At 40.4% G+C, this 226,994-nt stretch overlaps 1 protein-coding gene and 1 non-coding gene across 16 annotated transcripts; both read right to left on the bottom strand.

Annotated features, from left to right (window-relative positions):
• Nucleotides 1-3,139: 3,139 nt before the first annotated feature.
• OSBPL6 (oxysterol binding protein like 6) lies at nt 3,140-220,672 on the bottom strand. Of its 15 annotated transcripts, XM_070358938.1 has the most exons (29): nt 220,499-220,672; nt 158,555-158,637; nt 147,191-147,236; nt 122,143-122,321; nt 93,152-93,411; nt 73,510-73,602; nt 67,867-67,989; nt 64,983-65,036; nt 63,814-63,927; nt 63,526-63,696; nt 60,488-60,620; nt 54,482-54,585; nt 53,834-53,926; nt 49,390-49,464; nt 43,529-43,694; nt 39,910-40,043; nt 39,058-39,081; nt 32,544-32,651; nt 30,539-30,676; nt 23,750-23,837; nt 22,909-23,162; nt 22,021-22,158; nt 21,623-21,686; nt 19,851-19,929; nt 14,471-14,615; nt 12,664-12,808; nt 10,866-10,992; nt 8,564-8,686; nt 3,140-7,306 (listed from the first exon to the last, which is right to left on the bottom strand). In XM_070358938.1, exons 5-29 carry the CDS (start codon nt 93,251-93,253, stop codon nt 7,198-7,200), a joined length of 2,904 nt encoding a protein of 967 aa, XP_070215039.1. In that variant the 5' UTR covers nt 93,254-93,411; nt 122,143-122,321; nt 147,191-147,236; nt 158,555-158,637; nt 220,499-220,672; the 3' UTR covers nt 3,140-7,197. The 15 variants fall into 15 exon arrangements, with proteins under 15 accessions (XP_070215039.1, XP_070215053.1, XP_070215033.1 ...); XM_070358952.1 differs by lacking the exon at nt 122,143-122,321; XM_070358932.1 differs by lacking the exon at nt 147,191-147,236.
• On the bottom strand, nt 43,124-43,266 carry LOC138985036 (small nucleolar RNA SNORA79). The gene has a single exon (XR_011462274.1). It is a non-coding gene; the product is annotated as a small nucleolar RNA SNORA79 (small nucleolar RNA).
• Nucleotides 220,673-226,994: the final 6,322 nt, after the last annotated feature.

The raw sequence follows: 226,994 nt of genomic DNA, 5'->3' as shown, positions 1-226,994 counted from the left end.
CAGAATGTTTCATTAAGTATTGGTAACTATATTCGGCAAAACTGTGAGGAATTTAGAAGATAACTTTGACCTCTTGGGACTGATACTGAGTCTGAAAATTACTGACTGAAGCAGCTTTGCTGGGAATGCCATCGTCCTGTGTGGTCACCTAGGTAGGTGCCTGCATATCTAGGTACCACCTCCTAGAAGAAAATGTACACAATCTAAAAGCTAGTGCAGGGGCTTCCCTGGTGGCCCAGTGGTCAAAAATCTGCCTTGCAATGCAAGGGACAGAAGTTGGAGCCCTGTTCTGGGACGATCCCACATGTCTCTGGGCAACTAAGCCCATGTGCAACAGATACTGAGTCTGAGCTCTGGAGCCCGCAGGCCACAGCTACTGAGCCACATGCAGAACTACTGAAGCACAGCACAGCTAAGCAACAAAGGCCCTGCCCAATAAAAAAAGCTAGTGCAGACCTACACTGGTGACCAAGTGATGGTATTTAAAAGGATCACTGAGACCCAGTCTTGGATTCGTTACTGACTAGGGTCTTCAGCATAGGCTACTTCCCTCCTCTTTATCATCAGCATGACATTATTTCAAGAGCCTTCATTCTGGATTCCTATGGCTTTGTCAGGGATCCTTTCACTACAAACAAGAGAAACCAATTCCCAGGGCTTCCTCCGCATTGCTAGCAAGTTCAGTGTTACCATTATTCTGGACCCCAAAACGATGGAAATGAATTGACTTACACGACTATTTTGATGTGAAAAATAGTTTGCTGTTTTCAAAGTATTTTAAATCTAAAAGTGTTTAACCAACCTAGAACTTAATGAGATCTTTCTCCTGCAGTATGTTACTATTTAATGGTGGATACTGAAGTGGGGGCATGGGAGGGGGTTGGATGCATATGCACAACAGCCTTCTAGAAAACTTCCACATGCAATTAACACAAGAAAATATGCAGATTTTGAAAACTGATAGAAGCAGATGAATTACTGTCTCAAGATCAAGGATGGTGTGATGGAGGAGAGGGATTAGTAAGAGGCAGAGAAAATGATTAGTGATGACGGATATGTCCATTATTGTAACTGTGGTGCTGGTGTCAAGAGCACACGCGTATGTCAAAATGCATCACATTGTACAGTTCAGATATGTAAAGTTTATTGTATGTCAAATAAAGTCAATAAAACTTTTAAAGTTAGCTTGAAATGACTGGAAGAAAAGTTTCTATTAACTATATTAGTTCCTAAAGAAATAACTTAATGAAGATAATTAAAGGGGCAGGGATTAGCTGTTAATACCTAAGATAAAAGAAGTAATCTAGCATTTAGCATTATTATCTAGCATCTAGCATTAGTAATTTAGCATTATTCTGTCTTTAATAGTATTAAGTTGTGCTTACCCTATTAACTCAGGGCTTCCTACATGGTGCTAGTGGTCAAGAACCTGCCTGCCAATGCAGGAAACGTTAAGAGATGCAGGTTTGATCCCTGGGTCGGGAAGATCCCCTGGAGGAGGTCATGGTAACCCACTCCAGTATTCTTGCCTGGAGAATCCCACGGACAGAGGAGCCTGGGGGGCTACAAGTCCATGGGGTCGCAAAAAGTTGGACACGACTGAAGTGACTTAACATGCACACATGTACCTTGTTAACTAAGAGTAAGAAGAAACAGAACTCAAACAGGGTTATAATTTGCTTTCTGAAAGCTCAATATTCCTCTCTCCAAAACTGCTCTAATTTATATTTAGAAGGAAGAACTGAGAGAAAAAAATTTTTTTTGCAGAAAATAAATTGTTCCTTTTAAAATATTTTTTTCCTACCAGTCTGGAGATATTGAGGAAACTAATAATACGTAATAACGTAGTAATTTTTAATCCACAAACATTTAAAAGTAGTGTTCCAACAGGAGCTAAATGCAATGGTTCTAATATTGATACACTAGCCTGCAACTCGGAGAAGGCAATGGCACCCCACTCCAGTACTCTTGCCTGGAAAATCCCATGGATGGAGGAGCCTGGTAGGCTGCAGTCCATGGGGTTGCTAAGAGTCGGACACGACCGAGCGACTTCACTTTCACTTTTCACTTTCATGCATTGGAGGAGGAAATGGCAACCCACTCCAGTGTTCTTGCCTGGAGAATCCTAGGGACGGGGGAGCCTGGTGGGCTGCCGTCTATGGGGTCACACAGAGTTGGACACGACTGAAGTGACAGCAGCAGTAGCAGCAGCCTGCAACTGTGCATAAATGTTGCATATTTTACAAACCCTCAATGGCATAGTGCAACTTAGGCATGTGCATTCCTGCCCCTCATTATTTCAGGACCAGAGGAAAAGATAAAATGCATCAAGTAAGATAGTTATTTTGGAAAACAAAAGGATGCACATGACTAACAGGACTGTAAGCTGGAAATTATGGGGTAAAGTAACCCATGAAAAATAATGACTTAATTTTTTTAAAAGCCAATTCAGTTCAGTTCAGTCGCTCAGTCGTGTCCAACCCTTTGCGACCCCGTGAATCGAAGCCCGCCAGGTCTCCCTGTCCATCACCAACTCCCGGAGTTCACTCAGACTCACGTCCATCAAGTCAGTGATGCCATCCAGCCATCTCATACTCTGTCGCCCCCTTCTCCTCCAATTAAAGACCAGAAAAACCTGGGAGTAAATTCACAAAACTCTGAGAGTAAATGGGCAGCAGCATAGCGCCACCTGTCAGCTGCCTTAGTCACGGCGCTTCCGCTGGCTTAAGATACTGGGGATACTGACTCACCACAGCCATTTAAATTCATTCTTTCGATTTCACTCTGGAAGGATTAAAACTAGTCCTTTCTTGAACAATTTGCCATTTTCTCTAATAAGTGAAGGCTACAACATAGGTTTTACAATTCAGTCACAAATGTGTGTTTGTATAATCATGCATTAAACAAAGTCAGGTTTAACAGAATGATTCATGCAATGTATAGTTTAAAAAGATCAATCTTACAAAAGAAATTCAATGAAAACTTAGAGAACCTAATCCTAGTTTGATAAGCACTATTTCTAAATCACTGGGAAGCCTTTCGGAAAAAGAAAAAAAAAAAGAAACCCAAATAGTTTAATCTTAGCTCCCATGACATTTTTTCCATCTTTCCCCCAAAAGAATATTTCTAGAGCACAAAACAGATTCATAATTGTTTAATCAGATACAGTTTATATATCCTGAACATAATGGCTGCCATAGAAATAAATATTTTGTACACAAGCTTTATTTACTGTGCCACAGTCATAATGTATCAACTTGAGTCAAGTGCAAACATTTATTACACCCCCTGGTGTGTGAGGAGCTCTGCTCCCACAAATACTTCATTATCTGGATGACAGAGTACTAGATGAGACAAGATGGATAATTAAAACCCAAGGTACTAACAAAATGTACATTCAATCATGATTATAAACTCTTCTCCAGCCAGAGCCATAATCAGAACTAAGCAAAACAGTTGGATCAGCTTCCTCTTTAACTCTGTACCCCCCTAGTGCTCCTTGGGGCAGGACTTAATATAATGCTTAATTAGTGGAATCACTGGAAGTCCTAGGGGCCAGATTAATGAAGAGGAGCACAAGGTTTAGAAAATCGACAACCTGGCATCCTTTGTATGAGAAACTCCTTGATTTCTCTTACCAAAGTACATCTGGTAGTTTTCATGATATGTAATATTAAAATATCTCAAATGAGGTTTGTTTTTACAATTGTCTGGAATTTAAAGTAACCTGTGAAAAGTAATAACTTAATTAAAAAACCCAATAAAATAACAGCAAAATCTCAAAGTAAATTTGCACCCTTGGTAGCAGCATACGGAAGCAAAATAACTGGTTCCTGGTTGGCCTCTGCACGTGCTGGTGTGTGCCATCGCTCTTTTCTGTCTAGCCACATCCACAGGACCATCATTAATTATTACTGCTTTCCTTAAAGACCGGCTCAAAAATATGCAGGAGCTTAAATAAATCACAGGGGAGGTATAAAGATATATTAAGTCCTCCTCTATTCTAGACTGTTTTAGGGGGGAAAAGTGCCCCTGAAATGTAAAGGTTTATATCAAATTCTAAGAAATAAGTCACGTTTTTATCAAGAATGATCTACTATCTAGTCTATCCTTTTGGTGTTGAAACTAGTCTCAAAAGCCCTCAAATTATGCAGATGAATACAGAGTCTCACAATTCTGCAATTATCAAATAAATAAAAAGTGAGAAAGAAATGGGGATGGGGCCATTACACTGGTGTGAATGTTTGAAGGGAACTGTTGTGAATCAGGTACTACAGAAGCATTATCTAAAACTTGATCACTTGAACTGGAATTCTACTCAGTATATCTGAATCTCAAAAGAGTTACAAAGAATGTGGTGATTTTAATTAATTTGACACTCTTCTCATTCTCACCTTGAAATCCTAGGAAGAGTTTCCGGTTAGGTCTGACCAACATTCACCTACCTGATTTGTACCTTTAACTTATTAGGTAGTAAAGGTTCATCCTCAGAGAAGGCAATGGCACCCCACTCCAGTACTCTTGCCTAGAAAATCCCATGGACGGAGGAGCCTGGTAGGCTGCAGTCCATGGGGTCACTTAGAGTCAGACATGACTGAGCGACTTCACTTTCACTTTTCACTTTCATGCATTGGAGAAGGAAATGGCAACCCACTCCAGTGTTCTTGCCTGGAGAATCCCAGGGATGGGAAGCCTGGTGGGCTGCCGTTGATGGGGTCGCACAGAGTCGGACACGACTGAAGTGATGCAGCAGCAGTAGCTGCAAAGGTCCATCCTACTAGTTATCCTCTTTTTCAAAGCCCATTGCGAGGTACAGCAGTTGCCTCCCTCTTGGGTCATGGGTCCTCATCCAGCGGACTGATTGATATGATCGTTGGTCACCTTGGGTTTTACCTTCCTACTTGTAGTATCTTATTTACAGTACCTTTATTTTGCAGAATTTATCTTTAGGCTAAAATTCGGAGACTCTTCAGGGACATGCTAGTAAATACAGACAAAAACCACTGTAAATAGTATCTAAAATTTTACCAATTAAGGGAGAACAGACTTCTTTGAGGAAGCCCACAAAATTCTAATTAAAATTTAATCAAAATTAAAGGCATGTATCTCAGGACGCATATAAAAGGATGTCAAGATGAATGGGCAGAAAAAGAATCAATAATAAGGAACATGTTACTGCCATGGGGGAAGCCACCAAAGACTTAAAATAGGAATTAAAGGCATTGAGAAACTGAGGAAGGGTTCTGCTTACATGCTCAGAGCTGGGAGTGTGCTTGATAATGAAACTGCATTCTGAACCAGTGCATGCTGTACATATAAGGTATGAAAGGGAAAGTGAAGTTGCTCAGTCGTGTCCGACTCTTTGCGACCCCGTGGACTATAGCCCACCAGGCTCCTCCGTCCATGGGATTCTCCAGGCAAGAATACTGGAGTGGGTTGCCATTTCCTTCTCCAGGGCATCTTCCTGACCCAGGGATCGAACCCAGGTCTCTCGCATTGCAGGCAGACGCTTTAACCTCTGAGTCACCAGGGTATAGACTCAGATAAAAGGAGGAATGAGTTTCAGATAATTAAAACCTGCTCCACCTAGTGGAGACTTCGGAGTTTTCCCATATGCTCTCAGCAGTCTTGGTTTGATGTAAAATAGCCATAATTAGGAATTCTTAGAGGAAAAGAAACAAAACTAAAATCAACACCTCATAATAAAAAAATCAGTAACCTTTTCACTGCTTAAAATGACACATAAAATCTGATAATAAGAGTCTAAGAATAAAAATTTAACAGAATAAAATACATGTGATTTTATAATTCTCTAGGAAAATCTCTAAAGAGATTTTTAAAAAATATATAAGCATTTATATAATTATCTATATGCAGAAACTCAGAAATACTGATGCAAATTCCTACAAAACTTCTATATATCAGTGGAGGAAAAAAAACAAATTCTGAAATATACAAAACACATTTCTGCCCCTCATCTCCCTCCTTTTTTGTTGGGATAGATAAATTCCTTAGCTTCAATTTTATATTTTTGCCAATAGCAAGGTAAATGTTTAATCTGTGGCTATGTATCATACAGAAACACTTGATGAAAATATGATATGTGATTTTGCATAGAACTCATTTAAACAATGCAAATAAGCTTCTAGTGTTCTCGCATCCTTTCCCAGTGGAATTCCAACAGTGCCGATGGGTCAGACACAGGATACACGTGGGCTGCCCTGTGCTTCACTCAAAAACAGTTAGACTTAACAGTACTCCGAAGCCCACAGAGAAATTCGATACGCTTTCTGCTATTTCCTTCCAAAGTTTTAACACCAGTGACAAGTGTTCAAATCAAATACGGATGTTGCCAAATAACAGGGCACACTGGGAGCTGAGGTGGAGGAGGGATGGTTTATTAACTGTATGCAGGACAGGAGATGGACGAGCAACGTGAATACAGAGATCTACTTAGCACACCTTTTCCTTCTTGCCCTACAGACATACGATATAGTGACCAATATAGCAAAGTAAAGCACGTGTTGTTTACCTTTTTCAAGCTATTTGAGTTAGTCTCATAATTCTTTTGATCCCATAAAGTGAATCATGCCATGATTCAAAAGATCTGTCCTTCACATAAACCTAGGAACGCACATTTAAAAAAAGGATTTATTGTACATCTTTGCATTTCTTAAGGCATGAACAATGGCGTACAGATGGAACAGGTTCTGAGAAGCATCACATCTCTTTTAAAAAGGCCAGCACAGGTACACCACATCAAACGGACAAGCTCCAAGTCTGAGCTGACCAACTGCCATGGCCCTGGAGCTCCTGCAAGGAGGGGATGGCGCTTATGGTTCGTGCGTCATGTTGCTTTAAACTCTCTGGATCAGCTTTTTAAGCACCAGTTACAGTTTGTTTCTCTTTACAGACTCTTCAGACTCTGGATTTTATATTCTGCTCCTTTTATTCTGCTTTTTGAGGAGGGTGTGGATGTTTTTTAAGGAATATGGTTGCAGCAAAACAGAAAGGATCCGAAAGTGGTTAGAGGCCTTGTCTAATGCACTTCTGAAAGTTCATTATAAAGATGAATAGAAAAGCAAATGGTCGGTTTTCAATAGACCCAGAAACCACGCGGAGCTCTAAGAAACATAATTGTGCATAGTTATTTATTCATTCAGAGCGTGATATGTCGGCTAGCTCTACGTTTCCCATTTACCAGAGAACAGGGCTATCTACTTTGCTAAAACCAGGGTCCTTTCGCAGCTCCCAGTAGGTGTCGTTAGAAACCCAGGCTTCTCTTTGATTGGCATCAATCACTTTTCTGTGAAAATATACAAATCAACATTAGACGTAAGTCTCATTCACGTGATCTGATAATTGGACCCCCTCCTGTAGATAAGGTGTGTATTAGAATCAGTACTTTGTAAGCCAGTGAACATTCTATCTGCTGGCTGATGATTTGACTATTTTTGACCAGAAATAAACTCATTTTTGTTGTGAAATGGAAGTGGGCAGGGTTCTAGGGAGAGGGGCTAAGAGCGGGATAAGTCACCTCAAGGCAGGACTAGAAAGTGAAGGGGCCCAAAGCACGTACAAACACCGTAACTAGACCCCAGACCCACAAGAATTTTCTCTGCTTCACTGACGGGGAAGGTACACAGCCTCAGTAGCTGTAATAGCCTCTGCAGGATCCAGGCCCAGTGAAGACACTCTCAACATCTAAAGAGCAGGACTGCAGTTCCGCTCCAGGACAGCCAGGAGAGGGCAGCTAAAAGGGGTAAGAGGTTATTCTGAGCTGATGTGTCCTGATTCTAAAGGGTGGCAGATGGATCTGAAAACCACAGCTTAGTCTGTGTGATGTATTCATAATCCCTCAAATAATCCTGTAATAATCACCATGATCATACCACAGAAGGGTCAAATCTGAATGGACACAAAGCTCTATATGATAGAGGGTGTTAGTGTCAGCCACTCAGCCATGTCTGACTCTTTGCGACCCCATGGACTGTAGCCCGCCAGGCTCCTCTGTCCATGGGATTCTCCAGGCAAGAATACTGGAGTGGGTTGCCATTTCCTTCTCCAGGGGATCTTCCCAAGCCAGGGATCGAACCGGGTCTCTGACATTGCAGGCAGACTGTTTACTGTCTGAGCCACCAGGGAAGCCCCTCCATATGAAAGAAGTAAAATTAAATACTAATGAAGCCAGAATGACCCTGTGGGCAACAGGGGCCCAGCTTATCTCTGGGTGAGGGAGTGGGAACAAGTTTCTACCATTCAAAAGGATGTAGCTGGAGGATAAGGAGCCTTTTGGGCAGGACCCTCACTCTTTACTGCTGCCCATGAAAAGAAAAGAGCTGTCGAGCAGAATTTATTTCTGTGGCTACAAACTTCACGAGACCAAAAAATCTGATTCAGTATTTTCACTGCCAAGTACCAGTGACCAAAATCAGTTTAATTTTCTACCTCAAAGTGCCCTGGACATGAAACTATCCCTCATTTTCTTCTTACCCTAAGTTTTTCATTGCTTGTGGCAACCATTTGCAAAACATGAACTTGTTGCGGGAATAAACTGACTTACTTAAAAAATTTTGGTATATGTTCAAGGTTGTTTTCTTCCATGTATCGTCTTCGAGATCTCTGGAGTTCCTCTACTCTTTGCTTCTCTGCTGCTGCAGCTTCTAAGTTTCCTTCTTCCAAAAATCTAAGCAGAAAGCAGTTTATCTTTTAATATATTATCTTCTTTACTGAGGAAAAAATCATCCTATTTGCATAAACTTAAATTCTGGCTACTATGAATATAACACAATGAACAGTAACACTCTGATAACGTCCCCTTGCTCGTGCCACAGTCTCTGTCTGCCATCAGCTAAGATAGTTTCTGTGTGTGTGAAAGACACTCAGTTGTGTCAGACTCTTTGTGACCCCATGGACTGAAGCCCACCAGGCTCCTCAGTCCATGGAATTCTCCAGGCAAGAATACTGGATGGGCTGCCATTCCCTTCTCCCAGGGATCTTCCCAACCCAGGTATATTGAACCTGGGTCTTCTGCATTGCAGGCAGAAGTGAAAGGGAAGTGGTCAGCTTCTCTGTGCTGTCTAGGGTTCCAAAACTTGAGATTTTTCGGGATGACTGGAGAGTCTGAGGTTAAAACATCATCAAGTCCCGGGCTCTGCTCCTTTTCCATGTTATAATGAAGTACTTGTGAAGGGCTCCTGCGTGGAGGATGTGACCTGGCTGCTCTCCAGCTACGTTTAGAACAGATTGAGAGAGAAGCTCTCATCTTTTATTGGAAAGAGTAAAACTGATGAAAAAAGAAAAGGTAATAGTTGGGGGAAATTACAAAAGGCCACAGAAAGGAAATAAGTAGTAAATGAAATTCAGAAAGGCAATATTGAAATAGAATCAAGAAAGCAGACCCAATGGTGATTTGCAAATATTTAAATTTCAAAATGAGAGCAAAGAACAGGGATACAATATGATACACAGTGTACAGGAAGCTTATTGATAAGTTTGAATGTCAAACAGTGATACTGCATGTTCTAGAGGAAGAGTGGGGAACATAAGAAAACTGAATACTAGAAAACCCAATACTGGGGACACTTTGGCAGAAGACAGACAAAGCCACAAAGACAGTGGGAACAGAGAATCTTGGATGGAATTTGTATGACATAGAATTTCTGTAAAGAGTAAAATTAATTCTGTAGGAATAGACAACATGAGTATAGGAATATATAAGAATAATTTTTTAAAAATCAGAAGGTATTAAAGATACTGTATATTGAGTATATCTCACACTCTAGGGGATCGAAAACATGCTGGGAAAACTCCAATTCTTGACTCAAAATATTTCTAGGTATGGGCTTCCCTGGTGGCTCAGTGATAAAGAATCCACCTGCCAATGCAAGAGACGTGGGTTTGATCCTTGGGTCAGGAAGATCCCCTGGAGAAGGAAATGGCCACACACTCCAGTATTCTTGCCTAGGAAATCCCATGGACAGAGGAGCCTGGAGGGCTACAGCTCCTGAGGTTGCAAAAGAGTCAGATACAACTTAGCTACTAAACGACAACAATAATGATTTCTAGGTATCCCTGTATCTTCTCCTCTTATTCTTCACTGAAATGGATAAAGGAGATCAACTGTATGATGATGGATAGAAACTAAATTTTTGGTATACATAAATACACAGATGTAGAAATATAATTTGTACACATGAAGATTACATATTACTACTATATATGCATGCGTGCTAAGAGGTTTCAGTCATGTCCAACTCTTAGAGACACTATGGCTGGTAGCCCACCAGGCTCCTCTGTCCATGGGACTCTCCAGGCAAGAATGCTGCAGTGGGTTGCTATGCCCTCCTCCAGGGGATCTTCCCAACCCAGAGACTGAGCCCACATCTCTTATGACTCCTACACTGGCAGGCAGGTTCTTTACCACTAGCGCCATCTGGGAAGCCCATTAGTACATACATAATGTTATAATTATATAATGTAACACCAATGTTACTTGAATAAAAAAGATGCTCCGTGTTAAAAAGTAATAGAAGTATAGAAGTACAAACACTGAGGTGAGGAGTGACTGTGTATTTAGTGGAGAGTTCAATAATTTGCAGACTTTTGGTAAATTGGGGGGCTGCACTTTTTGTTAAAAAACATCTGTGTTATCTTCTGTGGGGCACTTTTGTTGAGTTAATCTTCTATTATGATCATACTCTGAATACTCTTTTTCTAGGGTTAGAAGGCTCAACTCTTGCTGAGTGAATAAGGGAATGAATGATTCAGTGAATAAGCAAAGGATGGTGATGAAGGTACTGATGACTTCTGCAAGCACCATGCCATGACCTGGTGTTCATTTTAAACACCACCGCTCTGCTCACCTCTGATCTGGCCGGAATCGGGCATCTGTTGGAGGAAGGAGGTCTTTTAGTACAGGATCTAACTCGTTGAGCTCAATAGCAAACCTTGTGAAGCCATAGTAGAGCTCATAGTTGGTGGGCATGGAACCTGGAATGAAGCCAAGAAACCACTGTAAGAGGCAAAGAGGTGTACAGAGCATGCAGAGGCTGACTTAACCCGGACGTTTAACACTCACATTAACATTAAATCTGTAGTCATAAACATTAGATTACAAATTTTAAACAATTTTATTTATGTATTTGGCTGTGCTGGGTCTTAGTTCCAGCATGTGACATCTTCAGTCTTCATTGTGGCATTAGAACACTTAATTGCAGCATGTGGGATTGAGTTCCCTGACTAGGATTGAGCCTGGGCCCCCTGTACTGGAAGCACAGTTTTAGCCACTGGATCACAGGGAAGTCCCTAGATTACAAATTTTTAAAGAGATTAAATTGGTTTTATTTTATAAGATGAAAAACTTTTATGTTGACTATTAGAACTGATAGATTCATATATTTAGTAAAATCTAGCCTTTAAAATACAACTTTGCACATAGAGTAGTCTTCACTGGCTAAACTACACCATAATTTTTCTCTCAAATATCCAACTGGGTAACTAAATGTTTGAGTGATTAACTACGAGCAGCATTGAGATATCACCAGAAATACTTATAATTTATTTCCATTTAGAAAAGAAAAAGATTCAGATCTAATGTTTACTGGCACTTTTAAACTAAATTAGAAGGTACAGCTGTTGCAGGCTCTGCACATTAATGCACTTCCAAGCTTCCAGAACAGAGCCTGAAGCTTAGTCACTACTCAGTACCTAACTGACAAATAAATGAACTAACCACTCTACTAGCAGGGAATTTATATATTCAATTGAGGTCTCTAAGGAAACTAACAACTAATTTTAAAGTTAGGAATTAACTGACAAAATTCCAATGCAAATAAATATCATGTGGATACTTGCTCCATTTGTACTTGACAGTTATATGCTAGTGTATTACCAGAGCTCTCTTGATGTCTTTTATTAAATGTCAACATATTGTAGCTCTTTGCTGCTCAAGTAAAAAGATCACTTATTCTGGTTAAATAATTGAATTTCTGGATTATGGGTGTTTGCAGGCTTTCCTTTGTTTTACTAAAACAGAGAATAAATAAAAAAAACATGAGTAAGTTTGCAGATTTCAATTATTTAAATGCTTTAATAAGTAAATCTAGCTTTGGAAATGTGGGCATTACATTTAGAGAGATTTTACATGAAGCCCAATCTGACTACACATCAGATTTGGTCTCAATTCGACAACTCCTTATTATCAAATATTGTACTTATTAATGGAGAAGGCAATGACAACCCACTCCAGTACTCTTGTCTGGAAAATCCCATGGACGGAGGAGCCTGGTAGGCCGCAGTCCATGGGGTCGCTAAGAGTCAGACACGACTGAGCAACTTTACTTTCACTTTTCACTTTCATGTATTGGAGAAGGAAATGGCAACCCACTCCAGTGTTCTTGCCTGGAGAATCCCAGGGACGGGGGAGCCTGGTGGGCTGCCGTCTATAGGGTCACACAGAGTCGGACACGACTGAAGTGACTTAGTAGCAGTACTTATTAAGCTTATAGGTTAAGTATAAATGTAACTGTAATTGCCTTAAGCATTTACGTTTATAATCTCACTATTAAAGAAAACATAAGGTGTATCTCAGATGATGGGACCTTCCCAACCTTCGGCCACTCACGGCGCCCCCTAGAGGCAGGACACTCAAGCCAGTCTCACCTGGTCTCCAGATGCACTTAGCAGAAGGGGCCACACCACAGTACAGTCCTTCATGCCATTTCCCAAACAGCCGGTGCACCACCTTCCCCTCCTGATCCATCACAACCCCCTGGACTTCATTCACATTAGAATTCCAGTAATTCACCTGGAAAAACCAAACTCCTGTTAAAACACCACATCTGTTTAATAACACCAATCCCTATAATTTTCATATGGAATATTTCCTTAACCTTGATGTTTCTCAGGCAAGCCATTTCCAGACATCTATCTCAAAATGTTTTGCAAGGAAGGGTGGCTTTCTAAGCATTAGTTGGCTTAACTTTTAAGAAAGGGATGACCCTACTCCCTGCTAGAGTATGACAGCATGACAGCACAGCCCAGAGAAGGCCGAGTTTCTATCTTAACTGAGTATTAATCTATAGATGAGTAATTCTTCCCATCGTCCTGTCTTGAATTTTCCTTGGCTCCTGGATTTTAATGATTTTCAATTGGCAACGCTGGAGAAAACTGTAAAATAATTTTCATAGTAGCTGTAAATAGCTGAATTTAACCAGGAAGACCTTGTTCTAGCTCTCTTCCAGCCATACTCCTTCTCAAGGGGTCAGAAGCCTGTGAGAAGTGACCCATTTGGATCCCATGGCCTCATTCTAGATGAGGTCCCAATTCCTATCCAAATGCCCCTAAGCTTATTCCATGGCCTGCACAGGCCTTTCCTTGATTCATCTACTCATAGGCAGATGAAAATGTGAATCATTAGGCCTGAGGGCTGGCCAAGAGTGGCGGTTTGAAGGCGTGTGAACAGAGTCTGGAAGTGTGGGCTGGACTGTCTATATAAATATGTGCGGCTTCTCGCAGTGCGGGGCAGAGATGGGGGTGGGGAGTAAGTGGTGAAGGCCGCGGGCCAGACTGGCTCTCCTGAGCTGCCGGGTTTCCAGCTCGGTGTTCCCAAGGGTCCAACCTAGACTTGCAGATTTTATTTTTACAAAAGTACTTTTTGTCAGTATAAACATATTTTAGTTGACAGCTTGTGGGCTTGGTTTACATATTTTAAATATTTACACATACAGAATGCGGATGACCATTTGTACTCTCACCCTGAGCCCTGCAAATATTAGAGGCAGTTTAAACTGAAGTTTAAACTGAAGTTTCTCCTAGACTAGAAACCTAAATACACACAGTTACTGTCATGACCCAGTCAGAGCAAATACTGATTCAGGCTCTTCTGTTCTGAGCCACATAATCAATCTATAAGAAAAAAAGGAAAAAAGAAAAATATCTGACATCTTCTCTTGTTAGGAAAGGTACTTTTTGTTGAACTTATGTAAGATTATATATAATAGTGGCAGAGTTGGATAAGTTTATAGGGACTAGAAGCGGTCATCTCTAAGTAGCCTCAGAAAACACAACTGTGATATATTTAGCTCCCTAAAATAAGATCACTTGAATATGTTGTAATCAAGCAGGAATATAAATAGAATATAAACCAGGAGACTTGTTACAGGCAAGAAGTACTCTCTGGAATTTTACTTAATGAACTGACTTGGTGCTTAAAAAGAACATTCTTTAAAAAGAATTCTTTTTTCTGTTTCAAGATGGTGTCCTTTTTGACTTCTACATGGTCAGATGTCCGCATGCCTGGGGCAACTCCACCATCTTGTTCTGCTTTCTTAACTAAATGTCCATAAGGATTAATATTAATTAATCCATAAGGACTGATTCACTTGCTGTTGTTTAAGGTAATTGCTCTATTTCTTTCCTAGGAAGCATTTTATATACCCTTCCTTTGCTATTGTATGGAATTATTTACCTTGACAAATGTGAGTTTGCAAATGCAAACGCTGCTTTTGGTGTTTCTAACGGTCACTTCTCCGTAATGCTCTATCCATCTCCTCCCACTCAGGATGTTGTGTATGCACGTGGTGACCTTGTTCCACACGTAGCAATCTCCATACCTAGTGAGGAATACAACACTGAGTAAAAACAGTGAAGGTCACGAATATATATTAGTGTTTCTACCAATGAGAATATTTTTCACCAAAGCCTCCTTTTCGAACTTCACCTTCCTCTCCTTTCTTTGTTGGAAGTTTCTATGTGGTCAAGGACATTTACCACATGATTCATTCATTTAAGGAATATGTCAGTGCTTTCTATGGGCCAGGTGCTAAAGCTACCAAGTTGAGTAGGGCCTGTATCCTGCTCTCCTGGGTCCAACAGTAAGGCAGGGGTAGATGGATGCTTCTGAGAGAAGGAGGGTCCTTAGATCTGCCTGGCATGTGGGGTGAGCGTCAAGGAAGATTTGCTAGAGGAGGTTGGTTTGGTCTAAGCTAGGAGCAAGGACAGGAAGGTACTACAGGCTGGGAAAGCAGAGACAAAGCCACAGAAGCCAAAAGAGCACAATGCATCTGGGAACCTGTGTGTAGCATGCTATAGGTGAGGGGGTGCGGAGGGGGTAAGGCTGGAAGGTGGGAGGGGGCAGAGCATGGAAGGCCCTGAAAGACACACCAATGAGTCTGGATTTACCCTGCAGGCAATGTGCCATCAAGGGAGGGGTTCAGGGTGGGGAGGGCGAGAGGCACAGCATGGCATGCACTTAAGAAAGGCTACTCTGAGGATAGGGCTTTATGCTCTGAGTTAAGCCAAAATATGTGAATAATTCCTTGGGAAAAGACAGATGAGGATAGACAACAAAAATCTAATGTAATTTCTGGGGAGTAAGGTTATAGAAAGACTGAAGAAGATGAGTCAAAGCAGAAACGATGCCCAATTGTGGTTGTATTTGGTGGTGAAAGTAAAGTCCGATGCTTTAAAGAACAATATTGCATAGGAACATGGAATACTAGGTCCACGAATCAAGGTAAATTGGATGTGCTCAAACAGGAGACGGCAAGAGTGAATAATAATATTTTAGGAATCAGTGAACTAAATGGATGGGAATGGGTGAATTTAATTCAACTCAGTTCAGTTCAGTCGCTCAGTCATGTCCGACTCTTTGTGACCCCATGGACTGCAGCACGCCAGGCCTCCCTGTCCATCACTAACTCCTGGAATTTACTCAAACTCATGTCCATTGAGTTGGTGATCCCATCCAGCCATCTCATCCTCTGTTGTCCCCTTCTCCTCCTGCCTTGAATCTTTCCCAGCATCAGGGTCTTTTCCAATGAGTCAGTTTTTTGCATCAGGTGGCCAAAGTATTGGAACTTCAGTTTCAGCATCAGTTCTTCCAATGAATATTCAGGACTGATTTCCTTTAGGATTGACTGGTTGGATATCCTTGCAGTCCAAGGGACTCTCAAGAGTCTTCTCCAACACCACAGTTCAAAAGCATCAATTCTTTGGTGCTCAGCTTTCTTTATAGTCCAACTCTCATATCCATCCATCAGATGACCATTATATCTACTGTTGTGAGGAAGAATCTCTTAGAAGGAATGGAATAGCCCTCATAGTCAAAAAAGAGTCCAAAATGCAGTACTTGGGTGCAATCTCAAAAATGACAGGATGAGCTCAGTTCATTTCCAAGGCAAACCATTCAACATCACAGTAATCCAAGTCTATGCCCCAGCCACTAATGTCAAAGATGAAGTTGAACAAATGATTCTGTGAAGATCTACAAGACCTTCTAGAACTAACACCAAAAAAAGATGTCCTTTTCATCATAAGGGACTGGAATGGAAAAGTAGGAAATCAAGAGATACCTGGAGTAACAGGCAAGTTTGGTCTTGGAGTTCAACATGAAGCAGGGCAAAGGCTAACAGAGTTTTGCCAAGAGGATGCACTGGTCATAGCAAACACCCTCTTCCAACAACACAAGAGACGACTCTACACATGGACATCACCAGATGGTCAATACTGAAATCAGATTGATTATGTTCTTTGCAGCCACAGACGGAGAAGCTCTATGCAGTTAGAAAAAAACAAAACCTGGAGCTGACTGTGGCTCAGATCATCAGCTCTTTATTGCAAAATTGAGGCTGAAATTGAAGAAAGTAGGGAACACAACTAGGCCATCCAGGTATGACCTAAATCAAATCCCTTATGATTATACAGTGGAGGTGATGAATAGATTCAAGGTACTAGATCTTGTAGACAGAATGCCTAATAACTATGGGCGGGGGTTCATAACACTGTACAGGAGGTGGTGACCAAAACCGTCCCCAAGCAAAAGAAATGCAAGAAGGCAAAATGGTTGTTTGAATAGGCCTTACAAATAGCTGAGAAAAGAGAAGAAGCGAAAGGCAAAGGAGAAAGGGAAAGATATACCCAACTGAATGCAGAGTTCCAGAGAGTAGCAAGGAGAGCCTTCTTAAGTGAACAATGCAAAGAAATAGAGGAAAACAATAGAACTGGAAAGACTAAAGATCTCTTTAAGAAAACCGAAGATACCAAGGGAACATTTCACGCAAAGATAGACACAGTAAGGAACAAAACGGCAACGGCCTAACAGAAGCAGAAGAACTTACATGCAGAGTACGTCATATGACACGCTGGGCTGGTTGACTCACAAGCTGGAATCAAGATGGCCAGGAGAAACATCAACAACTTCAGATATGCAGATGATATCACTTTAATGGCAGAAAGTGAAGAGGAACTAAAGAATCTCTTGATGAAAGTGAAAGAAGAGAGTGAAAATGCTGGCTTAAAACTCAACATTCAAAAGCAAAGATCACGGCATCTGGTTCTATCACTTCATGGAAAACAGATAGGAAAAAGTGAAAACAATGTCAGATTTCATATTCTTGGGCTCCAAAATCAATGCAGACTGTGACTGCAGTCACAAAATTAAAAGATGCTTGCTCCTTGGATGGAAAGCTATGATAAACCTAGACAGCATATTAAAAAGCAAAGATATCACTTGGCTGACAAAGGTCCATACAGTCAGTCAAAGGTGTGGTTTTTCCAGTGGTCATGTAGGAATGTGAAAGTTGGACCATAAAAGAAGGCTGAGAGCTGAAGAATTGATACTTTTGAACTGTGTTCCTGGCAAAGACCCTTGAGAGTCCCTTAGAGAGCAAGGAGATCAAACTAGTCAGTCGTAAAGGAAATCAGTCCTAAATATTCACTGGAAGGACTGATGCTGAAGCTGAAGTTCCAATACTTTGGCCACCTGATGCAAAAAACTGACTCATTGGAAAAGACCAGATGCTGGGAAAGATTGAAGGCAAAAGGAGAAGGGGACAACAGAGGATGAGATGGTTGGATGGTATCACTGACTCGATGGACATGAGTTTGAGCAAGCTTCGGGAGTTGGTGATGGACAGGGAAGCCTGAAGTGCTGCAGTCCATGGGGTCACAAAGAGTCAGACACGACTGAACAATTGAACTGAACTTGAAAATGCACATTATTATATATTCAAATAAAATGCTATTTCAATCTAAAATGCTTCTGGATTTCTAGAAAATTTATGAATTGGTATGATGTAGGCACTATGTATACCTGGGAAAACTCTCTTCCTCGTGAGTTTGTAAATACTGAACATTTATTTTGTGGTCCTGAGAACTGCTCCCTTTCCCAACCATCCTCCATATTCAATACACGAGAAAACTCTGTCATTCATATAGACAAAAACAAAACAAAAACAAAATCAATTGAATGAAGAAAGAAAGAGAAACAATCAAACCTTTGGCCTCAATGTAAACTCAATTAAACTTTAAGATGCATAGGCTATATTCAGGCGTTCCCTGGTGGTTCAATGGTAAAGAATTCGCCTGCCAATGCAGGAGATGCAGGTTTGATCCCTGGGGAAGGAAATGGCAACTCACTCCAGTAGTCCTGCCTAGGAAATCCCTAAAGGGCTACAGTCCATGGGGTTGCAAAAGAGTCATGACTTAGTGACTAAACAACAATTAACAACAACAAGGCTATATTCTCCAGAAAACAACTGTATAAGGATCCCTTCCTTAATAAAGGATCCTTAATAAATATTAAGGATCACTTCCTTAATAAAATAACTTAAACATTAAAAATAGTGCCTGGGGCTAAGATGAACTCAGAAGTGAAAGTATAAATTGTATAGAAAATAAATGGCTAAAAAGAGAAACTTTCATATATAATGCAAACAGAGACACAGAGAATAGACCGGTGGTTGCCAAGGGGAGGGAGGTGGAAAGGATATGAATAGGAGTTTGGGATTATCAGATGCAAACTAGTATATATAGACTAAATAAACAACAGGGTCATGCTGTATAGCCTAGAGAACTATATTCAATATCCTGTGATAAATCATAACGGAAAAGAATATGAAAAAGAATGTATATATATATACATATAAAATGAAGTTACTTTACTGTATAGTAGTAATTAACAAAATATTATAATTCAACTATATGTCAATACAAATAAAATAAAAATAAAATGCAAGTTAACATGGTGATTGGGACAGGGAGGTGCTGACGGTTGAATGGACGGTATGTAGAGATAAAAAGGAAGCTTTGACACATATGCCAAAATTCTCATTTGCTTTTGAGGGGGTCCAGTCTCAAAACTGGAGAAGGCAATGGCACCCCACCAAGTACTCTTGCCTGGAAAATCCCATGGGCGGAGGAGCCTGGTAGGCTGCAGTCCATGGGGTCGCTAAGAGTCCTACACGACTGAGCGACTTCACTTTCACTTTTCACTTTCCTGCATTGGAGAAGGAAATGGCAACCCACTCCAGTGTTCTTGCCTGGAGAATCCCAGGGACAGTGGAGCTTGGAGGGCTGCTGTCTATGGGGTTGCACAGAGTTGGACACGACTGAAGCAACTTAGCAGCAGCAGCAGCAGTATCAAAACTTTGGTGAAAACCAATGCAACGTTGTAAAGCAATTACACTCCAATTAAAAAAAAAAACAACCTTTGATGAAGTTGACAGAAGCCTTGGCCATAAAGGGCAACAGCTCCTTGGCACTATCTAGAGTTTCAAAGAGCTGACTCATTTGAAGAGACCCTGATGCTGGGAAAGATAGAAGGCAGGAGGAGAAGGGGGCGACAGAGGATGAGATGGTTGGATGGCATCACCGACTCAATGGACATGAGTTTGAGCAAGCTGCGGAAGATGGTGAAAGGACAGGGAAGCCTGGTGTGCTGCAATCCATGGGGTCACAAAGAGGCATGACTGAGCGACTGAACAGTAATAAACAACAAGAGTTTCAAATGCCCATTTATGATTTAGAAACGCAGATAAGAGACCAAAAGGAAGATGAGAGCAACCTACTTTGGAAGCATGACGTTCAGGGTTCCCACGGGCAGGATTTCCATTGACTTGCCCCAGAACTTGTTTTTCCATCTGATATCTAAATGACATAAGGCAGAGGACAAAAAGAATTACACTCTATATCTAATCATTTACTCTAGAGAAGTGAACTTTTATAATATACTTTACATTTTACAAAGGACTTTTGTAATCACAATCAATTCTATACTGTTAGTTCTAACACAAGTGCCTGAGGATGGCCCACGGTGAGAAGATTAACTGGGAACCCCCCAAAATATCTGTTTTTCCATAATATATTCTCTATATGTGCTTTCAACAAATAAAACTGAGAAAGTCTTGGAATAATCTGTGTGTGCATGTGTGCATATTCATATACACATGTACACAGACTCTACTCTGCTTCAATGTCTCCACAAATACGGTTAGAAGATTTAGCTAAATGGTGGAAATATTTTATACATGTGTGTGTATATATATGGTATATAGTAAAAGTAATTGTAGATTGTAGTATGGCAGTAACATTGATTTATATACACATATGAAAAGTTACATGACTTGGGAGAACCTGTATAAAAAAAATAAAGCCTCTAACAACAGATGGGTAAGATTTATGAGAAAGTGAGATTAACTTAATGAACGTATTCCTGTGCTGGTTGTTAAGATACTACTCAGGGCCCAGAATTTTATCTCACATGATGGATTTTTGTTTCGCTTGTGGACACTTGGGTATATCTGTGCTTGTGTATTATTGACTGGTCTCGTTTTTGATGAGTTAAGGAAGCTTAGTGTTCTCTCCACAAAATTTCTGACTCTTTGTTATGAACAAGAAATGCCTTACTTTCTTAATCTGCACTAAAGTACAGTCACGGTGCTGCTCTATCATTTCATATCATTTTTAGGTTGAGGAAGGGCATGTGAGAAGAGTCATACAGTGATCATTGAAGTGCCTTTTCCAATGTGAGGGAATTATTCACACTTAATGGTAAACGCACACATTACACATATATGATGGCTCAGATGGTAAAGAACTCGCCTGCAATGCAGGAGACCTTGGTTCCATCCTGAGTCAGGAAGATCGCCTGGAGAAGGGAATAGCTACCCACTCCAGTATTCCTGCCTGGGAAATCCCATGGACAGAGGAGTCTGGCAGGCTACAATCCACAGGGTCACGAAGAATAGGCCACAGCTGAATGACTAACACTTCCACTTACATATATATATACTTTTCTTTCTAGAAGGGTTTTGAAACTTTTTATCCTAGGTGAGTTTGCAACATTCTAACTTAACAATGGATATTAATTTAATAGAGACTTCAATTCAAACCCCCAAGCCTCAATGAGTTAAAAAACAGAAATTACTGTTATGTATGTATCTCTCAATAGACTGTGAGCACAGATAATGTATAGCAGAGCTTTCTTTCAGGATTAAGATCTATTTGTACATCTTTAAGAAGCAAGAAGACAGCACATACACTCCTCATGCTACTGATGCAGACCATGAGGCACAATGAGGTAAAGAGATTGCCCTGACCTGGCACTGTCAGCATAGAGCCCTGCTGTCTCCTAGGGCTGTGCTTCCTGAATAAATAATCCCATCTCCCAGGTGACACGGTTTCATATCTAAATCAAGAAACCTCATCTCTCAAACTGAACTCCATGCCAATTACCAACATTTTCTGAGTTCTAAAAGAAATCTAAACTGAGTACTTCGAAACTAGAAACTTTCTTATAGGCTTATCAACTGGATTTTGAAGTTATAACTGAAATACAAACCTTGCCAAAACACAAAATTCTTGGATTCACAGTGACAGGCAGAAATGGGTGGATGATGGCTAACCTGAAAGTTAAAAACAAAAAAAGGGCAATGACATCAGTGTTAAAACTTCCACAAATGATCATTTTTCGCAACATGTATTTGGCTAAATAAAAGTTACTCAACTTATCCATCTCTGTTATTGCATTATTCTCAACATGTGTAAGTAAATTACCAAATCTTACAACTTCATGCTTAAAAACATTTAGAGGATATAATTACATAGATAAGCTAAGTGAATTTTCTGTTAACTAGTATTATAACCCATCTCAACCAGATGTTTACAAAAACAAGCTATTTTCATCATCAAACAGCCCTCCTACAGTTTCTACACAGACCCGAGTCCAGTGGCACTTACTTGTTCTGAGAAAAATCGGAATCCTTTGTCCTCTCTAATGCATTCATAAGTCTCCCCAAGGACAGGGTTGAATGGCTTACTTCCTGCTCTGAAATAGGTGGAGCAATATCCTGAAACTGCAAATGCAGCAATAAGAACCTGTTAAAACATTTAAGAAAGGAAAATAATATAGGAGAGACTACTTCCAGGCCTGTTTGTCCCTTATTCCTCTAGATTTTATACACCCACATCAGTGGGTGCCGATTTGATGACATCTGCATTTTCTATTACTTGCACAGACTCTTCATATACTCATGGGGAAAAAAAAAAAAATGAAAATGCAGTTAAACTCTTTGCATGGGAACCAGCAGGCAACTGAGGCCAAATATTCTTCATTCATCTGTCCATCCAATTTCTTGAGTATTACAGAGTTCAAAGGTTCTGAAAGCCAGGTTATGCCATTTACACAATCTTAGCAGGAAAGTTGTGACTGCTGGTGCTTTTCAGAGGGCAGGTTAAGTTTTCCAGAGTCACTTGGAGTAAAAGCCAGGGAAGGGAACAAACAGGAAGTTACCTTCTCAGACCCAAGTTCCTAAACAAATGGGCTTCCCTGGCATTCAGAAAAAGCTGATAAAAGCAAGGCCAGGCATGTCTTAAACCTATAAAGAAGTGTGATGCCTTTAGATTCTGACTTCAGAACTACTCAGACCCAAGAGTAAGTCACGAAGAGTGTATCTTTCAATAGAGCTATCTAGAGCTTTTTTGGCCCTGCCTGGTTTATGCAAATGGATTTCTCTTACCTATGCAGTTAAGAGTATTAGGCAACAAGCAAATACACTACCCTAATGAATCTTCCCTAGCCCAGGTCTAAGGTTGGCAAATCCAAAGGATTTGCTCTGCCGTTATTACCATGCGCTCGTAGGGACTGTCAGTTTCCGAAGCTTTGTCCAGGAGCTCACTGTATTCCATTTCCTCGCAGAGATGCTGCAGAGTATTGAGTGGCTCGTTTAGCTCCACAGGCATGGAGACTTTAGACAGGTCTTTACCAATGTTGTTCCTCAATATATTCCACAGGTTAATGTTACTGGTGTCGGGACAGGGAGCTGGCAGGCATGTTCGACGTCCGTTTCGGAAGGCTCCTCCCGTAAGCTCCCCGTTCAAGACTAGAAGAAGGAGAAATATGAGAATCACAGTGAAAGATATTTTGCTTTTCTGATTTCCCAAAACCTGGGAGGGAAAGACCCCTTTCAAATAATTCTGACTGTGATACATTTCTTAAGCCTTCCTTACACTCTCCCAAGACTGAACAGAATTATTTCAATACAAGGTTGCTGATAAATGCACAAAACATCAATGTATAGTTCTTTCTGGTGTTGCTTCATGACTCATGGGATCTTAGTTCCCCAACCAGGGGTTGAACTCACACCCCCTGCTTTGGGAGCTCAAAGTCTTAACCACCAGACTGCCAAGGAAATCCTAAACAAGTAAAAATTTTAAAAACTAAATATAAATACATTTAATTACAAAGGACTCAAAATTTTGGTTTGGGCAAGAACTAAACTTTTTATCTTAATCCTCTCTCTAACAAATTTTTCAACCATTTTCACCAGATTATACAAATATAAAATTTATTGAACAATAAGCTACAAAAGGAACAATTAGCCAGGGGGCCAAAATGATTGTTCATTGAATCATCAGCGTTGTATTTGGCATGTGGACAGGACAACCTCGAAACTCAAAGGATGCATACTTTGCCGAGAGATGTTGTCTGCAACACTGGTGTTGTCTTCAGATATATTATCACTCACATCACTGATGTAAGACTCATCATCTGAAGCCTAAGGAAGAGAAGAACAGAGAAAGGATCAGAATTTTCATGTAGTCTTGACATTTCAGAAAAATTAAAGAATTAAAAACAACAGGATATTGCTCAAATGGAAAGCAGAGGTCATCGTGGGAAATATATGTGGTACATGGGCAATGAACACCTTAGAGTGTCCCATGAGCCAGAACATAGGACTGCCGGGAAGCAGCTCTTATCTTTAAGTAGCTTTCTATCTTAAGTTGGGCTGAGAAGTTGGGAGAGGCTAGTACATAACCAGAAATGTTTCAGTACAACACAGTAAGAATGTGCAAAAAAGGAGACTCTACAAATCCCCATAGAGGAGTCAGGAAACGTTGCTGGAAGAAATAATATTTTAACTGGGTGTTGGAGGATGCAGAGTTGCCCAGTTGTTAGAAGCGGGGAAAAAGCACAAGAAGAAGGGATGGTGTACAAAAGCAAGGACCGTGAGAAAAACATTTCTTCTAGGAATGTTAAGAAGTCAAGTGGCTGTAACAGAAGATGGGGCAAAGATGAAGAGGTCTGACTGTGAAGGGCTTTTCATGTCAAAATAAAGGTTTTCATATAATTGTGCATGTGTGTGTGCTAAGTCACTTCAGTTGTGTCTGACTCTCTGTGACCCAATGACTGCAGCCCACTAGGCTCCTCTGTCCATGGGATTTCTCCAAGCAAGAATGCTGGAGTGGGTTGCCATTTTCTTCTTCAGGGGATCTTCCCAAGGGACTGAACCAGTGTTTCTTATGTCTCCTGCATTGGCAGGCAGGTTCTTTACCACTAGCGCCATCTGGGAAGCCCTCACATATAATTGAATGAATTATTACATGCAAGGAAATGAGTCATATTTGGTTCTCAGGAAGACACTCTGCAACTTGTCCTAGGGAGCGCAGATAACAGGATCCTATGTAGATCTGGATAAGAAACACTGACTGATTTCACTAAGATGCCCACAGTAAGGTTCATTTCGGGCAGTACAGCTGCATTTGGGAACCATATTTAAAGTGTAACAGACAAAATCTGGCAGATAATTTGGGGGCAGGGAAGAAAGATTTAGGGATACAGAGAAATCGAGAATTAAGCCATTCTCTACATAAGAAAATACAGAACTAAAATGAAATCAAGATTCACATAAGAATAAAATTAAGGGCAACATATGTATTAAGGGGATTTAGAGACAGAGCAGATAAGAAAACAGAGAAGTACTGTAGAGCCATTCAGAGGAATGGGAAAACCGATGTTTTTACTATAGGCAAGGAAGCTGTTGATACCTATTCACTGTCTTCAAAATGGAAATATGTTATATTTTTTCTGAACACAAAAACAGAACACTCTTATTGTAAAAAATCAGAAATTACATGAAGGTAAACAGATGATATGGAAATCACCCATCCTGTGACCTAAAAGAAATCACTTTCAACATTTTGTAGGTTTTACTCCCAATTTCAAAATGCCTATGTAAACACACAGATACATCTATCTTTAGATACTGAAAAAGCAGATGGGTTTACATGCTATTTTATAGTGTTCTGAATATACTCCCATTCTCACGAAAACAGCTCTCCATCTTTACTTAATGGCAGATACTTACATAACACAAAGAATTTAACCAACATTCATGTGGCATCCAATTTTTTATTATTTATAGACAATACTTGGATGAACAACCTTGGAAACATATTTCTGTGAATGTGCCTGGCAATTTCATTAAGATTTATTCTCAGAAGTGAAATTGCTGGGGCAAATGAGTTACTCTTAGGCTTCAGCCCTACGTTGCCAAATTGCTCTCCTGGAAGACTGTACTATATTAGTTTATTCTCAACATCAGCATATGAGAGCACCCATCTCTCCCCCACTTAAACACCACACATTATCAATCTACATTAGGATCTATCTACCTAACACACATAAAAGATCTCTTTCTATGAAGTCTGAACTTCATCTTTAGTGAAACTCTCTTTCACACATTTTTCAGTTCTTCATATAAACTGCATTTTTTTTTCTAGTTTGCAATTTCTTTTCAAATGTTGCTTATGCCATTTTATGGTCAGGTAAAGGTTCTAAAATTTGTATATAATAAAAACAATCAGCCTTTGCCTTTACAATTTCTGAATTTACTGCTGATATTTTTAATAGAATTGGGAAGAGTTGATACACTTAAGAAGATAGAATTATAGGCAGAATGATTTTATGCATAAATGAATAACTGTAGTTTTGCTTTTGTACTCTGAGAAAGGCCATAAAGATGGCAAATTAAGAATAAAGTCTTTTTCTGACTTGTATTTCCCCACTGCAGCAGGCTTCCATTTTCCCATGACTGCAACAAAATGGAAGGTTAAACCTTCAGGCCCATGAAAGCCACTCTCTGAACCCTGATAGAAATAAAAAGTAAATCAAACTCTTCTATGTGATTACTCTGAAAAAAGCTCATCACATCCAGTGATGTTAGCAGAAATAAATGCCTACCCCAACCTAATTCATATTGCATGTATGTTTACTACATGAACATTTAGAAGCTATTAACAGTCTATCCTCTTCAATGTCTAATTTCACTCAAACTAATACATGACAGAAATGGTCCAATATCCATGTCCACATAGAAAGATCTGTGTAGAATATAAAATAATTCTACAATTACAGTGGGTCTTTAATAAGATCTATATTATCGCATGTGTGAGCAGCAGCTAAGGCTGGGCAGGCTGGCTGTCGTCCACTCATGTTATCCCGTATATAAGGATACAGGATAATACTCTGCAGTATTATAATAAAATGATTAATATAGATTTACTTTCTCTCCCATGGTCAAGAAGTCTTGGAGCCAAATATTTCTCTTTAAGGGGTTTGGGATTCAAAAGAATTTAGGAAATTTTTTTTCTAAATGTGACTAGAAAAATGCAACCATTCAGCATTGCAGAAACACATTTAACAGCAGAGACAAAGAAGGAGATCATTCTGGAAATAAGAAAGAGCATTTTTTTAAAAAGAGGTTGTACATTCATTAAATGAAACACATAAAGAATTTTCTCTCAGTCCCAGAAAATGTTAATGTAAGACAGCTAAGGCCCAGGTTTCTCAGATTAATCATGTGTGAGGTGTTACGCATTCCTTCCTTCATTCAGTTAGCAAATATTTTCTGAGTTCTGGGCTCACAAGAATGTTCTAGTGCTGAGGACAGAGTGCTGAAATCTCTTCCCTCACTTCAGTGGGAGAGACACAAAATAAACATGAAATATATATTCTGTTAGATAGTGATAAACACTATGGAAAAAAATCAGAAGGGACCAGGCAAGCGAAAGGTCAGGGGCAAGGAGGAAATGGCAGCTCTGCGGTGTAGCCAGGGCACCCAGGGCAGGCTTCTCGGAAGGGGACTTTTGAGTAGACTGAAGCGAGTGAGCAATCTGACCGCATGGCCCTGGAAGTGTTCCAACCAAGGTGGGTGGCAACACAGAGGCCCAACAGCCTTTGCCAGCTGTCATGTAGAATGTGCAGTTGAGCCCATCCTGCAGCTGCTACTAGATTCTCACACAAAAAGTGAACCAACCAGGTGGGCTGGCCAAGTCTGTGGTATGGAGACTCGAGGAGCCTTCCGGGGGCATCTCATCACAAGGGAACTCAGAAACCTGGATAGACAGAGTTGCCTCAGGAACAAGTCTCAGCCAAAGAGGAAGAACAACCTTCAGAACACTGAGGTGCCTGTCATTTGGGCTTATCTCCTGGTCCAGCCTCTTCAAATACTTAAGACTGAGTGCTGTGATAAAGGGAAGAGATCTGAGTAAAAAAACAGGCATTTTATGAAAACCTGTAAGATACAGTTGCAAGGAACACACATATAGTTCAGTTCTTTCCCACGTGGGTTGTAGGAGAGATTTACTCCTCTTGTATCAGCCAGGGACAGGGGGTGTCTGCTGACACTTCAGGAAGTGCTCCGTTGGCCTCTGGATGGCTCCAAAAGAACAGAGGTTCCAAGGGGCTGCAGCTGAGAACAGATTATGAGTCTCTGTATGGTAGCTAAGGAGTTTAGCATCATCCTAGGAACACTGGGGAATAGAGACACCATCAGATTTGCATTTTGGAAAGGTTAACCAGGCTGTCCAGTGAAAATGGGTTCAAGGTGGAAAGAAAGCGGGCAGCAAAGCTAGTTATGGAGACCAACAGGGTGATATAGATGGGAGCTGATGCAGGATTGAATGGGAGGAGTGGCACTGCAGCTTTTCTTAGGAAAACATATATCTGAGATTATTTAGGTGACAGAATATAGAACCTGATGAGTAAATCAATGTGGGTGGTGGGTGGTAGGAAGGCAGAGGAGTGAAGGGAAATCCTGAGGAAATTCAGGTATTTGATGTGAACACTTGGGTAGAAAAGTACTTAGAAAGGCAATATGAGAAGCAGAGGTAGGCTTGTGTTTTTTCCCTTGGGGGGTGTGTGTGTGTGTGTGCATGTGCACGCACACGTAAAGGGGTTGTTAATTACTTCATTTGGACATGCTGAATTAGAGATTCTGTGGAGCATCCAGATGGCAATGTCTCACAGGTTAGGTGGATCCCAAGCCAAAGCCTGCTTTCTCTTCAGACCTGCTTTCTTCCTGAGCTGTAGACTTGAATATCCAAAAGGCTGCCGGGTACCTCCGCTGAGAGGTCTGCTAAGTTCACAGTGCCTTAACATGAATGGATCATCTCCATGCGCCTCTGTCCTCTACTACCTGGCCCCTCTGTTGGCCAATGGGCTCACTCTTTCCCTGTGGTGGTACCACCACCCTGCTTGGACCCATACAATAACCCACCTCACATCTTCATTTCTGTCTTGCCAGTGGCTGGTGCAAGTGACAACTGGGCACCCAGGCAGATGTGCCCCCAAGAACTTAGACATAGGGCAATTAGGTCGCTCTCAGAAAGGTATGAGGTCATCAGATGGTGGGTCAACGCCTAGATAATGTACAGTCAAGTTTGCTTGAATAAGGACCCAGCAATGGGATCCCAGAAAAGGGAGAATCAGAGAAGAAAGAAATACTGGGAACACGTCTCCAGCACTGTGGTCCCTAGGGTGGAGACTGACCCACAGACACTAATTCCCCACCACATGGGAGAGCATCCCTGAAATGGAGATGAGAGTTTGGAGCAATTACATCCTGGCCCTCACAGCCTTTAGCTCACTTCTCCTGCTCCCATTCCTTCCTTGCTCACCAACCTCCTAACCATAATTACGCTTCCTGGGCAGATTTGCCTCCAGGGAAAGAGACATGATTAGCAAACAGGATTATTTTGTCTATTTGATAACATCAATTGTCTATGAATAATTAAACTAGTTTCTGCCTTGTGAATGGGAATATCTGTGAATCTGTTAATCTATGACTTGGAATTGGAGAGGCAGGTGCTTAGTCTGATGTGGTAACAAATTTAGTACCTGATATAACAATTCTATTTTAATTTTTCTCCATATCAAAGTGATATGTGTTCATTATTTCTATTTTCTAAAATCACTCGTAATACCAAATGTCCAAAAGGAACTACTACTGTCAGGATGCTTCCTTCCAATCTATTTTTGATGCATATGGAAATAACATCTATCAGTGATTTCATCTGCTTTTGGACTTTCCTGGTGGCTCAGATGGTAAAGAATCTGCCTGCAATGCAGGGGACCCAGGTTCTATTCCTGGGTCGGGAAGACCCCTTGGAGAAAAGAATAGCTACCCACTCCAGTATTCTTGCCGGGAAAATTCCATGAACAGAGGAGCCTGGTGGGCTATAGTCCATGAGGTCACAAAGACTCAGACATGACTGAGCAACTAACACTTACTTAATTACTTCATTCCCTTTTTGTAAAAATGCATTACAGATTTCAATCTCAAATGACAAAATTAAAACAATTGCGTAGGAAAGAGTTTTGGCTGCTTCTCTCACGCCGAAAAAGAAAAAATTCAAAGTGTACTTGACTAAATTTCAGTAAAAGAATTTCTGCAACCTGACCAAGACCATGCCAAGATTCATGAGCATGACAAGCAAGCCAATAAATCTTTAATGGTAGCCAGTGGCGGTGGTTTAGTCGCTGGGTTGTGTCTGATTCTTGTGACCCCAGGGGCTGGAAGCCCACCAGGGTCCTCTATCCATGGGATTTCCCAGGCAACAATACTAGAATGAGTTGCCATTTCTTTCCCCAGGGTATCTTTCCAACCTAGGGATTGAACCCGGGTCTTCTGCATTGCAGGCAGATTCTTTACCAACTAAGCCACCAGGGAAGCCTCATGGTAGCCGTTGGTAACCTCTAGGAGCCATAAGTATTCAACTAGATATATGCTAGATGTTATGCTAGCTAAATTCAAATTCAGTCTCTAGCAAAGATGTGTGTTTGTATGTACAAATAAGAATGGTATTTTTCTTATGCTCTCATTCTTTTTACATTTATTAGCTAGTCTCCTTCTATAAAGAGCTGTTATCACCTATCTGTTTACCCTGAAAAATGAACTGTACAGGTATATCAGAATAAGTCTTGATTCTTTCTTTTTATTCATCAAATTTAAGAGTATTGAGTTGGTGTCCAGAAGGCTAAGGGCTCAGTAAATGGAATCCATACAGTTTGCATGCTTTGGCTTTGCTACTATTTGGACATCTTATTATGATGTTAAAACGAAGTTCTAAAGTCTGACTTTCTTTAACCTAACTCATGGTCAGAAGCAGTCGGGGTTGACGCATCCAGGAACCTTACCTCATTCTCTGATGAGCTTGCAGAGAGGAGCACTTCTTGGGCATCGAAGAACTCAGAGACAGATTCTGACATGGAGAGGCGGCTCTCATTGGCTACTTGCTGTGACAGGGGGAGACTGACGTGGATTTGCTCACCAGCCTACAGGAGAGAAAAGTAGATAGTCTGATCACTTTCTTCCTGCGTATGAATGGCTATTTGTTCAAATTAGGCAATGAAGTACTAGCCAGATCTCTAGAAAAATTCACAGCATATGCTAAAGGACTGGTGAGCACAAGCAATTTTCACTTGCAACTGAGTAATGACCACTGCCTAAGTTTCCTTCCAATATGCCTGAAGAATCCAAAAGTGCAGACAAAAGGTGAGCAGATTTTAAATCTATGCTTAATTGACATTTACTGGATTGAATAACAGGTTGAGCCCCCAAAATACCCTGAATTGACTGTGGCGACAAGTTCCTTGCCATATGCTTTGGCCTGTCATTACTAGCCATATTCTAACCAGTATGCTACAACTCAAAAAGTATTTGTAGAAACCACTAGCGATATGCTAAGAAAACATTCTATAAGACTAATTTTTGAGACAGAATATATTGATATAAAAAGTCACTTTCCAATTTGATCATGAATTTTAGCCAATGAAACATATGACTAGAGTAGTGAACCTTATTTCAAACTGTATTTTTATTCATACAGTGATAGCAAATGATATTGCTTTCAAGAAAGCAATTTAAGTTGCAACCAGAAAAATAGGTAAGAGAACTATACATTTTAAACATCTAGTACATTTAGTACACATTTTAAATTGAAAAGAAGATTCAAACTGAGACTGTCAACTAATTTTTAATTGATAAAATTTTAGAAATATTCTAGATTCTGGGCAGTTGAGGGGGCATAAGTGTTATCAGAGATCACAGGACCCATGGAGGTGGATGGACACAGGTTCAGTAACTTACATCCAAGAGAAGCTGTCTGGGGATGGTATTTCTTAAGCAGTTAGATAGCAGAACCCTTACACTTATAGATTTCTAGAAAAATTTATGTTTGGTGCAAATATGGCCTTACCATTAGTTAAAACTCTCACCTGTTACATGTATTACTGTTCAAAGTACAAATTCTCCTGGCTAAAAATAATAATTTTATGAACGTGTTAGTTGCTCAGTCGTGTCTGACTCTTTGAGACTCTTGGACTCTAGCCCACCAGGTTCCTCTGTCCCTGGAATTCTCCAAGCAAGAATACGAGTGGGTTGCCATTCCCTTCCCAGGAGATCTTCCTGATTCAGGTATTAAACCTGGGTCTCCTGCATCGCAGACAGATTCTTTACCGTCTGAGCCACTGGAACTACACACTCACAGTAAGTCCAAATACTGAATGTTCTCCTATCCTCTTACTGTTTTTTCAAAAATTCTTCTGAAAAATGGAATAATAACAGCACCTACATCAGAGAGTTGTTGGGGGTATCAAAAGAGATAACACATGTAAAGTGGGTTAGCAATACCAAGCACATGGTAAGCATTCACTTGACACGTGTTAACCATTCATTATTAGCATCATCACCAGGAGCTGTAGCAGCACTAATAATATTTTCTTAGCAAGGTCAGGTGACTTCTCTCCTTAGAACTTTTAAAACAAACCTTTAGAAAACTTTAATTTAGCACCTTCTCTGCTAAAAGTGTTTGTTTCAACATTTCATGGACCATTAATGATAATGAATATTTCAAATGAAGAGTGACAGAAAAGTCACAAGCTGGAGTATACATAAATTAAATAATCAGTAGCATGAGATGAACACAGGAATAAATAAAAATAGACAACCGATCACCAACAATAAATGATGTCAAGCTCATGTATATCCTTCACTCCAAAGAACATTGAACTGTCAGCAACACAAGATTTATGCCGGGAATTGTATTAGTAGTGAAAGAACCTTATGAAAATAAATAAAAATATGCAGTAGGTGTAGATGCTACAAAGTAAGTATTCTATATCTTTTAAAAATGAATCTTACCTCATCAGGGCTAGGAATAATATTTACACTAACAACCTGATCACAAATAATAGATTCTGAATGTATTCTGTTCAACCGGCTCCTTAGTTCAGCATTCTGGTTGAGTGCCTTAAAATAACAAAAACCGCACATGTAATTGCAAGTTATTGAGCAAACATAAAGCAGAACCAGCACACAGGCACACTTTAGACAACAAAGTCTAGGATGCTTTTAGCTGTAACTTTTGGAGCCACCACAGGCCAGATCCCACCAGTAAGAAGGAAAGAAATGGCTCAGAGTTAAGGCATTCATTTTTTGCAATATAAGACTACTACTTAGTAGATTAGTGGGTTGAAAAGAGTTTAAGGATTTCATAAAATTGATTCATGGAATTTTCTCTCCTTTATAGTCAGGCCCACTATATCCAAGCCCAGTCTACCACCACATACATATAACATTTTATACCCTAGGATAAAAACTATTGATTCTTTTTTTTCCCTTTTTGGTTCCAGTTTCTAAAGTTTGGGTGTTGTTTCAAAGCCAGATGTCTTATAAATTATTTGTAAATGGAATGAACAATGAACTGGCTTTATATTTCATAGAGCTGTATTTTGACCTGGTGAAAGAAAACAGTTGTTGTGTTTCCATTTTCTAGGAGCACATAATTAATACTTGTGACAGTACAGCAGAACTAATTCAAGTGTAGACCAAAGCTGCCTTCCCTGGACAGTGTAGACACTGACAAGCATAATAAAGAGCATACCACAGAAAGGAAACTAAGCTGTCTGCATCTCATGATTCTTAACACACCCTAAATCAGCAGTGAAACACCATCTGCTGTACCCCAGTTTAGCGTGTGTGGTGGAAAGGGAACATATTTACATGAACATGGGCTCCCTATAGGGGCCCTGGGGACAGAGGCTCATGGATCACATCAGTGCATGGAAATCTGTTCCATATACAGAAGACACATGTAGCTGAATAGATTACACCAAGTAAGAGACCTTTGTGAGGACCAAGCCCAGTGAAAAGCTGGACTGCTCCTTTCCTTCCCATTAAATCTATCAATGAGAAGATGGAAGTGAATATTTCAGAAAGGAAGATAAATGTCAGGACTTACTGAAGAGTGAAGCTGCCCCAGGGAGTGAGGATTCTGCTTTTCTTCATAAGGAGTCAATGAATACACTAAACTGATACACACACAGATACAACAGCCTAACTCTAAATTTGTACCTATTCAATCACCTGGGATAAATGACAAACTGGCTAAACTTCACACTCGTATTGAGCGGTGCAGAGTTCTTGAGCATGGAGCATAGAACAGTCTCCCCTCTTTCCTTTCTGCTCAGCTTTTTTTTTTTTTTGGCTACTCTGTCCAGCTTATGGGATTTTAGTTCCCTGCTTAAGGATCAAACCCAGGGCCTTGGGAGTCAGAGTGCTGAGTCCTAACCACTAGACCACCAGGGAATTCCCTTGATTTTCTCTTTTCAAGGAGAAAATTCTTCACTCACAGCTTTCGGCTTTCATTTAAAGTCTTTAGAACCAGTCTGTAAAATACGTGTAAAACAGAATACATTTGGTCTTGTGGGCTGTCAGGTATTGATGGATTAAAGGTGGACACAGATCCTACCGTCATTACATTGCAGACAGGCAATATGTGTCCAGTTCGCTGAGCAAACAGGGATGTGTCAGTGAGAAAAAAGGTGATTACATTTTTAGTAAATAAATCATGTACTTCCCAGTACCTTTACATTCTGCAAAAGTGCTCAGGATCTTTTTCCTGAAACAAAATCTCAAACAGTTGAAATTTGAAAAAAAAGTACTGCCTCACTCCTATTCTTTGCAACTATATATGCTTATTTGTTCTTTCACTGTTTTTCTGTCCACAAGTGTACTGAAAGTCATCTTAGTTACTGATATAATTGGACCCAGATATATTTTGCTGTCTTGGAAGTAGGAGGCCTTGTACAGTGTTTGATGGTTTTAATGGCAGAATCACATTCATGACTTCAGAGTTTCACACAAACCTCACCTAAGGGTTCCTCCAAAGTGACAACACCTTCTGCTGCCCTGGAACAAAGTTAACAAAACAACCCCACAAAAACTCATGGGCAAGGACGAGTAATTTTTTTAATTTTTTCCCCCCAGCAGGTGGGAGTTTAAAACACAAGTTTTCCATTTATAAGGACACTTGCAGAATTGCTTGCTCTGGATATTTAAAAGTTAAACTCCCATGTAATCTCTCATCTCATCTAATATTTATGAAATGTGATCCTGCCTACAGGTGTGTGTGAAGGCACCACAAGGTAGCCTCTAGCTGCTAATATCAATAGGACATGAATGTGTTCATCATATATATGCAGTGGTAGAAAAATGCTGTTACACAGCACAAAAAAGCCTGGAAATAAGTATTATTCCAACTCTGGCAACCCCGAGGGTGGAAAGTGTAAGCAGACGCAGAGCATGCAGCAGCCCGTTTGTGTGTGCCTTGCCAGGGCGGCTCCGCCTTTTGCCTCGGTCACACAGACTGCAGTGGGAGGTGGCTACAACCGGGCACCATGAGGACTCAGGACCACATTCGTGACTTCCCCCATTGAAGCTCACTACTGGTGATCGTTAACACAGAGGAGTCCAGGTGATGGCAGGAAGAATACACAGAAAGCAGCCAAGGAGCCTGTACGGTGGGAAGGCGAGGGAAAAGGAGGCAGGTCGCCAGCCACTGGCGCCAGCCCGTGAGCAAGAAAGCCATGGAAACCTGCGAGGAGTGACGCTGCTCTAGGAGGGGCAGATGCGGCCGAGGCCCAGCGGCAGGAAGCAGCCTCGGCTCAGGAACCATGCCTGGATTCCTTAGTAAGTCTCACACCTGCTTTCATGAGCGAGCTCAGGCCGCAGCACAAACTCTCCACAAGGCACGCTCACTTTCCCTCACCTCATACACACTCAAGTGCCATATACGACACGAAACACAGCATTCCTGACCAAGCTATGAAGGAAGTACCATCCTGAAGCTCTGAGGCAGAATGAATCGCCCAAATCCTCACTTCCTTGGCTGTTAACTACCATTTTCCCACCCCGGCAGACAATGGGTGAGAATTTACCTTAGAGTTGGGAGAGTCTGGTGTAGCAAATGCATTCTACTGAACGGAACTGCGGGTTCTGGGAAGATTTACTCTTCAGATAAAAGCAAAACTGGTTCAAAAGGAGTGAGGATGTGAGTATGCCAACTGTCAAAGCTAGAGCTATCAAGAATCAAATCATGGCTAGCTCTCAAAAATCACCTTGTTTTCTATTTTAAAATAAACAAATACTAAGATAGTGTATTTGGAAAATGCAAAAAAGGAGAAAAATATTTCTAAAAATTCATATCTTACCACTCAATCAACCGACTTTTGGTAGCTTGGTATATTTCTTTCTAGTTTTTTTCTTATGCATTTTTCACATTAAAAAAATGGGAACCCCCAAAAATGGGAACATACTGTACATCCTTCGCTATTTATTCTTGGTATACAGATATTTATTTTATGTTGCAAACTCTTCACAAATGTGACTTTAGTTAGCTGTGGAATAAGTGGTTATTTTCCTACTATTGGGCACTTATGATGTTGTTACTGATTTTTATTAGAACAAATAAAGCTGCCATGAATGTTTATGTGCATAGGTTTTCTACAGTCAGCGTTACTCCCTTAGATTACGCATATCAGCCATGAACCAAAGGACCAACGCATAAAACACTCTGAAGGTTTTAAATAAACATCATCAAATTATGCCCAAAATGACACTGATTTAAAGTTACTGGATAGCTAAAAAAAAATGTAAAGGATTCTATGAAGAATATCTTCATAAACAAATTTGGCCAACTCTCAGGAACTGTGAAATTCAGGAACAAATATATTTAAAACATTTACTCTAACATAGAATATTTATTTTGGATGTATAAAATGTTGTAGACAGGAAGGATGGTAAATACTATGCCTTGGATTTTAATTATGCTGCCATGTGCCGTAAGCCAATTTTTTGCTTACATTCCCATACATACCGCATTTCACTGATTCTAAGATGCACAGTTCTCAAAACTAACACCTCTGAAGCACTGGCCACTTTCACTGAAAGTGGTGTTTTCTTTCTTAGTAGTGCACAGAATGATGGCATATTGAATAGTGAATGCCATACTGATTTAATGAAATATAACACTTGTAGATGGAGTACAAGAATCATTGTACTGTTCACACTTGTATGAACCCAACACCCAAAGCATTTAGCACAAGTTGTGCACAAACTCTGGGGTCAGAAATCAAACTAGTAACAGTGACAAGCGTAATGCACTGAAGACAGACTCAAGTCACGCTGAGTCTTTTACTACAGTAATCTAGGGTGCTGAGTTTACATAGTCCTATTACGTATTATTTGATTTTGGTGTTTAGTACACAAAATTATAGCTGACGTGAAATCAAGTCATTTACAAAAGGAGAGATGCCACATAAAATACCGTGTCCTACAGATGTAAATCCAACATCTGTGCTGCCTTTCAGGTGTAAAAGTTTGCTTTTAAAGCTTCATGGGAGTAAAATATCAGAATTATGCATGTCTCTGTATACCTATAGATCAGGGATGAAATATTACTATAGAAGAGAAATTCATTACACTGTTCAGCCTTGCAAATCATTACACACTCAAGGCAGGTAACAATTTATGCTGAGCATGTAGTGAAAAATGCTAATTTTATATATTTTATTATGCTATGTGCCTTCTAAAAGGATGATGGAATTTGCCAAGTTGTTATATTTAAAAGCTTTATTGAAAAGCAGCATTTTAACCATTAGACATATATCAAATAGGACTTACGTCAAATAAAAAATAAGTTCCAAAATGTTAGACTAATCTAAGAAGTTATTTAAACAGTCTCTCTCCTTCCCTTTCTAGGAGGAGATTTGGCTTGGAAATCATTCATTTAAAAAAACCTGGGTTCTAACTGATGACATTTGAAAAAGGATCAACGATGTGTCTTTAGGCTACCTGAAATCACACTGTAATGTGAAATTATATTAATACAAAAACATACTCAAAACAGCTGTCTCAATATACTCAAGCTGTTTCAAATCTTGTTCAATCCTAAATCCTATATTTGAAGAGGCACAATGAGAATCATAGAGCTAGCCAACCAGGATGGCTACATCAGTTAATTGTTTCCTATCTTTAATGTCTCCCTATCTGTTAGTTCTTCCCTTTATGATACAAACAAACTGAGGTGACTGTGAAATTTCAAGGCTGACTTTCAGTCCATATATCATTTACTGCTAAATCAGATCCTGTTAACCTTTTCGTTCTCAAAATTATCAAAACTCTTTCTTCTTGATCTCAGTGGTCATTGCTATGTAAATTCATCAGTGGTTTCCCCTGGCTTTCCATCAAAGGATTCTCTTTTCTTTTTTCAGCTTGTCCTTTAAATACTAATGTTTACTATGGCAGCACCCCCAACCTCTTTTCTTCTGACTGAAAACACAATTTATCAACAGCTATAAATTCACCAAGATACTGGGATATCCACATCTTTCTCTCCAGCTTGGGCTTCTCTCCTGAGCCCTAGAGCTCAGGAGAAAATGACCCCACCCAATGGGAAGGTATATACAGACACAAGGATGTAAACACAGCCAAAATGCTGTGCAACACAGAACTGGAAAAATGAATTCTCTAGTGGATAGGGTATAACTCTCTTTATGCTGCTACTGCTGCTCAGTCGCTTCAGTCATGTCCGACTCTTCATGACCCCATGGACTGTAGCCCACCAGGCTTCTCCGTCCATGGGATTCTCCAGGCCAGAACACTGGAGTGGGTAGCCATTCCTTTCTCCAGGGGATCTTCCTGACCCAGGGATAGAACCCAGGTCTCCCGCACTGCAAGTGGATTCTTAACCAGCTGAGCCACCAGGGAAGCCCATTCTCTGCCTTACCAAGAAGCAAATAAAAAGCAAGCAAGCAAGAAACAAGCACATTTTCTTATTTTTCCTCGTACAAGCTTATTTCATACCACTAAGCCTTCAATCGTTAGTACATCTGAATAAAACACTGCAACATGTAGGGGAACAAAAGTGTATTTGACACGTTTGCAAGATGACATACAAGATGCTTACTAGCCACTATTTTGATCTTTCTGACTTATGATCCTTTTTAGGGTCATGATTCAGTAGATCCATTAAGATGGACAAGGTGTTCAACAGATATATGACAGGAGATCAGGCCAGGGCAGACCATTAAAGTGTGCTTGTGAAGGAAGCCCTCTGCAAACTGGCACCCAGCTGCCGCTTTGAATGCGCAGGCTCTTGAGTTTCCAAGCAGCATATGTGCCTCAACTGACAGTGTTTAATGGCAAACAGCAGAAAGTGTGGCCCAGACAACAGCATTCAGTAACATGAAACTCAACACCGAAAAGAGGCTGACAGTTCAGGTACATAAAACACGGTGAGACGGTTTAGGTCTAATTTGCAGGAACGGAGGGAAACTGTTCAAGCAGGAGCTGACCCACATGGAAAACCACTTACCCAGGATTTGCTCGCTCCTTCGCTCTGATCCAAGGCACCAGGAAGTGAACAACATTTTATGTAATCACTGAGTTCTCACACAAAATCAGTGACAACATTGAAGTCTTAAAGGAAATTCTAAAGGTGCATTTATAGACACAGTGAAGAAAATATTTCAGAGGAAGTGGTCAGTTTTAAGAAAGCAGAAGTGTAGTTTTAAAGGATTTTTAACAGAAATTACAACCTTGAAATAGATAGGGATTTGATTAGTATTAATAAGATCAATATAATATATATTAAGTAATACATATTATAGTGTAAAATATATACTGAAATTTTAGAGTCTAGAACATATTATAGTGTAAAATATATACTGAAATCTTAGAGTCTGGATTCAGGGAACATAGACAGGAAGAAAATCCTAAGAGTGCAAATCAAAAAAGAAAAAAAAAAAAGTAATCAGTAGTTTTCAACAGGTTAAAATGCATCATAAGTAGGAAAAATACTAAGTGTGGACGATCTGGTAGATTTTGTCTGACGCTGGATTGGACATAATCTGGAACACAGTTTACATGTGTAGGTAAATCATGTATAAACGCATTAGTTTTTTAAACCAGGGATGGCCTTATAAGACCACAGAGGGGCATTAAAATCAGCCAAAAAAGAATTTATGTTTGCAAGCAAGTTTGGTTGATTGTCACGCTTACCTTGATATCTTTTGGAAGAAAAGTGATATAGTTTAATACTGACACTGCGATGGCTGGGGGGATTTCAGACAGATGTGCCATTCCCATGATGGACTGTCTCCACCCCCATCGCTGGCTTGCAGGGTTAGAAATACGTCCTGAGAATAATACAAACACTCTCATTTACCTGCGACAGTGACTGTCGGAGTCGCGCCATCTGCGTGCTGTGGCCTTTATTGTGATCCTGCTCAGAAACCATCTGCTTCAGCTTCTCCTTCTCTATAGCTATGCTATTAAATGCAGACTTCAAAAGAGAATGCACTGTGTGGGGAGAAAAGTAAGAGACAAGGATCAAATGGATCCAGAAAAATAACAGAATTATAAACTTCTCAGCACTTGTAACTCATTCGTGGATATTTTCTGGAAAGGTTATGTTACAGTCTAATTGAAAGTCAGCCTTAAAATGGAATCTACCAGACTATCTAAATACAAAACAAATATGGGAATGGTAATTAATCAGGATGAAAGTTTTAGCATTTCGTACCAGATAAGTCAACGAAGACTTGGAAGCAGCATATAAAATACCAATTTTTAAATTTTAATACTTAGAAAGTAACCTATAATTCTTAGAAGGAAAAGGGAACAAGTTTTACTCTGCCACAGTTGATGATAATATTTGAGCAGTTATGTGTACAATGACATCTCATGCAAATAATTTAGAACTATCAAATTATCACCCCAAAGTGTGCATCCAAAAAAGGGCATTTTATGAGTCTTGCAAATATAAATCAAACAGCTGTTTTAGAAGTTGGAGCTAGTTCTCTTTGTGGTAGGAAATGATTTGGTCTTTTTTTTTTTTTTTAATATTTATCAGAGTATCATTGATTTAAAATGTTGTGTTAGTTTCTGCTGTATAGCGAAGTAAATCAGTTATATAAATAGACATATATCTGCTATTTTTTAGATTCTTTTCCCATATAGGTCAATACTGAGTACTGAGTGGCACCCCTTGTACTATACAATATGTCCTGACTAGTTACCTATTTTATATACAATAATGTGGATATGTCAATCTCAATCTCCCAATTTATCCCTTCCCTCTTCCCCCGCTGGTAACCATAACTTTGTTTTCTACATCTGTGACTCTATTTCTGTTTTGTTGAAATGAATAGGTCTTAAGAATAACACTTGCATTACCTTCTCAGCCAAAACCATCATGATGTCAAAAGTGCTTTCAAAGAGTACAAACTACCAGTTATAACATGAATACGTTCTGGGAATCTAATCTGCAGGATGGTTATAGTTAACCATACAGTATTATTTACCTGAATTTGTTAAGAGAGTAGATCTCAAATGTTCTCACCACAAAAACGAAATGGTAATTATGTGACATGTTGGAGATATTAGCTATCCTATGGTAGTAATTATTTTGTAATATATAAGTATGTCAAATCAACATACATACCTTGAACTTATACAATGTTACACGTTCATTTTATCTCAATAAAGCTGGAAATAAAGTAAAACAAAATAAACGCAACTGAAAACAACCTCCACCCTCATTTCTGCATACCTAACAACAGACATTTGTATGTCTGGCAGTCTTTAATTTTGAAACACAAAAATGTTGAATTTCCAACTCTTATCTTTATAGTAACAGCTTCTGCAAAATGTAAAGTCTTCTGAAATAGGGATTTCCTTGTAAGAGAAAGGTTATTTTCAAAAGAAGTGGAAAAATGTAGCAGAAAATAGTGACCAGAATTACACGGGAAAAATAATGGGATCATACAGAATGTACAATTAATTCACTGATTTATGTGCTACGTTCTAGTTGTCATCAATTTTAAGGTAATAACTTGATAGCTGAAATACATTAACCCAACTAGCAGCTCTAAAAGTGGATTCATTCATTTCAAAATCCGTAACTTCTCCTAAAGAATTCACTCAATAGTCATCTAAAAGCCACCTTTTCCCCCAAGCACAGCTGAAAAGAAAATACGCTGTTTCAACAAAAGCTTTACAAGTCTGTTGAAACTTGGATTACCTAAAAGCCTCAGGAGTGCAACCAAATACATAAAGCTTTCCTGGGGCTACCTTCAAACTTATCCATCTTCCTTTAGAAGCTGTGCTATATTTAATTCACACATTTGTTGCCTCATTTTACCTGTTCCTACAATCTCGCATTAAAAGCAAAAGTTACTGGCTTCCTGATCATAAATCTACGCTGTTACATAAATAATTTAGCATTGTTCTAGTCTAATGACATGATTAGCATCCGGCTAAGACATAATAAAAATGCTCAAGGAGTAAAACAGGTGAAAGAGAGTTGGCCTTACAGAATCTCAACTGAAAAATCAGTTGAAAAAGAAAGTGGGTGGGGGAGAAGATTTACTTTAGCTGCTTCAGGATGGTGGAATTAAAGAACTCTCTGGTAGCACATCCTTGCTGATGGTTTGAGAGTATGCATTTTTGTTGACTTCAGCTTTCTCAGAAACACCCTCAGGGTGCACCTCTTCCTTTCCCGAGTCACTAGGCTTTTGAATATTATGGGGGGTGGTACTTGAGACGTTCCACTTAACACACATTTTCAAGAATACTTTATAACCTATTGCCAGCAGCCCCAGAGGAAATAAATGTGAAAAATTCATAATGAGGTGTTAGTGACTGAAAACAACACAATGTCTTTCTCCTAAAGATTACAATTTCAAAAGACAATGACTGGGGAGGCACTATTATAAGGTAAAAAATGAATTTCAGTGGCTGAAATTTAGATACTTTAGCATTAAGGGGAGGGAATTAATTTAGGAGCTGTGGCTCTTCCTGGCGAACACGGTCAAGACTGTCCAGTCCACTTGCTCTCTACTCTCCTGCTCTCTGTGCCTGATGAGAGCAGTTGAGCTTCTGTAACATGACTTACTGAACATCTAACATCAAAAAAGAGACTCCAAGGTGGGCTGGATGTCCACTCCCCTCTAATCTGGACTAGCAGTGAAGGGACAATGTTCCAGACCCAGAGCTGGCCACTTCCATTGCAATCCACTCCACTTGGAGCCCTGAGCTGCCCTGGAAGGGGAGGGGAGAGGGACAGAGTTGTGTGCAGCCTCCTAGCTGTCTAACCAAAGTGCCAGTGAAGCCCCCTTGAACCATTCAGCCAGGCTTCCAGCTGAATACCACAGATGGAGTCCAGCTGATGCCACGGAGGACAGAGGAACTGCTTAGCTGAGCCCTCTTGATTCCTTACCAACAAACTGTAAAGTAAAATCAGTGAGTGCCATTTAATTAAAAAAAAAAAAAAGGTTTCAAACAGAATCTGCTAACTCACAAGTATGTATGACATGATAAAAAAAGATGCTGAATAGTATTGTGGGCTTGTCTGCCTACCATATCTTATTTTTCTCCCTAAGTGTTTGACTCTGCAAATTCAGAGAATAAGTAGACAATCCCGTTACCCTAATATTCTCTGAGTGAAGAAAAAGCAAATTTTATTTTATGATGACCTAAAACCTTAATGTCAGGCCTGAAGGCAATAGGAGGAACATCATCAAAGATAACACCTTTTTAGTCTTTCTGCCTTTACTCACCCTCAATAATGCTTTCTTTCCTCAGTCAAAACTGAAACCCTATGATGTGCATTTTCCCAGGAAGCAGTCATCATATCCCACTGTGTTTTATCTATAGAACTGCAATAAGTATATGAACCATTTGACCTTGCCACCATGACCACCTAGACAAGGGTAAGAGAATGAATGGCAACTTCCCATCAAGGAAGAGAGCCACTATAAAGGGCACATTACACTTATTGTTACCTTTCTGTGCAATTAGACAAAATTCTTCTTGAAGCTTTGTATAATCCGTTGAACTTTCCAGAGGGTCTGTGAGGTGGCTAGGGGGGGTCTGAAATTCAATATCTGCACAAAGGTTGGGGTTGGAGGAATGCAAGCGAACTGGGGACATGGTGGCACTGAAAGGAACCTGGAAAGGGAGGACACAAATAATTAAAGAGCAGCAGCACACTGTCCCACAATCTCTTACACAGAAAAGATGTATCCTGTTCTCCAAAACAACAGATTCCTCTCTGATGACACACTTGGAGACAGTACTCATCTATTCTGCAGGTGGTTCGGGTGGGAGGGAATCCCAGTTTCCCGTAGTTGATTTAGTACTGCTACTGACTCACTGGCTGTTCACTGTCACGGGGAGAGACGATGACAAAATGACAGGAAGAAGAGGCATAATCCCAGACAGGCTTCAGCTCTGAACCCACTGAAACAATACTGGCAGAAAGCAATCTGAACTGTGACCTTCTCTCACAAAGGCTGGGTATTCAAGTCAGAGGGCTCTTTATGCTGACTTCTTTCTGAGCCTGGAGCAAGAATTCACTGAACAGGTAAAAATTCAAGAGGTGCATATACAGAAAGATTCACTTGCTCCACTGTCATTAGATAAAACATAAGTTTAATACTACATATAATAATGGCTTAAAGAGACCTGCAATTAAATTTGAAATTGATTTATCAAAATACATCTGTAAATGAAATATTATATAAATTACTATAGTTACTTTTGTATATGACACACAACTCTGTTACATACATGAACGTGGCTTATCAACTGGCCAAAAAGCATTAAGTAAAATAAAGTCATACTACTATAGATTTTCCCAAATGGCTAGAGGCTCTCTTGCCCTTGGATTTGGGCTAGGCTTCTGATGGGTGGGGGCAAAATACTCCTTCTCTCTCCTTCTAGAAGCTTCTACCTGACCATTATAAAATGCTGTCAGCCAACCATTCTTGGAGAATGAGAACGCCAATTCCTTTTGTAAATCAGATCACTAGTAACCTCCCCTAATTCTTACTACACAGATATGCATTCAATAACCTTCAAGAACCAGACTTAGATGCCTCCATAAGCTGAATTTTGTATAAATTAAAAGCTAATTCACATCCTCTATCTAACAGAAAATACGCTGTAGGAGGAAGGAACCAATATTTCATCTGATGTATAGATATGCTAGAACCTCTTCCTTTCCTCATTTTTTGACTTAGCTGTAAATCTCATGATAGAAAAAGGGAGGCGAAGGGGCAAGAGGGAGCAAGCAAGCATGTGCACAGAAGACATAGAGGATGGAGGGGAGGGAGAGACCCCCAAAAATCTAGCCTGAGCTGCAGTTTGTGGGTCTGGGTGATGGCAATTGAGACTTAAGAGGGTCCTTAGGATGCAGCTTGGTCCTGGCAAGGAGTTATTTATCTCAAAAGATATTCAGGCTTCCCAGGAAAGAAAGAGGGAATGAAGCTTTTCCTCAGATTCAGCTAAGCTAAGCCTAGTAATCTAGGATATCTGAAGCACTTGTTACCTGGAGACATCAGAGTAACTCTTTCTCATCCTCCATGGGGGTCTTGGCTACACTGGCCTGGGAGGTGTCAACAGCTTGTTTATCTCATTAGGAACTGAATTTCTGACTCTTCCAGAGAATAGATACTAAAGTGCAGATAACCCATTTGAGAAAATGGAGTCCTTGGGTTCAATAATTTGCTGGAATCCTATCCTGGCAACTTTGTGACAATAACGATTGAGGTTTTCTAGGACATCTATAAAGGAATGGGATGATTTATGTAGAAGAATGTTTGAAGATAGATAAAGAAAATTGCTGACCATGACTGTGGTGATGTTAAATCTATTAATAGAAAGAGCAGACAGCCCAGGGCCCTCTAGGAGGGACAGAGAGAGTCCATGGAAATACTGGTGATGAGGAGGTCACGGGTGGAGACTGTGACTTGAGGAAACAGACAAACCAAGGAGTTTGCAGATTTAAGGATGTGGTTTCAGGATACAAGGAACCAGGAGAGCATTTGAGAAAAAGGAATGTAGGTGTTTGATGGTGGAAAATGAAATGTGTTGAGGATCATGTAAAAGGGTTTTATCTGCACTCAGGAACCCTAACACTCCAGGGACTAACACTGTGTAGGAGAGTGCTCTCCTCCCTTGAGTACATAGGGAGAGGCCCGGGTGCAGCGGAGGCCTAGGGAGTCCAGTGAGGACACAGACTTGCTCCTAAGATAAAGGCCTCTCTATTAAAAGTTCAATCAGACGCTGAGAAGAAAAACATGGCAAACAAGGGCGAGAAAGAGAACAGCAGGTATAAGGAAGACACTGAGCATACACAACTCACAGGGCCCACGCAGACAGTCTTCTGCTGCAGTTACTCCGCATCATGTGCACAGGGGTGCCTGTGGGGAGCACCGAGTGCACTGGGACTCCCAGGGTTCCCCCGTGGGGAGGTGCTAGTGTTTCTCTTTTCCATCCCCCTATTCTGATGGGTCTGGCTGATGGCATAAGTGGGCCATCATGGACATGCGTGCTAAGAATCAACAAGAACAAATCTCAGAAACATCTTGGGTGTACTTATCTTTGGGAGCAATCTCAGCTGCCCTAACACATCTGAGTTGGGCAAGGAGAACAAGTGACTGGAGCCTCCTGGGAGAATTCCAGATAAAAAGCACCAGCAGGATAGGATAGACTCAAAACATGTGGGCTGACTTCCAGATGTTCAAGCTGGTTTTAGAAAAGGCAGAGGACCAGAGATCAAATTGCCAACATCCACTGGATCATGGAAAAAGCAAGAGAGTTCCAGAAAAACATCTATTTCTGTTTTACTGACTACGCCAAAGCCTTTGACTGTGTGGATCACAATAAACTGTGGAAAATTCTGAAAGAGATGGGAATACCAGATCACCTGACCTGCCTCTTGAGAAACCTACATGCAGGTCAGGAAGCAACAGTTAGAACTGGACATGGAACAACAGACTGGTTCCAAATAGGAAAAGGAGGACGTCAAGGCTGTATATTGTCACCCTGCTTATTTAACTTATATGCAGAGTACATCATGAGAAACGCTGGGCTGGAAGAAGCACAAGCTGGAATCAAGATTACCAGGAGAAATATCAATAACCTCAGATATGCAGATGACACCACCCTTATGGCAGAAAGTGAAGAAGAACTCAAAAGTCTCTTGATGAAAGTGAAAGAGGAGAGTGAAAAGGTTGGCCTAAAGCTCAACATTCAGAAAACAAAGATCATGGCATCTGGTCCCATCACTTCATGGGAAACAGATGGGGAAACAGTGGCAACAGTGTCAGACTTTATTTTTTTGGGCTCCAAAATCACTGCAGATGGTGACTGCAGCCATGAAATTAAAAGACGCTTACTCCTTGGAAGGAAAGTTATGACCAACCTAGATAGCATATTCAAAAGCAGAGGACATTACTTTGCCAACAAAGGTCTGTCTAGTCAAGGCTACGGTTTTTCCAGTGGTCATGTATGGATGTGAGAGTGGACTGTGAAGAAAGCAGAGTGCTGAAGAATTGATGCTTTTGAACTGTGGTGTTGGAGAAGACTCTTGAGAGTCCCTTGGACTGCAAGGAGATCCAACCAGTCCATTCTGAAGGAGATCAGCCCTGGGATTTCTTTGGAAGGAATGATGCTGATGCTGAAACTCCAATCTTTGGCCACCTCACGTGAAGAGCTAACTCACTGGAAAAGATCCTGATGCTGGGAGGGATTGGGGCAGGAGGAGAAGGGGATGACAGAGGATGAGATGGCTGGATGGCATCACCAACTCGATGGACATGAGTTTGAGTGAACTCCGGGAGTTGGTGATGGACAGGGAGGCCTGGCGTGCTGCAATTCAGGGGGTCTCAAAGGGTCGGACACGACTGAGTGACTGAACTGAACTGAACTGAATTTTAGTTTTGGGAGGAGGAATGACAGGGAGTTAAGGGGAACCACTGCAGTCAAAGGAACAGGAGGGCTGAGTCGCCAATGACAAGTCGCTGAGATGTGGGTGAGGAGGCCGAGGGAGGCAGAAATGATTGTGTTAGATCCTGCTAGATGTTATTCTGCTCCGGTATGGAATTAAAAGTACAGATCCTAGAAGGTTTACGAGTCCCCATTTTCTCTAATTATTCCTGCATACATGACTAAACGTGCCGGCATTGCTCGTTAGTTGCTTTAAGTTATTCTTCACCTCTGTCGTCACCATTTCCCTGGGGGGAAGGTGAGCAGTAATTCTTCCTTCTTTCAAAATCTTTTTCTCTCGCACTTCCAAATAAAAAAATATAAACCTATTCTAGTCAAATAGGTTCCAACTTCAGTTTTATTATATTCATTATATATTTATCTGCAATTAAAAAATGAACATAGTAGACATACAATCACTTCCCTCATGCCATCTTAGAAATATATTATTTAAGGAAACATTTGTATTTTCATAAAATGACTGACCTTTCCTTTCCATACTGAGATACTGTTCTCTAATAATCAGTTGGATTTCTGAATTTTTAAATAAAAGGTTACATTTAAGAATTTTTAAATTGATTTTACATGTATTTATTGTCAGAATCTGCTACCGTGTCAGTATTAGATACTTTATTCATCTTATTTGAATACATGTGTAAGATAGCCACTAACTGTGAAATCAATTTAAAATATTTCTTTGTTCAAATGTTCACAGAACTGTTTCAGTCACTTCGCTAATAAATTCCAAGTCACTAGTTCATTTCATAATCAAAATCATTTCTGTCTCTCAAACAATCCAGCTAAGTACCCACATATAAATCAAGAGTCAGTCACTAGTTACGAAGCATAAAACCAACAATCCATACACCAATATCCATTCTTCTTGAATGCAACCAAAATCTTTTCATATTTTTCAGCAATTTTAGTCTTAAAATACACCAGCAGCAAGAGCAAGACTATAAATCAAGAAATATTATATAATAGCCAAAAAACTAATGTTTGCTATGAACTCAGAACTCTGTATTTACACAGTTGATAGGATATTATGATTATGATTAAGCACATATTAAGATGTATTTTTATCCAGCATATGGTTCTTGTGTTTACATATTCTATTTCATATTCCATGTGGATAGTTCACTATTCTAAGCAAGCTTTGATTATCTGCCTTATATATCTCAATACTTCATCTATCCGCCTAATATCCATACTATTCTCTCTTAAAAAAAAAAAAACAAACAAACCAACATCTAGATGTGAATTAAACACCATTTAACTTTGTGGTTTTCTCCTTTCCACACTATATTTTCTGATTTTCAGCTCAATATTCTTTCCAGGAAACAATTTTCCTTTGCTAAGTGTAAGTTTGCATAGCCACTGAGAGAGAGCATCAAAATTCACCTTTTTGTACCCTCTCATTTCTTTATCCTCACATCCTTTTCAAACAGTCACATTGTGACCAAAACAGCACAACTTATGTCTGTAGTAACTGACTTTTATTAGAAAAACCGAAATCAGTTAGCAAAGGTTCTAAGATCAGGATGGCAAACAACCACACCAAACAAAAACCAACCTCTCCCAAAACCCACACCATGTAAGAAAATCCCACATACATCCTTGAATTTAAACTGTTTCTAACACTGAGAGTAGGAGTAGAGATCTGGATTACATGATAGTTTTCCATTGCAAACCCAAACGCCTGTGTGCGTGAGAGGCCTGCCACGCAGACAGTCAGAGAACATGTGCGAGCTCTGCCAACCCAGGAGGGCTGTGCTGGATGCACCCCCGCGAGCGGCACCGTTAGCGCAGGGGATGGCACCAGTACAGCTTCTCATTCTCTTTAAGCACCCACTGGAGGTTGAAATCCACTCACTGTTGTAGCCACTGCTGCTGCTAGCCTCTGCCGGCGCCGAGTTGTGCTGAACTGGCCCTTCGCAGATGGCCCTTCCTGACAGTGAATGAGAGGAGAGGAGGGAGGAGAAAACACGGGACAGGGGGAGGGGGGGATATGGGAGAATGAAAGATAATCAGACAAGGGAGAGGGAGAATTTTTAACTGCAGTTGACTTTTGCTAAATCTTAGCATTGAAAAGAGCTTGAAGGAGCAGTCACGCCATGAGAAAAGTTTATCATGGCAGACCACCCAAACACTTATATCTATTTGCTGAACATAACCCCTACCCCAAAAGGAGATGGAAAGTTATGAAGAGATGAAGAGCTTATGATTTTAAGGTAAAATCAATGTACCTTTTGTTTTATTCATGCAATGCCATGTTATATGAAGCCAAAAGGCATTCAGTAAATGGAAGCAAAGGAAAAAATAAGTTCAGGGGAAGGTGACTAAATAAATAATATGCAAAGGCTAAAACAAACAGGTTGTAATGAGAGCCTTCTGTTGGCCAGGAAGAATTGTTTGTTTCTTGCTGGGAGGAAAAAGTAAGGGGAAGGATACTAGGAATATTCAACTCCCCACTTTCTCTCCTCCTATAAAGGTCTCTGGGATTCAGTATTAAGAATGGTATTGGGATTTTCTGACTGAAGAATTTTCCAAGGAGGAAGCCAGTCCCCATAGAATAGGAAGGTAAACCTCAATGTCCTCAGAGTGTTGGGACAACACCTATAAAAATCAGCTATGAAAACCTGAAGGCATATGTTTCATTTAGTGATGTGCCAGTAGAAGACTCTTAGAGCTTTTCTTTCTTTCTTCTCTTTTTGGTGGACAGGATTAAGGGATAATAATATTTCCTTCTAATCAACTCAACTGTGCCTGCATTTGACAGACCCTGACTCTTCAAGGTTGTGAGAATTAATTTCAGTTCCAATTAGCTGAAATGTTTTCAGAGTCACATAACAGTCAGACTGAGGAAAAAAAAAAAAAAAACCCCAGCATGGCTGTGTTAGTCTTTTTGGACAACAGAAAAATATTTTAAATTCTTATATCTCCAATTCTCTTCAAATTTTCCAAATTACATTCACATTTCTCTTCCATCTTCACAAGTCCTTTGTGTACATATATGTATATGATTATTAAACACAAACACACATACATAATCTGTGTCAGACAAAACATTTCTATATAAAATGTCTTTATGCCTACTGTGGTTAAAAAAAAAAATGAGAAAGAATGTAGTTTTACTCTTCAGTGTAATTTGAGCATCTGTGAGATCCAGGATGAATGAATGACAACAGATATTTATCTGCTACCCCATACCTCATTCTCTCCAATATCTAGGGACCTAGTATTTAATTCATGCTATTAGCAACACGGGAAATCTAGTAGTAATCTCTTCTCCAACAACCCTTATAAAATAATTCTCTTCTTGCCATCCTCCACTCATTTAAAACACAACCAAACTGTTTTATTGCATAATGATGATACCGAGATTTTTATTAGAACCAGAAATTTGAACTTTGGGACACAGGGAATATCTTTCCTAATAGGTAATTCCACAGAGACTTCTAGGACACCTATTGCCTCCAGTGAATTACTCAATGGATTCTTGAGCTAGCTTGCCAGTAGCTTCATGTAGAAATGTGGTCCAAATTTTAACATTCACATTCAAATCAATAGTGTACTTATGTAAGAATAAGCAGTCAAACATCTCGTTTAACATGTTCTTCAGTTTTTACTTTTTTGAGGTCAATTTTTTAAATGATCTATTTTATAATTATCTCTGTGTATTAAAAATTACAACTACAGAATGCTAAAGACCAAGTTCCATAAAACAAGATCCATAACAACAACAGAAATAACAATGACCACCGCCACCAGCACCACAAGATAGTTTAAATTTCCTCCATAAATGGCTGGTGGACTAAACGTTCCAAATGATGGAGAAGATGAAAAATCAGCCATTTACAACAAATAGCCTCGCATTCAGAGAAAGTGATGCAAGTAGTGAGACAATTACGAACTAAAAACAAATACTTGGAACCATGAGATGCAGTTCTAATGGTCAAAAAACATTTAAAACAGGAGGAGGAAATATGCATATTTAATCCATCACAGCAAAAATAAATGCTATGCTGTTCTGTAGGTAAAAAACTGATGAGTAATGACATTCATATCAGTCATAGTCATCGCTGGCTGATTTTTATGGTTCCCCAGTAAGGTATGATGGTGAAGAAACTTCTGGTAACTTCGCAGTGATAGAGAATGAGCATTCTAAGGGGTCTTGGAAGGTCGCTGGTTTGAGTGAGCAGAAAAAGTCTAGGAGTTGTACTAAATTCTGTAGCATTCACCCTACGATCCTTTGTTTTACCAATTCAAGTGGAAGTGAGGTTTTTATGGGAACAATTAACAGCTTACCACCACCCCTTCATCTATTTATTTCCACTGGAGTTGGAACTAAATTTCCTACTTTTGAAAGTTTAACACTTTCTTTGAGTATGGGGATGAAATGATTTCAATTCTCCCCCAAATGACTGAACTAGAATCACAAGGGCCATTTTGCCACTCTCTGGCAAAATAGAAACAAGGCAACAGAACATAAATGAAACTTTAAGAACAAACAATCAACCCCAAAATGTGATATAAATATGAAAGAAGAATATTGTCCTGCTTTTTGAACAACTGCTTTTGATGATTAAAAAAAAAGAAAAACCTTCATCAAACTCTCCACACAGTGAAAAGCACAGCCTGTGAATGGGAGGGTTATTCAGAGTGGCATTCTGTTTCCTTCAGGAAAAAAGACTCAGTGACTGTGGTGGTCCTCGAAACTGTAAGAAGACAGCCAGTGTTACTGTGCTCACTCACTGAGAACCAACCTACTCCAGACCGTACTTGTGAATGGCAAATGTTCAATGGGCTATCTTATAAAACACAGATTGAAATGGTATCTACCCACAACTGTGCATGTTCCTATGATGCTGGCCTTCTCCAGTTTTTCTATTTACAATTAAGGTTCTCTTTCCCTGCCTATGATAACCATAGATACTATGTTTTAAAAATACACACACAAAACTAGACAATCACTTGCTCAAAAATATGGTACTCTGGAAAGCAATTTTAGGCAATTTCCTTGTGAAATCATTTGGCACATTTGTCTCTACAGTATTAATTTTTTGAATAGAAGGGAAAAAACAGAAAAACATACTGAACAAAAGACCACAAAAAATTGTGTTCACACAATGTGGACATTCCAACTAAAAAAAAAAAAAAATCTTTATTGCTTGCAAAAATCTATTTTCAAATTAATCAGATTAGTAAGCAAAGTAACAAAGAATTGGTTATTTACACATTTAGAATTAAAAGAATGTTATCAGTAAAGTCAGAATTAAGGAAGAATTATTGTTCTTATTTAAAAGACACTGAAATATTCTAAAAAGCAGTCCTTCTTTGTGTTACAGATTGATTTACAGCATAATAAAAAGAAAAGCAAGATAAGAAGTCTAATTCTGATTGTGCAGGGCAAGAGTCCTTTATAATATTAATATATAGTTAGGACTGGAGTGGTAAAATTTCAAGCTTAAAGATTTCAAAGTAACATGAATTTTGACATGAGAGGTTGTAGGCTTTTACCATATTTTATATCATTGCAATGCAATGACATAAGAGGATCTTACTTTAAAATTTTTCAACTATTCATATAACTTATTTTAAATGAATTTCAAGGAAATTTATTATGAACCATGAAGACGTTAGTTCAAATTTTAAAAGTGACTGTTGATGGCCAATAATATCTGTTTTTGTAGAATCACAGAATTTTAGAGTTGAAAGGTAATTCAGAGACGATTAATGCAACTCTATCACTTTACCCAGAAGTTCATGGAAGCCCAGACAATTTAACAGAAATAAATGAGATTATACTGCCAGGAAGTCACAGCGATTAGACTAGAACCCAAGTTTGTTCATTTCTAACCTATTGCAGTCTTCATCTCATGTATTGATAGATAAAACATTGGACAAAGGTCATGTATTGATAGATATAACATTGGACAACACTAACACATACAAGGCTCCTTTAAGATTTAGTATATATAAATGTTCATTACAACCCATTTGATTTGTAGTCTAGATTTTTAAGGTGACTTTTTGTTAAAATATGTTTTAATGGTTCAAAGGCCGTAATTGAGAATGAAAATGCCACTTGAAAGCCGTATTACATAATTTTAAGCTTTCTTTTAAATTCTTTTTACTTATGTCAAAATAAGAATAGATTTCTCACTATTTTAGATAATATAACTCAGTTTGAGAAGCACTAGCTTTAAAGCAGTTAACAGTTGCTTAAACTTTTAAAGTTCTAAGAACTGATATGTAAATACTAATATTTTAAAAAATATCTATAAATATGAATGAAGGAAAAGTAAGGTCTGTACCTGCAGTTGTATTTTTGTATCTTTGCTGACACTTTTTGTTCTCCATCGTCTTGTGACCCGCTTGTCTTTCTTTGAAATATCTACACAGTTAGCCTACATTGCATAAATAGTTAAAAGCAACAAAGCATTATTAAGTTAACACAGATAATACAGGCATAGACAAAGAGAGCACAGCAAGTTAGTAAAGAATCATTGTTAGATACCTAAAGCAAACCAGCCAGGAGATGAAGGTGCATCTGATGCATAAAGGGTATTAAAAGCAGAGACAAAAACAAAACATCTTTTTCTGCTATACAAAATGAAAATAGGATTAGAGATCTTTGGTGTTTTTCTGCTATAATTGGGTACTTACAGTACCCAAATTATACCTTCATAATTATCATTTCTAATGCAACATAAATGTGGAAGAATGATTCAGATATTCACTTCTAGTTAGTCTGTATTCAAATGTACAACATTTTAAAAAAGACATCTTAAAACAATGACACCAAGATTCAAAAAGTTATTAAGAATAGCTCCAGAATATAAGCTAATCTGTATTACAGTTACGTCCCTTTAAATATTGCCTTATATATTCATATAACAATTCAGTAAAAATTCTGAGTGAATATTTTAAGTTCCTTTGACCAGCAGCTATAATATGTTTACCTGCATGTCAGTAAAGTTAGGTGCTGACTGAGTTCTCTGAAGTATTTCCAAATTTTGCAGGAGTTTGCTAAGTTCCACAAGGTTCGACTGGCAGTGTGCAAGGTCTAAAACAGATCAGAAATAAAAATATGTTACAACTGGGCAGGAAGTGGTGGTGATGATAATAACAGGCAGTCTATCCAAATTATGGCAAATATGATCAGGTAGATTTATGTTTAAGGACGATGATACTGGCAAATGAAAGAAAACAGACCCTTCTCTGGTTTAGAACCATAAAACCACTGATAATTTATTGGATGAGTTCAAAACCCACTCTTACAGATGAACAATTAGTGTAGAAAGCTATTAAAAATCTCAGTGAAATTGGGAGATTCTGCTGAGATGGCCTTTGTCACATTAGAAGCACACTCCAGGGAACTTCAGTGGTGGTTCAGTTTTGCTGTTAGGAACGTGTCTACCTGCTGTGAAGGTCTTCGTGTGTAGGACTCAGAACCCCTGCACACCCTACAGAGAGCAGGGCAGCAGCAATACACTAGGGGCCAGGCCCCACCCAGGCGCCACCTCTCAGCAGCATCTGCCCTAGGCTGGAGTCTGGGTGAGCTGTTCAAGTGCTGCTGTGGCTCTTCCAGGGAACTCTTGGCCATCAGTGGCCTTTAAATTCCTCAAGAGAGGAAATGACCTAACAGAGGCGGCAGAAGAGAGTACCGCGGAGGCCAGGACCCTTCCATCACTCCCTCCTCATTTCAGGGGAGGCAGCACCATTATACTCCTCCCATTTCCCCCACGAAGAAAATAAAACAAGTGGCTTGGATGGGTAGGAAATACAAAAGATAAAAGGGAAGGGATGAGAGAGAAAAGCAGTACAAAGAAAGAAGGAAGGGGTTGGAGGGAAGAGGAGAAAGAAGATGGTGAAAAGAGACCTCATTTTAACTTGCCTTAAAACTGCATCCATGAGCATGCTGACAGGGACATAGCCTAACACTACCTGTACATTAAGCATTCTATTTGCTAAATTTTACATTCATTCTTCTTTAATAACTGTGATTATTCTATACAAATGGTGTATGTAGGTAGTATAGAGATCTAAAAATGGGGCTTAAAATCCTTTCTAACAGAATGGAAAGAGAATGGATTTGATTGAAGGCAAAAGGATTCAAAACTAAGGGTTGGGAAACATTGATTTATTTTAATTTCTCAGCTGTAGTTTTCTTACCTGTTGAGTGGTAACAGTTAATATTTACTCTCTTACCTTCTTAATGAAAGTAGCAACTGAGAAAATTCTATGAAAACCAGAAACTGTCTTTATGGAATATTAATTGCACTATGTCTAATCATTCTTCTAGAGCCTTAACTTGGAACAAGCCTCACCATTTCTTGACACTTCTATCAGGATGGGGAACACATGTATACCTGTGGTGGATTCATTTGATATTTGGCAAAACTAATACAATTTGTAAAGTTTAAAAATAAAATAAAATTAAAAAAAAATATGGAAGAAATGAAATCCCTGGCAGAATTTTACTCCTTGCCTAGGTGTCTGATTGTACATAAGGATTATAAAAATTTACCCAAGACAATAAAAATACCTTTTTAAAAAATCTCTGGAATTTCATTAAATCAAGATTAAATCTATTTTTAGAATCTGGGAAAAAGGCAAAATTATGCCAATAAAGGACTGTTGAGATAGTTTATAATAGTAAAAAATTGAAAATTTAAGTATATACCGGTTTACTTATTTTCTCATCATCCCTACTTTGTCCTAAAAAGAACTCTATCCAATATTCTGTAATAACCTATATGGGAAAAAAATCTGAAAGAGTGAATATATGTATATGTATAACTGAATTGCCTTGCTGAAATGAACATAACATTGTAAGTCAACTATACTCCAACATAAAATAAAAAGTTAAATTAAAAAAATAAAAGAAATATGTTATCCAATTGTGCAATAACTAAATTAATTAAGGTTCCCCGATGGCTCAGTAGGTAAAGAATCTGCCTGCAATGCAGGAGAAATGGGTTTGATTCCTGGGTCAGGAAGATCCCCTAAGAAGGAAATGGCAGCTCACTCCAGTATTCTTGCTGGAAAATCCCAGACAAAGAGGAGCCTTGTGGACCACAATCCAAAGGGTGGCAAACTGTCGGACACAACTGATGACTACACACTCAGAGCACATCCAAAGTTATCCATTTACTATTTCATTTGGGTACCGCTGGTTAGGAAGACACTAGGCAACCAGCACAGGGCTAAGCATAGGGAATATAGCGATAAAGTAAGATTTATGGAATTTACATTCTGGTTTAAAGAAAATATATACAATAAATAATCTGTACCTTAAACTATTATGTACCCATTTTAGTGATGGATATACTGGTACACAAGGAAGGCATATAAAATACTAATTTAACATTTTACATCTGTGAGAAAAAATGCTCTCCAAGAGCTAAGAAACTCCCTTACATACTTGAGATATGGATTGACAGACATCCAGACCTATGAATAGCTAACCTCTTTAAGTACTGGAACTATAAATGTTATGGGTTCAAGAAGATGTTACATGATGAACTTCTGAACTGCAACCAACCTCAATGATGGGACTCTCTAAAATGATCAGAATAGACCAAAAACAAAGTGCTGTGGTAGTTCAAGAAAGGGATAGTTACTGTGGTTTGAGGTTGTCAGAGTAGATAACACAGTGGAAACTTTTGTGGGTCTGGAGGACTGATAGAGGATTCAGAAAAACAGGAAGATGGAGAAGGGCAGAGCAGTCACAGCAGGTTGAGAAGAACAGCCTGTGCAAAGGCATGGAGGCAGGAACGTGCAAGGACACTCTGGAGATAGCAAGTTCAATTTGGCCTCTGGAAGGCAAGGTTGAGAGGGTAGGCAGGGCAAGAAAGCTTAAAATTGGATGTGAAATGCTGGGCTAAGTAGTTTGGACTACAGCCCGAGTCCACAGAAAACCACTTGAAGACATTTTTGCAAAAAGTTATTTTAAGAAATAAGAGGTCTTGAGGGACTATATATTTTATGTAGTGAACAAAGATTTGTCTTTGGGACCAGTAAATGTGGGTTGGCTGGAGTCTGTGGGTTGGCTGGAGCCCCAGCCTCTCCATCAGGGCAGTGCATAACTGGGAAGATTCCTTAACCTCCACGCATTTCACTTTCCTCATCTGCAAAGTGGGGGCAGCAGTAATACATATATCTCATAGCCAAGGGCAATGGAATGATGCCCGCTAAGTGCTGGCACCATCTGTGAACACATCCAAGAGCAGCAGCTCCCCAGGAGCCTCTGAGAGCCACGGAGTCACAGAGCAAGAGAGTGAGGTGCAGTACCAGTCAGAGGCCAGTGAGCAAAGACAGAGCATGAGTTAGCTTGGCAGAAATGGAATTCCAGAGGAAGGCAGATGAGGAGGAGAGGTGGGGGCGGGGTGGGTTTCAAAGGAATAACGACCTCAGCCTTCGCGGGATGAACAGGCTGGGAGGGGCAGAGATGACAGAGTTTTCAGGAGTGGTTATGACGGCAGCACTGACAAACACAGGGGAATCCAGGAACTGGGGCCGTTTCCACAGAGGAGACAGAATTGGTTTTTGACAGGCTGAGAAGAGAGTGTGACCAAGTGCATTAATAAAAGTGTCAACAGTGCAGGAAGTGGCTGGGAATGCAGCACACGCTGCGTACAGAGGTCTGAGATACAGACAGTGTTCGGCCTTTTTGAGGGAAATACGGTACAGTGATGAAGAGCATACGCTCCGGAGTCAGACCATGAGTCTGAATCCCAGCTCCACCGTCACTAGCTGTGTCAACTTGGTTAAAGTGACCTGACTTCCCTGAGCCTATGTTTTCTCACCTGTAAAGCAGCACTGAGAGGATTAAATGAGTCAATGCATATAAAACCCCTAGAACAGCATCTGCTGCACAAGACGTGACCCATCCTATCAACTGCCACCACGACCACTACCATCTTATCATCACTATCGTCATAATAGAGACTGCGGCTGGAAGCGTGCCTGTTGTTTCGGAAGCGCTGAGCATAGTCACTGGAATCAAGCTGATCTGGGTTAGCCCTGCACTCTGCCAAGTACTTGCTGTGTAACATGGACAAGTTACTCGACCTCTCTGAGCTGTGGTTTTCCTATTTAGAAAAATATGGCTCGTAATTCCTGCTTGGTACTATTGTGAAAACGTATAAAAGACCACATATGTAAAGTACTTAACTCCGTGCCCGACCCACATGAGCACTCAATAAACTGTGCTTATTATTACTGAAGCTAAAAGCAGAATACTCAATCTTGACCATCCCTACAACCAAGGCTGACCAGAGTAGAATCCCAGTGAAACAGAGGAGGAACAACTGGAAAAAAAGGGAAAACTTCACAGGACCTAAAAGCAGAGGCCCATTAGACAAGGTCTTGCAGGGCGGGTCAGAGGACGAGGCTTGAAAACACAGCAGAAATCAGATGGCCTCTTGTTGCCAAGAACACTTTTGTCATAGAGTCATAAGGGCCAAGTCAACTTAGGGGAGAGAAGCTGGAGTCTACAAGCAGGAACAAGGGAAGTGGGAAAGACTTAGGTTGTTCCCAAGAGAAGAGATCATTCCTCCGCTAAATCCTGAAGAAGACAATGGCAGGATGAGGACACAGGTGGAGAGGTCAGGATGGGGAGAAAGGAGGGTCACCCCCAAGGCTGGCGAAAGGGCACAGGGATGGGCCACAGAGTATTTAGAAGCACGCAGAGAGACAGAGACATCCCCCACCAGTCACGGGCTTCTTGGCATCAAGGCCAATATCTATTTTGGCCACATGAATGCACTTTTGTCCTGGTGGACAGTCTCCATCTTTTCAACAACGCTGGTGGCCAGGTTGAATGCCACAAGCATGTACAAGGAGGCAAAAAGTAGAGGAGAGGCTGACTGTCTGGCACAGCCGAAGAGGCGAGTGAGTCTTCAGTATGTAGGACAGTGAGTTCAGCTTCTTCCCCAACCTGAAGTTCATAAAGGCAAAGTAATATTTGTGTGTTTTGTGTATACAATCAAATAAAACCATTTCAATGGAATGTTAGTTTGACACACTTAATGAATATAACATCCCCCTCAAAGTCATATTTTTCACATAAATATTGAGCTTGGGATGTGGAGAGAACTAATAAAAATGCCGCAGACTTTGACTTCACGCATGTGTAGAGCAAAAAAAAAATTTGTTTTGGTCAGGGCATGAACACAGATCACCAAATTTCAATTTTTCTAAGTGAGGTCATAAAATAATGTAACATTTCACCATAACTTTATAAAGGAAAAAATTTAATATTAAAAAAAGAGTTAGGCTGAATATCGCCTAAAAATAATTTAAAAATTAAATCAATTTAGATTTATTAAATACCTGTTATTCTTTTTTCTTTTCATTTTTGAATGTCAAATGAAAGCCATCTCACAGACTGGAAATGGTCTGCGGATCCAGTTTGAACCAACATGCTCAAGTTCATGACATGGAAGGAAAAAGCTTCTGCAGGTCAAGAGGCTGAGAGATGGTATAATGAAGGAATTGTGTACTAGTTCAGAGCATTCAGTAACTGATCCAGAGTGGGACACCACCACCATGTAATGGTGGCTATAAGATGCGGTATAACATGGCTATTTATTGCCGGTAGTTGGGGAACACACACTGTTCTGCAGGCCAGATAGAGCAGCAGAGAAGCAGCCGTGTAAGTGACCTAGTGGACTGTCAGGAGAGAGGGTGGGGGGTGCTCCCAAGGCAGCACTCAGCTGGGTGATTGCCCCCAGGTGCAGGGTGTGGGAGGCTAAGGAAGCCAGAGGAAACTGCTAAGGAAAGGAGCTGAGAGGGTTGCAGTGGGTGGAGTCAGCGTAAGGGTGAAACCAGATTCAGTAGTTCTGAGGGTGCAGGAGAATGGACAGGAGAGAAACCTGAAAGGTGAGGGACCCACGCAATTTGCCCCTTTTGTGTCCGTCTTGTTGGCTCACCCTGAGAGCCCACACTGGGCATGAACTGACCTTCTGCACACCTGTCCATCTCTTCCGAGTCCTGTAGCCAGGCTGCCACCTTGCTCTGGCCGGTCGTGCAGGTTGCAGGGAGGCTGCTGCTACAGGGCAGAGGGGACTGCCATGGAAAGCTGTTTGGCTGCACCTACAGCGAACAGCAAAATGTGTAGGGTTAGGCAGGAATAGTACATGTAAGTGACTAAAAAGAACACTAGCGTCCTCAAGGCGACATTAAACAAGGGGGGAAAAGGGCAAGCTCAAAATATGTAAGAAGCCTCTTGGCTAAATGTGGTACAAGCTCAGGGGAGTCAAAATTCATAGGTGATAACAACACTCGTTAAGCTGCCGTCTCCACCGTACAATGAAGCGGACAGTGCTTAAGAATGTTATACTTGCAAGGACCTGCCAACTCAAATTTTCAATGGTTTTTAATTACCCACTAAGTTATGGTTGATAGTGTCGTTCTTGTAGCCCTCAACTCACGACTGAAGGCCTTTACTTTTTGAAAGCTCTCTGTACCCTTATGACTAACTCATGGTGTTATCAGCCACTTGTGATTCTTAAATACATTATGCACCAGCAAGCATCCTTTCCATCAAAATATTGAAAACTGCATATTCAGCATGACATTGCATACTAAAAACTGTAACATATAAAATGGCAGTCTTGGGAATTCCCTGGCACTCCAGTGGCGAGGACTCGGCGCTTTCACTGACGGGAGCCTGGGTTCTATCCCTGGCCAGCAAAGTAAGATTCTGTAAGCCACACAGCATGGTAAAAAAAAGAGGCAGCCTTGGCAAGTTATTATTATCTATAGCTGACAGACTTTCTATTAAAGAGATTCTATGTGAAATAAAGTTGTATGAAGTATGTAGATATTAAAGTGAGTGTGAGAAACACTCCAAGAAAAAAGCAGAAACTTATTCCCCTAAACCTCAAAAAATTTTAAAACTCCATACTTGACTTTAATATTCAATTACAACTGATTGTGTCTCTTGTAAATCATTATGAAGTGAAGGATGCACATGCTTAGCAAATCCAGATTTATTTATCACCCGCAAAGGGCCACAGAGCAATTAACATTCTGGAACCTCATCATTTGATGCCTAGAAAGCAAGCAAAGTGATAAAAAGCTCTTTTCACTCTTTATTGCATTTTGATAAATGCAATGGAAATCTTTCACTGAGTTAGATCTTAGAGGTATGTCATTTGTAATGAGAGCAATACATCTATGAAAACCAGAGCTGAAGCCCTTTCTTATTCCAAGGCAAACAATGGGGAGGATTTGGTTTCAGTTCTCCAGTCTCAGATGTCACCCAAGTTATTTAATACATAACACAAGAGATGAAAATAATGCATCTTTTGTCAACACTCTGTGCCAAAGACACAGGCAGAATCTGGAAGAACCAAATGATTAAATATGTATATATATTTAATATCCATCTAGAATACATTTCTTGTTTAACTTGGACTAACTCTGGGATTCATTCCACTTTGTGATGAGAACACAGGAAGCCCAGAGAATCTTGGGGACTATCTTGAACATCTTGTGTGTGTTACTCAGTAAGTGCCCTGTTCCCTAATAACCCCGATTTACTGATTCATTAGTCCTCTGGAGAAGGAAATGGCAACCCACTCCAGTATTCTTGCCTGAAAAATCCCACAGACAGAGGAGCCTGGCAGGCTACATAGTCCATGGGGTCACAAAAGAGTTGGACATGACTTAGTGACTAAACAACAATTGATTCATTTCCTTATATTTCAGAAGTAGTTAGTATTAGGGTTAATCCAACACCCTGTTTCTAGGAGAGAGATTTTCCAGAATGAAATATGTCTGAGAGCCTTGTGAAATACTGGGTTAGTCAAAAAGTTCTTTTGGGTGTTTCTGTAGGATGTTATGGAAAAACCTGAATGAATTGTTGGGTCAACCAAATATGATTAACAGGATTTAACAAAAAGTACTTAAGTAATTTCCATCAAAACAGCAATAGCTAAATACAGCTGTATTTAATTTAATCTGATTTGATGAGTCTTCCAGTTACCCCATGAGGTTTTTCAATGCTTTGTAAGGAAACTTGGATATATGTTAGTCCATACATCCCTATGTAGGAAAACAGAGAAAAGCAGACCCTTCACTGAAACGCACTTAAACTCAGTTCCCTGTGGCAGCCAGTTGTTCACAGATGTCTCTATTCTCAATATCAGGTGCCAAGTAAGAAACTGGAAGAATCCTGGGTAGTGCAATGTGGCTATGGTTCAGAAAACCTAATTATTGCAGCAGAGGCAAAAACAGCTCTCTCCCTGTTCCACTGACTTAACCTTGGTTTTTAACAGGCAACACCTCTAGTGTTTCAACACAGAAAAAAACAGCCCAAAGAATAGCTTCAGCCTCCCTTAATCTGGTACAATGGAAAAGACACTGATTTTGGAAACAAAGATGAAGAGTCAGATGGAGCTGAGATGAAGACTCAGCTGATAATATCTTCTGGAAAAATTCTTAACTGTCTCTGAGCTTTGGCTATATTAAAGACTAGAGATGAATGAATGTCCAACGCTTAACACAGTGCCTAGTCTCAAATAGGCCACTACTTATATCACTGTCGCAATCTCTAGCCCACTTGCCTTATCATGGGAAAATTCACTGGTCTCTTTCGTAGTCATGTATATATTACAGCTCAAGGCAAAAAAGCAAGTTTCATTCTGAAAACACTGTGGTCTTCTTATTACCACCCAGGAAGACATTGATTTCTAGGTGTTGATTAACCAAATGTTCACTCTACTCTCTAATATGCTTATAAAGCCATGTAAAATTAAGATGTAGTCCATTCATAGGAAAAGTAACTGTTAATTCTCTTGGTGATCCACATTTCCATCTAATCTATTCTATACTTGTAATTAACTTTGATGCTAAATGGCATCAAAGTTGTCTTCTGAGAGTTAGTTTACAAAGCCAACCTTCTCCTCCTGGTTTGTCAAATGAGACTCCGTAAATATGTCTGCATAATCTTCCAAGCAATTTCTGGGCTGACTTTTACATAACGAAGTCATACCTTTCCATCCACAACTGAAACATTAGCAGCTGGTGAGGATTCAGCTGTGGAGGTTGAAGGAAATATGTGAAAACTAGCATCTCGTGGTGATCTCACAATTTCATTCTGCCGATACAATCGATGATGGCGCAGTTTGGAGACCCATGCATCAAACCAGTCCTGGGATTTCACCTACAACAATTGAAAAAGAGGAACAGGTAATGGTGAAACCAATCTCCTGTCTATCCACTAGTCTAGGCAAATGATTTCCCCAGATATTGGCAGAGAAACCTCGAAAGGCATCTTTACCTTCAAATGATAGATGTGTTCTTCTGTGTCAAGGTCTATTCTCCGAGCTTTCTTTTTAATTGACATGACAGAGAGTCCCACATCGATGCTTCCATGGACCTTCCCTTTTTGGATCTGAAATCAAAAGACTGGTTAAAAGGCTGGAAGGGTATGTGATCTGATGTGTTTCTGTACTGAAGTGAGCTTAATGTAAACTCTCATTTACCTACAGGAGATGGAAGATCACACCTCCTGAACAGAGAGGAAATGGATAAGGTTCTGAAGTTAAGGCCCTCAATCTGAGGACAGCTGAAGTTGCAGTGACTTCATGCCAATTTCAATAAGTAAGACTATTCATCTCATTCTTGTTTTGGTGTAACTATAATGTCAATTCTTTGTAATTCTAGATTACACAGTTTATATCCTAAGATACTTTTTCTGATTCCTAAAATAACTATGGTCCATCTTTGACCTACAACCCCAAACATACCCAAGTAATCAGCTAGCAGACAGCCGCAGGGTAGAAATGGGCAGTTGGGACTGAGTGCACAGAGCAGTCAGCTCATCTTCTGGTTGCCCTCATCTGATCAAGGACACACAGCTGACTCATGAAGGAGCTAGGGTCAGAACTGAAATCTAAGCCCTCTGTTATTTCTCCCACACACAATGATAAGAAGGAGAGCGTTTTCCAGTTTCGCATGCAAACAATAACTTTTGGTATTAAAGAAAAGTAATTTGGAATAATTTTAGAGCTGGGATGCTCAAGATAAAGGAATGTACTGAAACAGAAATGAAGTCCATAGATAAGTCTTAAAAAAACATCAGTAAGAACACATGCTAAATCTCAGAAAAAGCACATAAAGCATAGTTTATTGAGAAATGCAGGGAAAAAAGTCTACTTGAGTTTTCTAAGACAGAAAGGGTGATTTTTGTTAGTTGGTGACTTTTAGGTTTAAGCTTCTGTTTTTAACAGCATACATTACAACAGTTAAATTTTCATGCGGCAGTTTGAGATTTTATGCTAGTTTGAACGTAAGCATAAAACACACCTTCCATGCAACATGGAAGTTTGGTAGGTTGTTAAGTCTTACAGGCACAGAAACACATAGAAAACTATGGCACAATACTTGTACACTGCGGTGCTGACTCACTTCAAGCAGAATTCGAAACCAATCTTTTTGTCTACTTACATCAAGTGGTGCCTTTGAATACTTTAACATTCCATTATCCAGGACAAAAAAACGCTGCAACAACCAAACAGTCCCCAGTTACTATCAGTATTTTTAATTACATAAAACATTCACAAGTGTGGGTCTAATATTGCTTGGTACTTAGTAATCAATACGTTTGACCATTTCCATGTATTTGAATTTAGTGCACCTGGCCACAGCCAGTCACATGAAATGGTAAGGAAATCTGAGCTCATAGGGTTCTTTTACACATAATCCAATGGGGATGAACTCTTTCACCCCAGTTTTTCTTGTCTTTTCTTTTTGGCTGTACCGCACAGCTTGTGGGGTCTCAGTTCCCTGACCAGGGACTGAACCTGGGCCACAGCACTGAAAGTGCTGAATTCTAACCAGTGGACCACAGGGATCTCCCCCATCACCACGGTTTTTCTTAATGGGGGTGACATCAGAGCCTATATCTAGGACTTTCTGAATAAACTACACTTGGGTGTTTTTCAAAGTAAGAAATGAGAATAAACTGAGTTAGGTCACAGTGATTCCGTGAGGAACTTGACTAACTGTTTACTTTTCCACCTTGGAGGTCAATTCTTGACTTTCCCTAGCTACCACCGATAATTCTGAAAATACCCAGGTCTGTAAATAGAAGCCAGTGGACTGGAGCTATGAATAATGAATTATCTGGAAAGTTTAAAAAGTAGCCTTATCAATATGCTTGCATCTCCACTTAGGAAAGTACTTCCATTTCACTATTAGTAAAGCAGATTAAAAATTATTTCTAAACTCTCTTAAGGGGGAATAAATATATATACGTGGAGTGGTTTCTGTCTCTTCCAAGATACTCTTGGTCCAGTCCAAATGAATCTAGCTATTTTTGATCCACAAACCTCAGGAGCTCTTTGTGGTTGATTTCCTTTCCATGGACAATTGACAGGAGAACAAACAGCTCCCATGACCCAGTCACACAACGGGTCCAGGGTCCGCTAGTCTCCACAGATGCAGGTAAATTACTGTGGCTGGTAAACTACTCGGCTGGGAAGTTTTTATGTGACTTAGGAACTCTAGGCTGCTGAGGTGACAGGCAGTCGGGCCTGCAGACACCCTATACACAACTCACAGAAGGCCAGTGTAACCCCTTTGTTACAGATCTAGGGGGCACCAAGTAAGCACCGCAAGAAAGGATCTCTACAGCTGAAAACTACTTGATTTTTTGATGGCCTATGACTTGGGCAATCAAATGGACTGATGCTTGAATAAATACAGGATCACAGACCAGGAGCAAAGGAGACGCAAGGGAGGACGTACTTCTGCTCATGTAGTAAAATTTTCTAAGGGAAGATCCAGAGACAGCTGCTGCTGAACCACAGCCAATTTTGCTGAAACATGCACTGAGAGTGCTAAATGAAAGTCAGCAATTCAGATAAATGTGTTTCTTTGACCCCTTTCTTCTATTTTTCCATTTCTATCTATCAAAGAATTCTAGCAGAGATAACCTATAGGATGGTCATGGGGAGGAGATAAGCAAGGCCATTGATTTGAGGAACTGCAAAGGGGGAAGGTCAGAATGAAAGGCAAAGGTACTTCCAGGAAGGTGTAAGGCCAGTTGGCCAAAATCCAAGAGAGATCAAGGGTGGAGAGAGATTCCTGGTACTGGTATAATATTATGGGTTCGAGGAGACTGCCAAGGTTTCTGACAAGTGAGAAAGAAGAAGACTCTTTGATTTGCTTTTATCCCATCCTCAGAGATGGGGAGTTGAGGCAACATTTCCCATCTGTTAATTTTTAAGTCCTTTCCTTAATTTGCAAAAAATACATTTCCTTAAGGACGTTATAATCCATAACCTCCATTGTTGAGCCAATGGGCAGCAACCACCACTCCATTTGCACCCCCAAATCCATCTGCCTTGAGATGAAATCCATCAGCACATGTGGCAAGTAATGAACCTGTTCTTCCAGTGATTCTAGATAGATCCTGGTGGTCTATCCAAAGGCTTGTCTTAAAAACAGAGTACAGCTTGCTTCTCCTAAGTGTCCAGAATTCTTGCTACTCAGGTCATTGCAATAATACAGTGCAAAATATTTTCTTCATAATTAAAACTGGAAGATGGAAAAATTATGTGGAGTTGGGGAGAGAGGAATACACCATATATATTAAAGGGCAGTAGACAAACTTCCAAGACAAGTGATTTTCCATCTTTAGTTTGCACTGGCAAACAATAATTCTAGGAATTTACTCCAAGAACTTAAATGGAAATTAATGTATAAGAATCTTCATCACAACATCATACAGCAAAAAATCAGACACATGTACACACATGAAAATAGAAATTGGCTCAGTAGTGGTGGGATATATAGCATAAATCCATCTGATGAAATACATGCATGAATTTGAAGCAGCTTAGAATTATAAGAATATTTAATAAGAACATATTTATCCTAATTTAAGTTTAAAAAGCAGAGTACACAACAGTATGTCTAAACTGGATTTTAAATATCATGTAAAATATTTTTTCTCTGCTTACAGACATTACAGAACTCTGACTTAAATAGATACGATAGGTTGCAGCTTTATGGTTAAAATAAGGCTGTGAAGTGAAGTCACTCAGTTGTGTCCGACTCTTTGCTACCCTATGGACACCAGGCTCCTCCGTCCATGGGATTTTCTAGGCAAGGGTACTGGAATGGGTTGCCATTTCCTTCTCCAGGGAATCTTCCCGACCCAGGGATCGAACCCAGGTCTCCCTCATTGTAGACAGACGCTTTACCATCTGAGCCACCAGGGAAGTAAATAAAGCTGTATAACCACTTAGTGACACCAAGTAAGAGCCTCTCTAATTATGAAGATGATATGAAGATGAAATGAAGATGAATGTGATGAAAATGTTACCTTGTGCCAGCCTTTTAAAGGCCATTTTCTCTTCTTTAGCATAAAACCTTCATGTTTGTCTGGTCTCTGGACATTGGTTTGGCCTATTTTCAGTCCTTCTATAATTTCCCAGCTGTCAGCTTCCTAAGAGAAAAGAAGAAAAACAAATCACATATTTCTCAGTGTTTGACGACACACTTAAAGCAAATTCCTAGGTAGAAGTTGCTTTTGAAACAGCACTCAACCCATCAGAAGTATGAACATCATTCTGGAGCGTTCTGTAACATCACACACAGCTATGCACTTATAACTGAAGTGAGAGCAAGTTCCTGGGTACACCTGGAGGAATGCAGGCCATCAGAAATGAGCTGGACAGAGGTGAAGTCTGGGGTAGAATGGTTTTGATTGCCTGCACTCACAAGATTTAAAATGCACTTTTCCAGGCAGTTCATCTCTGGGGACAGAGGCACATTAAAGTTTTAAAATAAGATCATTTTGATGAAACATGTTCAATTAGCGTGTGGGCCTGGCTTTCTGTAGAAATGAAAAGGCTGCAGCAGCCTAAGTGGCCCACAACCTGTTAGGCTGAAGAGCAGCGCTGTGGGCATCTGTTTCCTCTTGGTGAGGCTGCTGACATTTCCGAGTGAGCATAAAATGCTCCGCTTGCCAAATACCCACCCAGAAGTAAGTGCTTTTGAAGACACACGTTGTGAGAAACACACACCTTTGGGAGCCCGTGGAAAGAACGCCCGACTGCACGGCCAAAAATCTGAGCTTCTAGAGTCCACATTATCACCCTCCTCTGTTAAAAACAGACTCAATCATGGTTTCCTCTTCCATAAGATATGTTCTGTTCATCTATGTTGTTTTTTAAAAAAGCTTTTAAAATGAGTTGTCAGTATTTAAAAATCAGAGGATTTCAGACTTTAAAAATCCAGATTTCTAGTGTTTGTGGAAGCCTAAGATCTGGCAACACTGGTCATGCCCTGGGGGATGGCAGCCTGCCTTCAGTCTGCCACAGTTCCCCTGGGTCTGCTTCCATGTTGGACAGCTGCTCTGTAGCAACATCCTGGGCTTTAAAATCCCCAGACCAGGTAATTTCCAAGGACCCAGGCAGCTCTATAGTAATTGCTGACCTGGCAAACACTCGTGTTCTAGATCTCAGGCTTGGGGCTCACTCAAGCAGAAGTAGAGGCAGGAACAATGAGGTCACATCGCATGCATGACTGCTGCAATCCTGCCCATGGAGCAGGGAAGCAAAATCTCTCAGCACAACCTGCTTGGCCACCTCAGCTCTGGAAAGCTGGATGCAGCTTCACGGATCAGGGCAGGCCTCTCTGCAGAACGAACTAACCAAAACTGACTCAGGAAGCTGCCTTCTGAGGGGTGTCCTATCAGCAATCTTCTTTAGACTACAGCACAGAGGCTTCAGCAGGAATGGCAAGGGGTTCTATCTTGGGGCAGATGGACTTGCCAGCCCAGGGTCTGGGTGGTGGCTGTCCAGAGTCTGCTGCAGGACTGTGAGGCTCTGACAGGACCCAGGGGCCAAGGGCCATAGTCAGTTCCTGACATCAGCCACGGAGATGGGAGGGGAGAGGGCTGCCTATTTACCATCCATGCCTCTTTCTTCTGTCTTCTCCTTTCATCTCAGAAGCTGCTTGCCCTCTGCTGTGTGCTTAGTAGCTCAGTTGTGTCCGACTCTTTGAGACCCTGTGGACTGTAGCCTGCCAGGCTCCTCTGTCTATGCGGATTCTCCAGGCAAGAAAACTGGAGTGGGTTGCCATGCTCTCCTCCAGGGGATCTTTCCACCCCAGGCATCAAATCTAGGTCTCTCATATTGCAGGCAGATTCTGTACCATCTGAGCCACCAGGGAAGCCCACTTGCTCTATGGCTGAGTCAAATCTATGTTTAAGTCCAAATATGTGTAAATGGAGTGGGATTTTCACAGAAAATTGTTTCCAGGAGATGTGGCTGAACATTGCTTCATGCTAACATCATTAAGCCTAGGAGATACTCCTGGCTTCTGAAGCCAGCACCATGCTTCAGCATCTGACTGAAGCCCAAGCCCACAACCACCACCACCCCTGAGAACTAATCCAAGATCACTGCCATTTCTCCATCTTCTTGGTCATCTCTGAGGGCGCCTAGTGAATGAACTATTAATACATCCCTCACAGAAATGCAGCTACCGGTCTTTATCTGGTGACATTAAGAACCTTTTAAAGGAGCTGTAAACTTCCCTGTACACAAGAAAACAACCTACAAAGTGATTCTCTACTTAAGTACTGTCAGAAACTGCGATTGATTTGGTCAGAACCGTTAATTAGATATGGTAATTTTAAAAAAATATTTCTTTCTAAATAAATCCACTGCCTACCTAAAAAAAAACACAAAAAACTTCTGATGAGACAATTTGGCTCTGTATCCTATTTTTAGGACAATAAAAGGCACTGTCATCAGGAGTGCAAAGCAGAGTTCTTTGGTATATTCATTTTTAAATACTGAACTGCAATTCAATCCAGGTGAGCACTGCTTATAAATAATGAGAGAATAATAGAAGAAAATAGAAGGTTCTTGTACAAAGTCCAGTTATCTTTGCTTTTCACTCCCATCAGCGAAGCAGATAAAAATGATTGCTTTTTATTCCATAAAATTAATAGATTTCTATAGATTTCTTTTAGAAAGCCTTAATGTAATCAAGAAATTAAAAGAATAACTCTCTACATATGTCTACCTATATTCATGAACACTATCTCTGGTCTTAGAGAGATATCAGCTGTATTTAATGATATTTCTATTTTTAGTAGCCCCATCCATGGATAGCATCTCCAGAAGAAGAGCATTTTCATTTTTGGCTAGATTTTATCTTATTTGAAGGCTAGTGTTCATCTTTGTTTATTCTCTCTCCATTTGTGACAAATACTCTGCATTACTTATGAAAATGGAAATCTTTAATAATAAGTACAAATGCTATTTGAATTTTTTCCTAATTAAATTCAGAATGTAGTAATAGCTTGTCCCTATGGCACTATACTACTGATCTCTATCACAGCAGTTTTTTTCTTCTTTGGAAATTTAACTACAGAGGGAAAAAAGGGGTGGGCCTATGTGGATAAGATAGAAAAAGCAAAAAGTTAAAAATGTATTTTGTAAACATACATGCAGCAGTTCTGAGCAGGTAACTGCACTCACTCTGATTCAGCATTACTAAACCCAGCAAAAGAAATTAGGAAGAATCCTAATATAGTTCTTATAGTTAATAAATAAACTGTCAAACAGACAAAAAAGCAAGGGATAATGCCACAGCAAACAACTCTATTTCAATTATAAATACTGATGATAATGTTACAAATAAGGTGTGTAAGAAATGAAAATCCTCTCAGGACTTAGTACAATTCATCTCTATACTCAGTAGACCAGGTCTGTTTTGAGAAAGCTAAAATTGCTTTCTGAAAATTGAATAACTATTCCTAATTTCAATTAATATCAATTTTCTTCTTAAAGTCACCAACTTTCATAGGTTTATGTATATTAGAAACAGAGTCAAAAACCCTAACATAATCAGTACTTGAAACAGATATACAAACACTTTTGCTATTACAGAAGTTTTAAACATCTTTGATCTAGTAACAATACCCCAAAACAGAAAGTAACCTGATAACAGGTTTCCTAGGCTGTTCAAAAAAAAAAAAAGACATTTCCTTTCTCAAGAGTCTATTCTATAGGCGCACATGTGTAGGTGGCGGATACGTGAAATGCTTTAGGAGGTGAAAGTATCAAACAAAGCATTTGAACAAATCCTGAGACAAGACTATGTGTACTTAAACAGTGTTCTTCCACCACCAAGCAGTACCCAGAGAGCCCATCTTCTCTCAAAGGGGCTGAGGGACAGTGAGATGCTATGGTGTCTGGATTGAACAGGACTCTCTGATTTCATGGGGTCCCAAGAGAGCTGTTACGTATTTGTACAAAAACACAAGAATATGAGTCACACAGCAAGATCTAAGCAGGCAGATGCATGGAGAAGGAATGAGAAGTGGATGTTGCCAGGGTCCTACCCAGATCCCAAAGTGGGTGCTCAATCAGGGTGGGCCACCTTCTCCATCTCCCTACACGGAGTTATTCTCTCTGTCCTTTAGCTGTCTTAAGAGAGAACTGAGGTTTCAAAGAGATTTCTGGTCATATTGACCAAGTAGACACCCTCTGTTTGCCATTCAAATAGAAATAAGATTGTTTTCATTTCTAAGTTGTTTTTTTTTTTAAACAATTTAATAACTCCCTTATTTTAGTTTGGCAACCTGCTCTTATCTGACAGAATAAAGTCTATGGCTTGTAACACCTTCAAAGTATAAAGAGGTACTATATTCTATAATTCAATAGCATAATAGAGCATTCTTTTCACAAAGGATTGTATTTAATGTAGGAAAAGCAACATGGATGAATCAGTTATACATACTTAGTTAACCTTTTGGGAAAATAAAGTGCTATTTTGTATTTGGATTCAAAATCCCCATGCATTCTATTTTCTGAGTTTCTCAATAGGGGGGTCTGAAAGATCTCAGGGAATTGAGCAGGGGATGAGAATAAGTAGGATGGTGTCTCCTCGACTTTTCTTTGTGATTTTTGCATTTTAGGCATAAATTAATTGAGATGTTCCCATAGTCTGAGGAGAAGGAAGCCCAAGGAGAGGGAACACCGGCTTCCACGATTCAGAAAAGGTCTGCATCAGTAGTCTGTGTGTTGTCCTCTGAGCTCACTGCTAGGAAGACCAGCTGTAAGAAGGGTGCTGAACTCTGAACATACAGCAGCCCCTCTGGGTGGGGACTCTTTTACCCTGCAGGTGGGGCAGAGTTTAAACGAGTCTAACTTTGAGTCCCTGCCCTGCTACTCAGCAGCTTTTTTGACTCTGGGCAAGTTACTAACTCTTGGTTCCTGTATTTGTAAAATGTTATAAATATCCACACTACATGGAACTGCTCATAAGGATTATAGTAAATGGAATCAAGTCTTAGTATAATACCTCGTACCCAGTGCATGGTACCTGCGGTTGCTGTTGTTGTTACATCTGGGCCCAGTGACTTTTTAAAATTACCTTGATATAGAAATATTAGTTCATCTCTCCAACAGAGAAGGACAATAATTTCTCTTGCCTTTCCCTTAGAACAAAGAGAAAGTGAAAAGAAATGAAAGTGTTAGTCACTCAGTTGTGTCCAACGCTTTGCAACCCCGTGGACTGTAGACCACCAGGCTCCTCTGCCTGTGGAATTCTCCAGGCAAGAATACTGGATTGGAGTATTTCAATTTCAATAGTGGACTGGCGTATTTCAATTTATTTCCTCCTCCAGGGGATCTTCCGCACCCAGCAATCCAACCCGAGTCTCCTGCATTGCAGGCAGATTCTTTACTTTCTCAGCCACCGGGGAAGCCCCAAACAAAGAGAATTCTGGCCATCTGTATGTAACCCTGCAAATCTCAGCAAATACACTTTCATCTCTTCCCTTCTCAGGGCAAGATACCCTACATACTGGGGGTGGAAAGAAGAGATAGAGCAGTTCTACAATGGGCATCATAACTAGTTTAGGGAAGTCAGGCGAAAGAGTTGTCGTTCCACTGGCCCCAGGCCAGGCATCCTGCCACCTGGAGAGCAGCACACTGTCACTGACCTTGGAGAGGGGCACTGGCTCTGGTTCCAGCAGTTGCCGACTTATAGAGGGTTCGGTGCTCGTGGAAGAAGTCCTCTCCAGTATGTGGATGCTCTGAAAATACACGGAAATACAGCTGAGGGTTAGAGAATCCATTCCTCATGTGGATGGACAGGAGGGTGAGATCACACACATCACAGGAGGAGCAGTGGGCTAGGTTAAAGACGACAAGTTCCAGAGGGGAGACCAACAGCAGCAACAACGCTAAGAAAAGTGTCAGGACAGTGTCTCCTTCTCTTATGGATTTGATGGTGAATTTCTGCTACAATACTGATTTTAGTCTTAGAGAAAGAGTCAGGGAGCACACAAATTAAAAACAAACAAACAAACATGGAATAAGTCCCAACATTTTAATAACTTTATAAGAATGGTGGTACACCTACTACTTAGATTTGCTCATCTTTCAAATGGCAGGAAACAGAGAAAGATCTACATCAAAAATCCCAGAGCCATAATACTGTTTAGTCTCTAGAGTTTCTTATAATCCTTATAATTAGATATTATAATAGTATAATTATTATATAGTTACAATACTATAATTCTTAAATGCAGAGAAGAAAACAATTCAACAAGCAGTAGATATCTTTTACAAAGATTATAAAGAGCATTCACAGGTCAGTAAGATGACATTCCAACAGGAAAATAGGCAAAGTTATATGGGCAGGCAACTTGTGCAGAATATTGGAAAAGATGTTCAACTTCAACCACAGAGGTATTTAAAGAAATGAAAACCAAAATAATAATGATTTTTTAAAACCCATTACATTCAAGAATAGATCATGGTTGGGGGAAAAGGAGTATACAATCGGTATACTTTTTAAAGAGGAATTTTGCAATTTTATTAAAAAGCCTTTGGAGAAAAAAGTACTGCCTCATCGGCCCAGCAATCTTATAGCTAAGTCTTTAAGGAAGTAATCAGACTAGTATGGAAAGATATAGGAACAGATACACTTACTAAAGCATTATCTTATTAGAGTAAAAAAATCTAATATATATGAGAATGATACAGATTATTAAGGAAGTATTAATAGCATGCAATGATTAAAAATGATAACATGAACTTTGGTCTACTGATATGGAAAAGATTGTCATGGTGTTTGGTTAACTAAATAATCAGGCTATAAAGAATATGTAGAATATGATGCTGCTAAGCTTATAACCAAAATATATTCCAGAATGTTACAGTAGCTGTACAGAGGTGGTAGAATTACAGATGATTTTTAATTTTTTTCTTAACTTTTTTTAGTGCAAAAATATACATTACTTTATATTTGGAAGAAATTAAGCACTTTATACAAAGGGATAAATCTGAAAGACATTAAAGAAATAATCCAACGGAATTAATATTTAAATACAGGCTGAAAATGTAACATTTTTACTCTAGTTCTAACATTTCATTGTTTCAATACATAAAGTTGGATTTTATTTACCTATTAAGGTCTCTATTTTTCCTATCTCATTGGAAAACTGTCAGATTAATGCTTGCTTCTTCATAAAGCAAGTTACACTTTGACCTGAGCCAAATTATTCTAACTTCTATTCAGACTTTTGATTATTTCTGTTATCTTGAAAATTAGAAGCCTGACTGTAAATTTTTAAAATCGTATCTGATTGCTTTTTTAAGTCACTTATTAGAAAGAGAATAACTGAGGTGGAAGATTTATTTTTCCAATTTGTGAGGAAGTAGAAGAAATCAGAACAGATATTTGGTGACCAAACACCTTTGTGGGCAGTGGGCAGCAAGAACTTCTAATCTGGCAGCCAGTGTGCCCACAAGCAATTGAAGCAGTAAATGGGACTCTGCTCTTTCCATTCCTAGGTTCACTGCAATTAGCGGCGAAAAATGATAAACGGGACTGGTATCCACATCTGTGCCTGCGCCTTTTGTGGGCGTCAGAAGCAAAGGCGGACCATGAAGAGAAAACAGGCGGTGTGTGTTCAGATCTTTATCAACAATGGGAATAAATGACCTGGGACTTGTATTACTGTCCATGTTAGTACTCTGGATGGGATCCTACTTAAAACATATCAGCTAAATATGAAATTGAAATTTATTCTGAGATCATGCATGTCACAGGAACTAAAATGAGAATTATTGCTGTGGTTGAAGCAAAAATCATATTACCTTCTAGGACGCCCTCACAGCCTTTCATTTTTTGCGTGTGTGTTTAAAAATAATAAAACTAATATGTGCTCATTATAAAAAATTCAAATACAGAATAGAAATATATAAAAGAAGTCAAAGTTCCCACCCCACTGTTACTCACCCTCCTCATCCCTTTAGCTTATGCAGCAGTGGTTCTCAAAAAGTTGTCCATGAACCTTAGAGGTTCCCATGGCCCTTTCAGGGCATATGCAAATTGAAAACTTCTTATAACCATACCAAAATGTTATTTATCTTTTTTACTCTCATTCTCTCTCTAATGTATAGGGAAGTTTGTCAGAGGTTATATAACATAAGGACGCCTCTCTATTTTCATACATGCAGGTGTCTGGGCAATAAAACACACATACATTGCCTTCGGGTCCCCGTTCCCTACCCCGCATAACAAATACACACAGTGAGAAATGCAAAACTTGGAAAGGAACTTGACCTTAACAGCGACGTAGGCAAGAAATAAAGGACTAACTCAGGGACTTAGCCAGGTGAAAGAAACTAAATCACCTAATATTCAATTCAAGCTACAGACACGGAAATCAATTTAGGATATTCAAAGTGTGAAAAAAATGAATTTTGTCTCTATAGAGACCTGGGGATACTTAAAGGGCAGCTGGGATTCTGTGGGTCAGAAAAGTTAGTGACGAAACAAACCAGAACGGAATCTGTAAAATACCTACCACAGTACCTGTCACAGAGAACACATTAGTTGTTTTCTCCACTCAATTTTACAAAAGTTTGCATTAGGGAAGAAAAGTAAGAGGTTCATTCATTTCAAACTTGTTATAACAAAGAGTCGGACACGACTTAGCGGCTGAACAACACATGCCAACTTAGTGGATAATCCAAACCCAAATTTTGTTGATTTTCCAAGGTACAGAAAATCATAAAAATGTTTACTAAGATAACTCTATCTTAGTAATAAGTGGATATTTTTATTACCACTGTGAGGAAATTGAGGCTTTAAGAGATTAAATTGTGCTATACTGCTGCTAAGTCACTTCAGTCGTGTCCGACTCTGTGTGACCCCATAGACGGCAGCCCACCAGGCTCCCCCGTCCCTGGGATTCTCCAGGCAAGAACACTGGAGTGGGTTGCCATTTCCTCCTCCAATGCATGAAAGTGAAAAGTGAAAGTGAAGATGCTCAGTTGTATCCGACTCAGCGACCCCATGGACTGCAGCCTTCCAGGCTCCTCCATCCATGGGATTTTCCAGGCAAGAGTACTGGAGTGGGGTGCCACTGCCTTCTCCGAGTATACTGTATACTTGTATATTATTCAAACCTATCATCTATCTGATAATAAAAAATTAATCAACTACCTTAAGAATTGGCTTCAAACTCGTGGTTTTTAAATAAAAGTCAAAAATATATCCCTGAAGTTACGTAAGGACACACAATCACTCATTATTTTAATGAGATACCTAAGGAGGTGAATGCTATGTTCTTAATATGGGCAGATATGAAGAAGACAGTTTTCAAATCTGTCATACTCAGTCTTGGGCTCGAGTTCAACTGTGTGCTCCATGAAAGTAGGAACAAACTTATCTTCATCTTGGTTTCCCACTTCCTTGACCTCTAGCACAAGGCCCTGCATACTGTAGGCAGGTAATCTCTAGAATTTTTTAGATCTCTTTTATTAAGTTGTAGAGAATGGTCTCTCAGCAATCATTAACACAAGATCAGGTATAAAACTCCCTTCTAGTTTCATCTTGGAATTATAAAAATCACAGCTCCAATAAGACAGAACTTTTGAAAACATTTTAAAATAAGGACTTAACTTTTAAAACGAAAACATCTGGTGAGTTAACATCTGGTGAATTAAGCTCTTGTTTATTAGATTTAAAGCTGTGACTGGTCAATGGAGAACACAAAAAAATGTATTAATAATGTGGCAACATCTTCAGTAACAAAAATTAAATCTTCACGTTTCCTTTAAGATCATAACTTGTGCTATACTTGGTTTTCTTCACAAGCTGCCTATTTTCATATTCTTTCACAGTGACTTGGAAATACATGCCACCTACCCTCAAGGTGTTATACATATTATATAAGAAGGTTAAATAAAGGATTACATATATTTGTTCATTGTTCTTTTAAAATCAAGTTTCCTTTCAAATACTAAAATTACAACTTAATTTCCAGGTCACTGTATTTTTTTAAAGACTTTTTTTTTTTTTTCCCTAGAACAGTTTTAGCTGCACAACAAAACTGAGAGGAAGGTACAGAGATTTCCATGTGCCCTTGCCCCCACACATGCATTGCTCTCCCCCATTATCAATCCCTCTGAACGGTGTGGGGACATTTGTGACAAAGGATGAACTTAGGTTCTTTCCAGGTCAGCATTTTAAGGAACTTGGAACACACAGAGAAGGTGAAAGTACTCACCCATCCTTTGTTCGCCCAGCTCAGAGAAAACCGATGCACACTTAGCTTAAAACCTGGAGTTGAGTGCATATTTCACTGCCGCTCTTTCAATTGGTAAAACTTAGTCCCCTGGGTAATACCCACTAACCTTAATACCTCCTAGGCAGCAAGCAGAAATCTGTTGACGTGACTACAGTCTGGTTTATGTGGTATCAAAGATGTGGGTAAACAGACATACAAAGAGACATTCAATAACGGCCGAATGGTTTAGTCGCAACTTCTGCAGAGAGAAACACAACTCTCAAAATGAAAGTCCACAGAACTGCTGAATGGGTCTCTTGGCTTGTCTGGCCTGTTGTGTAATTTCATTTTAGAGATGTAAAAGAGCTGCTGGAAAAATGGTAGGTTGTGGCTACCAATTTCTGAATAGACTCACTTTCCATGCAAATTTAAAACAGTATTAAAGAGACCATTGCTCTCTGAATGTTAACTCCACTGAAATTGCTCATCCGATGAGTTTATCTAAGCTATAATATTTTTCTGTTCATGAACTGTATAAACTATTTTCAAAGAAAGATATCCAAAATGATTCATAAACTTCAAAAGTATTTTCTTGTTCAAGCTTCTGATGATTAGGCTTGTCTCTCTTCTAGTTTTTCTAATTTTGACAGAGCAACACTATTCCAGTGACACCAGTAGCCTTTACAGTGCTGATGATGAGGGCAATCGTGATAGTTCACATTCAGTGCTTTCTCTATCCCTGTCTCTTACACGGATTATTTCATTCCATCTTCATCAAAAGCCTTTAAATAATGGCTATTCAATTTATTTTATGGCTGATTGAGCAGACAGAGCCTCAGTGAGGTTAATGACACACAGAAAGTATTAGAGTTGGAATGGAAATCAAGATTCTCCTCTGGACTCCAAGCTTTTAAATAGTGACCTCTACTAAAATCAAAGCTAGTATTAGATGTCAAGAGTGCTGGGAGAAAGTGGAAGCAATGACAGATTTTATTTTCTTGGGCTCCAAAATCACTGTGGATGGTGGCTGTAGCCATGAAATCAAGACACTTATTCCTTAGAAGGGAAGCTATGACAAACCTAGACAACATATTAAAAAGCTGAGACAACAGGGCTTCCCTGGTGGTCCAGGGGTTGAGTCCACCGTGCAATGCAGGGGACACCAGTTCAATCCATGGTCCCGGAAGATCCCATATGCCGTGGGGCAGCTAAGCCCATGTGCCACAACTACTGAGCCTGAGCTCCGGAAGCCGTGAGCCCCAACTACTGAGCCCGCATGCCATAACAACCACAGCCTGCGCACCCTGGAGCTTGTACTGCTCAACAAGAGAAGCCATGACAGTGAGACGTCCTTGCACCTCAACTACAGGGTGGCCCCCACTCACAAGCAGAGAAGGCCAGCATGCAGCAACGAAGATCCAGCACAGCCAAAAATTTAAACAAACAAACATACAAAAATAGATAATTAAAAAGCAAAACAAAACAGAGACATCACTTGGCAGACAAAGGTTCTACAGTCAAAGCTATGGTTTTTACAGTAGTCAGGTATGGATATGAGAGTTGGATCATAAAGAAGGCTCAGCACCGAATACTTGATGCCTTCGAACTGTGGTGCTGGAGAAGACTCTTGAGAGTCCCTTGAACTGCAAGGAGATCAAACCAGTCAGTCCTAAAGGAAATTAACCTTGCCTATTCATTGGAAGAACTGAATGTGAAGCTGAAGCTCCAATACTTAGGCCACCTGATGTAAAGAACTGACTCATTGGAAAAGACCCCAATGCTGGGAAAGATGGAAGGCAAAAGGAGAAGCGGGTGATAGAGAATGACATGATTAGATAGCATCACCGACTCAATGGACATGAATTTGAGCAAACTCAGGGAGATGGTGGAGGACAGAGGAGTCTGGCATGCTGCAGTCCATGAGGTCGCAAAGAATCGGACATGACTTAGCAACTTAACAACAGCAACAATACAATATTAGCAACAGTACAATGACAAAAAACTACAGCAATTTCAAGTAGTCTTTAACCTTAAGACTAACTGAACACATCTACCACAACCTTCCATGGAAACAGAGGGGCAGAAATGAATAAAACAAAAATAAGTTTACAGCATTCTTAAATAGGGTGCAACCATGAGGTTTGCTTCCAAGTTTCCAGAACTAAGCGCAAGTCAGCTAGCTCTACTTCAGGAATGCAGTGTCTGATGAAGAGAAAAGAATGTAGTTTTGCAGTCACATAGACAAGCATACAAACCCCCATGCTGCTATTTATTATGTAAATAAAGAGGGCAAGTCATGAACCTCTCTCAGCCTCAGTGTTTTCTATCTCCAAAATGGAGATGTTAAAGTCTACCTTAGAAGACACTGCAAGTCACTGACTTGGCACCCAGTGTATGGACAGTCCTACCATACACTGGCACACAGCAGGCACTCCATAAATGGTGGCTAACAGCTCGGTTACAAACGATGTACGAAAAAATGTTTAGGAATCTTGCGCATTCTTATTTCCACAGAAAGATGTGTCCAAATACTCTACAGGTGTACGACACCTGGGTGCCCGTTGGAAGCTGAGAGGCCATATCTGACAAGGCCATTATGTTACCTGGTCAATCTAGCAACTGTAGTCAGCACCATCTCATGACCGGAGCACCGGAGCTTACTGAGAAAGCTGACAGAGTGAGTGGAGACAGGTGCCCTTGGATACTTGCCAGTGGGAAAGCAACAGCAGTGGACAGCGATGCACACTGCACATCTTGTGAATGCCTACAGCAAAAGAGGCTCGCAGTCTTGCCTGCTGTCTTCTTAATCATGTTCTTAAAGGGACTATTTTTATTACTTTGGGAATAGCATAAAGTACCAAAATCACCAAAGCCAGAAGGCCATGACTGAAGAAGCAGTTAATTCTACTACTTTCTCTATAGTAATGATTATCTTGCTCTCACTGAAAGATGGCAGAATTACATTAATAATAAATCTCCATATAAGCACCACTAAGATGAATGAAAGTAGAAAACTTTAGGCACAGTGGCTGGGAAAATTCCACACAGCACACCTGGGAAACCCTGAGGGAAGAACCAACAGTCATCACATTCTTGACTCTTGCTGCATAGAAACACAAGCTTGTTAAGAGCCAACAGCTATGGCCCCACAATGAAGTCGTCTGTTGTTGGAAACCCTGCATTGTAAGAAATACAATCAGGGCCCATGGAGTGGTCCATTTATAGCCAAGAGGAGTTCAGCAATCTTGACTATGAAGTGGTAAAAGGCAAATGAATAAACAATTCTTTCATTCCCATGGTTGCCTTTCAGTAACACTAGAACCAGAACTTACCTGTGGGCTTGCTCCCTACCTGTACTCACAAACATGCAGCAAAACTACTGAAAACCCAGCAACTACGATCATACCTCATTACAGCACTTACAACCGAACGGCAAATAAAAGGACAAATACGAAGCCCATTTCAAGAACAAAGGCTCTGGAATGTACAGAGTTAATAAGAGGCAGGAGAACAATTCTGGATGACTAGAAAAGGACACTGAGGTCAAGCTAATTTGTACTTTTCTATAAGGCTATTAAAATGACCCAGAACAGACAAAGGTTTTCCGTATGATCATCACTCAAGATTTTGCTAACAAGCAAAAAAAATCGTATAAACATTTTTATATGTATATTTAAGGCAGAGTTGGTTTGTTTTGATTACCCTTGTAAACTCAGAGCAGATATATCTATGCTTTGCCTATATGTACTCATAAATATTTGCTGAAAGAATGAACAAATATTTGCTGTAATAATATACAGTGTCCAAGTTCCCACTTTCTGGAAAACATGCTTGAATTTCTATGAGATAAATATAGATAGTTAGAGGGCAAAGAGGGGCACAGGTTTTGCTCATAGCATCTCAAAAATGGTTTTAAAAACTTGCTTTAAGTGTCCCATCTGGTATATACTTCATATTCATTTAATTTTAAATCTTATGGAGTTAAGGCTTACAATTTGATAATTAAAATAGATGACATTTATATTGTATTTACTATATTCCATATACTGTTTTAAACATATATATGTTTTACATACATATGCACATTAACCCACAAAATATAACCTTTAAAAATAAACGTTTTTGACGATAGAAGCTATACACGTCCACTGCAGAAATTTGAGGGGAGGAAAAAAAGAAACCACCCACAACCAGCAATAAACTCTTCCAATATCCTGGTATATTTGCTTTCAGCTTTTTAAATGAACATATACTCCTGATTCTTAAAAAAAAATTGGAAATACACTATATTTTCAATGTAATACCTGGGTCTTTTTCATTTAACAATATATAATTTTCTCAGAGCTTTAAACATTTTAAAAACATTTTTAACAGCTGTGCAATATTCCACTGTATGGCTATGAGTCAGGTTATTAAATGAATTCCTTGTTGAATATTAGATTACTTCTAATTTTTTAATACCATAAACATACTTTGAGAAACATCTCTGCACAGAAATCTTTACATGTATCTTTGGTTGTTTCCCTAGAATGCATTTCTTAGAAGCTGAGCTACCAGGTCCTATGGTTTGATTTTTTAAAAGACTTTAGATACATACTGCAAAATTTCCCTCCAGAAAAGCAGAATTAATTAACATGCCCAGCAGTAGTACATGACAGCATCCATTTCCCTGAAACCTCATCAACCTGGCTATTCCCATTACTACAAAATCTGCTCTTTAACTAGGATTTGAGGTCAAGAGGCCTGACACAACATGCATGGGGCTTTCCTTTACTTTTGTGAAGGTATTTTAATTATAAGTGTTAGGTAGGTAGAATAGAAAAATGGAGTCCAGAATGGCAGTGGCTAAAAGACAAGGAAGGGAAAAGCCCACGAAAATAGAACAGAGGAAAGCCCAAGGACTGGAGTGAGGACCTCAGGTAGAACAAACAGCTCTCCTGGCTAGCCCAATTTACATACGGCAGGCCCAGGGGGGAGGAGAAAAAACATATAAAAAGAGGAGCCAAAGGGCCGGGGGGTCTCTCTCTCTCTCAGGCGCATGCTCTCTCTCTCTTCTCCCTCTCTCTCTCTCTCTTCTCTTCATGTCTTTTGGGACGGCATGCCCTCACACCTCGAGGATGTATTTTCCTTTATTTTCTAAATAAAACTGAGCTGTAACACAGAGCTGTAACACTGATCTGTCCGAGAGCTGTGTGACACACCGAGAGCTTTAACGTCCGTCACTTCAAATTTTTGTTGTGACGAGACAGAACCGAGGAAATTACACACTCCCCTGACACAACCTAGGAGAATTACTAAGACAGAAGGATGGTAATTTTTTCTATGTGTCCAAGTTGAAAGTCAAATAGAGCAGTTTTGTTGATGCTTTGGGATGATGTTTTTATAGTCCTAGTGAAATACCTGAAATGTGTTGTATAGAAGTGATTGTGTCCAGCCTCGGTGAACAACAACCTCCCGAGGAAGCTTCTGCAAACAAAAGATTCCCAGACCTCATCAATGACCTACGAATGAGACTCTCCGGGGTTCGTAACTGATTATACTGTGCTTCTCTCCATTTAGTGTTATGCCTAAGAACCCAGCAGGCAGTATTCATCTTGGCTCTGAAGGATGGACAGACTTGCTTCTATAAACAGGCTACCCCAAACCAGACAGAAGGTAATAAAATAATTCCTTAAGTGAGAAACCAAGGCAGGCGGAGAGAACCAAAGTGCTTTGGCAAACACACCAGGGCAAGCAGCAAACAGATTCTTTCTGAGATAACATTGAGTTCTCAATCACTTGTGGGTAATAAGTATCTACGTGCCAGGTGGCAAATTTCCTTCCAGTGGTCTCAGTTTCAGCACATTTGACACGGACTGAACACACGCCATAAACATCAAGCAGCACTGACAGCAATCTCCAAATGGTGGGGACAGCAAGAAATTTGTGGGGCTGCTCATTTTGTTTCATAGAAAAGGCTAACTGTAGTTTTCAGCAAACAAATAAATGATCGGAACTTCTCACTCCAAAAGCAATACATGTAGTGTAAGTTCAGAAAATTTAACATTCAGGAAAGCACAAACTACAAAAATTCACCTTTAATACCAGGACTTCACAATCATTATTAATATTTTCATCTGTGTACTTTCTGGTCTACTGTTTCCCAGGCCAACGAGGACGTGAAAAATTACTGCTATTGTTGAGGGAAAAAATGAGGAGGTGATATATAACTCAAGGGTAACTGACAAATGCCGTGTTACAAAGTTCACTTAGACAAGTACAGAAGGCCCTTTCCCCAGACATTCCTGCTCATCCAGCCCTACTACGGAGCATACAAGTGGAGTGGTCAAGAACAGGAACTCCAGAATCAGGCTTCCAGGGAGCAAATCCTGACTTAGCTGCTCATTAGTGTGGCCAGAATATTTCACCACTTTATACCAAAGTTTAGTTCTCTGAAATAGTGATATTTCAGCCTTCCATAGTGAGAACTCATGAGAAAGCAGCTGTTGCTGGTATTGTTCTATTATTCATGAACTGTGCCTAATATTTAGACTTCTCAAAATACCCGATTTTAAAAATGCACCTAAATCACAAAAGTTGGTCATAACATGACTTTCTGCAAGCAGATACTATTTTTCCCATCAACATTGGTCCTAAGTCTTAAAAGCTAGGTTCCTTGGGATGACTGGAATCACCAAAAGGCTAACTTGGAAGCAAGTCAGGAATTTAAACTAACCTGGCACCCAGGACTTTATATATCAGTCTCGCTATGGTTAAGACACTGCTTCCCTGATAGCTCAGTTGGTAAAGAATCTGCCTGCAATGCAGGAGACCCAGGTTTGATCCCTGGGTCAGGAAGATCCTCCGAAGAAGGGAAAGGCTATCCACTCCAGCATTCTAGCCTGGAGAATTCCATGGACCATACAGTCCATGGGGTCACAGAGCCAGACACGACTGAGCGACTTTCACTTATCACTTTAGTATTTCTCTCTCAACTGAGAGCTGGGTTCCAGGGTTATCTGGCAAATCCCTGGATCCACTGAATTCTAAAATTTTTCTATTTAGATACTGGCAGATTTCAAAGTATTCTCCTCCTCACTGATAAGACTGAAGACAATTTAAACTGGAAGTTAGATATAAATCAAGAATGCTTGAATTTTTCTCTCCAGAACTGAGAATATTTTTGTTTGGGGAACATTATATTTTTCACAATCCAAAGATGGAAATAGGTTTCATATTCAGAAAATAAAGATGCTATATTTCAAAGCAGTAACTTGGTTTAGCAAAGCTATTTGAAAAAGATACTTCAGAGATTCAACTGGAAGAAAAATATTCCACGTCAGTTTGTGTATATGCTGGGGGATATTTTTATCAATCTGTTTGTCCAAGAATAAAACTTGCTATGAAAACCCTGTACACAAAGTATAGTTGTTAATGAAGAACATTTTTACTTTCTGGTTTTCTAGACATCTTCTTCACTAGTAATGAAAGTTGCAAATAGAGCAGACGCTGCTGATATCTGAACTGGGTGGTTATGTGGTGGTAAACCAGACCATGGTTACCTGAGTCCCACTGAATCACTGTTGGGGCAGCCTCCCATGCTACAAGAGGACATTAACTGCATGGGTCATGGTTTGTTAACTGTTATAAATAATGTATAGGAAACTTTTTTTTCTTAGTATTAATACTTTATTCTTTTCTTTTCTGGCTGTGCCGCATGGCATGTGGGATCTTAGTTCCCCAACCAGGGATTGAACCCGTGCTCCTGCAATGGAAATGCAGCGTCTTTACCAATGGATCACCAGGGAAGTCCCAGGAAACATTTTTAGATATCCATGTAATTGAAATCTTCTATTAGTTGTAATCACTGACCATAATATTGAATATATATTTTATTAAACACTGGCAAGAAGATTAACTATCAGCCTCTTATGACTTATTAGGAATATCATTTTTTTTCCTTAAAAAGTTCTTTATTTTATGATCTCTAAGCTTCTGTAAACTTTAAATCATTATAAGGATAGCTGTTTGTTTTTCTTTGATTTTTCATTAAACAAACAGATTGACTCATATGTGCCTTTCACATCTAACTTGGTAGAGCTATAACAATTCACTCTAGTAATAGACACTGTCACCTGGTAATTGGGCTTTCTTGGTGGCTCAGATGGCAAAGAATCTGCCTGCGATGTGGGATACCCGGGTTCTGTCCTTAGGTTGGGAAGATCCCCTAGAGAAGGGAATGGCTACCCACTCCAGCATTCTTGCCTGGAAAATCCCATGGAGAGAGGAGCCTGACAGACTACAGTCCATGGGATCGCAAAGATTTGGACACGACTAAGCAACTAACACTATCTGATAATTATTCATTCCAAATTCCAAGTTCCTGGAGCAACAGTATCTGATCTTCTGAAATGGTTTGATAACAACACAAGTAAAAATAAGCATTGGCTCCAGAGGCTTCACTTTAAAAAATGTAGATGAGGGTTTCCCTGGTTGGCTCAGTGGTAAAGAATCTGCTTGCCAATGCAGGGGACATTCGGTCCCTGATCCGGGAGGATCCCACATGCCTCAGAGCAACCAAGCCCATGTGCCACGACTACTGAGCCTTGCTCTAGAGCCTGGGAGCCATAAGTACTGAGCCCATGCGCCACAACTACTGAAGTTCGTGGCCTTTAGTGCCTGTGCTCCATAACAAGAGAAGCCATGGCAATCAGAAGCCTGCACACCGCAACTAGAGAGCAGCCTCCGCTCACCCCAACTAGAGAAAAGCCTCCACAGTAATGAAGACCCAGAACATCCAAAAATAAATACATAAAATTATTTTTTAAAATAGTCCACATTAAAAAAAAAAACTTTTTTAAAATGTAGATCCTTGGCCTGATCCCAAACTACTGAAACTGTCTCAACAGGGTGGTCTCAGTTTTGTATACTGCAAAAAATTCTCTAAAAAATGTAATCATAAGGGTAATTATCAAAACAAACAAACAGAACCCAATTGGCTTGCTATAAGCCAATTACATAGTATTACTGAAAAATAAGTACGATGAGAGACTGGGAAACAACAACTCTTATTTTAGAGTTATCTCCCACCCCACCAATAGTTTTAACATCTGTGCAGAATGCTCCCATTGCTTTGCTTTTGTTTGATATCTCTGCCTACATAAGCCCCAAGTCATTCATTCTACTGTACAGTTGCCATGAGCAGCAAGCAGGAGGCTCTGTGCTCTCCTGGTATCTTCTGCCACTTCTGGACCATCCCTCCTCTACTTTCAAAGCCCACTGTTTTTGAGAGACTCAACTCCTGACTGTACTACTTTCTCTCCTTGGTGTCATCTCCTAATTGCATGATCATTCCCTCACAGCTACCAAGGCCTCTGGAGCCTGGTTCACAATCTTCCTATCCATGCCAATATCTCATTCACTTGCTTATTCAAATATATTCTGAGCCAAATTATATGCCAGGACTGTAGAAGGTGCTGCTGCTGCTAAGTCGCTTCAGTTGTGTCCGACTCTGTGCGACCCCAGAGACGGCAGCCCACCAGGCTCCCCCATCCCTGGGATTCTCCAGGCAAGAATACTGGAATGGGTTGCCACTTCCTTCTCCAATGCATGAAAGTGAAAAGTGAAAGAGAAGTCGCTCAGTCGAGTCCGACTCTTAGCGACCTCGTGGACTGCAGCCTACCAGGCTCCTCCATCCATGGGATTTTCCAGGCAAGAGTACTGGAGTGGGGTGCTAATGGTACTAGGGAGACATTATTAGACAAAATAAAACTTCTGTTTCCAGGGTGTCTGCACTGCAGTGGTAAGGAGCAGAGGAAGGAATACAAATGTAAACAGGTGAATATGTAACATGTCAGATAGTGGTTAATGCTCTGAAGACAAAAGCAGGTAAGTGGACAGTGAGTGATGAGGATACACAGGGGAGGGTGGGGGAAGGCTGCCCAAAGAGGGTACGTTTAGAGAATGAGTCAAGAGTGTGAGCATATCTGGGGATACTCGGAGGAAAAGCAAGCTGGTCAGAGGGGGCCCAGAATGCAAAGTCCCTGAGGTTGGGAGCATGCTTGGCACATCTAAGGAAGATGCTGGGGAGCACTATGTGGAATGTGGTAGGAGATGAGACCAGAAAGGTATATGCAGATCCAGGTTATGAATGACCTTGTAGACAGTGGTCAGCAGCTCAAATATTTGGAGAGCGATGGGAAACCATTGGAGGCCTGGGCACAGGTGAGAGGCTTGATCTGACTTAGCTTTAAAGGGACCACTTTGACTACTTTGTGAAAAATGACCTGAAGGTTAGTCAAAGGTAGAAGTAGGGAGACCAGTTAGAAGGATATGGCCATAGTCTGGGTGAGGAATGATGGTGGCTCAGACCAGGGCAGAGGGGGAGGAGGAGGGAAGTAGTGGTCAGATTCAGGACATCCTGAAGGCAGAACCAATGGGATTCACTGAGGGTCTGGACGCGTGGTGTGAAGAAAAGAGAGGAGTCGAGGATGGCTCCTGCAAGATTTTTGGCCTTACCAGTGGAAGGACAGAGTTGCTGTTTACTGAGATAAGGGGGACTGGAAAGGAGTAGATTTGAGAGAGAAATTAAGAGTTCAGTTTTGGATATGTTAAGTTTGAGATGCCTTCTTAGTATCCAAGTGGAGCTCTTCCTTGGTCACTTAAATATTACTGTTGTCAACTAATTAACATCCCGAATCAGGGTTCGCGAATTCAAATGCTTTCAGGGGCCAGGCAGGAAACACAAAATATTGCAATACAATAAGGAGAGGAAGAGACTGTGGCTGATGAGAGAGCAAATGCCTCATCTAAAGGGGAAGCCAACCCTGAGCCCAGTCTAGTGCTGCCATTTGGGATCCGGGCCCAGTGTTCCTTTACCTTCCCATTTCAAAATAGAAAGAAGAATCTGGACTTTCAACAACCAAACATTAGGGAAATAAAAAAGCTCCACAATCTATCACATTCGAGAAGTGCTCAGTTAAATCAAGTTCTGGCTGCAGGATTTATTGATGTCTTTATTAATTGCAAAAAATGACTGGGTTTAGCATTTCTCTAATCTTCCTGACAGCAGAACCCTCTTTTCATTCAACATTTCAAGGGATAAGCATTCCTTGGACCATACTTTGGGAAATGCTGGTTATGCAAAAGTCCTAGACATCTAATCAACCTATTTCCTCTCCTAAAAATTTAGGGAGTGTATTTCTTGCATTTTCAGAATCATAGTTGGACACACATACACACATATACACAGATACAGCCAATTCTGTTAGCTGTTCTAACATCTGATATCACTCTTGAACAAAGTGTAAATGGAGCAGTTACTAAAGTCTTCCAAATTGTTAAATACTAAGTGGGACCCTGACCTTTTCATTGGTGAAGAAACATTAGTGAAACCACAGGGGCACCAAATCACTTCATTTCCCATCTCCTCTCCCTCCTTCACTGGTTGGGCTACATAATTCAGTGGCAGGAAGGGCAGCCAATTACTACTATGCAGTTGACAGATGTTCTTTGTTTATACTCATCTATGAGGATAGATAAATCTGGATTGGAAAATCTGTAATAAAAAGACAAGACTAATATTGTTGCAGATCTTTAAAAATATCCTCTAGGATACATTAAAATACTTGAGGTGCAAGGCTTGTCTCTGAAGAATCAGACTGTGAAGTCTGCTTAAAAGAGCTTGCAATATAGTTGAGGAGATCAGTACATAAAAAGATAACAAGGAAGTGTCAAATGTTGTCAAAAAGTTCTATAAAGCTCAGAGAAAGGAAAGGTCAGCATGGGTTAGTGGCCAGTGAGAGTGTCACTTAACTAGTCCTTGAAGCACAGGAGGTATTGAGTTGAGAGGAGGGTGGTGGGAATCCATGCACAAAGTCAGGAGCAGGGATGGAGATAAGGAAGTTTTGGGAGCCATGAGCAGACAAGACTGTACAGGTTGGGAGGAAAATAAGAGACTGCGGCTGGATCCAATCATGGTGGTCTCTTGATATAAAGTAATCATATATCATGCAGGGAACTGAAAGTCTTTGAAATAATTTGAGCATGAATCTTCCAGATTCAGGAAATTTGAGCTCAGGAGGCCACAAGGAATCAGTGAAGCATGAGTACTCTGCAGGACCCTAGGGTGAGGTGATGAGAATCTAGGCTAGGAAATGAGCAGTGAGACTAGAAAGAAAGAATGATATTATGAAGGAGGAAATAATCAGTGGGACTTGTTAACCTACTGAATGTGGGAGAAACAAAGAAGAAAGAAATGACTTTGGCCTTGAGTCTACACGAGAATGATTATCCTGATAGTAAACTGGTTTATACACACTGATTTAGGGTGATAATGACACAATTAAGTAGAAATGCCCAATCAAGTAATTCACGACCTGGAACTAGAAGTTGGGAAGGGCAGGCAAATAATGTGCAGAAAGTCACCACTGTATGGCATGTACTATGTGCTAGAGCCTTTGTGTGTATGATCAGTTTAGGAGAGAAACAGGGACGGACTTTGCAATTTGACACCATCTACATAGATGTCGAAGAATTGATGCTTTTGAACTGTGGTGTTGGACAAGACTCTTGAGAGTCCCTTGGACTGCAAGGAGACCCAACCAGTCCATCCTAAAGGAGACCAGTCCTGGGTGTTCATTGGAAGGACTGATGCTGAAGCTGAAACTCCAATACTTTGGCCACCTCATGAGAAGAGTTGACTCATTGGAAAAGACCCTGATGCTGGGAGGGATTGGGGGCAGGAGGAGAAGGGGACGACAGAGGATAAGATGGCTGGATGGCATCACTGACTTGATGCATATGAGTTTGGTAAACTCCGGGAGTTGGTGATGGACAGGGAGGCCTGGCGTGCTGCGATACATGGGGTTGCAAAGAGTCGGACACGACTGAGCGACTGAACTGAACTGAACATAGATGTCAGTCAAATCAGGAGAATGGTAACATTCAATGAAGACCAATTCATCATTTTCTCTACGTCCTTCACCATGAAAACAGCCATCACAAAAAAAAATAGATGCATTAAAAACTACTACATCATAGTCTGTCACAAGATCACTCACATTTTCTGATTTCCCTAAGCTAATACAAGATTTTAACAGGTGATGAGACATGGAGGGAAAAGAACTGGAATGGTTCTTTACTCCCCTCTCCCTTGAGGCAGATAAACAGATACAAAACAGGAGGCAGGAAGGAACCAGGGGAGAAAGTACTTGGGAGAGTTTCCCCTGCTGAGATAAACAGGAATGAAAGTAAACTCTTTCCTTGAAGAAGAATAACCATTTGAATGTTTCTTATTTTTCTAGAATGCATTATCAGGCATGCTATTTTATTCCCATCATAAAACCTTCTATCCACAAGCCAGCCAGGAGTCACACATTCCACCTCCAAACCTCCTCTGGTGGATCAGAGTCTCAGTTCCGCCCTGTTTTTTTTGCATGCTCACCCCAGAGCTCAGGTAAAACAGGCAGTTCAACTAAGCCTGACAGATGTTTCTGCAACAGTCAGCAATCTCTTCCATTTGCTATAGTTCTCCAGGGTGAGCAGGGTTGATCCCTTCCTTCCCTCAGCAGCCGGGAGGCCACACTGCTTAAAATTCCTCTCAATTTAAATGCTCAGGGCAAGGGGAAAATAGAGAAGCCATGACAAGAGAGGCCAGAGGCAGGTGAAGGGTAGCATGAAATTGCAAACTTAGAAAGCATCTCCGTGTGCAGTAGTAATTTAATTTAAATGTGTTTTCATTCATAGTACTCTTACTTTTTTTAAACTCTAAAGATGTAATGAACATTATAACTTTGTGTAATCACAGATTCAGCTAATGACATAACTGCTTCTAATGAACAGAACATAGATGTCCTCTTTGAATTCCCCTGCAATTTCTTGCTAGAAATAGGAAAGGGAGTTCGGAGTGGGAATCTGTAGACTGAGGGCTCTCTAAGGAACATCTCCAGAAGCGCATTCCTACCATCTAGAAGAAGGAATTCTCATGTGGAACTGGCATCTCAAGGCCCAAGTCTGTATTACAGAATATCAGATAACTGAGGTGTGCACTTCTAGCAAACTAGAAAAATAGCAAACTAAGCAAAATACTCTGAACATATAAAATAGGAGATAAAAAACTGCACAATAATGTTCGCTAACTGGATGTCCCCCAAAAGGAAAGCTTTTAGAAAAAGTTAACATCTGCTTATTGTGAAAGTCTATCACAAGATAACATTATAATGGCAAATAATATTCAGTTAAGTGCTGGGCAAAAAAATTCACCTGTCTTGACAAAGAAGCGTATTCATATGACTAACCTCCATACAACCTTGTCTGTATAATAGCCACTAAAGTAGTAATAAAGTAAAAACGGCTCAGTAGTGTCTGATTCTTTGCAACCCCATGGACTATGAATTCTCCAGGTCAGAATACTAGAGTGGGTAGCCGTTCCCTTCTCCAGGGGATCTGCCCAACCCAGGGGTTGAATCCAGGTCCCCTGCATTGCAGGTGGATTCTTTACCAGCTGAGCCACCAGGGAAGTCCAAAGTAGTAATAAAGTATCCTGTAAACAAAAATAATTTACAGAATGAGCTACATGGAATAATTAAGCAATAATAATTTAATTTCTCTATTGACTTCAATTTCTTGATTCTATAATTATATTTGTAACCTCATTCCTGAATCTGTTACCAGATTCCATGAAACTCCAAACAGAAGTTCATGCACAGCAGACCAATGAGAGACCTGTCGGAAGATGCCAAGTCCCTTTCAACTTCTGCAAGTGAAGAAGAAATAGCAGAACATTCATGTTCCAGAAGCCACCTTCTGCCTCCAGGTACAGACATGGGGAGAACACTGAGGGCTTCATTTAGCCACTCCTCCTGTGGCTTGTACTCTGAAAAAGGATTCTCAATTATAGAAAATCAAGAGCAAGATCTTCATGACATCATCAGGCAGATCTACAGAACACAGTGAGTTTTCCTGGGGAATAAAAAATCTTCACAACAAAAGTTTCAGAGTTAATTAGCAATCCCATCATATCCTGAAGTTACTACAGTTGCTCCAAAATAACAAAACATACTTTATACTCTTCTCTTACCTGCCTACTGTCCCTCTGGGAGGACGTCGAAGAGGAGGCACTTCTATGGGTGGGGGTGGATGTTTTGTGAGCAGGGGATATGCCCTTCTCGTCTGAACTCATAGCTGCAGTTACAGTCTAGTTGAACGCACTGAAGACCATGCCAATTGTGTTTCAAATTCGCAGACAAAGAAGCAGGTGATTTTTTTCAGCTTTAGTCCATTTCATGAATCAGGTTTCATTAGAAAAGAGGAGACAAATATTGAGGGTGTCCCAAACACCTAAAAATAAAATGAACAAACAAAAAAAACCTCATGTAAATGATTTAAAAAAACATTACATTAAAATCATTTTATTTAGGAAACAAACATGAGAGGAAGAACTCTGACATATTACTAAATATTATTTCTTCTAGATTTTAAGGTAGAGGATAAAAGTGTTAATATGTAACAAACATCTGTCAACATGGAAAACAGGAAGAGACCATATGTTAAAGTGACATTCTTCCACTGTATTCTCATTGTTTTAAAGCAAATTACAATGTTATGTTCTGGATCTTCATGCCAAAGTTCATCAGTTGGTTCCCCTGAAATGCAATTTCCCCTGCTCAAGGGATTATAATGGGAGCACCGTCCATATCTGTTACCAGTTTAGTTCAGTCATTTTATACATGTGACAGTTAAATCCAACACAAAGAAGTCTGTGACAAAAGTGAAAAGAGTTGATGCATTTCGTGCATCATATGATCCAATGTTTGGGAAGGATCAAGGGATACACCAGTCCATCCTAAAGGAAATCAGTCCTGAATGTTCACTGGAAGGACTGATGTTGAAGCTGAAACTCCAATACTTTGGCCACCTGATGCAAAGAGCTGACTCATTTGAAAAGACCCTGATGCTGGGAAAGATTGAAGGCAGGAGGAGAAGGGGATGACAGAGGATGAGACGGTTGGATGGCATCACCGACTCAATGGACATGAGTCTGAGTGAACTCCGGGAGCTGGTGATGGACAGGGAGGCCTGGCGTGCTGCAGTCCATGGGGTCACAAAGAGTCGGACACGACTGAGTGACTGCACTGAACTGAACGTAAGGGATACACATGTGCACCGTTATCTGTACTTCAAGACCATAGCACACCTACGCGTGATTCTCAACACCAACAGGCTCACAAGCATCTGCAGGCTGACAGGCATGTCCTGGGACTGGGGAAATGATGGAGTTGCTCCAGTTATCCACAGCCGAGAACCACGTCATTTTTCATTTGTATTCATATAAGGAAAAGTCTGCACTGTAACTACTATGGCTAAACACTTGTCCCTGTTGTTCAACTGGCAACACGGGTTCTGGGGAAAAAAGTTTTTTAAGGTAAGCATGATAGTGTAAGATGAAAAGCTTATACAACAATCTGTGTCCCCAAAGACTGACAACTAAAGTGAACTTTGTCCTCTTCTAATCAAGTGGAAGGCCAAGTTCCAGGCCCAATCTAAATACCTTGAAGGAAGCATAGACCCTTGGGTAAGTACTTTAGCACAAATCAGAAACAAACAAACAAAAAAAGCTGCTAATGATGAAGAGATATCAATCTTTAGGCTGAAGAAAAGTGAGACCTGAACTTTTCAGTCCAGGGGCAGAGACGGTCAATGCGAAAAATCAAAAAAAGGATGAAGATACATGGGGTATTAGGAGGACACACGGCAAGGGGAACTCACTGGGTCAGGAGGTCAGAGGTATCCCTGTGCAGGGGGGTTTGACCTGAGATCTGAAAGATGACAAGGAGTTAGCCAGGTGTCTGGGTGTCCAACTGGGTGTGATCTAGGAATTCATGCTGGTCAAATACAATCAGAACACATGGAGACAGTGACATGAGGGTCAAAGAAGAGCAGAGTTCAATTCCTGTAGGGCACGTTCAGCACTCAGATTTTTATCCTAAGTCTGCTACTGCTACTGCTAAGTCACTGCAGTTGTGTCCGACTCTGTGTGACCTCATAGACGGCAGCCCACCAGGCTCCCCTGTCCCTGGGATTCTCCAGGCAAGAACACTGGAGTGGGTTGCCATTTCCTTCTCCAATGCATGAAACTGAAAAGTGAAAGTGAAGTCGCTCAGTCATGTCTGACTCTTAGTGACCCCATGGACTGCAGCCTACCAGGCTCCTCCATCCATGGGATTTTCCAGGCAAGAGTACTGGAGTGGGGTGCCATTGCCTTCTCCATATCCTAAGTCTAAGAGACCATAAAGAGGTGAGGTATAACCAGATTTGTATGCTAAAAAGATCACTTTGGCAGCCATGAGCAGAACCAGAATGGGGAAGTAAAGAAGATAAGGGAAGCCCAATTAGAAAATTTGTATGCAGGTCATGAAGCAACAGTTAGAACTGGACATGGAACAATAGACTGGCTCCAAATAGGAAAAGGAGTACGTCAAGGCTGTATATTGTCACCCTGTTTATTTAACTTATATGCAGAGTACATCATGAGAAACGCTGGGCTGGAAGAAACACAAGCTGGAATCAAGATTGCTGGGAGAAACAGCAATAACCTCAGATATGCAGATGACACCACCCTTATGGCAGAAAGTGAAGAGGAACTGAAAAGCCTCTTGATGAAGGTGAAAGAGGAGAGTGAAAAGTTGGCTTAAAACTCAACATTCAGAAAACGAAGATCATGGCATCCGGTCCCATCACTTCATGGGAAATAGATGAGGAAACAGTGGAAACAGTGTCAGACTTTATTTTTCTGGGCTCCAAAATCACTACAGATGGTGACTGCAGCCATGAAATTAAAAGACGCTTACTCTTTGGAAGGAAAGTTATGACCAACCTAGATAGCATATTCAAAAGAGACATTACTTTGCCAACAAAGGTTCGTCTAGTCAAGGCTATGGTTTTTCCCGTGGTCATGTATGGATGTGAGAGTTGGACTGTGAAGAAGGCTGAGCGCTGAAGAATTGATGCTTTTGAACTGTGGTGTTGGAGAAGACTCTTGAGAGTCCCTTGGACTGCAAGGAGATCCAACCAGTCCATTCTGAAGGAGATCAGCCCTGGGATTTCTTTGGAAGGAATGATGCTGAAGCTGAAACTCCAGTACTTTGGCCACCTCATGCGAAGAGTTGACTCATTGGAAAAGACTCTGATGCTGGGAGGGATTGGGGCCAAGAGGAGAAGGGGACGACAGAGGATGAGATGGCTGGATGGCATCACTGAATCGATGGACGTGAGTCTGAGTGAACTCCGGGAGTTGGTGATGGACAGGGAGGCCTGGTGTGCTGCGATTCATGGGGTCGCAAAGAGTCGGACACAACTGAGCGACTGATCTGATCTAGATGATGAACCAGAGAGGTGGCAGGACCACTCTGCACCTGGTCCTGGCAGTTGTGTCTCGATAAGGGGCAGGAAGGGCTTCCCTGGGACCTCAAACAGTAAAGAATCTACCTGCAGCATGGGACACCTGGGTTCAATCCCTGGGTTGGGAAGATCCCCTGAAGGAGAAAGTGGCAAGCCACTCCAGTATTCTTGCCTGGAGAATTCCATGGACAAAGGAGCCTGGCGGACTTAATTCATGGGGTCGCAAAAGAGTCAGACACTACTGAGTGACTAACACACACACACACAAGGAGGGGGAAACAGCAGGCCTCAGGATGATTCCCAGGTCTCTGGTATTCCAAGCGAGAGCTGGCCAAAGGCAATCAGGATCGACAGCAGGTCATGAGTATAGCTTCAGGTGCATTAGCAGAAAGGCCCAACAGAGGCATTCAAATGGAGGCAAACACATGCGTCTGGAGTTCAGAGAAATTCAGGCTGGAGAAGAATGTTTAATAGATTATGTTAACAATACAAATATATCAAGCAACTTACATATAGATCATGTAAACTCTGCAAGCGCAAATAAATTAAATTTCATAAAGCCTATCATTATATGGTTAAAACCTGCAACATTATGTTAACTGATCATGTGATCTCAAATGTAATCAGGATTTTAATGGTCAGCTGGCTATAGAGAATATTTGAAAGAACAATCCCAATAAGTAAAAGGCAAGTGACTATACACTCGGAAAATCGGACTTGACTTGTGGTCCTTTCACAAGATTTCAACACCATTCTCACCACAGGAAAAACAAAATCTACTTATCCCCTAAATTGGAAGACTTTCTCTTGAAACAAAACTAGTGTTTGGACTAATAGACATGCAAAGAGCTGTAGAGCTCGCTCTTTGGCTTGAGATCACGTTTTGTTTAGTACTGGCAAGAGGCAGTAATAAGTCAACACTTACAAGACGATCAGCTAATCCTCTTTTATGAGGTAGTCTAATAAATGTTCTCAAGCCAAGCTCTGGTGCCAGCAAACAGAAAGCAAGAACACTGCTCAAATTCTTGATATGAAGTACTTTGCCTACTGGCCCAAGAAGCTTTAAAAGTAGATGCTGATACCCAAGCAAAAAGCATGGAGGCTCTGTGATGTTCTCAAGTGCCCCAAGGGATGATGCTGAGACAACCTAACTCGTTAAACTCTTATCCATTTGGAAGTAAATTTAACCCAACCTACATCAAGGGCCAACATTTCCTCTGATGTACTTTTCTTTTTCCCCTAATAGCATCCAACTACACTTTCCTCATTAAAATCAATGCTAATACTTTGGTTTTTGTTTTAATTTAAAATGATATTTTCAGAGTAACTTGTCTTTGAAGAAAGGGCAGCATTTTTGGTTGAATTATAATTATGAATATATCAAATAATGTCAAGAATGAAGAAAAAGTAAGTAAGAGAATTTAATTCATTCCATGAATTGTTTTTGAGGTTACTGTTGTTTCTGGGCTTCCCTGAGAGTTCAGCCAGTAAAGAATTTGCCTGCAATGCAGGAAACACAGGAGATGCCTGGTTGGATCCCTGGGTTGGGGAGATCCCCTGGAGGAGGAAAATGGCAACCCACCCCAGTACTCTTGCCTGAAAAATCCCATGGACAGAGGATTCTGGTGGACAACAGTTCAAAGGGTCGCAAAGAGTCAGACACAACTGACCAACTAAGCATGCATGCATTGCTGTTTCTACTATTTTTAAAAATCTTCTTTAAAAAATAGTTTCAAGTACCTAATATAAGGTTGAATGAGATGACCTTTAATGATCATTCCAATTTGATTATAAATCAAGTGTCTGATTAATGCTCAATTTCAAAATGCACTGACAAAAGTAAATGTAAACTCTTTGGTAGGTTGCATCTATTTATTCTTTATTCCTAGAATGTAAGAAATGTTGTGACATTAATACTTATTTCATCTCTGTCAAAGCACATATTTAGAAATCACCTAGACAAAATTCTAGCCCTATTTTAGATCACAGATTTTAAAGTCAACACCAACATAATTCCTATACTCAATGAGAAAAGTATTGTGGCTGAAAATAACAGCAATACAAGAACCTAACATCTAATTTTCCTGTCTTATTCCTCCCTCACATATCAGTGGGATCACTACAATTGTTTCTCAGTGCTATAACACTTGCATTTACAGTGAGTGACATAAAAAGCAGATTTATGACCTATGGATCTAACGACAGCAAAAGGTGGCAGGGAAGACTTTTAGGACTTGCTGTTTACAGGTATCATACATCACGCGTGTTCAGAAAAACATCTGAAACTGGGGACAACTTACCCCAGGCTAAGTTGTGATGTGGTAACAGAGAACTCCAAAATCTCAAGGGCTTACAAGAAAGGTTTATTTCTCACCCATTTACATGTCCATTAGAGGTTGGCTACTCTATATTCTCTTCATCCCAGGCCTAACAACCCCCATATGAAGGAGGAAAAGAGCCATGGCAAAACCATTAGACCAAAAGTTCTTAGAGCTTTTGCTTGTAGGCAGGACATGCTACTTAAACTCACAATTTTTTTTGGCCAAAGCAAGTCATATGGACAAACTGAAGTCTATGAGGCATGGAAGTATAATTCTCTCAGTGATTACTTGGACACAGTAATATGATGTATTGTATTTACCATAGGGCTTCCCTGATAGCTCAGTGGTAAAGAACTTGCTTGCCTATGCAGGAGATGTGGGTTCAATCCCTGGATCAGGAAGATCCCCTGGAGAAGAAAATGACAACCCACTCCAGTATTCTTGCCAGGAAAACCCCATGGACAGAGGAGCCTGGCAGGCTGCAGTCCATGAGGTGCAAAGAATCAGATATAACAACTGAGAATGAGTGCACCACACAGATATAACACAATACATTCCACCATCCTTCTAGTGGGACATTCAGACTGTATTCAGTCTATTCTGAAACAATGAGATTTATTATAGAAGAGTTCATGATAAGTATATATTTCCACCTTTGATTATTACAAAATCACCCTCTTTGTTTTACTTTATTTGATACCATTTGCTTTTTTTTTTTTTTCTGTTTGTAATTAATGAGATTTGTCCATGCTTTTAAACTTTCTACACTTTTGTATTATGTGTTCCTGTTAGAAATAATCATGTTGGGTTGTTTAAAAAAAAACGAATTTCAGCTTTCCCCATTTCTATTTACTGTTTCACTAATAGCTCACCTTACCCCTGCCATACCATTTTACGCTATATTTTTTGGTTTGTCTTTGTTTCCTTTAATGCTTGACAACTTTTCCTATGTAATCTGCCTTTCTTTATACTACTGACTTTTCCATGGTTTTAATTGACTTTTATATTTGTCCTTAATTTGGAAGATTCAATTCTCCCTTTAAAATTCTATTTGTTCTATTCTGTTTAAAATTCTATATAAATAGAATTAACTCCTTTAAGTTTCTCTCTCTCTCTCCTTTTTTTTTTTTTGGCTGCACCATGCGGCTTCCAGGATCTTAGTTCCTTGACCAGGAATCAAACCTATGCCCCTTTCAGTGGAAGTACGGAATCCTAACCACTGGCCCACGAGGGAATCCCCCCTTTCTCCTTTGTACTGTGTACTTAGTCACTCAGTTGTGTCTGACTCCTTGTGACCCCATGGACTGTAGGCTGCCAGCCTCGGTCCATGGAATTTCTCGGGTAAGAATACTGGAGTGGGTAGCCATTCTCTTCTCCAGGGAATCTTCCCAAACCAGGGATTGAACTTGGGTCTCCTGCATTGCAGGTAGATTCTTTACTGTCCAAGCCACCAGGGAAGCCTCATCCCCCCTTTAAGTCTAAATTATAGGGAACTGTGATGGAGTCAAGAGTAAAACAGTATCTTTCAACTCTTCCCTTGCAATATAAGCCTCTCCTCCTGCCGCTACCTTCCCCCCCACCCAAAATAAAAAAATTCTCCTCTGAATCCTCATTTCAACTTGGTGATTTAATCTGGAGTGTTGCAGAACTGTACTTAGGATTCTAGAGCAATAGGGAAGAGCTGACAGGACTTTTTCTCTCTGGGGCCAACTGGGAGCTCTAAGTGCGAGGACAGACTGAGTAAAGCAAAGATTTTTCTTCCCTTTGCAAGTCGTCTCCTTCTCCTCAAGACCAGCTGAGGTTCGTCATAATCAGGCCTTGGCTAGACTTTCCTCAATGTCAGATCCCCTAGAACTGGGGTCTAGTCCTCAACATTTTGACATTAGACTCTGTTTTATGTTAGTGTTTGCAATACGGATAGCTTGTCTTTCTGGATTTGCATGACTGTTTATAGAGAATTAGGAGGAGCCTCATTAGGTAATTCTAGACACCAGCCACCTGGGGTAGGACATTCTTATCAACTGACCTTATCAAGGTAAATATCATTGTACTGCTGGGTGGAATAAATTATTTTCTATCAGGATCATCACCATTGCAATGAATGCCCATTGCCATTATATACTGTACTCATTACAATATCATTATATATTACAGCTTTTTTTTTCCTTAAAGAGAAAGGGTAGGAAAGCTTTATTTCTAAGGTCATTAATCTACAGATGAGGAAAAGAAAATCGAGGACTGATTTCAAGACGGCAAGCTGCAGACTTCCAGGAAAGATGGCAGTGTGAGATCTGATAAGGGTTTTCCTAGAAAATGACTAAAAGGATTAAAGAAGAAAAAGACCATTATTACTCATTCTAGGGAATAGTGGCCACCACATGTGATAAAATCTAAGGAATCATTTAACTCAGGACAAAACCAGAATAGGTGAAAACCAACATGTGACTGCCCTTCTCAAGACAGTCAAGTGGTGTCACAGGAAGGAAGTCTGGGAAGCTCCACCAGTTTCCTCCAAGCTGGAGAGGAAGGGGGCGAGAGGCCTAGGGAAAAGGCTGGTCACAGATTACGAGCTTTCAGAGACCATGGAGGCACAGCTCTCCCAGCACAGCAAGGCCATAGGTACTTTGCCCTCTGCTGCCTCCCTTAACCTTGCCTTCTGAGAAGCATCATGGACATGTCCCAGTGCGCCCTCAAAATACAGCTTCCAATCCCCAAGCTGGCCTCTCGTGCAGGCATTTACAAAACTAAAAGGAATGAGTACAGAAACAAACTCTCTACTTGTGACCATACAAGACTCTCATCCCTCCCCACACTCTAAAGGCTCTTTACATAATAAATGAATAAGACAAATCTATGTTCTTCCCTGGTGGTTCAGCAGGGACCACCTGCCTGCAATGCAGGAGGTGCAGGAACCATAGGTTCAATCCCTGGGTTGGGAAGATCTCCACGAGAAGAAACTGACAACCCACTCCAGTATACTTGCCTGAGAAATCCCATGGACAGAAGAGCCTGGTGGGCTACAGTCTGTGGGGTCACAAAAGAGCTGGACACGATTTAGCAACCAAACAACAACAGTGTTCTGTGTCACCCAGCCCTTCAAGATAAATATAGGGAAAGTAACTATAATTACTCTTGGATTTATCAGTTTAACCATTTTATTTATTTATATTTCACTTTTAAATAAAGAAAACAGGAACCATAAATATAGAAACAAGGCTATAAAAAGTATATAGCCAAGGGACAGAAGACACTAAATTATGAGATAATTGTTGCAATCTATAATAAACAACTAAAATAATAAGTCAAAGTTATAATATTCTACAATCATCTTGACTTAAAAGGTACGCCATCTACTTAATATATATTTCCAAATATTATGAACTCCTAACAAATCCTGGAACACCTGCTTTTATATGTTTGTGTTCTTCTGTACATACACACACACACACACACACACACAGACTCCAACCCAGTATCAAGCTTAATGGTAAAAGATGATTACCATTTCCATTGATGTCAGCAACAAAATAATGATGCTGGCTGTTGTCCTATTGACACTGTGTTTTCAGAGTACTAACTTGTGAAAAATAAAAACATCCAAGTAAAATGAATGAGAGAATCAAATGAAAATCAACCAGGAAAAAAAAAAGGTTACAAAATACACATACACACACACACACATATGCATCTTCATTTTTAAGTTAAATAAGCCAATCTGAAAAGAATACATACTGTATAATTTCATTTACATGACATTTTGGAAAAGGCAAAACTATGGAGACAGAAAAAAAGATCACCGGCTGCATGAAGTGGAGCACGGAGGATTTTTAGGGCAGTTAAACTCTTCTGTATGATGCTATAATGGTCAACATAAAGCATGTTTGTCAAAACTCATAGACTGCCAAGACCAAGAGCGACCCTACAGTAAACTCTGGACTCATCAGTATAGGTCCACTGATTAAACTACTCTAGGGTGGGACACTGATAATGGGCGAGGCTATGTGTTTGTGGGGGGTGGGGGAACTCTGTGCTTTCTGCTCAATTTTGCTGTGAACCTAACCGATATTAAAGAACAGCTTTCAATTTTAAAATTTATTTTAAAAATTTAAAATATATTTTATTTTAAATTTTTTATGCCTATAAAGTTGTGGCGCATGAGCTCAGTTGCTCTGAGGCAGGTGGGATCTTCCCAGATCAGGAATGGAACCCATGTCTCCTTCATTGGCAGACAGATTCTTTACCACTGAGCTACCAGGGAAGCCCATGATCTCTATTAAGCTCTAATATAATAATGTCTTTATTTGAGAAATGTAACTTGGGCTGAGGTATTCTCTACTTGGGATACATGTCCCTAGATTTAATAATTATATATTCTTTCTAATCTAGTTTTAATTTTGTACTTGGCACGAAATTTATATTCTAGGAACATGGAAAGTTCTTTCCTCCTATTTTAGGTTTTGTTGAGCTTGGGGCATGATGCACTGAATTGTTCTCAGAACTTCCAAAAATTGCTAATCATAAAGAGATCAGGGAATACTTCCTTATTCTGAAGAACCAAACTACCTTTTATACTCTTTCCCCAAGCAATCCTTCTCCTTTGAACATCTTCTAATTGATAAAACAAACAGCCTTTCAGAAAATTATCAATGAGTAAAAAATATATATATATATTATTTGAGGTTGGAGTCCTAAAAAAATAGATCACCTACCTCCTTCCCAGCTTTCTCTATCATGTCAGAGGAAAACACCAATAAAAAATATCAGGCTCTTACCACATGCCAGGCCTGTGTGCCAAGCACTTTCCATACATTCTCAGGAACTCTCTTGTGATTCATAGTACACAGATGAAAAACAGCTGAGGAAGTTTATTAAACAGAGTCCTCATGGTGGTTTTCGAATCTATTTGACATCAAAGCCCGTGCAACAAATTCTTTCACCACTGTTTACACGTAACCTGGGCTCCCCATGTGGTGCCAGTGGTAAAGAACCTGCCTGCCAGGAGACATGAGAGATGGGGGTTTAATCCGCGGGTCGGAAAGATCCCCTGGAGAAGGGCATGGCCACCCACTCTGGTATCGCTGCCTGGAGAATCCCAAGGACAGAGGAGCCTGGTGGACTATGGCCCATAGGGTCTCAAAGAGTTGGACACAGCTGAGCACACATGCACGAGCAACAAATCAGCCTGGCGGTACTACTGATGACACAATACACGTTTACAGAGGTTCCTAGCCTGGGTTCATTAAAGGTTTAGTGTATTCTTTAAACCCCAGGAATGATCTGAAAAGTGTGCATTTTATAATACTCAGGAGATAGTCAACAGTTTTCAGTAGATTATCAAACAGCTAAAATAGTACGCCCTTGGGGGTTCATATTTTTAAAAGCATTGTCATTAGTACAGGTTTAAAAAAAAAACATGGGGTACTTCCCTGGTGGTCCTGTGGTTAAGCATCTGCCCGCCAGTACAGGGGACTTGGGTAGATCCCTGGTCGTGGAGAATTCCACATGTCCAGGAGCAAATACGTCCATGTGCCATAACTACTGAGCCTGTACTCTAGAACCCTCGAACAGCGACTACTGAGCCGCGAGAAGTCCGAGTGCCTAGAGGGTGTGCTTGACAACAAGAGAAGATGCTGCAATGAGAAGTCATGCCCTACAACTAGAAAGGAGGCCCCACTCTCCGCAACTAGAGAAAAGTCCGTGCACTGCAGTGAGGACCCAGCACAGCCAAAAAAGATAAATAAATAAAGAACTTTAAAAAAATGGCACAAAAGGTGTACAACATATTTAATATAATGAGATCACAAGACATTTGATTCTGATGGGAGCATATGCCATGGACATTCCTGACAAGACCACTTTGATACCATCACTTGATAATTTTACCAGTGCTAAATTTTCAAGAATTTTGCCAGCCACTTTTTCCTTCATTATTTGGTTTCTGACCCTTGCTAATCTGTTTTGAAAGGAAGCTTGGTAATGTCATAATTTATATTTTAATGGAAAAAATAATATTATGAAATGTTTCCCATGACTGCTAATAGGTACTGAGTGAGGGCTTTTTGGTAATAACAGGAAACATCAAAGATGTTTGCCTCTGCTTTGTGACCTTGAATCATCATTCATAAATCCAAGTAAACTCTTGCTGAGGCACCAAATGACATGAGTACTGGGCTCACGTCCCATTCCCTAGAGCAATTTCCTGTCAAAGCAAGTTTCTGTACTGAGTTGAGGTATGCTAAAGAACTGGCTAAAGCAAACAAAATGGCTTAGGTTAAAAATGTTCCTGAATTAACTCCGGTGCATTGCTACTGGGAAGGCAGAACTGGGGTAACTGCCACTGAATGTGGTAGGGTGGCTCCCCAGAAAATTAAAAACAGAATTACCGTATGATTCAATAATTCCAATTCAGGGTATCTGCCCAAAAGAACTGAGAGCAGCAACTGGAATTGAGATATGTATTCTCATATTCGTAACATCATTATTCATAATAGCCAGAAGCTAGAAGCAATTCAAGAGTTCATCAATAAATGGATAAACAATAAATGGATAAAATGTGGTATATTCATACAGGCATAACTCAGAGATACTACAGGATCATGACATGCATGACATCATCTAGACCATGGCCATACAGTGAGTCACATGAATTTTTGGTTTCCCAGTGTATATAAAAATTATGTTTACATTATACTGCAGTCTATTAAGTGTGCAACAGCACTGTGTCTTGGGCTTCCCTATTGGCTCAGCTGGTAAAGAATCTGCCTGCAATGCAGGAGACCCTGGTTTGATTCCTGGGTCAGGAAGAACCCCTGGAAGAAGGCATAGGCTACCCACTCCAGTATTCATGGGCTTCCCTGGCGGCTCAGATGGTGAAGAACCTAACTGCAATGTGGGAGACCTGGGTTCAATCCCTGGGTTGGGAAGATCCCCTGGAGGAGAGCATGGCAACTCACTCCAGTATTCTTCCCTGGATAATCCCCATGGACAGAGGACCCTGGCGGGCTATAGTCCATGGGGCCACAAAGAATTGGACACAACTGAGCGACTAAGCACAGCACGGCACTATGTCTAAAAGAAAGCGTATCCCTTAATTTAAACATACAAAATAAAAACCAATTACAATAGTAATATTAAAGATTGTTGATCACAGACCACCATAACAAATCTAATAGTTATGGAAAACTTTGAAACACTGTGAGAATTACCAAGAGGCGACACAGAAACATGAAGTGAGCAAATGCTATTGGAAAAATGGCACCAATAGCCTTGCTCCATGCAGGATTGTCACAAACCTTCAATTTGTAAAAGACACAGTATCTGCAAAGCACAATAAAGTCAAGTGATATAAAGTATTGTGTGTCTGCAGGATGAAATATTATTCAACCTTCAAAAGGAAGGAAATTCTGACACATGCTACAACATGGATGAAACTTCAAGAGGTTATGCTAAGTGATACAAACTGGACACAAAAGGAGCCATATGATATGATTCTATCTAGTAAAGTACTACATGAAATGCTTAGAGTAGTCAAGTGAATAGAGAGAGAAAGCAGAAGGGTGGTTGCCATGGTCTATGAGGCAAGGGAAATGGAGTTAGTGTTTAATAGGTACAGGGTCCCTGTTCGGAAGATCAAAGAGTTCTTGCAATAGAAAATGGTTTGCCTAAGTCCCTTTGGGCTGCTATAACCAAATACTGGGTGGCTTATAACCAAAAGCACTGATTTCTCCCAGTTCTGAAGGCTGGGACGTCTATGATCGCAGCACTGGAAGATACTCTTCTAGCGCACACTTGGCTCTCTTCTCACTGTGTCCTCAGATGGCAGAAGGAGGCAAGGGATCTCTCTGGGTTTCTTATAAGGGAACTAATTCCATTCATGACTCAATCATCTCTCAAAGGCCCCACCTTCTAATACCATCACCTTAGGGTTTCAACATGGATTTTAGGGAGCACACAAACATCCAGACCTGACATGAGTGTGGTTATCTTCAGACACACTGTGTGCATAATTGATCATACAAGAACATGTTTTTTTTTTGTAAAATATACATAAAATAACTTACAGGAGTTTTCTTACAAGGGTTTTTTTTGTTATGTTTGATTCTTTGGGAATCAACAATATATACATAAAATGAATATTTTACATAGTGGGGGTGATGGTTACAGAACAATGTGAATGCATTTAATGCCACTGAAATGCAAGCTTAAAAATGATTAAAATGGTAAATTTTATGTATATTTTGCAACAATAAAAATGTCCTTGTATGATCACTGTGGGGCTTCCCAGATGGTGCTAGTGGTAAAGAACCTGCCTGTTAATACAGGACATATACGAGACACGAGTTCAATCCCTGGGTTGGGAAGATCCTCGGAGAAGGGCAGGGCAACTCACTCCAGTATTCTTGCCTGGAGAATCCCATGGACAGCGGAGTCTGACAGGCTATTGTCCGTAAGGTCACACAGAGTTGGACACAACTGAAGCAACTTAGTATACAAGCACATAATAATAAATATAATCAACTATAATTACTTATATAGTATGCAGGCAATAATTTTACATTATTTTGTGCTCAGGTTTCATTTTCTTTATAAAATTTTTCCTAATCTACTAGAGAAAATTGTCACTTCAATCTAATAGAAATCAATATAATAGAAATATTATAATATTTCTATACATATGCATATATATTGAACACACACTGCACTGTGTGTATTTGTATTGATCCTGCACAATCTTCGAGGGTGGGGACTATGTCACTTTCAACATTATAGTCTGATATCACGGGCCACAAAATCCATTCAGATTGTTTACTGGGCTTATCATTATAAAGACTTAAAGCCTCCATTCTACACATTAAGTACAGTCGACTATGCACACAGTCTGCCTGAAGATAATCACCCTCACACCAGTTATTTGATTTTATTATATTTGCCCAAAGATAATTCAAAATAACCCAAGTGATTTGCAGACTGGAGTTCCCTATCTGTTCATCAGTCAGCTAGAGAGAAAGACTGTACAAAGTTCAACATTCCCAAGAGAAAACCTCCTGGTTGTCCTAAAAAAAGACCCACCAGGCTGCTAATGGTGCTCTAGAGGCCTGGAGCATTATTAAGCTCTGTTCTCCCAGGTGAAGAGTTGTACATTAGAAGTAGGAATGGAGGCAACAGTGTCATTCTTTCAAAGCACTGCCTGATAGGTTAGGTTGCATACACAGTTACTCTACCTGCCACCTACCTAATGTACTACCCATTATCTTCCCAATAACAGATATTTCAGAAGGCTTCAGCAGCATTTTTAAAAACTGGTACCCCTCCAGAATACCATTGTTTATGCAGACCTTTACCCGTATCTCAGATTGCCTATAATTAAATTTTCCTTGCGCTGGGCATTCAGCATGAATGTTGGTTTCAATTACTGCTCATTCATTGTTACAAGAGGGAAGAAACAGCTGGCAGTAACCAAAGATCTACTGCCAGGCCTAGCTTCTTCCGCCTTGTGAATGCAATTCCCTGGTGTCGCAATCTCTGCACACATCTAGTGGTTACTGGAGCAGGCTTACCCAGGCTCAGGAGCCAACAGCACACACCTCTCCCCAGCTCGGCCTCCAGAGACATAACCCCTGGAAACCCGGTTCAGCCATGGTGGGAGTATGGACGCCATGCAAATCAGTGCCTTTTTTTTTTGAGAGCTGAGTCTTAAACATTTATCTGTACCCTGTGGCCCATATCGAGTGGCACTTTTTCCTCTTATGTTTACATTAAAAAATCTCATTGATTGCCTGGGTTAGAGATGAATCCCAACTCTGCTAGTTCCACGCTATGAAACCTCTGACAATTTACTTAGTTTCTCTGTGCCTCAGTTTCTCCATCTATAAAACACAAGATAATAACATCCTACGTCACGGAATTGTGAGAAGTAAACGCAATAGTCTATGCAAAATGCTTAGGATTATTACACATGCTCTTCTGACCCCCCCCTCAGCAGACTCTGTGAGGGGAAAGAGACTGGACGGCACACTGTATCCAAGACCTTTGCCCTCCTCCCAGAGCAGCTTGTTCAGGACGCTTCAGTCTCAAGACTTTCCATTTTGAGACTGATTTGATCCATGACGCTATTTTATCAAAAGTCTCTATGTAAAAGCTTTGCCAATTTTCCATCAAAGGATAAAAAGTATTTGGAAGAAAAATGCTAAATTAATGTAAAAATCCAAAAAATAGAAAACAACATACCGCTATATGCCTTTAAATGAATTTTCTAGCCTATTCTTATTAAAAATAAGCTTACAAATAAATACAAGAGAACAATCAAATAATGTACTTATTAAGATTATTTTGGTGTCAAAAATACTTGAGATACTGATATGAAGTAAAGGAATGGGGTCCTGATGGTTTGAGGTCCAGAGAGTGTCAAATTCATGCTATATTATAAATAACAAAGAAATGGATGAAAAAAATACCTGACTTTGAACTTTCCTTTTTTATCAGATCACGTGATCCTACATCTCAGTGTCTTTGCTTCCTCTGCACCGGGAAGATACTTCTGTGCCCAACTTACACTGTGAGATTTTATGAGCATCAAGAAAGAAAGAATTACTTTAAAATACACATACACATCTTAGAGTAAAGCTGGCAGGTTGAACACAGGATCTATTTCACTTCCAAACACCACTGAAAAGAACAGTAAAGGGACTTTTCAAAGTAGAACTTCGTAACAGTGATGAGGACAGAATGTGGGGACTAGAAAACAGATAAAAGTGGAAAAATTGTATCTGAGTCATTAGTGAATCCAGTTGATAAGACAGTGAGTGGAAGTTTAAGGAATTCAAAAAGAGGCCTAAAATGTCACTTGATACTGAATTGTGATGAAGAAAGGCTACTGTTTCACCAGATTTTAAGTTGGGAAATGCCAGTGCTATCTACAATAGAGGGTTTGAAAGGTGGTGTCAGGAACCTGCCACCTGGGAACTTATTCCAAATTCAGTCTTTTTTTTTTTTAATTGATGTACAATTGGTTTACAATATTGCATCAGTTTCAGGTGTACAGCATAGCAATTCAGTACTTTTACAGATGATATTCCATTATGGGCTTCCCTGGTGGTGCTAGTGGTAAAGAACCTGCCTGCCAATGCAGGAGACATAAGAAATGCAGTTTTGATCCCTGGGTTGGGAAGATCCCCTGGAGGAGGGCATGGCAATCCACTCCAGTATTCTTGTCTGGAGAATCCCAAGGACAGAGGAGCCTGGTGGGCTACAGTCCATACAGTCGCATAGAGTCGAACACGACTGAAGTGACTTAGCACAGCACACATAGGTTATTATAAGATAATGGATATAATTCTCTATTCTATGTAGTAAATCCTTGTTGCTTATCTATTCTATATATAGTAATTTGTATCTGTTAATCCTATAGCATTGGTTTGTCCCTCCCCCTCTTCCCTCTCCCTTTTGGTAACCCAAGTTTGTTTTCCATATCTGTGAGTCTGCTTCTGTTTCATATATGCATGCATTTGTATTATTTCTTAGATTCCACATAGAAGTGATATCATACAGTATTTGTCTTTCTGTATGACTTAACTTCACCAAGCATAATACTCTCTAGGTCCATCTGCTACTGCTGCTAAGTTGCTTCAGTCATGTCTGACTCTGCGACCCCATAGACGGCAGCCCACCAGGCTCCCCCGTCCCTAGGATTCTCCAGGCAAGAACACTGGAGTGGGTTGCCATTTCCTTCTTCAATGCATGAAAGTGAAAAGTGAAAGTGAACTCGCTCAGTCGTGTCCAACTCCTAGCGACCCCTTGGACTGAAGCCTACCAGGCTCCTCCATCCATGGGATTTTCTAGGCAAGAGTACTGGAGTGGGGTGCCACTGCCTTCTCCGTAGGTCCATCTATATTGCTACAAATGGCAATATTCCATTATTTATGGCTGAGTAATATTCCAGGCGTGCTGCAATTCATGGGGTCGCAAAGAGTCGGACACAACTGAGCGACTGAACTGAATATTCCAGTAGCATGCATACACACACACACACACACACACACACACACTCTTCTTAATCCAACTGTCGATGGGCACTTGGGTTGCTTCCATGTCTTGGTTAATTATATGTGTTGGAGTGCATGTCTCAATTTAGTGTTTTTGGTTTTTTCCAGATACCCAGGAATAGAATTTCCAAATGAAATTCTAATGAAATTTTCAATGAAATTCATCCATACCAATGAACCAAATACTCTGAGGCTCAAGACTGTTTTAACAAACCTGTAACTATGCAGCGGGTGTAGACAATTACCAACGGGGCCCTGCTCTTCACAGGGCATAATTATACAGCATTAGACACAGATTCACTCCCAAGGTAAAGACCGAAACCTCAAAAATGAAGGGATTTTAAAGATGTTTCCTGCAAAGTTTAAAATAATAATAATAATAATTTTAAATGATAACTAAAGTATATACATTTTAATATTTCTAGAAATGGACTTTATGTTACAAAACTATTTCTGAAAACTTCAGCAAGCTCATGGAAAAATTTTACTACAAAACAGTACCTCCATTTATGAATAAAAAAGAAAATAAAGCAAAAAGCTCTATCATGAACCAACAAGACTTTGTTGTCTACTAATCCTTGGGATTGCAAAATTTCTTGGATTCCAGATTCAGAAACAGAAAGACATAATCCAGTCACTGCCATTGACTAGAACGGAGGTCAGTAAACTTTTTATGTAAGGGTCTGGTATATATACAACCTCGTTGCAGCTATTCAACACTACCATTGTTCAGTAGTTCCCCCTTATGAGTGGTTTTGATTTCTGATATTTCAGTTATCCACGGTCAACCATGATCTGAAAAATATTAAATGGAGTATTTCAGAAATAATTCATTTGCCTTAACTGCATGCCGTTCTGAGCAGTGTGATAACATCTCCTGCCATCCGACTCTTTCCTTCCCAGATCATGCATCATGTCTGTGTCGAGCATATCCCACCTATGAATCACTTAGTAGTTGTCTGGGTTATCAGATCATTGGCTGTAGCATCACAGTCTTTGTGTTCAACCAACCCTTACTTGACTTAATAATGGCCCCAAAATGCAAGAGTAGTGATGCTGGCAATTCAGATCTGCCAAAGAGAAGCCATAACGTCTTGCCTTTAAGTGAAAAGGTGAAAGTCCTTGACTCAATAAGTAAAGGAAAAAACTGTATGTGGAGGTTGATAAGATCTACAGTAAGAATGAATCTTCTATCTGTGAAATTGTAAAGAACAAAAAAGAAATTTGTGCTAGTTTTGCTATCATACCTCAAACTGCAAAAGTTAGGGCCACAGTGCGTAGTGCTTAGTTAGGATGGAAAAGGCATTACATTTGTATAATATTTTGAAAGAGACCACATTCACATAACTTTTATTATAGTCTATTGTTATAATTGTTGTATTTTATTATTATTAATATCTTACTGTGCCTAATTATAAGTAAAACTTTATCACAGGGGATTACAGGAGTGGGAAAGGAGCCATAGACAATATGTACCTGAATAAGCATAGCTTGTTCCAATAAAACTTTATTTACAAAGCAAGACTGCAAGCTTGTGGGCTATAATTTGCTGACTCCTGAACCAGATTTTGAACGATCAGGAAGCATTCTTGGGACCAGATACTACAGAGTACTTTCAAAGATTATAGATTACCAAGGAGTTTCCCATGGCAGGTCTGTTAATCTGTACTAAAGAATCCACCTGCCAATGCAGGATATGCAACAGACACAGATTCAATCCATGGACTGGAAAGATTCCCTGGAGTAGGAAATGGTACCCAAGTCCAGTATTCTTGCCTAGAGAATCTCAAGGACAGAGGACCCGGCTGTGCTACAGTCCATGGGGCACAAAGAGTTGGACATGACTGAGCGACTGAATACACACAGTTGGCAAAGTTATTTATAAAGAAGATATTGAATTGACTAGCTTCTTGCCAACTTCAGATTTTTCTATTTCCTCTAACATGTGAAAGTGTGAATACCTCAGTCACGTCCGACTCTTTGTGACCCTATGGACTGTACCCGCCAGGCTCCTCTGTCCATGGAATTCTCCAGGTGAGAATAGTGGAGTGGGTAGCCGTTCCCTTCTCCAGGGGATCCTCCCGACCTGTTCACTGAACTTGGGTCTCCTGCATTGCTGGCAGATTCTTTACCATCTGAGTTACCAAGAATGCCACCAACATGTGAAAAAAAAGGTACTTTATGCTTAGAAATACATGAATTGAAAAACACTAATAAAACAAAGTCTAGAGAAGACTGTTTTGATCAGAGGAAACTTTTACTTCTGATGCCAGTTTTATTAAAAGCCACATGTGAAAAAGATTTGCTAATCTCTACCTGAAGGATAACATCCTAAGTAGTCGACAAATATTTTAAGAAAATGAATAAATTTTTTAACAAAAGGAAAAATGTAAACTAACTCTTTGCAAGGTTTGTTAAGTTTATAAAATTTAAGAAGGTAAAAAGAAACATGAAAAGGGGCAAAATTTGTTTAGTTCAAAAATGAGTGATGAGACAAAAGTCTATACAAGGGCATTCAAGTAACAAATTCTCAGCACCCACCATTCTCCTGCAGACCCCTCCTATATAGGCTGGATTCCTCATCTTTGCCACACTATACTTGATTTAGTATAAATTTTGGTATAAATTTTCACCAGTTTTTCCTTTTAAATGTTTTATTCTAGAATAATTTTAGATTTTTAGAAAAGTTACAAATACAGTACAGAGTTCCCCCAAACCCAGGACTTCCTCCAGTTTTTAAAAGCTGACAAAACAAGAGACCTTCATTTGAAAGTTCAGTTCAACAATTTACAGTGTCAGTTGAAAAAAAAAATTAGACATCTGAAAATAAATTCAAATGCCAAATGTGTAGTTATTGTCTAAATAAATTGTAAAGTACTTTCAAATTTAGTTTTCTTAATATGAAAGTTTAGTCGGCAAATGACCCTCGGTTCTCAGCTTCTGTCACCTCAAATGGGCATACGCCCTGTCACTTTCTGCGTGATACTCTTTTCATTTCCTTCACAGCACTTATCTCACTCAGTAGTTCCAGTATTTGTTTATTGGCTTTTTGTCTATCCCCAGAGACTTCCCCTGTTGTGTTTCCCACTTCTTGTTGTAATCTCTGCACTTAAAACAGTGCCCGTGTATACTGAGTAGAGACACTCAGTAGACTTTGCTGGATGAATGAATGAATACATGAGCAAACACTAGATATGGTAGGGGTGATAAGAGGCATGTGATAAAAGACACATCTATTTAAATTGCCATTGTTTCTGAAACTTCTGTCCTTTACCACCAGCCACATACAGCTGAAGTTTTGGATAGACTGTCTGTCAGTCTACCATCTGTGTAACCACTGCTTCCCGAGACAAAATCTAGAAATGTTACTTCCAATAAATCCTTGTAGTCTGAAAGCCAAAGCTTTCAAAGCAGGTCTGTATTGTTGGTTCACTGCACTCAGGACTTCCTGGCATTATTCATTAGATGTGAAAAGTCAATTTAAAAAAACATTTAAATCACCCTTAGAGTTAGACTAACTAAAGTCTAATTAATCATCTTTCTGTACCTAAAAATATGTTTGGAAAAAAACTCAAAAATACTGGATTCCAACCTTATGGAGGGTTGGAAATGAGATATTTTGAGAAGACAGGTGAAAAAAGACTAATGGTGAGTGGAAAAAGAAAAACTCTCCTTTTTCCCTCCTACTGTCTATCCCTCAGCTTCAAGTTCAAGGAATCACCTGCTTGTAGGAAAAAGAAAGGAAGGATAGACAGGTGGCAGGAAGGAAGGACAGATGGCAGGAAGGAAGGGAGAGGCAACTATCTAGTCCTGTATTCTCTATGAACACTTACATTTCTCCCAAGATCAAATATTACAAAATGTGTCCCAAAATCAAAGCACTTGATCCCTTTACTGAGCAAGGAAAAAGAAAGTCATTCTAATATAAGCATCCGAAAAATATCCATTTATCAGATAAAAAGAAGCAAGAAGAACAAAACTGCAGAGGCACTTTCAGACTATTTAGAGTATTTATCTTTCTTCTCTTTCTGGACCTGCACTATAATGAAGGGTAGACACTAATAAGTGCATCAATGCAGCACAAATTGATCCACCGTCCAAAGAGTACAATAATCCCACTGTCACTTCCGGAACCTCTCCTGCTGAAGATGTAATGAATTGCAAATAACTCAAATTATTCGTGGACTGAAGATTTAATAGACTAAATCTCACTGCCAAGAAACATATCAACATCAATACCAAAAATGGAGGTGAAAGAAATTCAGTTTTTGACCACATACATAAATTTTGGAAGCTCAAATATAATGATAATGATAAAAGATATATAAAATTCTACATTTTTTCTCTCTATAAAAATAGAACAATTATTAGTAGCAATGCTGAGATTACTCATCTGAGAAGAGATACAAATATAAAATCACATAATATTAAACTCCATAAGGTTAACTTGAAAAATTCAGTGTCAACTTATAATTTTTTATTTTAAAAAATATATATTTCTGCCTCTGTTTCCTAAAAAGGCCTGGAAACACTGACAACCGATAAGAATGAATACCCTTAATGCCCAGACTGTAGTTTCTAAATTCCATTTTCTACTAAAAGGAACCAGAGCTCCTTGTAATAACTGATTCTTAGATTGGGCTACAAAGTAAACAAGAGGAGCTTAAAGTATCCCTTTGAACCAAAAAGCAGGGGTCAAAAAACCTAATAGGGCATGGCTGCCTTTGGGATGTTCTTTATCTGGATCTGGGTGCCGATTATATGGGAATACTGAGTTTGTGAAAACTCACTGTGATTCACTTATGATGGATTCTCTTTTCCATATGTATTTACAGGAACCAATCTGAAGGGGTTCCCAAAGAGCAAAGTTTTTATTTGAGCATACTGAGAAAAAGAAAAAGTCACTGCAACTAATCAAAATATACTCTTAAAATCCATGAATTTACAATGATCCTCAAGAAAAAAAAGGAATTCTCCCCCTAAAAGAACAAAGAAATATCTTTGATCACCTTTTAAAGAGAGAAGCCAAGTGGAATGGTATCAATACTGCCAGTTCTCTTTGGATATTCTCTCCATTTCTCCTACCTGAGGGAGAAGTCTTGTGATCTTCATAACAGGTAAAAGGGAGCAAACATCAACTGTCTTGCTGTACCAGAACTGAGTACTCTTTCTCTTCTTCCAGTTTCTGCCTATGTCATATTTGTTGACTGGTTAGCTGATTTACGGGCTTCCCTTGTGGCTCACCTGGTAAAGAATCCACCTGCAATGCGGGAGACTTGGGTTCGATCCCTGAGTTGGCAAGATCGCCTGGAGAAGGGAAAGGCTACCCACTCCAGTATTCTGGCCTGGAGAATTACATGGACTGTATAATGCTGAGCGACTGAACTGAGAACTGAGAGACTGCATGTAGTGTGTGGGGTCACAGAGTTGGACATGACCGAGCGACTTTCACTCACTAGCTGATTTACTGGGTTTACCATTTTCACATTCCAACAGATTTTATATGTCAGTAATGACTCTCAAGTACTTTGGTTCCATTCTTCTGGTCCTACTTGTCCTTTCCTCAGGGAGTTAAGGAAAGTGGAATGTGGAACTAATAACAGGAATGCCAAGGAAAAAGAGATAAAGGGGCTTTCTGAAAGCATTTATGACCATACATGTTGTTATTGTTCAGTCGCTATGTCCTGTCCGACTCTTTGTGACCCCACAAACTGCAGCACCCCAGGCTTCCCTGTCCTTCACCATCTCCTGGAGTTTGCTCAAACTCATGTCCATTGAGTCGGTGATGCCATACAACCATCTCATCCTCTGTTGTCCCCTTCTCCTCCTGCCCTCAATCTTCCCCAGCACAAGGGTCTTTTCCAATGAGTTGGCTCTTTGCATCAGGTGGCCAAAGTTTTGGAGCTTCAACTCTTTGGCACTCAGCCTTCTTTATGGTTTATGGTTTATCCAACTCTTACATCCACACATGACTACTGGAAAGACCATAGCTTTGACTATATGGACCTTTGTTGGCAAAGGGATGTCTCTGGCTTTTTAATATGCTGTATAGGTTTGTCATAGCTTTCCTTCCAAAGAGCAAGCTTCTTTTAATTTCATGGCTGTAGCATTGTCTGCAGTGATTTTCAGTTCAGTCGCTCAGTCGTGTCCGACTCTTTGCGACCCCATGAATCGCAGCATGCCAGGCCTCCCTGTCCATCACCAATTCCCGGAATTCACTCAAACACATGTCCATCGAGTTGGTGATGCCATTCAGCCATCTCATCCTCTGTCGTCCCCTTCTCCTCCTGCCTCCAATCCCTTCCAGCATCAGAGTCTTTTCCAATGAGTCAACTCTTCACATGAGGTGGCCAAAGTACTGCAGTTTCAGCTTTAGCATCATTCCTTCCAAAGAAATCCCAGGACTGATCTCCTTCAGAATGGACTGGTTGGATCTCCTTGCAGTCCAAGGGACTCTCAAGAGTCTTCTCTAACACCACAGTTCAAAAGCATCAATTCTCTGGCGCTCAGCTTTCTTCACAGTCCAACTCTCACATCCATACATGACCACTGGAAAAACCATAGCCTTGACTAGATGGACCTTTGTTGGCAGAGTAATGTCTCTGCTTTTCAATATGCTATCTAGGTTGGTCATAACTTTCCTTCCAAGGAGTAAGCATCTTTTAATTTCATGGCTGCAGTCACCATCTGCCGTGATTTTGGAGCCCAGAAAAATAAAGTCTGCCACTGTTTCCACTGTTTCCCCCATCTACTTGCCATGAAGAGATGGGATGGAATGCCATGATCTTAGTTTTTTGAATGTTAAGTTTTAAGCTGGAGAGTTTTTCACTCTCCTTTTTCACCTTCATCAAAAGGCTCTTTAATTCCTCTTTGCTTTCTATTAGGGTGGTGAGTGTGAAAGTCATTCGGTCATATCCGACTCTTTGTGACCCCATGGACTACACAGTCTATAGAATTCTCCAGGCCAGAATACTGGAATGAGTAGCCTTTCCCTTCTCCCGGGGATCTTCCCAACCCAGGGATTGACCCCAGTCATCTGCATATCTGAGGCTGTTGACTATACATGGATACACACTAACTCCAGAAGAGGAATGGAAACAAACCCCTTTACCTAAGGAAATGAGATGCCACTTACCTGCTTTTTCTTTTTAAGAAGAGTTTAATTTCTTTCTTATGTAGTCAAGTCACAAGTCAAAAATGTGTGGAAACAAATTTCCAGTTACTTTAGTCCCATAAACTTAACCCAACAGTCAAAGGGACTCATGTACATTTCATTTTCATGTATGGTCAAGTATCAAGACATACTGGGCAAGACCTAAGACATCCCATGAGATAAAGCAAAAGCAGTGTAGCCAGAGGACAGTAAACTACCAGAAATCAACATCCAGTCCCAGTGGGCTTCTTTCTTGTTTGCTTCAACATTAAAAATGAGTATTTTGAGACCTAAAATCTGCTCTAGTAAGAGGCACTTTGAAAAATGAGGTGCTGGGATAAGAACCACTGTTTTGAGATCAAGTCAGTTTCCCCCATCTGTAAACTATGATCAAATAAGTAATATTTGCATTTAGCCAATGCAGAAAAAAAAGTACTATGCCCATAAGGGCCCTATAATTTAAAATGTGTTCATGGTTAAGGCTCTTTGCTAAGTCACTTCAGTCGTGTCCGACTCTGTGCGACCCCATAGACGGCAGCCCATCAGGCTCCCCCCTGTCCCTGGGGTTCTCAAGGCAAGAACACTGGAGTGGGTTGCCATTTCCTTCTCCAATGCATGAAAGTGAAAAGCGAAAGTGAAGTCACTCAGTCATGCCCGACTCTTCGTGACCCCACGGACTGCAGCCTACTGCAGGGAGCCGGCATATTGCATATTGAGTGCATATTGCATATTGCATATTGAATGCAGCACTTTCCACAGCATCATCTTTCAGGATCTGGAATAGCTCAACTGGAATTCTATCACTGCCGGGAGCCAGCGTGAGGAATTCCGCCCATGACAAAGGTCATGAGGAAGGAGGCTCGGCATACGCAAAGGCGGAATCGAGCCTCAGGAGTCCCCCTGGAAATTCTCGAGCATCTACCCCCAAAACCAGAGTCTGCCTACTTTCTGCTTTGTGCTTTCACCTACACCTCTGACTTTACGGGGGGCTGTCCCCCACTACCTCTCTCTGAAAAAAGAGTTAGCTTACAGCTCCAGTTAATAATTCCTGGGTGTGACAGTGTTTAACCTACAAACTCCTTTGGAAATCCTCTAGCCTGCCTAAATAGGTTTTTCCGGCCACATGTGATTGTTCAGAGCCTCCCAACTGTGAGAGGCAGGAGATGTTCTAAACTGTCTAAACACAGATTCCTTTGAGTAGTTAAAAGACTGATTAGAAATTGTATTGGTGAAGGGTTTTTCATTTATTGGGCCAATGTTTGCTGCTAAGTCTCCATACTCCTTACCTACCATGTCCTTGGCAGTGTATTGATTGATATAATGGGTGTATAGAAATGTAAGTAGTAGCCTCAATGTTTGTAACCTTGGACCCTTGAGTTAATTCTTTTCTTGATTGAGCCCACCTCACCTTTGCCCTATAGGAATGCAGCTTTGTCCAATGCTTTTTTGGAGGCTGGTGCCTGACTTTGGAATAATCACCTTTAGAGAAAGATAAGTTTCTTAAAATGTTAACAGGCCTCCTGGCCAGAAGATGATGTAGATCACCTGAACTTTTGCATATGATAAGTTTGAAAGCCTGGCTTAGATTACAACCAGGAACTGCTGTCCTTGCATGACTCCACCCCTTCCCCTATTATCCTCTATGCATAACTTAAAGTATAAAAACTACTTTGGAAAATAAAGTGCGGGCCTTGTTCACCGAAACTTGGTCTCCCCATGTCGTTCTTTCTCTTACCTTCTGGCTGAATTGTTCAGCCTCTTTTCTTTACTGAATTTTCCTACTGAGCTATCCTTATTTCAGCCTCTTTTCTCCACTGAATTTCCTCACTGAGCTATCCTTATTCTATTACTCTTTATATCCTTAATTAACGTTTAATTAAGCAGTTGTTTCCTGATCCTCGCCTACGCCGTGTCTCCTTCGAATACCCTGGATCAGCCGGGGCTGGACCCCGGCAGCCTACCAAAAGTTTGATTCAATATCAAATTAAGAGGAACATTACAGCAAGTAATTTAGCCCCCAACAATATACAGTGATCAAAGATGGGGAAAGAGAAATTTGTGATTAACTACAACCCACTGTGCTTGAAGATGTATCTGATTTTGATGGTGAGATTTCTCAGTAGATTTCTCATGTAGATGGCAGAGTATACAGCTCAGTGATTCACTCTGGTGTCCAGAATGAGTAATGGCCTAGATGATGGACTCAAAATCCTATAAGTTAAAGTGTTAGTCACTCAGTCATGTCCAGCTCTTTATAACCCATGGACTGTAGCCTGCAGGGCTCCTCTGTCCATGGAATTCTGCAGGCAAGAATACTGGAGTGGTAGCCATCCTCTTCTCCAGGGGAACTTTCCAACCCAGGGATCAAACCCGGGTCTCCTGCATTGCATGCAGATTCTTTACCATCTGAGCCACCAGGGAAGCCCAAATGCCTATAGACGTCATTCAAAAAAAAGCCAACCCAATGAATCACTTTACCTCCCTGGACCAAAACAGTCAGATCAGGCAATGGAGCCGTTAGGCTGTGACACATCAGACTCTGAAATGACAACCTCGGGGCTGGCAAAAATGATTCAGACCTTATCACCATGGAAATTAGATTTCCCAGCTAAGAACCATGGGCCATCTGGTTTTGTAAGTTTTCCTCCTTCATAGGCAAGTCTGGCAGGTGTTAGCTTAATCTCAGAAAATCATCATTCTCACAGTGCACAAATTTTATATAAATAATAAAATGCCAAAAGAGAAAGTGAATAAAGACTAAGAGAGTGTTATGTGTAAACTACAGGGGAGATGCTTCATGTAAGGAGAGAAGAAAGTGATCTTAAAGCAGAAATCTTACCTCAAAAGCCTTTAGACCAGGCAGGTAACATATAAGGCTGGTTATTTAAGACTTAGGGGAAGGTAAAGACTACCACATTTCAGTCCTTGAAATAGTAAAAAGATCGTATTTTTTAATCATCCAAGAGAAGCCAGGTGTGTGTGTGTGTGTGTGTGTGTGTGTGTGTGTGTGTGTGTGTGTATCTTATGTCAGGTATCCAGATTGCCCAATGTTGGCAATTAACTCAATTTTTAAAAATAAACTTCTATAGATTAAAAAAATTAAGCCTAAAATTTGGCCAGTAGGCCACCAGTTTGCAAGCTAAGCTTTAGAATTTAACTTTAAATAATATAATAAATAATAAGCAGAAAGCTCCCATCGTACCACCCCCACCACTGCTGCTGCTCTTGTGCCTCCAAGAAAATAAGGGTGTGAGTAGAGGATAAATACTGTAAAAGATCCCCAAGAGCAATGATGGTACATCCTCCCATTCTGGGGGTCTCTGACCTCAGAAAGTAGAAAGCTTTCTATAACTGGGAGGGATGGGTCCAAACGGTGAAGACCCTGGGCCTAAAATGTCAAATAGCATATTTCAGGTGGCTCTGAAAACAATAACTGCAAATATCAAAGGTGACAAGGGGCCCATAGTGAGCACTGCTGGTGTATTATTCATTTCAGCCTCATGTGCAAAAATAATACAATCAATTGTCTATTTATTCACTATGAAAGATTATAAAAACTGGATGCATTTTAAGAATGTGTACAGCATGCATATATAATGAAAGCAAGGATAACCTTTCAGTCATTTTCAGGATTAGGTCTGCAGGCTCATTACTCAAGAAGGGAAAGGGACCATCTTATTCTCACATGATGCCAGACATCAGACAACAAGAGGTTCAATATTTTGGCATGTTTTTTACTTCCTATCTTTAAGAAAATTACTGCAGAACTTTTTATTAAGATGGCTAAACATGACTAGAATGACCATGCCTTATTTTTGGATCTGATAGACATATAAGAAACAGAAAAAAAACATGTTTCTGAGATTTGGTAATATTTTGCTAATCTTTTGCTGTTATTGAGCATTGACTAATCTAATCCTGCTTTTGATTTTTTTTTAAGTTTTTTTTTTTGGATGTGGACCATTTTTAAAATCTTTATTAAATTTGTTACAATATTGTTCCTGTTTTATGTTTTGGTTTTTGGCTGTGAAGCATGTAGGATCTTATTTTCCTGACTAGGGATTAAACTTGCACCCCCTGCATTGGAAGGCAAAGTCTTAACCACTGGACAGCCAGGTCCTGCTTCTAATTTTAAACTTGCATTATCCTAACTCACCTTGTAACTGGGGGTCAAAGCCTTCTAGGTTGGCTTTAAGGTAAAAGCTGTTTGAAGCAGTTTATCCTCAGGTGCCCGTAGCTTTGACTGGAGAATTTGGTCTGTCAACTGAGGCTTCTGGGGTTATCTGGTAAATTAGGAGTGGTTTCTCGATTTCTTTTTTCAGGAAGGGGCAGAAGCTGAAAAAGAGAGATACTACAGTTGTATAGCATGTCTCCATAGACCTTTCATGAGCCTCTGTGGCCAACAGAAAATTCTTTCCAATTTATCTTTAGAGGAGAAAGTTCATAAGGGATGGCATTTGAGATTTTACCTCCTTTGTTCAATCTTATGTAATCTCAAAGACGTAACCACTGGGCTCCTCGGCATAATTTATATCTTACCCAGAGCGGGGAGTAAGAAAATTCTCAACTTACAGAGCAAGTATTTTCTAAAAGGAAATGAAGCATATTTTCTAGAAACATGTTTACACCTCCAATTAAATGTAAACATCGAAGAGTTTTTTTCATCTTTTAAATCTGTATTGGGTTATAGCTGATTTACAATGCTGTGTTAGTTTCAGGTGTGCAGCAAAGTGAATCTGTTATATATACATACGCCCAGTCATTTTTAGATTCTTTCAGTTTTTTTAAAACAGTCACTATGAAGTGGTTCCACTGCACAAAAATGTACGATCCCAATATCCTGATGAAGACCTATTAATGGTCTCTTATTTGCCCTGGGTAGAATTATTGCCAAATCCCTAGAACAATCCTCTAGCAAAAAGAGCTAACTATACTAGCAAAGCATAGTGTTCAACTTGGCATCATATCTCAGAAGGCAAAGAAACAATATTGAGAAGACAAAAGCATGTTCACTTTAAGTTTTTTTTTAAAAAGGAAAATAAATATCTGACCCTGAAATGTGACAACAGTTTTTTCCTTCAAGTCTCAGACCTCTCTCTAGCAGCCTTGTTTATTCACAAGGGAGCTGTAAAAATGACTCCTCAGGTCTGATTATCTCTCAAGCCTATTCTTTCATTCTGCTGTAGTTTTTTCTCATTTTACCTATGGAGAAGAAAAAAAAAAAGCAATACACATATACTAAAAAACTAGGACTTAAAAGTGCAAAAGATTTCTACTATCTTGTGTATGGTTGCTCTTTAAGTATCATTTTTATACAAAAAGTGTTTGTTCATTTAGAGCTCCTTTAACTCTACCAAAAAAGCTTTTGAAGTCTCTACTGTGTTGTAAGACAATTCTGCGCATCTTATAATTACTAAATAAAATTTAATTAAATTTAAATTTGATTATGATGATGACACAGAAGAACTAGGGTTAGCATCCATCAAGCTTATTTTTGTATGCTCAGCATTATATGTTTATTTTCTGCAAACACTACTCAATCTATGCTTTTAATCCCATATAATTATAGGCAGACTGAATATGAATGGTCAGCTATAGAAACTCCCCTATACTGCAGTTCTCTGCGTGCACTGCCCTAGTCTTACTCTGCATAACGTCTTACTATCCTGTAATAGCAAACAGGAAGGTAAGGGAGAACAGAGGACCACAGGGTAATAGCAAAGTTTCCTCTCTTTCTCTGTTTCCTCCAATCCAGTGGCAGAGAAGGAGAAGGGTGGTTGAATCTTGCTAACTGTGCCTAAAGAACGCCCTCCCTCCCACATCACACACACTGCGTGCGCGTCCTGTGTCTAGCCTGTGTGAACCGCATCTTGGCCTGGGTTCCATTTTTTACTTCACTCATCTCTTTCCGCATAGTCTTGGCTTCAAAATCCAGCTCAAAACCACAATCTCCTCCTCTTTCATAGATATTCCCAGCTAGAAAGGAGTTCCTCATCATCACACCGGGTACTTTGGTCAATTCTGACTAATGTGAGTCTGACCTGGTCTTTCATGCTTCTTACACCTCTCATCTTACCAGGCTGTGCTGACTCTGAAAGTAGGGACCAGACCGCAGTTTCTTGTACACTGTAAGTGTGGGAGTTAAAAAGTGAATTTAGAAGTTCTCTATTTATATGTACTTTGCAAAAGGTATTTCTGAGACTATAATTAATGTTTATACAGACGTTCTGCATCACTTTCAAAAGGGCAACAAATCACTATATAGTGTAGTGCCTTCTATAACCTTCGGGGGGACTGACTGTTCTACATTAAAAAATTACCAATCTATCAATACATATTTCACATAAAATCAAATGTCCCTGATACCAAAAATATTAGGAATAATCATTTTAATTCATCTTCAAAAACTTCATTAGTACAGAAAGAGTTATATTGTCACATTCAATTTCCAAATTTCTGGGTGACCAATTTATTAAGTTTTACTCAAAAACCAGAAAGTTAACCAAGTGGCAACTAAACTTTAATTAGAAACTATAAAGGATCTTGTTTTACGTCGCACATAAACTGCGTACGGGGCAGAAGTTCAAAGGCTCTAAGCTTACAAAGTTCAAGTCTGATTACTCCTTGTGACAGTACACACTGAAGTTTAATTCCTAAAACCCTCAGTAAAAAATAAACTCAGAGAAGGGAAGATGTAGTTTCTTTTTAAAACTATAGGCAAAATCGATGCTTTAAAAGAAAACATTATATCTGCTTTTTATCAAAATACACTAAAGGAATCATGTTCTAGCTTAATGATAGCCTCTGCAGTTTGACACCCACCTGCTCAGCTCTTAATAAATTAATAGTTGGAAAGGTTGGAAAGGCTGATTTGAACAAAGTCTTTTATGCTAGACAGTACTTGAGTAGGTGTCTCTGCAAAATCTCATCAGGGGAGTTGAGTGGTGTGGCAAAGGTTCCTTCTGAATGGCTCATTCAGGAACCAAATGATCCATTATCTTTGCAACAGAATTTTTCCTGTAAATTATGTGACTAATCCTCCTACAGCCTGAATTTTGCCCACCAGACACCATGTTCTTGTCTGGCACAGTCCCCACACAGTCTACTCATGTCTTATTCAAGCCCCTCTACTAAGCACATGATGTATTCTACCAAGGACTAGACTGTCCCTTTAGCACTAAGTCAGTGCAGAGAAAGGAGAGGCAACTCCATCACTCTGTAAAATACTAAAGAAAAGATTCTTAAAACAGTAAAGGCAGTAAAGATGACCAGAATAACCAGAAGAGTATATTTACACAAAGCTAGCAGTCTCCATAGCAAAATCTATTTTACAACTATTTTCTGTACAACATGTGGCCCATGGTTTTGATTCAATGTGCACATCACTTCCACGAAGGAAGTTTGTTCGTGATATAGGGTTAAAAATCTTAAATTGCTTTCCCAGAAAACCGTAGCCCAAGACACCATGTAAGACCCTTCTTCATTATCTTGCTTACCTTGCCTACTGTCTCCATTAAATACCTTAGTTGGTAAAAGGAATTATTTTGCTTTTCTCTCTGGCAGCAATGTTTAGACAAAAAATTGATGGTTCTCTTTTTACCTGTGATAAAATCTCAATACACTGAGACTTTATACACTGTGTCTAATTGCAGATGGTGATTGCAGCCATGAAATTAAAAGACACTTACCTCTTGGAAGGAAAGTTATGACCAACCTAGATAGCATATTTCAAAAGCAGAGACATTACTTTGCCAACAAAGGTCCGTCTAGTCAAGGCTATGGTTTTTCCAGTGGTCACGTATGGATGTGAGAGTTGGACTGTGAAGAAAGCTGAGTGCCAGAGAATTGATGCTTTTGATCTATGGTGTTGGAGAAGACTCTTGAGAGTCCCCTGGACTGCAAGGAGGTTCAACCAGTCCATTCTAAAGGAGATTAGTCCTGGGTGTTCTTTGGAAGGAATGATGCTAAAGCTGAAGCTCCAGTACTTTGGCAACCTCATGCGAAGAGCTGACTCATTGGAAAAGACTCTGATGCTGGGAGGGATTGGGGGCAGGGGGAGAAGGGGATGACAGAGGATGAGATGGCTGGATGGCATCACTGACTCGATGGATGTGAGTTTAGTGAACTCCGGGAAGTTGGTGATGGACAGGGAGGCCTGGCGTGCTGATTCATGGGGTTGCAAAGAGTCGGACACGACTGAGTGACTGAACTGAACAGAAATCCCAGAGAGTACAGTTTTAGTGCTACAACCCAACGGAATTTATGGAAACATGTGCTGAGGTAAGTTTCCGAAGAAAACCAAGACTCCAAGCACTGTCACCTAGCAACTATGGTGGCTTTCTTGTCAATAACTGAAGAGCAGACTTTTAAACTGAAAATTTATTTAATCTCATTAATCTTACCATATATCACAGAAATTAAAGGGCATTTCAAACAGTAAGGAAAGCATATGAAAATCAAGCAAAAGGAAAGTACAGACACAGTACTGAGTTTAGAGTACAAAGAAGGATGACGGGGGAAGAAAGGCAGAGAGTGGGTTTCAAAGGTCTTCTTCAATGCTGATGAAAGACCAGATTTCACTGGGTGGGCTGTAGAGGACTGAAGTGGAGTTTAGAGTAGAGGAGTTATGTGATTATGCTTCAGGGAGGCAGAACCAGGAGGACAAATTGGAGGAGAGAAAACCCAGATGCAAGAGAGAATCTCGGAAGATAAAGCAGCCAAAGAGGGAGGGCAGAGCTGCTGAGGACAACGGGCAGTCAGGAGGGACAAACGAAAACCTCATATTTGAGAAGGCAGAATGGGTCCCATTTGTCCTCACTTATTTCTTGTTTTTTAACAAAATAATGGAAAATAAAGCATATCTGGAAATACAGCCAATATTTTATAGTAACTATATGCAGAAAATAACCATTAAAAACTGTGAAGTGCTACACTGTACACATGAAACTTATGTAATACTGAATACCAAATATATCTCAATTAAAAAAAGAAAAGAAAGCATTGCCTATTTTTTTCAGAAATGTGATTGCAGTATAAGATATGGTCAATATGCTAACAAACTAAAATAATGTACTCAACACAAAACATATTTTTCTCATTCTGTTACATATCTATGATCTAGGCCAATTTCCCCAAATTTTTTTGGTTTGTATTTAACTTGGCTGAAATTGAGACATATTTCTCTGAGGGTAGGGAAATGTAACATTTCTGCAACTCCCAGAAGCTGAGCACAAGGAAAGGCCTGGCAACTATTGAGAACTCAAAGAACAAAAAATTCTTCCACATTAAACAGCTCTGTTAATACGAACAAAAACTCAGATGACTGATTATACAGGTAAGAATTCTGATTATCGATTACTTAAAGGAGTCTTCAATTTTATTATTCCCTTGACAATTTCTGTTATATATCCAAACAACACATATTACAGAAACCATTCAATGGTTCTATTACATGATTCAAAAATTTTCTTTAATATTTTATTTAAAAGAGAATGTCCTTAACTGTAAAGCTTTGGACAATTCCTAATCTTTGGACAATCCTAATTTTCCAAAAGTCGTATGGTACACAGCAAGAGTCAGCATTTTCTCTGTGAAGGCCCAAATTAGTAAATGAAACATTTTAGGTTATGTGGGCCATGCATTGTACCACTTAATGCAACTATTCAACTCTGCCCTTGTAGCACCGGAAAGCAGTCACAGGTAATATGTAAATGAATGATCATGATGTGTTCCAATAAAACTTTATTTACAAAAATGTAATAGCTCATATTTGGCCCATGGACTTTAGCTTGCTGACCCCAGTCTAGCTAATTATTCCACTGTGGCAACCTGGTATGGTTTCATTGTTCTTATCTAACTGGTGTGCAAAATTCTGATGAAGTAATAATAAAAAAAAAATTACTGGGAAAACAGGCTCCAAGAAAAATCTCCACTGCTGGTGTAGTGATAAAAGGGAAAACAAAACGAAAAGGTTCTAAGGAAGGGATGGATTCAAGGAGATGAGAAGTTTGGGTAAATTAAGAACATAGAGTTGATGATGTCTCAGATCACTGCTAAGAGAGTCCAGCATATATTCTAGGTGGAAAAGGAAAATATGACTCATGAAACCATTTTAGGAAGTACTCCAATTAGTGCCAAACATGCTTATTAATTAGGAGAAAACTTCAGGGAAAATTTGCCCTATTAATTAAAAATATGTTTAAGAAATGCATGAATCCCCAGCCAGCTTTACCAGATACTCCTCCTCTGCCCTTGTCTTCTCAAGGTATAAAATACCTTGACCTGAAACTTCTTCAACTCAAAGCTTCATACTATACAAAATAAATTGCCTTAAATATTTAGACGCATATTGTGTTTCCTTAAGTGTAGGGACATACTGAGATTTTAACAAGATCAAGAGTGAAGACCCAGGAACCTAAGTGCTAGGTTCAAATCCTGGTTCAGTCAACAACCAGTAATGGCAAGTTACAGAGCTTCTCAATGCCTCAGTTTCAAGATCTGTAAAGATGGAGAGAGTAACAGTACCTATCCTTCAGGATTATTCTGAAGATTAAATGAGGTTATGTGCATAGTACTGTGTAAGTGCTTGTTGTTATTGTAATTATTTTTGAAATCAATGGCCAGGACTAGAGGCTCCAAGAGATAATCAGAGAGCAAAACTAACTGACCTTGCCATATAAGCCTCAAGCTTTAGTCTACTGAATTAATTCACCAGAGAACACTACCAATAAATGGCCCTTTTCACTAACATTTTTATCAGTTGAAAAGCGTTCCAAGTCTGATAAAATTCAGATGCTTTTCTTTGCCTCCAACAGCTAAAAAATATCAGCTCAGAATATTTCCAAGGCACACACAGGTAGACTAAAATAATCTGAATAGGACAGAAAAACAAAAAAAAAAAACAGGGCTACTCTTTCCTGGGTAGTAGCCACTCATTGCTTACAAAGCGCCCACTATGAAGGGAAAATGCTAAGTAGGAAATTGAGAAGAAAGATGAAGGACCTTAATGACTCAGCTTTCAAACTAGCTCATCTGCCAGGCACATGGAGTATTAGGCATTACAGAACAACCCACTGGGTCAAACAAACAAACAAACAGCTGGGAAATAGAAATCCTAACATCACTGAACCTAGGGAGGAATCAAAATAAGTGCATGTAGTGATGTAGATGACTGATATCTGAGTGATAGCATTATGTGATATCTTTGGCACCCCCTCTGCAGAAAATTTTCAGCCAAAAAGAGCCATTTGACCCAGACCACACATGTTGCAGTTGTGTAACAGTATTTTTTTGTTCCCAAGCAAACTGCCAAAAGGATCATGGTACTCATGCATAATCATACCTAATAATCACATCTAAGGTAAAACATTTGAGTTAATATTTGAAACTAAGGAAAGAAAATAAAGCTCAAATTCCTTATTCCAGTATTAAAGGTCTTCCATGATTTAACTCCAACCAACTGTCCAACTTTATCTTCCACGATAGGCTCCTTGAAATCTAACAGACACAACTCCTTGCAATTCCCCCCAAAATACCCACTCTTTGCCTATTTTATGTGTTTCCTCTAAAGAAAACAGTCTTCCCCTTACACTTCCAAAGTCTAAAACCCTTTCTTCCTTTTAAACCCTGTGCAGGTGACATGGAATTACTTCCTATGGTCAGGTAGAAGTAATTCTTCAGGTTTTTAAGTTTTATAATCCTTGCTCAGTACCTCCTGGACTTTCCTCAGTCCATTTTGATCAGTTTTTGACACATGTGTCTTTCATTTCCCAGAATGGATGCATTCTGAGAGCAACATCCACACCTTCTCCATTTCTGTAAGCCCAACTGCACCATGGTACATCTACTATTTTGCTAAAGCATACAAGAAGTATGCTAGAATGTGCTAAAGTTCAATGTGACTGATCACAGAAACCAAATGGACAAACATGAACTCAGACAAACTTTGCTGAAAAAAAGGCTACGGTTAAAAAGATACGCAGTAAGATTTGTTTTCTTGTGAAGCAAGTTGAGAGATGAGAATTTCAATGCTACTCCCAGGGCACAGACACTCCCTTTACATTTTCCAACTGGTGATTTGTCAACAACTATTAACAGTGATGCATGAAAAGCTTCCCTCCTAGTCATGTAACTGGTAATACACCTCCCAAGTTAGAGAAGGCAGAAGACAGCTGGTCTTGTACTTCCCCTACTACAGACTCAAAACACTACCTGCCTCTGGGCTTTGGATAAAGAGCCCTCGAGACCTGTGCACAGAGTGATAATTGCAATCGTCATAGCTAATGTACTTTAAACTCTAAATATCCAAGGATCAAAATGCAAAAATTGGAGAATCTGATAAATAACAGAACCCACGAGTGCCAAGAGAGGGAAAGACGAATAAAAGAACCCCTGCTGCTGCTGCTGCTGCTGCTGCTAAGTCACTTGTTGTGTCCGACTCTGTGTGACCCCATAGACCGCAGCCCACCAGGCTCCTCCGTCCATGGGATTTCCCAGGCAAGAGTACTGGAGTGGGGTGCCATTGCCTTCTCCAAAAGAACCCCTAAACCCTGGCACTCTGCTATAGCTTGGGCAGAAGTTCATTTGTCAGACAGGTCACTTGGGTGGTACTAAGTGAAACACCTATTCGGATCACAAAGGAGAGGCTCACTTCACTCTGGGGTGACACTCTAGGACTGTGCTGATCGCCGTGCTCTTGCCAGGCCACTGAACAGCTGCCCAGCCCACATCCGGACTGTGGATCTATATTCACAGCTGATACTTCTCTCCTATTTAGTTCACAAACTGTCACATTAATGAGTTTTAATACGCACTCCTAAACATAAGTAACTTTCCTAAACTCCAAATCCTGAAAGGAAAGAACCCAGAGGAAATAACATTTTTACAGGGATGTCTGGACTCAGAGTTATGCTCATGGAAAGTTCTGTTGAGTGCTCTACCTGGGATGGTTTTCCTATCAATGACATTTGGAACATCCAGTCTCCAATATCACACTGCTGGTGTCTCTCAGATTACTGGAATCTTCGAGCAACTGAATCCTTTGAGCAGGTAGCTGGAGAGCCTATTTTAACTTACTTTTAAAATAACTATATGTTCTTTTATAGTACACACATGCCTACCACATGAAAACTGAAGTCAATACAATGCTAAAATCTGTTAACAAATCAGGTATAGTAAACTACCAGTGGCATCATTATAAATCATGCAGTGGTCTGAAATGATAAAATAGACCCTATGTGTACGGCTGAGTCCCTTCCCTGTTCACAATATTGTTAACCAGCTATACACCAATACAAAATGTTTTTGGTGTTAAATAATAATAATAAAAATTAAAAAAAAAGATCCTAAACAAGTATTAGTTTTGTATATGTAATCTGTATTTTTTACCCACACAAGGCTTAACTGAATAACCGTGGCCTCATTTCTCTTTGAGTCAGTCTCTTTTACTTCCTATGCTACTTTGATCGAATTATTTCAAGCTGCCCTATTTCTTAGTCCTCTGGCTGTATCAATGCATCTAGATTTCTGTTTGGTTTCCACAGTGACTTACTTGTTTGTTCATTAGACCACAAAAAAATCCGACAACTGAATCAGGCCTATTAACATTCTTATGACTAAAGCTTCCTGTGTTCAGATACATGATACTGGCAGTAAAAGCAGGATAAATTTTAAAATGCTGAGACAATGAACAATGCCATCTATTACAATTCAAAATTGTTCTTCTGGAAATTTAATTTGATGTCACAGATGGATTTAAAAAAACAGATGAAGAAAGCCGGGTAGACTATGATATCATTCAACAGTAGTTTTCCTTGAAATTGAGGGCTTCCTTTGGCCACAAGTAGAAGTCTGTGATATCCTGGAAAGAGCATGGGTCTTGAAGTAAAAGACTTACTTCAAATCCTAGCAAAGTTCTCCAGCTATGAAACTGAGCAGGTTACTTAACCTATCTGATCCTCAATTTCCTCATCTGAAAAATGGGGATTGGGGCTCTAATAAAACCTAGTTTAAGTTGCTCTGGGGATTTCAGATGATATATATTCAGGATCTAGTACTTCACATACCCCATGACAGGTGTTCAAATGTTAATTATGGACAGGTTTTTTAACTTATGCATTTTCAGACCTCAGAATTATTGTTTACTTCTCAATTACATACAACACATAATTTATTTAAAAATACACAGACATTATTGAGTAGTATGTATGGCTGCCAATTTACATATCTTCTGACACAGATGAACTAATATTAAAATTTTTTCTTTTTAAAAATTGAGAACTATGGATCATTCTAATATCTCTATAGGCCATAGAGTCATCCCTCCTTATCTGTGGGGCATTGATTCCAGGATTCCCACCTACTTACAGTGAACATCAAAATCCAAGGATGCTCAAGTCCTTTATATAAAATGATATATAGTATTTGCATATAACCTATGGAGAAGGCAATGGAACCCCACTCCCGTACCCTTGCCTGGAAAATTCCATGGACGGAGGAGCCTGGTAGGCTGCAGTCCATGGGGTCTCTAAGAGTCGGACACAACTGAGCGACTTCACTTTCACTTTTCAGTTTCATGCATTGGAGAAGGAAATGGCAACCCACTCCAGTGTTCTTGCCTGGAGAATCCCAGGGACAGGGGAGCCTGGTCGGCTGCCGTCTATGGGGTCGCACAGAGTTGGACACGACTGAAGCGACTTAGCAGCATGGACATATTCCTGTACACTTTAAATCATCTCTAGGGTACTTATAAAACCTAGTACAACGTAAGTGAAAAGTGCAAGTGAAAGTGTGACCGACTCTTTGCAACCGCATGAACCACAGCCCGCCAGGCTCCTTTGTCCACAGAATTCTCCAGGCAAGAATACTGGAGTGGGTAGCCATTCCCTTCTCTAGGGGACCTTCCCAACCCAGGGATCAAACCTAGGTCTCCTGCAATGCAGGCAGATTCTTTACCATCTGAGCCACTAGGAAAGACCCAATACAATGTGAATGCTATTTAAACACAAGCATACTTCCCTCCTTTTACTGCTCTTCACTTTACTGCACTTAAAAGATACTGCATTTTTTTGGAAATTGAAGGCTGGTGGCAACTCTGTGTCAAGTCAGTCTTAGACGCCATTTTTCCAACAGCATTTGCTCACTTTGTAACATTTTGATAACTTTTGCAATATTTCAAACATTTTCATTATTATTATAATTTTTGTCATGGTGATCTGTGATTAGTGATCTTTGATGTTACTATTACAAAAATAATTAGGACTCACTGAAGGCTCTGCAAGGAGATCCAACCAGTCCATTCTAAAGGAGATCAGTCCTGGGTGTTCTCTGGAAGGACTGATGCTAAAGCTGAAACTCCAGTACTTTGGCCACCTCATGAAGAGTTGACTCATTGGAAAAGACTCTGATACTGGGAGGGATTGGGGGCAGGAGGAGAAGGGGATGACAGAGGAGATGGCTGGATGGCATCACTAACTCAATGGACGTGAGTTTGAGTGAACTCCAGGAGTTGGTGATGGACAGGGAGGCCTGGCGTGCTGCAACCCATGGGGTCGCAAAGAGCCAGACATGACTGAACAACTGAACTGAACTGAAGGCTCAGATGAAGGTTATTAATTTTTAGTAATAAAATATTTTTCTTTAAGATTTTTTTTTATGTGGATTATTTTTAAAGTCTGGAATTTGTTACAGTATTAGTTCTGTTTTATGTTTTGGTTTTTGGCCACGAGGCATGTGGGATCTTAGCTCCCCAACCAGGGACTGAACCCACACCCCCTGCAGTGGAAGCTGAAGCGTTAACCACTGGACCACCAGAGAAGACCCAATACAGTATTTTTACTTTAAGGCACATACATTGCTTTTTAAGACATAATGCTATTGGACACTGAATAGACTACAGTATAGTATAATTTTTATATGCACTGGGAAGACGAAAAATTCGTATGACTCACTTTGTTGCAATATTCACTTTACACGGTGGTCTGAAGCCAAATCCTCAATACCGCCAGGGTACGCCGGTAGTTGCTGGTATGCCACAAATTCAAGTTTTGCTTCTGAAATTTTCTGAAAATTTTTTTCCCTGAATAGTTTTAATCTGTAGTTGGTCGAATCTGCAGATACAGAACCTACAGATTTGGAGGGCTGACTATATACTTTCTTCAGACTACAAATCTGCCATCCCAGGGGGAAGTTACACATAAAAATCATTGAAATATTAGTTGTCTAATAGTAAGCTTCTATGAGGTTCACAGAAATAAAGACTATGAACTGAAAGGCTGAAAGTCACAAGTAATAGGTAACTGTAAGTTAGTGGTAAGTTAACTGTAAGTGAACTGCAGTAAGCGGCCAAGAGCCCTGTCTCCAGAACTATCTACATTCAAATTCCTCTTTGCCCCTCTCTAGCCGCGGACCTTGGGAGAGTTCTATCTTTCCTCTGTTCTTTGGTTTCCTAATCAATGAAATGGAGTGACTGAGAGTATCTATTTCATAGGGTAGTAATGAGGACTGAACAGGAATAGCTGGTACACAGGAGGTGCCCGATGTCAGCTTTTATTATTATTAAAGCAACTGTGACCAACAGTCACACTGCATATATATCCTGACTCACATAACTCACAGCCATGCTTTGTGCTTTTCCTTGTTCATCCCCACAAAAAGAAAACAAGAGATTTTTCTTGATAAGAGAGCCAAACCGAGGAAATTACTGGAAAGCATTCATGGCCTAATTCCTATCCTACCTGGTGCAGACCTCACCTGAGCCCAGCCCAACCCCACCGCGGGGCCCCGTCAGAGGTTCCTCTTATAGTGCAGCCCACAACCTATCCTGAGGAAGGAGCAGAGGGAAACTTTGGTCACAAACAGTCCTGCACCAGCCACTGTGTTAGTATGGGCCTTGCTCGACACCCTTAATCTTATTCAGTAGCAATAGTAGGGCAGAGTTTTTGGCACAGCACAGACTCTCAATTAGCACAGACTCTGATTGTGCAATCAATGGCATCATGAAACTGATGATGGGAATCAATAAGTAAAAGACAGAATTAAATAACTGGTTGGCATAATGCTCTGCTCTCATATTTGCCTTCTTTCCTGAACTATGGGCGTATCTCAGAATCCACTCAAATATCGACTGAATGTCTACATTGTGTCTGGCCATGAGAGTTCAGAATCTGGAAATATAAGCAATATTAATAATATTAGGAAAAACTCATTCCCTCCCTCAAGTTATAATGACCAGAGTCTTTATACATTTTGAATAAAGTTTACTGAAGCATACAAAACAATTTAGAATCTGTATTTAAATTCTCTTACACTGCTGGTGGGAATATAAATTGATATAATCACTTCAAAAAAAAATATCGGCTAAAGGTAATAATATTCTATGACACATATATCCACTAATGGATATATGTTCAGGAGAAGTGAGTGTTTATATCCATCAAAAGGCAAATGTGAGAATGTTCACAGCGGCTTTTTTCATAATAGCCTCAAACTTGAAACCCAAATGCCCCATTAAGAACAACAGACAGAAATGGAAAAAAAAATCAACTATGAATGCAAGCTACTGAAACTACAAAAGCAACAACAGGGGTGAATCTTAAGCCAAAGAGAACCACTGTTCAATTCCATTTACATGAAGTTCAAAGACAGGCTGAATTAAAGTACAGTGACAGCAGTAAGTGTGGTATTGTGTGGCACAGATTGGGAGAGGCAGGAAAGAATCTTCCAGTGTGCTAGAAATGTTCTGTATCTTCATCTGGAGGTAGTTTTGTGCATAGACATAGATACAGAAACTTGAGTCTACATTAAGAATTTGTGTACTCTGCTATATAAGTTATGCCTTTTTAACAAACAAGCAGAAGCACCATCCATTCATTCATTCCAATGAATGCCTACCACTATGCTGAACACTGCAAGTATAGCCCTTGTTAGAGTTTAGATGCTAGTACAGAAAATCTCATGATTGGTAGTACCAGTCATCTGGCAATAAATCACATACCACCTTCTGATAGCTCATCTGTATTACTTTCCTTCAATTACTTGACATTTAGATTTACAGCTAATCTAACTTAAAATGCAAATTCCTTGAATTCCTTGGTTGTTTTTTAATCTTTCTATGTCCTTAATGGATCACAATAAACTGTGGAAAATTCTGAGAAAGAGATGGGAATACCAGACCACCTGACCAGCCTCTTGAGAAACCTATATGCAGGTCAGGAAGCAACAGTTAGAACTAGACATGGAACAACAGACTGGTTCCAAATAGGAAAAGGAGTACATCAAGGCTGTATATTGTCACCCTGCTTATTTAACTTATATGCAGAGTACATTATGAGAAATGCTGGGCTGGAAGAAGCACAAGCTGGAATCAAGATTGCTGGGAGAAATATCAATAACCTCAGATATGCAGATGACACCACTTTTACGGCAGAAAGTGAAGAAGGAACTAAAGAGCCTCTTGATGAAAGTGAAAGAAGAGAGTGAAAAAGTTGGCTTGAAGCTCAACATTCAGAAAACTAAGATCATGGCATCCAGTCCCATAACTTCATGGCAAATAGATGGGGAAACAGTGGCTGACTTTATTTTTCTGGGCTCCAAAATCACTGCAGATGGTGACTGCAGCCATGAAATTAAAAGACGTTTACTCCTTGGAAGGAAAGTTATGACCAACCTAGACAGCATATTCAAAAGCAGAGACATTACTTTGCCAACAAAGGTCCATCTAGTCAAGCTATGGTTTTTCCAGTGGTCATGTATGGATGTGAGAGTTGGACTATAAAGAAAGCTGAGTGCAGAAGAATTGATGAGTTTGAACTGTGGTGTTGGAGAAGACTCTTGACAGTCCCTTGGACTGCAAGGACATCCAACCAGTCCATCCTAAAGGAGATTAGTCCTGGGTGTTCACTGGAGGGACTGATGTTGAAGCTGAAACTCCAATACTTTGGCCACTGATGCGGAGAGCTGACTCATTTGAAAAGACCCTGATGCTGGGAAAGATTGAGGGCAGGAGAAGGGGACGACAGAGGATGAGATGGTTGGATGGCATCACCAACACAATGGACATGGGTTTGGGTGGACCCTGGGAGTTGGTGATGAACAGGGAGGCCTGGCGTGCTGTGGTTCATGGGGTCGCAAAGAGTCGGACAGGACTGAGTGACCAAACTGACTGACTGATGTCCTTAAATGCCTAATACAGCATCTTATTCCGAGCATGTGTTTGATAATTTATTAGCCTATCACATCATAGTCCCTCTCTTTGCCTCAGGTTTCCTGGCAAATGTCCTTTTTCTCCAGGTTTTCTCATTTTATGCCACATATGAAACATGAAAACCCATAAGACACTTAAGATAGTATATAGCTTATACTTATATATACTATATCTACCAGTAGAGTTAGGATGAGGATTCTGTTATTCCAAGTTTTCCTTCACTGATCCTTTTCCAACCTGTAAGAGATTGAAATTCATCCTATATAATTTCATCTCATTATAGAATCTTATAATAAAAATAAATAAAAGGTAAAGTGGGGAAAATACAGACATAATCAATAAACTCATGTCATCGCGGAGAAAATGATAAACCTTCCTTTGACAGCTTGCGCACCGGCAAAAACAAAAATAGACATGTTTCTCTGGCTTCCCCATCCTAGACCGCTCACGGCCCTGCTGATGCCATATGTATCAACATGTCCAGAAAATACCCTTGAGAATGACATGCTTATTCATTTCCTTAGGATCTTTTCTTATAGGTGACTTTTTGAAGGATCACTAATTTAAAAGACCCAGGAAAAAGCACAAGCCCCACAGCTAAAGGTAGTTAACATAATAACCACTGTTCTCACAAAAAGGGCAAGAACAGCGCATTACCTAAGTTTCATAGTTCTCTTCTCTGTGGCCTTGTTAAATATAGCAGGTCTCACATGATTCTTGAAGCTGACTGTTATCACCTGATGTCACGAGACTCTGAGGGTTGCATCTGGAAGTCTCGGCATCTCTCTGTTAAGGCTTTCTGTTAACTTTCCCACTGAGCTGCAGCGTCCCAGCAACCAAGCACCATCTGTCCATGGTGGTGACCTAGGCCCACCTTAGAGCTGCAGCGAGTTGATCAATCCCAAGTCCTGGGGCTTCCATGATGGAGCATGCTGACCTAACAGAATCAGGTTGTTTGGCTCTTTCACTGGTATTCAAAGGGAGAAGCCCCAGTGCTGCAGGGCTTCAAGGTCTGTCCTCTTCTAAGATACCTGCCCACTGTAAATCACGAGGTATTGTCCTGGACAATCATTAGATGTCACACTCTAGATTGTGACAGGTCAGTGTTATGCGCTGAATTGTGTCTCCCCGCCCCCCACCTCACCACCACCAATTGATACATTGAAGCTCTAACCCCCAAATGTGACTCTGTTTGGAGATAGGACCTTTAGGACAGTAATTAGAGTTAAATGAGGTCAAAGGGTGAGCTCCAACTTGATAGGACTGGTGTCCTTATAAGAAGAGACACTAGATTTTTTTAAAATTAGTTTATTTTTTATTGAAGGATAATTGCTTTACAGAATTTTGCTATTTTCTGTCAAGCCTCAACACGACTCAGCCATGAAAAGTGAAGTCGCTCAGTCGTGTCCGACTCTTTGAGACCCCATGGACTGTAGCCTACCAAGCTCCTCTGCCCATGAGATTTTCCAGGCAATAGTATTGGAGTGGATTGCCATTTCCTTCTCCATGAATCAGCCATAGGTATACATATATCCCCTCCCTTTTGAACCTCCCTCCCATCTCCCTCCCCATCCCACCCTTCTAGGTTGATACAGATCCCCTGTTTGAGTTTCTTGAGCCATACAGCAAATTCCCATTGGCTATATGTTTTATATTTAGTAATGTAAGTTTCCATGTCACTCTTTCCATACATCTCACCCTCTCCTCCCTCTCCCCATGTCCATTAGTCTATTCTCTATGTCTGTTTCTCCACTGTTGCCCTGTAAATAAATTCTTCAATACGGTTTTTCTAGATTCTGTATATATGTGTTAGAATATGGTATTTATCTTTCTTTTTCTGACTCACTTCACTCTGTATAATAGGTTCTAGGTTCATCCACCTCATTAGAACTGACTCAAATGTGTTCCTTTTTATAGCTGAGTAATATTCCATTGTGTATATATACCACAACTGTATCCATTCATCTGTCAATGGACATCTAGGTTGCTTCCATGTTCTAGCTATTGTAAATAGTGCTGCAATGAGCAATGGGATACATGTGTCTAAGAAGAGACACTAGATATTGATCTCCCTCGCCCCCACCCCCAGCACATACAGAAGTCATGTAAGGATGCAGTAAGAAGGTAGCCATCTACAAGCCAGGAAGAGTCCTCACAAGAAGGCAACCCTGACGGCATCTTGATGTTGAACTTGAACCTCCAGAACTTTGAGAACATAAGTTTCTGTTTTAAGCCATCTAGTCTGTGGCATTCTGTGATGGCAGCCCCAGTGGACACATACAGTCAGTAAGGTGCTATGTACAGTCAGAGAACATACAGTATATGAACATATATGAACAGTAGCTCATTGGGCTCAATGTGGTCCTTGAATCACTTGGGCACACAAAAGTATTTCATGTTAAGACCCACTCTTAGGATTGAAGCCAGAATTCTGAACAGGCAGACCCTACAAACCTTGGTATGATTTGCCCTTGCCTCATCTCTCAGCTTCCCAGTTGGCGTTAGTGGTAAAGAACCCGCCTGCCAATGCAGGAGACGTAAAAGACTCGGGTTTGATCCCTGGATTGGAAAGATCCCCTGGAGGACGGTATGGCAACCCACTCCAGTATTCTTGCCTGGAGAATCCCAGTGGACAGAGGAGCCTGCCGGGCTACAGTCCATAGGGTCGCAAAGAGTCGGATATGACTGAGAGAGTCACACACACACGCACACACACACCCCTTCAGCAAAACTATCGCTCTTCAACTTAATTCTTTAAGCACATTCTGTTTTCTCTGTCTGGAAAACGCATCTTTCTTTATCATCTAGTTAATCCCAAATCAGCCCAACTGTCAGCTCCCCAAGGAAGTGTTCTCTGATCCCGCAGGCAGGGCTGTATCTGTCATATTCTCACAGCACCCACATTTTTGCTTCAGCACTTATCACAGTTTGTGGTCAGAGATTTCTGTGATTTCTTTTGAAGCACATGTTTCAACCACTAATCTGTAAGCTTCCCAAGGCTACATGCTTAGTATCTGTAGAACACAGTGGGGAAGGGAGGAAGAAAAAAAAAAAAAAGAGTCATGAAAAGAGAGGAAAAGAGTAATGGAGGGGAGAAGAGCAAGAAAAGGGAAGAGAAAGGTTTAAAACTATAGAACACTGACCTCGTCCATGGGGCTGGCATAACAAAATACCAGACGGGGGTGCTTAGACAACAAACGTTTCTTTATTCCTCAGGTTCTGAAGGCTGCAAAGGTCAAGATCAAGGTGCAGACAGATTCTGTGCCTTGTGGGGAAAAAACCATCCTGGTTCATGGGCTACCATCTTCTCCCTGTGTCCTCACAAGGCTGAAGGGTGAGGGGCTCTTTGGGATTCCTTTTAGAAGGACACTTCACCCCTTTCATATGGGCTCCACCCTCATGAGCTAATCATCTCCCAAAGACCCCACCTGAGGTTAGCGTTTCAACATATGGGTTTCAGGAGGACACATTCAATCGACTGCATACATGCTTCAGTCATGTCAGATTCAGGTCAACGGTAGAGGAGAGCATGCTGATCTCGCTCATACTTGCCACTAAAATGGTGCTATGCTTACAAGAGCCGGCCTACATTTTTTAAGTCAAAATCACCAGAAAAGAGTCAGTGACCTCTAATACAGCTGTGGGACAATTATTCAATCCTGGATGTGGAAAATGGCATGAACTAAAGTACACTGTGTAAAATTTGGGAGCTGTATTTAGTTGTTTAACATATGTACACACACTTTTTAAAAAGAATCAAATAATCAGTACAAAACCCTAAAAAAAAAAAAAAAAAAATACTGGGCTTCCCTGGTGACTTGCTGGTAAAGAACCCGCCTGCCAATGCAGGAAACATGGGTTCAATCTCTGATCTGGGAAGATCCCACATGTCACAGAGCAACTAAGCCCATGCACCACAGCTACTGAGCCTGTGCTCTAGAACCCAGGAGCCACAACTCCTGAGCCCACATGCCGCGACTATGGAAGCCCAAGCACCCTAGAGCCTGTGCTCTGCAACAAGAGAAGCCACTGCAATGAGAAGCCCATGCACCCCAACTGGAGACTGGCCCCCGCTCGCTGCAACTAGAGAAAAAGCCTGGGCTGCAAAGAAGATCCAGCACAGCCAAAAACAAACAAACAAACAAAAAAACCCCCACTGTGCCCCACTGTTAACACTCTTCTTTGAGTTTCACACTCCCTGGAAGTCTACATCAGTGGTTTCCAACCTAAGGCCCAGGAACCCCTTGGAGGTTATGCTATTATAAAGGTGCGGGGTGGGGAGGTGGAGCTTGCAAATGCACCTATGAGCAAGTACTGCCTGCAGATCGAATACGTTAAAACACAATTATTACCATGTTGAAAGGCATGAGATTCTGTGTGTTTAAAGAATCCTCATATTCCATATAGTTCAAAGTCACGCAGTTTGACAATTACATATAATTAGTCCTGTTTCCCATGGAATCGATGGAAGAAGTTTACCTGTGAAATGTGCCCTTATTACTCTGAGCCAAAACTGTTGCCAATATCCTTACAGAATTCACAAGACATGCAAGGAGGAGTATGGTCAGTACTCATTCATCAACATTTGTGAATTGCTACAAGGTCTCAAAAGGAGATGATGTCTAATAAACCCACAGAGTTGATGTGATGATCAGTTTAGACATTTATATGACAGGAAGATGCTTTCGACCATGTAATTTCAAAGACTTAATTTACTTTCTTTCATGTTTATAGATTTTACTTTCCCTAGTTAATTTCAAAAACTCAATAATACTGGAAGATATTACTGAACAAAGCAACTGGCATCCATGAGTTAGGTAAATGCAAGAACCGTGTCCCATGCACAGCCGCACTGTGAGTCATAATGAAAGGAGGGGCCACAGCTGCACTGGAGAGCTCCCTGAACACCACGTTACCACGTCACAGGCCCCCCTTTTTAGTTCTGAACGTGACTTAGTGTGACTCTGGCCAGCAAAAGAGGTAAAAGCTACAACGTCAGAGGCTTCCTAATATCCTGAAGCCAAGTTTACATTCATCATCATCATTTAAGAAGATACTGAGAATTTTCTGTCTCTTCTGAATGATGAATACATACACATATCTATCTCAGTATCTCTGCAAGGCCCTTAAGCTTTCTAACCGAGATGTGGGAGTCCCTCGGTCAGAGAGAGAAAGCATCCCAATACAGCTGAAAACACAGTGACGAGGAGCTGGATGTCTGGGTTCCTAGTCACAGTTCTGCTACTTCAAAGTGCGCCACCTTTTGCAAGTCACTGAGCAGTATCACTGAGCTTGGTTTCTTTATTTATAAACTGAAGACGTGAGGCAACCGGATAACAGCAAAGCTCCTTCTGACTCTGACAGACTACTCTCTGTGTCCTTTCGTCCAGGATCACAGTAACACCTGGGTATTTGGAGAAACCCATTATAGAACTAGCTCTCATTTCAGAACAGATACGGTCCAGCTTTTAAAAAAGAAAAGGTTAGGAAACAAATCTGGGTAAAAAAATGTACCCACTTCCAGTATAAATCTGCAACTATATCTACAAAACACTGAGTTTTGAACCACTAATGAAACAAGGGATAATTAAGTTCCAGGTGTTGGTTATGCTGAGTATTATATGGGATGTGGAGGTCCTTTCTCCAACTCCGAATCTCAGTGGTATTTGACTATCTAACTTCTATTTTATATTTTTCCAATTTATTAATCCCAAGAAACAGTGAGAGATGCAGAAACTCAAGAATTCTAATTTCTTTGTACCACTTTTTCTAAGACCTTTAAAAAATCAAGACAGTTTTTTTTTTTGAGCAGTTTTAGGTTCACAACAAAATTGAGGGAAAAATACAGAGATTTTCTGTATTAGCCCCTACAGCCACAAAGGCACAGCCTCCCTCATTATCAATACCTCCTCCAAACTGGTACCATTGCTACAAGTGATGAACCTACACTGACACTCCAAAATCACGTGAAGTCCATAGTTTAAATTACGATTCATTCTTGTTGCTGTTCATTCCACAGGTTTGGGCAAACATTTGACATTCATCCACCATTATAGTATCTTTCTGCAAAATTAATTTTTATTTGAGTATAGTCACTTTAAAACATTGTGTTAGTTTTTAATGTACAGCAAAGTGAACTAGCTATATTGTTGGTTGCTAAGTCACGTCCAACTCTTGCAACCCCATGGACTGTAGCCCACCAGGCTCCTCTGTCCATGGGATGTCCCAGACAAGAATACTGGAGTGGGATGTCATTTCCTTCTCCAGGGGATCTTCTAGACGCAGGGATCAAACCCTAGTCTCCTGCATTATAGGCAGATTCTTTACTGCTGAGCTACCAGGGAAGCCCCTTGAATCAGCTATAAGTACACATATATCTCCTTTTTTTTTTTTTTTTTTGGATTTCCTTCCCCTTTAGGTAGGTCTGGAATAGGAAATAGCAACCCACTCCAGTATTCTTGCCTGGAAAATTCCATGGACAAAGGAGCCTGGCAGGCTCCAGTCCATGGGGCCACAAAGAATAGGACACAGCTGTGCACACACACCCATTTAGGTCACCACAGGGCACTTAGTAGAGTCCCCTGAGCTATACTAACATAGCTATACTATATAACTAATGACTGCTGCTGCTGCTGCTAAGTCACTTCAGTCATGTCGGACTCTGTGAGACCCCATAGACGGCAGCCCACCAGGCTCCCCTGTCCCTGGGATTCTCCAGGCAAGAACACTGGAGTGGGTTGCCATTTCCTTCTCCAATGCATGAAAGTGAAAAGTGAAAGTGAAGTCATTTAGTCATGTCCGACTCTTCGCGACCCCATGGACTGCAGCCTACCGGGCTCCTCCGTCCATGGGATTTTCCAGGCAAGAGTACTGGAGTGGGGTGCCATTGCCTTCTCCAATGCATGAAAGTGAAAAGTGAAAGTGAAGCTGCTAAGTCAAGTCCGATTTTTAGCGACCCCATAGACGTCAGCCCACCAGGCTCCCCCCATCCTGGGATTCTCCAGGCAAGAACACTGGAGTGGGTTGCCATTTCCTTCTCCAATGCATGAAAGTGGAAAGTGAAAAGTGAAAGTGAAGTTGCTCAGTCATGTGTGACTCTTCGTGATCCCATGGACTGCAGCCTACCAGGGTCCTCCATCCATGGGATTCTCTAGGCAAGAGTACTGGAGTGGGGTGCCATTGCCTTCTCCGAACTAATGACTAGAAGTTATCTATTTTCATTATAGTATCTTACAGAGTATTTTCATCACTCTAAAAATCCTTTGTGTCTACCTGTTCAACCCTCTTCATTTTCCAAACCTTGACAACTATTGATCTTTTTACTGTCTTCATAATTTTGCTTTTTCCAGAATGTCATATAGTTAGAATCATACGCTATGTAGCCTTTTCAAATTGGCTTCTTTTGCTTAACAATATGCATCTAAGATTCTTCTGTGTCTTTTCATGACTTGATAGCTCATTTCTTTTTTAGTGCTGAGTGATACTGCATGGTCTGGATAGACCAGTTTATTTATCTATTCACCTACTGAAGGACAGCTTGGTTGCTTCCAAGTGTTGGCAATTATGAACAAAGCTGCAACAAACATACCAATGCAGGCTTTTGTGTAAACATATGTTTTCAAGTCCTTTGGGTAAATACTAAGGAGTGTGATTGCTGGATTGTATGTTAAGAGTATGTTTACTTTTATAAGAAATTGCCAATCTGTCCTCCAAAGTGGCAGATAACCATTTTTGCATTTCCACCATCAATGAATTAGAGTTTCTGTTGTTCTACATTCTCAGCAATGTTTGGTGTTATCAATGTTTTGGATTTTGGCCCTTCTAGTAGGTGTAAACAGGTATCTCATTGTTTTAATTTGCATTCCCCTGAGGACATACCAATGTGAAGTATATTTATCTTCTTTGATGGAGGTATCTGTTAAGGTCTTTGGCTCCTTTGTTAATCAAGTTGCTTGCTTTCTTACTATTGAGTTTTTAAAGAATTCTTTGCATATTTTGGGTAACAATAATTTATCTTGCACATATTTTCTCCTAATCTGTGATTTGTCTGCTCATCCTCTTGGCATTGTCTTCCACAGAGCTGTGGCTATTGTTTACTCCCTAAGTAGCTTTTTTTTTTTGTGACCCCATGCTCCTCTTTTGTAGCCCACTAGGCTCCTCTGTCCGTGGGATTTCCCAGACAAGAATGTTGGAGTGGGTTGCCATTTCCTTCTCCTGGGGATCTTCCTGACCCAGGGATTGAACCAACATCTCCTGCATTGGCAGGCGGATTCTTTACCACTGTGCCACCCTTAGCTTTTTCCCTTCTAAGGGAAGCCCTTAGAAGTTCTAATTTTAATGAAGGCCAACCTCTTCCGTCTTTAATCCATTGGATCCCATAGCCCTAGAGAGGAGGCTATTAAGCTATTTTTTGTTGAAACATTAAAAAGAAACCCATCCTTAAAACACTGCATTTCACTGCTGTCTACTTCAAAATGTTAACGTTTCCCCTTTGAAAATGAATATTAAGTTTAACGAAACACAATGACACTTCATTTATGTACCTTGATTCATGAAATGCTCCCCTTGGAGACAGATTCTGAATACTAATACTGAAATGGAGTTTTGCTAACATTTTGATACTAACCTTAAAAGCTGATAACATTTGCATTTTTTTCCCATCAAAAACAATTCTCTTTTGCAACATGCATTAAAGAAAATTTAATGCTCAAACAGCTGGGGATATTTATTTCATTTACTGCAGATATTCAATTTGAAAACACATACTTTCAAGACTGGCATTCTAAACTTTCAAGACTGGCATTTTAAACACGTATGCACAGTTTTTGAATCCTCCTATGGAGTAAATAAACTGACTCAAGTTTGCATCTCTATTATGATACCTTGCATACAGGCAAAGTTTTGTTTTAGATATTGATTGTGTACATGAATACATATGCCTTCCAGACTGAACTGGGGACACTAGAGCCCAGGCTTCTTGCCTCCACCCAGTATAATATTAAATATTATACTAAATATTAAGTACAAAACACTAATCAAAACGTCCTACACATTGTCTCTCATTAAATAATAACGGCAGCAACAATATTAAACAATATTAAAGTTAAGATCAGTAGGAGAAATCTGATAAAAATGATAAACTAGCGCGCTTTTGTCCAAAAAGGAAAATCCAGAACCACCATGTGTGTGAGGGGCTTGTTGGCAACTAACTTTGCCCTGCTTTCCCATACCAAATTTCTCATTGCTAGAGATAAAAGCCTTTCTCCAAGAAAAAGTTCAAACTGAGAAAACAGTTGCAGGAGGGTCAACTAAAGTTGAAATTTGCTCAATACAAAATTTTCTGTTTGAACTGCTGCCATCTGTTTTCTGATCTCTTTAGTTCACACGAATCACTTCACATTGAGGCCTCCAGTCATTTCTGTCCTGCCAAAGCCAGTGACTAATATTTGAGCTTCACCTTCCTGAACCTCTTCTCTACTCAGACAGCTTGAAACTTAGCTTTTATGAACAGGCAAAGGAGTAGGTAGAGAAACAGACCATGCCTATTTTAAGTTCCCTTTGCAGTTCTATTTTCCATAATTTCATTAATCATTTCCTTAGTGCCTTTTACATGATCTTACAGTCATTGTTTATTCACCCCATTATTTTCCACCAATCATCATTTTTTCATAATCTTCAATGTGAATTAGAAGTATTGGTACAAACTCATGAAGCAGTTTACGTAAAGATAAAAATTTCTAAGTTTATCCTCCGAAAAGATCTGTAAATAATGACAAACCAAGTAGCAATCACCACCATGACTGTTTATATTGTGTCCTGAAATACAATTTCTATTAAAAGGAACCAGAGCTCCTTGGAGAAATGGCTAATTTCAGGTCTGGGAACAAAAAATACAATGAGATAGGAACATCTTGCTATCAAAGACTAGTAGAACCATATCATAAGTAAACAGAAAGATAGAAAAATAGATGACATATTGATGCACACACGCATGGACACTTACGTATATCATATACATACAGCTCAGAAGCCAACTGGAGGAGGCTCCCCTAGACAAAAATCAGACAGTTTGATCATCAAATGAAATAATTACTGCAAATGGATTGAAATATATCAATGCATTTAAATTCCAAAGTTCATTATGATCTTTAAAAAAAAGCACTGGTCACCTTTAGAGGAGGATACCTAACTAATTCATTTTGAAACTGGTAAATAAAGGGGAAGGGTCAGCATTTATCCTGCTTTTCTATTACAAGCTGTACCTTGACACAGAACAGTTTCTCTTTACAGGAACTAGTAATTTATTCCAGCTAGTAACTGAAGAAAAATGTTAGATTACCATTGTACGTCTCCTAATGAATGAATGGGATCTCAGCAATGACCATCAATGGCTGCTAAGATTACTTCAAAAGTTTAATCTGGGGAAACAAGTCATCCAGTATTGACTCAAACTTAAACAGCAGAGGGAATAAAGCCAAAGTTATTTTTACTTTTCAGGCTCTCTTCTTTCCAATCATTTTAAGAAACTACAAGTCATTCAGCAACATCAGTGTATAAGCTTTCTTTGAGAAAGAAACCACTGCCAGTCAAAGGAGCCAGAGGCACCTATAAATTAGTTCTTCCTTGAGTTCACTGTTCTACTTATGAAATTTCCTTATATAAATTCTTACACATTTCCTCCTTAAAAGCTAAACGAATCATTCTGCCTTTTTTTTTTTTTTTTTTTTTTTGGTCTGTGTTGTTCTTTTCTAACCTAAAATAGAGATAATTGAATTAAAGAATTTAAAAGAAAATTCAAAGACAAATTCTACTTTTGAATCTTTTTTTTTTTTTTTCAGGATGAAAAAAACATGTATTTATATTGGATCTAATTCCAAACTTTTGAATCTTCAAACTGTCAAACAATTCTTTTAAAAAATAAATAAATGAATAATATTTTTCCAAAGGAAACAAATGACAAGATCTGAAAAATATCATTAATTATGGAACAACTAAAACTATTTTAATCATTTCACATTGTTAGAACTTTAATTAGCAAAACTGAACCATTGAAGTAATTCTTTTAAATAAAATTAAAAGCAAGATCTGCAGATAGTAGTAAATGACATTTCTAATTAAAAATCTTACAATTATCATCTTACAATTATCACCTTGAAAAAATCAGCACAACCTCAAATGGAGTTTGAGCAAGAGGGTGCCAAGAACATGTAAGCAAATACATTAGGAGAAATTGGTTGAGGGCCTAAGGGGTGAGGATGCATGCCTTAAAAGCAAATGACTAAGTTGGTAAACTGGAGAAGGCGATGGCACCCCACTCCAGTACTCTTGCCTGGAAAATCCCATGGATGGAGGAGCCTGGTGGGCTGCAGTCCATGGGGTCTCGAAGAGTCAGACACGACTGAGCGACCTCACTTTCACTTCTTACTTTCATGCATTGAAGAAGGAAATGGCAACCCACTCCAGCATTCTTGCCTGGAGAATCCCAGGGACGGGGGAGCCTGGTGGGCTACCGTCTATGGGGTCGCGCAGAGTCCGACACGACTGAAGCGACTCAGCAGAGCAGTGTATGTAGACCTTACTTTAAAAACTATGAAAACCACTAGCATGTGGGGGTAAGAGCTGGTAAAGGTATAGATGATATAAGATGGCAGTATATTGATCATTGTTGAGGTTGGGTGATGGGTACATGGGGATCCACCATACTATTCTGTTTATTTTGTACATGTTTGAAACATTCCAAGAGAAAAGTCTTTAAAAAAAAAAAAAAAAGCTAGAACTTTCATCTCCTCCCACTACTTCGTAGCTATGGGTCTCTGGATTTTTTCTGAACCTCATTTTATTAATCTATAAGCTGGAAATAAGGAGTGGTGCCCACCTCACTCAAAACAACCCTGGAATGTTGCTAAGTATCATGGAAGGCAATGGATATAAAACTTCTAAACTGCAAGTAATATACAAATATATAAAATCAATAATAATGAAGATTTGTAATTACTAATAGACTACATTCCATCCTAGAATGTCTGAAGAGATCATTAATATATTTCTTTCAGTAGTAACACGAGGTATATCCACTCATTTTTCATTAATTCTTACCTGAAAAAAACCATAATAAAGCTGGTTAAGTATAAAATATGGATAACATAAATATTATTTATGTTATATATGGATAACACAAATGTTATCATATTTGGTCACAGAATATACTATATGACTTATTTTGCATAATAATGCAAAAATTTAGGCCTTTAGGAAAAGTCTGAGTGTCTTGTGTACATATCAACTTGATGGCTGAAAGAAGATGCCTAAAACCAGACGACAGAAGGAAGATGGTTTAGGATTTTAAATGATGGTATAATTCACATGATCAAAATTGAGAATCTATTCTTACAAAATCCACTGAAGCTTGGCCATCCAAAACAATGTTCATATAAAAGTCACAACATTAGAGATAAGAAACATTAAATTCTTAAGGCAAATTGATTATACTTTGTAAGCTAAACATCTGGCTCTCCAATCTTAAGGCTCAACTCAAGGAAGCTCAGTGGACATCTGGGCTCCGTTTATTTTATTTATTTATTTAAACCTATTAGGCTAACCTTACAACTATCACAAAATACAACTCAAAGAAAGAGGACAGGGGAGAGAGAGACTCTGTGTGCTTTCCAGGCGTGGTTCTATTCTAATATCCCAGTCTAATCTCCAAGAGTCAGATGTACCCTGAAAGAACAACAGGCTAGGGTGGTGTGCTGTCATGGGGCCAAGTTTCAAATTAAATAAGCATGTCAAAGCAATGTTTTAAATAAGCACATTCTTGTTCAAAATATACTTTAATAAATCACTTGGATAAATTCTTTTGCATTAATTTTATCTTCAAATGATAGCTGTGCATACCAAGTGCCCACTTGTACTGTGCCCAAGTCTTTTAAAATCTGGGTTAGGGGAACATGTTCCTTTTGGTTCAGCTCTTCCTGTGGCCTTTGGTTCTGCATGAATGACCCAGTGCACTCCTCAGATGGCCTCAAATGCCATGGCCATTTTGTCCATGACATCCCTAAAAAGTGCCAGTCAACCCTGCCAACCCCTGAGTTTTAGGATGGCCCAAGGAAGACCATCTGAACTGCTGCTTATGAACTTACTTAACAAAAGCATGACTGAAACTGTCCGTTTCTTATTCCTTTGTTAAGGTAAAGAACATTACACAGTATCTCAGTTAAAGAACTGGTCAATTCACGAAAAAGCAAAGCTTGAGGCTAAAACCCTCACTCAGGCTATCACCCTGTTAGCAAAACCTTCACGTCCTAGTTAGAGTTAGGTTCTAAGTTCATATTTCCTCTTACAGTTTGACACCTCCTATCCGTGAGAGGGATCTTTCCCCTAAGAGGCTATGCTGCTTTCTCTAAACACCGGCTTTTTACTTTTTTTTTTCCCTCTAAAACATCACAGGGCCGTACAGCTTTTCTGCCAAAGAGAAAAGGTTCCCAAGGTCCACAGAACTATGTAACTGGCAGTGTGGCCCACCGAATCAAGGAGCTCCACTTCTCAACTGTTTATCCCAGATCCTGATTGCCGCCTCTTGTAGCAGAGAAATCACAGACATCAAGGTCAAACCACAGGATGATGTGAACTCCAAAACTTGAATGGATTCATTCCAAGGATTTTAGGCCAGATGACTTCCACAGATGTCATTTTTAACTGAAGTTCTATCATTTAGAAGGAAACACTGACAAGTGGGAAAACAGAGGAATTTAGTGAGAACAGGGTGTTTGAAAGGAAGCTCTACAGGATTTTAGGCTGACCCCTTCCTCTGTTATCTCCCTTCTCCAAATGAGTTCGTTTTATCAAATCTGTCCCCACTTTTCCCCTAAACCCAGGCCCTGATATCACACTGTGAATGAAGGAAATGAAGGTGAGGGCCTGAGTAATTTGGTAAGTAAGCCTCAAGACAACCTCCACAGTAGCAACCACCCAGTAAATGGAGCAAAGCCCTTACAGAGTTTCAGCCAGCGGAGGGTAACGGTGTCAAGACCATAGACAGAGCTACCTCCCTGAAGACTTACGTTCCAGAGAACACCAGTGAGTGAACAGTACAAAACAGCAGCCCCCAAAGCTCCGCAAAATCACCTGGGGACACTGTTAGCAGTATTAATACTTGAACCACATCCCAGTCCTACTGATTCAGACTCTGGTATGGGCCTGGAAACTAGAATCTTTTAATAAGCTCCCGAGGTCGGTGCTGTGCTGCTGCTGCTAAGTCACTTCAGTAGTGTCCAACTCTGTGCGACCCCATAAACGGCCTCCCACCAGGCTCCCCTGTCCCTGGGATTCTCCAGGCAAGAACACTGGAGTGGGTTGCCATTTCCTTCTCCAATGCATGAAACTGAAAAGTGAAAGTGAAGTCGCCCAGTCGAGTCCGACTCTTAGCGACCCCATGGACCACAGCCCACCAGGCTCCTCCATCCATGGGATTTTCCAGGCAAGAGTACTGGAGTGGGGTGCCATTGCCTTCTCCGGAGGTCGGTGCTAGGATTCGCAAACTGGCCAATTCTGGTAGCCATCACAGCTAGCCTTTCTCAATTTTCATCTTGTGTGCTCTCAGAGTTGCCAAATAAAATATAGGACATCTAGTTAAATTTGAAACAATTAATCATTTAGTGTATCTCAAATATTGCATTTAATATTACACTTTAAAAGAAAAAAGACCGTGTTCTTTTTTTTTTTTGGCTTCACTGGGTCTTCATTGTTTGGAAGGGCTTTCTCTAGTTGCGGCGAGTGGGGGCTACTCTTCACTGCGGTGTGCGGGCTTCTCATTATAGAGGCTTCTCTTGTTGTGGAGCACGAACTCTAGGCACTCAGGCTTCAGTAGTTGTGGCACACAGGCTCAGCAGATGTGGCTGGAGGGCCCTAGAGTGTGGGGGCCTTGGTTTTGGTCCATAGGCTTAGCTGCTCTGCAGCATATGGAATCTTCTTTGACTAGGGATTGAACCCATGTCCCCTGCGTTGGCAGGCAGATTCTTATACACTGTGCCACCATGGATATCCTAATATGACACCTTTTTAAAATTAATTTTCACTGGCTTATGGTCACTTTACATTGTTAAGTCAGTTTCTATTGTACAGCAAAGTGAATAAAAAAAATACATGTGTGTGTGTGTGTGTGAAGTCGCTCAGTCGTGTCTGACTTTTTGTGACCCCATGGTCTGTAGCCTACCAGGCTCCTCCGTCCACGGGATTTTCCAGACAAGAGTACTGAAGTGGGTTGCTATTTCCTTCTCCAGGGGATCTTCCCAAGCCAAGGATCGAACCCAGGTCTCCCGCATTGCAGGCAGACACTTTACCACCTGAGCCATCAGGGAAGCCCTATATATATGTATATATATATATGGATATATATATATCCCCTCTTTTTTGGATTTATATATATATATAGGATATATATATATCCCCTCTTTTTTGGATTTCCTTCCTGTTTAGGTCACCACAGAGCACTGAGTAATAATACTCTACTTTTATATTAAAAAATGATCCCTTGTTTGTCTGAAGTTCAAATTTAACTCGGAGTCCTGTATTTCTATTTGCTAAATGACGGCAACTGTCAGGCCCACCTCCACTACAATGATGGATGAAATAAAAATGCACATAAAAAACATAGCACTGCTATATCCACTTTTGATTTGCTAACTCAGAATTTGTCTCTTCAGAATATATAGCATGTAGACAATACATCAAATATGAAAATGAGTATGGTGATATTACTCAGATAGCCTCAATTTCCCCAACTGTGAAATGGAAAGGGTTGGACCAGATCTAAAATTCCTGTAAACCACTGAATTATTAACAAACCTTTACCCTTATCAAATTTAGTTATCAATGTCTGAGATTCTCATGTCTTCTGGAAGAAGTTTCTTCACAAAAGCAAATCACCAACCAACTCAATTTGTCATCCATTTCTACTTTTTCAAAAGAATTTCTGAAACCTATTTTTGCACAGCTCACCAGTGGTAATGTCTCCTCTTATACAGTGATTTCAATGTTCTCTAATATTTGCTACCTTCTACAGATTCTGCCCACAGTCCACATCAGAAATGCTCAGGGGTTACAGAGAAAATAGTGCTCCCTCATACTGATCACATCAGGGGCCATGATCACACATGGTAATCACACAGGATGTACTGCTTACCAAAAACTCATATTATTTTAGTAAAGATCCAAAATTATTCTAAGATAGAGATATGCCATGAACTCTTCAAGTCAGGAAGGGAACAAATAGCAGGCGTCTAATTCATGCTGACTAAAGGCAGAGGATGAGATGGCTGGATGGCATCACCGACTCGATGGATGTGAGTCTCAGTGAACTCCGGGAGTTGGTGATGGACAGGGAGGCCTGGCATGCTGCGATTCCTGGGGTCGCAAAGAGTTGGACACGACTGAGTGACTGATCTGATCTGATCTGATCTGAAAGCCAGTCTACAGTATTAGCATTAACCATAAGGAGTAAGTAGGAATTATGATCTCTGGACATACAAATTTAGTTTTACTCAAACGGCCTTGATCAAGTAACCAATGTTGGTATCTATGATACTGATGGCATCTAGCTTGGTCATAGTTGTTTAACAAAGACCCTTGAGCTCCTCCCGAAAGTCTGAGTTTAGGCACTGATCATATGAGAGCAAAAAAGCTCTTATTTTTTGTTTCACTCAAATTATTTCTCCTGCTTTAACTGTTTTGATTTGGGCTGCTGCTGCTGCTAAGTCGTTTCAGTCGTGTCCGACTCTGTGCGACCCCATAGACAGCAGCCCACCAGGCTCCTCTGTCTCCGGGATTCTCCAGGCAAGAATACTGGAGTGGGTTGCCATTTCCCTCTCCAATGCATGCATGCATGCTAAGTCGCTTCAGTCGTGTCCAACTCCATGCAACCCCATGGACAGCAGCCCACCAGGATCCTCTGTCCACAAGATTCTCCAGGCAAGAATACTGGAGTGGGTTGCCATTTCCTTCTCTTTGATTTGGGCAATTATGCTAATTATAGCAGCAGACTATGGCCCATGGGTCAAATCTTGCCCTCTGCTTATTTTGCAATGAAAGTTTGATTGACCTACGGCCATGCCCATGTATCTGTGTAGTATCTACGGCTGCTTTCCCACGTCGACAGCAGAGTGGTTGGCAACAGACTGCATGGCTCACGAAATCCTTAATATATACTATCTGCCCCTTCTGTAAACTTTGCCAATCCCAGTTGTAAATGACTAACATTAATCCCACATTTAAAAAAGAGAAATGAAGTGACAGTATTCCAGGCTCTACATCTTTTGGGCAACAATTTTCTAAAAATGGATGGTAGCTTTCCAATGCAGGAGTTATTTCCAGCATAATCAAGAACTCAGCCTTTGCAACCTCTCAAGTGCCCAGGGAACGTTTTTGGTGTAGTAGCTCATACAGTTAACTGTAGTTTCAATGGAACACCACTCCTCAGTCTCAGATATTCTTAAGGATCCAAAGGATAAACACACAGGCACAGAAGTATGAGAAAACACATTTCTTCCTGCTCAGAGTCCAGCATTTCAGGAGACGAAATTACACAATGATAAGCACACGTGTAGGACGGCTGCTGCCACCAGTATCTGTAGTCTGATGAGGGAAATGCAGTCAAACAGGAATACAGAAATTGTCTCCATTTGGCGCTGGCGCCTCTGAGGGTACTGTCACTGTTACAGAGATTTAGAATCTAAATCAACATAGTTCTGTGGTTTCACTGCTTTAGGCAGGAAGAGTGTGTGATCAGAAAGAACAACTATCTTCAAAACCGAGACTACTGGGAGCCTTAAAAGATCTCCACACAGATGCTCTGAAGGACAGACTTGATGGCCAGAGGACATACTATGGTTTTTGAGAGGGCTTCGCTGAATGCCACCTCCTCCGCAGTTATCAACCATGAAGGGCCCCTTGCAATCTTCTTTCTGCTCCCACAGAAAGCCCTTGTAAGCAGACATGACACACTCACGGTTACTGAAATTTTATGCCACAGAAAATTAAACACAGATATTCCTCTAGTTGAGAGAAGCAGGAAGAAGAAGAAGAAGAAAAAAAAACCATAGTAACTGTTGCTAAGTTTGGCTTTACGGTATTGACAGAGTAGATGACTTACCAAATAAAAACTTTAAAAACTGGGTCTAATTCAATCCTTCAACCCCTGTGGGGGATCAAAAGGGGCTCTCCCACTGGGATGGAAGCAGAGCTGAGGCTCTTTCACCCTCCTTCAGTTCTGCCTCCTCCATTATGGACCGTCTTTCACTCCCTGAGGCCACCCCTCCCTTCCCCTTGTTGGTCTAAATGTATGTCCTGGGCCTTAAGTCCCTGGGCTCCCCCTGGACAAACAAGAGGAACAAATACACACCCACACCCCTGGAGGGAGAGACACCCAGCTCATCTCACTTCAGGGGTGGCCAGAGCTCAATATGCTTGAAGTGAAGTGTTAGTCGCTCAGTTATGGCCGACCCTTTGAGACCCCATGGACTACGGCCCACCAGGCTCCTCTGTCCATGGAATTCTCCAGGGGACCTTCCCGACCCAGGGGTCAAACCCTGGGTCTCCTGCACTGCAGGCAGACTCGTTACCACCTGAGCCACCAGGGAAGCTCCAATATGCTTCTTTTTTTATTCAAATATTTGAAGAATGTCTCCTATCTGCCAGGATTTGTACTCAGGTTCAAAAGGGAACAAAAACAGCCCAGTCTTCTCAGGGCATTGATAGGTGGAGTGGCACAAGGAGGAAGATAGCAGATAGATAATCCCTCAGAGTCTAAAATTATATTATAAGCGAGTCTAAGACTATGAGGGTATAAACTGTGTTCAGCATTGTGAGGGTGAGGAGCGGGAGTGTGAGAATATAAGGGGGACTCATCATTTTTATCAAGGGATCTGAGAAGGCTTTGGCTCCACTGAAGAACATTTAAAACGAAACTAGGAGGAGGAGCAGGAGTTGCTCAGGTGAAGAAGGGAGCTGAGGAGTATTTCCGGCAGAAGGACAAGCAGGTGCAGAAGCCCTAAGGACGAGAAGGTCTGGCTCAGTCAAGAGAGGTGAGAGTGAGGCTGGGAAGAGGAGCAACCCTTCTAAATCAGAGCAGTGACTTCTACTCATTCTAAGTACAATGGGAGGCCATGAACAGGGGAGGAAGAGGCCATCCGTGTGTGAGGACTGGTCCTGAGGGGTAGGAGCAGAGGCCCAGGAGACAATGGAGGTCTGCTTTGGGAAGGGGTGGCAGGGAGGCGTGCAATAGTGTGCAGAACAGAGGCATTAATCAAGGCATATCTGGAAGGCATGATCAACAGGGGATATACTGACAAATGAGGGACAAAGAGGTACCAAGGATGTCTCTTGATTTGCTAGCATGAGCTCCTTGGTAGGTAGCGCACCATTTACCAAGATAAGAAATACTTTTGGAAGATACTGTAGGGTGAAGCATCAAGAATTCCACTTTGTAAACCACACAGCATATCTGTAAAGAGCACAGTAAGATTTACTGGCTTCTCTGCAAGCTTCTGTGCTTCTTTGTTCATCATCTGTAAAACAGGAATTATGTACCAACTTCGTGACGGTTGCGATAAAAAAACTGATGCGTATAAAGTGAAACACTTAGCATGGTAAACAATAATCTCAGTAAAAGATTAGCAGCTATGGTTATTATTCTGTGCTTGAAATGTCTTATCGGCAACCTTAGTAAAATGTCCAATAGGCAGGTAGATAGTGGGGCTCTACAGCTCACAACTCTCCTGGTGGGAGATAGTGGAAAGGATCCTGCATGTTCAGGGCTTGGGTATGCTGCTGTGAGATTATGAATCAGGCATCTAGTTGGAGACTTCATAATAGCATTTGAAGATTTACTTATAAATTTGCTAACAGGTCAGCATCTGGGTATCAACAGCATAAAGATGGCACCTGAAGTTGTAGAAAACAGAAGTATTTGATGCAAAAGTGAGTCCAGAGGAAGAAAAACAGAGTCAAGGAATGAGCCTGTAGGGAGTTCCCTAAACTCAAACACAAAACAAAGGTTGAAAAGTTGAAGGAAAGGCAATAGACATAAAAAGGTTCTGTACATTTACCTATTTCTTCAAACCGAAAAACGACAGTCAATCTTACAGGAGAATCAGTAACTCCTTATATATCAGAAATATATACAAAGATATTTTTGCCAAAACATTCACTATAATGCTATAAAGATCAAAAAAGACCTAAAACAACCTAAATCAACAATAGCACACCAATTAGGTAAAGTGTGGCACATCTATGTAAGAAAATACATGTACAGCTAGTAAACGTCAGGTCATAGATGATTTATTGGGAAAATGTTCACATTTTATTGGTACCTCAAAAAAGTAGGCTACAAACTAGCATGCACAATGTTTTGTTTTTAAAAAAATACATAATAGAAAAAAAAAAAAACAGCAGGGCAAACAATACCAGAAAAGTAAAGTTAATTCTGGATAGTAAGATTTTAGGTGATTTTTTTCTTTCTTTGTACTTTTTTATTTTTCAGATATAGCATGAGTAGATGCTACTTGTATAGGAAGAACATGAAACAAGCCAGGTAATTTTTACTCTTCCTTAAAAATATCTGACACTCTTTGTCTTCAAATCCCCAAACCAAAGCTCAGGAGAAACACTGGGACTGAAGACACAAACATCTCCATTCTCCTCCTTGCAGGAAAAGGAACCAGACACTGTTGCAGGGACAGACAGCAGTACTTCCTGAGCCTTCTTTCATGAAATAGAACCATGCTGTTCTTTTCTAACCATAAAACAACTGACATCAGGGTCATGAATTGGATGATATTCTTTGTTGATCTTTAACAACACACACTGAGAGAAAATCATAGAAAAAGATTCGTTTCATTGTAAAAAGAGAAAGTCACACAAACTTCCAGTTTGTACATATTTACATACCATCACACCCACAACCAAACCTGAAATTTATTTTAAAGAAACGTTAAACATTTTTAGAGGACTTTCACTTCCCTATAGCACTCAAAATTTATTAAGAAAAATTGCATAAATAGGCTTCGCAACAGGGGATTAAATGCTTTCTGATAGAAGCAAAAGAGCCAGGTCTCCTTTTCTTCCAGTACATGGTATCCATGCAACCTTGGCTAAGTAATTTCGCTTTTCTTAGTTTTCTTATCTAAAACTGGGGAGAATAAAACTTTCCTAGCAGGAACCTTCAGGTTTGGAGGACAATAACAGCTGCATGGACTCAAATCACGCTAACATCCTTCTCGAAAGACCACAGAATCAATAAGAGGGCAAATATCATCATAAGATCCAAACCATTCAGCATTATTAGGAACAGGGAATACCACAAGCTTCAAACTACCTGTGAGTGGAGAAATAAACACCGACTTCCAACTCAGCTCCTGCTGCTGCTACAATCCAGGGCGTGTGAAGAGCAGGGAAGCCCTGTGAACAGGAGAAAAGGGACACAGAGATGAAGTTCAAGCAGAATCACCCCCCAGAAAGGGAAGGACAGTCCTGCACTAACAGCCCACACACCACACTCAGGCCTGAAACCTGGTAGTTCTCAGCACTTGCTACATGTCAAGAAAGGGCTTAAAGGTGAGAAAGACCCAGGACCCAGAAAATTAGTGCTTCTAGAAGAGAAAGAAGTAAAGCAAGGAGTGGTGCCAGGATGGTGAAGGATCTTAGAAGGAGAAATTGAGGATACTGCACACCCCAGATCCTCTCCATCCACCAGCACCACCATCGACCCTTAAAGAAACTGCACCTCTGACAGAAACGAGCGCTCCTGAACCAGGAAACATTCATGAAATGCCCAGGAACAGAAAAATATCAGCACAAAATCAAACAGCTGCTGAAAATTCTCCCCACCAAAAATCATGAAACAGAAGAAAACCATAACACAACATTCCAAACTGAATTAAATATTCTCACACAAGCACTTGGAGAATTAAAAACACTTAGAATCAGAAATACAAAAATTAACAACAGAAGTAGACAAAGAACAGAAAAGGAAGAGATGCAATGAGAGTTGATTGAAATCAACAAAGACAATAAAAGAAAAAGACAAAGGATGCTTTCTTCAGAACAGAAAAATAACTTACAAGATGCCCAAGAGAAAACAGGTTTGATTGAGTTGAAATGTAATAAGTGGGACAGAATAATAAAGCCAACAAAAGCAGGAAATAGTCAAGAAGTGGAGACGTTTGGGAAATGGTGAGAAGTCGGATACACAACAGCACAGGGACAAGTTACAGAGAGAGAAAATCGACAGACGAGATTGGAACCAAATTTATTCACTCAACAAATATTTTTGAGTGTCTACTGCATTCAAGGCCCAGTTGCTGGACACTTGAAAGGAACTGGCTCCTGCCCTGTAGGGAAGACAAATAGGAGTCAGGGACCTTTCATCAGGAGAGTGATATAATCAGACCAAATTGAGAGGAAAGTAACTCTAGAAGCAGAATGGAAGACTGTCTGGAGTGGGGCGAGACTGAAAGGGGAGGCTAATTACGAGGCCATAATAAATAATTCTAAGAAAAGAGTATCAGGGTTTCCGGATAACCCCAAATAAAGATGCCACCAAGGCTGCTATTTTGGGGAAACGGGGGAAGGATTCCATAATAGATGGAAAGAATTTCTGCTCCATTCTGGGCATCGTGTGGTATGATATGTGGAGATCGGAACCCCAGGAGAGCACAGGAACTGGAGATGCTAGAGATGGTCATCTTTTGGTTGATAGGGGCAGCCGCTGGACGTGAAGAGATGGCTGTGGATAACTCGGTTCTTATGCCTCAGAGGACAACTTGATACCCAGACCTTCAGTGTCAATACTTAAGGGGTAGAGGAGAGGAAGGGCACTGGAAGACAGAGCTGCAGCAGGCGCCCTGAGTTCAAACCGCAAGAGGAGACCCTCAGAAAACGGCGGCTGGCCCACTGAGGCAGTCTCCAGGCAGACCAAAGAGAGGAAGGGCCGAGACGAGGACGCAGACACCGCTGGAGATCTTACTGATAAGGAACTTTCAGGCTGAAGGGTGAATGGCATTCACACAGGAGATTTCGGACATGCTCTCGCAGTTGGGGGAAGAAGGGAGGCAGAGGATGGTGACAGGAAGGGGAAGCTGGATCAAGAGAAAAACTTGGAGAAGACAGACAGGAGAGAACCAGTGGAAAGGGCAGAACCATTACTGTTGTTCAGTCGCTCGGTCGTGTCTGACTCTTTGCGACCCCATGGACTGCAGCACGCCAGGTTTCCCTGTCCTTCACCATCTCCCGGAGCTTGCCTAAACTCACGTCCATTGAGTCAGTGATGCCATGCAACCATCTCATCCTGTCACCCCCTCTGGTCAGAACTATAGAAACACCAAAAGAGGACAGAACTGGTAGAGCAAGAGAGGAAGGGGTCAGGGTCTAGACGGAGGCTTTGAGGTCTCTTCCAAACCTGTGAGAGCAAGGAGGACGGGGTCTGTGCAGGGTGCCCGGGCATATGAACATGTTCCCCTTCTTTGAACTCCTATAGGCCTGTTCTATGGAATTTTAGGCTGGGAGCTTAGAGCCTAAGACACGGCTTTGTGTGCTGGTCCTGCCACTTACCACCTATATACCCACGAACATGTCGTAAATCATCTGAAGCTCAGTTTTGCCATCAGTAAACTAGGCAGAACCCTATGAGTCACACACACTCCCCACCTACTTCATAGGATCGCTTCAAGGCCCCAAAACGCGGCATGTATGCAGATGTACCTTAAAAGACAGAACAGCCCCAGGGATAAATCGTTGGCTTTTATTATTCCATGTATACTTATTTCTCACTAAAGGAGGATTAGTTCAACCTCTGTGCATTCCACACAGGGTTTAACAGAGTATTTTGTACCCAGGTCACCACGCACTGACTTGGACTAACACTAGCCTGCTCCTCACGACAGTGTGAGACTGCGTTGTTTTCCACGTCCCTCAGGGCTACACAGGGACACCACCATCCCTAAACTCAGTTCCCAGCCTGAGTTTTTAGTAAGACTCCTAGCAAACAACAGAAAGTGCTTTGTAACAGCATTTTCAAATTAGCAGAAGTGCAATTATGAAAAGCCTTCCATATGTTACAACGATTTTTTTTTAATTAAGAAGAAAACAGTAAGCAATCATATTCCAAGCATACTCAGCCAATGGATCTAGAAAAGACATCTAGAGAAAATTCAACCACTACCTCCCGGCTGATCAAGGAGACAGGCACTCCTCCACACAGCCCCTCAAGTGGCAGAAACCCACAGGGAGTGGAAGACACGCTCTAGTTCTGCCAAATCACCAAGTAAGAAGTTGCTGCAGTCAAATCCATCATGTCACTTCCCATTTGCATCCCCTTTAGCCCTGAAACGAAGCATACTCTGGAAAAGTACGTTTTAATATGGCTTAGGCTAGAGCCTTACCTACCATTCAATCAAAATCTTATTATGGAGATAATACTGGATCTGTTACTTACACGAGGTAGGGGGAAGAAATAACACATGCAGAGAAATAAATTTTTATTTCACAACCAAAGCAGCAAATTATTTTTGCTGTTCTACGCAGTACAGTAAGGCTCATACATTTTAAACAACCTGGATAAAATTATTTTTTCCATTCGAGGCAAATCTCAGTAGTGATTTAAAATTAAATTGTTAACCAAGTGTCAGGAACCATGAAATAAGCATAAGTGGTAGTCTCTCTTTGAATAGAAATACCCGGATATTCATAATCACATGAAACTCTAAGAGCATACAGAAGCAGTAGCACCAGCTACTGAATGCCTTTAATTCAAGAGAGCCATCAACTTTCTACCTCTAACTCTAAGGGGGAAATATTAGCAATGTGAGGTTATTATTATCCTCTTTTTATTGAAGACATTCACTTGGCCACTTATGCAATATATTAAGCCTCTATTACATGCCAGACAATGTTAGGGATCAGGGATATGGTGATACACCAAATAGACCTTTTTCTCATGGACTTATGGTCTGATGGGGGAGAGGGATTAAAAAATTAAACAGCTAAGCATATGATTATAAACATTAGATACTAGAAGGAAAAGATATGGTACTATGAGAAATAAGTAACAGGGACTGAATTCAACTCGAGAGGAGAAGATGGCTTCTTGGAGGAATTAGCAATTTAAGCTAAAAACTGAAGGTCAAAGTGGGAGGGGAAACTCTAGCTAAAAGAACAGCATGTGCAAAGGTTCTGAGGCAAGAAAGAGCTCGGCATACTACAGACCCTAAAAGAGACCAGTGGAGCTTGAGCAGAGTATGCCAGGACAGGAGGGAGTGAAATGAAGTGACGCTCCTAGGTAGGAACCAAATATTCAGAGCCAAACAAAGGATCTGCATTTTGCTTTGTCGTTTTCACTTCCTAGTGCAACAGAAAGCAGTGAAAGGCTTCAAACAGGGTACAGACAGAATGGGACTTGTATTTTTAAAAGAATGGATGGAGAAGGATAAGAAATGGGGAAGCTATGGCAATGGAAATGGGAGAAGAAGATGAGCTTGGGATATATTTCGGAGATGAATGGATAGGATTGCTCAATAAGGGTGCAGGAGAGCAGTGAGCGATTGAGGCAGCAAACAAGATCCCTGGTTTCTGACTGGAGCAACTAACTGAATGGGGAGCTATCTCACACGAGGACAGAGGCACAGGCTTAGCCAATGAGTAAGGCTGGTTTTGACCAAACTGTTAAAAAGTTAAAGACATCTGTGGTATCTCCAGGTAGAAATGTTAAGTAAATGCTGGGATAATATGAAACAGAAGTGTAACACATGTGGCATTTCATTCTTAAGATCTAGGTTAGTAGCTACATCAGGTAAAGGTTGTCCAGCCTCCTTTGAAGGAGTCATTCCCACCCTTTCACTCACTTCCTGGAGAAGGAAATGGCAACCCATTCCAGTATTCTTGCCTGGAGAATCCCATGGACAAAGGAGCCTGGTGGATTACAGTCCATGGGGTCACGAAGAGCTGAATACAACTGAGCGACTAACACACACACATGCACACTCACGCACACGCACACACACTCACTTCCAGACACAGTCCATTCCCTGCCAAGGAGCAAACCAAGGAGATGGATACATAGGTCCTCTCTAAGAACTGTGAACAATGCTCATTTTCCAGTAGAGCAATTTATATCCTAAGAAAGCGAAGAAGTCTTTGAAATGTACCAGCTACACGGGGTAGTAGATTTTATAAATTTTTATGTTATCAATTTTATATAGCTTATAAATTATATACTTATATAGCATTACAAGGGTGCTAAGTCACTTCAGTCATGTTCTACTCCTTGTGACCCCATGGACCAAAGCCCACCAGGCTCCTCTGTCCATGGGATTCTCTAGGCAAGAATACTGGAGTGGGCTGCCATGTCCTTCTGCAAGGGATCTTCCCGACCCAGGGAGTGAACCAGGGTCTCTTATGTCTACCTGCCCTGGGAGGCAGGTTCTTTACTACTAGTACCACCTGGGAAGCCCCATATGTATATTTATACAGTACTAAAATACATAATATTATTTATTATTTATTTATAAATAAATTTTATATCTGAAAATGCAAGTACATTTTTGAAGGCTTTATGTGTCTATATATTGTATATATTGTTTCTCAGCTGTAAGTATAGAAAAACCTTAAAATGATAGGTTTTTTTTTTTTAATGTTTAAGACAGGGCTTAGATGATTAAGTGAGCTCATGTAACATCTCTTTGATAAAAACTTATGGCATTAACATCCTACTTCCATTGTGGCCAACTAGTAGCATTTTGAAAAACCTCACAAGATGGTACCAATCACTGTTTCCATGAGCCACTGGTTTATGATCTCAGGTTACAGGAACTTCTAATTCATTCAACTCTGACCCCTGGGTTGATTTTTGTTTGCTTTTAACTAAATTTCCATGATTCAAATTTTTTGTTCATTCAAAAGTTCCACCGATTGAAATAGGAGCAAAAACCGCTAAAGAAGCAGGCTCGTCACTCTTGACTTCGGGCAGGGCGACATTTAACACCAGCCAGACGGCCGAAGGAAAAAATGACGTCATCCACATCCGCTGATTCCCGGCGAAAGGGAGGAGAAAGGAGAGCAGACAGTGAAGCCAGGAGTGATGTGGGAAGTGAGATTACATTTTACTGGAACGCGGCTGCTGAGCTAGACAGCTGCTCAGGAAAGAAAGAACAGGCAGGTACTTTGTCAAATGAGATTAGAAGAGTCAAATGCTGTTACGCAGGCAAGTAAAACGGGGAGTCTTAGCTGCGGAAGATTAAGACTTAAGCGTTCCCTTTTCTTATAGGGAACGCACATTTTCCATATCTAACCTACTTTAAAAGATAGCTTCTCAATCACTCTTTCATAAGATATATTTTAAAATCATCTGAAAGCTACTCTTATCCAAGGCAATCATGTTAATTTGGCACAATTTTATCAGACATGTTTTTTAAAGGCACAAAATAAAACTTAAAATGACCAATAAACAGTATGAAGTAACAATTTCTGGAGTAAAAAGCCTATCTGTGCTTTATGCGCTTAATTGCCTTAAATATAAACTTCTGCCATGAGTATGTATCCATGCAGAATGTCACTAGTACATTTAAAGTATCAAATCAAAATGGATTAAATATTTAATCACAAGCCATGCCCATGGTCATAGAATTAGGTCCCTAAAGTAAAAAGAAAAAAGAAGCAACTGTAATCCATTGCTGTCACATCATTTATTCAATAATTGTTTTCTAAGTGCCTAGTATGTATAAGGAACTATGTGATCAATTATTGAACCAATGGGTAGGGTGATCAATTACTGAATTAAAATTAGGACACTGAGAAGTATGAATGGGCTTGTGGAAATGATTACCAAGGATAGTGGTACAGAAATAACAATAACTTTTATTATGTGCTTATTATATGATTGGTTCTCAGTTAAGTATTTTTTAAGAAATTTATTTATTTTTTATTGAAGGATAATTGCTTTATAGAATTTTGCTGTTTTCTGTCAAACCTCAATGTGAATCAGCCATAAGTATATATACATCTCCTCCCTTTGAAACTCCCTCCCATCTCCCTCCCCACCCCACCCCTCGAGGTTGATATAGAGCCCCTGTGTGAGTTTCCTGAGCCATACAGCAAGTTACATTACATTTGGTAATGTAAGTTTCCATGTTACTCTTTTCATACATCTCACCCTCTCCTCCCCTCTCCCCATGTCCATAAGTCTGTTCTCTATGTCTGTTTCTCCACTGTTGCCCTGTAAGTAAATTCTTCAGTTCCATTTTTCTAGATTCCGTATATATGTGTTAGAACACAGTACTGATCATTCTCTTTCTGACTCACTTCACTCTGTATAATAGGTTCTAGGTTCATCCACCTCATTAGAACTGACTCAAACGTGTTCCTTTTTATGGCAAATTATTGTTTTTAGTTGTAAAAACATAAAAACATAAAATTTACCTTTTTAAGTGTACACAGCAGGGGCATTCAGGACATTGACACTGTTGTGCAATCATCCACCTCCAGGCTCTTTTTATGCTGCAAAACTGAAACTCTGTACTCTTTTAAATAATAATTCCTGTGCCTTCCTCCCCAGTCCCTGACAACCATCATTCTATTCAAGAATTATGAGTTCATAAATATAGAAGGAAATGGCAACCCACTCTAGCGTTCTTGCCTGGAGAATCCCATGGACAGAGGAGCCTGGTGGGCTACTGTTCGTGGGGCCACAAAGAGTTGGACATGACTGAGTGACTAAGCACAAGTATAGCTAAAATATACTTCTTCTATTTGAATTCACATGTATTTGTAGGATATCTTTTTCAACTAAAACACTAAAATCAACAATCAAAATAAACGGTACTCAAATTTCTATATAACAATGTATTAAATCTGGATTTTAAAAAATGAAGCATATTAAATTATTAGTAATTTTTAGAGAGAACAAAAATTTTACTATTAAAATTTTAAATATTAATTTCATCTTCCATAATCTTTGTAAAATTTCTATTTCCTAAGTTTTATAAGAATATTATCATACACATATAATATTTATTAACAAGTATCATATTTTGGAAATAACATGCACAAAACTATATACTGTTGCAGTGTGCAAACAAAAACATTTGGGAACCACTGAAATAAAGGACTGTGGGCCCATTAACAGGAATCAGTGAAAGAAGGAAGGGGAAGAAGTTTTACTTACATATTTTCTTCCTATGTTTTGGTCACACCATGTGGCATGCAGGATTTTAGTTCCTCAACCAGGAATCAAACCCATGCCCCCTGCAGCTGAAGTGCAGTGTCCTAACCACTGGACTGCCAGGGAAGTCCCAGGAGTTTGTTGTCAAATACACATATAGTATGTTTTAAAACATACTGTGTTTCATGCGTCATGTAGAAGATCAAGCAGAGATCGCCAAAAGGCAAAAGGACACATAAGCCTAGAGTTCAGCTGAGATGGAATCTATATTTAGAAGTCATCCATGCAGCAGTGACCCGAAGAGACATGAGAAGGGATAAGAACTGTGAAAAAGAACACAGCTGAGGATTACATGGTCGACAGTCCCCGAATTTAGAAAGTATCGGAGAAAGGAGATCGAAAGGAAACAGGGAGACAGGAGTAGACCCAAAAGAATACATAGTTCAGTTCAGTTCAGTTGCTCAGTCGTGTCCGACTCTTTGCGACCCCATGAACCTCAGCACCCCAGGCATCACCAACTCCCAGAGTTCACCCAAACCCATGTCCATTGAGTCGGTGATGCCACCCAACCATCTCATCCTCTGTCGTCCCCTTCTCCTCCCGCCCCAATCCGTCCCAACATCAGGGTCTTTTCAAATGCTGCTGCTGCTGCTAAGTCGCTTCAGTCGTGTCCGACTCTGTGCGACCCCATAGACGGCAGCCCCACCAGGCTCCCCCGTCCCTGAGATTCTCCAGGCACGAACACTGGAGTGGGTTGTCGTTTCCTTCTCCAGTGCATGAAAGTGAAAAGTGAAAGTGAAGTTGCTCAGTCGTGTCCGACCCTCAGCGACCCCATGGACTGCAGCCCTCCAGGCTCCTCTGTCCATGGATACAATTAAAGATGAGGCTACAGTGTCAAAGCTGCAAAAAACTAAGTAACTGAGCAAAGGCCATTCACTGGATTTGGCTGCCAGAAGAGCAGTGTGGTCCTCTAAGAGTATTTTCAGTAACGGGTGGTGTCAGAAGCCTGATTCATGACCAACTGAATAGTGATAAAATGGAGATAAGGAGTGGTGAGCAGGCTACAAGGGAAACTTGATGATAATGGAAATGAAAAGCAAAGCAGAATGACAGAGCTTTCTCAAGGTCAGGACTGGCCAGATGGATCACTGAAGGACAAGAGGTAAGAAAACTAGGCAGCCGTGCTGAGTTGGCTTACATGATATCCAAGCTATGGTAATGATGCCAAAAGAAGATGAGCTGAGAAGACAGAAAGGAGGCTGGCTGCCATGGGACGGACAGACATCCAGTTGGGTAGGAGGAAGAATGAAGGGAGAAAGAGTGGTAGGAAGCCAAGGTCAAAGATAGTAACTCTTTGGGGTCTCATATGTTGGAGGATAAATTGTTTCAAATTATGATGAGGTCCAAGACAAAGCCATGGCTGTAGACGAATTCTGACATCCAGTGGGGGCAGGAAGGACTGCATCCTACATTGCACCATCCTTAATATATTCCCCCCAGCATCAGTCTTCAGAGATCACTTACTGATCAGTATTATCTCTGTTAAGGTTCACTGATCACAGTGTCACTTGATCTCCTTGTGTATCCCACAGCACACATCAGTGACACGGCCATCTGAAGTTAGTGGAGATTGTGTCGCCAGGGTTAGCTGGCCCACGTGGAACTCAAACCTCTCTGACATCAAACTCCCCTGAGAGCTGCACATGCAAGATGGTATCATGATAGAACAGCACTTAATATTCCTTATGACAGGAGGTACATCACCACCACAGTTATCGCTATTCTCTAACATGGTGATGACTGGATCCAGCTCCACAATCAAGGCAACATTAGCTTTAATTTCTTGCCTTCTGGACTCTACCTGTCTGTAGATACAAACATCATTAAGCACTGTTCCCTAAATTTATCATTTTCTTCCAAGATGAAGATACAAGAAACAGTTTCATTTCATCATTTTGGCTGCTGTCTTTTAGCATGAGGCCTGTTCCAGCATGTACTAGCATCTTAGAAGAACCATTTAATTTTTAAGGGACTGCAGCAGCTAGAAACGTGAGCAATTAATTTAGAAGAAAACACAAAATGAGAATTTCATTAAAAAAAAATAAAGTAGTCTCTTGAGAAACCTATATGCAGGTCAGGAAGCAACAGTTAGAACTGGACATGGAACAACAGACTGGTTCCAAATAGGAAACGGAGTATGTCAAGGCTGTATATTGTCACCCTGCTTATTTAACTTATATGCAGAGTACATCATGAGAAACGCTGGGCTGGAAGAAGCACAAGCTGGAATCAAGATTGCCAGGAGAAATATCAATAACCTCAGATATGCAGATGACACCATCCTTATAGCAGAAAGTGAAGAAGGACAAAAGAGCCTCTTGATGAAAGTGAAAGAGGAGAGTGAAAAAGTTGGCTTAAATCTCAACATTCAGAAAACTAAGATCATGGCATCTGGTCCCATCACTTCATGGGAAATAGATGGGGAAACAGTGGAAACAGTGGCTAACTTTATTTTTTTGGGCTCCAAAATCACTGCCGATGGTGATTGCAGCCATGAAATTAAAAGACGCTTACTCCTTGGAAGGAAAGTTATGACCAACCTAGATAGCATATTCAAAAGCAGAGACACTACTTTGCCAACAAAGGTCCATCTAGTCAAGGCTATGGTTTTTCCAGTGGTCATGTATGGATGTGAGAGTTGGACTGTGAAGAAAGCTGAGTGCCGAAGAATCGATGCTTTTGAACTGTGGTGTTGGAGAAGACTCTTGAGAGTCCCTTGGACTGCAAGGATATCCAATCAATCCATCCTGAAGGAGATCAGTCCTGGGTGTTCTTTGGAAGGACTGATGCTAAAGCTGAAACTCCAATACTTTGGCCACCTCATGTGAAGAGTTGACTCATTGGAAAAGACTCTGATGCTGGGAGGGATTGGGGGCAGGAGGAGAAGGGGACAACACAGGATGAGATGGCTGGATGGCATCACCAACTCAATGGACAAGAGTTTGGGTGAACTCCAGGAGTTGGTGATGGACAGGGAGGCCTGGCGTGCTGCAGTTCGTGGGGTCACAAAGAGTCGTACACGACTGAGCAACTGAACTGAACCAGTTTAAATTTTTAAAAACAGCAACCAGACATCTAAATATTACACTGTTAAGCCTCAGGAATACAGATATTCAAGTGATATAAATTTTTCTCCAAATAAAAAGTGCATGAAATTATCTGCTCCAATGAATTGAAGAGAAGGTACAAATTAGTTCAGTTCAGTGGCTCAGTTGTGTTCAACTCTTTGAGACCCCGAAGATGGCAGCACGCCAGATTACCTGTCTATCACCAACTCCCGGAGCTTGCTCAAACTCATGTTTATCAACTCAGTGATGCTATCCAATCATCTCATCTCCTGGCATCCCCTTCTCCTCCCACTTCAATCCTTCCCAGCATCAGGGTCTTTTCTAATGAGTTGGCTCTTTGCATTAGGTGGCCAAAGTATTGGAGCTTCAGTTTTAGCATTAGTCCTTCCAATAAATAGTCAGGACTGATTTCCTTTATGATTGACTGGTTGGATCTCCTTGAAGTCCAAAGGACTCTCAAGAGTCTTCTCCAACACCACAGTTCGAAAGCATCAAATTCTTCAGAGCTCAGCTTTCTTTATATTCCAACTCTCACGTCCATACATGACTACTAACTAGAAAAACCATAGCTTGACTATACAGACCTTTGTTGGCAAAGTAATGTCTCTGCTTTTTAATATGCTCTCTAGGTTGGTCATAGCTTTTCTTCCAAGGAGCGAGCGTCTTTTAATATCATGGCTGCAGTCACCATCAGCAGTGATTCTGAAGCCTAAGAAAATAAAATCTGTCACTGTTTCCACTGTTTCCCCATCTATTTGCCATAAAGTGATGGGACTGAATGCCATGATCTTCGTTTTTTGAATGTTGAGTTTCAAGCCAGCTTTTTCACTCTGCTCTTTCACTTTCATCTAGAGGCTCTTTAGTTCTTCTTTGCTTTTTACCATAACGGTGGTGTCATTTGCATATCTCAATAACCTCAGGTTATTGCTATTTTTCCTGGCTATCTTTATTACAGCTTGTGCTTTATCCAGCCTGGCATTTCGTATGATGTATTCTGCATATAAGTTAAATAAGCAGGGTGAAAATATACAGCCTTGACGTACTCCTTTCCCAATTTGGAACCAGTCTGTTGTTCCATGTCTGGTTCTATCTATTGCTTCTTGACCTGCATACGGATTTCTCAGGAGGCAGGTCAGGTGGTCTGGTATTCCCATCTCTTTCAGAATTTTCCAGTTTGATGTGATCCACACAGTCAAAGGCTTTGGCGTAATCAATAAAGCAGAAATAGTTGTTTTTCTGGAACTCTCTTGCTTTTTTTGATGATTCAACGGATGTTGGCAATTTGACCTCTGGTTCCTCTGATTTTTCTAAAACCAGCTTAAACATCTGGAAATTCATGGTTCACGTACTGTTGAAGCCTGGCTTGCAGAATTTTAAGCATTACTTTGCTAGCGTGTGAGATGAATACATTGTGCAGTAGTTTGAGCATTCTTTGGTATTGCCTTTCTTTGGGATTGGAATGAAAACTGATCTTTTCCAATCCTGTGGCCATTGCTGAGTTTTTCAAATTTGCTGGCATATTGAGTGCAGCACTTCCGCAGCATCATCTTTTAGGATTTGAAATAGCTCAATTGCAGTTCATCACCTCCACTAGCGCTCAACTGGAATTCCATCACCTCCACTAGCTTTGTTCATAATGATGCTTCCTAAGGCCCACTTGACCTCACATTCCAGGATGTCTGGCTCTAGGTGAATGATCACACCATCGTGGTTATCTGGGTCATTAAGATATTTTTTGTTTAGTTCTTCCATGTATTCTTGCCACCTCTTCTTAATATCTTTTGCTTCTGTTAGGCAGATATCCCCAAGACTATATACATATGTGTGTGTGTGTGTGTGTGTGTATAAAAAAATATCCATTTATAGATTTCTATAACTAAACTTCCCCCCCAAATATTATATAATTAAGTAATTTTAAACACCAAGACCAGTGCCTAGGCTTTTTGACAGACAATCTATAAATAATAATTATAAAATTATAATGTGCTCAGTCATGTCTGACTCTTTGTGACGTCATGAACTGTAGCCTACCAGGCTCCTCTGTCCCTGGAATTTTCCAGGCAAGAATACTGGAGTAGACTGCCATTTCCTAGGATGGTTTTTATTCTACTACATCTTACTCACAGCAGCCCATCTATCCAATAATATATTTATTAAAGACTTTCTGTGTACAGTAGCAGAGAGTATCCAGCAAGGCAGCAATTCTGGAGCTCATTAGAGAGGTTGTGCAGAAGTTATCCACACGTATCTGACAATGTAAGAGGTAATGGACAACCTATAGACAAGGTAGAGCAAAAAGGAAAAAACCCAAGGCCAAACTCTGAATCAGTGGTTCTCAGGTTTTAAGGAGCTTCTTAAATTAAACAGACTACCAGACTCCATTCCTGAGAATCTGATTCAGAGTATTTGGGGTGGGGCCCAAGCAAATGGGCTTTGTGACAAGTCCTTAAGATGATCCCAAAGCAGGTGACTGACGTGCAGATCACCTTTTGAGAAAGGAGCTTCTTAAATTAAACAGACTACCAGACTCCATTCCTGAGAATCTGATTCAGAGTATTTGGGGTGAGGCCCAAGCAGATGGGCTTTGTGACAAGTACTTCAGATGATTCCAAGGCAGGTGATGTGCAGATCACCTTTTGAGAAACCTGACCCTATATTATAAAAAGGAAAAACTGATAAATTGAACATTACCAAAATGAAAAATGTTTGCTCTATAAAAGACCCCTTGAAGAGGATGAAAAGACAAGTTATAGACTGGAAAGTTATTAATATTTGCATATATGAATAAACTCTGTGGATTGCCATCAATGTCATTTCCTGGTTTTGCTTTATACTATACTGATGTAAGATGGTCCCTAAGGAAACCTGAGAGACAGATACACAGGGCCTCCCTGTACATTTTTAGGCAACTTCCTGTAAATCTATAATTATCTCAAAACAAAAAAAATTTTTAAATGACTACCTGTCTGTCTGGCTATCACAACTGATAACATGCTGGTGAGTTATACTACAACCTGAAATAGTATTTATTTTAAAGAGTTATCATCCAGCAAAGCTTGACAACTCACAACTTATGAAATCTTCAACAATGTTAACCTGAATGGGATAGGGATTCTCTTCATATTAATTCAGATGTTTATTGCTGTGGTCATTATTATTACCATTTCACTTTCTGAAGTCATATTATGACATACACCATAGAAACTGAGTAAATTATATGACTTCAAACATATGCAGTAGTTAACGTTAAGAACTGTTATGAAAATATTTCCATTTTCTCCTATTAATGTAATACTGAACAAATATTAGTTTTTAAGGCTTTATGACTAGTATTATTCAAAAGCTTAATAGAGTTATAGGGAAAAGAAGACTGGCACTAAGGAATTGCCTCAATATATAAAATACTATGCCAGCATGAGTATTTTCAGTGGCTCAATTATTGTGAATAATAATACTACTTAATTAGTAGCAATCATAAGGGAATTACTATGGTGCCAGATACTGTGCTAATAATCTCATCATAAGTGGATCATCTTTCTTAATATATACAACCCATGAGGTAGGTACTGTTATGAAAGATGGGTAAAGAGAGAGATTTACTAGCTAGTCCATGGCCAGAGCTCCTGTGATGTTAGAACTCATGCTACAACTACTGAATATCCAGCTGCCACTGCCCCCACCACATCATCACCACCTTACATTCCCAGATCAGGGATACCCCAGGTCTGCTCTGAAAATGTCAGAGAAATTAGGAGCTCGGGCTTCTGATAAAGTTTTTAATTTGACACCAAACATTCTAACAACCAACTAGAGTATACAATAATGTCCACAGTAATTCCAGTTACTGTAGATGGATTAACACTGAAACTCACACCCCACTGAGAAGCCTTGACCAATTCAGAGGAAGCAGCCATGATAAAATAAGGCCAAACAAAACAGATGGGAATGGCTACAAACTTTCAGACAGCAAGGCCATTTTACAGGAATCCTTGAAGCCAAATCTAGGATTCCTTCTGAGTATTTTCTCTTTATTTTTCTTAAAGGGGAAGCCCTAATTTCAAAAGAAGTTTGTCTTGTTATTTTCACGTGTGTGTGCGAAGTCACTTCAGTTGTATCCGAATCTTTGTGACACTATGGACCATAGTCCCTCAGGCTCCTCTGTCCATGGGAATTCTGCAGGCAAGAATACTGGAGGGGTTGCCATGTCCTCCTCCAGAGGATCTTCCCAACCTAGGGATCGAACCCAGGTCTCTTCATGTCTTACATTGCTAGGCAGGTTCTTTACCACTAATGCCATGTGGAAATGGCTATAAACTTTCAGAGAGCAAGGCCATTTTACAAGAATTAGAAATTCAATGGAAGTGGTTGTTATCTGATTTCTAAATTTCACTTCTATGGTGTATTTCACTTCTAAAGCTAATTCAAGGATTTTTTTTTTGAGTATTTTCTCAATTATTTTTCTTAAAGGGAAGACCCTGATTCCAAACTTAAAGATTGAAGAAGTAAGTCTTGTTATTTTTACACTCGGACTATTAAACCAGTTTCTTGAATCAGCTATTTTAGGTTGCCTGAAAAATTATAAAATGTGAAAAATAATCATTTACAATTCCTAATGTTATGAAAATGAATACATCCCAGGCAGTATACCATGACAGTTTCTAGTCAAGTCATTAGGAAATCTTTCTTATATAATGATTTGTTATCCCATGTTAGTTGCAATTAAAAATTATCTGATAGTTAAAAAAAATGAGAAGTGCTGAGTCACTGTGAACCTTCTCACAGCAGCTGAACAAGAAGACCTGGGGCACAGGGGCATGCCCTGCTTCCACTACACTGAACAGAAAGGTTCTAAATAGGGGTGTTGCTGGGCGATTTTTGAAAGACCAGTCTGAAGCTGTTAATCCAGAAAAAAGTATTGGGCTGAGTAGAAACTCAGCGTTCTGGAAATAAAGAACAATGTCCCCATGTGATTTAAGACAATAGAAACAAAAAGCAAATGTAATATGTTATTTAAACTCTGAGAGTAATGAGCTAGGTAACTCAGTTTCCTTCTCTATGAGAAAATAAAATTAGTAGCTAGTAATTGCTTACTGAGCTGTGACAAGGGTACTACTAATCTTCATATTTAACCATCACAACCACCTTATAACATAAATACTATACTCCATTTTACATCTGAGGAAACTGAGGCTCTGATAGATTCAACAACTTTTCCAAGATCATACAGCTGGGAGGGGAAAGCTAGGACTCAAATACAAGTGCTTGGAATCTGGAGCCTTCCCCTGCCCTTAGCCACAGTGCCCTATGCCTCTTGGATTAGAGGTTTCCCAGCTTATCTCTTTGAAGTGAAGATACTCGTGAGAAAGCACCATAAAGTAACGATAAAATAAATCTAAAGGCAATATACATCTTTATGTGATACCAAGTTATCTTAGGGTAGACTCGAGAACAGGCAAACAGTACAACATGGTAAACATTTAAGGAAAACATACAGGAAAAACTTCAAATACAGGAAAGCTGTGCTGTGATTTATTCTGTCTGTGAAGTGAGAACAGTTAACTATTGTTTTACCCAGCTTAAGGCTCTGAACCCCAGAACACCAGTGTCCAGTTCACAGGCGATGGGAGCACAGTTTGAGAAACTCTAAAATGAATGTCAAAGATGTGTAAATTTGAACAAAGAATAACCTCTTATTTGTTTAAATTTATTAAATATGCTTATTCAATTTACAGAGATTTAACAGGATGTTATAGATGGTGAGGAGGTGGGGAAAGGACCACGGATGGATGAACTGTTGTAGGTGGAAATGCACACAAATATTCACTGTGGTGCTAATTATAAAACAGAAAGTACAAGCAATGGAAATATCCCCACAATAGGAAATGATTAACTTACAGGATGCTATGTAGTCTTCAACAATGCAGATCTATATTATCGGTACAAAATGTACTCGTGGTATGAGTTAGATGGGAAAGGCAGATTACAAAAGAGCAAGAAAGTATAATTCCATTAAAAATCTTTATAGTCCAGCTAGTGGACACTCCAAAGTGTTAATGGCAATTATCTCTACAGGATGCAATTGGGACAGTTATATATTCATTCTTTGAACAATCATACCTAAGGGTAAGTTTTTCCTTCCACCAGTGTGCCACATCAAGCCTTTTCCGCTTCAAAGGAAGATGGTCAAGGATAATCTTAGTGACTCATATGCTCTCTGGCATCTTTCAAGTTTACACATATTTCATAGCCACTTTATTTTAAAAAAAATTTTTTAATTTGTATTGGGGTATAGCTGATTAGGGGCTTCCCTGATAGCTCCTGCATTGCAGGAGACCCCGGTTCAATTCCTGGGTCAGGAAGATCCCCTGGAGGAGGGATAGGCTACCCATTCCAGTCTTCTTGGACTTCCCTGGTGGTGCAGATGTTAAAGAATCTGACTGCAATGTGGAAGACCTGGGTTCGAGCCCTAGATCAGGAAGATCCTCTGGAGGAGGGCATGGCAACTCACTCCAGTATTCTTGCCTGGAGAATCCCCATGGAGAGAGGAGCCTGGTGGGCTTACAGTCCATGGGGTCATGAAGAGTAGGACGTGACTGAGCGACTGAGCACAGCACAGCGTAGTCGATTAACAAACGATGTTGTGACAGTTTCAAGTGAACTGCAAAGAGACTCAGCCATAGATATACATGTATACATTCTCCTTCAAATTCTCCTCCCATCCAGGCTGCCACATAACATTGAGCAGAGTTCCATGTGCTACGTATAGTAGGTCCTTGTTGGTTATCCATTTTTAAAAAAATATATATTTATTTTAATTGGAGGCTAATTACTTTACAATATTGTATTGGTTTTGTCATATATCAACATGAATCCACCATGGGTGTACACGTGTTCCCCATCCTGAACCCTCCTCCCACCTCCCTCCCCATACCATCCCTCTGGGTCATCTCAGTGCACCAGCCCCAAGCATCCAGTATCATGCATCGAACCTGGACTGGTGATTCGTTTCTTATATGATATTATACATGTTTCAATGCCATTCTCCCAAATCATCCCCCTCCCTCTCCCACAGAGTCCAAAAGACTGTTCTACACATCTGTGTCTCTTTTGCTGTCTCACATGTAGGGTTATTGTTACCATCTTTCTAAATTCCATATATATGCGTTAGTATACTGTATTGGTGTTTTTCTTTCTGGTTTACTTCATTCTGTATAATAGGCTCCAGTTTCATCCACCTCATTAGAACTGATTCAAATGTATTCTTTTTAATGGCTGAGTAATACTCCATTGTGTATATGTACCACAGCTTTCTTATCCATTCATCTGCTGATGGACATCTAGGTTGCTTCTATGTCCTGGCTATTATGAACAGTGCTGTGATGAACATTGGGGTACACATGTCTCTTTCAATTCTGGTTTCCTCGGTGTGTATGCCCAGCAGTGGGATTGCTGGGTCATATATGGCAATATGTCCAGGCCACCATAAGTTCATACTCTAAGTCTCTGACTCTCCTTGCATTTTGTAAGTAAGTTTGTTTGTATCATTTCTTTTTGTGCATGAGTGCCTGGTCGCTTCAGTCATGTCTAACTCTCTGCAACCCTATGGACCATGGCCTGCCAGGCTCATCTGTCCATGGGGTTCTCCAGGCAAGAACACTGGAGTGGGTTGCCATTTCCTTTTCCAATCATTTCTTTTTAGATTCCATTTATAAGGGATATCATACACCATTTCTCCTTCTCTGTCTGACCTACATCACTCAGTTCCATAGCACCTTTAATACTTCCCAAGGCACTGTATGCTTCCATATTTCATCTATTTGACTTTTCCAAGGAATCCACCCAATATGCCAATGAAGTAATAAAACCAAGACTAAGTCCTAGGATGCAAAATCAAACTGTACCCATCTGCTATGAGATTTCAAACCTCCTTCAGTGTCCATTCTCCCCTTCTTTCTTACAGAAACAGAACTCCCTCTACCGCTCCACCTCCACAAATCTCCTCACAGTAGCAGCCAGCCTGTCTACAATTCCCAGCCTCCCTTTCAGCTAGACATGGCATCTCAGCTCTCTCTACTCAATGGAATCTGAGCAGAAGGATGTGTGCAATTAGGCCTTTAAAAAAAGAAATTGCTTGCCCACTCTATTTTCTCTCCCCAGCTCCCAACCTTGCTACAGGTAGGGTGCAAAAGAGGCCCTAATCAGCTAGTTTCTACTCTGTAGATGAAGTTAATACTAAGTGATTTGGAGAACAAGAAGGTATAAAGCGTTGGTCTCTAAATGGCTTGTATACCAGTGGTTTTCAAATTTCAGTGTATATCACAATTACCTGCATGACTTGTTAAGCCCAGAGTGTTGGAAGTGTTAGATATTCAGTCCTGTCCCACACTTTGTGACTATAGCACGCCAGGCTCCTCTGTTCATGGAATTCTCCAGGCAAGAATACCAGAGTGGGTAGCAATTCCCTTTTCCAGGGGATCTTCCCAACCCAGGGATTGAACCCAGGTCTCCTGCACTGCAGGCAGATTCTTTACAGTCTGAGTGTTGGGCCCATCTCCAAGTTCAGATTCACAATTTGCATTTGTAAAAAGTCCTGAGGTGATATTAAGGCTGCTGGTCTATCTAGGGGAGGACATCGTGCTAACGAAACGAACTAGAACTGCTCTTTTGTTAGGGTGGCCACTAGCCACATGTGGTTACTGAGCACTTGAAAGGTGGTTAGTGAGACTGAGGAACTGAATCTTTAATAGTATTTAATTTTAATTACCTAAGTACCAATATTTGGTTCAGTTAATGGAAAACTTTTAACTATGTTTAGAATATCTTGGGTATGTGAAACTACTTTTTTCAACTATATATTTTATGAACTCTAAACACTGATCAAGTACTTCTAATGAAAATTTAGTGTCTGAGTTGATATGTGTTACAAGGATAAAATATATATAAGACTTTGAACACTTATTAAGATGAAAATTTAAACTATTTCATTAATAAATTTTATACTGATTATATACTGGAATAATATTTTTATTACATTAAGTAAAATATATTTATGAAACCAATTTCACTTATTTCTTTTTCAACATAGCTACTAGGAAATTTAATATTGTTACATACATGGCTCACACTGCATTTTTACTGAATGGCAATGATCTAGATTAGTATGTGAATGAGAAAGAGAAAGTGGGAGACAGATCTTCTGTCTTGTATGAGCAGTTAGTTTTGTTTGCAGTAGCTATTTAGCCTGAACCCTGTTATCCTCCTATGCAAAATATACAATTTCCAAAGTCCTGGTGACAAATGTACTATGCTACTATCCCCTTTCCACTCATTTAATCCTTTTTTCCTTTTTTAATTCAACCTCAATGGCACAGAATAGGATTAATCACGATCTTTGATATGGAACACTTTCGTATCTCTGGACCACACAGGCTTCCCTCATTCACTCATCCTTCATATCTAATGTTGTAATATGGAACCATGAACCCACCACCCGAATCAAAAATTAGACTGTAACAATAACTTACTAATACCTACTCAATAGCCCTCCCAGTCTCAGCCTCCTGAGATTAACAACCAGCCTGAATCCTATACTCAAGATTCTACTGCTTTCCTTTCTATGTATTATCATCTCATCTACATGTATTCCGAAAAACTATGGTTATGATTTTAGTTGCTTTTAAATTTATAGGAAAGGCAATATATGTAATATTTTTAGAATTTTTCATCTTATATTATTAAAACATCTATGCTGCAACCCTTTCATTATACTTTATTTTGATTATGGCATGTCTCCCACGGGGAGAATATAATACAGTTTACTCATCTACTCTCTTGTCCAGAGACTGGGGTTTTCCCAGGTTTTAATATTGTGTACTGTGCCACCATAAATATTTCTGTATATATGTGCAAGAATTTCTTTTACATATATACGTCTACAAATGCCAAGCACCTGGCTAGATGCCGCGGAGACAAAGACAAATAAAAGGAAGTTCATAATCTGTAGGATTTGAAGTCTAGAGGGGGAAAGACACACCTAAAGAAATAGCAGCAACTGCAGAATATGCACTAGACTCCACGTAGCACCAACAAGGGAGGAGTTAACTGGGGAAAATCTAAGACTGACTGGTGTTCCTTTCCCACTGTCCAGCTCCTATAATTGGCATCCTTTATAAATAACTTCCCTTCCAAATGCTTATGCTCTCAAAGGGTAAAGGCTAGCCTTAGAGAACAGAGATTTGTACACTGTGCTGGTTATTCTCCACTCCCCCATTCTTCCATTATCCAGTCTTTTCTTGCTCTTCTCTGTGTTCCAGGAAGCTAACCTCTACAGACTGCATCACAGCTTTCCTGGTGGCTCAGTGGTAAGGAATCCATCTGCAGTGCAGGAGCTGCAGGAGACATGGGTTCAATCCCTGGATTGGGAAGATCCTCTGGAACAGGGCATGGCAGTCCACTCTAGTATTCTTGCCTGGAAAATCCCATGGACAGAGGAGCTTGGTGGGCTACAGTCCATAGGATCGCAAAAGAATTGGACATGACTGAAGTGACTTGGCACACACACACACACAAAGACTGTGTCACCCAAGATCCCTTACCACTACCTTCCAGATGAATTTGGCTACAAAAATACCAGTAGATCAGAGCAGATGAGAGAGGAGAGGAAAGGGGAGTCAAGGTATTTACCTTCACCCCCGTCTCCCTGCCTGTTTCTGTCCTGGCTGTGCTGTTGCACACCTACAGTTTCATGGCCAGAGCTTTCACTCACTGGGTCCCAGAGACACTGCTTTCTCCCTTGTTCCTTCTGACCTAGAGATGGCCATGGTTTCCACTGTTACTGGCTCCAGGGAACCTGGGGGTTCTCTGGACCCTGTCCTCATCTGGAACTACAAAATTCAATCTTGAAAATATCTGAGTAAAACTTCTGTTTACCAAGGGCCTGAAATACTGTCCCTGTTCAACACTGACTGAAGGTATGCCTCGGACAGCACATTTTATCAAGTGCTGGATATGCTAGCTTCAGCTGGAGTAAAATCTGCATCTCTCCTGCACCTGGTTTGACATCTGCAAAAAGGGGGCTCTTAAGAGTAGTTCTGGATATTTCAAGAATGAGTCATGGACTTTTTTAATAGGATGAATTAAGCACCTGACTGAGAATTCTGAGAGTAGAGAACGGTCAACTCACTGGTATCCCCATCTAGGCTTTCTCCCCAGGACCACACAATGCCTGTTTGCCTGAACCTGCATTCCGCTTATCCAAGCAGCTAAAACACCACCACCCGTCATAATAACCATCCAGGTATACTGTGCATGTGTTTTGTTTTTTTAAAACCTGCTTTAACTAAACTAGTTTCAAGTCTGTGATGGTTCTGATTCATGAAAGCAGTGAGTAAAACTGTGCCCTATCATTTTGAGCAGCATCATTTTGATTCCAGAAAAATCACTCATGATTTATTCAAGGTACAATGGAGAGTACTGGAAAGAAAACAATATTAGTTCCTAAAGCAGAGTTGACCAATTACATCATATAGGCAAGTCTGTTTCAGTGAAAAAACATTTTTATTATATACTTCCCAGAAGTCTCCACTATTCTTTTTTCTCCCCAGATATTCATTTATGGACCATGTATTTTTTCCCCTAAGAGTAACTTTCTGGTCTTCATTCTCAATTCCTTTCTGCTCAATCTGGGCTATACTGTTTTCTTATGCATGAACCATTTGCTGATATTTATTATCTTGATTTCTGTCACTGACTTCTATGCATGCTTCTTCTTCCAGCCTCTCTTTCTGTCCCTGCTCTCTCAATTCTCTTTTCTTTTCTTCCTTCTCTCCCTCCCCTGAGTTCATGTGAGATCATGGCATAAGCTCACTTCCCCCAACATTAGTGGAATGTCCTAAAACAGACAAATGTATTAATACTTCCGCTCGGTTCCTCCCTTCAGTGGTAGCATTCCCACTGGGACTTGGGGCATTCGATTAGAAGCAAGTGAGGTTGCCCAGGCAACGGCTCCAAATTGTCCTAGGATGCCTGGCAAGAGTGTTTTACACAGCCTGATGTGAAGGTCATACTAGCCAACCCCGTGACAGTTAAAGGCGCAGTCTCTGTGCAGTCAGCCAAGGGCTCAGGGAGCATCCATCAAGATGATCTCAATAACATTTGCATAATCATAAAACTGTCAGACTCCCAAAGCCATGAGGACCCATACGAACAGACTATTTCAGAGAGCCAAAGATACTAGCTTAGAGAAGGAACAATAGGTGAGTGTGCTAAAATCATCAAAATGAACACTTAAAAAACCAACCAGATGGAATTCGATCACTTAGCTGGTGAAAACACTTTAGCTACTTGGGTTTTCTCAAATGATTTAGGAACAGTTCTACCCCGAGGCAAGGCAATAAATGGAAGGGTCTGAAAAAAGTAACTCTGTACCTTTTACTTTTTATAATTTCCTGAGATCAGAAGTATTTAAAACATTATTCTCAAATACCAAGACACAACATTGAAAAACATGCTCATATCCACCAAATTAATGTTACATTTGACTAAATCACAATCAAAATTCCAATCAAGTGGAGCGAATGCAGAGAAGAAATCCATATCCCTAATATGTGAAGTGCTCTCAAAATAATAAACCAAAAACAGGAATACTCCTATAGAAAATGGATAAAGCAAACTAGTCAATTGACCACAAAATTCAAATGGCCAATACAATACTGAGAAACACTCAGCTTGAAAAACAAAGATGAAATTTAAAACAATAAGAAACCACTTTTCACATGACAGATTACTAATGAAGCAGAATAAACTTTTAGGAAAGTAATCTAGTAACAAGTCTCCTAAGCCTTCAATGTAGGCTCTGCTTTGATCTAATAAATTCTGTATTTAAGAGTTTATCTTCAGTATATAATCAAGCAAGCGCCCAATCATGTATACAAAGATGTTCATCATGGGATTGCTTATAACAGCAAAAAATCAGGACACAACCTACATCCAGCAAATCTTCACAGCCATTCTAAGTGATGATGTAAATATAGTCACCAGTATGGAACAGCAGTTCAAATATTTTCTCTGGTTGGAGCAAGGGGTAAGGAAAGGGTTTACAAAGTACCATGTGTCTATTTTTTTAAATAAATAAATAATATAGGAATATAAATCTTAGGGAAGAAAATATGGGTATTTAAACATCAAATGTTATCTGAGTATTTAACGCCAAGTTTGGACAGTGGGATTATGAGTGATTTTTATTTCTTGGGGGAGAGTCTATCTTAAATTATTTTTCTGGCATGAAAAATACTACCTCCCATAACATTTAGTTTTAAAATGTCAAAATGAATTGTAATTACCTTACAAGCATATCAAGATTTTTTTTTTCAGCAAACTTGCTTTAGGCCAAGGTTATTAAATCTCTTTGTAATGTGTGAGTCTCTACAAATTAGAATATAGAAGATCCTTAGACATCTATGGATTTTAGGTAAATGGATGGACAAGAGATTAAAATGACATCACCAGCATCAATTCCTAGAAGTCAAGATAGTATCTGATAAAGCTGCAGCTTAGGGTTGCTCCCTGACATAATCACAGAATCAGAACTTCGTGGGGAACATGCTACAAACCATCACTCATTATAGGCTCCAAGAGGGTGATTTCCTCAGTAGATATCTTGCCTCTTTCCCCTCTGATTCAATGTACACCATAGAAAAAAAAAACAGAAAAAAAAGCCAACACCTACAGAGAACATGGGATCTGAGAGTGGGATCTAATAAGAGGATTTTTCACACACAGGGCCCCATGGTGGTTTACTCTAATGGGGACAGTCTAAATGCTGTGCCCGTGAGAGGTCACTGGACAAGACAGGTCTGAGCCCAGGAAAGCAAAATCATTCATTTTTACCTGTTCTGCCAAGTAAAAGTATCTCAAGCTTGGTACTTCATATATCCCCAGTTGTGAAACCAGCTCTCTTCTACCCCACAAAACATGACTGGTTGACTGCATCAATTATCCTGTGAGCATCATTCACTAATCAAACCCACATCTTTGAAAACTCAACCCACATCTCTGTAAGAATACATTGCACTTGACTGATGAACAGCGTTCACTTTTATCCTTAAACTAAAGATCAGCTATTGTCATTGTGGGACTGTTTAGAAGTTTATTACCTGGTGAAAATTTCATAACACAAACACACACTTCTGTGCATAACCAACAAATAGGTTTAGGACTACATAATCTTAGAACTTACTTTTCCAAAACAGCATGCTCACAGCCTCATCTACCCACGCAGGGTGCCTTCCGTCAGGTTCATTCAATAATGACAGACTCACTTATTAAGAGGTTATGTATTCACTTTACAATGCAGTTCCTTCAAGTAGCACCTAATATGCTTATAATAAGCTTATTAGGTGTGCTTATTAGGTATTTCCGAGTGATGCTTCTACCCAATACTAAAATAGCTGGCAATACCCCAGGCCCACCTAAATTTCACCAATGCTGCTCAAGTTCTTTATTTTTATTTTTGTTCAGGTTTATATTTCCTCTTCTTTTCTTTTTTCTCTTTTTAGGCATTTGATAAGTGGCAATCTCTTGGCTGTGCACAAGTGGGACTTCCAGAGGCTTGTTTTATGGTGGTTAGAATTTACAGTCGATGTGAATAGTCTAGTAGAAACAACCAAGCCCCAGAATGCAGGGGAGACAAAGAGGTTCTTTACCACAGGGAGTCCTTGACTTGCCTCAGGGGGCTCAAGAGTCAATTACCTCTGAGCTAAGCCCATAACAGAACCAGCATTCTGGGGGCAAGAACCTGGCTTAATGGACACAATCCAGTGATCCCACAAGAGCAATCTTTTCAGATGCTTTCACTGCTCAGCCGCACACTAGCAACTTCCTGTAACTGCATTTTCCCATGGAGTGTCTAGGCAACATGCAAAAAATCCAAAATCGACAGGAAAATCCCATTTCAGGAGACAATCCTGATGTCAGCAACAGAAGCCGAACTACAAGAGACAGTCCGGCTGTGTATGCAACTCAACTGATGATGCTTCTGCGACATCACATTTTACTTCTAAAAATATGGTTTCATTTCTTTTCTCTATAAAATAAGAATATGAAATGTATTTTAGAAACAGATATCAAATTCCAGTTAGAAGTTGACTCATTTTCCAACTTACATACTTCCCATTAATCTGAGATAGTCAATTAGCACAACAGAACTTAGTTCTTAAGTCCTGGCCAAGCCTGTTGTCACATTATGGCTTCTGATTCTGTGTATTCCCAGATTTCCTCAGCACACAGTGGGCATTCCATTGAAGGTGCATAGGAGTAGTGCCCCCGTGATCTGCTTGCAGACCATACTGCACGACTTCATCCTCTGTCCAAGATCTCTGTCCCCTTTTCTAAGCATTCAAAATCTGAAAACTTTCAGAATTAACTATATTCTCACACTTTTGGAATCTTCGTGACACTAGTTAGGAGAATGTCCTGCATTTGTGGCCTTGAAAAGGCACTGCTCTGATGCACTAGGGTGATGGTGGAGGTAGTTATTTAATTCCATCCATCCTGCTAGGATTTATTGACCACAGTTCAGCATATTGAAGAGGACATGTCACAAGGTCACTAATTGCTCCTGACATATGAGGTTTACCACTGGAACCTCTGAATATGAAATGGGTCTCAGATTTAATACTGCATAATCAGTTCCTGTTTCAGGAGACTCTTGCTGGAAAGGGGTCTGACGGGATGGCTTTCAGCAGCAACACACGCTGATCATAAATAACTGATCATAAATAATTACTCGCTAAGAACCAGCCATTCAGATGCTGACATAAAATTCAGTTTCCCTCCCCTCACCACTAGTGTTATAAGCAACGTAAGATTCGCTGTCTGTGGCTCCTTAGTGATACTCCTCTAAACGTCACCCTTGGACTGTAAGGTACTATCTGCAGAACCCAACTGTCATGGAACTAACAACCCCCATGGGCTTTACAGCAGGACTGAGGCACCGCAAGTTTATAAATTTACCTTGGATTTTGAAACTGGGCTTTGCCACTTACCATTTTTGGTTTTGGGTAAACTGTTCAACTTCTGCACTTCAATTTTCTATTCTATAATACGAGGATTAAAAACATCTGCTCCAAAATATTGTGAAGATTCAAGGTGAACATGGATTCGGGCTTTGTATTCCTGGCAAAAAAAAACCTTAAAATGATGCCATGCTGTTCTCAGCGCATCACATCAGGAGGCAAAGGATGTCAGATCATCCCATCATCGATGGTGTTAACCTTGATCACCTGCACAAGTTTGTGTCTGCCAGACCTTGCATCTAGTCTCCATTTCCCTCTTTGTAATTAATGAGTATTTTGTGGAAAATACTGAGACTATGCCAGTATCCACTGTTCATCAAATCTCTACCCACACACAGACAACTCCTGGCTTTATCAATCATCATTGTGTTGTTTGCCAAATGATGACTTTCCTATTTTTTACCCTACATTTTTTGGTGGGCATTCTCCTGTTAGAACTTATTCTCCCCCATTCCCATTCATTTATTGATCAACATAGATTCATTAAATCTTATTTCAGTTCATGCTTTATAATACATTACTACATTATTTATTTAATAAATAAATAAATTTTCCAGTTTTTCCAGATCTGATCTGTGAGAGCCCCTTGCGCTTATGTTTTTGGAAAGCAGATTCAGTGAATACAATTTTGTGTACCCAGAGGTATGTTCAGTGCCAAAAAAACCTCTTCTTTTTCAGTGTGCTTTGGGAGTGGTAAGACAACACAGAAATCATTCACAAATCCTAGTTTTTTTTTTTTTTTTCCAGTAATCTCCTAGTTGACATTCATCTTTAATTATAAACAGATCTCCTCTTAGAATCAACTGTCAGATAGCTTTCAAAAGGGAGTGCCTATATTAGCCTTTAAAAAAAACAGGCCGTAAAAAAGAATTTTCAGCACCAAGCATCTTCCTCAAGTATATCCCTTGGTTCAGGACACTTCTTAGTGATCTCACACTGGCTACAGGTCACACTGGCATCTCAAACAACATGAGATAATGGGTATAACTCACCAGACTGAGTACAGATGCTCAGTTAGTGGCAACTAACTTGGAGAAGGAAATGGCAACCCACTCCAGTATTCTTGCCTGGAGAATCCCATGGACGGAGGAGCCTGGTGAGCTACAGTCCACAGAGTCGCAAAGAGTTGGACACGACAGAGCGACTTCACTTCACTTCACTTAGTGGCAACTCTTAACGTTTGTCTTTTTACCCACCCCAGAAATAAACATCCATTCCTCCTCTGGTACCATCTACCTCCATCTACCTAATCTTATCAGATACCCCATCTTTTGACCGATAAACCACAAAGTCATCTTCAAATCTTCTCTCTCCCTCCCTCGGCTGATAAAACTCTGCTAGTGCTACAATCTAGCTTCTAGTTCAGGCTCCTGCCCTCAACATTCTCTCCTTCCCTCACCTTATCCTCCACACCACGCTCCTCTTCCTAACTAATATGAACATGCCCCTCCTCAACTGGGAGGATCCAGTCGAATAAGGCAGGATCCCCATGATTGGCGCGTGGCACCAAACCACGTCTCCCTAGCCTTCCATGCTGCAACCTCACTGAACTCCAGGCCTGCAATTATTTGATTACCTATTTGTCTCAAGAAGGCCTCCAAATACAGGGTGGTATTCTGCCTCTTCTTGTATCTCCACTGCCCAGCTCTGTACTCAGTAATATTGTCTGTGTTAACAAATAAAAAGGTACCGGGGACTGAGACACAGTCATCCACTTGTTAGAAGCACTGCACACAAACAGCCAATTTTCCTAGAATTTTATTATTGATTCACACAAAGTAAAACAAATTTGTTTTGGATAGCAGAGTAATGAGGTCATTTGGAATAAGCAGAACAGGTAAAAATCTCTTTAAAACAGGCATTAATTACATAGTAAGAAGCCCAGTGAATAAATATTTAATTACGATTCTCTATCCCGGAAGTGCCAAGTTTGGTTTGTTTGGGTTTTTTTCAGTTAGTTATGTTTTTAAACTGGTGCTTTGTATTGAAGTTTTCTTTGAGAGTCAGCTTGATGTATCAAGTTGGCTTCAGGCTACAGTTGCCAGTTATTCAATCCAATCTAGGTATTACTATGAAGATATTTTGTAAGTGCAATTGAAGTCCATAATCAGCTGACTTTTAAGTATGGGGGATAATCCTAAATAATCTAGGTGGCCTTGCTCCAGTCACTTGGAAGACCTGAAGGCTGGAGCTGGGGCTTCCATGAAGAAGAAATTCTGCCTGTGAACAGCAGCATTCATATGCCCTAAGCCCAAGAATTCCAGCCTGCCTTTCCTGATCTCCTGCCTTACAGATGTACTTGCCTAGGTGGCCCCTTCAATCACGTGAGAAGGCTGATTCCTGCAATAAATCTTTTCTCTCCTACTGGTTCTGTTTCTCTGATAGAACCCTGACAGATATACAGACAGACTACTTCGAGAATAGAGGGAGAAAGCGTACGTAATAGCTGAACAGTTAACAAGATCTAAATCAGCTTTCACAGTATTGCTTCATGATGGAATGGGAAGTGTTTGAGTCCTAGAACATCAGATACCCCATATTCCAACAAATACACATAACATATGCCATGGCTTCTGTCCAGCCATATTCATTATACATTCATTTGACAAATATTTGTAATGAGAGGCACTGCGGAGTGAATGGTGAGCCAGACAGGCATGGTCCCTGCTCTCAGGGAGTTTACAGGCTAGTAAGAGAATCAGGCATCAAAACAGTAATTATACAAATGCTCATTTAATTATAATTATGATGAATGCTAGGAAATAAGATGCTGTTGGCATATTTAGTAGAGGAATCTAACCAACTGGGGAGGACTTTTGGGACTGTCACTGAGAAATGACACTGCAGCTAGGATTAGAAGGTCAATAGGCTGTAGCCACTGGCTTCCTAGGTGGCTCAGTGGTAAAGAATCCGCCTGCCAACACAGGAGATGAGGGTTCAATCTCTGGATAGGGAAGATCCCCTGGAGGAGGGCACGGCATCCCACTCCAGTATTCTTGCCTGGGAAATCACATGGACAGAGGAGCTTGGTGGCTACAGTCCATGGGGTCGCAAAAGAGTTGGACATGACTCAACAACTAAAACAGCAATCAACAACAATCGCTGCACACTTTGAAGCAGATCCTGACCTGATCAGATCTGCGCTTTAATATTTTTCTAGCAGCTGTGTATAAATTGAAAGGAGGAAAACCGGATTTGGGAAGAGTGGTTACAAGATTTTCGCTACTGCAAAGAAAAAGACAATGAGGGCATGGACAAGGGCAAGGTGATGGGGATGGAGAGAGATGGCTGAAAGAAATCAACAGGATGTGGGGTTGCAATGGATCATTTCCCAGCTTGAGCAGCCAGGGCAAGAGGAGTGCAGAGAGGGAAGATTTGGGAGAGAAGATCTGTTCTGGGCACACACAAGTTTGCAATTCTTGTAAGATATCCACGTGGATATACGCATCCCGAATCCAGAAGATACCTGGCCCAGATAAATGCATGCAGAACTTGCTAGCATGGAATCAGAATTTGATGAGGTCAAACAGGGAAGGAGTATAGGGAGGGAATAAGACCTAAGACAGGATGCTGGGAGCACAGATATTTTAAGTGGATGGAAGAGCCTGAAGAGGAGCAATGGAGAAGATTTACATTCCAAAGGGTGCACATTTTTCACTGAAAAGGAACTAGTAACCAAGTATAAAGGTAACAACTTAGGGAAAACTCAATTTAAACTGACATGAATAATTTCCAGCTAAGGTGTTTTCTACAATGAATACCACCTCACTGATTACTATTTGCAATAGTTATTCAGTCTTTGGGTCAAACTGTACTTTCCGAAGTCACTTCTTATTAACACTAATGACTCGGTCCTTTATGTATAATTAGTTGAGGCAATTAGTTACAAGGCTCACATTAGAACACATTGCTTTAATCTTTTGAAAATCACTATGTGCCACATAATTCTAAGAGTGCTTCACTTGAAAGAAAATACTGAACCAATAGGAAGTACTAATTTTAAAAAGCTGTAAGAAGAGTGCCCCGGCCCCAAGAGAATCACACAAATTAGTGCAGGCTCAGTGACTAAAAGAACTTAGGCTCCAGGAAAAAACACATTTAAATTGAAATTGCACTTTCTCAGACTAGGAACACTTCTTGCCTGAATCCTCCCCATTAATACAATACAAGATATGTCAGAGAAAGCTATACAGTGCGTTGAAGTTCAGAGGGCAATTTGTAAGGCAACCTTATTATGGCTTATAAAAACAGGCCCAGCAGAGGCCCACAGATCCAGCAGTCACGACAGCATGGTGCTCAAGTGGGAACTTAATGAATATTTGACGATGACATTTTTCCTCCTTTGCATGCTGTTACAAGGCAGCCCCCATCTTATCAATGGGACTGGGGCCAAGTCTATGACATGAACCTGAAACACATTTTTCCTTAAAAGTTCTGTTATAAATGGTGGAGCCCAGGCCATACGTTAAACCCAAGAGTTTAACTAGAGGTTCTGACCACCATTTATAACAATGCTTTTGTAAAGAAAATACATCAAGCATAACTTAGTATTCCAAGGACGTATCTTTCCTTAGCAGCAGTCCCAGAATGGACAAAGATACCACTTTTCCGAAGCAGCGGGAAAAGGACTCATCTGGCTCCAGGCCAGGAATGTGGGCAGAAGAGTAAAGATAGCACAGGAGTTGGGAGTAGGGGCCAGTGGCTGCCATTGACAGACCAAAGCCCAAAGGTGAGGATGTGGAGGGCAAGTGAGGGTGGGGCAGGACAAAGACACAAGCCCTAGCAGGGCTGTAGGGATACAGGAGGGTTAGGGATTCCTTACCCAAATGACTGAGGCTGTGGTCAGTAGTATGCCCAAGTGCTGGGAACGACTATGTGCTAGCAGGAGCCCTACGGGGAAAAGCGGGCCAGGGACAACCTGAGAGGTGAGTCCTAGACAAGGTTAGATATTAGTCTTAAGACTGAAAGCCCCTGTCCCTTCAGGACAGACTTATCCGAAGTCTCTGAAACCATATCAAAAGTCATGCAGCTACTCCTCTATTTGTACACAGAAAGGTTCTCTGCCTGGCCTTCCCAGGATTTTCTAGGTGATTCAAGACTTCCCTGACATTATATCCATGTAGTCACGCCCCATTTAGACCTGGTGGCTTGGTTCTATCTTCACCCCAGTCCTTGTCTGAGCCTCTGTTCCATCCCAGGAGAGAGTGGTTATTTACATATCCAATGTACAAAAGGCATATTGTGTCTATATTGGTCTTCCAAAATTGATATCTAAACCCAAAAAACCATCAAGTATTTAAAAGTGAAAGTTGCTCAGTTGTGTCCGACTCTTTGCGACCCCATGGACTATACAGTCCATGGAATTCTCCAGGCCAGAATACTGGAGTGGATAGCCTTTCCCTTCTCCAGGGGATCTTCCCAACCCAGGGATTGAACCCAGGTCTCCCACATTGCAGGCAGATTCTTTACCAGCTGAGCCACAAGGGAAGCCCAAAAATACTAGAGTGGGTAGCCTATCCCTTCTCCAGCAGATCTTTCCAATCCAGGAATTGAACTGGGGTCTCCTGCATTGCAGGTGGATTCTTTACCAACTGAGCTATCAGGGAAGCCAAATATTCAAAAGGTAGCCATCAAATTGGTTAAATCATCTAATAGTAAAGTACTAGTCTGTCCTAATTGCAGAGGAAGATGAATTTTAAAGTCTTTGCTGACTTAAAAAACTTTTAATGTACCTACAACTTTTATTTTTAATATAGTCTTATTTTTTTCAGAATATACAGCAATAATATGGACAAAAGAGATAAAAGGCATTGTCTTTAAAAGCCTTTTAAGTCACTTAGTAGGTAAGAAAAACAGCAGCCAGGTCTGTAGCCTTCAAGAGGAAGCTTGCTCTTTGTGAAATCTTCCCTGACTGACTGAAAAAAACCTAAAGATATTACTGTGGCAGTGAGGGTGGGCTTCCCCTCATGAAACTAGCTCTGTCCGAAAAACCCTCAGCTCAGAAGCCCCCTTGAGTGCTGGGAGCTTGCCAGTCAGGTCCCTGGTGACTCACTCTTAAAGAAAAGTAAACAGTCAAGGATCACAGACTTCTAAGGAACAGCTCTAACACAAAAGACAGACTAAAATAAGCAAACAGAAGAGAAGCGTCATGGAGGAAACAGAGACTGTACAGGGAATAGAAAACATTAATATCCTTAAAGGAGTAAGAAAAGACACTGCATCCATAAAACAAGAAATCCTTAAAAAAAAAAAAAAAGGAAATTCAGACATGAAAAAATCAAAAGAAGGGCTGTGAAATAAGGCTAAGGATACTTCTCAAAAAGTCAGGCAAAAAAGATTAAAAATGAAGAAATATGAGAAAAGATAAGAAAAGTCAGTAAATTCTAGAAGTCTATTACTCAAATAAAAAGATCCCAGAAAAAAGAATAAAGAGGAGAAAATCATCAATAAAACTAAAGAAGATGTTTCAGATCTTAAGAACCTGAATTTTCCAGTCTGAACTGGCTCACCATATACCCAGAAAAAAACTGGATTTAAAAATAGAAAATATTAACTACTAGACTGAATGCAAATTTGAAATCATATTCAAAAGGTGAGGTTTTAGAATAACTTTGCTCTTTTTAACAGACACTGGAAGCTAGGGGATAACAACTTAAATATCCCGAAGGAAAATTATTTCCAACCTAGAATTTTATGCCCAGTCAAGCTATCAATGAAGAATGAGAATAACGTAAAAATATTTACAGATATGTAAGGTCTTAAAGCTCAACATTCAGAAAACGAAGATCATGGCATCCGATCCCATCACTTCATGGGAAATAGATGGGGAAACAGTGGAAACAGTGTCAGACTTTATTTTTTGGGGCTCCAAAATCACTGCAGATGGTGACTGCAGCCATGAAATTAAAAGACGCTTACTCCTTGGTAGGAAAGTTATGACCAACCTATATAGCATATTCAAAAGCAGAGACATTACTTGGCCAACAAAGGTTCGTCTAGTCAAGGCTATGGTTTTCCCTGTGGTCATGTATGGATGTGAGAGTTGGACTGTGAAGAAGGCTGAGCGCCGAAGAATTGATGCTTTTGAACTGTAGTGTTGGAGAAGACTCTTGAGAGTCCTTTGGACTGCAAGGAGATCCAACCAGTCCATTCTGAAGATCAGCCCTGGGATTTCTTTGGAAGGAATGATGCTAAAGCTGAAACTCCAGTACTTTGGCCACCTCATGTGAAGAGTTGACTCATTGGAAAAGACTCTGATGCTGGGAGGGATTGGGGGCAGGAGGAGAAGGGGACGACAGAGGATGAGATGGCTGGATGGCATCCCTGACTCGATGGACATGAGTGAGTGAACTCCTGGAGTTGGTGATGGACAGGGAGGCCTGGCGTGCTGCGATTCATGGGGTCGCACAGAGTCGGACACGACTGAGCGACTGAACTGAACTGAACTCACGGTCTTAAAATGAAAAAAGACATAGAAATTGATTTAATCCTAGATATACCACTAATCACCTTAAATGTAAATGGGATTAAACATTCAAACAAATACATAAAGGCTTCCAAACTAACACTATGCCTTTTACAAGAGACAATTTAAATAAAGAAAGGCTGAAAGTGAAAGCCTGGGTTAAGGAAGATGGCTTAGCTAGAGTAATATCACATAATACAGACTTTAAGACAAAATCATTAACAGATATTTTTAAAGCATTTACTACTGATAAAGGGGTCATCCACCAAAAAGACAGCACAATCAGACATAGTGTACACCTAACAGGGCTTCCCAGGTGGCTCTAGTGGTAAAGAACCCACCTTACAATGCAGCAGTTGTGGGTTTGATTCCTGGGTGGGGAAAATCCCCTGGAGAAAAGAATGGCAACCCACTCCAGTATTCTTGCCTGGAGAATTCCATGGACAGAGAAGCCTGGTGGGTTACAGTCCATGGGGTTGCAAAGAGTCAGACATGACTGAAGCGACTTGGCACAAGCACACATACACCTAACAAAGTCATTTTTAAATTAATAAAGAAAAAATTGATAGAACTAGGAGGAGAAACTGACAAATCCAGAAGCACAGTGGGAGACTTTAATACAGCTGTCAGTGACAAAAAGCAGACTGATTTACTAAAAATATATATCTGCACAATACAGTTAAGAAATTTGTATCCTTTTAGCACCAGATTTGACTATCCTATCATTTAAAGTTTTAACAGTTTTTCATACTGTACATCTTAAATCTTTTGGAAGGGAAAAAAATGGTGGGAGGAAGGAGAGGGAAAGAGATCTAGAGTCTGGTTAACAGTATTATACCAAGGTTATTTTCATAGACATGCTATAGTTATATAAGAGGATGACATCAGAGAAACAGATGAAGGAGGACCAGGAATTCTTTGTTGTACATTTAACTTTTCTGTAAGTCTAAAGCTATTTGAAAATACAAAATTAAAACCATAAACAAACAAACAAAAAACCAACACTTTGTACAGCACAGTGCAAACACTGAAAACTGGGGCACATGGGCCAAATCTGACCACTGCCTAGTTTTGTGAATCAAATTTTACTGGAACACCACCACATTCATTCATTTACCTGTTATTAATACCTATGGCTGTTTTACTACTGCAACAGCAAAGCTGAGTGGCTACAACAGACTTCATGGCCTGCAAAGCCTAAAGTCATTACCATTCTACTCTAAATAAAAAGCCTGCCAAACCCTGACAAACAAGAGTATAAACTCTGAGTTCAAATCCTGGTAATACACTATTAACTGCATGACCACAAGCAAGTTACTTAACTTCTCAACGTCTTAGTTTCTTTACAGATGAGTCTGTAAGGACATCATATTCATCTCCTACAGTTATTATGAATTTTTAAATGTAGATAAACAAACAGGAATAAAGTGCAATAAATATAAAGCTAATTAATCATGTTAATAGTGCTTAGAACAATTTTTAAAGTGCTTGAAGATTTTTTAAAGAGTGTGATAAAAACAAAAAGGGATAAGGCCAAATAATGAGCAATAATACTGAAAGCATTCCACTGGACAATGTTTCGTCTCTAATAAAATTGTGCTAATCATCACTTTGATATATACAAAGTCTCCAAACTCAATCTCCATAATTCTATTACTTGTTAATCATCAAATAGATGAAAGAAAAAAATATCCTCAATATTAGCTGAAAGCCATGACTATCTCAAACTATTTACTACTTGGCTTTAGAAAGGTCTCTGAACATTTGGTATCTTTCCTCAACATCCTTTCAAAATACTCACTCCACCTCCATCTCTCTCCCTCCTCACACACCCAGAGGCTGTAACTCCAGCCCACCATACCTGGGTTTCTTACAGGTGACTTCCCCTGCATGCTCATGGCATCCAGATGTTCACTAATGTGCCTCTACAGGCATCTCCTGATGGCAGGTGTACTCACAGCTGGAAAAACCAACTGTGGTAAGCTGAAAAATGCCCACCCGAAGACACATTCACTTCCTAATCCCCAGAACTTGTGAATGTTGCCTTATATGGCCAAAGAAAAACTCCTGTCTTATATATAAGGCAAAAATAAATAAATAAAACATATGACTAAGTTAAAGATCTTAAGAAGAAATGCTTATCCTGGATTATCTGTGTGGGTGGTCACTCAGTCATGTCCGACTCTTTGCAACCCCATGGACTAGGCTTCTCTGTCCATTGAACTTTCCAGGCAAGAATACTGGAGTGAGCTTCCTTTTCCTTCTCCAAGGGATCTTCTTGACCCAATGATCAAACTCGAGTCTCTTGTGTCTCCTGCATTGGCAGGTGGATTCTTCACCACTGTGCCAAGAGGGCCCTAAATGCAATTAAATGTAACCTTACAAGAGAGAGGCAGAGAGAGTTCTGACACAAACAGAAAAGACAGACACAGAAGAAAGAGCAGTGTAGAGATAAAACAGATTTGGAGAGATGAGGCCACAACCCAAGGAACATCAGAAAATGCTGGCAGACTGGAAGCTGGAAGAGATAAGCAATGGATTCTCCCCTGGGGCTTCCGGAGGGGCAGTGGTAGTACCGAGCCCATGATTTCAGCCCGAACTGCTGGTCTACAGAACTATGAGAGAATAAATTCGTGTTGTTTCAAGCTGCGAAGTTGGTGGTGATTTGTTATAGCACCCATAGGCAACTAATACACCACCTCAGTATAACTCCCACACACACAGGCACCTACGCAGCACCACCTTTATAAGTAGGAGCCTACCAGTCAGACCAGTGGTCCTCCAACCTTTTTGGCACCAGGGATCAATTTTTTGGAAGACAATTTTTCCATGGACCGAGGGTGGGGGGATGAGGATGGTTTCAGGATGATTCAAGTACATGACATTTATTGTACACTTTATTTTTATTATTATGACATCAGCTCCACCTCAGATCATCAGGTATTAGATCCCAGAGGTAGGTTGGGGACCCCTGAGTTACAGCATATTCTCATTTAAAAACCCAACTCCTAAAAGAGAGGGTTGGTAAAGAGGTACTAAAGCCTTTGATGACTAAATTAAATCCTTTTGAGAGTGACTCAACATGAATCAAATTTTCTAACTCTTTCCTCACCTTGAAAACAGAGGAGAAACAACAACATCACTAAGTATACAGGCTGTACTACTGTGGTCTCATGGTTTTATGCTCTTTGTGTCCCTTTGGTCTACCATAAAACTGTCAAGCCGTGACAATGATTTTCACAGGCAGCTTTGGACCCGGTCTCTTTGCAACATCTTACTTGGTAATTTCTGACCACTGAATATCACACAGTCCGTGAGTTCTAACATTCCTTTGTGTTGACAAAATGTGCAATAGCTTTTTAACCTATATAAGAATACAAGAATCCTCAATCCTCTTTTGTCTCATTCTACCTATTGGAAAACACTATGGGCTTCCCTGGTGGCTCAAAGGGTAAAGAATCTGCCTGCAATGCAGGAGACCTGTGTTCAATCTTCCTGGTCAGGAAGATCCCCTGGAGAAGGAAATGGCAACCCACTCTAGTACTCTTGCCTGGAGAATTCCATGGATAGAAGAGCATGGTGGGCTACCGTTCATGGGATCGCAAAGAGTAGGACATGACTGAGCTACTAACTTTAATTCTTACATAGAACAAAAAATAGATGCTGATTTCCTTAAAAAGGTCAATAAGAGAAAGCCTAATCGCCTGACTTTCATATATTATATTGTGGAAAAATTAGATGCATAACCTAATTAACCAGCATATTGAATAGACTTGTACAGTTGAACATTATAAACTGACTCAATTGTGACCAACTTTAACAGTTTGAAATGTAACCTTAAAAGATGGCAGAATTAATACTTCTTTGACCAGCCTTGATACTTCTATAGCCAAGAGCCAAATGCTTCTAAAGTGTGACAAATGATCATTCTAATTAAAACTAATCAAACACTTAGCTGGGCTGCTTAGTGGTATAATGCCCTTAAGAGGATTAGACAAACAATTCTGGAAATATACAAAGCCATGGTGTTTGTTAATGAATTTCTGATAGAAAGAATAAAACATTTAGTGTTTCAGTAAATGACGACACGTAACTTTTCGTTCGTCCAAGTAACACTGACCAAAAAAGGATTTGGATATATGTACTGGAAATATTCTCTACTCTGTTGTCTGCTATTTTGCTCTCTGCCAGAGTTTTCAATGAAAACAACTTTAATACATTACCCCTTGATGATGAACACTCTTTATGTTTTATTTTAAAAAATCTTCGCTCACTTTTTCTAGGACATTTTTGTTTCACCTTTCTCAGGTCTATGATCTACCTGGAACTGTTACCAGAGAGCCAGGATTCACTAGAAGATCAGGTAGAATTCTGGGGACCTTCCTTCGCCAACATTACTTTCATTGTCATCATCCAAGACTAAGTACATGCTCCCTTATTTCTTTAAGGCCACCACAGCCATTGTCAAACCATAGAAACCTTAAGGCTTCTGCAACATTTTTTTCTCCCCATCCCATCAACCTTCATCTCTGACTCCCTCCTTACTTGATCTAGTTAATCACAGGCTATCCCTTCAACTTCTCTCTTTCTAACACTCTCATCTCCCCAGTCACTGATTCAACAGAACTCTCAATCTCAGTAAGAAGAAAGTATTTTGGACCAATTGGTTCTTAAGCACTTTTCAATGCAATATTATCATCTGAGTTACATATTTAAACTAAAACCTGGGAGCAGACATATGAGTTAATTTGTCAGGGGTAACTTTCTACCACCATCCTCAAAAAGAAATTACTAATTTCCTGTTTTAGTACAGTCATCACACCCATGCCTGAGAAGAAGAAATGAAGAAAGTTATCTCATGATTTGTGGGTAGTTGTTAAAGCATTTGAAGAAAAGAACCTTGCTTGTATTTAACTTATAAGCTATTGCTCTGAAGAGAAATGTCAAATGGCGTGTTTAAAACCAAAAAGAATCAACTAAAAAGCACTAGGATCTCCAACTTAAGGAAATGCATTTTAGCTTTTGTTTACTTTATTCCTGGCTTTGAAAAATGTAATCTCTAAACTGTTATTTCACATTATGTTATTTCACATTATCCTGCTCATAAAGAATAATTGGGCATTCTTCTCAAGGTATTTTTAAAAAATACTTCTTAAATAGTGAAACAAATAATTGTCAGTTACCTAACCCATAATAGACACTTAAGAATAGAAGTACAGCAGTGCTCTATCCAAATATGTGTTTGCTCTTAAAGTTTAAAGGAAAAACTACAGATCTTTTCTTCAGTGCTTTGAAATAATTGAGTATAAATACAAACTAAATAAACTTACAATGAGCATGTATAATAGCAAACAATGTACAGTGTAATTTTATATGAATCAATTAGCAAAAAATTACATATTCAACAGCTTACTGAATGCCCACTATGTACAAGACAATGTGATGTGAGAGTTAAAAGGAATACTAGATTGAGCTTTTTAGTTCTATGAAAGGCCCTTTAGTAGCATTAATTTGGGAGATTTAACAAGTGAAAATAAAAAACTACCCTAAGAGTTATCAGTCCCACCAAGGCTCACCATGACATCTGACAAGTCACTCAAAGACTAAAGGTTGAAGACACAATATATCTGCAAGCCAGGGAACCATAGGATGGAGCCCCAAATTTTGGCAGTAAAATTAGTTTGGCCTCTAAAAAGACCCAGAGAAACTTAGCAGCAAATATATAAGCATCCTCAGGAGCAAATTAACAGCGAGATTAAGTGTGTGGATGGGGTAATGGTTGGGGCTTGGGGGAAACAGCAGAGAGGAGGGAAAAGAATGTTGATTTGTCTAGTGAAGGCTATGGTTTTTCCAGTGGTCACGTATGGATGTGAGAGTTGGACTGTGAAGAAAGCTGAGTGCTGAAGAATTGATGCTTTTGAACTGTGGTGTTGGAGAAGACTGTTGAGAGTCCCTTGGACTGCAAGGAGATCCAACCAGTCCATCCTAAAGGAGATCAGTCCTGGGTGTTCATTGGAAGGACTGATGTTGAAGCTGAAACTCCAATACTTTGGCCACCTCATGCGAAGAGTTGATTCATTGGAAAAGACCCTGATGGTGGGAGGGATTGTGGGCAGGAGGAGAAGGAGACGACAGAGGATCAGATGGTTGGATGGCATCACTGACTTGATGGACATGAGTTTGGGTAAACTCCGGGAGTTGGTGATGGATAGGGAGGCCTGGCGTGCTGCAGTCTGTGGGGTCGCAAAGAGTCGGACACGACTGAGCCATTGAACTGAACTGAACTGAAAGCAGAATTTCCCTTGCTGTTTAGTTGCTCAGTTGTGTCCAACTCTTTGTGACCCCATGGACTGCATCATACCACACTTCCCTGTCCTTCACAAACTTCCAGGAGTTTGCTCAAACTCATGTTCATTGAGTTAATGATGCCATCCAACCATCTCATCCTCTCTTGTCCCCTTCTCCTATGTCCTCAATCTTTCTCAGCATCAGGGTCTTCTCCAATGAGTCGGCTCTTCTCCAAAGAGTTGGCTCTTCACATCGGGGCCAAAGTATTGGAGCTTCAGCTTCAGCGTCAGTCCTTACAATGAATATTCAAGGACTGATTTCCTTTAGGATTGACTGGTTTGATCTCCTTGCTGTCCAAGAGACTCTAAGAGTCTTTTCCAGCACCACAGTTCGAAAGCATCAATTTTTCCATCTCAGCCTTCTTTATGGTCCATCTCTCACATCCATACATGACTACTGGAAAAATCATAGCTTTAACCACACAGACCTTTGTTGGCAAAGTGATGTCTCTACTTTTTAGTATGCTGTCTAGGTTTGCCATAGCTTAAAAGGGCAAGCCTCTTTTAATTTCATAGTCACTGTCCACAGTGATTTTGGAGCCCAAGAAAATAAAGTCTGTCACTATTTCCATTTTTTTCCCCATTTATGTGCCATGAAGTGATAGGACTGGATTCCATGATCTTAGTTTTTGAATGCTGAGTTTTAAGTCAGTTTTTTTCACTTTCCTCTTTCAAAAGCCTCTTCATCAAAAGGCTTTTTAGTTCCTCTTCACTTAGGGTGGTGTCAGCTACATATCAGGTTATTGATATTTCTCCTAGCAATCTTGATTCCAGCTTGTGATTCTTCCAGCCTAGCATTTCCACAGTAAAGTAAAAAACTGAAATGCTGCCTTTACATCCTGACACATGGAGGCTTCCCTTTGAGTTTAGGAAACTGGGTTTTATGCTAATGCTTCTTTTAATCATCAATCAGGATTACTAATTTTAGTCATATTTTTCTATGTGCTAGATAGTATTTATACACTGAAGACAACCAAACCAGTGTTAAGAATCCAAAGCATCCAATATACATATGCAACAGCCAATTTCCTCTCAGAAAATAAAAAAAAATTCATAAGCTATCACTCAATAGTAGTTACACACAACACAAACACCAATGATACAGTAAATGTTGAGTTATTTAGACAAAGTTGAATTTGAAAGAAACTTTCTGTTTGAATATTTATTGAAATACTAAGAGCTAATATATTCTCTATGATCATTTTAGTTGTCATGTCTTTGATCATCACTTCTATAACAGGGATGATTCCGTAACACTACTGGTGACAATCAGTTAGTTTTCCTATGGGCCAGAAGAGCACAGAACACTCAACACAACTTAAAACTTAGCTCTCAATCAGTTCAGTTCAGTTCAGTTGCTCAGTCATGTCTGACTCTCTGCGACCCCATGAACCGCAGCACACCAGGCCTCCCTGTCATCACCAGCTCCTGGAGTCCACCCAAACCCATGTCCACTGAGTCAGTGATGCCATCCAACCATCTCATCCTCTGTCGTCCCCTTCTCCTCCTGCCCTCAATCTTTCCCAGCATGAGGGTCTTTTCCAATGAGTCAACTCTTCCCGTCAGGTGGCCAAAGTATTGGAGTTTCAGCTTCAGCATCAGTCCTTCCAGTGAACACCCAGGACTGATCTCCTTTAGGATGGACTGGTTGGATCTCCTTGCAGTCCAAGGGACTCTCAAGAGTCTTATCCAACACCACAGTTCAAAAGCATCAATTCTTCGGCACTCAGCTTTCTTCACAGTCCAACTCTCACATCCATACATGACCACTGAAAAAACCATAGCCTCAATAGTATCCCTATATTACAATTAAGGAAATCACTTGGGCAAATTTCTTAACCTTTTGCACCTCATTTTTCTCAGCTCTAAAATGGAGCTAATATTAGTACTCATAATAGCACTTACTGTGAATACTAAATGAGTTAATTCAAATAAAGTGCTTAAAACAACACCTGTCACACATAAACTGCATATATATCAGCCATTATTATTGTGTCTACATTTTCACCATGCTTAGACAATTTTTTTGCTAAGCCTTCCCATACATTCTTAGCAAAAAATGGTTTTTAAAAACAATCTGAAGGGCTAGACTGTCAGGGGATATGTAACAAATGCCTTAAAAGGTTTATTTCCCTTAATCTAGCCACTCTAGGAAATAACTGGAGTTGTACACAAAGATCTCTACACAAGGCCATTCATCAAGTTATTTATAATACCTCACTGCCTAGCTAGTATTAAGTATGGCATGTGCATAAAATGGAATATTCTGCATGTATTAAAAATTAAATTTAGCTAGGGAGGCTGTAAAAAGATTAGTGGTTGCCAGGGGTTGGGGGGAGGGAGGGATGAATAGGCAGAGCACAGATGACTTTTAAGGCAGAAAAAGTACTCTGTATAATACTACAATGGTGCGTACACGTTATTATCTATTTATCAAAACCTGCGGAATGTACACCACCAAGGGCGAACCATAATGTAAATTATGGACTCTGGGTGATGTGATGATGATGTGTCAATCAATACAGGCATGTCGACTGTAACAAATGCACCATTCTGGTGGCAGGAGGTGGGTGTTGATGGTGGGGGCTTGGCTTGCTTGGAGAAAGGGGGAACACAGGAAATCTGTGTGCTTTCTGGTCAATTTTGCCCTGAACCTAAAACTGCTCTAAAAATGAAATTCTATTTTAAAAATGAAGTTTAGGAGAATACTGAATGACACAAGAAATAAGAAAGCAATTTGTAAAGAATTAAAGGAATATACCTGAATATTAAAATTTACCTTCAGGTAAAATATACTGAGTTTACAATATACTTTTCTGAGTTTGCAAGTTGTCCTACAATGAGGTTGTATCACTTTCAACATATAAAATCTTTTTAGGACTTTTCTTTAAAATATCACCCAGTTTTCAATTCAAAGTTATTGAAAGAATGATAACCCTGTATGCGAGACAGCAAAAGAGACAGATGTATAGAACAGTCTTTTGGACTCTGTGGGAGAGGGAGGAGGGATGATTTGGGAGAATGGCATTGAAACATGTATAATATCATATAAGAAACGAATTGCCAGTCCAGGTTTGATGCAGGATACAGGATGCTTGGGGCTGGTGCACTGGGATGACCCAGAGGGATGATACGGGGAGGGAGGTGGGAGGGGGATTCAGGATGGGGAACACGTGTACACCCGTGGCGGATTCATGTTGATGTATGGCAAAACCAATACAATATTGTAAAGTAATTAGCCTCTAATTAAAATAAATTTAAAAAAAAGAAAGAAGGCATGTAGTTAAACAGAAAAGAAATAATCATTGACATTAACTGATACTTCTAACATCTCCATAAACCAAAAACATCTCACCAATTACTTAAAATCCTGTAGCTTTGAGATATTATGCATTTATTCATTCCACAAATATTTACTGAAATATGAACTGGGGCCTGGAAATAGAGCAGCACCTAAGCTAGACACTGAATATTAGGAGGCAAACAATAGCAAGTAAACACCCAAGGAGGGAGCTGTTCTCAGACTAGGATGCACCACAGGTGATGGACGTCTTTCACCAGAGTGCTGGGGAAGGCGCCTCTGCCATTAGAGCTGAAAGGTGAGGAGGAGCTGTCAGGCAAAGAGGTGGAGAGTTCTAAAGAAAGAAAAGAATGAGTGCACAGGCCCACAATTGGGAATAACCCAGCTTTATTTAAAGAACAGCAAGGAGGCCAATGTGGCTGGTCACCAGTAAATGTTGGTCTTAACTCTCCATCAAAATGCCTTGAGATTACTAAACAATTATTAGCTAAAACTGGTGAAGTGTTCAGACTTTGGGGCCAGGCAGGCTGGGTTTGATTTCAGGTTGGTCGTTTATCACAGACGAAAGGACTGTGAGCTGGTCACCTCCTCTTTAGACCATGGCTTGCATATCTGTAAAATGGGAGTAATAATACCTGCTGCAAAAGCAGCTGAAAGGCTTTAAACGAGAGGATGACTATCTTGAATATTTCAGACAATGTACGGCAGACCCCCCCCCAAAAAATGCTAAATGAATGGTAGGTAGTCTTAAAAGTGTTCTTTAAGGAGTTAGAAATTAGAACCTCCCAGAAATTTCACAATGTTTGAATCACATCAAACAAACTATACCTTAACTGATGTGATGTTTTTTCAGTTATATGTCATGTCCTAGAAATTCTGCTATTTCATGCTATTTTGTCAAGAAAAGCCAATGAATCCCCAACAAAGTCTCTCTGGCCCCAAGGAAGATGAGGAGGGAATGTTTTTCATGATTTTTCTTCAATTTTCATTCTCCTTAAATACATTTTCTATAGTATTTGTGACAGCCCATTTCTCTTCCTAGAAATTCTTTCCTCTCTTGACTTAGGGACATGAGTCTTGGTCTTCTGCCTACTTATCAAACTATTCCTTCTCTACCTCAGATTTCTCCTGTTCTTCCCATCCCTTAATGATGTCATCATTCCTACATTTTTGTCCATGCTCCTCTTATCCATAATACCTCCTCAGATGCTTCCCAGCCTCCAGAGATACTCATAGTACGAAATCACATTCTCAGCATGACACTTAACTCATTACATTTCATGTTACACTAAATTATGTCTTATCTCCCCCATTGGATAGGCAGGTTCTTGAAAGTAGGATCAACAGCTTAATCATCTTTCCTTCTCCCTTAAGACCTAACAAAGTCTCTTGAACATAGTCATTGCTATAAGTAACTAAATGAGTAAGCATATAAAATACTTTTAACATTATTAACATTTTAACAGAGCCTTGAAAATTCTGTTGACAATTTTCTTCTCTCTCTCAAATTAACTTTTGATGTATAAGAAGGCATAAGAGACACTGATTGTATTTACATTTTATACAATGAGTTTTCTAATTAATGAATATTAATATATCTAATTTTCAATTAACATGCTAAAAATAATAACAGCTACCACTTACACAGCACTTATATGTGCCCTTTCTAGGAAATGTATATGCATTAATTGTACCCTCTCAATAATGCTTTGAGTTAGGTATTATTTTTAAATTTCTCCTTCTACAAGTGAGTTAACTAGGGCAGAGAAGGGTTAAATGACTTATTCAAAATTGCATGATTTATTCAAAGTTACACAGCTGCACAAAACAAAGTCGGGATTTAAACCCAGGTGGTCTTCACTCCAGTCTAGACTTGTAATCCTGAACTTTATCTAAATAGTCATTCACCATAAAAATCTAATTTTACATAAGCATTTTAAAACTCATTTAGAACTTTTTATAGAAACTTGTTATCCATAAGTAATATATTTTTCCTGTAATATAAACAAATACAACTGTATTAACTACACCAAGTGAAGAGTCTTTAGTCGCTCAGTCATGTCTGACTCTTTGCAACCCCATGGATTGCATCCCACCAGGCTCCTCTGTTCAAGGGATTTTCCAGGCAAGAATACTGGAGGGGGTTGCCATTCCCTTCTCCAAGGGATCTTCCTGACCTAGGGATTGAACCCAGGTCTCCTGCTTTGCAGGCGGATTCTTTACTATCTGAGCCACCAGGGAAGCCCCAGTTTTGGCTAAAAGTACACATATACAATGTACTGATGCATACTTCATAATGTCAACTCTGCATTAAATATTACAATATTTTAAGTTACTTTATCCTACTTTTGAATGCTTAACAGTATTATCAACCCATGTGGAATTTTCTTGAGTGTCTTGGGAAATTTACATTTCCATATAGATTTTTCTAGATTCTGTATCTATTTTTAAGTTCAACAAAAACTAAGAATTTTCATAAATATGTACCAAAAATCACACTAATGCTACTTAGCATAGGTGTCACATAGGACAACCACAATAATGTTACAATCTTGCTGAAAATGACAATTTAATTTATGATGTCAGGTTTTTAGAGAATATTTAGCCTTAATTAATTTCCTACCACTAGAAAATAATCTCCACTATCACAAAGTCTGCTTAATTCTCAGATGTTGCAATACTTAAAGCTTTTAGGTTAATAAACTCAAATATTGTAATGGAGAATTATACTATTAAAATGCAAAGTGAACTTCTAATCAACAAAATTCTTAATATGTGATTAGCAACTGCTGGAAGGCCTGATTTCTCAGCAGTTAATATTTTTTTAAGAAAAACTGTTTCAGTCTTTGCCTGACCAAAAGTAAAAATATCCAAAAGTGCTCCAAAGCAAAATTCCTTTGTCTTAAAAGTAACCGCCCCAAACCAGACGTTTTTTTGCTCCTTTAGGAGTATAAAACCTAATGTACATACCTTCCACTCCAACAGGCTCACTCTCCAGGTCCTTGCACTCGCCATTCCCTCTACTAGGAAAGGATCTGCCCTAGCCTTTCCCACAGTCTGACCCTTCCCATCATTCAGGCTTAGCTCAAATGTTACCACCTAGCAAGGCTTTGCTTGGTCAGTCCACCCAAGGATGCCACTCTTTAGGGCTGAATCGTCTCCCCAAAAGAATTACACTGAAGTCCTAACCCCCCAACACCTAAGAACATGACCTTAATTGTTAAAAGGGTTGTAGAAAGGTAGTTAATTGAGATGAGGTCTTACCAGTGTAGGGGTGACTCCTAATCAATTATGACTGGTGTCCTTATATAAAGGAGAGACAGACAGAGACACAAAGAAAGCCATGTAATGAAGGAGGCAGAGACTGGTTATACTGGTTAGTAAGCAAGGAATGCTTACTAACACAAACCAAGGAGTGCCTGGGGCTGCCAGAAGGTGGAAGAGGCAAGGAAGGAGCCATCTTGATTCTGGACTTCTAGCCTCCAGCACTGAGAAAAAGTACCTCTATTGTTTAAAGCAGCCAATTAATGGTATTTTGTTATGGCAGCCCTAGGAAACTAATACACCCACCACCACCACCATCACCACCAAATGCTCTTGCCCCATTCAGCTCAGTTCAGTCGCTCAGTCATGTCCGACTCTTTGCGACCCCATGAATCGCAGCACGCCAGGACCCGTCCATCACCAACTCCCGGAGTTCACCCAGACTCATGTCCATCGAGTCAGTGATGCCATCCAGCCATCTCATCCTCTGTCATCCCCTTCTCCTCCTGCCCCTAATCCCTCCCAGCATTAGAGTCTTTTCCAATGAGTCAACTCTTCACATGAGGTGGCCAAAGTACTGGAGTTTCAGCTTTAGCATCATTCCTTCCAAAGAAACCCCAGGGCTGATCTCCTTCACAATGGACTGGTTGGATCTCCTGCATTCCAAGGGACTCTCAAAAGTCTTCTCCAACACCACAGTTCAAAAGCATCAATTCTTTGGTGCTCAGCCTTCTTCACAGTCCAACTCTCACATCCATACATGACCACTGGAAAAACCATAGCCTTGACTAGACGGACCTTTGTTGGCCAAGTAATGTCTCTGCTTTTGAATATGCTATCTAGGTTGGTCATAACTTTCCTTCCAAGGAGTAAGCGTCTTTTAATTTCACGGCTGCAGTCACCATCTGCCATGATTTTGGAGCCCCAAAAAATAAAGTCTGACACTGTTTCCCCATCTATTTCCCATGAAGTGATGAGACTGGATGCCATGATCTTCGTTTTCTGAATGTTGAGCTTTAAGCCAACTTTTTCACTCTCCTCTTTCACTTTCATCAAGAGGCTTTTTAGTTCCTCTTCACTTTCTGCCATAAGGGTGGTGTCATCTCCATATCTGAGGTTATTAATATTTCTCCCGGCAATCTTGATTCCAGCTTGTGCTTCTTCCAGTCCAGCATTTCTCATGATATACTCTGCATGTAAGTTAAATAAGCAGGGTGACAACATACAGCCTTGATGTACTCCTTTTCCTATTTGGAACCAGTCTGTTGCTCCATGTCCAGTTCTAACTGTTTTTTCCTGACCTGCATACAAATTTCTCAAGAGGCAGATCAGGTGGTCTGGTATTCCCATCTCTTTCAGAATTTTCCACAGTTTATTGTGATTCCTGTCCTTATAGTTCTTAATGCCATTTAAAACAGCAATGTACTTTTACTGACTGTGTGTATTATCATGTCAGTTCTAGGAGAGCAGGGACCTTTTCTGATTTCTAAGCACAAATATTTTGTCAAATAAATTAACCACCCTGTTAAGATTAGAGAAGGTGAGAATGATAACTCATTGCCAATATTCACAGCAACTGTAAACAAAGTCTAATAACCAGATCTAACCAGCACTAACTAGACTTCATGCCATCTTAACTATTTTGCTCTATCTGTAAAATGAACCCCTGAGCTAAAGAAAAACAACTTCGGAAAAATAAGGGGTAAAAAACATTCCCTACTTACTACTTCAAAGATGTGGCTGAAAAAAAAAAAATTACTTCAGTATTTCCCATATGTCAGAAGATAGACTCACCTCCTGGAAGGGCAGCACACACAGGTATCAGAAAGCTGACTCTTAATGGAAGGAGAAAACAAAGATCTGGGGAGGAGTGGAGGCAGTCAGTTAAAAGTCAAAGAAGAAGAAGATTTCTAGGGTTATTTGGTAAAGGAGCAATTCATGCAGCCCCACAGCCAAAGTCGTCTGTATTAAAGAGGAGAACAAGAACGTACACTTGTAGGGAGGACTTCCCTGGTGGGCCAGTGGTTAAGAATCTGCCTGCCAGTGCAGGACATGCAGGTTCAATCTCTGGTCCAGGAAGATTCCACACGTCCCTGAGCCAACTAAGCCCATGCACACAACTACTTGAGCCCTCTTTCCTAGAGCCCCTGTTATTCAACAAGAGAAGCCACTGCAACGTGAAGCCTGCACCCCACAGCTACAGAAAAGCCTTCGCAGTATCGAAGACCCAGCAGAGCCAAAACAAAAACAAAAAAATTTTTAAACGTACACTCAGTCCAGAGTTACTACTGTCATTTTATTGGACTCTGTTGTTGGTTGTTGGAGGGGGGGTCTCCATGTGCAATTTTTTTAATGTGAAGTATAGAAAACATTCTAGAGAGATTTCTATTCTTAAAAAAGAAATGAGGCTTAAAATTAGGAGAAGAGTTCATAATTAACAGGGTGTCACTTTTTGGAAACACTTCTTTCCTTGATAATGTTAGAAAAACACAGAGTTGCGAAGCAGGGAAGTTCGAAGCAACCACAGAGTGGACACCTAAGGGCTCTGAAGACAGAAAGGAATGAGAAAGAGCTCTGGCCCTAAAAAAGGGGTGCCCTTCTAACTTGGGAAAGCAAATCTTACAAGAAGGCAACAAAATGCAGTCGCACAGTGAACCTGGGAGAGAAGGATAAGCCGCTGGGCTGCAAGGAACTCTGACTGCCATGCGGGGTTCAAAAAGGGAAGAGAGCATCCCAGGCAAAATGGCTGCACGACGGAGGCTGTGAGGGAACAAAAGGCCTCTGTTGGGAAGGGGCAGAGCTGCACCCTGGCAAGGAGCCAGAGGTGGGCTTACCTTGTGACTGATGACTGCTTTACCTCGGACTGGTCAGAAATTGGGATTTTTCTACTTTGACTTTCCACATATAATCAACTAATTTTCAAAGAATCAGTTAAAAAAAAAAACCTGCTGAATATAACTGCAGCTGGTATTTGATTTCCAAGTCACCTCTGAATTTTACAGGGACACAGGGAAGGTTGGCATTAAATCAGTTATCACTGGACAAGTCTAGGGAAAAACTGTAGTTATTTTGGTCTTCTGGCTGTTTGGATTTTAGGCAAATGGGAAATTAAGGCATGATTAATACCTGTACTTTCTGTCTTCATAAGACTTAATAGTTCTCCAAGTGTTTTCATGTACTAATTGGAAATATGGTCACTCCAATAACCACTGTTTTGCTGTCATTTATCAGATGAAGCTCCCAGGTGTTACTGGCCCAGGGTCAGATGCTTAACAAGCAGAGAAGCTGGGAACAGAACTTGGGTATCCATGATATTAATACCTCCTCCAGGGCTCTTCCTGTCAAACGATACTGCTTCTCCAAAGTGGGTACTGTGATAAAAATCACCAGAAGATAGCAGGCCATTTTCAAAGAGCGATACAGTAAAGGGGGGAAGAAAAAGTTGAACGTCTGGCAAGAAGAAGCACAATACCATGTTTACGTGTATTTTATTTAACATATGCTACTGAGTCTCTTATAGAAATGTAAACGTTCATTCATGTCAAACTAAACTTGCTCCTAAACTCCCACTGGGAACCAGACACATTAGATACACAGGTTAAGGATCAAATGCATCCTGAAATTTCAAAAGCCAAGGAAAGTTACGTAAGGAATCTTCTAGATACTGACACACATGCCCCAAAGAGCTGGCCAGTGCCTCCTCTTCTGTGATAAAGAGTTTCTCTGACCTCTCTCCACTTACCTCTATCATTCTCTGCTCTTCAAATCACCCTGCTCTGACAGCCAACTCTTCTCATGGTACACTACTACGAGGCTGCTGCCTATTCCTCCTAGTTTCTAAACAAACTTGAAAAAGACCATAGATACTAAACTATCAGAACTTCCAAAGAGAAAAGTAATGCATGTATTTAGTTGATTCATTTATCAGGATACATATTTAATTCTCGGAGAAGGTGATGGCCCCCCACTCCAGTACTCTTGCCTGGAAAATCCCATGGACGGAGGTGCCTGGTGGGCTGCAGTCCATGGGGTCATTAAGAATCAGACATGACTGAGTGACTTCACTTTCACTTATTTAATTCTAACTTCTAAAGGTTAAAAGAAAGAGACTGATGTAACATTTCCCCACTGTATATTTGGTGAGTGTCATTCCTGATTTAAAATGACCAATTCCAAATGAAGGCTATGTCTATTAACTTCGCATAAATATGTATTAATGATGATAATTAAAACTATTTTTATTTCTTTTAAGGAAAATTATTTTGCAGTACAATACCTCTGGTAGTTACCAAGTTTTTCCTTTTCTTTAGTATAACTCATAGTTATTCACATTACTGCTTTTAAAAGCCATATCAGCACATAATTACTCTTCCCAAAGTTATGACCCACTAACCATTCAACTGTTTCCTTAGCTTTCTCCTTCTTACTATTCTATAACTTAGTATTAGATACCCTTTGTGGGCATTAGGGGGGTAAAGACAAGATGAAACCATCACCCTATGAATGCATGAGTTTAAGAGTAGAATATCATAAATGGTTTCAGAAGTCATTAGAAAAATATTCCATGAAATGGTTTATTCAAGGGATGAAGGGAATCATCTTAGCTATAAAACAAGGAAGATGGAAGAGACAGTGATTCCCAGAATGGGCACTTTTAAAAAATGCACATTCCTGGACACCATACCAAACCTCAAGGGTAGCAGAGGACCTCAAGCCTGTGGCCTATAAAATGACTTTCTCTCCACTTTATCATGTCAGCTGCATCTTATGAAGTTAGGCTGCCATGACTACCATCTCTCTTTCTGTGTTCTACCAGCCTCAGGCTTCTGCCACCACCTTCTTTGATGTCTGTTCCCCCTGAACTCTCATCTGCACCCTGATCCTAACCAACTCCCTTGAGTCTCCTTTCCAGGAAGACCTGTTAGCTAGGGCACAGTGGCAAGGGCAGGGCGACTGCACAGAACCAAGGTCGTGCCAACTCTGTCCCCAAGGGCAACCGCTGCCAGTTTCCCTCCTCTTTGAACTTTAGCCTGTCAGGGTGGCAGTGAGGGTGAGTCTTTATGACAACTATATCATGTTCCTCTATCAACATAGAACAGGACCCAACGTTGCAAAGGAACGCTATTGGTTACAATTACTCAACATTCTAGATCAACACAAGGGATCCTCAAGAAATTTAAAAACTATCTCGGCTTGAATACATAATATGTTCAGATATTTAAGAGTTGAAATAGTAGTGGAGGTATACTTAAACAGTATGCTAAATAAGTGTCCTTCTCATTCCCACCCCAAAAACCCAGTTCTCTTCCTTGGAGCTAATCACTGTTACTAGTTCATTGTGTCACCTTCAAGAGATAGTCTCCAGAGTCACAAACATAAGCACATATTTAACATCAATGACCACAAACTGCTCTGCACCTAGATTTGTTCCCTTCTTACATCTTAGAGATCATTCCACGTCAGCAAATACAGAACCACTCCACAAATATAGATCATTCCACATCAGCTTTATAACAGCTACCTAGTCTTGTTTCTGCTCCCTATTTAACCAATCTCGTATTGATGGATCTCTTGCTCTCTAAATCTTTGTTGTTATAGACAATGCCACAGTGGATGTCTTGGTGAAATTCATTTTGCAATGTACAAATACATCTGTAGCAAAATTTCTTAGATTTCCTGGGATGAGAAGACAGGTGGCTTCTTAATTTTGGCAATATTGCCAAATTGCTATCCACAGATGCTGTGCCATTTTGTACCCCTACTAACCTGGGATTTCTTTGGAAGGAATGATGCTAAAGCTGAAACTCCAGAACTTTGGCTACCTCATGTGAAGAGTTGACTCATTGGAAAAGACCCTGATCTGGGAGGGATTGGGGGCAGGAGGAGAAGGGGACAACAAAGGATGAGATGGCTGGATGGCATCACTGACTCGATGGACGTGAGTCTGAGTGAACTCCGGGAGTTGGTGATGGACAGGGAGGCCTGGCGTGCTGCGATTCATGGGGTCGCAAAGAGTTGGACATGACTGAGGGACTGAACTGAACTGAACTGAACAATGTATGCGCCCATCAGTTTCTGTGAAGCCCTGCCACCCCAAGGAATTAACAAACATTAAGATCTTTGCCAATTTAACAGGTTAAATAGTTTCAAATTGCATTTCTTTATGAGTTGAGCATAATTATATATTTTTAAGTGCCACTAGTAATTCCTTTTCTGTGAACTGTTTCTTCATTTCCTTTGCCCCTTTTCTAGTAGATTAGCAGTCATTTTTCTCATTGATACATAGGAGCTCTTTGGATATTAAGAAGTAAACCCTAGTCTATGACACATTAAAAATAGTTTCTTCCTGGTGTGATGATGTTTTCTCTTTCCTCTTACACATACATACTGCTGCTGCTGCTGCTAAGTCACTTCAGTCGTGTCTGACTCTGTGCAACCCCATAGACAGCCTCATACCAGGCTCCTCTGTCCCTGGGATTCTCCAGGCAAGGACACTGGAGTGGGTTGCCATTTCCTTCTCTGATGCATGGAAGTGAAAAGTGAAAGTCAAGTCGCTCAGTCGTGTCCAACTCTTAGCGATCCCATGGACTGCAGCCTACCAGGCTCCTCCGTCCATGGGATTTTCCAGGCAAGAGTACTAGAGTGGGGTGCCATTGGCTTCTCCCTTATACATACTACCTTTTCTTGAATGAAATTAATTTATCAATTTCCATCTTATGCCTTCTTTTTTTTCTTTAAGGTGTTTAAAAACTTTGTTTTAAGTGTAGAAATAGACATCTTCTACAATGAAGTGAAGTGAAGTGAAAGTCGCTCAGTTGTATCTGACTCTTTGCGACCCCATAGACTATCTAGTCCATGGAATTCTCCGGGCCAGAATACTGGAGTGGGTACCTTTCCCTTCTCCAGGAGATCTTCCCAACCAGAATACTGGAGTGGGTAGCCTTTCCCTTCTTCAGGGGATCTTCCCAACCCAGGGATTGAACCGAGGTCTCCCGCATTGCAGGCAGATTCTCTACCAACTGAGCGATCAGGGAAGCCCATCATCTACAGACCATCTCTTTAGATTTACATGTTTATTTCTTCTGTTGGCATTTTTTGAAATAAAACTGGAAGACAAGCTGGGATATAATATATCCATCTACTTCCTTCCATGACCTTCCTGTTCCATTTTACTGAGTTTCTATAGAATTTGAACTCTTCTTTTCCCCGCTTTCTTCCTAAAGTTTCCTACATTTGCTTGACCTACCTTGGAGATCACACTCTTTTTATAGTTCTTGCTCAATTTGAAGTTTATTGAGATCAAAAAGAATTTCATTAATGGCTTTCATAATCAACATGCCATTCAAACTGCACTACTTTTTCTATTTTAGGGAAATTATACCACAAAAACTGTTCAGATTGTTGCCTGATGGGGTGTGAATATGCAAAAGCTTGTCTAGCTGCTAGAGACAAACAAAAAGCAAAAATGTTACCTTAATTTCAAATAAATCAGACTTTCCTCTTTATCTCCAGAGATGACATGTAACAAAAATGTTTTAATTGCAATGTTCCTTTAGATACTTTATTCTTTAAACTTTAGTAGTATGTTACTGGTAGCAACACTGTATTATGTATAAAAATATACCAAGGTAACTTCAAATTTATGATAAAACTTAAGCACTGGTTTAGGAGCTGTGAAATAAAGCTATTGCTGGAAATTGAGGCCACGTTTATTTTAGATTTGACTTTTGAAAAAAAAAGATTCTAAAAATATACTGCTGTTGTTCTCCCTTCTACTTCCACACTTTTCAAAAGGTGAATAGGTCTGTCTCAAGAGTTATAGTAAGAATTGCCTCAATAAGATACAAGGTAAAAAAGTAAGAGCTGATGTCCTGTTTCTGACAACTCCCTCTACACTTCAATTTTGTCTCATATTAGCTTATGGAAAGAATGACAGTTTCTTTTACTGATTTCAAAACAAAACAAAAGAAAAAATAATAAAAAAGTTGTGCCTGAAATGAATCTTGTTTTTTTTATAAGTAGCCGCCTGGTTCCTGTGTCCTGAAAAAACAGGCACTTGACCCTTGGTGTAGCTTCTGTTCGACTTTTTATCACGGGAACGGATTGGTCTGATTTCTTGGCCCTCGTCTTGAATTGGCCATATACAAGGTCCCTGGCCAGTGGACTGAAGGCTTTGTCTAAGACGACATGGGTCAGCTCAGAGGATGTGGGGGAGGGTGTTTTATCTTCCCCGTTGTCGTTTGAGGTTTTGATCTTCTCTGAGTAAAGAGGCCATTTATCTTTGTAAACACATAACATTTTGCTTTCTCCAGTTTTCTGTTAATGGTGAAAGAATGGAAGTGAATAAAGTTTTACTGATTTTTGAGACACTAAAAAAAAAAAAAGAATGACAAAGAAAAAGAGAGAAGCACAAGGTAATTTAATTTCCCCTATCCTTTCCCATCCATTGAGTTAAAAGGCAAAGCTATGGGTATCAAAATAGCAAACATCAAAAAATTTTAAATAATGATATTTATTTAATCCCTCATCACACCCTCAAAAATGAAGACTTTTCTCTAAAAATCTAAGAAAATCTTCAGAATAAATGTTCAATTTCACTTCCTATACCAACCACTCAAAGAAAATGACAGAAAGCAAGCTTAAAACCCACTGAAGATGTTGCTATTGATTCATCTTGTTATTCACCTACCCATAATGTAGGGTTCCTGTTACCACCAAAAGAAGTAAATTATTTGGCACACTATCTTCTAAAGGAGCTGGCACCTCACTGGGCAAGTCTCAGGGCCTCAGTTTTTCCACTTGTAAAATGGGAGAGGTTGGAATTGGAATAAAAGATTTTTTTTAAGCCCTTCTCTCTTCATGGCAAATAGATGGGGAAACAGCGGCAGACTTTATTTTGGAGGGCTCCAAAATCACTGCAGACGGTGACTGCAGCCATGAAATTAAAAGACGCTTACTCCTCAGAGGGAAAGTTATGACCAACCTAGACAGCATATTCAAAAGCAGAGACATTACTTTGCCAAAAAAGGTCCATCTAGTCAAGGCTATGGTTTTTCCAGTGGTCATGTATGGATGTGAGAGTTGGACTATAAAGAAAGCTAAGCACTGAAGAATTGATGCTTTTGAACTGTGGTGTTGGTGAAGACTCTTGAGAGTCCCTTGGACTGCAAGGAGATCCAACCAGTCCATCCTAAAGAAATCAGTCCTGAATATTCATTGGAAGAACTGATGTTGAAGCTGAAACTCTAATACTTTGGCCACCTGATGCGAAGAGCTGACTCATTTGAGAAGACCCTGACGCTGGGAAAGATTGAGGGTGGGAGAAGGGGACGACAGAGGATGAGATGGTTGGATGGCATTACCGACTCAATGGACATGAGTTTGAGTAAACTCCGGGAGTTGGTGAAGGACCGAGAAGGCAATGGCACCCCACTCCAATACTCTTGCCTGGAAAATCCCATGGATGGAGGAGTCTGGTAGGCTGCAGTCCATGGGGTCGCTAAGAGTCGGGCACGACTGAGCGACTTCACTTTTACTTTTCACTTTCATGCATTGGAGAAGGAAATGGCAGCCCACTCCAGTGTTCTTGCCTGGAGAATCCCAGGGACGGCAGAGCCTGGTGGGTTGCCGTCTATGGGGTCGCACAGAGTCTGACACAACTGAAGCGACTTAGCAGCAGCAGCAGCAGCAGGGAGGCTTGGCGTGTTGCAGTCCATGCGGTTGCAAAGAGTCGGACACGACTGAGCGACTGGACTGAACTGAACACCTCTAACACCGTGTGTGTGTGTGTGTGTGTGTGTGTGTGTGTTGCTCAATACTGTCTGACTCTTTGCAACCCTATGGACCGTAGCCCGTGAGGCTCCTCTGTCCATGGGATTTCCCAGGCAAGAATACTGGAGTGGGTTGCCATTTCCTTCTCCAGGGGATCTTCCTGACCCAGGGATCGAACCCAGGTCTCCGGCATTGCAGGCAAATTTTTACCATCTGAGTCAACAGGGAAGCCTTCTAACACCTTATCTAATATAAACGTCATTCAAGAATCAGCACATCAAGGAAATATAAGTATTTTCAGTGTCTGGGTACCTTCTTCATATATTTTATGAATTGACCTCTAGGTTTTATTGAATAGAAAAATATACAATCCATCATCTCTAAAGGAGAAGATAACTTTTGTATATTAATCATGAATTCTTTGTACTCAGTCTCATAATCCTGGTGATATTAAATATTATATTAAATGATAATCTGCCAATATTTTACTTAATTATTTTTACCTATTTAAAATTATTTTTATGTACTTAAGCTTATTTTTTAATTTACTTAAGCTTATTTTACAGGTTAAGTAACATACTTAATGTTCTCTCTAGCCTAGTTATCCCTTAGATAGTCTTGGATATCAAACTATCCAAGACTATAGTGGCCTTGGAGTGGCCTCCTTGGAGTAGCTCTGTTTGTCAACTTACTATATAGATTTTCTGAGACATTGGCCCTATCCATTGGAATTCTCTCACCTGGAGTAGTTTTTATTTTCAAGTAATCTGCAAAACCACTGCAAGAAAGAGTCTTCAGACATTTCTGCTTCTCGTAATTCATCACTCTATTAACATTATCCTTTTACAGATATTTAGCATTTGTTTTATACTATATTTTAAGAAAAACTACATTTATACAAACACAATGTAAGTGAATACCCACTTATAAGAAAACATTTCACATAATCCACCAGGAACTTCGTCTTGAAACCATCAAGATTTAATATGCTCTTGAGATTCTGTAATACCCAAATTGGACCTCTTAATAACCATTCATCTTTGTCTATTTTCTATTTTTCTCTTTAAAAATCAATTCAACACTGTCATGTTCCATTCCCAGCAAATCTGAACTCAACCATCCAACTATCCCTTCCCTAATCTCTGTCTTTCTCCTACTTGACAACATGTGTCTTCATGACAATAGGACTTAACCATGAATAAGTCCTTTTACAGCTTCTGTTACATAAATCTGGAAAAAGTTTAGGGAACAAAAGAAAAAATAGACACTTCATGCAAATTCTAAAACCAAAGCCAGATCCACCCCACACACATGCATACATATTCAACAGTGATTTGTTTTTGGTAGATGCTGTTTTGAGTAGATTCTTAAGGGCAGGCATGTTTTTGACCCAGCATCTAACAAGGCATCTGGCACATACTAGGTGTTCAGTAAACGAAGGTTGAACAAAGAAGAACATGCAATATCACTGCCACATGAGACCCACAGGAGTGACCAGCCAAGGGTTTGGTAATCAAATGGATGGACATAGTGTGCGTGTGTGCTAAGTAGCTTCAGTCATATCCAGCTCTTTGTGAACCTATGAACCACAGTCTGCCAGGCTCCTCTGTCCAAGGGATTCTCCAGGCAAGAATACTGGAGTAGGTTGCCATGCCCTCCTCCTGGAGATCTTCCCTACCCAGGAACTGAACCCGCATCTCTTGGGTTCCCTACACTGGCAGACAGGTTCTTTACCACTAGTACCAGCTGGGAAGCCCAGGAATGGATACAGAACTACTTCCAGAGTTCATGGAGACTCAGAACAACACTAGAAGGGCAGACCACCAAGTTCAGTAACTGACATGTCAGTATCAGAAAACATATGTCAGTTATCCCTAAAATTAACTTTAGTTCATATTCTTTATCAAAGCTACTAAGTTCACTCTGAATTTCAAATCATTGAATATATCTATTCAGGGGATGTAAGGAATGTATAGCTGAAGCAGGGGATGTGGATAATCATCCCTGAATAATAAAGGTTTATAGTCCTTTATTCTCTTAGGAGCTTCTTTTTTGATAACTTCTGACTTTAGTGGTAAACAACAAGGTTTTTTTCTTGGGAGGTCTTTCTTTCTTCTCTCTTTCTGTCTTAAAGATGTTGCCACATTGTCATTCAACTGCTTTTGGAACTACCAGCAAGATGTTCTCCAAATCACTATGCCAAGGGAAAGCAATTTAACACACACACATACACGTATGATTGTTTGTATTTGATTATTTGTGTTTGCTTGTTTCCCTGGCTTCTGTAAGTTAGTACAATTTTGGAAAATAATTTGGCAATTTCTATAAGTTGAATATTCACATATCCTACACAATCAACAATTCTATACCTTGGTATTCACCCAAGGGAACACCTGCCCGTGTACCCCAGGAAATATGAATGAGCAAAGCAGCATTCTGCAATCTTCTTAAAAATGAAAAAAAAAAAGGGTTATTGGTGGGAGAGCAGGGAAACATTTTGTTACAGATACATGATGGAACATTGTACAGCAGTGTAAGTCAATGAACTTACAACATAGACGAATCATAGTGACATAATGTTGAGTGGGGAAAAAAAGTTTCACACATCAACAGATAGTATATGAGACCTTTTCTCAAAATCAAAAACAAACTAAAAAAAGGTATTATAATTATTACTTAAGCTCTGCAGTTAAACAACAACAACAAAAATCCTCTTTTGAGAATTCGTGCTTTATCCTTCCATAGAGGACCACAAACTTCTATCTACTTATGCATTAACCTAATTCTACAATTATAGAATTACGTATAATTCTATACAATTCTTCAACAATGCTACAGATATTCAACAACAAATATTTCATCTTGGAAGGACTTTACCTTTCTTTTTGGAATAAAGTTAACTAACACAAGGTTAAAGCAATCTAAGGACAAGAAAACTTATTTTAAGCAATTCTGTAAAAGTCTAATAGAATCACATTTTACTATAGCCAAGGGACAACTGATAAATCATCATAATCTGAAACTAAGATATCCCAAAAGGAATTCATCCACTGATTGTAGAATTGAGCTATCAACATCAAAACTGAAAATATGGGCAAACCCTGGATTTTTTAGGCTTTCTAAAAGCAAAGATTTTAATTTCAAAATGCTGTGTTTCTACTTGGAGAAAAAAAAAACATTATTTTTAGGGGGAAACACATGACATTCCGCGTAAAAGAATGATAGGAATAATAGTCCACCTATCAGGGCCTTCCTTATAACCCAAGGAGGGCTATGCATACATATTCTCTATAGGTGATTATAGCCCAGTTACACTGCAGCTTCCCTTCGACCTTGGGAACTCTGCTCATTCTGAGTTACTGCGAGGTCTTCTGTTTCATTTATTATTAGTCTTTGTATCTGCAATGCTGTAGCACTGGATAGGAATATCAACATTGTGAGGTCGCAGTACCTAAAACTGTAGAAATGCTTCCAAAAAACCAAAAAAGGAAGGAGGGAGGGGGGAAAAATACTACCAAGAGGAAAATAAAGTTAATGATATTAAGATGGCCTATTAAATTTTTTACTTTTGGAGAGAGACCATATTTGCTAATCATCTCTGTGAAATACAACTATCCGTTAGCATACAATTTTTAAATTTAAGAAAAGACAGTCAAGAAAAAAAATTGGTATGGGGAGGGGGGAAATCACAATTTACTAAAACTAGTCCAGCGATTTAAAAATGGAAATTCGTATAGAGAAAAATCCTCTAGGACTTTACATCTGGGAGAAAGAAATAATCTGGCACCCCTGTGGGTTCACTTAGTTTCGTGTCAATTGCTTCACGTCCATTATGTAATGCTTTCCCCAGCTTTAAGTCTCTATGTTTAAGCTACCTTCAGGTATATAACAGAACTGCTACAAAATCAGTATCTGGCCATAACTTTCAAAAACAGCTCGAAAGATGTCATGCAGATATATCTGTATTCAGCAGAGGTTTTTTTTAAAAAATGTGCTGGTGTCATTACTTCTCCCCGGCTTCCTCCCCAGGTCTCCCATCCCTTCCTCCCCAGTATCTCCGGCCACACGTTTTGCGGGCAGCTCCCGGCTGGATGCAGGGGAAGCACGTCTTGACTGCAATGCCAACCCTGTCCCGGTCTGAACCAGGGAAGGCAGGCTCGGGCCCGGCCGGGGGTGTGAACGAAGGCTGCAGAGAAGGCTGCAGGGGAGCCAGCAGCGGGTGGGCAGGGGTGCCCCGAGAGGGCAGTCCGCAGTGCACGCGCACAATAAAACCCAATGCACAACTTCCCAGCCGCTCCTCTCGGCTCCCCAGCTTCCCAGAAAGGTGCGGCGTAGGCGTTAGCTGGAGCGGGCGCGGGCGCGCGGGTTCAGTTCTCCGCCGACAATTACATCAGTCCCTGTCCCTGCCCCAGCTTCCAACCCAGCAGCCGGGGCGCGGGGAGCGCGGGGGGGATGCGGGCGGGAGAGCCGGGCGCCCGGAATTCCCTACCACGAGGGGGAGGGGAGGGCGGGGAGCGGGGACCATGACCCAGACGCCCCCTCCCACCACGGCCGCGGGGCGGGATTGTCACCGCCACCTCCCGCTGTCCAGCCAGGGGAACCCCTGGAAGGCTACGACGCCTCGGGGGCCCAAAGCGGGACTGCCCGGCCGCGCGTCCCTGAGGGTCCTCGGCCCTCCGGCCGCGCACAATGCCCCCGGGCCGCGGTGCGGGCACCGTAGTGTGGTTCCGGGTGTCCCCTCCGCAGCTAGGACACCTACCGGGAAGACGAGCAACGGTGCAGCCGATGGTGTGGTGGCAGCGACGGGAGGCGGGAGACGGCCCCGGCGGACGGGCGCGCGGGCCGGCCGGGGAGCCGAGGCGCGGGCGCCGCCTGCGTGGAGCCGCGGTCTCCGGCACCCACAGCGGCGGCGGCGGCGGCGGCGCTGCGCCTCCAGTGGTCCGCGGCGCCGCAGCCCCTCCTCTCCCACGGGCGGGGCGCGCTGGCGGGGCGGCGCTCCCGGCTCCCCGCCCCCGGCTCCCGCTGGCTGGCGGAGCCGGAGTGGAACCGCTGGCTCGCCGGACCTGCTGGACACCTTCTCTGAGCCTCCGGGAGAGCCGCGGGCTGGGCGCGCCGAGCCTCGGGACGCGCGGGGGTCTCACTGCCTGGGCTCACCCCCAGCCGGCCCCGGTGGGAACACCCCTGCTGTCCAGAGACCACAGCCGTGGAGCCCCTTACCCGGCAAACCCGGGCCTGAGCGCCGTAGAAACGACCCGGTTCGCCCTAGCTCCAGCCAGCGGAGGTGGACCAGCCCTGGCTCGCACGGGTTAGCCCAGATGGTCCCAGCGCTCGGGGCCGGGAGAGCAGCCGCTCGAACACCGTGGGAGAGCGGATTCGGAAGAGAACAGCAGCCCGGTCACCTCCCCGGGGACGATGCCCAGCCCCCGTCTCGGGCCTTCATTCAGGTGATCAGTAAACAGACAGGACTGCGTTTGCCTGCTCCCAGCCGTCCCTGACACTCGCGAGCAAAAAGTTCTCAGGCCCGGAAAAAACACCTCACTAGGACCCTTCCCACCCTTTTACATTCTTCTGCTCTTAAACCGTTCCCAGCCTGTGCCAGGGCTGCTTAACCTAAAGGCAAATATGCTAGGAAGGACGGGGTGATTTCTTCTGTAGATGGATGACTGAGGAAATATCGTAAGTATCTCAAGACATTTCTGTCATCACCATCTTCAGGGGAAAAAAATCCCGAGAACACGGATTGTCACAGGAGCTACTACAGATGCAGCGCTGGAGTGCTTTGTGGGCTCTCTGGGGTTCCAGACTGGATGAAGGAGGGTAGCGATGCCTTTAAAAATTTAAGATATTGCTACTCTCAGAGGCAATTCTGATGGCAATTCACCGTTCTCTGTACTGATAAAAAAACAACAACAACCTTGTTTTGCTATGAAACATAATCATATATACTCATTCTCGCACAATTTCTCTTGACTCTCCAATCTCACTTTTTGGTTTAGCAACTTCCACCCTAACATCATTCTTATATCCTCCTATCAAAAAATAATAGATGCTGGACCCTGTGACGTGTCGGTTTCACCTTAACTCCTTCCCTATGAAGAAATTCTCCTCAAGGGGACAACTGGGGTGCTGACCTTCACTTGACCATCACCACATTTTCACCCCTTTCATCTGGATTTTATTGATAGAAACTCTACTGAAATGGCTCTCTCTCTCTTGAGAAAAAAAAGGTAAATCCCACATATAAGAAAATACAAGTGTGAAGGAGATGAGAGGGCACACACAGAGTAGTTAACCTAAAGAAATGCTCAAATATTTTAAGGGAACCTCTAGTAGCAGAGAACTATTAGGGAGGGTAAAGGGACTATCACACCCTAAATCTCATGTTTTGCCTTAAGCACACTTGTATGCTTTCAATTTATTCCATAGTATCTGTGTTGTATTATTTATTTAGTTAGTTATTGGCAGGTGCGCAGCTTGTGGGATCTTAGTTCCTGGACCCTCGGCAGTGAAAATGCAGAGTCCTAACCACTGAACTGTCAGGGAATTTCTTGTTTTATTATTTAAAAATAGGGGGCAAGTCTCCTACGCGTCTTATTGATTAATGATCAAATAAGCTGTGAGGGCACTATACCCATCCATTTGGGGATGTGGGTGAAATGAAGAGAGCTGACATGGAATAATATAAAGGCAGGTTTTCCAGTCTGTGTATCCCAATATTTTGAAAACTTAGACTGGCATATATATGTGAATATGAATAATAGGCTTTTCACTGCTTTCTGAGCTATGACAGGGTTACTGCTCAGAAGTTGCCAGAAAGCAATGTTTTCATTAAGTGTGCTCTTGTTGAGAGATTAGGTCACAAGTCATATGTTGGCAAAAAGGATCTCTGCCTCCTGATTCAGTCCTTCAGTTTGTCTCAGAAATACTTGTTCATTTTCAATGAAAGAAGATAAAGATATTCTTAAATACTACTATTAATGCCATAATTTCAGGATATGGAAATAAACTGGAATCATAGCCCCCACCATCAATTCTTTTCATATCACTCTCACACTTTATTTTCATTGCAATTTTTCTACGTGTATAATTTTAGCTGGGATTTCTTAGGCATACTGAAAAGCTAGAGCTTCAGTGAAAGATGCAATCCCAGGGCATCAAGAGTGAGGAAAAAAACATGTGCAGCAAGGAAGAAGGGAGCAAATGCATGGAGGTGTATTGCCAACCTGGTCTGTGCTTCATGACCCTGAGGAGATGCAGCCAGTTCCTTGGCCACGTGATGTGTCTATGAACACTTCAGTTCAGTTCAGTTGCTCAGTCATGTCCGCCTCTTTGCAACTCCATGGACTGCAGCATACCAGGACTCCCTGTCTGTCACCAGCTCCCGGAGCTTCCTCAAACTCATGTCCATCGAGTCGATAATGCCACCCAACCATCTCATCTTCTGTTGTCCCCTTCTCTTCCTGCCTTCAATCTTTCCCAGCATCAGGGTCTTTCCCAGGGGGTCAGTTCTTCCTGTCAGGTGGCCAAAGCAGGCTCTATAGAAAACATGTGGAAGCTGTCTGTTAAAGCAAGGACCAAAAAAGAAATTTACCTGCAAGCTCCCTCCCAATTCCTTTCCCCCACTGGTCAAAGTTATCCGGCTGGTGGTTAATCCTCCCAGCTTCCAAGTTGAGTCATCTGATCCATTTGGTAAAAAGAAACAAACCCCATCCCCTGCAGCCATGGTATGGTATTTCTGCAGGAGTGTTCCATAGGTAAATTGGTTATTCTGGAAACTGTTTTCCAGAATCCCCTTGTAGGTTTGTGTTTGTCTGGGTGGAGAAAGCTGAAGTTGCCTGAGGTTTGAGTTTCATTTAAACAGAAGTGAAGCAGCAGCCATTCAACTCTGAAGGTTGTAATTGGTTAGATGTGGCAAAAGACAAACGTCTGGATGTAAGAAAGTTCTTGTTCTCACTCTTTTCTGTCCTGTGTTCTCCTTGGCCAAACAACTGTGACCACAGTCAGGCTAATGGACTCTTCGCAGAGACTCAGAGGTGGGAATCACAAAGACCCCACCACTTTTCCATAGACATCTGTACTGGTGGTCCATGTGGTCCTGCCACAGCAGCTGAACGTGCCTAGCTTCCAGATTTCCCTACAAGCTCAGATTTCCCTTTGCTTATGTCAGGGCTGGTCTCTGATCTTTCAACAACCACTTTTCAGTCTCTTAATTACCCACCTCCTCCCACAAGTGTGGAAGTCTAATTCTTCAACATTCTCAGAGGGCTTCTGCTTCCCTGATCGAACCATATTGTTGAGGGCTTAAACCCGTGGCTGCTCTGCTCCATGAGTCACTGTGGAGGGGTGGGCAGTTGAAGCAGTTGAGGCATATCTCGGAGACCCGGAGAAATGTGAGGCCAAGAGAAGCTGGGGAGGTACTCTAGCCGTGTCCAATATAAGCGACACTAATATTTATAATTTGCTTAGTGTTTGTTCCTGCAGTCCATGGGGTCGCTGAGGGTCGGAAGCGACTGAGCAACTTTACTTTCACTTTTCACTTTCATGCATTGGAGAAGGAAATGGCAACCCACTCCAGTGTTCTTGCCTGGAGAATCCCAGGGACAGGGGAGCCTATTGGGCTACCGTCTATGGGGTCACACAGAGTAAGACATGACTGAAGTGACTTAGCATAGCATAGCATAGTGTTTGTTCATTAAGAGTGTTCTGCCTTGAAAATATTTTTAGTATTGCTAAATTATTCACTACTTTTATAATAAATTAACCTAATTTAGTGAATCACTCCCCCATTATCAAAATGAACAATGGCTCATTTTACCTTTGTTAAAACATCATTTTGGTTCCTTGAATGGAAAACAATAAATCAAATCTCAGTTAGAAAATTGTGACTAGTATCTTTCCCCAGCTATGGAAGCATCCTCTCCATGTATAAAGTTGAGCATAAAGATGAGCAATCCCTTTGTAATTTACTCTTTGTAGAGTAAGGGTTTTTTTGTTTGTTTTGTTTTTTTTACAAATTTACCATTTTACAATACAAAAAGAACATAGTGAAAAAATCAAAAGGCAAACTCTTTGAAATAATGAATTCTTGCAGAAAGGGTCCAATGTTACCTAGTGCTTCTAGGGTGAGGGGCTTTGATCTATCCTTACCTGAAGTTTGTTTATTTGTCTGTCAGACTTGGTGCTGCTTTTGAATATGTGCATACACTTGCCCACACCTTCAGTTTCTACAATGCTTCATAAAAATCAATGCATTGTTGAAACTTTATTAGTAAGAATATTGCTATCAAGAACTCCTTTGTGGAATATAGTGAATATTTTATAATAATTACAAATGCAGTATAACCTTTAAAAATTGTGAATCATTATATTGTCCATCTGTAACATATATTATTGTATATCAACTATACTTCAGTTAACAAAAAGAACTGCTGTGTAAACATCTGACAAATTCAGAAGCTTAACCCCATGTCCCAAACTCCATTTAGTTCCATACCCTCCTTCCCTACATTGTTGTGATCTGCTCAGATGACTTGCTGATCCAGACCACAGAATACTATCTCCACTTCAGAGTGAACCATTCATTCGGAGTGCTTATTAGATGCCTAAAAAGGATTGAGAATTGGATTTTGTTGAGATTATAAGTTGTAGGGGTTGAGGTGGTTTTGGTACTGGCTTCGTTCATTTAATTTAATAAGTATTTATTGAGTGTCTGCTGTTTGTTAGCCATTATTTTCGGTGCTTGAGATATGAGTGAGCAAAATGTAGAGCCTGCCCTCATACAGCTTACATTCCAGAGGAGCCTACCAGAGTCCTCCCTCCATGGGATTTTCCAGGCAAGAGTACTGGAGTGCGTTGCCATTTCCTTCTCCAGGGGATCTTCCCGACCCAGGGACTGAACCCAGGTCTCCCACATTGTAGGCAGACACTTTACCATCTGAGCCACCAGGGAAGTCTAGAGGAGGGAGACAGACAATCAACTATAGAGCAAATAGATTAGTAAATTGCATGATGTGTTAGGAAGCCATCAAGTGATATGAGCACATTAAGACAGATGGAGGTGGGCAGCCAAGTTGCTGTACAGTAAGCTCCCCACATAGGAACCCTCAGGTTGAGAATTTTCAAACATGCAAACGTGCTACTACCAAGACATCACTGAATCATTTTTTTTCCCCCCAAGAGGGTACGTAGAATTGAATCCAGCAAGTACCAGAACCATGCCATCTGCGTCAGGCATGAGTGAAACTGCAGCTTGCCCTGCCTCCTGCTGCTGAAGTCCTTTAGCTCTATCATCTCCTACTTCCTCTCCCTCCTCCAGGCTGTAACCTCTTTCATGTTTCCTTGATGCCAGCCCTTGTATGCCAGCTGTTGCACTGTACTACTGTACTTTTCAAAGTACAGTACTGTAGGATAAAAAATGTTTTCCTTATTTTTTGTTTTTTTTATGTATTATTTGTGTGGAAAGTATTATAAGCCTATTACACTACAGTACTATGTAGCTGACTGTGTTAATTGGGTACCTAGGCTAACTTTATTGGACTTATGAACACACTCCTGGAAGGAGATTCATTCATATGTAAGTGACTTATTAAAGAAAGTGGTCAATCTAGGTCTCATCGAGTAGATGGCATTTGAGGAAAGACTTGAAGGGGATGAGGAAGTTAATCTCGCAGATGTATGGGCATGGGAGGTTCCCATCCCATTCAGAGAGACCAGCCACTACAAAACCTTGGGAGTGGGTATGCCTGCTATGTTCCAGAAAGGACAAGGAGGCCAGAGTGCCTGAAACAGAATGAGCATGGGAATATGAGGAGAGAGAGGTAATGGGGCCCGAATCATAGAGGGTCTGTAGGCCACTGTGAGCACTTTGGTTTTATTCTGAGTGAGATGGTTGCCAATCACAGGTATATGCAGTGGAGTGAAATGATTTGACTTGTTTTAAGAGCTGCTCTGACTGCTGTGTCAAGAATAGGTGGTAGGGGGCAAGGTTGTAAGCAGGGGGGAAGCTGTGCCATCATCCAAGTGAATGATAAAGTGGATCAGGCCAGAAGGTAAGAAGGGGTTGAATTTAATCTGCATTTTAAAGGTAGAGCTGACTGGATATTTTGATGGATTGGATTGTACTTACTGATAAGTGTTTGCATGAGTTATGATTGACTTATTTCCATTGTACTCTTTACTTGTTGGTGAGGCTGTGGGAGGAAACATGGGGTCCTGCTGTCTCCGGATATTTGTGCCTGCTGATCACTGGCTAAGAT

The sequence above is a fragment of the Bos mutus genome, chromosome 2 (assembly GCF_027580195.1).
Source record: "Bos mutus isolate GX-2022 chromosome 2, NWIPB_WYAK_1.1, whole genome shotgun sequence".
Lineage (NCBI taxonomy): Eukaryota > Metazoa > Chordata > Mammalia > Artiodactyla > Bovidae > Bos > Bos mutus.
This window is presented reverse-complemented; position numbering and strand designations above follow the sequence as displayed.

Bases quoted from the DNA above. Each gene is read 5' to 3' on its own strand.
- OSBPL6 (XM_070358938.1), bottom strand. From the start codon at position 93,253: ATGAGTTCAGACGAGAAGGGCATATCCCCTGCTCACAAAACATCCACC. The intron at 54,586-60,487 runs GTCAGTTCATGC...GATCTGTTTTAG, and splicing joins GATGGACAGGTGTGCAGAAG to ACCTTGCACACTGCCAGTCG. The intron at 49,465-53,833 runs GTACAGACCTTA...ATTCACTGTCAG, and splicing joins ATACAAAAATACAACTGCAG to GAAGGGCCATCTGCGAAGGG.